This window comes from Heterocephalus glaber, unplaced genomic scaffold (assembly GCF_053883595.1).
Source record: "Heterocephalus glaber isolate CG9 unplaced genomic scaffold, H.glaber_assembly_v1.0 deba00000122, whole genome shotgun sequence".
Taxonomy (NCBI): Eukaryota; Metazoa; Chordata; class Mammalia; order Rodentia; family Bathyergidae; genus Heterocephalus; species Heterocephalus glaber.
This window is the reverse complement of record NW_028258138.1, coordinates 54782748-55071105: the sequence shown is the minus strand read 5'-3', so window position 1 is coordinate 55071105 and position 288358 is coordinate 54782748. Positions and strand designations below refer to the sequence as shown.

The following is a 288358-nucleotide window of genomic DNA, read 5'->3' as shown; positions in this document are numbered from 1 at the left end:
TTGACCCATTCTGCCAGTATATTTATTTTGATTGGTGAATTGAGACTATTAACATTGATGGTTATAATTGATACATATTGACATCATTGTCATGACTTTTTCTTTTTATTGGATTCTCCCTCTTCATGTTTAATTTCTTGTCATGCCTGATGGATTCATTCTGTTGAGCTTCCTGGGATTATGATTCTCATCTATTCCTAGGATATTGTTTAAAATTTTTTGGAGTGCCGGTTTGATATTCATGAAGTTCCTGAGGTGCTCTTTATCATGAAAGTATCTTATTTCTTCATCTATTTTGAAAGATAGTTTTGCAGAGTACATCAGTCTGGCTTGGAGGCTGTTTTCCTTTAGGGCTTGAAATACATCACTCCAATCTCTTCTTGCCTTGAGGGTTTGGATTGAGAAGTCTGCTGTGATTCTGATGGGCTTTCCTTTGTATGTGATTTGTTTCTTTTCTCTAGCTGCTTGTAAAATTGTTTTCTTCTGTTGGGTTTCTGGAATCTTAACTATTATATGCCTATGTGTACATTTTTTTAATCAAGGCTAGTTGGAGTCCTATATACCTCATTTATCTGTATGTCAAGTTGCTTGCCTCTGCTTGGGAAGTTTTTTCCCATCACTTCTGTGAACAGTTTTTTTCTGCACTCTCTCCTGTTTCTTCATTGGCTCTAATCAGTCTTATGTTATTCTTCTTTTCATCATCTAGCAGCTTCTGGATTGATTTCTCGTGATCCTTTACTATTTTAAAGAAATTTTTATTTTCCTGGTCATCAATTGCAATCTTATCTTCTTTATCTGAAATTCTGCCTTCACACTGGCTCATTATGCCATGTAAACTTTCAGTGGAATTTTTAATCTCCTGGAAATCTGTTTGCATCTGTTTTATGGATTTCTTTTGTTTCCTATGTTGGGATTCCATCATGTTCCTCAGCTCCATTTTTTTTTTATTAAATTCTTTTAGTGGTACATTGTAGGTGTACAACACAATTACATTTCTCATTGGGAATTGTACCTTTACATATTGCATCTTGGTTCTTGTCTTTTCCTCATTCCTAGCCCTCCCTTCATGCCCTCCACCCTTCCCTATTTACAAAGACTTTATTTCCATTTTTTCCATTTCTCCAACCTGCAAATATACTAAAAAGCTACTGTGATAAAAACAGCATGGTACTGGCAAAGAAACAGACCTGAGGACCAGTGGAACAGATTAGAAGATGCAGAAACAAAGCCAGACACACTCAGCCATCTCATCTTCGATAAAGGAGCCAAACACCCTCACTAGAGGAAAGATAGCCTCTTTAATAAATGGTGCTGGAAAAATTGGGCTTCAACTTGCCAAAGATTTAAACTAGACCTGTATCTCTCACCATGCACTAAACTAAAATCAAAATGGATTAAAGATCTAAATATTAAAATAGAAACTCTGAACCAGTTGGAAGAGAGGTTAGGTAGAACCCTTGAAGACATCGGTGTAGGAAAAGAATTTTATGAACAAAACCTCAGTTGCCCATGAACTAGCACAATCAACAAGTGGGATCTCTTCTTATTAAAAGGCTTCTGCACAGCAAGAGAAACCACCAGCAGTATGAAGAGACAACCCACAATGTGAGAAAAAATCTTCACCTGCTTTTCCTCAGACAAAGGTCTACTATCTCAGATCTATAAAGAACTTAAAAAGATCAGACTTCCCAAATTAGAGTCCCAATCCAAAATCGGCATCTGAAATGAACAGACATTTCTCAGACCAAAAAGTAGAAATAACAAATAAATACATGAAAAAATGTTCAACATCACTGGTCATTTGAGAGATGCAAATGAAAACAATACTGAGATTCCACCTCACTCCAGAAAGAATGGCTGCTATCATGAAATCAACCAATAACAAATGCTGGCAGGGCTGTGGGGAAAGAGGGACCCTGCTCCACTGCTGGTGGGAGTGTAGACTGGTGCAACCACTGTGGAAATAAGTATGGAGATACCTCAAAGAACTAGGTCTAGAAGTCCCATTTGACCCTGCTATTTCACTGCTGGGGATCTTCCCCAAAGAATTAAAAGAATCATACCACAGTGATATATGTGCACCCATGTTCATAACAGCACAGTTTGTAATAGCTAAAACTTAGAAACAGCCCAAATACCCATCAACTGGAGATTGGATAAAGAAAATGTGTTTTTTTATAAAATGGAGTACTACTCAGCCATAAAAATTAGAAATTAGAGACATTTATAGCTAAATGCATGCACATTGAGGCGATACTCTTAAGTGAAATAAATACCTCCTCTATTTTTTTAATGTGTCCTCTCTAGATTTATTAATCCTGTCTTGCACCATGGGCACAATCTCTGCTGTTACCTCCAAAATTATTTCTAATTTCATTTTTTTCCAAATATTCTTTTCTTGACAGTTCAGGTAGTCTGGTTTGTTGAGTATCAGATTGCTCCTTCTCGTTTCCCTTTGGGGTTGCTTTAGGTGATCTGGAAGTCTGGTTTTGAGACTTGTTTGCATGTTTTCTCATTTCAATGTTGGGGGATGGTGGAGATGTGTGCTGCTGGCCCCTCCATGGCTCACTTCCTCTGTGCTGGGGGCAGCTCTCCTCATCTGCACTGGGTGGGGGTGGTACAGTGGCCCCAAAGGTTCACCTCCTCTGTGCTGGGGGCAGCTCTCAGCTTGGGAGGCAGGAACTCCATAAAGTATGGTGGTAGCTCTGGTGAGTGGCTGTCTGGCTACCTCATGTCATGGTGATGACATCATAGAAGAAGTCTATTCAAGAGACAGGGAAATCAGAGACAACACAGGAAAAGCAGAGAAGTGCCTGCTTTTGATATATTTCAATTATAAGCTGAAAATAGCTTTGGTAGAAATATGCATATTGTTAAATTGATTTATTGCCTTTCTTACTTAAAAAAATACTCAATAAAAAATTAAAATATCAGAATATATTGGGTATATTATTAAAATGTCAATTAAAAATATAGCAATAACAAAATAAGTCATCAAATCCAATCCAAAATTGATTTCTCAAACTTTTCCGTGAGTATATAAAATTTTTTTGAATATATATAAATTTTCATCTTGAGAGTTGCTTTGGACTTTTTACATAATAAGATGATCAGGCAGATGAAGAAAATATATGGCTCATGAAAAAGCATGACAAAGCACCCTGCTTCCCATCAGGTACAGCTAATGCTTAGGACTACTTCACCAGATACATAAAACATATGGTCATATATGTGTTCCTTCTACCCACTTCAGAGTAAACAACTGCCATGTAGAGCAAGCTCTTTAGCACGTTTTTTTTCAGTTCAAATTCTTCTACCTTTTTCTCACCTGGAGAGAATGGAAAACTATCAAGGTTAGAAACTTCCTTCCCTGGTCAGCATGGCCAGCCCTGCTATGAGCCCAGATACACCTTGGAAATAGAAAAAAAAAAAAAAAGGCAGGTGATTCGGTCAAAGCAAGGGCCTCCCCTAACCTGATGCTTTAAAGTGTATTAGAACAAGCCCCTTGATCTTCTGACCTGGTAAATTTTTCACTTCACTTCTGCTGCAATGACTGTCAAATTTAGGATCTGGCTCCATGCAGAAATAGGGAGTTATTAAAGAGAAGTTTCCACACTTACTTTTAGTCTGAATAAGTTGTTTCTGCTACTTTTTGCTGACGTAGCAAGCTGGAGTGAAATTAACCTGAAACTAAATCTAAACCATCAACCTGCCATTCTCCAAGCCAATTAAGAATTCTAATAGATGGTGAGACTTCAGCATATTTTCAACCTATTCTTATGTCTATACGTAAAAGGTATAAAAGTCAATAAGTTTATTTAAATACTTTAAACCAGTTGTTAACACCATGTAAATGTGTAGGAAAGTGCTATATGTCATGAAGATGAAAAGAGGAGTATTTTTTGTTGTGGTTTAATTTTTGTTCATTTCTGTACTCCCAGAAATTAGTACAGTGTTTCTAGCACATACCATGAACTCAATAAGTATTTGTGGAGTGACTGAATGAACATATGTATAGTAAAAGCAGAGCATATATAGTAGTATATATGTTCAAATGAGAAAATACGCTAGAACATAGAGGATTCTGGTTTTAGAAGAGTGGTAGCCAGAGAATACCATTTAAAGGTTAGAAGAGTGAGAATGGCAGGGCTATACCAGAAATAGAGGAAATGACTACAAAGAGAAGTTACATCTCATAAGTGAGGGCAAAATGCAACCTTTATTTTTCCACAGTATGGAAGATTTAACCCAGGACCTTTGAATTAAATCACATCCCCAGTTCTTTTGTTAATTTTTGAAATAAAGTCTCCCTAAGTCTCCAAGTTGCCCAGGCTGGGCTTTAAGATCCTCCTGCTCCAGCCTCCTACAGTACTGGGATCACAGGCTTGCACCTCAAATCCAGGCTATGCTTTTACATTTGAATACATATAAACATAAAAGGAAGGGTCTGCTTACAGAAAACATAAGTGGAGGGGCCTAATAGAAAGGTAGAACTGAACTTTTACAAGTGTGAATATAGAAAGGAATGGGAGAACAATTTTGTTCCTTAGAGAAAAACTTCTCTTTTTTTTGTATTAAATTCTTTTATTGGTACATTGTAGGTATACAACACAATTACATTTCTCATTGGGAATTGTACCTTTACATAATGCATCTTGGTTCTTATTTTTTCCCCATTCCTAGCCCTCCCTTCACGCCCTCCACCCTTCCCTATTTACAAAGACTTCATTTCCATTTTTTCCATTTCTCATCATTTTTTCCTTTCCCTTCTTTCCTTTCCCCTGTGCCTCCCACTACCCCTACCCCTTTGGACCTTTTATTCCTATTTTACATTATCGACTATTCATTCTAATAATTGGTACATTTTAGGTATACAATATAATGACATTCATCATTGGAAATTTGCACCTTTACATAGTCTCTCTTGGTTCTTATTTTTCACCCTTGCCCAGCCCTCCCTTCAACCCCTCCAGTCCTCCCTATTTACAAAAATTTTGTTCCTATTTTTCCATTTTCTCATATTAATCCCATTCCCTTCTATCCTTTCCCCTAGCCCTCCCACTTCCTTCCCCTTTGCCCCTTTTCTTCCTATTTCACATTACCTATTATACATTTAGTCCTTATTTACACTTTCAGTTTCTCACACTAGAGAAACTATTCGGTATTTACACATGTGTGTCCTACTGATTTCACTTAAGAGTATCGTCTCAATGTGCATCCACTTAGCTATAAATGTCTCTAATTTCTCATTTTTTATGGCTGAGTAGTACTCCATTTTATTAAAAAACCACATTTTCTTTATCCAGTCTCCAGTTGATGGGCATTTGGGCTGTTTCCAAGTTTTAGCTATTACAAACTGCACTGCTATGAGCATGGGTGCACATATATCACTGTGGTATGATTCTTTTAATTCTTTGGGGAAGATCCCCAGCAGTGGAATAGTGGGGTCAAATGGGACTTCCAGTCCTAGTTCTTTGAGGTATCTCCATACTTATTTCCACAGTGGTTGCACCAGTCTACACTCCCACCAGCAGTGGAGCAGGGTTCCTCTTTCCCCACAGCCCTGCCAGCATTTGTTATTGGTTGATTTCATGATAGCAGCCATTCTTTCTGGAGTGAAGTGGAATCTCAGTGTTGTTTTCATTTGCATCTCTCAAATGACCAGTAATGTTGAACATTTTTTCATGTATTTATTTGCTATTTCTACTTCTTTGTCTCAGAAATGTCTGTTAATTTCAGATGCCCATTTTTGAGAAATACTTCTTAACAACCAAGAAAAAAGATTGGTAGTTGGAGTTTAAACTGGAGGCTTAGTGACAGGGGCAAGGGAGTGGAGGAGGGAAAAAAAGTATGAGTTTACCAGACCACAATGTTTCCAGAGCCGTTCATGTTACATGGTGTCTGGGGACTGGAAACTGAAAGGTTTACAGGGAACAGAGATTGGGTAACTGGGGCCTAGTGGTAAGATGGAAAGTATATGCCCCATGTAAAGGCAGCAGTCAGTATGGCTGTTGAGAAATTTGCCAAGCTGGAATGCAGACTCAAAAGGAAGCCAACAATCTGGACTTGTGTGTATGTATATGTAAAATCTTCTAATTTGTAAGTGTTGAAAACTGATTCAGCTTCTATTCAACTTTTTTTATGCTGCATAGCAACATGGCCTTATAAAACATAGAAGAGAAGTGGAATGAGATTTAGTATAATATTATTTATATAAATTAAAAACCATTGTATAAAAAGCAATGCAAAATATCCTATACAACATCATGTACATTGAATCAAAGTCAAACACCCTGGAGTCTCAATTTGGTCACAGAAGACAAGTTCTATATGGACACATGATAACAGCAAGATATCAACTGAGAAATATGGTTATTTAACTTTCTATATACAATATCCAAAATGTAGATATGATTAAAATAAAACACATAGTGAGAATTCAAATGTTCGAAGTTGAATTTGATCGGTATTTGAATTTGGTTTTTAAGTCCCTATTTACATCTTATCCCTCAGGAGCTGACATTGAATGTGGTCAGAAAATTGAAGAATTTTGAAGAAAATTGAGTGGTAGAAAAATTTCACAGAGAGGCTCTGAGAATTAAGTGGCCGTTGTTGCTACTGTTGTATCATCTGCTGGTGCTGCTCCTGGTGATTTTGGGCAACAGACTATCAAGAGAGTGAAGAGAAAAAAGACAAATACTTTATTTATCACAGGCTTCAAATGTGCCTGTAAGGACTCATCTGTTAATACATACTTAGCAGTCTTCTATTTTCATGCATAGTGTTTTTATAGATTCTCTTATTTATGCCTTTGAAATGTTATTCCAAACTCTTTTGGCACATACCTTCCGGTCATAAGTGATGTTGTTTGGGTCAACACTTAATTCTCAATTTCTAATATCTTCTTCCACAGGGTGGGTGGGCCACAGGGGAGGGGAGTTAGGTTAGGGTTTGTGCACTCTAAGGGGATATTGGGACCTGTCACTCTCTTTGGCTTCCTAGCTGCAATGAGGTAAGCAACTTCCTCTGCCACATACTCCCCACCACCTGCTGATTCCGCCACAGGCCTAAAAACAATGGGCCAATCAGGACTGAAACGTTTAAGTTATCTCAGACATTTTTTGTCACAGTTGCAGTAAGTTGACACAATAACTTTAAGAGTACATAAAATTCAGTAAGCTTTCAAGAATTTTTTTTTAGGAATATAATGATAAAATATGTCAAGCGTTTCGATTTATTCCTATAAGTCTTTAAATTCTTAATTGTATAAATCCTTATGATGTGCTTTCAAATTTATCATTCACAAATAACATAGGAAATTGCTTGGTCATTATTTATTTAATTAATTCCTACATGAATTTTTTGGTTCATCACCTCTAAACATCATTCAACTTTAAAGCTGTAAAGCAATTGTACCAATGCCTAAGTTATCATTCTTGTTTTATTGAGACCTTACTTTGGGTTCAAGATTTCTTGTGTGCTCCAAAGCCACAGATATTTAGTGGGACAGCCAGGACAAGAAGCTAGGATTGCTGATCCTGACCCAGTGATCTTTCTCTTTTATTACATTTCTTTCAAGAGTTACTCAAAAGTAATGTCTAGAATTCCTTAATTAGTTTTATTACCAAGGAAATATCTCTAATAATCTGCTCAACAAATATATATCATGACACTGTTTTGTCTCATATGTCAACTTGGAATTCAAAGACAAATAAAACAGTTTTGACATCCAGGAATACTTCACGATTTATTATCTAGTAGAGGATATCTAAGAGTAGCTGAGGAAAATATAATAGTGGCATAGCCTTTTTATAAAGCTGGCCCAAGATATGAAAAGACCTACTCTGCTTAAACAGCTTAAGGAATATTCTAAAAGTAGAGCTTCTTTTAGTCCTGAACCACAAATTTACCAGGGTTTGTAAAAGTTGTGTGCTTTCCATGAGTACTGTGTATACCCCAGGAACTACTTATTATAGTTTAATATTTTTGCAAGAAGGAAATGGCTGTGGATAAGACAGGTAAGGTATGTGGGCAAGACTCACAACCGAAAATTGGGCATGTTAGGAGTTTTATCTTGCAAATACTGAGAAATTATTTTCTTCACTGAAATAGCTTACCTAGAAAATTGTTTCCCTGTTTTTCCTTTTCCTATCTCTAGAATAATCTTGTGAACCAAGTAGTCTCTTTTCCATCATTTAGTAAACTCAGAGGCCTAAAAATTAATGTAAACATGCTTCAGTGTACATTCATTAAAATACTACCAAAATATATATTCACAGACCTTGCATCACATGAAAGAATCCATGTAGGTAATATCATTTTCTAAGCCTTGCTTTGTAAATTCAACACATGCTATTCATCAGAATTGTTTTATAAATTTCAACCCTCTAAAAAAACACATTTTTTCTTTTTTTATGTATCACATGAAACTAATATATTTCTATAAATGAGATTGTTCTCAAGATGAACAAAATTTCTCAAAACTGTTAATCCAATTAAAATCATAAAAACAGTCGTTTCATTTTTTCTCTTAAATTCTACATTAACTTTTTAAGAATGTACTGTAATTACTACCCAAGTGTGTATTTAGAACAGTAAATTTCTCTGAATTACATTTTACTTTTTTCAAAGTTATTTTTTAAGTGCTTCAGAAAATTAGCTCTTACTAAATGGTAAAAGCAAATGATTAAATCCTGAATCAAAAGTAGAGTTACATTAAGTACACAGAAAATACCACTATTAAATTTTTTTGATGTCTTTATTTGATTTATTTAATATTTATTGTCAGCCCTGTTCAAGATTTAAATCATGTGTTGTTGAAAAATCTAGATAACAGGTGATGTTTAGAATTTTTAAAAGGTAAAATAGAGTTGGTTGGGTTTCACTACATCACTATTTATGCGACTTTTACATAACTTTGTCCTAATTCTTTCATCTATAAAATGATGAAAAATATATGACATTCCTGTCCAGGTTGTAAAATAAACTCCAGTTTGAATATAAAATTAAGTCTATATCTAAAGATCTTAAAACATTAAATATGATCTATGATGATTAATAGTAATCTAAAAATCAAATAATTATTACAAAGGTACACTGCACTTTATACAAATATGTAAAGATTGATTTATAATTATGTTCAGCTTCTGGTACAAGTGCTAATCATTAATATCACTTAAAATTACAACTAAAAAATTTACAGTAGAAAAATATTCATGATTGGCACACTATCTGATATATTATGAATTGTATAGTCTTTAATGTCATCACATAAAATGGAAGATCTCTTTTTATGACCAATGCTTCTCCCATAGATTTCTGCATATATTTCATCTATGTTTCTGAAGGTCAACACAAAAGAAAAATATTAAGAAACATTGCCCTCTATAATGAAAGAAAATATAAAAATATTACTTTCTACATGTGTATTTTTAAAAATTAATTATTTACCATGGCCCCAATTTAAACACTAATGAAAATCACTATATCCTATCATGATATCATCATCTTCTTCTTCAAAAGAAGTATCCCCAAAATCACCCTCTGTATTATCTAATTCTAATTCCCAAAGAAGTGTGAGTTTTTTAAATCCCTAAAACAAAATGATAGCTTGAGTTTTTAGATTTTTTCCTTAATTTACTACTTTAGTTTCTTTTGCAGCAGTGCAGACTTGTTTATTTTTCTTTTCTGAAGGATAAGTGATCAAACTAGATTGCTAATTTACATGAAGATCCAGGCAGGTGTGGAATGATGAGCTATGTGACCTTTTAAGATAATTCCATCATAAAATTTCATGACTATTTTATTTCTGCAATGATGACTTAAGAGTCTTCTAGTTCAGATGTGTCAGAAAAAGCTCTCAAAATATTTAAAAACATTAATTTAAAAAGTTGGTATGATCAAAAGCCTTTTGCTTCATTAACTAATGGTTTGAAGGAAAAATCTTATTTTTTTTAAAAAAGAAAAGCATTTAGAAGACTCTATTTGCAACCTAGAATTTGAAGAGATTTTTACAATCACAAAAAAGAAACACAGATGTCATTAAAAATATTTGTTATGCAAAAATATATTAAGTTTTACTAGCAACAGCAGTTTAAAAACCAAATTACAGAGCAGATGATGTAGAATATCTGTAATGCATAATGAAAATTTGCAGGTGGATATGAAAAGCTAAACAACCTGGAAGATACAAAAGAAACCACATGAATCAAAAATTCACAGCAATACAAATCCAAGTGCCTGATAACCATCCAAAAATATGCTCACTCTTCAAGAAGCCAAAAAAATAATAACTAAGCAATAAAGATAACCCCTAATGCTGAAGGGAATCAAAATGAAGGAATAATCTCATATATTATGGCAGAAATTTTGAAGAAGAATCATAAAAGATCTACTAAAATTCAAATATACATCCCCCACACTCCAGAAATCTAATTTCTAGTTTTTGCCTAATAGAAATAAAATGACCAGTAGATAGATATACAAAAGGATTTGTTACAGTATACTACTATATGATATAAATCCAGAAGTATTACACACACACACACACACACACACACACACACACACACACACACACACAGAGTGGAATAGGCATAGTTCCCAGCATGCTAGCAAACTGAATCTCTAAAGGAAAAATAAAGGCCCTGATTATTGCACTTGCTGTTTTTCATCTCCCCATAATGACTGACTTTAAACTACCAACAGGATATCACTGTACACAGAGTAAAGAAATATACAAGATTGGTTATATGAACCAGGAAAGCTGGCTCCAACACTCCACTGGACATGGCAAAAATCTTTATCCATATTATAAAACATAATACAGCTCTTTAGCAGTTGGAATTAAAGCTATTCCAATTCTTCTGAAGAGATTGCCATGATATGGTCATGGACAACCTAAGAAGGAGGCAAAGAAGTATATTTAGTGCACAACTTTTTTAAAACAAAGAGCAAACACTGTATTTGTGTGTGTGCTTACCTGAACATTATTACATGAACCTGGAACAATGTATGGACAAGTACTTATCAGATTAAAAATGGACATATTATAGGAGAGGGGTGAAGAGAAGGGGATGTGATGCTGGTATAGGGAAAGAGACAATGAATCAGAAGAGGAAAAAATGATGCTGAACTTAATGGCAAATGTATTCATGAAAAACAAGGAATTCAGCAATAAAGTCTCTAAAGAATGTAGATGTTGTAATACAAACTGAAGAGAAGCCAGAGGAAAATCAGAGCTATATCAGCACTATTCTCTCAGCCTTAATTGTCAAGGGTTTTACCAGTTCCTTTAAAAGTAGGAAGGAACTGGAAACTCATGAGTCTCATATCTTTTATATTTAAAATGAACTTTATGAAATTTTCTTTTTGTTTGCAGACCCAAACTATTTGCAAATATTGCCAATTTAATGTGAATAATTATTATTAGACTTTTAAAATACTATAGAAAGCAATTTTTTATTTTGTCTTTAATTGTAGAAGTAGGTCATTTGTTACAGTGCTCTCTTTAGTATTTTTTTGCACATAAGTAATGGGGAAAACTAATACAGTACTCAGAAAATATTTTTGATGTTTATATTTTTTGTTCAATACATTTATTTTCTGTGACTCAACTATAGTATATTCAATGTATGTAGTTACATGTTCAACAGGAAATATAGAAATTAGAAATATTGTCCAATATTGAATCCCAACATTTAACTAGACATCTGCTAATTTGCTTTCCTCAAAAGACTTTCATTATTATAAGTATTAATAGCTGTATTTAATCTTCTTCAGTGTTGATTTCCACATTGACTTACCATGTCACTGTTTTTCTGTAGTCATTGGTAGAATCACAGAATGTAAGCACTTCATTTCCCAACAGTTAGGACATACGACACAAATATAAAGAGGAATAGTATAAGCAATAATAAATTTTAAATAAAGGAAAAGAAACAGAGAGGTTTTATTAGGCATTGTCATTCAAAATAGGTCCCTACACCAATAAACAGTACTGTACTTTCCAATTAGAAGGAAAAGGAGAGGAAGTTGAATGAGTCAGGACACATTGGGATGTGAATACTAAGAACCCAGTCCAAAGTAGGTCATGAATGAATATAGGGCTGAGGGAAACTGCCCTGGGGTAAGACTAGAACCAGCTTTTTCAACCACTAGAATTCTATTACTGCTTTTGTGTTGATGTTGATTTTGTGTACTGCTGATCATAAGAAGAGATAGACCTGCAAGTTCCAACTAGTAAAATCTTAGCAAAGAACTCATAGCAGATCAATCACTAAGGCAGAGAACTATGATAGTATGATTGGTTTCTCCAGAATCATGTTTCTACTCTGAAGGATCTGTGACAGCCTCAAGGTTGGCATAAAGAAGAAGCAAGATGGTATTGCACCAGATATTCAATATGAGTCCACTTAGAAGTAAGCAAATATTGTGTTCCTCTTCCACATGAAGTACTGTTCAGTTGCCTCAGACATTCTCAGTACCCTGTACATCTTTTACATCTTTCTTTTTTTAAAATTAATTTTATTTGTTGGTACATTTTAAGTATACCATATAGTTAAATTCATGATTGGGAACTTGTAACTTTACATGATGTATCTTGGTTCTTATTTTTTTCCCATTCCCCAGCCCTCCCTTCAACTCCTCCACCCTTCCCTATTTACAAATAATTTGTTTCCATTTTTTCCTTTTCTCATATTTTTTTATTTTTCCTTCTTTCCTTTCCCCTACCCCTCCCATTTCCCCCGTAACTTAAAGTGTAAATAAGGGTCAAAGTGTATACTTTATACTGTGAAATAGTACCCTGTACATCTGATCTCATTTAGTCTTTACACTCTCTAATGAAGTATGTAGTATTATCACTGCATTATGTTCATTGAAACTCAAGTTCAGAGAAGTTGACACTTCTCCAAATTTAGCATATGGAAAACAAGGATTGAACCAGCTTTGAATGCATACATTATTCCAAAGCCCATATTTTTTGGATCTGTTGCCAGATTACGGAATAGTGAAGGCTGCAAGTTGACACTAATGACTAAATACTGCAAATACCACTATTTCTTGTTTTTGAAGTTCCAAATATCCATGGTTTGCCAAAGGGCCATGCTGCCTGGAATACAGAACCCTTTCCTTCTGAAGTTCAAGCAGTGGAATGAGCAGGAAGTGGAGGGTTTAGTATGCTGTGATATGTTTTTCACGAAGCAAAAACTTATCTCTAGTCTCTCTGGGAATCAAAATCCACTGCAACTTCCCCTCAATGAAACAAACCAAAAACAAGAAAAAAACAAACACAAATTTACCCTTGTACAAGTTCTTGCATACCTACTTGTCTCAACTGAGAGGGGTTTAGCATCATGGTGTCTCTCTGAGATTGTCTACTCCTATTTTCTTGCATATGACAGCTTAATTGACAAGAACATTTCCTGGATGATTGAGCTACTTTCTCAATTACTGTACTATCTCAATTTACTTTCAGAGATTAAAAAGAGAGAGAGAGAGATGTTTCTGAAATGACAGAGGATATCAGAAGTGGAGGCTGAAAAAGGAAAGCCAAACTTAATTGACATCATGATTTTGCTCATGTCTACACTGTTCAAATTAGAATCTTTCAAAGATTATAATTTATCCCTAATGAATTCCTCATATGGATACTATTCTAGGCAATGGATGCTGAGCCCATGAAGATGAAGTCCCATCTCCAAAGAGTTTACAATCATATAAATAAAAGCTGTAGGTAAAGGGATTTTTTTTTTTTTTGGTACCAGGGATCGAACTTGGGACCTTGCACCTGTGAGGCAGGCTGCAGCACCACTGAGCTAAATCCCTAGCCCTAAAGGGATTTTGTTCATCTATCTGTTGTCCTTATGAATCAAATCAGCCTGACATGTAAGGTTGTATATTGGGTCGCATCTAGGAGTCAGATAATACCATCTTAAAGAAACTGATTTATCAGTTGTGGAGTCAATTCTTAAGCCAAAGAAGATCAATTAATAATATAAGGCAATATGAGGTGAGAAATAAATGGACTGTAGTATCAGTGGATTATTTCACAGTAGAGATTGCTGTTTGTTTACTTGTTATAGAGTCTTAAGAGGGATTAACTTTGTAAATAAAAGTGCTATTTCATAGCTGTAGATTACAGATTCAAATTTTGTGAACTTTATTTACTGTTTAAAAAAAAAAGAATAGCTCTACTACCAACAGTTGACAGTAGGAACACCAGTTACCTAATCTGGCTTGGAAAGCATGGGTTAGACTGGACATTCACCATGGAGACATGTATTTTCCACCAACTTTTTAAAAAATACATAAATTAAACTAAAATAATGCCACTTTATGGAATGAATTATTTTTCATAAAAAGACATAAAATGTAATGAACAATTAAGTTCCCTGTTGATATCTTTATCAATAATCTTTCTATTCTTCAGTTTCAACTCTAATTCTGATACTATACACAACTATTAAGAGTCCATTAGTTAGAAATTATCTTTCTGATCACTGCACACTGAACTCAAGCATATAATTAAATCGTACTTTGAAGGATGTCAACTTGAGAGATACAAAATCAACCAAAGCCTATTATTTAAATTTGATAGCTAAAGTGAAGCCATATAAATCTCAGTTCCCATTTCTCACATTGTAAGACTATACCAATTGATACCAGTGGAATCATAATATTTACACTTACCTAGTCTTTTGAGTAAAATATTGTGTTGTTTAAATAGAAATTATCTGCACATTAACATGGATGTCCAAAAGTGAGTTCTTAGACTCCATTACATTTATTGCTTTAAAATGGGTAAAGATCTGTAAATTCAATAATATATATAAAATACAATTGCATAACAAATATAAGTAGTCAATTAAATTTTATCAAAAGTTCAATCAAAAAACCCAAGTATAATTATTTTTTCAGGATGCAATCAATTTCTATGTATTTCATAATAATTTCTGTAAATGGCAAAGTTGAAAGGTAAGATAAGGAATATCTAATCAAATATCTTTGGAAAAGACTATGATGCCTTTAAAGTGGACAAAGGGAGAGAAAATATTTCTCTGCAAGCATCCTGACCTTACAAGCCTCAGGAAGTGTGTGGAAGTAAGCACTTTCCTGAGGTGTCATCGTCTCTGAGGACTAAAAGGGGACTTAGTTGCCAAGTGACGGTCTAATTCTAATTCTAATGGTTGGACCTCCTGTTTGGAAAAAGAGTCATGCTCCATTTAGTAATTTCAGTGTTTCTTCCTCTTCCTGTAAACGAACGGTACAAGCGTAGGGAACATTCATTCACGAAAAAGGAATAGAAATATGCATCCCATGGGAACCAGTCATTTATAGAAATTTCTAAAAATACATGTTTGGATAGGTCAGATGGTATTTTGCAATGTTACTGCAATGACCACTAAGTCTGTACACTGAATTAGAGCATGTGTTCATTTCTGAAGCAAGAGTCATTCTGAAGAACTGGGAAAATGGAGTTGCCAAAGAGATAAATTGTTATAATGGCTAATTTCTTTGTAATAAGTTCAAACTGACTCCCCCAAGCAGAACTTATGGATAGTGGTAAAATTTAAAAAGTAATAGTCTATTTAGGATTCTTTACTGACAACACTACCCTCATAATATAATATTACTAGTTATAGTCTTTTTAATTTAGTATATAATTTTATGACTTATTAAATGGGTTACAAAAGTAACTGGGCAAGGGAGAACTGAGACATGGCAGGAGAAATCCAGGTCACAGAGCTCATCAGGCACACTTCACTAGAAAACTGATGATGGTTGGACTCTGATTGCTGATTGGGGGCACAGGGAGGTTTTCACCACAATTACCAGGGACTGTCTGAGAATGAGAACAGGAAGGAGTGGAAGGGACACAAACTGTAGACACACCTGGGATTCCATATCCGGGCTCCCTGTCACACACACACACACACACACACACACACACACACACACACACACACCATGATGCAAAAGATAGAATTTTAACCTCTTTAAACCTCAGGCTCAAAACCACGAGTTAGGAATAATTTCTGAGCCTTTCCTGGCTCTAGATTCTGAGTCTATGTTTTAGTGCCTTTGGCTCTGTGTCAACTGTGAAGGAAGATTGTTTTGCTTATGTTCTAGATAAATGAAGAATTTCACATTCATTCAAGTCAATATTCCAGCTAATAAACAACCAGTTTTATTTTCTAAAAGTGATCACTAGACTTTCTGGCTTGGATATATTTATAGCCATGTGACATGCAAGATGAATCACAGCCCATCCTTCAAAGCTGGGTGACCTCCAGTTTAAGAGGTCAGACTGGAGAGGGCTGAGTTTGCGTTCTTCCTGAGATGATGGTCACTGGCTACATGGGAAGCTGCTTTCTCTCCAAGGTGGGGTCAGGTCACCCAACTTCCCTACCACTCTGTCCCAGTAGCTTCCCCAAGACCATCTTACTATATATGCACATATGAGTGCTTTTTATAGAAGTAGTGGAGAAATTTAAACTGATAACTAAACAAAAGAAGAGAAAACTAAAGCTTTTGGTAAATAGTATATTTTCAATTTCCAAATGGAAAGCACAACCAGAATTCAGTGCATTGCAAGGAAGTCCATTCATCATCACCTCCCAGACACTTCCTGAATTTATTTCACCCCCACCCCGTGACAAAATTAGTGATAATCTCTTATAGTACTTTCTTTTCCAAAATTTCTCATGGTTCATCTCCACTCTTCTTGGGTTGGGGGGACTTTAGCCCTTCCTATTCCCTGGATATATTTTTCTTCCACATTTCATTCTTCCCAAATATGAGTCGCATATTCTGGAGTCTTAAGAAGAAAGAATTTTAACTATGTAATGCAGAAATACTAACTTCTGGTATGACCCCTCCTTAGGATAGAGGGGAAAAATAAATTACCTCTTCTCCAGTGAAAGTCCCAATCTTTGTTGTAAATCAGAAAAGTGAAGTGGAGATCACGTTCGGAAGGAGAAATCTTATCCAGTCACTGTCTACTCCTCTGATCATTTGGAAGTGTCTGGCCTACAAGGAGGAAGATGGAGATGCTATATGAAAGTAGGTCAAGGGAAGTGTTCAGTAAAATTCAGCTTTAACAATAAAGAACAGAAGCCAAATAAAACATTATATGAGCAAAGCCAACTCTTGACTGCAATGTCAATCACAGAGAGCATCTTTTCTGAAATGTCTACAGGTTTCCAGCATTCTTGTGGCGAAGGGAAAGAGTTGTACTGAAATTCTGCCAGCTCTGATTTCTGAGTTTTAAAAAGATTTCTTGGATATAGAATGTAAATATCCTATTTTCATCAAATATCTTTTACAAATTGGAAAGTAACCCTTAATTGGCTGTCGACATTTCTTTACCATGGAATGACAACATTTCATACTTTCATACAAATTGGACGCTCTTCTCCTTCCAGATCATAACAAAAATAGTGCAAAATTATTCTTTAATGTTTTCCCCTACTTTCACACACACACACACACACACACACACACACACACATTGGGCAATGATTTATTTCTTGGTAGCCTTTTCCTTATAATCTATTTTTGGAGTGGAAAAGTTTTTTTAATGGTTATGCATTTACATTTTTAGTGTTTAAAAGATAAGGCCAGTTTTTCCTTACATGTATTTTAAATTAAATTATTGACTGTTGCACCTATTCCTTGGGAATTTTGTAAAAGGTCTTTCCTAGGACTCTCATTTACACAATTACACTGTAAAGTTTATTGAATCTTAAGAGAAATCATTTCATTCAAGAAAGCATATGTCCTAGTGATGAGTGCATAACCATATTTATAGCAGTGCAATTCATAATAGATAAAGCTCAGAAACAGCCTCTATATTCATCAACAGATGAATAAAAAAATGTGGTATTTAAACACAATGAAGTACTACTCTGCCATAAAGAAAGATAAAATTGGTCATTTGTAGAAAAATGGATGCATTTTGAGATGAAAATGTTAAGTGAAGTAACTCAGACACACAGGCTTAAATGTTTCATAGTTTTTCTGATATGAAAAACTTGAAATATATATAAAGTATAAAATAAAATACAGATAATAGTAAAAAGAGAGAAGCAACTATTGTAGTTCAGCATGGACAATGTATCTAAAAGTGTACCTTGACTTGGTACAATTGTCTTAAATGCTTTATATGTCTGATTTTAAATTTGTATATATGATAATTAACTTATAATGTCTTATAAATAAATGAATCTGATGCTGGGAAATGATGGGGGGTGGAGGGTAGGGGATTAAAATAAAGAATTGAAATATGTTATGTATATGTACCTATTCCCTATAGTGAATGTAATCACTCTGTACTGTAAACATGTACTAATAAAGATCAAAAAATAAAAAAGAAAGCATCCATTATATGTGTACTATACCGGAGAAATCATAAAGTATGAGAAGAAAACAAAATTTTATCAAGGAAACTTGGGCAAATGTCAGCTGATTTAGAGACTTGAACTCTTTCTAAAGACATTATGTGAAAGAAATAACATGATCATGTTTTTGTCTCAAAAAATTCGAAGACAAAAATTGGAAGAGATAGGCTTTAAGGAGAAAGACTGAAGACAGGAAGACTATTAAACCACTGCAATGTTGATGGGAATAAATAAATTACTGAACATTTAAGACAAGGTTAGTGGGAGAGAAGAAAGGGGTGAATTTAGGTGTTTAGAGATCAGCCTGACAGGATGACTATTATATAGAAATCAATGTTTAGTCAGTTAGATAGAAATCAATGTATAGTCAGAGAGAGACTGAGTCCTCAAGGAAGTCAGCAAACACACACACACACACACACACACACACACAAATAAAGACATCAAGATAGTGGCTGGAGGCTCAAGATTGAGACACAATGGCCAAGCCTGCGTGCTTTCCTAAGGGATAATTATAATGAGATTATACTGTAATTAGCACTACCTGGTCCAGTGAGTCCAAATACACATCAGACACCTGGGATGGGTGATAGGAACACCTGGGATCATCTCTTTCCCACAATGCCTTTCTTCTTGCCCTATATCCTTGCTGTTATGGCTCATATCTAGATGTCCCCACCAAACCCTCATGCAGTCATAGGTGGGGCTTTCTCAAAGGTGGCTGGATCTAGAGTGTGTGATGTTGGGATTAAGAGTGTGTGATTACTACATCATTCCACTGATTGAGATGGCACTCCTAATCCTGGTAGCCTAGATACAATATGAGCAGAAAGATGCTGATAAGATCTTTTGTTACTTTGCTAGCTTCTGCCTGCCATGAACTGTTTCTCCTCTGCGATGCCTGTCTGCCACTCCACCCTGTCTTGGAGCAAGTCAATTATGGACTGAAACCTCTGCAAACTGTGAGCTAAATAAACCTTTACTCCTTTAACTTTGGGTGTAGGGTGTTTTGTCTCAGCAACAAGAAAAGCAACTAAGACACTTGCCATGTGACTCGTTTCCATATTGGATCAATATTAGCTAAGCAGCTATACCTGTAATCCTAGAGGTTGATTGTAGTTTGACCCATCTTGTACCCTTGTGACTTTGCTGTATAAATTACCTCTGATAAAGAGCCTCAGTGGCTACCTATTCAGTTCACCTCCTGAAAATCCAGGAGCTATTCTTCTTCCTCTTATTTTCAAGAAAACTATTTTAACTTCTTCCTTAGCTCACAACTTCACTTTTCAGTGTTGTGAGACCAAAAATCCTGCACATTTGACATCTAACAGTTCAGGAATTATATTTTTCCTAAACCATGATGTTTGGGAGAGGAGTAATTGAATGTAGAGAAGAGTAGAGTCAGTTCCTGAGATTGAAGACACATTAGAGAAAATAGTTGATGCAGTCAGTAGAAGAAAACATTAAACTTAATTTTAGACATTTTTCATTAGAGGCTTCAATAGGAGAACTGATCAAAATTCCTTTAGAATATTTTCAAAGCTAATTTAAAATTTGATGAGTGGATTTGATTTCCACAAAATTACCTTGGAAGTAGAACTGCTGGGTAAAGTGTATTTGTTCAACAAATCTTTATGTTCTTGTTTTTATTTTCAAGGAGGGTTATTATAAGTCAGTTATTTATGTGGTTTTCTATATTCTTAATATAATGAGTTACTTTCAGCCCACAGTGAAGCAACTTGGCCTAGACACAGACCAATGAAAGTTGCAAAAGCTAGGCAATCAGAAATAAAATTTTAAAAGGCCAGAATCTGACAATAAAAGAAAAAAATTCTTAGGGGAAAGAGACTATTTCAGCAAGTCTCCATTTTCTTCTCATTTGCTTACTCAGTGCCAGGACATATTTTTATTCTGTCAAATCTCAGGTAATATTTCCAGTGAAACATTGTTTCTTGACACTAAAATATATATTCCACAATGAGACACAATTTCCTTGGTTAAGATCTATCTTCTGTTTTGCAGACTCCAAGGTAAGAAACCTTTAAGTAATAGAAGAAAGATATGTTCTAAAGTATATAAATCCAGGAGATGGCTAATCTTTTAAGAGTTTATGAAGTCCATTTTTTCAAGTTATCATAGGAAGTACCTGAGAATTACTCAGAATATTAAGTTGCAATTATCTTCATGACTATAAATGAGGTCTTGAAATACTCTATTTTTCTTCAGAGGATTACAAATATGCAACTGAATGTTGCTTATCCATCTCCAGGGATTCATATAGTTAACGTTATCAGTTGCTGTAGGGAAGCAATGCATACCCAATAAATATTGCATTTCCTAAAGTAGTAAAATTATATTTCGCATTTTTTTTCTTTTTTTCTTTCACATTGGGCATTGACAGTACAGGAGAGAAATAAATTAATGTATACTAAAATGCTTAATAATCTTTAAAATGGCAAGTAAATAAGGGATAAAAATATGGTATATTATAGGATTCTGGCAAAAATTTAAGTTTCTAAATATCACATCTAAGACTGGAGAAACATTTACCCTGAAGTAATATATAAAATCTTTTATATAAACCCTTAAAACAGCACTGAGTCTCTTTTAGACCCAAATTCTATAAATATATTTTGTGTTAGAAATAGGCAATTAATCTTAATATATAGATTCAATGTAAAGTAATTATTTGAATGTCTCTACTATCATTTGCTAAACAAGGAAAGTTTTTATTAAAATAGATACTATTTCATAAAGCATATGGTATGATGAGTTTATAGAACTAGGATTTAATACAGATAGTCATACACCATATACATAGTAAAAATGTCAAACTGAAGAAAAAAAAATCAGTAAGAACTTTCCACCCTGCCATGCACCACTCATCTTCTGCAGTTTGTCTCTTCTATTCTCCCAACTCATCCCCCCCAAAAAAAATTGTTAACAGTTATCAGATTTTGGATATTCAACCTTTTAAAACCCTCTATGCACATTTATATATGTCATCTACTGCAATAGTTTGGATCTCAAATGTCCCCAAAGATCTGCTGATTAAAGGCTTGCTCACCAGCCCATGGCATTATTGAGAGGTAATGAAATGTTTAAGAGGTAGGATCTAGCAGAGGAAGTTATGTCCTCAGGGACTTTCCATAGAAGGGAATGTGGCTTCCCAGCCCTCTCCTCTCTTTTCTTGCTGCCTTGAAATGATCAGATCTTCTTCTCATGCTCCTGCCATGATGTAGTGGAACAGCACAGGGCCATAGCAACAAGGTCAAGCAACCAATTAGTGAGACCTCTGCAAACATAAGCCAAAATAATCCTCTCCTCCTTATAAGTTGATTATTTCAGGTATTTGGTCATAGTGATGGAGTGCTGATGAGCACATTTATCTATCCATTTACCTTTATCTCTTTTTCAACTCAAATATGGACCAAATCTTTGGCTGCAGTTTACTTTTGTTTTCACTTAATAAATCTTGAATATTGTTTCATGTTAATGAATAAAGAACAATTTTTCTCTTCTTCATAGTACAAGTATGGCATCCCACTGTATGAGTGAGTCATAGTTTTATAAATAGCTTTTTCTCAAATATTATGTAAGTTAAGTTAGAAATTATCCTGACCTTTGAAGTCTCAAGAACTTAAAATTCCACTAGCTGTCATGTCAGTCCAGTCCCATTTCACTTCTCTGAAGAATGGCGTATGTAAAGAAAGTGTTTCCCCTCAAATGGAAGGGTCTCAGATACTCTGCTTTGGCTCCAGAAATCCTGGAAATTAACTCTGGAAAAATTTAGATTCTTGACATGTTAAATTGGAAACCTAACTATAATTACAGATAGATATTTTCTCCATTTTTTACACTTACTCTGTACTTATCAAAATGTTTTCATGAGCATATATTATTCAACAATCTGTCTTTATAAATTTAATGAGAAAATATAGAACTCTAAAAGGACTGCAACATCAGAAAAAAATTCTTGGTTAGATGAAGTTTCTGCATCTGACCACTTACACCAGTCAGAGATACCATCTGTAAACTTCTGTCTGTTGCTTCATAGTCTGTGATTCTTGAATCAGGAAGTGAATTCCTAAGATAAACAGTCTGTGGGAATTTCTTGTGTTCCTCCCAGATTCTTATTTGGAAACCATTAGCAGAAGTTACTTCTCACAGTGAAATTTAAGGATAGAATTGATTTTAAAAGTATACTCAGTTCCTAAGCTTGAATGTCATGAATCCACAAAGTCAACACCTACTGACAGCTCACAAACCAGTGTAAATAGCAAAGTGTGGAGGCTTGTCCTTCCTCAGCCACTTCTCAGGGGATCCACAAGTTGCATTGCAAAGATTCTGGTTCTTTTTCATGGAGCAAGACATGGCACACTCCTCTAATTCAGTAAACCATGGAGGAGTCTGTGGCACTTTGTATTCCTCACACAAAACTTTCTAATATTCCCCTTTTACTCAGAGTTCATCATTTCACAGCATTTAATTGACAATATTACTAAACTGCAATGTGTAGACCCTATTTTGAAGGATTAAACATGGGGAAAACAACTTACTGTATGTTCAGGCATATTTATTTGGGGAGGAAAGAATATCCCTAACCTAATTATAGATTCAATGGGGTTGGTGTCTGAAATGTGTCCTTTCCTATTAATGCAACCTTCTTTAAATTACATGTTGACCTAGACTCAGAATTCCTTCTGGATTTTCTCCAATTAGATTTTATTATATATCAATTCTTCTGAACTCTAATGGCTTTCCAACTTGTAGTGAGAGTTTCTGAATTCAAAGACAAGGACTCTGGACTCTGCCTAAGTCTGGATTCTGCCTCTTTTACACATAGGAAGTTCTGATGTCTGGCATGTCATCCATAATTCTCTGCAGCCCTGACTTGCCTGGCTAGACCTTCTCCTAATGACAAACCCATCATGTTCACAGGCACTTCCTATGCCCATTAGGTACTAGGCATTGGACTACCTGTACATGGGACAATTTTCTGAGTCAGTGTGTGCAGCTAAATGAATTTAGCTAGCTTCTTTTCCATTTAGAGATTGGACTTGGGCTAAAGCTTACTTATCTCTTTTTAAACATTCCCTGTTTCCAAAATAGCTCATTCCTAAATTTATATGAATTACCAAAATTATATTCAAGAAATGTCTTTATAACAACTAAATCTACATTTTCTGGCCATGCACACACATTCTGGCCAGCAGTATTGTATTTGGTGATGATTCTATGATTTGAGGCTGATTGAGTGTCGCCCAAGAGTCAATTGTAGTTGAAGGCAAAGTAGCAGTATTAGGCGATAGGTAAGGCTACTGGTCCTTGGGTCATTGACAGTGTGCCCTTGGAGGGAACTGTGGCTCTCCAGTCCCTGTCTGATTTCCTATTTGGTGATATACACTCCTCCATACACCTGACTCTGCTATTTCATGATTCATCTAAACAACAGAGCCTTCTCCAGCAACCTATTCAGCAGCTAAGTCTTTGGACCTCCACATCTATGACCTGTTCTCTTTGTGACTGTTAATGACACAAAACTATTACAGAAATTGTATCAACAAAAAAACTCTTCTTGGTCCCCTAAGAAGAATGATTGACTCTAGTCTTTCTGCCATAATTTTTTTGATTTATGACACTCAGCATTTATCACATCATATGATAATTGACTGTCAAAACTTGTGTCCTATTCACCAGTATAGTCTAGAGTCAGCATACTGCCTGACATGTCAAAGTGCTCCATATATTTGCCAAATGAGTAATTAAATGAAAGATGGAACTGAAGGAGAAAGAACAATCACAGAGAGGGATATGTGAATAAGCAGTCAGTAGAAGAGTTGTGGCATAGTCATCCAAAAGTATGTTTGTATTAGCAGTTAGTCTGACACATAACCATGAGTAAAACTTAAGTAAATGTGTCCATGTATGGCAATGTGATAAGTAGTAATGGAGTGAGATGAAATCTGAACCAGGGGATGGGGTATTTTTTGAGAGAAAATGTGTTATACAGAACAGTTGGAGAAAGAGTATAAATGTAGTTTATCACAGATTATTTCATAGGCATCAACATACAAATGGCAAAATGATATTTGAAGATTATATCATTCTATGCACCATGTGTTTGTTTATGGTATGCTGCTTTTTAATCAATGACTGTAATGAAAAAGTGTAATAAAATGCTAACTAGGAAATGCAATGTTAGCAATATAATAATATAAGATAATATTAATTGGGATGATGCAAGAATATATAAATGATTCAAATAACAACATGGACCAAAAAAGTGAGGTGGAAAAGAAGGAAAACCTCTCAAAACCTCAATGAGGTATTTGGTGAAAGGATTATGGGTAACATTTTTATACCTTTTTAGTATTTTCAAAGAAATTAATAATAATTCACTGCTTTAGTAATTTACAAACCTTATAACATTTTCTTATAGAGAATAATTTAATAAATGTATAGTTCCTATGGCAAATGAACAGGTTGAAATTTTTTTGAGTAAGCATAACCTGCAGTGTTGACTCTTTCAAAACAACAGAGAAGTAAAACTCATCTTGAAAGAATTATTTGTGCTCAATTAAATTATTATTTGCAGATGACATGACCATTTACATGAGCAACCCAAGATGGCCCACCAAAAGACTCTTAGAATTAATACTGAAATTCAGTTGTGTACCAGGATATAAGATCAACACTCAAAAATTAACAGCATTTCTGTACATTAATAATAAATTCACCAACAAAGAAATTAGGATAACATAAAACAATTAAATACCATAAAACAATTAAGTGCTTACAAATTAACCTAACCAGGAAAGTGAAAGCCCTCCACAATAAAAGCTCCAAGAAGAAGGTGCATCAACAAATGGAAAGATATTCCCTGTTGTGACCCAGAATAGCAAAAGCAATCCTGGGCAATCAGACCAAAGCAAGAGGCATCTCAGTTCCAAATTTAAAGTTATATTACAAAGCTGCAGTAATAAAAACAGCATAGTTCTGGCACAAAAATAGACATGTATATCAATGGAACAGAATAGAATATGCATAAATAACCCCTAGCACATTCAGCTACCTGACCTTTGACACAGAGGACAAAATACATGTTGGAGGGAATACAGGCTCTTTAACAAATGGTACTGGAAAAACTGACTATCCACATACAGAAGGTTGGGTCTAGATCCATATTTCTCACTGTGTATTAAACAAAAATCAAAATGAATCAAAGATCTAAATGTGAAAAGAGAAACAATCCTTTGGAAGATAAAATAAGTAAAATCTGGAAGACATAAGTATAGGCAAGGACTTTCTGAACAGAATCCCCAATGCACAGGAAAAAGCATTAGGAATCAACAAATGAGATCTCACCAAATTAAAAATCTTCAGCATAACAAAGAAAACAACCAAAAGAGTGAAGAGAAAATCCTCAGAATGAAGGAAAAAATGCATCCTCTTCTTCTGACAGAGGACTCATATCTGGGGTATATGAAGAACTCAAAAAAAATTAGGCATCCCAAATAAAAGGCCCATTCAAAAAACAGTCCAGTGAATGAATAAAGACTTCTCAGAAGAAGAAGTACAATTGGCCAATAAGTACATAAATGCTCAATATCACTGGCTATTAGAGAAAAGCAAATTAAAACAACACAGATTCCATCTTCCTCCAGAAATAATGGATATCTTCAAGCAATCAAATAATAACAAATTCTGGGGAGGCTAAGGGAGAAAAACAACCTTCTATATTGGTGGTCGGAATGGAAACCAGTACAACCACATGGAAATCAGTAAGGAGATTCCTCAAAAGTAGAAAGTAGAAATTCCATTGAATCCATCTATTCCCCTTCTAGGTATCTTCCCAAAAGATTTGAAGACATCATATTACAGTGACACATACATACCCATGTTTGTAGCAGCATATTTCACAACAGCTAAATCTTTTTTTATTAGTATACATGTGTGTAGTACGTAATGCTCACATTCTTTTTGTGGAGTTGGTACATGTACATAACACATTTTAATTCCTTTTTTCATCTTCTTCCCCTTACCCCCTCCATCTTTTTGATCCCTTTCCCTTTTAGAAAGATCGACCTTGGACTGGGGATTTAGCTCATTGGTTCCGGTGCCTGCCTCACAAGCGCAAGGTCCCGAGTTTGATCCCCGGTACCAAAAAAAAAAAAAAAAAGAAAGAAAGGTCGACCTCCCTACCTTTTATAATCTATTTTTGCTTTGCTCTCTAGTTATCCTTTGGATTTCTTATATAAGAAAAACCATGAAATATTTAAGTTTGTGTGTCTGATTTATTTCACTTAACGTTATGGTCTCAAGATGCATCTATTTTCCTACAAATGACTCAAGTTTATCTTTATGGCAGAATAGTACTCCACTATGCATAAAAACCATGTTTTCTTTATTCTTTCATCTGTTGATGGTTATATAGGCCACTTCCAAGATTTAGCTATTATCAATTGTGCCACTATAAACATGTGTATGAATGTTTCATTTTTAAATGTCTTTAACTCTTCCCTGATGATACCTAGAAAAGGAATAGCTGGGTCAAATAAAATTTCTAGTTTCAGTTTTTTAGGAATCTCCATTCTGATTTCCAAAGTGGTTTGACTAGTTTACATTCCCACCACCAGTGTAGAAGAGTTCCTTTTTCTTGCAGCCTTTCCAGCATTTGTTATTATTTGATTTCTTGAAAATGGCCATTTGTTCTGGAGTAAGGTGGAATCTCAGTGTTGTTTTAATTTGCATTTCTCTAATGACCAGTGACACTGTGTAATTTTTCACATACTTATTGTCCATTTGTATTTCTTTTATATCTTGGAAACAGCTTACATGTCCATCAACAGATAAATGGATAAAGAAAGTGCAGTGTTTATACACAATGCAGTACTATTCTGCAATAAAGATAAACTTGAGTCATTTGTAGGAAAATGGATGCATCTTGAGACCATAATGTTAAGTGAAATAAATCAGACACACAAACATAATTAACACAAGGTTTCTTTTATATGAGAAACCCAAAATATAAATAAAGAGCAATAAGTGATAGATAATAGGAACTAGGGAGATAGATCTTTTGCAAAAGAGAAAGGAACCAAGAGATGGAAAGAAAGGGAGGGATAGGAAGGGAAGGGGATGAAAAATAATTAAGATATGTTATGTACCAACTCCCTACCAGGAATGTTATTTTGTACTGCAAACATTTAACAATAAAAAAAGTGAAAAAAAAGAAATATTAATACCAGAACCAAACATATTATTACATCTTTGAGATGAGCTAATTATTATTGCAAGAAACATCTCAATGTATTAAAATACTCAAAGATAGAGACCTACATTTTTTCACTTCTGTATGAAGCAAGTCTCTAAGGAAGTAGAGTACAAAAGTATGTTGGGGTAATGATCCTCATTCATACTTTTCCATTTGTAAATATACATTTATATGAATACAAAGATGCATAGTAGAGACACACAAACTACTAATGTCATATGACTCCAAAGGTAGTTTTGTAAAAAGAAAACATGTATAAATGTGGATTGCTTGGGCAAATTTTTATATAAGCCCCATACCTATACTCTGAATAGAGGTCAGATGTAAGGCCAAACAATATCTATGCAGGTAATATATATGTACATATATACAGAAACATATGTACATATATAAATCAAATTCTATATATTCATATAAAGGAACAACTATTAGGTCTGGTTATTATATTATAACCCAAATCACAGATAATACAATTTCATGTAAATGTCAATTGAAAATGGCCCAACTTATATTAAGAGAATATTTTTTACTAGCTAAATTATTAGAGCATCAATTAAAAGAACATCCATTCTTTTAATTAGTTTTTAATCTTTAAATTTCCATTATGAATACTCATTTGCTAAAAAAAAATCCTTGAATTATAATAGCTTCTGTAATGTATTTTCTGGCTTCAATAGTTAACTTTCAAGCCTACAAAAATTAATTGAGTTTCATAAGAGAACATAAAAATTAGTGTTTCAAAATGTATAGAAGAAATGATGTTATTGAAATTTATTTTTGAGATTTAAATTTCATGAATATCATTGTATGTATCATTAGCTATCTTATAGAAAATTCAGAATTTTGTTTTATTTTATTTTATTTTTTTTTTTTATTTTTTTTTATTTTTTTGGTACTGGGGATCAAACTCGGGTCCTTGCGCTTGCGAGGCAGGTGGCAGAACCACTGAGCTAAATCCCCAGCCCCAGAATTTTATTTTTAAATTATGGGATAAATGTAATATGGATTTTATTGTATCACTTTTATAAAACATTTGAACAATTAACAAATTATAACTAGCAAAGTTAAGTCTCTCAACATTACAGAAGATCATTGATACCTCTTGTAGTAGTCCGATTCTGATGTTCATTGTCCCACATAGGTAGCATCCTTGCATTTGGTGCTTCAAGGACCCAACCTTCTTTCACTTTCTGTCACTTCCTCTCTTAAGGTTTTGGAATTCTTCTGCATACATCTGGAAAATAGAGAGCAAACAGCACAGGGAAGACGTAGTTTATGACTCCTATTTGTTGTACTCAGGATTTTGCAAGGGAATTGCACTTAATACAGGACACATAATTTATAAGATTATTTTATGATATTTACCCAAAAAGTCAAATACAGAGGAATGCAAGAGATTAGCCACACACTAGAGGCCCAAAGAATCCAACCAAGGGCCTGGATCCCACAGCAATGTCCCACACAAGTCCAGCTAAAGGCCTAGAGTCCAGGGCAATGTCTCATGTTTGTCTGTGTTGAGGATCTGCACTGGGAAGGTCCAAAGGGCAGTGGTGGAAGCCAGAAAACCTGCACCAGTGGGATGAAGGATTGATAACTTGAAGTGCCACTTGACTGAGGGATCTAGATTGGAGCCAAGAAGTGATGCTCACGGTGAAGATCAGAGCTCCCCTGACAAGAACAGCAGCCATTCCCAGAGATAGCAAGGCCCCGAGCTCCTGCTCCAACAAGAATAGCCAAGTTTGCATCAGGAAAACCATCCAAAGCAAGATTCTCCTAGGAAATCAACAACCCAGGATCTTCCCCTCCTGTTCTCTTTTTATGGCTATTGGCAACAGTCCTTAGGTGGATCTTCCATGTCCAGACCACACTGATTCAGTTCAGCTGTGCGTTACAAGTTGACCATTAGTAATCCACCACACTATTGTTCTATCATATGAAGAGAGTATTATCAAACTAAGAGAAAAGTCTATTTTCTTTATATGTTATATGTCTGATTTGGATCATTTTAAACTAAGAACTTTCCCAGTTTCCATTACTTTGAGCAAACCAAAAAAGAATTTTCAATCAACCTGATGGATAAATAGCCTCCTTTTGACCATTAAAAAATATTAAGAAAAAATATTATTTTGGAATGACTGAAAATTTTTAAACAGGCTGAAGGTGTCATTTATAGTAAACTAGTTAGAAGACACCTTGGGAAAACACATACATTTAAAAACACTAAATCATTTCTCCTTTCCACTTTCATACATTGTCATCTTTGATTCTATAGCTGAAGTTATCAAATACAGTAACTGAACATCACTGTTGAGATAATGTAATTTTCTAGAGCTTTAAGTCAGGTAGGTTTGCATTTGTTTGTATTCAGCAGAGTACACAAATCTAAGGTTTCACCATTGGCTTGGCCATTTTTCCCATGTACCAAGTTGTCTAAGGTTCAACCTGGTGCAGCAACTTCATGGGGTCACCAATACACCATATCAAAAATATAGTTCTTTATTGTCATTGGTGTATCTCATCCATCATAGCTGTCAGAATTGTATTCCAGGAAAAATGGAAAATCCGAACAACCGAAGTACTTTATATTGTCACTTCTACCATTCAACTTAGGAAACGTCTTCCCTGCATTTTTCTGTATGTCTCACTAATACTGGGTCACTTAGTTGGACACTTTCTTGCCTCCAACAAAAACATACTCCTATGAGGAAAAAAAGGTCAAATAGCAGTGGTGTATTTCATTTCTGAAGAACCACATCTAACATTTTGATATGTTCTTTTTAAATTTTACTTTTTTTTTTTTTTTTTTTGGTACCAGGGATTGAACTCAGGACCTTGCGCTTGCGAGGCAGGCACCAGAACCACTGAGCTAAATCCGCAGCCCTTAAATTTTACCTTTATCAAAAACCAAAAACACACATAAGCCCCCCTGAGTGAAAATAATTAACTCTTTTGATGGCTTTCAGAAAATTTCAAATAGACCACAAAGTTACCCTCTAAAATGGCATATGTTTTGCAGAAGTAATTTTATTGTCATGTTTAGAACTTCCTTGAAAAAAGTAATCTAACTTGGTACTTTGATACATTAAAGTTTTGGCCCAGTGAAATCTTAACTTTAATTTCTAAATAAGTTATTCTAACAGTCTTTAATTATACTCTGGTTTCTCTTCAGATCGTATAAACCTTTCGCCTTTTACTAACAGTCTTGAATTAAGTCTTATTGCTTCAAATACTATTTTAAATTTTTATCAAAGTGTTTTGATATTTTATATATCTTAGGCTATGTGGTTTGTACACTTGCTATGTTCTGATTGCTGACATTCACTGAATGCTCAAATTTCCACAAAATAGTAAACTAGTTTTAAAATAAAAAGGACATATTACCATTTTACAAATCCATTTTTAATTTCATATTTTTAAAAATATGCTTTCTTTATGAATCATTCCAGGAAATAATAATAAACAAGTTAATCTCATACTTCATGCATCACTACGGTATTATCAAAAGAAAAACGTGTAGGTTCTACAGTGAAAATCTGGAAAACAATACAGGGTGAAGATGTTGCTGGATTCTATGCTCAAATGTATGAAGATGATACAATTTTGAGATAATCCCTGAGTTCAGAGAATATGCCAAAGCAGCTCTTATTGTTAGGGTTAGTTAAGAATTAGCCATATACACAACAAGCTAGTCTAATAGCTCATCACATGTAATTTGGATTTTAAGAAAAATCAGAGAAATGTTCATAAAAACTGTTCTTTGGGTATGAATATGGATTAATATAGATGAATAGCTTTTCTTAATCAGTCCATTTCAACAGCACTCTGGACTTTGGAGGAAGAAGAAGAAAAAAAGGAAAAAGCATGAGAAAAATGTGACTCAGTCAAACAAGATTTTTAAAACAATGTTTCATTTACTAATTCTCAGAAGTCCAGATATTATCCTAGCAAATTCCAAGATTAGTTCTAAAATGGAAATGCAATCTCTAAGTAAACTCAGGTCCTATAATATAATGTGGTGTCTCTTATGGGGCAAGGGGTTGCTTCAGACACCTTCTTCTTAAAGATACCCTAAACTGATACCAAGGTAAATTTCAAATAACTCTTGTTTCAAACCATAGTCTGAGGAAACACTTCCTTTTTGTAAGACTTTGGATTTTCCCATGTTAATGAAACCAAAAAACTGAAGGCTTGTGCCTTGGCTTATTTGACCAGATTAGGAACTGTGAGTTCATGCTCAACCCCCTTCTGACCTAACTGCCTCATCTCTGACATTTGCTCTTTCAAATTGAGGTTTACTGATCTGTGAACATCACAACTTGGCCAGGAAAACACAAAACAAATTTAGTGTAGAAAAGTTGAAAACTGCATTCCCCTTTTCTAGACATAGAACATAAAGTGGGAGTCTGTCAAGGACATAAAATAGCTTTACAATATGATTTAAAGTGTCTGTTTTTTACTCTTTGGCAATTTAGGAAAGTGAAAGTAAATAGAAATAAAGCAATCATAGAAAAGTTCACCGTAGGGCAAAAATAGGAAATGGAAAATTTTTGTTCTACATTGGAAATAACTGGGTTTGGTTACTTGGAAATTCCAGTTCATATTAAATTAAAGGATTAACTAATTAAAAGTAAGAAAATTTATTTAATGTTGAGTTTATTTAATAAATGAATTTATTTAAATTTTTTAGTTGTGTAGGAGGTAAGGATCACTGAGTTCAATAAGAGCCACACAATCAAGTATGGCAGCCATTAGCCATATGTACCATTTAAGGTTGAATTTAATCACAATTCAGTAAAATGTAAGGCACATTCCTCCGTAACATTAGTCACCTTTCAAGGGGTGAGGAGCCACATGTGGCTAGTGGCTACCTTATTGGAGAACCAGGATGAGAGATCTTTTACATCATTGCTGAAAGCCCAGTGGAATTGGCAAAGAAAGGGAAAAGAGCTGGGGCTCTAAATGTAAACAAACTTTGATCCATCTTCAACTGTGATATTTTCTTAAGAGCTCAGGTATTTATCTGAGCCACACTTTCAATTTTTAATATGTAGATAACATTTTCTCCTGCATATTAGTGTTGTTACAATTAAATATTAGGATAATCTTAAGTCGTGAAATCCCAGCTTAGGAAGACCGTGTTGTGGGAGAGTTTGAAGAAACATAGGATCTGGAATCAGAAAGCCCTGAGTTTGAATCAAAGTTCTAAAGACTAGCTGTGTGATATGGGAAAATGGTTTAATTTTCTAAACATCAGTTCAATTAGATTAGGATAATAACACCTCATCGACATATTGTAAGAATTAAAGAATTATTTGAGACTATATGAGTTAAATACCTTTCATAATGCATGACACCCATCAAATATTCAATAAATGTAAGCTACTAAGTGTTTAAAATGTGTTACATATCATTCCTAATACGAATGTGTATGTTAAAAAATGTACACTATGAATTCCATAAATTGAAACATAGCAACTATAAAATGGTCCCAAATATAGATGTAACAGCTGTAGCAATAATTATTACTGCTGTTATTACTAAGGAATGAGATTGGACCACAATTTAATTCAACTGTAATTTTCAACATTTACAGAATGTCAGTGTTCATAAACAATATTTTTATCTGAGTACCTTTATCTTATCTTAGTGAGAAGGAATAATTAAATGTCAAACCAATGTTAATATAAACTAGTAGAGTAGAATTTCTTTATTGTAATTTCATTTTTAAGTGAATAAACTTTCCCCTTGCCACATATTAAGGTATCTTAATAGATAATGGGCTGTTTCCATACCACATCTCAAGTTTAAAAGACAATATTTATGTTACCTTTCATGACCATGAGAGTTAATTTTTTTCTTTGGAATAGCATTTGACTAGCATGGACAAGGCCCTAGGTTGGATCCCCAGCACTGCAAAAGAAAAAAGGAGAGTTAAAGAGTTAAAATTTAACTCTTTCTAAAAAATATCTTTTAAATGGAGCAAACATAGAATTATTTATATTTAAGTAGCTCCATGTGTGAACATTAAATTACTTCACAGAGAATACTTCAGTGGTTTTAAACTCTGTTTTAAAATCCTTGAAAGGTAAAGAGGAAAGATTTTCATGAATTGGTTGATTTGTGTCTTTACCACCATGATTTTCATATGGGTCGATGCTTTAGAGATGATATTTAAACTTTATACTCTATACTTTCACATTCCTATTTTAACCTATAAATATTTTATACTATGTGCACTTTACTAACCATACTGAAATGTGTGTGTATTTGTGTGTGTGTGTACAAATGGCTTGGAGCAATGAAGTGTATACAAGACTTAAATGTGAATGTCTGCTTAGTAAAAAATCTTCATAATTATATGGTTTCAGTAGAAAGTATATGTAGAGTAGAAGATAAAAGCTGTTTAAAAATATAGAAGAATTTTACCAGCAAATATTTGCAAAGTACTTGACAGAGTATGTCTATTAGTGTTAAGTGAATACAAAGTTATATTTAGATAAGAGCAAAAAGTTCTGTGTCCTTTTGCACAACAGGGTCTATGAATTTAACAACAATGTTCTGTACATTTTTAAAAGATAGAATAAAAGGATTTGCAAAGTTTCACCATAAATGACAAATATCTGAGAAGATACATTGTTCAAACATGATACACTGTACTATGTGTACATGTATCAAAACATTACATAATAACCCATTAAAATGCATATTTTTATGTTTTAATGTATACATTAAAAATAAATTTTAAAATACCATTTTAAATTTCGTGTCTATTTTTGTAGAATAGAAAAAAAAACTATGGTGTTAGAAATTCAAATTAGCATTTTCTAGGTTGACTCCCATGAAAATGAATACTATAGAAAGGTCTCCTGGCTTAAAGTGTTGAGAATACCTATGTTTAACATCCTGAAGAAACAGCTGAAATGAGCGATAACTGCTGTAATAAAACCCAACTTAAAGCTTTCCAGGGCTATTATTTTCATGCTTACAGTATGTATTATTAATTTAGATGTATTTCTTTTTTCTGCAGTCTTTGATTAGTTTATGAAGATATGTCATTTTTAAGTACAGAAAAATCACAAATTTTTCATGAATGTTTATACTTATCATTCCCAGATCATAATTTTTAAATCCTGCTCTAACCTTTCTTCAAGTTTGGAAGAAATAATGAAGTACTCTTAAAAAGCAAAGGAGGCAGATTTCTTAAAACTTTATTTTTAGCTAACTTTTTAAAAAATATATAAAAACTGAGATAAACACGTAAAATACATGAGAAGATATTTACGTCTTATAGACTGACACTACACAGGAATAACAAAGAAATGAGGCAATTAATTGAATATAGCTATCTGTTGAACATTATTTGTGTCCACAATCCAGCTGTTAAACACCATAGTTGATGCAATGATAAACAAGGAAAGGTCCCAGACTGTAAAAAGAAAGTAGTCTAAAAAGGAAAATAACACATGAACTTAGGCAATCACAAAGGGCAAAGTTTTTGTAGTTCATGTAAAGGAGATATGTCTAGCTGAAAGAATCTGAAAAGACTGTAAGCAAAGTAGAGTTTGTGCTTGAAGGACAAGGAACTGTAGAAGAAACTTACATAGAAAGTCATGGACGTGGTAAATTTAAGGCATGCATTGATTACAGGCACTATCTGAGTTTGTTAGGAACACAAGATGTGAAAAGGAGAATGTTTAGAGATAAATATGGGGGAAATGACCATTGAGTTAAGATCATAGAGAACCTGAATGCTGACCACTGTATGGAATAGACAATTGAGACTAAAATTGTTTGATAATGGGAGCAAAAGAAGCAATACTTTTAGAAGACTAAAAGATTGAAACAGTAGGAGATTAGATCTTGCAGCAGTCACTTTCCCATCACTGGAACAAAATACCTGACACAACTTGAAGAAGGAGAGATTTGTCTCACAGTTTCAGTGTATTCAGTCAGTGGTCAGCTGGCTTCAAGGTAGAAACAGCATGAGGGAAATGGCATGGCAGATGAAAGCTGTTCAGGGCATGGAAGTTGTGAAACAAAGTGAAAGAGGAAGAAGGGAGGAAATAGGATGAGAATACACCCTTCCAGATCATACCCCCAGGGACCCCTACCTCAGATCAGGAACCACCTCTGAATGTGAGACTGTGGGGGCACGTTTTAGATTTTAACTGTAACAGATATGGAAACCAGTTGGGTGATTAGGCAATAATTCAGTGGCAGGATAGAGAGCTTCTGCACCAAGAAAGAGCATCAATGGTACTGAGAAGGTTAATGTGAAATGTGCCATACAGGTAGAAACCAAGGTGCCTGGCAAAGAGTGGTAGGTTATAAAGGAGAGAGAAGCCAAGGAAATTTGAAAATTTGAACCTGGAGTTTACGAGATGAAGGAAATATTATTAGAAACAGAAAATTGAGAAATGTAAAAAATTTGGGAATGGACAGGCGACCAGACCAGCTTAGCCACGTGGGCTGAGAGGTCCCTGGCTGTCTGGAGCCCTGCTCCGACTGGCTAGCCATGACCACCTGCAACCAGCTTAGCTGCATCGCACCTGCAACCCCCGCCCTCCACCCCTCCCACTCCCACCTCTGGCCTGCTGGCTGTACCGCTACCTGGTTCCACACTACAGAGGTACAGGGGAGCATAAAGGCCATTGTCCTGAGCTGCAGAAGTGAACAACAGGTAGAGGGCCTCTCTCAGGCTACTTGATGAAAACTGAAGCCTACTGGAAAAGTAAAGAGAATCTCTACAATAAAGGCACACCAGACCAACGTACTTGATAAGTTGGCAGGATCATCACCTTCCATCAGAAATTGGAGTATCTTCAGGGGAAGGGCAGCTAGAACCTGCATTAGAGCCTTACAGAGTTCAACCCTGCAGGAGGACAGGGAGCTCAACTTGGGACTTGCAGCCAGAAATCTCCCTGAATCTCACGGGTCTGTGACTGTCTTGCTGAGACTCATTGACTTATATCTGCACACTGCTGTCCACATTGTCTATTGTGATAGCAGAGACATACCCTGAAGGAGACCATTCATTTTTATCTTTTATTTGTTATTTTGAAAATTATTATTAGTATTTTTTTGCTCTTATTTTAAATTTTAATTTTTTTTCTACTCTTCTCAAATTTTTCTTTTTCTCTTTTTTTTCTTTTCTCTTTTCTTTCTCTGTCTCTCTCACTCCCTTGCTGTCCCACATTGATCTTCATCTCCCTTTGTGCTCCTATTCTGGCCTTAATTTGCATTTCTTCTTTATTTTTCTTTTCTTCTCTTTTTCCTTCTCTAGGCTGTATGCTCTGGCCTCACTACTAACTTTCCCCTATCCTTCTACCTACCTAACTCTCCCTCCCCAACTCCTTCTAACTTCCCATCACAAAGGGTAAAGGGTCAAGTTGCTATATTAAAGAGTTTATTCACTATAAACATATTTAATTCACACAGTTTAAGGTGATAGATTAATAACGACCACAAATTTTCATTTTCTAAGATGTACTTGATGCTACAGTATTGCTGATTGTATCGCTTGGGCTAAGGTGTTGTGATTGATCTAATCAGTTGTCCTTCCTGGTATAATGAAAATGAGATACCTTCAGAGCCATTAGAGACTCAAAATTAAAAGAACAGCTATATCTGGAAGACACCTCTGAGAAGCAATCATTCCATAAGGGTTCTAACTACAAGCAACAAAGATACTAACAATAAGCATCTTCAAAATATCAAAGTGGAATTAAACCAAGGACAATACCAAAAACAAAAATGAGAAGACATTTAAGCAAGGCACAGACTCAGACTTCCACCCTACAAAAAGCAAATTCTGGGAGAAACGAGGTAGAAAAGTCTGATAATCAAACATCTGGACACCCTGAATTGATAGCACAGGAAGTACCAAAACAGATGAATGAGGCTCTAGAAAAATTCAAAGCAGAAATAATCCCCCAGATAACTACAGAGATGGTGAGCAGAATGAAAGGCATGATTAGAGGCTCTAGAACAGAAGCAGATAAAAAAATAGACGAGCTCAGAAACATACTGGAAGCCATGAATGCTCAGCAAAAGAAAGAAATGGAATCCACGAAACAGATTCAAACAGATATCCAGGAGATTAAAAGCTCCATTGAAAGTATGCATAGCACATTAAGGGAATGTGAAGATAGAATATCAGATGTAGAAGATAAGATTGCAGTTAATGACCATGAAAACAGAGATTTCTTCAAAAGAGTAAGGGACCATGAGAAATCAATCCAGCAGCTGCTAGATGATGCAAAGAAGAATAACATAAGACTGATAGTAATCCACAAAAAAACAGGAGAAAGCACAATTGACATAAAAAAACTGTTCACAGAAGTAATAGTAGACAACTTCCCAGACAGAGGTAGAGAATTGGACAGAAACATAGGTGAGTCATATAGAACTCCAACTAGCCATGATCAAAAAAACTTACACCTAGACATATAATAGGATCCCAGAAACCCAACAGAAGAACAAAATCCTACAAGCGGTTAGAGAAAAGAAACAAATCACTTACAAAGGAAAGCCCATCAGAATCACAGCAGACTTCACAACACAAACCCTCAAGTCAAGGAGAACCTGGAGTGAAGTATTTCAAGCCCTAAAAGAAAATAACTTCCAACCTAGACTGGTGTATCCTGCAAAATTATCTTTCAAAATCAATGGGGAAATTAGATAGTTCCACAACAAAGAACACCTGAGAAATTTCATAAACACCAATCCAGCACTCCAAATAATTCTAAACAATCTCCTAGAAAAAGACAATGAAGGTCACAACTCCATGAGGCCCAACAGAGGGAAACCACCAGGCAAGGGAAGAAACTAAAGAGAAAGATGGAAGAACAAGAAATGAAAGAGTCAACAACAGTAAAACATCATGACAAGGATGAGTCAATATCTGTCAATTATAACCATCAACGTTAATGGCCTCAATTCACCAATCAAAAGAAACAGTCTGGCAGAATGGATTAAGAATCAAAATCCAACAATATGCTACATACAAGAAATACCCCTAATTCAAAAAGAAAGTCAAAGGATGGAAAACAGCTCTCCATGAGACAGGAACCCAGAAAAAAGCAAGGGTACCAATCTTATTTGCAGACAAAGTAGATTTCAAACCAAAACTAATTAAGACAGACAAAGATGGTCACTATATCCTTGTGAAGGGAACAATCCAAGAGGAAGAGATGACAATCATAAATATATATGCAAGAAAAATGAATGCCCCCAACAATACAAAACAAATATTAATGGACATGAAAAACCAAATAATCACTAATACAATTGTAGTGGGGGACCACAATACCCCACTATCACAAATAGACAGATCATGTAGACAAAATATTAACAACGAAATTCTAGAATGGAACTAAGCTATTGAACAAATGGTCTTAATAGATGTTTACAGAGTGTTCCACCCCACAAAATCAGAATACATATTCTTTCAGGATGCACATGGGTCATTCTCCAAAATAGACCACATGCTAGCTCATAAGACATGTCTAAGCCAAGTAAATATGAAAGAATTGAAGTTATGCCCCATATATTATCAGACCATAGTGCAATAAAATTGGAGATCAATACCATAAGAAACCACAAAACCCCCCAAAACACATGGAAATTGAATAACACCCTCCTGAAGAACCAATGGGTGACAGAGGAAATTAAAGAAGAAATTAGACAGTATCTGCAAGTAAATGATAATGCCAGTACAACACAGGAATCTATGGGACACAATGAAAGCAGTTCTATGTGGGAAATTCATAGCAGTGATTGCCCATATTAGGAAAACAGAGAGAACTCAAATAAACAACCTAATGCAGAACCTCAAGCTCCTAGAAAAAGAAGAGCATAACAAACCCAAAGCTCATACAAGAGAGGAAATTATAAAGATCAGAGCAGAAATCAATGCAATGGAGACTAAGAATGATACAAAAAATCAATGAATGAAAGAGTTGGATTTTAGAAAGAATAAATAAAATTGATAAACCTTTAGTCAAACTTATCAAAAAAAGGAAAGAAAAGGCTCAAATCCAGGCAATTAAGAACGAAAAAGGTGAAGTCACAACAGACCCAGCAGAAATCCAGAGGATCATCAATATCTACTTCAAGAACCTGTACTCAAATGCAATGGAAAACACAGAAGAAATGAATGGATTCCTAGATACATGTGAATTGCCAAAGTTAAATGAAGAAGATATAGACATTATAAACACTCCAATTACAATGAGTGAAATTGAAAATGTAATGAAAAATTTACCAACAAAGAAAAGCCCAGGTCCTGATGGCTTCACTGCTGAATTCTACAAGACATTTAAAGAAGAACGATCACCATTACTCTTTCAACTCATTAAGGAAATTGAAAGGGAAGCAAGGTTTCCATATTCATTCCTGGAAGCAAGTGTTACTTTGATTCCAAAACCAGGAAAAGAACTAACCTAAAAAGAGAACTACAGGCCAATCTCCCTAATGAACATAGATGCAAAAATCCTCAACAAGATACTGGCAAACAGAATACACAGGGTCATCAAGAATATTATACAACCTGACCAAGTCAGATTTATCCCAGGGATGCAAGGATGGATCAACATACATAAATCAATAAATGTAATACACTATATTAACAGAGCCAAGGAAAAAAACCTATGATCATCTCAATAGATGGAGAAAAAGCATTCCACAAAATCCAACACCAATTCATGATAAAAAGCCCATAGAAAATTGCAATAGAAGGTCTTCGTCTCAACCTGATTAAGGCTATCTATGAAAAACTAACAGCCAATATCATACTAAATGGTCAAAAGCTGAAAGCTTTCACACTAAATTCAGGAACAAGACAAGGATGCCCACTATCACCACTCCTGTTCAATATATTTCTGGAAACATTAGTCACAGCAATTAGAAAAGAGAAAGAAATAAAAGGAATAAAGATAGGAAAGGAAGAAGTTAAACTGTCATTACTTGCTGATGATATGATACTTTACATAGAAGACCCAAAAAACTCCACCAAAAGACTTCTAAACTTAATTGACAGATTCAGTTGAGTAGTTGGATACGTGGTCAAACTCAAAAAACAATAGCCTTCTTATACATAAATAACAGACTCACTGGGAGAGAAATTAGGGAAACAATTCCTTTTACAATAGTATCCAAAAAAATGAAATATCTAGGAATCAATCTAACAAAGAAAGTAAAAGACCTCTACACTGACAATTATAGCACTCTGAAAAAAGAGATTGAAGAGGATCTAAGAAAATGGAAAGACATCCCTTGCTTCTGGGTAGGAAGAACCAATATAGTGAAAATGGCCATATTTCCAAAACTACTATATAGATTTAATGCAATGCTGATTGAAAGTCCAACAATATACTTCACAGAACTATAGAAAACAATCCAAAAATTCATTTGGAACCAGAAGAGATCCAGAATAGCAAAAGCAATTCTAGGCTACAGAGACATGGGGATATCACAATTGCCAACTTGAAACTATACTACAAAGCCACCATGATAAAAACAGTATGGTACTGGCAAAGAAACAGACTCGAGGATCAGTGGAATAGATTAGAAGATGAAGAAACAACTCCAGACATATTCAGCCACCTCATCTTTGACAAAGGAGCCAACCACCCTCATTGGAGGAAAGATAGCCTATTTAATAAATGGTGTTGGATAAACTGGATTTCAACTTGCCAAAGATTAAAACTAGACCCATATCTCTCATCATGCCCTAAACTAAGATCAAAGTGGATGAAAGATCTAACTATTAAAACAGAAACACTAAACTTACTGGAAGATAATTTAGGTCAAACTCTTGAAAACATTGGCATAGGAAAAGACTTTATGAACAAAACCTCAGTAGCACAGGAACTAGCACAAAGAATCAACAACTGGGGTCTCATCTTATTAAAAAGCTTCTGCACTGCCAAGGAAATCACCAAGAGAGCTAAGAGACAAACTACAATGTGGGAAAAACATTTTAGCAGCTGTACCTAAGATAAAGGACTACTATCTAGAATATATAAAGAACTGAAAAAAATCAGACCCTCCCCCAAATTTAAATACCCAATTCAAAAATGGGCATCTGAAATGAACAGACATTTCCCAGACAAAGAAGTAAAAGCAGCAAATAAACATATGAATAAATGTTCAACATCACTGGTCATTCGAGAGATGCACATGAAAACAATGCTGAGATTCCACCTCACCCCAGAAAGAATGGCTGCTATCAAGTAATCAACCAATAACAAATGCTGGTGGGGTTGTGTGGAGAAAGGAACCCTTCTCCATTGTTGGTGGGAGTGCAGACTGGTGCAACCACTGTGGAAATCAGTATGGAGATACCTCAAAGAACTAGAACTAGAGGTCCCATTTGACCCAGCTATTCCCCTGCTGGGTATCTTCTCTAAAGAATTAAAAGAATCATTCCACAGGGATATATGTGCACCTATGTTTATAGTGGCACAGTTCGTAAAAGCTAAAGCTTGGAAACAGCCCAAGTGCTTATCAGCTGGTGACTGGATAAAGAAAATGTTGTCATTTTATAAAATGGAGTACTACTCAGCCATAAAAATGGGAAATTAGAGACATTTATAGCTAAATGGATGCACATTGAGGTGATACTCTTAAGAGAAATAAATAGGACATGCATGTGTAAATACCAAATAGTTTCTCTAGTGTGAGAAACTTAAAGTGTAAATAAGGATTAAAATGGTTAAAATGAATAATTAATAATTTGAAATATGAAGAGAAGTTCCAAAGGGGTAGGGGAAGGGGAAAGGAAAGAAGGGAAAGGAAAAAATATGAGAAAAGAAAAAATGGAAACAAAGTCTATGTAAATAGGGAAGGGTGGAGGGGGTGAAGGACACACAGGTAATTGGGAAAAATTAAGAACTAAGATACATCATGTACAGGTACAAGCACCCAATGATAAATGTAAATGTATTGTATACCTAAAATGTAACAATATAAGAATTTAATCAAAAAAAATTGGGGAATGGATGAATGCATCAAAATTATAAGATGAATTTTGTTTGCACTTTTAATAAAAACTGTATCTGTTGATATTTGTTGATTGAGAAGTTAATTTATTTGTGACAAGATAAATTTATTCATTGTTAAAAAATAAACTTAAAAGTTAAATGAAAGTGACGTCATAAAGGCAATATCTACTTCAGTCTCCAATAAAATGTGTGATTCTTGTGCCATTAGTGGAGCACTTATCCACTAAAATAGCTTTTAAACTGAATTCTTGAGGGTAACAAGAGGATGTCAAACACAAGAAGTCAGCTGAAGTTCTTCAAAAACAGAGGATGTTATGTCTACTGTATGAGCAAGTACCATCACTGTGATAGCCCCTTGTGCAGAGAAGGAGGCGGGCTCTGTGAGAAATAGAAAGATAACAATGTGCCTGAGCAAGAGGGAAGAAATGTGACTCTGGAAAGAGGTGCAAGAAAGATCTAAGCCAAGAAGGTCATTATAGTTTGTCAAAACATCCTTTATCCTGAGAATAATAGGATGACATGGAAAACTTTTAAGCATGAAAGAATCCTAGAGGATAAGGTGGTCATGTTGATCAATATGTGGTGGAAGACAGGAGAAGTGCGCCTAGTTTAAGAATACTTCAGAGGTAAAAGAGTACAATGTTATGATAAATTCAACATTACGGAGAAAGAAAAACCAGGGTATCTTCTGTATTTTGTGTTACTCAATAGAATACATGAAGTGAGCATGAGTGAGAAAAATTCACCCAAGAAGAAGCTATAAACTGGGTTTGACGTATGAAAAAGATGCCGAGTAGGTGTATCTGCTGCTATTAAAAATGAAGAATAGGGCTGGAGATTTAGCTCAGTGGTTCTATTGCCTGCCTCGCAAGCACAAGGACCCAAGATCAAACTTGGTATCAAAAAAAGAAGAAGAAGAAATGTTTCTGAGATTGAAAAAGGTGGAGATAAAGACTTGAAAGCAGAGAAGGGGTCGTTGAAGCCATTAGAGCAGATAAAATCTTACAGTACAGAATGAGATGACAGAGACCAAAGACAGAACTTTGAGAAATACCCACATGAAAGACCTTCCTGGGAAGGTGGCAAGAAAAGAATAATCACAGAAGTAGGAGTAGAATCTCAATAATAAAGCATCAAGGAATTTCATGAAGATTTAATTAGCCATTTTGGTTTTCAATGATCTTTGATATTTATTTAATAATATGAGGAACATCAAGATGTGCAAACAGTCATTGGTTGTCTTCTTGACTGCCACAGCTCACACACACACACATGCACAAACACACCTGTAATCTCCACTGTATTAGGTATGAGGCAAATAGCTATGAAAGTTACTCTTTATAATCCTCCATTATATATCTATATTTAGACAAATTTTTGCTACATATTATTGAGATTTTAAAATATTAGAAGTGAGAACTACCTCTTGCATTAAGTGTCAAGAGACTATAGCTATTGCTTGTACAAACCAAATTTGTTGAGATATTGTGGCCTGGGGCCAAATGAAGGCAACAGTGACTGATATCAGCAATGTAACAACAAAGACATTGGCTTACGTGAAAGCTGTAAAAGGACATTTGCTGTATCGTTCTTGCCCTTGGAATGCCTCCTTCCTTCCTTTCCTGTTTTGTTTCTGCCATAGGGTGTCAGCTCAAATTTACTGTCATTGTTGTCATTTGGCCAATGAATATCACAAAATGTGAGTAGGCATTTAACCTTGTGTGAGTCCATGAGCAAACTGACTGAAGTTTGACTCCTGTAAGGAGGTTATCAGATTGGCTGAATGTTCTTGGAATACAAATGTGACAGTGAGGTTTGGTTTTTATCCCTCAACTGAAATAAGCCCTTCAGAATTCCTCTGAATCTCATACAAAGTTATAGACTTTAAGAAACACAATTTGCTATCTTACACATGTTCAAACCTTGTCTACTGATTTAGGTAGCACCTTGACATTCCATGAGAATTGCCCTAAAAAAGAACAACAACAAAGCACAGATCTATTTTCATGAGCAATAATCCTATGGTAGGATACCTTAACCTCAGTGCTGCTGACATTGTGAATAAGATCCTTCTTTGTTGTGGGGCTATGTCCTGTGCATTGTAAGATTCAGAGTATTCCTGGCCTCCATCCTCTACCTCTCAGCAGTACTCTCCCCACACCTCGGCAAGTAATGATAAGCAAAAAATTCTCCAGATATTTCCAGCTGTTACATGGAGGACAAAATTAACTTGACTAGAGTACCATCAACTTAAGAAAGGAGTCTTAATGTAAAGCAAAAATAAATAGAATTTATAAAATATGTACAATGTAATCACCATTTAAATTTCTCTTTGTCCTTTTTGTTATTCCGTAATATAATTATACCTAAAGAATAAATGAAAGCTTTGAAGTAGTAGGAAATCATCTGTTTATAGTAGCAATTTTCTAATCTTTGTTATCCTAATGGAAAATTAAGTAAAGTCTCTAAAGTAGTGTTTTATTTTTTCATAGTGTTTTGAATTTATACATCCGTTTTATTCCTTAATTTATTCTTTCATTAAATATGTACTTCCTTCTCTGCTCTAGGCTTTAGGTGTTGAGAATAAATAAAATCATGAGTAAGATAAGTGAGGTTACTGCTTACTTTATTTTCTAATAAAGAAAAACATAGTGCACGAATAATTCTGTAAACCAGGGGATCAGTAGAGTTTGATGCGATTGAGCAGAGATCAGCAAACTATGTTGGCTTGTTCTTTCAAATAAAGTTTTAGCAGAATAGAACCACACTCATTTATTCACGTACTGTCTGTGTTGCTTTTCTGATGAAACATCAATCAATCAGCTGTGACAGAGAACCATGGTGTAGTTGTAAGGCCTAAAACATTTGCTATTTGGTGTTGCAGAAAAAGTTTGCAGAGTAATGGAGTGAGATTGAATGGTCATTTTTGACTGAGTAATTGGAGAATATTCTACTCAGATGATATTCAAACATTGCTGTCAAAAAGGAATCAGAATGGAGAAGATGAAGGGCTAGGGAAGGTAAAAGGAGAGGCTGGCATGCAAGCCCTTAGGTAAGAATGAGCTAGTGTCAGTGAACAGGAATGGCTAGAGATGAAATAGGAAACGTAGTGGTCACCACGTCATGTAGGTCTTCTGTATGACACCAAAGATAAGGACTTTCACTCTAAGTAAAATGTGAAGCTGATTGAAATTTGACAGTTATTTGTGATCCAATCCATGTCACATTTTATCAGGAATAGTCTAGATGTTTTGCTGACAGGATGGCATAGTAAGACATGTAGTGACAAGAGATCATAGTTTCTTGGACTGGACTGTTAATAGTAGAGATCATAGAGAGTAGTAGAATTACCAGAATTTGAGAGAAGTATTGAAAGTAAAAATTGTATAACTAATCAATAAAGTCAAAATGAAGGATTAAAAAAAGAAACAGAAACAAAGAAACAATTTCTAAATTTTTGTCTTAAATATTACATATTTTCAATGCTGTTTACTGATATGAGAGTCACACAAGAGAAAGTGGGTTTAAAATACTATGATATAACAAGTTCCCTTTGGGTCTACCAGATATTCATGTGGAAATAGAAAGTATTTATTTGGACCTGTGATCTGGAATTACAGGGGGAAGTCAGAGTTGGAGATAAGTGCTTAGACTGAATCTATAGATGGTGTTTAAGGCCCTGAGAGTGGATGAATTTTCTTAAAGAAATGCCATAGATGGAGAAAAGCAGATCAGAAGACAGGTCCATTCCATGTGTAGAGATAAAGTACAAAAAAGATGCAGTGGAAAATAACAAGAAGTACCTGATAAGGGAAACTGGGAACATGTATTGTCTTGGAACTCTCATTTAGTAAATAGGCCATCATGTTTTCAGAACAACTGTTTATCCTCTCATTTTATAAGAAATTGAGAGTTAATGAGATTGGGTGATTAGTCAAAGGTGGTAATCAGTAGAGACATGACTGCTCTCAGATCCTTTCATTCATCTTACATAGGGAGGTCTTGCAAACAGCTGAGGAGGATGTTGAATTTTGTCTAATTAGTGACTCAGGAATTATTTCTTCATTTCATTTTTATTTTGTGCAGCTACAATAAAGTCAGCCCATTGACCTTCTGAGTGCAGTAACTCTTTATACATAAGCCAACTGTAGGCATTTCCTGGAACTCTTGATTTTCATAGGGGCAATAAGTTGGGAGAACGGCAAAAGCCTGAACCTACCAATGGTTACCTTGCTACCTTCTGGATGAGAGAGATTGCTTAAAAACAGAATCAATGAAGAGGCAACATGATAGATGCTTGAACTCCTGTAAACTAAACTGGGCCTCAAACAAAAGTACGACTTCCTGAAATTCCTTGCCATTAATTTACTTAAGCTAGTTTGAGCTGGGATTTAACCATTTGAACTCCAGAATTTCTAGTATCATATTCTGTCTTGCTTTTAATTGTATACCTACAAGTATACCTCCATTTGTACATAAAAGATTTTCAATTACTATTAATTAAATAAAATTGAAAAGTAAATGATTAATAATTATAAGATACCTTGATTTAAAGTTAAGGAATCAGGCAGGGGATGTAGTTCAGTGGTAGAATGCTTCACTAGCATGTGTGAGGTCCTGAATTTGATCCCCAGCAAGACAAAAAAAAAATATGTAATTAAATTAAACAATCAATTTTGCTATTCAACACGGAAAAAATAAACGATTTAAATACTTTTTCCTGTCAGTTTTATAAGAAAAAAATTCAAAAATTGTTATTCTTTTCAAAGCATAAACACTCTGAGAAGCCAATATTTCAACTATTTTTAAGATCACACTTTTTCACCTCTGTTTATTTTCATAGTTTGGTGAATGGACAAATAAATATATCAGAACAATATTTTCCTGATGGGTTCATTTGACTATCTTCCGTCCTTAAAGTACATTATTGTATTTACATTCTTTTTTTACCCTTGCTACCCCAACTTCAGTTGGTTTTCAATCTTAGTGCTTACTATTTTTCTGCATCCTTGAGTTACAAACAATATAACCAGTGTTGCTGTTATTGTTATAATTATATAATTGTTCTTTTCCCAAAATTCTGCTTTTTAAAGCCTGTATTGATATTTTTTTGTGAGTGAAGATAGTAAGTGTGAGTCCATCATTGTGTCACAGAGAAAATAGGATTTTTCAAGTTCTTCTGATTTCACTGGACTCATAATGAAAAAAATCTAACTTCTATATGCTACTATAAATAATCATGGCCATCATGTTCGTCCCATTTTTTTTCTTTCTGCAATTACTTGACATTGTTATCTTTTTAATAGCAGAGGGTAATTAATGCCCTCTTTTCTGGGACTACCTTCAGGACATTTTGGCACCTACAAAATCTTACTTTTAATCTCCACCTCTAGACCCTGTAAATATTCTCATTCTACTCAGCACAATCTCTATACCTCAAATGTAATGAATCTGACTTGTTTTATGAAACAGGGTGAGCTCCACTGAAATTCAGGACCACCAACCTTTATAGTTAATTTTGGTCACTCCACAGTTCATTTCCTTTACCACTGCCTTTTCTGCTTCATTAAAAATTATTATTTCAAGTTTTATTTGTACTTTTCTAGTGTAATCTTACCTAGCTTTCTTTTTGGAACATGTCAGGTTATTAATCAAATTTATACCAATATAAAGCAGTTTCCTTCACTCTCAGCATCCCTCCCCAAATTTTTCACTTTTCAGATCAAGTAAGCATCTATGGAATACTTATTTTCACATATTGTGCTTTAATGGGTATACTTGTCTCTTTTCTATGTTTAGTATAGATTTTATGATCCCAGTACCATTCAGAACTTTGGAATGAATACTACCCAGTTTATTCTGTTTCAGATTTCAAGTAAATATTTTTGTGTCCACAGTGATAAGCTTCCTTATTTTCTTAATAGTTACATATTAAAATCTACTGTATGTGTGCAAAACATAAACCTAAAATACCTAAATGGAAGGACAGTATTCTCAAATCCTGATTTAGGATTATGAGTTGTATATGAAATTATTGTAAAATTTCTTCTTCTCTTAAATTTCTATTAAAGCTTAACCTTTGATAACACCTCAAGGAAAATGTTGATCCATTCTTAATAGGCTTACCCATTTAAGGAATTAGCTAAATGTCATCTGATGTGAAGTTGATCTGAAGCCTTTTCCTTAATCCTAGTGAAGAGATCCTTTAAGGTAGACTTGACAAACTTTCTTAGATCTAGGTCTACCGCAATGAGAAATGGTCCTATTCATCACTAGAGTTGGGGTATATGTGTTTATTTTTGTGAAAGTTTTAATTAATGGTCATGAGAAGGTTAAAATTAATAGCTTTATTTAAGCATTTGATGAGTTTCATTAAAAAACCAGAGAAGCATTTTGGGTGAAACATACTGAAGCTTAAACAAATCAGTGAGCTGCAAGACTAGAGCAGAGGTATAGAAGGCTGGCTGCCTTAATAAACTTTCAGTGTGTAAAATGACCAAGTCCAAATATGTTCTACAGTGAGACTATATCAGAAAATATTTATATCCAAAAATCATATTTTGGATATAGAGTGAAATATGACCAGAAAAAAAAACACCAAAAGCAAATAGCTTGAAGATCAGTAAGAAACTAAGGTAATTTATCTAAGGAACAGAAAGTTCAGGGGAATATATATTGTCACAATAATGTACTGTAAAGAATTTTCTACTACTAGAAGGTTATGTTTTGCTTTATGGCTCCAAGTGAGAGAACTAAGGTCACTGAAGTATCTCCAAGTACAAAGATATCAGTTCTTCATAAGGAAGAGTTTTCTTTTACAATCACAAGTGCAAGTGGGAATGAAATACTCAATATGTTTAAGTAAAGTCTGTTATACCACAAAGTGGGTTGCGTTTGGAATTGAGATACTATGGTTTGGAATTGAGATGCTCTATGGTAGAATATTCCTCCATTTATCAAACTGATGATTATTTAGACAGATATTGTTAGATATTGTAGTATAGAAGAAACCAATGACTCTCCATGAAGAAGATTTACTTTTAATTTTTTTATTTTACTAGTACATGTTTGCAGTTCATGCAGCTTATAATCATCTTGGAGCATGGTTACATGCACATACCAGAGCTGCTTCTTTTTAATCCCCTTAGCCTCCCTCCCCACTCCCTCCTTCCTCCTCTAATTCCTCTATTGCATTTTTTATTACTGTTGATATTATTAATCTTAGCTCATATTATGGCATATAATGCTTATATTAATTGAGGTTATTATGTTCTTGTGCATGGCATATCTTTATTCTACTTATTTTCCTTTCCTCTCTGACTCATCCCTCATACTTTTTCCATTGGACCACTTCCCTATTGCATAAGATCTATCTCCTTGTTCCCTTTTATCCATTCATTATTATTCTCTTTTGTTTGTACTTTGCACCACTCATGTGAAAGATACCATATGGTATTTGAGCTTGTGTATCTTGTTTATTTCATGCAACATTATATTTTCCAGGTGCATCCATCTCGCTAAAAATGTTTCAAACCTGTCATTCTTTATAGCAGAGTACTATTCCATTATACATAGATACCACATTTTATTTATCCAATCATCTGGTGATGGGTACATAGGATCTTTTCAGGATTTAGCTATTATTAGTTGTGTGGCTACACACACTGTTATGCATGTATCGCTCTGGTATGATGTCAAACTCTTTGGGGAAGATATCTAGCAGGAGGATCAATGGCTCATATAAAATCTCTAATTTCAGTTGAGAAATCTCCATACTGATTTCCATAATGGTTGTACATTCCCACCAACAATGAAGGAAGGTTCATTCTTCATCAGTCTTGCCAGAATTTGTTATTGTTTGATTTCTTAATGATTGCCATTTTTTCTGGAGTAATATGGAATCTCAGCATTGTTTTAATTTGCATTTCTCTAATAGCCAGAGATGTTGAACATTTTTTCATATATTTGTTGACCATTTGTACTTCTTCCTCTGTGAAATATCTGTTCATTTGTTATACCCTTTACTTGACTGGGTCTTTAATTTTAGGTGGTTTAATTTTTTGAGTTATTTATATAGTCTAGGTATTATTGCTGTCTAAGGAGTAGCTGGCAAATATTTTCCCATTCTGTAGATTGTTTCTTCACTCTGCTAATTGATTCTCTTGCTATACAGAATCTTTTTAGTCTGATATAATCTAATTTGTTGATTTTTACTGTTACTTCTTGTGCAATTGAGCCTCTGTTTCAAAAATCCTTTCCTACACCTGTGTCTTCAAGTGTTTTACCTATTTCATCTTCCAGTAAGTTTAATGTTTCTGTTTGAATGTTTAGATCTTTGATCTATTTTTATTTTAATTTAGTATATACTGAGAGATAAGGGTCCAATTTAAATCTTCTGCAAACAGAAAAGTTTTCCCAGCACCACTTGTTGAATAGGCTGTCTTTCAACATATGCTTTCGGCACCTTTATGAAATATCAAATACCTGAATGCGCCTGGGGATACTTCTGTATCCTCTATTCTGTTCCATTGATCCACATGTATGTTTTTGTTCCAGTACCATGCCGTTGTTATCACTACTGCTGTGTAGTACAGCTTGAAGTCAGGTATTGTGAGGCCTCCTGGTTTGCTCTTGTTGCCCCAAATTGCTTTTGCTATTCTAGGTCTCCTTTGGTTCTACATGTATTTTAGAATTGTTTTCTCCAGTTCCAATGCTGTTGGTATTTTGATGGGGACTGCATTGAATCTATATAACAGTTTTGGGAATATGGCCATTTTGACAATATTGGTTTTGCCTATCCAGGAGCAGGAGACATCTTTCCATTTCTGAGGTCCTCTTCAATCTCTTTCTTCTGGGTACAGTAGTTTCCTTTGTAGAGGTCTTTCAGCTCCCTGGTTAGGTTAATTCCTAAGTATTTCATTTTTCTTGATGCTACTGTGAATGGTATTATTTTCATAATTTCCTTCTCATTCCATTCATTGTTGGTGTACACAAATGCTAATGATTTTTGTGTGTAATCTTGTATCCTGCTATGTTGGTGAAGTCTGTTATTAATTCTAAGAGTTTTTTTGGTGGAGTTCTTTGGGTCTTCTTCTATGTAGAGTATCATGTCATCTGCAAATAATGATAGTTTGAGTTCTTCCATTCCTGTATGTATCCCTTTTATTTCTTTCTCTTGTCTAATTGCTCTCCCTAATGTTGCAAGTGCTATAGTGAATAGAATAGGTGATAGTGGATATTCTTGTCTTGTCCCTGATTTTAGGGGGAGTGTTTTTAGTTTCCCCCATTTATTATGATGCTGGCTATTGGTTTGCAATATATAGCTTTTATCATATTGTGGTATGGTTCTTCTATACCTGTTTTCTCCAGGGTTTTATCATGAAAGGGTGTTAGATTTTGTCAAAAGCCTTTTCTGCATCTATTGATATGATCATATGGTTTTTGATCTTGCTTCTGTTTATGTGATATATTACATTTACTGACTCATGTATGTTGAACTATCCTTGCACCTGTGGGATGAAAACTACTTGATCATGATATATGATCTGATAATGTGTTGCATTCTATTTGCTAATATCTTGTTAGGATTTTTGCATCTATGTTCATTAATGAGATTGGCCTATAGTTTTCTTTTTTTTTTTTTTTTGGTACTGGGGATCAAATTCAGGTCCTTGTGCTTGCACAGCAGGCGGTGAAACCACTGAGCTAAATCCCCGGCCATAGTTTTCTTTATTAGTTTGTTCTTTGGGGATCACGGTGATACTGGCTTCCATAAATGAGTTTGGGAAACTTCATCCCTTTCATTTTCTTTGAATAGCTTGATACTATATCATTAAAGGTTTTGTAGAATTCAGCAGTGAATCCATCAGGTCCTGGGCTTTTTTAGGTTGGTCAATTATTTATTGCTGTGTCAATTTCATTGCCTGTTATTGGATTGTTAATCATATTTATGTCTTCTTGGTTTAGTTTCGGTAGTTTGTTGTTGTTGTTTGTTGTTGTTGTTATTTTTTTGTACCAGGGATTGAACTCAGGACCTTGCACCTGAGAGGCAGGTGTGCTGCCCCTGAGTTAAATCCCTAGCCACATCTTTCAGCTTTTAACTCTTGTCTTTGAATACATATTTCCTTCCCTTAATATCCCTGGAGGTATCTAACTTACTTTCTCTATGGGCATTCCCTTACCTCTCTTAACTAAATTTAGTACCCATTTCTTTCTTACTTTTATAGTGGGCAAGGAAATTTTATATTTATGATTGAATAAGCCATAGGTACTCAATTTTCAATGCGTATTAGGCAAATTCTAGATTTGCAGTGTAGTTCTGTTCATTTTTTACCAATGATATTGTTTAGTTGTACATAGTACTTACAATTCTACAATATTTATTTCTACATTTGATCTTTAAAAATATGTGGCAATTCTTTATCCAATCCATAGGGGGGTAGAAAATGCATCCATCAGGTGCTTTAAAGCTGAAGAGACAGGTGATCAGGTGTCCACAAAGGAATTTGGGGAAGAAACTTGCTTGGAAGCTGGATGAGCTATGTAGCATCTCAGACAGTTTGTTATTTTTAGCTGTGCCAAGAAATAGCTAGTTTCATGCAAGAATTACCTCACACCTGACCCACAGCAAAAATGCTCTGGCTATTCTTTACATACACTGATGCAACAGCAGAACTGTTTCATGCTTCAAAAACAAAGTAAGAAGAACATAAGAAAAAGAAAAAAAAGACTTGAAAGGTACTGAACAGTTTTGTTTCTCTCTTTCTCTTTTTAGGCATACTTATTTGTAACTGGAAAAGACTGTCAAGAGATTTAGTAACTAAGAAGAAATGAATTTTTATAAACCTTTTTTTATAAACCTTTTTAAAAATAAACCTCCAAGATTTTTTATAAACCTTTTTTCTCATAATCCTTTAGGAAACTAACTTTAGCAGGTGGGAGTTAGGTCTTTCTCCTCTCTCTCTCTCACTCCCTCTCTCTCTCCCTCTCTCTCTGTTATTGACATTGAATTCAAACAATCCCCTCATTTATCCTTTTATGTACATTAACAAAATCGATGTTCACAATTTTGATTGCCTTATCTGTAATCTTCCTGTGACCTGAGAGAAAAAAACATTAGAAAAAGGTCATTTAGAGAACAAGCATGGGGGAATGAAAAGAGTAAAACAAACAATTGATTTCATCACCTCAGTCTCTTCCCAAAGGCTACTTTCCAAAATGCTGCCTTTTATTTTCAAATTCATTTTTCTTTATATTCAGATGCAATTTAGTTGGTAAGAAACTCTTTGACCTATGTAAGTTTTATCCACGTGAATATTCCCTTTCATCTTATGGAAAATATAAGCTGTACATATCTCTTGACCACATTCTTCCTTTTGTCCTTGTCTACTGGTCATCAAATTATACTTTAAAACTATAAGTGTTTCTTCATTAACACTAAAGATTAAATAACAACATGAAGACTTCTTGATCTTCCCTTTTAATACTGAATATAGATGTTTCTTCTAACATTCCAGGCTAACAAGATAACCTTTTACACAGGTCCACCCTGACCCACCTTGAACCTTACAGTCAATCATCTGAAATACCAAAACTTTGATTTCTTTTAAACTTATATTTCCACAACATTTTCTCCATTGAAATACAAACCTGGTTTGAAGCTAGTCTTCCTTTCCCAGGCCCTGCTAAAGAAATTTACAAATCCTTTTGGGGTCAGAGGTGGCACTATTATCCAATTCAGCTGAATCTTGGAACTCCTCTGGGCCCTCAGAATATAATTTCAGTCTTTCTCTTATCTTTTACCTTTTCCTTCTCCTCAAAACGTTCATCACTCTCCTTAAGTCCCTTTTGATCTGAGAAAACAATTTTTTTTACTATTTCATCTGGCAAGGTTGTAAGCTATCAAGCATGATCACACTGGACTTCTTCCCACCCCTAGAGAAGTATTTACACGGGCACATGTACTCATGCGTGTGCGCACACTTACCCACATACACTCCTTTTCATTTCTAGAGGCCTCTTTTTGTTCCATTCTCACAGGAAGAGGTGTCTTTGCCTTTTAATCTGTTCCAAGTCATCTCTCAACTTTCAGGCTTAAATTCCTCTCCTTCCAAACTTTTGCCCTCCTCATCCCATCACCTGTTTATGTACACGTAATGTCTAAATTCTTTTCTTTATCCTTACATAGATTTCTTAAAAGACTAATCTCTACTTGTCATTTCCTCATCTCTATACTTTTTAACCACTCTTAAGTTGACATTTTCCCTCTAAAATCACAAATGATTTCCTAGTTGTTAATTCCTATGGGTTTTCTGTGATCTTTTTAAAAAATGGTCCCTGTTCCATACTTGAAAGTGGTAATACTGCTCTTCCCTTAGCTTCCATATACCACACTTAACTTGTTTCTCCTGTGATTATTCTGGCCTCTGTTGTCTTATCCCCTTTTCCTATGCTTTACTCTGAATATTGACTAAAATCTTCAGTGTTCTTATCCTGTATTATCTCTGTTTATAGTTTAATGTCTTAGTTAGTACTTGTCAATGTTGCCAAACTCAAGATCATGTATATCCAATCATCTAATAATTAACATATTAATTAACATATACATCTATTTAGTCCAAAGATGCCTTAAATTCTCCATTTTCCAGGCCAAATTCATTCTTCCTTTACTGGAGACAGATTGTCCTTTGACATTCTCTGTCAGTCTGAGGCTCTCTTTTACCCTGTCATTAGATAATTGGCAGTCATCTCTGACTTCTACACATCTCATATTCTAGTAATTATCAGTGACTACTGAACTAATCAGTGGGTCTCAGCCTTAGTTGCTAACTGGGATCACCTGGGAAGCTTTAAAAATATCCTAGATCAATTAAAACAGACTCCCTGGGAGTAGCGCCTGGGAATTTGTGGTTCTAATGTGCAGAGAGAATTAGAAATTACTTCTCTCAATATTTCTCACATATATCACTTGTGTTTTCCCTCTACTACCACTGCTCCATTCAGGTCCTCCTCATCCCATAGTGCCTATTTCTCAATTGGCTCCTTGCCTTCAGTCCTACTCAGTATCCTTCTCAGTATCCATCCAAATAAGAGTCCATTTGTCCATCCCAGTGAACATTCTTAAATGCAGATGTCACAATGTCACCTCCCTTGCCTTTTATGTTCCTATATACACTTTCCTAGCTTAAAAATCTTTCAACAGTATCCCATCCCCCCAAAAATCAAAACCAAGTTCTTTAATTGGATACATTAGGCTAAATTTTAATATACTTGTCACTTGACACTTTTTACCACTTGCTTACCATCATTCTCTACTTCCCACAAAATGAAAATTTTTATTCTCCACACAGAGATTTTTATGTACTTGCTCAAGAGCAGTCTCTTGACTAATACCATGCTCTCATGATTAACTGTTAATTTTATTAATGTTATATGTCTTGCCTTAGTAATTACTTTTTCCAAGTTGGGTCAGCTGTCTTTCCTCAGTTTCTCATAATGATCCCTGACTACAGAAATCAGGGCTTTTAACACAAGAATATGTGGTAAAAAGATCATTATCTTTTTTTTGTGCTTGATTTCTCTTTAAGAACAATTATTCATCTTTGTATTTCTTGGTATGTAGAATAATTCTTGGCATATAGTAGACCCTCTAAAAAAGGCTTAATGAATAAATGAGTGAATGAACGATTAAAAATCATAGCTGAAAAAATAAAGATTGATGCATAAGAGATTATGCTTCCTGAAATGACAAGAAAGCCTTTAAAACAGAAAAGGATAATTTTTGTACATTGAAAACAGAAACTTAGTAACTGATTGGGAAGACTTTCTTTAGATGTGGAATATACTATATCCATGTGGATTGACACTGTCAGAGTTACTCTTGGAGGGAATTTTCCTTTTCTGATTTATATGCTCATTTAGCAACTTTCTGTGCTTCATGTGACTTCTTGAGAAGAAAAGTGAATAAACAACTGGTCACTGTTAATATTAGCATGATTAGCAGATAATTTTTCACATACAGTAATTACATTGCTTTGTACTATAAGTTAATCTCTTACTAATCTGGGTTTCCTATTTATATTTTTAAGGCTGTAATTACCATGGACAAATTTGCCAGTTCCCAGTTCTGCCAAACTGAAAGATGTGATGAATACCAAGATCCCCCCACCCTTAAAAGTATGAATTTATATTTTGATGTAAAGTAAAAAAAAAAATTAATGTTGTGTTGACATAAATAAGGATGCATCGGCTGTTGATAAATTATTCTGACAAATTTTTTTCAATTTCACATTCTTTACCCAAACTCTTGAGGTTAAAAGTGTTATTCACATACTTCTAAAACATGGAAAAATGTACAGTGAAATATGAAGAATGTAATGCAGGTATGAAAAACTGAAGCCAGTATAAAATAGTAGGAAGAAACAAAAATGTGAATTTTTAGTTGGTTATATGGTTCCCCAAACACAAAGCACATTACCTTCCAGACCTTCTGGAGCTAAATTTGGCCATGATTGTAAATTCCAGCTTGAGTTGTTTAGTAGAAGTATTTGTGGTAATTTTCTAAAGATTATTTAAAGGAAACTGATTCTGCTGGAAGTACAATTTGTTCTTCTGACTCTTCTCTTAGCTTTTAGCCTGAAAATTCATGGCAATAGCTGGAGTGCCCGCAGTCATCTTGGGATATGAGGTGATTTGAAATGCAGGAGCCAGGTTCTTGGACAGTACAGAGTATGGTAATTTGATTCTTTGAGAAAATTATGGAGCCACAATATTTACCTGTAATTCTTCAGATTTTTTTCTACATGTGAGAGAAAAAAGGTTGTATTTTGTTTGTCATTGTTAGTTCTGTTGTCATTCTGCAAGCATTTCTGTTAAACCCTAACTAAAGCTTAGGGTTCAGTTATGACATCAGATGAGCCAATGGATCAGCATTTGTCACTACCAATTACTAGCAGGTGTTGACAGGATGAATGACAATGTATTACTTTTATGGAAGAATGACTTGTTAAACCCAAATATGACTAGGCCACATAGTTTTTATTTCTTTCTAACTGTGAATTTGTGTGCATGTTCTCTCTGCCAGATTAGCATTTTGCTTTGTGAGGGTTTTTTTGGGGGGGGGTTGGATAGTCTGTTATGACTTAAAGGCAGATTTGGTATAGAAAAGATAACATCTTCCTGGGATTGTTACTTAAGTGAATTCCCCATTGTGCAGAAATGGGAACAGCTTTGAATTTCCTAAATAATGTCCTTAAACAGTTCATTCATTCAACATTTCTTTTTGACCTCGTATGTGTCAAATAAGTTATGAGAGGGCTCTGTCAACTCACATCTTATAGGGGTCACTTGTGAATTTAGAGAAAATAGAAAATAAAAAGAAAACTGGACAAAAGTTTAAATATTTTACCTCAGAGAGGTGCCTCCCTCGCCTCAAAGATTTCCTATGTTTAAATGCAGGAATACACATCTCAGGTGGACTTTAGATGGCTTTGAAAAATAGCTAGTTGACAATAAAGTCCTTGATTATATGGACACACACATATGTGTGTATATATAATACACACACACATATGTATATCCCATACATATACCTGTATGTATAACAGTATAAAGTACCATAAAACTTGGCATTTGTAACCATATGATATACTTGATACCACAGACCATACCATTTTCTCATTCTCATAACTTTTCATAAGAAAACAATAGAAAGGGAATGGCACATTCATCAACATGTATAAAAAGACTATTTGGCTAGCACTGTCAGATTTATCCAGTTATGAATGACTAATACACTTAGTTACACTGTTCCCTTAAGTCACTGTTGGGCTACGTGCAGAAAACCTTCTATACATAGTTTTCATCTTTTTGGATTTATTTTAAAGGTGATCCAACATTTTTCTGTTTGTTTTTTGTAGTCTTCCCTGAATAAATATAGCTACTATTTCCATGAGTAAGGGAGACGAGGATGGGTGGAATAGGCCAGTACATAAACCGTGTAAATACTGAGAAGTATTCCTTAATTGTTGGTGAAGAAGTAACGACAGGGAAACAAAATTACTTCCCAAACCACATTTTATAACCTGACTGGTTGCAAAGAGCACATTTTGAGTTTTCTCATAAAATGAAAACCTTAACCATCCTAATTCAGGGACGTAGAATGACACATATTTATAACAACTCAGGACCCTCCAAAGTGATAATCCCGTTAATAAAATGCTTATTTACTAGAAAGTAGAACCATGGAGAAACAAACACTTTATAAGGCAACTGGTTAGAACAAGATTAGGAATATTTTTGAAGAAACGATGCAAAATATCACACCAAGAAGCACAAGGTGTAAAGTATATTCAACTGCAGCGGCAAGAAGTTCCAAACCATGGAAATCCAGGCTGATTGTTAGTAGCATATGTGGTAGCAATGAAATAAAAAGGAATGAAGGGAGTTTGTTTACTGTACGATGTTGCTGAAAGAAGGGTCCTGGCACAGTAGCTTTTCCATTTTAAAACTAGCCAGATGTGCACCTTTTTATAGACATAGAGGACGGAGCCACACAAAGAGTAAAAAGGCTGGAAGAGAATAGCAGCAAATATGAGGTAGCTTTTAAAACGGACAGAAATCTATGGATAATAAAGACGGCTTAGACAAAATAGAACAGCTGAAGTCTCATTTATGCAGAAACTTGAACTGAATAAAAAAAAAGCGTACGTAACACATATATTAGTACTTCCCATTGTCTGGTACTTTTACTGCCCTGGCATGATCAGCAGAGACTATTTGGCCAGCATTGTCAACTATTTGCCTTTTTCATTAGCCCGATGTTTGATCTGGAATCTCTCTAGAACTAATAGTAAAAGGGAAACACTAAGAAATTTAGGAAGTTTTAGTTGGCAATCAGGTTTTACCCCCAGTCTACACTATGTGAGGTTTATACTTCATTTTTGACGCTTGGTGACTGTTGCTTTTTTTTTGACAGGGAATAAGAAATACCGTTTTAGACCTGTCTGGCTGCTGTCTTGGGTTGGAGTCTGGCAGCCCTAGGGAGATGAATTTCTCAGGCCTGGGACCCGCCCAGAGTAGGGAAACAACACCCTTCTAGCCTCTACTCTGTTGCTATGAAACAAAAGACTAGGAAGGTGAGCGGAGCAGGAAGTCCCGCCCTTGAGCCCAGTTGGCTCCAGCTCCCGCTCCCTACACTCACGCCTACCTGCCCGCCCCTCATTGGTTAGCTCTCTACTGCCTTCATACTCTTCTTCCATTTCTTTTCCCTCTTCCACTTTGGTTCCCAGGCATTCCAGGTCCGTTTCTCTCCGAGTTCCTCTGCATTTGGGTCCTGAGACATGCGGGCTTTCCTTTGGGGCCATTGTGTACTGTGGAGGATGTGGACCCAGTGGTAGCGCCGGGGGGGGGGGACAGGTGCCTCTCGCCCATTGGCTGCGCTCGCTGTCGGGCAGCGCTCAGGAGCGCGGGAGTGGTCCAGTGGGTTGAGGCCCCGCCCCCGCCCCGCCCCGCGGCTGTCTGTGTATGTTACCCGGGTGGGGTGGCCAGCGAGTGGTCTCCTCCTCCAGCTCGTGCTGCTGCGGCCTCCCCGAGTCGGGCGGGAGGGGAGAGCGGGTGTGGATTTGTCTTTACGGTAATTTTTGCGTTTCCACGTCTCGGTGGCCGGAGCTCTAGGCTGCTCCTTCCCCGGGAGCTTGTTATCACAGCGATTACACATTCCCCGCCGGGCTCCCCAGCACCCCGGCTACGTGCGTGTGGAGTGGGACCCGCGCACACGCGTGGTCCCGGGAGGCGGGGCAGGAAAGGGGCACCGGGGAGGCTGACGGCCCCTTCTGACCCGGGCCCTGGGCGGCCGGCGCGAGCCTGCGGGGACAGGGCACAGCCACGCTGGCCGCTGCTGTCTACAGTTTGAAGCGAGGGATTTAAAGACCGGAACCGGGCTGGTCGGAGCCCGGGGAGGTGGAGAGGAGGAGGAGGGAGAGGAAGAGACGCGGGGCTGGGATTGTGGACGCCAGGAGGTGCGGAGCCCGGAGGCGGGCAAGGCTGGGGCGCCGGGGAAGCCCGGGATCCGCTGTTCTCTGCGTCCGTCCATCAGTCCGTCCGTCTGTCTGGCCTCCCTCCCTCAGGTCCTCCCTCTGCAGCCGAGAGCCCAGAGGGGCAGAGAGGTCCTGAAACAAAGCTTCGGGTCTCCCTGCATCCCCCTTGGTTGAAACTAGAGGCGAGGAGCACAAAAAAGTGAACTCTGCTTTCGATGCCCGCTCTTGTCAGTTTCTCAGCCTCTTAAACATGAGCTGTTTGTTCGTGGGTTTACTTAGCTCTTGGGAATAACGATTCACCGCGTTGATTTAAAGAGCCGTGTGTTTGTGTGTCCGTACGTGGTGGTTTTTGCGGGGGAAAGCCAAGACCTACGCCTTCGTCGCCAACAGACTTGTCCCTTGTGCTCGGGTAGAACACTTTACATTTATACAGTAACTTGGTGAAATCTGCCAGAGTGAAAAGACGGCTTCTGAATGAGGCTCCCAAATGTATTGTAGGGGTTACAGTTAGAGTAGGCAGAGAGAGGGAGAACATTGTGTTTTCATCTAGTGGAGGTAAACCTATTTCAGGTGTTTTTTGTTGTTATAAGTTGGCTCTTAGTTAAGCTTTTGACCGAAACGTGCTAGGGATGAATCTTTAACTCATAGGATCTACGAACGTTCCTCCTAACCTTATCTTGTGTAAGGTTGGAGAAAGTAATTTCACACAATTATTGAAAAGTTCAGTCTGGGACTCTTGGTTTTGTGGTGGGTAGGAGTCAGCTTGCTCAGTTTTCTGTTGGCTAGGTATTTTCATATCCAACTTTTCTTTTGTATTTACCTTTCAAAGCTCTGAAAATCCAGATGGCAAATTCTATGAATGGCAGAAACCCTGGTGGTCGAGGAGGAAACCCCAGGAAAGGTCGAATTTTGGGTATTATTGATGCTATTCAGGATGCAGTTGGCCCCCCCAAACAAGCTGCAGCTGATCGCAGAACTGTGGAGAAAACTTGGAAACTCATGGACAAAGTGGTGAGTTCTGTCTAACTATGCCCGTGCACAGCCCTATTCACCTGGGTATGGTTTCTCCAGATTTATTTATGCATATTCTTAATTCATAATTATTATTATGGTAACAGTCTTCTCTCATGTGTATTACCATTTTTCTTAACTTCCACACTGCTTTGAAAAGTTGACTGCAGAGCAAAGACTTGTTTTTGTTACCCTTTGTCCTGCTCTTAAGGTTCAGAGTTCCTCTATATGACTCAGATATGCAAAGTTTTTACCATTGGCTGCTTTTTGTGGGTGTATGGCCTTTGTATGGTTTAGAAGTGTTTGTTCAGTCTTACATGAGGCTGTGTTGCTTTTAGATAACAACAGAGAATAATACAAAAAATAATTTAAGAGAAGTCTCTGATGGAACAGAGACTTATAACAATCAGTTGTGTAGTGCTGTGTTTATTGAGGAAGGCACCAAATTAAGCCTTAAGTTAGGAAGCAGTATTTGAGAGTTTCCATTTTCATCTGTGAGAATTTCATGTTTATTAAGAAACTTTTTCATTGTTAATGGTATAGGTACAGTTCCTTTTATCTACTATTCCATTTTGAAACAGGAAACCTTGTCAATTGCGCATTGTTTGTTGTGAAAGGAAAATTTATGTTGGGGGGTGGCGGAGCTGAGAGTATCAGAAACTTCTGTGGTTTCTGCTTGTTGCTTTTCAGATGAACTGTAATTTCACAAGGAGAAATCAAACTGGATATTAGTTCTCAGAGAAGTCCAGTTAAAAAGGCAACCCAAATACCTGGGATCTACTGTAAAACTAGCTGTCAGTACTAAGTAGGATTATGAAATAAGATTAACATGTAGCTTACTGCTTTGCAAAAATGAGTAGTTTTTGCTTTTGAAGGAGTAGCACTGTCCTATATTTATGGGTAACCTTTATGGCTTTATTTCATATATATTTGGAGCTCATTATAAACTTAGTTGAGCTGGGACTTTTGATGACTTTATAACTGCAGAATTGGAAACCTCAAAAATACTCCATTGTAGGGATGTTCCAAGCACACGAAATCATAGGGTAGCGTTCACTTTTGCTTTGGGTTGTTACTGTGTGCAAATACAGGCTACAAAAAAGCTACTGTCCATAGTATTAGCAATACAGGAAAGTGACAAAATTTATTTTATTTTCATTTATCCTTAGGGAAAGTACAGATAAGATAGGTGAGTGATGGGCCTGTCATTCTGTAGCCACTAATGTTAAATGCAGAGCCAGAATATTTCTGCCAGATACATATCCTTACTTTGTGACCTATTTAAGCTTCTGCCAATTTATTCAAATTATTAAAGTGTTCCAGACAGAATGATGTCATAGGGTCAGAACATTGCAACTTGCTGCTTTGGGTCAGGTTTTGGTTTTAGTGTTGGCTACTTAAGAATGAGCCTGAATATGTTGTTGGAAAAAATGCATATATTTGGCAGGCACTATACAAGCTGTACTTGTTTTTCTAAGGAGTGTGTATCTAGAGGTCAGTCTCATTGCCTAAATCATTAGTTGGGAGTAAAAGAAGAAATTGAAAGTTTGCTCCGATTTATCTGTTATGTAAGTGGACAAGAACAGGTGAATTAGATTTTACAGGGGAGCTGTTAACTTTGTATGCACACCCATTCTTTGAATCGTCAAACTTTGTATATTTGTGATTGAGGGTTAGAACATCAAATAAAGATTAATATAAGGAAGTGGTGAGCTATAGTCTCTGTGAAGTCATTATTGAAACAGTAAAAATGATGTGCCTAATTTTGGTCTATAAATGGTCCTCAGTATAAGCTTTATCCTCTTAATTATTTCAGCATGAGTTATGCTAAAATGGATGGTTGTTTGATAACTACCATTATATATTTTATTAAACCTCTTGTGGGCTTAGGTTTAGCTTCTACAGTTGAGGAATCTAATTTATAAGAAAATTTATTATACAAAGTCTACTTAGTGGGATGTTGGTTTGGGTGTTGGCAAAGGTACATTACTATGGGTTTCTCTATCTTCATTATTTGGCAGAGATGAAAATGGTGAATGCATCTGTGGGCTTTGTGGAAAAAGATCACATAAATTATTATAAGAGTTCAGTATGTTTATTTTTCTCTCACATAGAAATAGGTCTTCATGAAACCAATTGATGATATACTTTATTGAAGAATGTAATTCAGAAGCATCCCCCACATTTGTTTATCCTTTCTTATTTGTCCGTGGTGAAGGAAGTGGTTCATGATATCAACATTGTTTGGATGATTACGTCAGGAACTTTATTATTAGTCCCAAAGTTAATCCCTTGACACATTACCTAACTGTATTTTTTTAAATAACTGCAATAGTCTGAGTTTAGCTTGAGAATAATGAAAAATAGCAATTTTCAGGTCTAATTGGATAGTAAGGAAAAGGCAAGGTTAAGTATGTAGCTAACATTTTTCTTTATGAAACCTCTTTATAAGAGTAGATCTCGAGATATAACTACAAAGTAAAATAATTTGTTTTATGAGGAACAATGGAATAGTTTTAGACTGCAAAAGAAATGTCTAGTGAGTGTGTAGTGTCATCATTCCTTGTCATGTAGAATTTAAAATGGTTAACTGAGAATCCTGTTTGAACTAAATGTTCTGTTTTCAGAGGGCAGACTTTCCAAGGTCATGGAGAGTAAAAGAGGGTAATTTCTCAGTTGTGTTCTTTGTAAAATGTAGACCGTTTTGTAACAATAGTTAGTACCACAGAGTTAGCATGTGCATGAGCTAAGAAAAGAACAGGAGCATAACCAGAAGCATCTCATTTAGGGAGATTTTCTGGCTTTGACTTGGTTCTTCAGTCTAAGTCAACAGCTGATCCAAAAGCCGTCCATCAGTGGATGCTTTTTTTGTAAAGTGATAGAACTACTACTCTTGAATATACATCTAGGTTCAAATACACCCAACATTAAATGTGAAGTTTGTTTCAAAGTTATTGCAGAAACAGTTTTTAAAGCAATTATTAGGCATTTATTGAAAACTGACTGTGTTCCTACTCAGTGCCAGTTTCTAGGGTACAAAGCTAGTGAGACATGGTCCTGCCCTTGACTTGTACAGGAACTCAGAGAACACTGTCAGAGGTGTGCACATAAAAGGATAATTGCCATGTGGTATGGAAAGGTCTGTAATACAGATTCAAAACAAAGCATAGTGGGAGTAGAGGAGAGAACATCCACCTTATTTTCCTGGCCATTGTTCAGTTTTCTGTCTTGATTCTGCTGGGCATTGCCTTTTAGGAACAGCATTATTATGCTCTTGTTGGAAATGCTGAGGTGAGGGTAAGGAAATGATTGCTAATCAGTATGGTTAAAATCATAATTTATTAATATGAGGTTCCTGAGTGTGGTTTTCGCAAGAGTCTTAGCCAGGTGATGGAAAATAGAAAAAAATAATTTTCCATCTATTAGATGCTAAATGTGCATTGCTCAGGAAATTATAAAATAATACTAAAGAGCAAAGCAAGTTGAGTACCTGCCTGTGTTTTTGTCTTGCTTTTCTTGTCATTTATTTGAAATTATTAAAAAATGATGAGGCCAAATAGCCTTTTCCTGCCTTTTACCATTAGTACATTTGTCAAGCTTGAAATATAATTCATTTTCTGTGATTTCACTATGATCATAATGTATTTTAGAGTGTCAATCAAAGATGCTTAGATTATATTAAAATGATAAGAATGAATTTTAAATTGAATTCTTTAGACCCCTGAAAAACAGTCCCTATGGGGTAAAACTTGGGTTTTCCAGTTTCATTGTTGTATGGTCTGATAATATGCATGGAATCATTTCAGTTCCTTTGCATGTTCTAGGAGTATATGCATGGTCTGTTTTGGAGAATGTCCCATATGCAGCCAAGAAGAGTGTGTGTTCTGATGTTGTGGGGTAGAATACTCTGTAGACATCCACTAAGTCCATTTGTTCACAGGTTTGTTTCAGTTCTGATATTTCTTTGTTGATTTTTTGTCTAGTTGATCTATTTGTGACAGTTGGATATTGAGGTCCCCCATTCCAATTGTGTTAGTGTTTATTTGATTTTTTTCATGTCCATTGATATTTGTTTTATAAAGTTGGGTGCACTGGTATTTGGTATATATATATTTATGATTGTTATCTCTTCTTGGAGTCTTCCCTTAACAAGTATGTAGTGACCTTCTTTGTCTCTTTTGATCAGTCTTGGCTTGACATTCACTTTGTCTGCCAGTAGAATAGCTACATCTGCTTTTTTCTGGGTTCCTGTCACATGAAGTATTGTTTACCATAAACCTTGGGTTTTGAACGCCAATTATTTGGGTATTTGTTTTGAGTATCTTATCTTCCTCGGGCCTTGAAACAGGGACTATCATTTATTTGAGTTATTACTCTTAATTTATCTCCTTTTCCTCATTAAAGTTGTTCTGCCTGAGCAGAATCCTGGGCCCTAGTAGGCTTGGATAGGGGATAATACAATAGCATAATTTTGCTTATTATTGAGATAGATTTTGAATTTATTCTGAGATGATGAAGTGATCCCAGTTTGCTACTTGTAATTGCCTAGAAAAGCTTTATTTAAATAAATGGCTTAAAGGAATTCTACTAAGAGTTACTTTGGTTTATCTCTGTGATAAAAATTATGTATATATGAAAGCTTCAATTAGTAATCTTTTTTAACTCTTGCATAATTTTTATCATTTATATTTTGAGTCAATTTTTTTTTAAAAAGTTGCTTTATATACTGTCTGCTGACTTCCATATTCATGTTTCAAACCCAAATATGGAAAGACAGGCAGTTTTAAATAACCATGCCACACAGTTGAATGTGATATTGTATAAATAAAGTGCTGTGCCATAGTATATGGTACAGGTAAATATTGCTTTGTGAGAATTGGTACAGAATAAATCACAAAGAGGGTCCTATTCAGATGTTCTCAAAGGATGGTTTGGATTCCAGCATTACCTTGAAGAAATGATGGACTGTTGTTGCAAGAGAGGGTAAATTAGAGGATTAGAGTTTTGAATGGTTTGTCAAAGAATCTAGATTTAACTTATTTGGTATGAGGACAACCACTGGTAGAGAAGAGAGAAGAACAATTGGGGTTATCCCTTGATATAGAACTTGTTTGACTTTGAAGATTGGATTAAGAGAAAGAAACTGAAAGCAGGAATAATGATCAAGAAGAATTAAAGCAGTCTGAGCAAAAGATAATACAGTTGCCTTAGAGAATTGACAGTACGTATAGAAAATGATGGTTCTAAAGTAGAAGGCATTTTAAAGGTAAAAATCTGCAGGTCTTTCTTGAGCCTTCAGCATTAGAGAATGAAAAAGAAGGTGAAGTGAAAGTGACTTTTGAGGTTTTCAGCCCAGTTGACTCTGAAGGCAGTGATGCCCTTACTGAGATGAGGAGCAGAGGAAGGAAAAGAGGAAGCTTAGGGGTTGGTGTAGAAGTTTCTTTTGGGCATGCTAAGTCTGATCTCCCAGGGTGAAATTCATTTTGAAATCAGAAAATTGAGAGTGCAGTTCCAGAGAGAAGTTGCCTAGAGAAGTGTGCAGTATTTGGTTGATGTGTTCAGAGGAGTAGCATCCCAGTCTGTAAAACTGCAAGACATTTCTGACACAGGACAGAAGAGAGTCAAAGTTAGAGAATCAAATTTTTTTGAAGCATGGGGGTATAATTAAATGGCAGTAGAAAAAAAGAGAATCTTAATGAAGAGTAAGAATGAAGAGGTAGAAAGAAGAATTGGAATATATTGATTTCCTAGATGTTGCTTTAAGAAGAGCAGAGATTCAAGTTCTAACAAACTAAGTACAAGTAGAGAAACCCATAAAAGGTGAACATTCAGGAACTCACTGCATTCATGATTAGAGTTCGTTGTTGACCTTTACAGAATAATTTCACAGCTATGATGAGGCTAGATTAATCGAGTATGTGGATTATTTAAGAATTGTTCTAGAATTATAACACCTGATAAAAAAAAATTCTGATAGCTTGAGAATTTGAAGGAGACTGAAAATAACTTTAAAGGGTTGTATGTGTACCTGTGAGTATGATAAGAGAGTTTCAAGATGGATGAGAAGGGCTGTAGAAAGAGAATGATTTGAGATGTAAAAGAAAAAATAGCTGAAGAATTGGCATTCAAGATTACAAAGTGGGAAGGAAAAGCTAAGAACAAGTAGGTATCTGTGACTTCCACTTAGACAAGAGGGAAGAAAGGGAATATATGAGGAAGATTTGAGGGAATTTGTAAATTTTATGTTAGATTGTCAGGAAGTAATTTAAGGTAATATTTGTAATATTTAAAGCATGTTTTAAAATTGAATTTTATAGAATAAATAATATATATTTGAACCAGTCTTCCAGGAATTAAGTAGTAAATTTGAAATGGAAATATGTTCCTATCTTTTATTTTAAGATCATCTTAAATACTTGCTTTGACTTTAATTGTGCCACCACTGCTATTTTTATCTACTGTGCTTTGGCATATTAAGATTTGGTTTTGAAACATATATTTGTAGGTTGCTGAAATTGTTCCCATTTTTTTCCGCAAGCATTTTGATAGTATCCAACTAAATTTTTTTTCCCAAGCATTTTGATAGTATCCAACTAAATTTTTTTTTTTTTTTGATACTGGGGATCAAACTCAGGACCTTGCGCTTGAGAGGCAGGCAGCAGGACCACTGAGCTAAATCCCCTGCCCCTCCAACTAAATTTTATAGCCTTTTAACATGTTAATATTTAAATATTTATTAAGCTCACTCATGCTGTCTTTAATACCAATTTAAAAAGTACAGTGGACCCTTGACTTATGAACACAGTCGGTTCCCAAGGGCTAGTTGTAACTTAAGTTGGTTGTAAGTCAATACAGCTGAGATCTGGATGTTTATCTGGATATATGCTATATAAATAACAAGAGGCAGATGAATCTTCCATTAACCTAATTAACCCAAGTTGTCTCCATGTCAGGCTGCTCATAACTTGAGGATCCACTGTAGTTCTTAAATGTTTTACCTGTTAAAGGGTTGGATATTTTATCCCTAAGTCTTTTCCTCAGAGTCCTTGCATTTGGAGGAACTGGATGATTCCATGTCAGCTGACAAGGCTGGCCTCAGGTTAGCCTTGTTTCCTGCTAAGACTTTTTAAAAGAAAGGTTTAAGGTAGCATGAAGAATTTTATCTTACAAGAACTTTAAAAGTCTTGATTCCCCTAGCAAAGTGGCCAGTACCTTTTACCACATTCTTACACCTTTACCAAACCTGCAGGGATTTTGCCTGGTTGTAATGGAATGTAAAATATGGAGGAAATGAATACCAATGACATACTGGAGAGGCTGTGGGGGAGGGGAGGTGTATTGTTGGTCAGACTGTAAACTGGTACAACCACCATGAAAATCAGTGTGGAGATTCCTCAAAAAGCTGAATATAGGGCCAGGGGTTTAGCTCAGTGGTTTCGCCACCTGCTGTGCAAGCACAAGGACCCGAGTTCGATCCCGGCTATCAAAAAAAAAAAAAAAAAAAAAAAAAGCTGAATATAGAAATTCTATTTAACCTAGCTATTCCTCTTCTAGGTGTCTTCCCCAAAGAGGTAAAGATGTCATACCACGGTGATTTATGCATATCCATGTTTTTAGCAGCATACTTCATAATAGCTAAATCTTGGAAACAGCCTGTATTTCCATCAACAAATGAATAAAGAAATGTGTTATTTATATGTAATGGAGTACTACTGTGCCATAAAGTAGGATAAATTTGAGTCATTTGTAGGCAAATGGACCCACCTAGAGATTATAATGCTGAGAGATTCAAGCTTAAATATCACATGGTTTCTCTTATGAGAAACTCAATATATAAAATCCAAAATAGAGAGAATAGGAACAAAGAGAAAAATGTATCTAAAACTGTACCTTGATTTAGTGTAATTTTGTTGTATATACTGTTAATCATATGTATGATCACATTATAAGAACCTATAAATAAATGAATCTGATGCTGGCCAAAAAGGAGAGGGGGTAGAGAGGAAGGGGGAAAAAAGAGATGTGTTATGTACCTGTACCAATTTCTCATAGTGAATGTAATGATTATATACTGCAAACGTGTACTGCTGAGTAGGTTCTGGGCATGGCACAGACTACCTTAGGATTTATCTTCTAAGAATTATAATACCTTATAAGCTTTTCAGAAGAAGAAATCTACACAAGGTTGTAAAATCTGGCAAGGGCAGATCCTGAATTTGCTTGATTCTGATGTCTGTAGAGTCAAGCACACTGCTCTATGGAATATGAATCTTTCTCTTTCCATAGGAAGTAAACTTTTAAAAAGGGTATTACCCCTTATATTTGATATTATCCAAATGTAAGGGAATTCTTCTCCAAATTCTGTTCTTACCTTAAAGGAGGTTTATTCAGTAATGACATGGGTATTCCATTTGGGTATTTCTTATGAAAAGTCCTTCCTTATTTTGTTCTTCTCCTCCTAGTCTCTTTTCCTCTATCACATGCTTTATGCAAAGTGAGAAAGAAAAGCCAAGAGGAAAACACGTTTAAGAAAGTTGCTCCACCTTTCAGAAAGTTGCATTCTCATTTAGAAGAAAGATAATGACCAGTTGAATACCTAGCTGATATTTTAATTGTAACTTCTTGGTTTGCTAGTGCTTCTTCTTATGTCAGACTTCAGTGAGAATCATAAAGGAATTGGTAGTTTTCTCCAAATCCTACCATAACTAATATTGAACTCATGTTCATTATATTACATGAGCAACTTGCACGTGCTAACTTTGTTTGGCTCAGTTCATATTCTGTAAAGAAGAGTTGTATTACTTTATACCTTTCTACATTTTTTAGACAATTCATATTTTTCTATATTTAGGGAGTTGCTGAATTAAAATGGAAAGAACCCAAAGCATGTTTAGATACTTTTTATTATAATAACATACTTTTTGTGTGTGTGGTGCTGAAGATATTAAATATTAAACCCTGGTCTTGTACATGCCAGGCAAACTTTCTGCCATTAAGTCATACCTCTGCTCTCTTATAATTAAGGCATATGTTTATGTAATTGGAGCAAGAGACCTTTGATAACATTTGTAGGAGGAGGAGAAGGCTTTTCCTATTTTGCCTATTAGTTTCTTTTAAAAAAGAATAATATGTTAGTGCCCTAAAAATTTCATCGTTGTATGACATGACTGTTGATTGATTTCTTTGTGAAAGCTCTTCTGTGTGGGGACCAGCTTTCATATTAGGGAGCAACTAGATATTTCTAGCAGCAGTCTAAGTCGTTTGAATCTGAACTTCAACCTTGTGGTTAGCTTGATTTTTTTCCCTTAATATACTGATTTTTGAAAAGCAACTAATATTTCCCTGGCTTTTGCAGTTCCTTGGACATAGCAGATGCTCAATTAATATTTATTGAATGAATTGAATTTGACCTGCTTTGAAGTCATAGTCCTATTGTAAGGTTATTCATTTTCAGCAGAAGCTGTCATAAATCATAGGGCTTAATAGTAATCCAGCTGATGAACTCGATGCAATTGTTTAGCATCCTATGTTGCACTTGGAAATGTGTAACCTAAGAAGCCTTGATGAGCTGACTTCAGCCTATTTAGATGTCTACAGCCTTGCTATGGACTTAGCTTTTAAACTAGCTGTATTTATTCTTTTTTTTTCAACATGTTTTGCCCTTGGTTACTTTGAAATCTTTGCATACTGCTTAGCTTAGTACATTTTTGTTTGTAATTTTAGGTATGCTTTTATTAATGCTCTTGTGAATATGAGTGAAATGCTTCTTTTCTCCTACAGCACTTTGTAATCTCCGTCACAGCCCTAAATTATCCTGTAATTCTTTCTTAAGCCACCAGGCTTTCCCACTAGACAGCTCCTTGAGGGCAGGTCTGTGATTTATTCCTTTCTGTATTGCCATTGCCTGAAACAATGCCTGACATACAAACTTTTGTTGAATTAACAAATGGGCCCTGAAGTTCATGTACATTTGCAAATGTAATAAAATTAAAATGGAAATGAGTTTAGAAGGCATCATTAATTATATGCCTAATTATAATTAAATTGTGATATAGTTAGACATACCATCTTGAGATTTAGAAGATGTAGGCGTTGTGTTGGATTAATGATTTTTTAATAGCCCCTTAATCTTTGTAGTTCTTAGTTTCTTTAGCTGGAAGTGAATGGATTGGGTAGTATCTTTGCTAAGATCCCTTAGAGCAAGAATTGCATCCCTCTTATGTTAATTATAGAGAACTAGGTTTCTTCTGCCAAACTCTGTGAGGCAGGAAGTACATTCTAGTTATCTATAATTTTCTGGCACTAAGCTCCGTACCTGGTATATAATAGTTACTCAAGCAGTTTTACCCAATAAAGTAATAAATTCCCACATGGAATTAAAATTTTAAATACAGCGAATGAGTAAAAGGTCAGGTAGAGAATAGTAAATTACATATGTATAAAACTTAAAAATATATCTGTCAAAGAACAGTGGTTTGGAATATCTAAAAAAAAAAACCCTGAGAGAAACTTTTTATTAATTGGTTTAAAAATTCACTAGTGAAAGAAATGCATTTGAAGCTACCTTGTCCCTTAACTACAAGTTAATAATTTATCAGCCTGTACTGTGTTGTACAAGTACATGTTGCTGAAATTAAACTGTGCTGTAGGAAGTTGGTGGCAGTGTTCTTTAAATTTCTTTGAATTCATGAGAGTATCTTAATGGTTTAAAGGATTGTAAAACCATATCCTATTTCAAGCAGGATTTGTTAAATTATTGACATTTGGAACTTCTTAAGTCAGATTAAGCTTCTCTGATTATATCCATACATCACGAAAATAAAAAAGCAATAGAAAAACTATCAGCCCTTTTAATTATTTTTCATAAATATTTAATATTATTTAATAAATGAGATGCCATCCTGTCTTTCCAAGAAGTTGCTTGCAGATCAAAATAGTCTTACATTTAAACTAAGCTTAAACCTTTTGAGTTATCAATTTGAGTACTTATAGAGTTAAATTATGATAATAGAGGAAATAATGCAGTTGAACTATTTATGCAGAATTGTGTGTGTATATATATTTCCCCCCACAATCAGTCAACCTACCTTCTTTCTACATGTTTGTTTATTAGTTATGTACCATGTGCTAAACAGTTCCAGTTTTGGCACTGAATACAGAGTAGAAGAAGATATAATACCTTTCTTAATGTGAGAATTGGTTGTCTTTAAGTCTGATGCTTGGTAATTTGGGCCAGATCCCCTCCCAACACACACACACACAGACACACACACACACACACACACACACACACACACACCCAGATACAATGATTTCTTAAAGAAAGATAGTATAAGGGTTCTTTTTTCACTTATTGTTTGTGTAATTTACTGTATATATGGTTCTTGATATTACAGTTCAACTGTCTTCTGTTTGTCCATGGGTAGATCCATGTTTTGTGAGAGTATAAAAGTACAAATACAAATATGGTATGAAAGTGAATTTTCTTAAGATTGAGAACAATTTGCTATAAATTATAAATCTTAAAAAGCTGATAAATCTACAAATTCCAGTGAAATAATCTAGACTAGTTTTGGGGTCTATACATTTTATTTTTGATTCTTTTCCATTACACACATATATTGCAAGTCCTCAGTACTATGAGATAGATTCATATTGCTAGATTTGAAATGGATTTTCTTTCTCAACACTGTGGGCTTTTGAAGTATTCCTGAAGACATTCTTTTTGAATTACAATTTTAAAAGAATTTTTATTGTATATGGTTAAGGTATATAGCGTGATATTTATGTATATATAATTATAAATAGTGCAATGATTGCCCTGAAACAAAGTAACATGTCCATTACCTTTTGTTTTGTGGAAAGAGCACCAAAAATCTATTTTCCTAGCAGCTTTTCAGTATACAGCATAATATTATTATCTGTAGTCCTCATGCTATGTATTAGATCATTAGGCTTGTTTATCCTACCTAATTATAATTTTATACTCCTAGATCTATTCTCCCTATCTCCTCCCCTTTCCTGCCCCTGGTATTTTACTCTTTGTTTCTACTTATTTGATTTTTAAAATTTTTAGATTATATATAAATGAGATCATATAGTGTTTTTTTCTGTGCCTTGCTTGTTTTAGACTGCTGACAATAATTTAAGTGTTTACAGAAATGGACTGCTTGCCTCACATATAACTTCCTCTAAAAGCAACATAAATATTTTATCTCTTGAACCACACATGGTGGTGCAGGGCTATAATCCCCGCAATCAGGCAGGAAGATCACTGAGTTTGAGGCCAGCCTGGGCTACATAGTGAGTTCAGGTCAGTCAGAACTACATAGTGAGACCCTGTCTTAAAAAACAGAAAAAAAATATCTCCAAGTCAACTTCCCATCATCCAGATGTGAGAAGTGACCTTGGCCTCTCCCATACTACCCAGCAGTTTTGAGGTTAAGTCTTATGAAGGGATGTCATACTGGAAAAGAGCAGAAATTCTAATCAGTTGATTTTAAAATATCTTGCTCTTAAAACTGATACAAAAGTATATATGGTGAGGGCTTTTGAAGAGGACAAGAGGGCTATCTATCTGAATGACCCAGAAGCTTCTGTCTTTTCAGTAAATCTACTTTTATGTGTAGATTTAGTCTGTTGTGAAATGTGCACTGTTAACACTATGTATACTCGTGCAATTCTTGAAGATTTCATGTAAAAAAATTGTTTAATTAGAGAGTTCTTGGTGCCCTTGTAGTAGAGGTAAAAGGACCTGGGCTTATTTATTTTTGGCTGATCATAGAAACGTCTATAAGTGAATACAGTGTATAGTTGAATTGCTATTTTTTTCTGCTGGCATAAGGTATTTTCAGTTCTGTATGCAGTCTTGAATGCCCCAATGGTCTGGTACCACCTGACGGACTGACTGAACAGTTATATTGTGCATATTTATAGGCCTGCTAGACATTGTGGAAAGGTGGAACAGACTCGTTCTGACCTGACACCATTTAACTACTTAATAACTCAGTTGTTAAAATTATACCTCTTGTTTTATTCTCCTAGGGGTTCAGAAACAATATGCCAAAATGTTAAAATCTGTGAGAGAGCTTTAACTGTGATTTTAATGTAGTAATGTGTGAATGTGAGACTTTGGTTGCCAACAGAAAAAGGACATTTCCTTATTTTTATTCAAAAAAAGACAATGGTGCATATATAGTGATTAGCATATACAGTGCATATATGGTGCATATACAGTGGTTAGCACTTGTAAGTTCTCTTAGACTATGCACAGTATGACACTGTAGAAGAGTTATTTAAAATTTTGGGCTTGAAGATAAGGACATGATATAGAAAAGCCTGCACAGGAAAAGAAGAAAAGAGGAATCGATTATGTTAAGACAAACATGAATGTTTGCCAGTTCTTTGTAATCTGGAGTTAGTAACATATAGTAATATGGTCATAATTTATAGTATGGAAAAATGAAGAAATAGGTACAGTTCCATTCATTTCTCATTTTTCTGTGAAAGGAAATATGGTTCATATAAAAACATTTTATTTTTGTCTTTGTTTTTAGGTAAGGCTGTGTCAGAATCCCAAACTCCAGTTGAAAAATAGTCCGCCATATATACTTGATATTTTACCTGATACTTATCAGCACCTGCGACTTATATTGAGTAAATACGATGACAACCAAAAGCTTGCCCAATTGAGCGAGAATGAGTATTTTAAAATCTACATTGATAGTCTAATGAAAAAGTCAAAACGAGCAATAAGACTTTTCAAAGAAGGAAAGGAGAGGATGTATGAAGAACAGTCACAGGACAGGTAAGAATATTTCCGAGTTTTTAAATTAATGTCATTTATGTTGCGTTTCACCTTATAGTTAACACAAATGTCACCATGAGTTTCTTTTCAAGAAAATGTCATTTGCTTTATATACTTTTCACATCAAATTTTACATAATTTATGATGATGGCTAGTTCATAAGACAGTGTTCTTATTTTTCTAATAGATTTTCATTTTAGGGCAGTTTTAAGTTTACAGAAAAATTGCTCAGAAAGTAGAGTTCTCTGTACCCAGTCCTTCTTGCAAGCAGTCTCTCCATTTCACATCTTGGATTAGTGTGGCGTACTTGTTAGAGTTGCTGAACCAAAATTGGTACCTTATTAGTAACTGAGGTCTAGAGGTTGTATTAGGGTTCACTGTTTTTATTTTATGGTTCTGTGGTTCAGAAATGTGTAATGTCACCTGTCTACCTTGGCAGTGACAGGCAGAACAGTTTATTGTCCTCAAAGTGCCCTATGCTTCTCCTCTTCATTGTTCCACACCAGTGTCCCTACTTCCTCAAGCCCAGGCAGCCATTGATCTTTGGCTTTGTCTGTAGTTTGCCTTCTCCAGATGTCATATAATGGGATTCATACAGTCTGTAACTTTTCAGACTAGCTTCTTTTACTTAATATATATTTAAGATTCCTTGCTGTCTTTTCATAGCTTGATGGCTCATTTCTTTATGTCACTGAATAATAACTCCACTGTATGGTTATAGCACAGTTTTTTTTTCCCCACTCATATTGAAGAGCATCTTAGTTATTTCTAATTCTTTTGGTAATTACATATAAAATATCTATAAATATTTGTATGCAGGTTTTTGTATCCACTGAAGCTTATAATGGAAAATTCAGTTATCTAGGTATGTAGAGTCTGAAGTTGTCTGTAAATACTGTCCAAACAAATACCCAGAAAAGATAAAACTACTAAATTCAAACATAGAAACAACCTTTGCTAAAGATAAAATGTCATAAATGTTTTACATATTTAAAATTTTCTTTTAAATTAGTGATGAACCCTAACATACTCATGAAAGTCTAATCAGTTGTATGACTCTGGGCTCATCACTGAATATTCTTAGACCACAGTTTATATACATCTTGACGGTAGTGAATCTTCCTGCTGTTTTTAAGTTTTAAAACTCTAAGATTCTCTCTTGAACTACCAACTGGAATTTGAATTGCCACAACTTTGTAAAAGTATGGTAAAGAAATATAATGGTTGTTTATTGTTACAGGCTTTTCAGGATGGCCAGAGTTATGAAAAGCTAGATGTTAATGTGAAAACTTTCTTCTCTTTGTAATCCTACCTTTAATAAAACAAAGTTGTTTTATAAGTTTCTGTGATACTTACTCAAATTTAGTATCCCTGGAGTTCTTGGTGATTTAGTCAAGCCATCCATTAAATTTTACTTTTTAGGGTATCAGGACCTTCTAGGTCTAGGAATTTGAGCGGGCACAATGTTTTAGTTTGATGTAGTAAGGACTGGTAAATTTGCATCCGACTTCTACATTTTCCATAGAAATATGAAACATTTTCTAACTCTGATGGTGTTCTGTGGCTGGCATTTTTAATTCAAAGCTTATGTTAGGTAATTGTCTAATCATAATTCATAATCATGCACCATTCTTTGTATAAGGACATAGACTTTTGATTTGTAGCAATATAGTTGTACACATTCACTTCTAAGTTCCCTTAGGATTCTAAATGCAAAGTGGCATATAATGTGCTATTACATGGAACTCACCAGCATTTTGCTCTGTAGAACATAGCAAATTTCTTAGAATATTTTCATGGTACTTAGGCAGCAGAGTATACCATTGAATAGAATGACTCTGCTGAACATGTAAGACACACTAATTATTGGTAATGGTATAAATTCTTTGAGTAATCTTCTCATTTTGCAGATAACTCAGTAGGGATATTTGTTTCAGTAAGCTAAAATTGAAGGACAGTGATAGTAGAAATAGTAATTTGGAGGTCTATGATTAAACCAGCATTGCCTCAAGTGATTTTGTGCTTTATTAGGAAAATTTTGCTGGTTGAATAGATGAATCAGGATTTTAATGTTACTGCATCTATGTTGTACCAATATTAAAATTTCTTTCTGGATTTATTTTACAATTAAATGTAAATGGAAAAACCAGTATTCTGAAACTGGCTCTGTTTTAATTGATTGCTAAAGAGTGTCACTTGAATTTTTAAAGCTATTACCCATAAAATTAATTTATATTACATATAATAATAGAAAAATGAAATACAATTTAAAAATAAATGGCACTCAATCTATTTCCTAGTTACTCAGGTCCTGTGGAAGGACAGAGACAGTAATTATACTTAGATGCTGAAATAGACATTTAAGGCACAATGGAAACCTCTTGCCTTGCGAATGGGCAGAGTAATGATTTCCTGCAAAGTAAGCCCACGCCCAAGGCTGTGCGCCACCCTTGACTGTTAACAGTAAATCTCCTTCTCTTGTATCACTTTTTCCATATGGTTCTTATCTGTTTATTTATTTATTTTTTGTGCAAACAGTTGAACCTCACATTTAGTCAGTGCTTCTTTAGCTGAATGTTTAAAGCATTCCGAGCTGGCATTTCTGAGAATAGTGATTCAGTGATTTCTGGCATACATAAAGTTTGTATGTATGGAAGAGTAAATGAGTTAGTGAACATGCAGAAAAGTCTGTCGCTTGAAGTAGAGTCAAGGAGAAACTTTATATCATTGTCTTTTGGTGGTGCAAGTCAAAGTGGACGTGAAGTTAGTTATTGCTGATATTTGTACAGTGGACGTGAGGTACCTTCTGTCATTTGACTGGCAGTTTCATCAGTTGACCATTGTAATAGTAAAATTTATTCTTTCATCACAAAATTCTGTATTGATCAGGTGCTCAGCAAGGTCTGATGGTAGACACCTGGAAATGATAGTCATAGATTATTTAGAATTTTCACAGTGGCTTCAGTGAACAGAGACTGTAACGCCCCCTTCCCTCTCCTCCTGACAACTGGCTTCACCTCTGAAACGAAACCAGAAGTCAGCATAAGTGCAAAAACATACCTCTGCAGTTGTCATAATATCTGTTAAGAAAATGAAGCCTTTTAAACATTTATGCTTGAGAGAAAAACATTAATGTTGTCTTATTACCATTTCAAAGCCCCTGTTTCTTTCTTTATACACAGTGTGGTAGAAGACAAATTAACTCCTAGACAAAATAGGTTGTATGTGTGAGTAGGCAGGAGTGTTTGGATGTTTCACACAATGGTCTTCATACTGAATAAGATTTAAGAGAAAATTATGCCAGCATAGAAAATAGTCTTTAAGAGGCCAGCCTTTATTTGAAATTCGGAACAAAACAAAACAAACCTGGCTGAACAAAGAAAAACTTACAAAGCGCTACTTAATAAGGTGCCTTTCCCCTTAAAGAACTATACATCATTGGCTTACTTCATACCTGTGTTGTAATTTATAAGCTAGTGAACCAAGAGTGTTTGGAACTGACATTAAAGATACATAGTTACTATTAGACAAGAGGAAGGGAATAAGTGAGAGAGAAAGGGGCTGTAAGGGCAGATAATTGGGAGGTGGATATGATCAAAATACATTTTGTACATTGAAACTCCCCTCAAAAATGTGAAACTAGCAGGTCGCGATGGCAAGAGCCGTGATGGGAAGGAATGATTAAAGAATGTTTTGTGCATGTATGAATCTGCCAAAATGAAACCCATTAATCTATACAACCAATATATATTAATGAAGATGTTGAGATAAATTCACAGAATCATGCAACTGTTTATGTATGAGAAGATGCTCAAATAGAGTTATATGTATATATACACACACTAATTTTTATCAAAAATCCTAAAAAAAAAGCAAAAGAAAAAAAACCCAGCAGCTATAAAAAACACAAAGCTGCAAACAAATATGCTTGCTTTCTTCATGTCACTGTGTGGACATCCTTTCTTTGTTCAGAGAATAATGTGGTATTAATTAAAATGGTTAAATCTGTATAAACACAAATACATGTCATTGTATGGTAATCAAAGTAGTTTTGAAATTCCTGAAGGGTTTTCAGCTTTTCATATGAAGAGGTTGACCTGTATGTACAATTTGAACTTTAGAAAGTAGTTTAAATAATTACTAGACCTCACAGAATAATGGCCTTGCTTTTATCATGCCACATTGAACACCACATTTCCTCATAGTCATTTCTTCATGTTGTGAGAAAAAGTGCCGCTGAACTCAGTATAAGAAATTGGATCCAGAAAACTTCACGGTCTGATGCCATTTCTTCTCCCAGTATTCTTCGTAACTTTTGTTGATGTCTTCATTCCAGTTTACATTTTGCAGTTTTGAAGTTACTGTCTGGCTATCACATTATTTTCATCTCAGACATTACAACGAGATAAAATGAAGATACCATGATTTCAGATTTAATGTTGCTATTGGTATATCAGTCTATATAATCCTTTTTCAAATCCAGTTGTTATTTCTAGTACACGTATAGTTTTTGTTATTACATTAGTTATTTGCAACTGAATTAATCATAGAGAAATTTCATCTTTTATAAATTAAGCATATTGTATTGAATGCCTTCCATTTTATGAAATACCTATTATCTAATGATGCTCAAAAGAAAATGATTTATATTCATTTAAATAATTTTGCATTCACAAAATTTAACCTGGTCTGTTTCCTTTTTTTCCTGTTTGCTAGTATTCAAAATTATAATTATTTTGTATTTCATGAGAACAAGGGACAAATTTCAGTTAGAAAATATGATTTCTCAATAGATGAAAATAGGCTATAACTTCTTTTTGAACACAAGTATGTTAATATATTTACTTGCTATTTAAATTGTTATATGTATGTTTGTATTCTAGGAATTTTTTCTTTTAAATGAAGACTAGAGGAATTAAAACAATTTTTGATATTTCAAAATAATATGTAACTTAGATTCAGAAGTCAAGTAGTAGGAGTCAGCCTTTTTAGTAGCAGTGTGTCTCCCTGGTAGGAACTAGAATTTTCTTTAGAAAACTTGGACATAGTTTTGAGATTGATTTACCATAAATGAATAAAAAGTCAATTAAATCTTGATATGAATATTTTTATGCATATTTCAAGCATCTGAGAAATCTGAATAGACTTTTCTAAAAGTGAGGGGGCTCATTTCTTTAACACACTATGAAAGCAGAGGCCACAAGAAAGTTATTTAGACAAGTATTTCCACAGTTAAACAAAGGGAGCCTGTTAGAGTGAGCAGGTGAGGGCTTGCTTTTAAGGACTTTATAGCCTTGTGTATTTGGGTAACTGCACCCCTGCTGCTTTGCTAACTAGTTCTAAAGTCATTCTCTTGTTTTTGTTTAAATGTAGAGTGAAAAGGTTTTGTTTTAGGTCAGTTTTTTCCCTTGGGGTATATACTTTTTTCAAAATTCAAAAGAAAACACAATTAGATATTATTTAAAATGAAATCCACTGGTTTAAAAAATTAATAAAATGATTAAATTACTCCGTTATTTGCTGTTTATTTGTTTACTTGTGTTACTCCCCCCCCCCCCATGACATTCAGCTCCTAACTCCTGGTTTCTTACTTATTAAAATTTTATTAGCATTTGTTTTAATTTCTTCCAAGTCATACATCATACATACATAATATTTAGATTTTGAAACAGGCCAAATTTTATACAGATTAAAGTTTATTAAATGTTTATAAATTCCCAAGATAACCATAATGTGATAACACAGTATAAACAAACTCGCAAGACTCCAGTGAATTTGGCTTTAAGGATGAATACCTTTTATGTTTTTCAGTCTTAAAGCAGCTTATTAAAATTGATGTTTTCTTTTCAGTAAATATCTGGTGACTTTCAAATTTGATAATTAAAATCCAGAGGCACTCAGGAAAGAATGCCTGTTTTTAGTTCCATAGTAACAATTCTCCCACAAAGAAGATTGATGAATGATGTCTTTCAAGTGGCAGATTTGTCATTTAGAGAAAGCTCCTTTGGCAGTTTCTTATAAAACTAAATTAAAGTCTGTTTATAAAACATACAAGCTGCAGTGATAATCCTATAGCGTGAGGAATGCTTGGATATCTAGCCTGAGAAGAATCTTATTTTTTAGTGATTTCACAAAGTGGAATTTCCAAGAATACAAACAGATTAACATTCAGCGTTAATTGGGTAGGGTGTAAAATAGTATTTCTGTTTGGCAATTTTGAAGTAGGATATTTCTGAAGTATTTACTGTTCTAATTTTTTATATTAATCTTTGTCTCCTTAAACTCAATGGGCATGACTTTTGGTTTGAGTAACATTTGTACATAACTTTTATATATGTGCTAATTATAGCACAATACACATATGAGGTCATTACAAAAAAGTACCCTTTATAGATTAAAATAATAGACATTGAAGCCTGTCATGTTTGGTAGAACCACTGAAGAACAGATTAAACTAAAAGATCATTTAGATGTATTATTCAGAAGTGTTATTTTAAATACCTGATCATATGATTATAATGCCCCACTTTCACAAGTTACCACAAATGCATGACTGTATTTGTTTCCTCAGACCCCTGTCACAAAGTATTACCAACTGGAAGGCATATTAAGCAAGAGAAGTTTATCCTCAGAGTTCTGGGGATCAGAAGTCTCAAGTCAAGGTATCATCAGGGCCATTCTCCAAACCCTCGAGGGAAGGAGATGATGCTTCCATTTTTCCCTTAGCATCTGGTAGTCCCAGGCATTCCTTGGCTGATAGCAAGAAGCCTCCAGTTTCTGCCTGTGTCATCATATGGTGTCTTTGGCTCTAGATGTGTCTGGCCAAATTTCCCTCAATAAGGACATCAGTTACAACCCCATCTTGAAATCATTACATTTCCAGAAACACTGTTTCCAAATAAGGTGACATTGGCAGGCAGGGTTGAAATTAGAACTTCAACATATCTTACAAAATTATACTATGGAGAGGAAGAAGGTTGAATCTCTTTAGAGTATATGCCATTAAATTGTGAATGTTCCTTGGTTGAGTACCATGCCAAACAAAATTACTTAAAAGTATTTTTGGAAAGATTTGTGAGCTCAACTTCTTATAGTCTTTTGTGGGGAAGGGTTCAGGTTTATACTAGAGTGAATGGTGGATTTATTATTAATTTTTATGTATATATTGAAAAATACAGTGGATTCAACATTAGTAATTTTTTATATATTCATACTTTGTTATAACATGTTAATGCATAAAATCCTATCTCTTAGAAATTTGTCATGATATACATATGCATATTTAATTAAAATTTATATATGGGTAGTCCTTATTATCCATGACTAAGAATTCCTGTCTTTTTATTTTGTGACAAGCTCTAGAGGATTAATTAAAATAGTTAATTATGAATTACATCATCATCATTAAATCTGTTTACAAAGTTTTTTCTGTGGCAAATAAAGTAAGAATTATTTTTCATGTTTATGGCTTAGAGAAAACTATACCACATTCATACTGTCTTTAATATTAAAATATAGAAATTTAATATTAATAAAATTAAAATATAAATATAATAAGTGTGACTTCAAGTCAAACTTTAGGGACTCAATTTAAGCATTTTAGTGTAAATAAGAGACGATTATTTCTAAAAGTGGCATGTCGAATGGGTTAAATGAGACAGAAGTTAACAAACTATACAGAGTCAGATAATAAATATTTTAGACTTTGCCAGATGGTCTCTGGCAGCCTGTCAGCTATGTCTTTGTTGTAGGAAGGAAACGGAGTATAAACTAATTGTCTGTGTTCTGATAAAACTTTATTTTCAAAAACATGTGCCAGACTAAATTTGGCCTGTGAAGTATAGTTTGTCAACCCTTGGCTAATGGTACTAATTTGGCCAGTAAAATATTAAAAGTTTTTTCATCAACACAGACTAAATAGGAAAGTAGCATCAAGAATGTGTTTGCTTAGTAGTAATAATACCCAACTGACAGTAGCTTGTGTAAATAGGGATACGCACCTTTCAGTACTGCTTTCAAAGAACAGAGGTTTTTCAGGCTTCATAAACCCCTCCCTTAGCATGTTGGGTCTTTCCCTTGTTTTGATTTCCTGATAGCTGTAGGATTCCCGCTGCAGTTCTATATTTTATAAAGCAGCTTGACAGAGGAAGGGGGATAGTGAGCAGCACCCCTGTCTGTCTTTATTTGCATTGCAAAGTTGTCCCAGAGCATGTCCACTCATTTGCTGGCTCTCTTAGATCTAGTAGGCCTGCACCCTTGCTTACAAAGGTGGCTGGTACCTTGCAAATTTAAAGTGTAAGCCTCCACAATAAAGGAAGGCGAGAGAGAAGGGAGTGAGAGGGGTGTTTTGTCAGTCCACACAGACAAAATTTATTTAAACATATCTTACTGGGTAACTTAGCTTTAAGCTTATTTCATTAAGAATATATTGTCAAGAATTGTGAAGTTGCTGGGGATTTAGCTCAGTGGTTTTGCCGCCTGCTGTGTAAGCGCAAGGACCTGAGTTCGATCCCCAGTTCCAAAAAAAAAAAAATTGTGAAGAATCTGAAGTTTATTTGCCATACCTTCATACATAGAGCCAGAAGATAGGAAAATCTTTGATGAGAGAAAAAAGATTTAGTCACAGAAACAACTTCAGACAGTGTGTCATCATTTTTGCTCTGACGCCAAGTTCTACAGGATGGCAGGAAGATGAGGTGAGACCTACATGTGCAGTGACTTGCCTTGTAGAAGAACCCCAAGCCTAATGAATCTCAGTCTTTATAAAGGGCAGTAAATCTGCCTGACTTTTGCCCTGCAAGAAGACATATTTATTGTACTGGACAGTAAACTTTCTTTGTGTTCCAGAGGGAGACATTATTGGAATCATCTTAGGCTGTTGCTGTATAAATGTTCCTGAAAGAATAGTGCCAAAGAAAGGCAGTTAAATATCTCTGATCACAGAATGCAAAAATGTAAAAAGACTCTTCTCTGAATATGTATATTCATTTCTTTCTTAGAAACCATAATTGTGTCTCAAGTTCTAGGTTTTGATTACTACTTAAGATATCGTGAACACTATTTTGTATTGTTAGTAAGACCTGTTAGGTCTTGTATCAAGATGTTTGTCTGAAGCCTATGAGGTCATTGGTGGAGTTTTTTAGAGGTGGCTAGATCTTGTGTGTTGCTGAGATTAAGGATGTGATCCTGAAATTGATTCTTGATGTGATGCTAGGATTAAGGGTGCCTCACCCTGGGTGTGAGTGCTACTTGCCCTACAAGCAGCTAGCCTGGATAGAACATAAGGTACAGAAAGAGCTGTTGTTGTCACTGCTTGTTGCTTGCTGCTTCTTTGTTACTTCACTGCTTTGCTGCCTTCTGGACACCATGGACTGTTTCTCCTCTGCCATGCCACCCTGCCTTGGAGCCAGCCAACTGTGAACTGAAACCTCTACAAACTGAGCTAAATAAACCTTTCCTCCTTTTACTTTGAGTGTCAGTTATTATTGTCTCAGCAATGAGAAAAAATAAGACAGACAAAATCTTGGTTTCTGCTGCTTAATGTGTAATAAATTGTCTGTGTGGCACATCTAATAATTACTAAAATCATGTGCATATGAAGTAATATGATGTTCAGATGGATAGTGGAAACTTCTGATTTTTTTTTTCTAGTGCTAGAAATTGAACCCAGTACCTCATAATAGGCAAATGCTCTCCCACTGAGCTACTTCCCCAACCAGTGGAAACTCTTTAATGTAAACTTTTTCTATTCTTGCTTATTTTCTTGGAGGAGGGGAGAAATAACTTTAATCATTTGATAAGTAAAGGTACTAAAGGTACAAAGGTTCTAAGACTGGTTCATCTCAAGCTTATTTTGCTATAAAAGAGAAGACAATACTGATCTCTTTTTAAAATATATTTCATTCTTTTTTAAATTTCAGATACCATGTACTTATGCTTAGACCCAAATATTTTGTTTTAATAGGTAAGGAAGATTGAAATTATGAGATACAAGAATTATATCTTAGTTATCAGTATCTGAATCTCAAAGATATGTGTCAAGTACTCCAGTTCCATTTTCTATCTGGAAAAGCAACATTGACTGGAAGTTTAATGCTGTGATAAGGGAGTATAAATGTGTATTCACAGAGGATGTGTGTTTAAATGATACCTAATTTGCCAGTTGGCATGTCTGAGCCTGCAGCTGTTAACATGTCAAGGCTATTTAGCATTTAATGCCTTTTTTAACTTTATTTCAGAATAACTTATTTGAACAATTAGCACATTTTATGGTTGTGAAAATAGCTATTTTCTCATCTTTCTTACAGCAGTGTTAATACTGTATGTCAACTTGTCAATGTTAAGTTTTTTTTTTTTTAAATGACAGTCTGTAATCAGTTAAATTGAGATGGAAGGACTTTAAAGCTGTATTTGTTAAGCATACCTTCTGTGAATATCTACGTGGATGTAGTTATGTGAAATGTTGCTTTTGACTTTTTCAGCTAGATAAGATTTTTTTTTTAGGGAAATACAAAAGGTTGCCCAAATATTTTTCTAAAGTATATTAATAAAAATAAAATTTTGGATCATTTTATAGATGCTGGAAAAACTACAGTTTTTATTGTAAAATTTTTCTATGGGACATTTGATTTTCTGTGATTGAAATGACACGTGGAGCTTTTAAGTTTACTTTTATTCCAAAAATATTAGAAAACCTTAATTAGACTAAAGATTTCCATATCAGTCAGCCAGGTCTCATTTATTGAATTAAAATAGATTTGCACATATTCAAGTCCTAACAGCAAATTCTTACAAAATGTGTAATTTTACCCTGTATAGTTCTATTTTCCTCACAAATATATATGTAAAATTATGCCTTTATAAAGCAGTAGAGTCTTGAAGTTGATAATTTTTCACAATGCTTTTTTCTACTCGTATTATTCCTTGGTAAGCTATGGCCTACAGGCCAGATCTATCCTGTGCTACTTTCTATAAGAACATTTTCAGTGGCACACAGCCATGCTTATTCATTAACTTAATGTCTGTGGTTACAGTGGCAGAGGTTAAGTAGTTACCACAGACATTCTATGCCTACCAACCTGAAAATATTCACTATCTGGGCCTTTATTGCAAAGTGTGCCAACCCTACACTATTGATAAGGTCTTCTGTAGCAATCTTAGAAAGCTGACATTTTGCAACTTCAGTACTTTCTTCTCTTTGCTGTTTTCTTCCTTGTATCTGCCAGTGAGGCTTTCTGAATTACTATTCACTGTGATCTTTTAAGGCCAAAAAAGTGTTAACTGTAGGTAGTCAATGACTGAAAACTAAAGGAGTGTTAAATTAATGTTCTGTTTTGTGTCAGTAAGTAGTTTTAAATTACAATTAATTTAGACTTTTTTTTTTTTCTTAAAATGTACCACCAGTGTCAGGCAGACATTTAACCTAGAGGCTTTCTTATATGTTCCATGGATGAGGTGCACTGTAGTTGTCTGGTATGATTATTAAGTACAGATATCTAAACTTTTATATGATAACTACTGAATTTATCAGTTGGGATCTGATCATTTTCATTTTGTAAAGAGTGTCCTAGCAATTTCTGATACTCTGCCTGTTCTTAGTCTCCCTTAGTCAAATTATCTTATTTTATGTATGAAGTTCCTGAAGACCATTAAGGTGGCACAGGTAGGAAGAGAGACCTGAATGTGTCCAGAATCTTTTCACTTTGCTATGCTTTCTTTATTACCACTGTAGAAATTCTTCTGGCTACAAAGTCACTTAAAGAATCTTCAGGAAAGGTAAATTTCTGTAAGGCTTTTAAAGGAATTTTGTTGGAAAGGAGAACTCTTTTAGGTTCTTTTTAGATTAGTTTACTCATTGGTTGTAGAATTTACCACTGAATGCCTCCCTTTTATTTTGCCATTTTTCTCTCCTTTTCTCATTTCCCATTTATCAGATCTTCTTTCCTATTACTGATAGAACTAAAGCTCTCACCCTACTCCTACCCACACCAGGGTTCAGCATTTTCTGACCATTATAGCACTTATCAAAGCTTTCTGTGTGGCAGTTAACTGTTTATTGTCAAATATTGCTATCTTTGTTAAGTAGTGATAAGATACGCCATTTTAACTGTCTCATACATTTATAAAAGGGGAAATCACTTCTGTATATCCCTTACAGTGTTTAAAACAGTGCTTCCGTACTTGACAAACATTTAACAATAACAATGATTATATTATATCACCAGATTACTATAGGATTATTTGAAAATCCTGATTTATTCCCAGATTAAGAACTGAGAGAGAAAGGAGAGAGAGAGAGAGAGAGAGAGAGAGAGAGAGAGAGAGAGAGAGAGAGAGAGAATTTAATATTGGAATTGTTTGGTGAACAGGCCAAAGTCTGCCTTCTAGAATTTGTAGGTAAGACTATCACCCTCTTCAGATTTTGCAACAAGTACCAGTGATTTTTTAAAGAAAAAAAATGTGCATAAGTATAGTAATGCTATTATTTATTATAAAGTAATTTTATTTTATAGCAACTTTACATCTTGTGTATATACAGATATCTTTAGTGGAGTAATATTCTTAGACAAAGTTCATGAAATTTATGATTTAGAATCAGTTCTTTAATAGTGCGTTCTTGTAGATACCTTTAATACTTGTAAGATAAGTCCCTAAAAAAAAAATCCACGGCTTTACTGTTGCGTGTGCACCTTTAAACTACACAAAGTAATGGGCCTATTTCACAGCTTTCCTATTGACCTACTAGTTTTATGTGTGAATGGCAATAAGAGTTTTCACTTCCTCTTATTCTTATTTTAACATTTCTTCAAAGACTTTTTGTTTCTGGACTGTGTTGTATTCATAACTGCAAATACATAAGACTTTTCAGCAACTGGGGAATCCTCCAAACATCTATGCTTTCAACATGAATAGTCCAGTTTCGTTCATTTGGTCTATATTATTGACAGTGGTACTTTATCCTCCTTATGCAGCATAGCAGATGGTTCTGCTGTTCACAGTTCTTGAGAGAGTGCAGAAATACACATTTACAAATAATGAAAAAATTTTTGTTCTGGGAGTTGTTTTGTGCTCTTATTGATGGAGTTCCTTGATATGTGTAAGGGTTTTCAAACTTGAAAATTGCATTTCACCTTTCAACTAAGTTTCTTTTGTACTTCTATTTCTCTTTCTTTTGGACAGTTGGATCTAGCATTTTTGCCATATATATATATATATATATATATATATATATATATATACTGCCATCCCCTCCTCCCCCTTTTGAGCTGTGTGAGTAAATCAACTCTGAGATACATGTGGGACATTTAATACGTAGACAGGGCTTCTAAAGGAAAGGATGGCTGTTTTCTTACATCAGCCATGCAGACTTAGAAACAGATTTGGAAGGAAAACAGAGGCATGTGTGTTCTCTCTATGTTATTGTTGCGCCCCCTCACATAGCTGTTAGGATTTGTCAGCAGTTTGTTTTGACTCACTGTACCAAGGAGGGGGTGGAATCGTGTGTTTTTGTAATTTTACTAGTGTAGGATGTCAGTTATCTCAACTTTACCATTTTCTTTGGCCATGATTCTTCCATGTAAAGAAATAACCACATTTCCCTATTTCTCAGGGCAGATTTTGGTATTGAAACTTTCCCTTACAGTCTTGCCAGATAGATTTTTTTCTTATAATGATGGAGGTCAAAACCCAGTCTCTTTATTGTTTCATATTGCCTCTATGATGTGTGTGGTGTGTTCATGGTATTTCCCCACAGTGATTTGAGAACCAACTCGGGTTGTCCTTTTCAATTTATTTTGGGTTTTTTTTTTTTTTTTTTTTGAGGCAACTTCTTCCTAAGTCACTGAGTTGTCCAGGCTGGGTTCCAATTTGTGACCCTCCTGCCTTAGGCACCCAGAGTGCTGGGATTACAGATGTCCACTGCCTTGCCTGGTTGATAATTCTTCTATAATAAAAATTAATTTTATTTATATAGAGATTGTGAGTACTCCTAGTCCTCATTTCATTTCATGGGAGGTAGTTTTTGAAACAGATAGCCAGGCTAAATTATTTTGACTTGGTATTGTAAGTTAGTGGTAATTTTATTGGAAAGAGAGGAAAGGGATCCTGGACTTGATTAAGAAGGTCTTTTGATTTCCAAAACTAATAGTAAAGAGAGTATCCTAGATATATCTGTCTTGACCTTTTACACTTTCCTGAGAGAAGTAGCACCCTTGGGTGCTGTGTGACATGGTGGTCTTCCCATGCATTTGTCAGGGCATTAAGCTTAGGAAGGAAACTTTATGAATGAGACTCAAACAGCAAGTAACATTTACCTCTAATAAGTCAAGGTTCCTCTTATAGTTAAAGGTCAATGTAGATGTCTGGTATCCCAGATAACTTTCTTGTATGTAACTATTCTCTCTTTACTTCTTCTGCCATATATATGGCAGCATTCTAGCAGCCAGTTGAATTCTTCTCTGTATGCTTTTATTGTAAACTGTCATTTAAATAAGTTTAAATAACTGGAGAACTTAAATCAGAATTCTTTTAATGTTTTTAGTACTTCACATTTGAAGAAGCCACAGACAGCAAGTAAACAAGGTGAGAACAGACCATTATTTGCTGTACTACAATCTTAAAACTACTGTCAATAATTTTAATTAGTTATTATTTTAGAAAGTTTCCAATTCATTGCAGGTCTTTGAAGCTTAAACAGAAGCAGAAAATGTACATCAAGTATTTTAATATATTAATAATCCACTGCACTTAGTTGATCTGGAACCAGTAGGTTATTTTTTTTTTCAGTAAGTTATAGTTTTTAAAGTATAGATATTTCAGAGTCTCAATGAGCCTTAGAGTAAAACTGTTCTGTAAGTTAAAAAATAATACTATTTTCAATTTCTAGTTGGGATATGGAATCATGTTGATTGAGTTTAAAGATTTAAAATTTTCTGATGTCTTTATATTCTCCTCAGTTTGTTTTCATTTTCCTTTATGATCATTTCTAATTTCTCACTGTTCCACTGGACGTTTTCTTTTTCACTGCATAGGGTAGTTGTTACAAATCATTGGATATTCAATTTGTAAAAGGATTTCTGTGAAATACAACTGCAAAGTTTGTTCTCATATTGAAGTTAGTTTTCAGAATTATTCATGGTACAGGAAAATAAATTCATATGTGAAAGCCTTCTCAAGTTATTCTTTGCACTATTACGTGTTTTCTTTCACTAGCAGAAATAATTAAGATTTTAGAAAAGTAGTGCTTCTGACCATTAAAAATAAACAGCCTTGAAAAATGACAGCCAGTATAGTTTATGGAGGTCAACAAATCATATGTGAAAAGGCAAATCCTGTTTTTCATGTGAAAGTGTCGCTTAGTGTATATGCTTCATCAGCTCACGGGTAGCAGATCTGCATAGTTTAGTGCACAAGAAAAGCTTCCAGTGAAAGGTCTTATCTATGATTTTTTTACCTTTTAAGATTATAGCATTTTTGAAAAATGTTGAGTATTTTGTGATATAGCAGTACTGTCATAATTGAAAATCAACTTTAATTGGTGTAAATTTAGAGAAACTAACATTAGAATTTTTTCAGAAGTTCTCTGCACATGCATGTGTTTTTAAACATGGAAGGGTTTTTTCCTATTTTCCTTTTGTAGTCATATAGTAAACTTTATGTTAAAACTTGTGTAACTACAGTATATCCTTGTTACATAGTTACTTCCATGTTGTTACAGTCATGCATCCCTTATAGTTACAGTCATTATCCCTGGGATAATTTCTTGTAACTACATCCTTAGGTGATGTTACCATTGTGCAAATGTCACAGAGTATAACTTACACAAACCTAGATAGTATAGATCAGCCACTTGGTAGGGCTACTTGCTGCAGTCCACAGACAGACAATAAATATAAGATGTATGAGGCTGCTGCTCACATAATGGGGCATGCTATTTTGCAGTAAACTTTGTATAAATTGAAAGGAGCATACTTTAACATAGTGATAAACATATAGTAGTGAATACACAAACCAGTAACACAGTTATTTATTATCAAGATCAAGTATTATGTACAATACATAATTATCTTTGCTACCTCATAAATAAGGAGGAGGGTACTGAGTGTGTTTACACCTGTATCGCCACAGCCACATGAATAATGTATTGCTGTGAAGTCAGTAGGTATTAGGAATTTTTCGGTTCCCTCCTGATCTAATGGGACCACTGTCTTTTATGAGGTTTGTGATTGACCTGAATGTCCTTATGTGATGCATGACTGTGTGTTAACCTGGATTCTTTTCAGTTTTTAGAAGTGCACGTGTGCTTCCTTCAGCTCTTTTGTTGGTATAAGTAGAGTTTGGGATTTAATTGGAACAATACCACCTATTGTGCACAACTATCTTAAGGAGTTTCTTGGGTTCTGGGTGGAAGCCCAGTGTATTAGGAATTTTTAAGAATTTCTCTAGATGAAGTCAGTAGTGTAAAAGTACAGAATTCTGATACTTCTAATTAGGCTACATCTTCCTATGTAACCTGGTATTGCATACTCAAATTCATTTTTATGTACAATGGGCAAGTTATTGTTTCAAACTTATTGCTATGTGCTTTTTAAGGTAATATGTAAAGATTGTATATGTTATGGTGTACAGCATGATGCTTTGATAAATGTGTTCCTTGTGGAATGGCTTGAAGCTAATCAACATACACATTACCTCACAACTTGATCTTTTTTTATTTTTTTGTGGTGAGAACACTTAAAATCTACACTCATCATTTATGAAGAATACAATAAATACATTATTATTAACTATAGTCAAGTTGTACTATAAATCTCTTAAACTTGTTCCTCAGGTCCGACTGAAGCATTTTATCCTTTGAATAACATCTCCCCAATCATTCACCCTGACTCCCTATCCCCTAGGGAAAATGTTTATTGGTACATTCTTTAATGATCTCTTTTGCAGTTAAATATAAAGTAAAATAGAGGAGCTATTTAGTGATTATTTTGAGAAGGCAAGTTAATTCTGGACTTGGCAGTCGTAAAGTTTAGAAAAATACTTTGTTTTTCAAAAACATTGAATACTGTACTTAATTATAAAATTCTAACGTTTGAAATACTGATCTTTAGTGATTGTTTAGTATCTCAGAAGACATTTTCTGTAAAGTCGAGAATTTTTGTTTTAAAATTTATGCTACTGAAAGATTTCAAGAAATGTCTTAACTTATTCATTATTGATGTTAAATGACTTTGAAGAGTATTAAACTTTAAGTTTTGATAAATAATAAAATCATTTGAGTTACCTAGGAATGTGAGTCTTCTTTTCAAGTCAGAATTAAACTCAACTATTACTTGTAATATCACTGAATGCTGAAAATAAGTGGTTAACAGTATTTCTTAGTTACGAAAGGAAGGATTGAAAGAAGAAAAATATCCTACTGAATTAATACTTTGGAAGCCAAATTAACTATAAAAAAGTAGAAGTTACTAATTTTTATATTAAGCCTTTAATTTTGTCTTTATATTTAACTGGTTGTAGTCATTGTTAGTTTTTTTTTTTTTTTTGGTACAGGGAATCGAACTCGTGACCTTGTGATTGCTAGGCAGGTGGCAGAACCACTGAGCTAAATTCCCAGCCCTGGTTGTAGTCATTTTTAGGGTCTCTATCAGAGAAAGAGAGTTGGTCTACTTTCATTGTCTTGCTTGAGGCAAGATTCTGGAATGTTTCCTAGAACTGACATACTCCATTGAGTTATAGTAACGTGCTACAGAGTGAGATACATTATTTGCCAGCATCTAAATCTGTTCTCCTTATTCAAGATCATGTGGCTAAAATGAATGGAAATTCTGATGTCCACAACCTGGAGAAATAATAAGACATAAAGCATTGTTTACTTGTGTGAAGAATTTTTCTTTATATTTTCTCGTAATCTGCCCAAAGATTTCTAGCCCTATCTTGAGACACTTTCCCTCAGGTCATTTGTCAGTTGTTCAGGTCTTCAGGACTTCCACATCCGCAGCTTCAACTGACTAAATTTTTTTTTTTCCAGCTATTCCATCCTTTAGATTTTAACTTAAATGTCAGTTCCTCTGCAAGATCTTCTTTGAGTTAATCATTCCAATTTTTCCATACATTGTTTTCTCTCATAGTACCTTCGTCCTTCTGGAACCCGTCACAATTTTTAGTTCTTACTTTGCTTCACTACTCTTGCCCTAGAGGTTACCTTGGTTCCTGCACCATATATATATTGAAGGAATGACAGGTGGTACCCATTCATCCATCTTGAGCAGTGTACTACTTAAGAAGCATCATAAAACTTGGCAGGCTTTGTTAAAATTTATATGGGCAGGAAATACATAATAATACAGCACTGTTAAACCTATAAACTTTTATATTAATTCATTTTCTGCTTACTATAGCAGAATACCTAAGACAAGGTAATTTATTGAAAAAAAAAAAAAAAAAGGGCAGCCCATTTTCCGGTCCCCCTTACATCTCTCTTAGAAGCTATCTGTCTCTCAATAAATTTTTCCTAATACTTTTTAAAAAAAGAGTTATAATTAGCTCACAGCCTAGATGCTGGAAGTCCAAGATTGGGCGACTGCATCTGCTTGGCTTTTGTTGGAACTTCATGACAGAACAGCAGAAAGACAATCAGGTATATGCAGAAGATAACACACAGTGAGAGAGGAAGCAGTAGAAAGGTGAGAAGCCAGTAGCTCTTGCAGTAACTGTTCCAGACCCATCAGAGTGGGAGCCTGTGGCCTTAATCTGTTTGTGAAAGCAGAGCCTCAGTGACCCAACCACCTCCCACTAGGCATTGTCTCCCTGCATTGCTGTGCTGAAGACTTAGGCTTCAGCATGAGTTTTTGGTGGGTCCAAGATGTATGCAAATCATAGCAGGAGGCATTGTTGATTTGTTTTTGTTTTGTTCAATTTTGTTTTCCTTCCTTGGGAGGAAGGAGAAATTTAATAGTGCATAAGCCAGAAAGTTAATTAAATTGGGTGTGTTAATCTTGTATGGTCCAGAGGTATTTCTTTTAATCAGTTGGGGATTATGTTTTCATGTGACATTTTAGGAAGGATAAAAAAGACCATGCAGCCACATGCATAACTCTTTTGCCTGCTGATCTATAATTAGAACCAGTGTTTGAGAAGCTGTGTTTGTGTAGAACTGAAACATTATTTGAAGTGAAACCACTTTCCACATATTTAATTATTTGTTACATATTAGCTACTCAAACCTATTATAGTTAAAAGTTTTACTGAGAACTACGAAATTGGAACCTGTTGCATCTGTGTTACATTTTTCTTGATCCAAATTAAAGTAAAATTTCAAAATACTTGTTACAAAGGTGCTATTTGGTCACAGCCCTAAATTAATGAACATATTAGGAATAGTATTTTGCACACAGGAATCTTTGTGTGGTGCACATCTCTTTTCATGCAACCAGAAAATAGTTCAAACATTATCTTATACTTTCTTGAAATAATTGTCATCATTGATTTAACAATCATAACATGCCAGCATATTATTATAAAAATTTTATAATATTATCTTATTATTTTATTATTTTCATGGTTTTTATTTCCAGCTCTATTAATTTGAGATTATTTTGACTAACTCTTTGGCCTCAACCTATTTTTTTTTACTATATCTTCTGTTTCAATGCATAGTACCTGGTACTGCAATATCCCACCTTGTAGCTTTACTTGAAGAAATGAAAAAATACCTTATTACTCCCTTGATTACTCTTCAGCTTCATCCTCACTGATTTCATTTTCTGGATTGTGCCACAATACTTTTCATTTTATAGGCTCTTAAAATTGCTTTCTCTTCCTAAAATGTTTTTCCCTTGACTTTTCCCGTTTTTGGTGGAGAGGCAAAAGCTAAACGTAAATACCCACCTCCTCAAGTGGGACTATTTGACTACTGTATCAAATAGGTTGTCACAGTGTTTTAAATGGTTTTTCCTGATGGTTTTGTCCTATTCCCACTTACTTCATCTTTCCAGGCATTACTGATAAACTTTTTCTTTCTTTTTTTTTGGTAATCCTGGGGATGGAATCCAGGTCCTCACCCCTCACCCATGCCAGCCACGAACTCTACCACTGAGCTGTACCCCCAGCCCTGATATTCTTACTCTTGAAGCATTTTTGAATAATGAAGTGCTAGAAGTTAAGCTTTTACTATTTACATTGTTGGTGATGGTACCAAAATTCAGTTCTACCTTGATCCTTTGGATGGCCTTATGGAGTTGACAGATAATTCAGTTTTGTCAGGACTCACGCAGGAGGACACATGAAAGCCAGCTGGGAGTCTGGGGAGACTTCCTGTTTGCTTATGTCCAAGTTAGTACTTGGGAAAGAGTTAGATATAGGCAGAGCAAGTTTTTCCTGAGTAAGAAGTATCCATCTAACTCAAAAGTGTGTGGAAGTATGTTTGTTGGTGTTCTGTGGTATCATCTTTGAATCGGTGTTCAGAATCTGTGTTTGTGTAGAACTGAAAACATTAGAATTTTAAGTAAACCACTTTCCACGTATTTATCTAGACAGGATGGGAACTGGGGGATTTGAGTATCTTTTTATAATTTTTTTTTTCTCTTCTGACTTTCAACCATGAGCATAGTTATATTTGTGATCTTTAAGGGTATATATCAGAAAAAATAAAACAGGAAATTACTGCGATACTGTACAATTTCATATTTAACGAAAGGTTTGCATTTTGGGTGTTTTGTAAGTTAGCTGTTTCTCATCAGTTAAATTCTAGGCATTTAAAGTTTGATACTACTCATTCGTAATTTTGTGTTTCATATGTTTTAGCTTTATACTAGACCACATGCCACATGTACAATAGGTAGTCAACACCTGACTGAACTTTTGAGGACATAGCTTGACTTTTAAATTTGGTAATTTTTTTTTATTGTGCCTTGTATTAGCTTCATATTACTACAAAATTATATATATATATATATATATATAAAACTTTACAAAGAGAAGAGGATTATTTTGCTCCCAACTTGCAGGACATTGCTTTCTCAGTTCTGGTGAGGACCTCATGGCAAATGGTGGGTGGTAATGGAGGGATCCCTTAGTAACAGTCCTTCACAAGAGATCAGAAGGTCATATACTGTCTACCTCATAACCCCCATGACAGGAATTTCCAATAGGTCCCACCTCCCAGCAGTTCTACCACATCCTAATAGCACTACCCTTGAAGGCCAAGCCTTTAATCACAATGGACTTTTGAGAAATGTTCAGTCCACACCAGAACTGTTGCATGCCTTTATCAAAGTAGTAGGAGAGATTTTGTTTCACATGAAGCTTCCCAGAAGCGAAGGAACATTCATATCATTGTCTCTGAAATTGTATAATCAGGTATTGTACTATTTTTAAAATTTAAAACAATATTTAAAACAATGAAAATAATATTTAATATTGTGACAGATATTGATTGGTAAAAGAGTTTAGAGGCACAGATGGTCTTTTACAGAAGAAATCTAGTTTTCATCTATATATCACAACTAAATCTGATTGATATTTCTTGTCATATGATGCTTCATAAAATTGATATTGTTTCAGGGTTTTCTACACTACCTGCAATATAAAAAAACATTTTTATAGTGCTGAGTCTGGGGAAGTATTGTGTACAACAGAGGAAAATCTGTAGTCAGAAATATTACTTGCTGTAGGAAATAAAGTACAAGGATATAAATGTCATATAAACAGTGAACAACCTTATTAGGCCATTTTGGACACCTGTTCAATAACTTTAATTAGAAAGCTTTTCCCATCATGATGTACGGGGATTTATAAGGTATTGATACTGTAGACAATCTTACAAGTTGTTTTGATGTTGACAGCAATGTATTACAGGGAAAGGAGACAACAATTGCAACTATCACTGTATATTATCTTTTTCTTTACTGTCTTGTCTTGTAACCTCTAAAGCATCAGAATCTCCTAGAGTAATAAGAGTTCCACTGATAGTGGAGGCAAATTAAATGTGTACATGATAATTGGGATTCTTGATTTTACTAATTACATGTAACCTGAGATATCCCTTTCAATGAAATGTCAGTATTTGAAAAGTTTTAAATGCTGTTTTGAATTAGATATTCAGCAATAATAAATGATTTTTCTCTTGTAATGTCTTTCAGTAGCAGACATTGCTCTTACAGTCAAATAATCAACAAGAAATACGAAGAAGTGTTTTGAAAAGTAATGTCATTTTATTTTTTAAAACTGTGATAGTCTAGATTAAATGATATGACATTTTCAAATTAAAGTGAATGCTAATTAACTTGAAAAGGGTTTTCTGTTTGGAAATTTGGGGCACCCTTAAAATAACTGGAGGAGGACTGGGGATTTAGCTCAGTGGCACCGCACAGGATCCTAAGTTCGATTCCCGGTACCAAAAAAACCCCCCACAAAAAAACCTGGAGGATTTGTGAAATGAATAGAATTGGGAATTATGGATAGAGTGTCTTACTCGCACCAATAAAAGAGGATGGGAAAATTGATTCTAGAAGGAAAGATAGTTGTAATTGTGTGTGTGGGAGTTGATCTTTTGCCTTTACTGTGATAAAGGTCTTTATGGAAAGACAATGATAATCATTATAATTATTTTATCTCTTTATTCAATCATAGAGCTTATTTCATCATAAACTACAAAAGTAATTAGAAAAATAACCTGTATTTCCTGAAGTAGGCATATTTTATGAGCTATATAAAATGATATTTTTAAATACTTTTTATTACATTAGAGAAATATCAGTCTTTTCTGCAGTTACTGCACAGTAAATGGAAGAGAAAAGAATTGACTGTACTAAAATTGTTTTATTTTTAGGAGGATAGTAACTTAAGAATTATGGGATTAGTATATGTTAAATTTTCTGGTCTAAAGTGCTCTAAGTTCCCTAGAAGCTTCTGTTCCATTGTGGTTGAAATGTGTTCTCACCTTTTTGAACTGCCTCATTACTGCTGATGTAGGTGATATCTCGAAATGTCCTCAGAGAAAGTTGTGTAAAATTTCCTTTGACCTTTCCAAACTTGTGACTAACCTACCTTACACCTGCTGATTCTCTTTAAAGCCAAGTAGTTTGTGTTCAGAACAGCTGCTTTCTTTTTAAAAATACTTCAGTTATATTCACTTTATATTCACTATATAATCATTTCTCAGAAATATATGTCTCAAAGGTGGAAAGGGTTTTGCATCATGGTCAAGACTAATACTACTTAAGTTTATTGGTGCATATTTTTTCTAAAATCTGTGCAACAAAGTAGACTGAATGGAGGAAATATTCATTTCTTCCAAATTTTTAGTTCTACCTTTCAGTATGTGGCATTTAAATATTTTCTACCTTAAGGAGAAAGAATTAAAATCCTTTTTTTTGCGGGGGGGAGCTTTATTCTTTCAGTGAAAAATCACTTAATATCTAATAAAACTCATTTTGTAGTTTCAATCACTATGTGTATTAAAGGTTGCTAATTGCTTCCAAAATTCATTTTACCCCTTTCCTGTGATAACATAGTTCTCTGTTTTTATGCACCCATAGTAAAGACGGTATTTCCCAAGCTTATAAGGAGTTGTTGCGGCCTTGGGAGAACATTTTGACCAATTGGCTCTGGGTACAAGTGAGCTGTGCATGCCTTCCTTTCACTGTTTTGCCTGCTCCCTGCTGGCTAGAACAATACTTAAGTGAAGATACTTAGTAGTTTTCTCTGGCCCTGTGGAGGAAGATGATACCTTAGGGATGGCAGAAGCTCCGGGGAGAAGGAACCTGGTGTTCTTGAGTACCTCGTAGACTAGAGCTGCCACGCTTTAAGCACGAAGGAAATAAACATCTGTGTCAGCTGGAACTCTGTGTGTTTGTCACACGCAGTAAAAACCATGTGCTGAAATCCATCACTGTGCTGACAGTATCCACTATTTTACTGCGTCTTCTTGAGATTTGTTTCAGATTTATTTAATAATATGAAATACAGACTGATTAACTATATCTTGTCCTACAAAAAAATTGAATTCGTGCTGATAAGGATCTTCAATATTATCTTGTTGCGGTTTATATTATATAGTTATTCTATGGTAAGCCATTTTGTTCCTCTCTGTTGGATTTCATGACTCTTGGGAGTTAAACAGGGTGTTGTCTATTGACAGTCCAGATTTCCTATGTTTTCAGTTTTTGTGTCACCTTGTAATACTTTCTTTCTCTTTCTCCTTCCCCCATGTCTTTCCCTTCACCTTGTGCATTTGGCTGGGGTCTGTTGAAGCGCTGGTGCTGCTCTGTGTGGCTACTTCACCAGAGCCCATGGACCCTAATGAAGACCAGGTGCCTGGCATTTTTCCTGAACACACACATGCTGGTGAAATGCAGTTCCTTGCTTAGGGAGTTTGTGGGTTTATATTATAATGGATGGAAAAATGCCCTGTACTGTGGAACCTTTTAAACTAGTACCACTTATAAGAAATTCTGAATGTTATGGAAACAGACTTCTGTGTGGGAGATGAGTACTAGGGGAAAAAAAAAGTTTCATAATGATGAATGAGAAACTTCAGAAAGCATTGTATCATTCATCATTTTCAGTCCAAAAGATGACTTACGTCATCACACAGTACGGATGGTGAATAGCTTCACTGAATGACACGGTTTGGTTCCAGGTTATTTAGTTACCTTCCATTATGTAGAAATACTGTGTCCTTGGCAGGGCTACTGTAAACTATACTTGGTGCTGTAGGTAGGAAAAACATTGAAAGGATGGCCATATTATGGGAGCAATACCTGTCCTACTGGAGTCTTTCCTAAGCTCTGTGTTTGTGGCTGTGCTAGATTTCATTATATTTTTTATGTCTAGCTATAAGTGCATATAAATATCTTGCACTTTAAATAAAACTGGAAGTGAATACATGTAGTCTTTCTTGCCTGTGATTCATTCATACTTTTAAAATTCATTTTATATAGAAAGGAAAAGTAAAGAGAATGGTTCCTTTTCTATCAGTGTATATATTTTAAAAAACTTGTAATGTGATAGATAGTTCCTATCACCTGGTCCTAGAAGCAAATTCGGAATTTACTTTGGTGCACTGGGGTTTCCTGCATACTGTTGCCCTTCTGATTGATTTCAGGAACATTTTTTATTAAGGCTTCTATAATCCTCTGCCTTCATTAGCAGGCATTCTTGTAAATGGAATTGTCAGTCTTCTTAACAAACTCCAGCATTTGAAGGAAATGATTCCCAGAGTCTCCCCCATCATCATCACCATGGGCAGCTCCATCACTATCAGGAACTTATACTGTGGTCCTGCATAGCCAGAAGTGTACCTGGCCACATCATTCTCAAAGGCTCTTAATGCTTTTCAGGCCTCACTTATATCCATACCTAGTTGGGATACCATTAATCAAGAGCTGAGTAGATAAGAGTTCAAACCCTGGCTCTTAATGTTACTGTGTAATTTGAGTAATCTACTTAAATTCTGTGAACCCCAGTGTCCTTTTTTTCTAAGTGAGGTACTGTGATATGCACCTAGTGGAGTAGTTGAAGAGAATTTAGAAAGATATTAGTCAACTGCCTAATACAGTTTGAGGCACCAAGTAGTTACTAAATAGGGCAGAACTACTTTTATTTTTAATAAGAAGTTCGTGTGAGAGAATGATAAAAGGTGATGGAAGCGTAGGTAAGTGGGTAATGGAAGGTTAAGAAATAATAAGCTTGATCTTATAAATGCTGTGAGGAACCATTATAGATTCTTAAGCAGTGAAGAGGCACCATGTAAAAGGCACATAAAAGGTTATTTTAATACATTATATGTTGTGGTGGTAAAGATTGGTGAACAGAATAGGAAAATTGTTAGATTTTTATATTGAAACATTCTGTTTGCAAGCTAGAGCGTCTTAATATTTTATTTCTTTTTAATGGCGAATGTGTTTTATACTGCATTGTTACATGATTTTATTACTTCTGTATGAATGATTTAATAGAGATCATTTTATGTATGTAGTAAATGTGTGTTCCTTTAAAGTGTCTATTATCTAATTGCCCTGTAGGAATAAGACAGTGAACTTGAGTCTCCATGAATAAAACTGAGAACATGGGGTACTGGAGCCATTTAGAAGCCCAATGTGTTCGACTTTAAATTTCAAGAATATTTGGATTTGTTTTTCAAGTGCTTAATGAAAACAGTCTCTTAAAATTTTAAGTCTCATTATGTTACTTCTTTTTTTAATTTCTAGGAACTTTTATGACCTAATAATCTCAAACATAATGTTCTGATTTAAAATGAAATATGAGTGGAAAGATTGGGGTCTACCTGTTTATGTGATGTATTGTTTATTATTCTGGAAGTGAGTGCTTAACCTCAGCCAGTGATAGTGACATCATCCCTTTTTATAATATGCCTTCATATCTTCTCAGGAAGAGTCAATAAAAGCAGATCAAAATATTAGCTGATAGCAAAACCTTAAAAACAATGTATTGAAAAGTTTTGTTTTTTTTTCACTCTAAAAGCTGAGACAAGAGTTAGGTAGCAGTGTAATCTGTAATTGTTAATTTACCTTATTCTCAAATTTTTATTCATTAACTTATCTGTCAATTACTTCAACATTGTCTAAAGAGGAGGAAGCAGACTGCAGTGAAGTCAGCATATACAAAAATGCAAAATTTCACTTAGGGGTAAGTGCCATAAAGAAGTGTATGCTGCTTCTTTACAAGAGGATAAAGAGAAGATAATGTTCTGGGTACTGTCTGGGGTTATACTGTAGGACTGTGTGCATCCTTCTGTCCTTCCCTAATACTTTTCTAAGTAAGGAGGACTTATTTCTTCTTATAAGTCTAAATCTAAAAGGAAGAAGTTAGAATGGTGAAACCTGCCTCTCAGTGGCTGGAGAGAAGTGGAAGGATGTGGGAAACTCCCCTGCCCCGAATACCCCTCGGCCTTGTTCAGAGTCACTGGATGGGGCTGAGCTGTCAACTTCCTCCTTTGCGTTCCACCTGAAACCCCACAGAGGGAGTAACCATCCTATTTTAAGATGTTATTACCGTAAACCAGTTAGGAGTAGCTGTATACTTGAGATGAATAGTCAGGAAGGGCACAAAAAAGGAAGGGCTTAGGGAGGGGAGATGAGAACTTGCCAAGATGGGCAGACGCAACCTCACAGTTTTCCTGAATTGGGGCTGTTTCTGATATTTACTCCTTTATGTGACAGAAATATGTGGCATTTGATTTAGGTTCCAGGTACATGTTTTAAACTTGCTTGGATGACAGAACAGCAGCTCTTAGTCCCTTTACATGGAAAAACATAGGAGGTATTTGATGTTTGAATTTGTGTCCCTGGTAACAGACTTCACACACAAGAACCCTTCGCATAAAATTTCAGTGCAGAGCAAGAAGACTGCAGCAAGTCATCCTTGCCCTTCTGGTCATTACCCCTCTGTGACCCTGGAAGAGTTAACAGGGTTACCGAGTGAACTCTGATGGATATAATAACTTGTAGATCTGGAGTTTGGAAATGCTGAGGACGTAGGAGAAGGACACAGGTAAGGGTTATGATTCTGAATTGACTGTCTCCTTCTCAGGAGGACTGATGATGAGAAGGGGTAAGAACAAGGAGGTATTTTAGAGAACTCATGGAGCACAAAAGGTAAAGTAGGGATGGTTGCATTATACTGGGAATGGAACAGAGTTTATTTGAATTTTTTTTAAAAAGAAAAGGGAATTTGGTGGAGACATCCAGAGTCAGTTCCTCAGAATTAATAATAGGGCTACATTAGGTGGAGGGGTGGCATTGAGGGAAGAACATAATGGAGAAAATACAGTAAGAGAAGCTCAAGGGAGGCCTGTAGGGTGCTGTGTACTCTGTAGAGAATTTGTGGGCACAGAGTTGAGAGGACCGTGGCAAGTTAGAGCTCAGCACAAGAAGTTAGTTGCAGCTTGAAACTATGAGGGTAGTTGTGGCCTAAACAGAAAAGCAGCTCCTTTCCAAAGGTCAGGATTGTTGAGGTGCTTGGCTCAGTCAGTAGCAGCAGGAACGCAGGAGGAAAGCGAGAGCCTGTGTAGCAAAGGGGACGGGTAACTGAGTTGGGAGGGTTTGGAACAAATTGTGTGATTTGAAGTGGATTAAGCAATGTAAAATGTCCTATATGTTCCTTAAACAGATTCCTTGAACCTCAAGTTCTCTCATAATGTTACGAAAATAGTTTGTATGTCTGAAAAATGTCTGTGCTGAACTGCTGTGGCTCACATGGAGATGGACACACTGAGAAATGCAAGTGAAGGGGTGCTCTCCTTACCCTGAGTTGTATGGATAAAAGGCCTGCAAGCCAGGCATAGATAGTATCAGGCCAGAGAGCCTTCTGTTTCAGTGCCACCCTGTTCCGTGTGATTTTGTCAGTGGCACTGATCATAGCCAGAAACAGCTGTTTCAGAGTTCAGACCTGCCATCTATTTTTGGTAGAAGCAGGAAGAATGTCATAGGCCATGTTTAAGTTTTAGGGCCTTTTGTAAGGGCCTAAGATAAAGCAATTTAGACCTTCTGCCCTCTGTCATTTCACTTATCACATTCAAGCACAGCCTTTTAATTTCAACACACTTAACTCCTGGAGATGAATAGGGCATTGAACGGATTCTATAAACAAGTACTTTTCTAAGCTACAAACAGGAACCTGAGTACTTAGAGGCAGCATGTCAACCAGGAGCTGGTGTGTGCAAAGAAGCCAAACTCAGGGAGACCATTTCTGCCTGGATTGATTTAAGAAGTGGTGAAGTTATAAAGAACAGAAAATACTGAGTACCTAAAGGCAATTATAGATAAATAATTTTATTTTAAAGAAATCAGAAGATATAAGAGCAAAGTTTGGGTACAAAGGATAGCAAAGGAAAGTGAAGACAATTTTCATGGGAAGAGGTATTTTTCCATCCTTATCTAAAGGCTCCTACTGTTTCCCTTCACTCTGTTTTAGATTTAATTTGTTTGTTTAGCTTGGATGAGTGTTCCTGAACAGATACTAACCTCTCAGCAGATGTACCTGAGTGAGAACATTATTTTAGTTCACCTTCAAATGGAGGAGATAGAGTTCACAGTACTCAAACTAGAGAGTACCACTTAGATCCAGAATTGACTAGTTGGAGAATCTCGGCCTGCTCATCCTAACAATAGCACCTGAGCTATTTGAGGTTGTAGGGAACAGGGAAAAGTGAGGTCACTAGAACCTCCTTAGTAAGCCCTAGTCTCCTGCGAGCCACAGCAGCACAAGGCGAATTAATTAGACAGAAAAGATAGAAAAATGAGACTTACAGAAGAAGCTGATCTTTGGGCCTGATGAATGCTGCTCTGGGCAGCAAAGACAAAAGACCCCAAGCTTGCCATACCTTTATTCTGCATATCAGGAGTAAGAAATGTAACAGGTGAAGATTTTGTTCCTCCCCAGGATGTCTTCTTCAGCTCGATTTTTCTGAAACAGTGTTTTGGTGCCTCTCATTTTGAGACAGACTTACACATGTTATCCCATTCAGAAGTATAATGTCCTATTAAGTAGGTTATACACTTTCCTGTTATGCATTCCTTGTACATAAGAATGCTGATGCATAAAATACAGTTTTATAAATAAAAATATACATTGTAACATAGTTATAAATGATAAATTATACCACCATACAATGAAACATTTCCCTTTATAAGTATAATGAGCTGTATCTGTGCTGGTGTGTACCTATCTTGAAGGCAGTAAGCAGAAAGAAAATAAAACAAGGTACAGGAAAGTGTGTTTAGTGGGATGACATTGAAGTGAACAAGGATATACAAAGTAATAGGCATTCATATCTCTTTTTATTTGGAACCATGAGAAAAAGTGAGGAAGAATGAAATCACGGTCTTGGAAACAAGAAACTGTTTCTTCCTCTGAGATAGGAAGAAGTTGGGTGAAGATATAGAGAAACACCAGAATTATAGACTAGTTAAGGAAGAAAGGTGGGAAGTCACTGAAACACATCTCAATACCTGGGAATCTTGAGAAAGCCGAGGTCACGGATTGGATTGGATGGTTGTAGTACTTGCTGGTATGTTCAGGGAGGTGAGTACAAAGTGCATATTTAGCATTAGCATTCCTGACTTTGCAATCAGGTTCTCTTTCTACCTATCTTCCAAAGATTTTTTTTTTTCTGGCAGTAATGTTATGTGAATCTCTACTCTCATTGTGAAGTCTTAACATCCTATCCATAGACTGGTTTTTGTGATGGGATACTATTTTATCACTAGAAACTGCTCTGGTACTTGACTTTTAAGAAGGTTAAAATATGGGCCAGGGATTTAGCTCAGTGGTGCTGCCTCCTGCCTTGCAAGCGTAAGGTCCTGAGTTCGATCCCCGGTACCAAAGCAAAAAAAAACAAAAAGAAGGTTAAAGTATAAACCCTTGAATTGTTCATTTGGCATTGAAAGAGAGTTCTTAGGCCCGTATGTCTCCATTTATTTCTATTTATTTATTTTTGGTACCAGAGATCAAACTCGGCACCTTGCGCTTTCGAGGCAGGCGCCAGAACCACTGAACTAAATCCCCGGCCCTCTCCATTTAAATAGAAGATTAGCTATATATCTGATCTTTAATGGACTAGAATTGTAGAATAATGTCAGCTGGGCATCTAAATTCTTTTATGTATGGATGTGGTGTGGTTTTGGATATAAGACACAGAACAAGTACCTGGATCAATTTTCTTCATCCTGTAAAATGAGGAAAATAGAAACTGAATCATTTCTTATTTGACATTTGCATAAAAGTGAAAGTATGGAGATTTGTATCCCAGAACCATTGAAAACAGCTGACATAGTGCAAACCTTGCAAAACCAGGTGCTTGTCTGATAAAGTCAAAGGATGAAATCAAAAACAAAAAGGAGGTAGTTGAGGAATATTTATTGGAAATATAGCAAGAAAGTAAGCTCCTGGAAGCTGGGAAGGGGCACTTCAAGTAGGAGTATGTCAGGGCTCTTTCTGCAGAGTCTTTTATGGATAAGCATAGCCTGGGACTCTGCCCAGTGCCCAGGGGTCTCACCCAACACAGGTGGCCCTTTGGGCACAAAACAGCCAATTGAGATTCAGGCTTTTCTAATGCAGGGTTCAAATGAAAAAGGTTGTTTGGCATCCCTGAATTCCTGGAAACCAGACCCAGCCCTAATGGGGGGGAGTGCTATCTTGGTGCATTCCATTCCACCTAGGAAGATTCTTGCCTGGGAGTCAGAGTCCTTAATTTCTTATTCTTCCTCTGGTTCCTGTTATTTTCCCTTTGTTTGCTTTTACATTCCTGAGCCTAGCAACCTATATAGCTTGAGTTAACCTGTTGTATATGTATATGAATATGTATGTATATGTGTGTGTATGTGTGTGTTTATATATATGTGTATATATATATTTTTTTTTTCTCTGTAAGGCTGACCACTGGATTCCAGTTTAAGCCCTGTCTTTTGCTAGCTGCCTACTTTATAAGCTAAAGAGTTAAACTGTCACCTCTTGTCCTAACTTCAAGGATATAAGTCAAATATTTTTTATCAGATCTTAAGAACTTCCATTAAAAATGTTGAAGTTTTAGTTTTTATAAAGCTAAGACTTTACTTTTCCTTTCACAACGGAGAAAGGTGTAACAAAGAAAATAAACTTCCTAGAACTTTTGAAGCAAGATGAATACTAACACTATTCTGTTCATTTCCTATACAGGTGCAGAATCTAGTTTTTCTGTATGTATTTTCTTAATTTTTAAGGTGTATGAAATTCTTAAAACATTGCTCAAAATGCCTTTCTGTACTCTTTGAGGTTTTACATTTCAATTTTGTGCATGCTTTTGAAACTCATAAAATTTAACTATGAAGAGATTTAAAATCAAATATCTGATGTGTTCTCTCTCTGAGTTGCAGAGGGCTATTTTCCATTGTAACCATAAGAACAGAGATGAGTGGGCTCAGGAGCTCCTAATTGATAGGCTTGAACTTTGACCCATCTGCCTTTCTGCTCATTTTGTATTGTAGTTTTTTTCCTAGTCACAAGTTAGATCTTGTTTTCACTACGTAAGCTCATTTGCTAACTTCTTTTTGTAACTCCAACATACTTTGGACACATGGGATTTCATTACAAAGATAATATTTTAGGAATTTTTCTCTCTCTACTAATATAAGGGTGATGTATCAAAGGGACTTTTCAATTGTTCAATACTGCTTATTTAGATAAAGTAAAACTGAAAGAAAGAGTGTAATTAAAGAATTACACCCTATGTCAGTTTGTGCAAAATTCTGGTGATACTCTGCTGCTATACATGAGAGCTGGAAGTTTCTAGGAGCATGGTAACAAACCCAAAAGGAACAAAACCCAAAAGCTGTATTATTATTTTATCAGAAATTGAATTGTTTCTATATAGCCTACTTTTATCTCATGTATTTTGATGAATCATTTAATTGGATTTTAAGAGAAAATTTTTGCTCTAACTTAAATATTTATAATGTTCTCTTCAAGTATTTTTTTAGTGGTTGACCATATTTAGTTGATATATGAAGCTACATTTAATCAAATTATATGTAATATTTTACCAAATGTAAAACATAGTGGAGTTATTGTGTAACTGTGAGTGGAAGGATTTCTGATTTGCAAATTAACAGGTGCACTTGTGAAATGAGTTAAGAGAATGTTGGATTGAAACAAAGTTTTTTTCACTCTACTTTTGCTCACTGGCATAATTATTTTCTTTTTCCCCACCCCAAACAAATTAATAGCACAGGAAGTGTCCTCACTTTTCTAAATTTAAATCTCTAGACTGTAATTTTTGTATCCTTATAAACTATAAATGACGAACAGTTTCAAAGTGAAAACTTAAAAAGCTGTATACTCTGTTTATAATTATTTAAATAAATGGAACTAATCTTCACAAGCATCCAGTTTTCTAAACCTCTATACACTGTTCATTTTTTTTTGGTACCAGGGATTGAACTCGGGACCTTGCACTTGCAAGGTAGGCAGCGGAACCACTGAGCTAAATCTCTGGCCCACACTGTTCATGTTTTAATTTATTGGTTAAATAATTCTTATAATGTCTGTTGTGCACAGAATTATTTAAAGAAAATAAATTCAGTAAACACAGTTATGGTTATGATAAATGTATCATTAAAACTGATCAAAGTTACCCATAATTTTCTTTGCTGTTAAATTTATTTTGAGGCTGTATTTGTTGCCCCATTTGAAAAATGCCAAGGTTTCAGAATTTTGATTGATGTGAGAAAGCTGTTTTCATTTTTAAAGTGCTTTAGTACTTTCAGTAGATAACACTGTTAACGTTAACTCCATTTATTACTTTTAAAATGTTTTTCCAGTCGCCCTAAGTGTCTTGTAAATACCTGGAGATTTTATGTCTCAAGATTTCTTTTGCTTTTTTTTTTCTTTTTTGGTACCGGGGATCGAACTCGGGTCCTTGCACTTGTGCAGCAGGCGGCGAAACCACTGAGCTAAAGCCCTGGCCCCGGACATTTTTTTTCTTTCTCATTTGGCCACACAGGGTCTCTCAAAGTCAAAGTAAATTGCTAAGGAAGCTGAACTTGAATTTGCAGTCCTTCTGCCTCAGTCTCCTAGAGTGCTGAGATTATAGTTGTTATGTTGTCTAAGGCCATACCACCCTGAACATGCCCGATCTCGTCAAGATTTCTTTTTATCAGTGTGGAAGTATAATCTCAATAGATGTTGCTTATAAATGATTATGACATTAAAATTAGTAGTGGATTTACTAAGTGGAATTATGAGATAGAGTTTTGTTTTTATGTCTAGAATCTGATTTTATAACATTTGACCTAAAATGAATTTTATTATTACTGATTTATTAATTTAAATTGTTGAGAATTATTCTCAGAAGTTTAAGATAACTTTTCATTAATTCTGATGAAATTTGTGATATTTTTGATAAGCCATTTTAGTATTGATTGTAACATATATAAAAGAAAGTACATTATTTTCTAGAAACCATAATATTAAACAAAAGTTAATATAATTAAACCTTTTGAAAAAATTACTGTATATATATTTTGTTCTGGGAAACAAATTTTAACATAGTAATTTAAAATGCTCAACTGATAGACATAAAACTTAAGGCAAGTTAGATTTTATTAGTTATGAGAATGTTTCTTGGTTTACATGTTGTGTATAAATACACACCTAAGATATCTAGAATGCTTATTAAATATTAGCACAGCAGTTTGAAAACTTGAAGTAGATACTCTTCTGTGTGCCTCTATTACCCAACTAGTGCAGTGCACAGCTCTTAAAAGTCTTCCCAACTAATGCCTTCTGTTTTTTCTTAGACTTTGGAATATTACAGTTTTTCAGAACTTTTCCTTTTAGGATTTCTTTTGGTGTAATTGTTCAGCTCAGTGTCTTAACCTCTGCGGTACTTTCCACTTCTTTTAAAAAATATCCTCTGGCTTTTAGTAATGTGATCCCCCCCCCCCCCGCCTTTCTTTTTTCCTTCCTAACTACTCCATCTACCTTCTTCTTGTTGGGTCCTCGTCCTCCTACATGCCATTATCACCCATGAATTCTTCTGTTAGTGTCACCAATCTGCACATCACCTGTTCCTACTCATCCTTTCCTTAATTTATTTTTACCTTTTTTTGGTTTCACCTTTTTAGTCCTGAGATATACTGACTCCTCTGTTTTAGCAGTAGTAATTTCTGCTCCTTCTTGCCCCATTTTTGCAAGTGTTATACTTCAGGCTTCTCTCTCTCCTGGCAAGGTTACTGTAAAAGTATTCTCCAGTGTCTTTTCCCTCCATTTTACTAAAGCTAGAGTAGTCTTCTTTAACACTTTAAAGATTAAATATCTTCTTTGTAGTTTGATAACTTATCTTATATATTACTTCCAACTTCATCTTTTTTCATTCCTTCGTAATCGGGAGAACATAGAAAACTTCTCTAGGCTTTAGTTATGATTTCTTTCCTTCTCATCTGGAATCTGTTCACTGTACCTACCTAGTTCCTTTCCTAGTGTTGCTAGTCAGCATAGGGTTGTTTTGCTCCATTAAGATGGAAATTGTGAATTGGTAAAGTGCAATTCTAATGTCACCAGAGGATATCAGGTAATCCTTGATAGCAACAGTTGACACAGCCAGCTGCTGGTCATTGCTGTTGTCAGCTGTCAGCTGTCACTGTCCAGTGCCAGCTTGTGCTGGGCACCTTAGCTTGACTGTACTGGGTGCTTGCTGGTCTCTGCCCCTGGTCTTCGGCTGCTACTCTCTCGACCTCTTTAGTGCTAGCAACTCTCAGCGTTTATTGCTCTTTGTTTTGAAGCAACTGCTCTATCCACATTACTCAGGATAAAAAAAAAAATCCCAGGGGCCGGGGATTTAGCTCAGTAGTTCCAGCGCCTGCTTTACAAGCGCAAGGTACCAAGTTCCATCCCCCGTACCAAAAAAAAAAAATCCCAAATATATTTACAGAACTTTTGGAGACCATACTATCTGAGAAGTAAATCATGAGCATGTGTACAGGAACACCAAAGCAAGTCTGTTTTTGCTGGGCCAGTGCTGCAGTGCAGTGTGTCAGCACTTTTTAGTCACTTAGTAGCCATCCTAGGTGTCCTGTTAACTTTTGCTGTTGCAGTGCTTGTGTTTAGGTAACCCTTATTTTAGTATCTCCCAAATTCAAGGGCATTGGTGTTGGCAATTCCTTTGTGGCATAGAGAAGCCATGAAATATTGCCTTTATTTTGAAAGTTCTTGACTTGAGGTTACTCAGATCTATGTCGGAATGAAACGTGTATGATAATGTTTGCTACTGTCTAAGATTTTAGGCATCCGCTGAGCATTAAACTTATCCCCATGGGGAAAGGGGAACTAATACACTTGGAATTTTGGTAGACTTGACACTTAATTGAAATGTAGATCCTTTAGCAGAGACCATTTTTAGGGACTGTATCCATTGCATTAGTGCTAGGCTCATCTTTGGGTGCTAAGTAAACTTGATGGTTGACTGAAATAAGGAAATGTCAGCTTTCAACCAGAAACTCTTTCTTAAAAGTATTGAGCTTTGCATTAGGCAAATAATGTACATGAACACATAAGGTACAATTCTGTTTAGGCACAATTTCCTTTGTTCCCTTGTTTTTCTTTTCTTGTGCTAGTGAGGATCAACCCCAGACCATGCACATGCTAGGAAAGAGCTTTTACCACTGAGCTGTATCCCCAGCCCTGCTTTTCATTTTTGAGGACTCCTTTCTGGAATGTTTTTGTTATTTTTTCAGTGTAGTCTTTAGCATAGGGAATAATAAAAAAAAAAAATCTGTGACAATTTTATTAAGGTATTTGTGACCTTAGGCATACCTAATTGCTTAACATTACAAAGTCAAGCTTTTGAAGATGGAAATAACTATATACTAAAATATGGAGGTTGGGCAAACCTGCTTAGAAATTATCTCAGTGACTTAGAAAATATAACTGACAGGTTAGTTTTAAGTGAGTTTGGGTCAGCCAACTTAACTTATTTTTAAAAATTAATAATGATAGCCAACTGACTAATTTCATAGTTTTGCAGAGTGGAAAAGAAGGTTAAATCAGATGACTTCGTGCAAGTTTTGTAACTTTCATAACATCTGATGAAAATTATTGATATTCCATTATAATATAAAGCCATTAATGGCTGTTTTTTTTTGTGGTTTTTGCTTATCATCCTTTGAACAGAATGGATGCTTTTATTTATCTCTACTTTCACTACTATAATCTAAGGGAATAAAGATATTATCCATGCAGTAAAGATGTAGGCTCTTAAAGGTGATGTATAAGGCACTCTGTCTATATTTAAAGCTAGATTGACCTGAAGAAACAAATTCCTGTATTAGGGAAGTGATACAAGAATACAGAAGACAGTATGATTTTGCATAATAATGTGCTAGGAAATGATTTCAGAAAAGCATACGCAAAGAACTTCTGAACAGGGAGAGATTTCTTATAATAGACAGTCCTCCTGACAGGGAATTCCGTGGACGAAATAGCATTTGAATCTATTTTCAGGAACAGATGGAGTATTAGTAGGCTGAGGTGGGAGACGGAGAGACTGTACTGTGCAGGAGAATCAAGGAGTTGCTGATAGTGGGAAGGAGAGAAAATTTGGTTCTGGATGTGGGTGATATTAGACCGTGGAGATCTCTGAATCTAAGACTAAAGAAGTTTTGCATATTCAGTGAGGCAGGATGAATAATTGCTGATCAGTGACATGATCAGAGTTTTGTTTATGAAGATTGATAGCAGTGTTCAGGATAATTGAAAATGGATGAAATTGTAATTGGGGTACCCCTTAGAAGCTGATGAGGTCCTATGAATAAGAAATAGTTGAAGCCTGAACTTAAGATAATGGGAACAAGAGAATAGGTAAAAGAGTGATTTCAGAGTAGTCAGCACAACTTCATGCTGTATTCCTTCATTCCATTAACTATTTAGTCATTCTGTCAGCTTTTATGCACTTATTCTACTCCAGTGTATGCAGTGGTGGAAGACAAAAGACTTGTAGCATCAGAGAGTGTTTACTGTTATGACAAATAAGTTAGATCAGATTACTTACAGAATTTAAATAGAGCTAAATATATCATTTGCATAAAACAAAACAAAATGAAAGCAGTAGCCTCAAGAATGTTGATTAATTCATTTAAGTACATTGACAAATCATTGTATCTGGATTCTACTTTGTATGTTTTTCATCATGGTGTATTGTCTTCATTATCTTTGATGCATTTATAAACATGAAGTACATAAAAAGCTTGTTTGGGAGAATTTAATTTTGTCCAAATTCTGTTCAGATTTTGAGTCTCCTTAATTTTGGAAATCATGGGGTATGAGTGTTTGAGCATAAAAAAACAGATGTTTCTTTTTATTTTTGTTAAAAAATAAAAAAGAACAAAGCCATAGAGTAAAAATTATTTAAACTACATTTGAATCTTAACTACAGATGTGGTTTCAATGCCAACTTTTCCCATTTTAGCAGTCTTTCTGCATGGCAGTCTACTAGGCTTTGTAGGCAGTGTATTATATAGATTTTGCCTGATACAAAGAAAGAAAAGAGTAGACTTTCCAGAAGTTGGGAAGAGTTGGAAAGTGTCATGCTTGTCTAATCTTAGTTGACACCACACTGTAGTTGGTGTCCTTGTTATTCAAGAGTTTTGGTGTAGCTTCCCCATAGTCTTACAATATTGGTTCCATGAGTGTGGCAGCTTTCTTATGCCTCATATGTGAGTCTTTCTCCACAAGATTCTATATTCTGTCATATTTCTGTGATAATTTGAAATGCAGTATTGTTTTGGCCTTTGGTAGTGTAACCATAAAAACCTGGGAAGACTTTATTCCCTTCTCCCTTATTGAGGAATCATTTGTATTTGTAATATGAATTCATTTTCATAGTAAAAATGCTAATATTTAGGAGTAGGAGAATTGATGACTGTAAAATTGCACTCAAAATGCTTCTGCATAAAAATTATGTTGTACATACAGTAAAATGATTAAGGAGCTACCCACTTATATGTAATAATACCTAGGAATAAGCAATAAATATTGTCTATAAAGTGGATTTTCTTTTATTCCCTTATCTCTCATTTCATTAGCAGACTTATTTTTTTTTTTTTTTTTTTTTTAGTACCAGGGATCGAACTCGGGTCCTTGCGCTTGTGCAGCAGGTGGCGAAACCACTGAGCTAAATCCTCGGCCCCAGACATTTTTTTTTTCTTTCTCATTTGGCCACACAGGGTCTCTCAAAGTCAAAGTAAATTGCTCAGGAAGCTGAACTTGAATTTGCAATCCTTCTGCCTCAGTCTCCTAGAGTGCTGAGATTATAGGTGTTATGTTAAGTCTTTAAAATATTTTCTTCTATGTAACATTACAATATACATAAGCCCCATGATATCCACATTGGAGGTTTTGTTTGATTCTATGTAATTTGACTCCTCTTTCCTTCCACTTGTTTGAGGAAGATTGTGTTATTATAAGGTGAATATTGTCTAGAGTATTTTTTTCTTAATCATTTTATCATACAAATAATCTGCCATTGTTTCTTTTTTATGTTGCTGAGTTAGCCAAATTTTACACATCTAAAAATATTATTTTGGCAGGTTGTCTTTAATAGTATTTAAAATACTGTTTTTGAATTAATATATACTATTTCATTCATTACTTTATCCTTTAAAATGCCCTTTGATACCTAATTCTTTTCATAGTTCTGAGACATAAATGAGATTGATGTTTTTATTTAAATTTTATAGATAAAAAAGTTGATGGACTATCAGTTTAACCTGTATAAGATGACTAAGTTGAAATAAGAAATCAAGACTCTGACATAGTGAAGGGGAAGCTCAACAAATATCCTATATAAAATTATATAGAAATAAGAACAAAGATAAGCTCTCCACATCTTTGATAGGTTCACATCTTAAACCTAACCTTTTTGCAGTGGTGGTGAACCTGTGCAGTGCATATTGTTTGTTTTTCATTAAGAAAAGTTTTTTTTTTTAAACTGAAACCTCAGTATTAAGGTTTAATTGCAATGTTGGCACTTTGTGGTAAGTGAGTGGGTTTTGGGTTGCAATTTGGGCACTCTAAGAGGTTCACCATCACTGAGCTCCTGATTCTGTTGCTTGCTGTCTCTGTGCCTGCATCTCCCATCAGGTTTTTCGTTGCATCCATGCAGACATCTTTTTAACAATCCTTTCTAACTGCTCCACTCTCTTTTGAAACAATTCTTTGCTCATTTCTGCCTGGACCTCTCACTTCTTCCTTTTAGTACCAGTAACTCCAGATTGTTCTTAGATCTTGTCTACTTCAGGAAATATCCTGGCTTTACCAGCTCACATTCATTTGCTTAGCTCTTGCCACGGTGGCAGTTATCCCTTTTGTGTGCTGGTGTCTTTGCTGCCTTCCCTCCTCTTATGTGTGAATACTGTGTTGACCACCACACACTTGCTTTATTCACCAGTCTCCATAGTGCTGAGCATAGCCATTGACGTGTCATAGTTGCTAGGAAATATTTGATGGATGAGTGGATGGATTTAAGAACCAGTCATTGATGAAATTTATCTTTTAACATTTATAACCAGCCAGTCATGTTGGTCATTTTTTGCATTTACCTGTCTGTCCTCTTGTACTCTGTGTGCCACTTGGCAGTAAGGCAGAACTGTGGGTGTTACTGGCAGGCTTATGTCATTCATCCAAGGGTAGGTTAAAAGCACAGACAAGTTTAAGACTAAAGTGGGGAGTGAAGAAAGGGAGAGCAACCAAGTATTAAAAGAATGTGATTTACACCAGGGTATAGAATTTTAAATCTGGATGAATGCTATGATTTATCTAAAGATATCTCTCTTTCACACTCTCACATTCTATCTCTCTCTCAAACTTTATTTTAAAAAATGTTAATGTGTGTAGCACAATATCAATAGTGGGATATTGTTGGTGTCATCCAAGAGCTTATTCAAATAGATTTCTCCTACTCCTGTAATCCCAGCACTTGAGAGGCTGAGGCAGGAGGATTGCCATAAGTTTGTGGCCAGCCAGGGCTGCAAGAGTTAGTTCAAGGCCTGTCTGAACTACATAGTGAGACCTTGTCTCAAGAAACAAAAAACAAAAAAATAGATTTCTCCTGTTTGCATGAATTGTTCATTAGAGACGGAGGGGAGGGAGGGACCAGTCATTTTTAAAGTGAGGATGTAGAAGTTGATGTTCAAGGTCATCAAGCCATGAGCTGAAAGAAAAAAAGATTTTTGCCATCCATATTGCTATCTGCCCACCAGCCAGCCATGAGGTCCGTCATGGAATTCTTCAAGTATCAGGGATATTCATTCTTCCTATACTGAAAGATATTAATTATGCCTCTTAGTCAACTGTGTTTATACTAACTCAGTGTAGTTTTATCATCTTGGATCTATGTTAGAAATTGGTATGAAAGCCCTACTTTTGTTTTTGCGCAGGAGTAGTTCTCTACTATTCAGGGAAAGGCCTAATTAAGGTTTCCTGAAACTGCCTTTTAATCACTTGGATCAGAAAAAAAGGAAATGTTTTTAATCACTTACATATCTGCTAATGCTTTTCTTCTGGTAGCTAATTGCTTGTATAAATACTAGTAATAAAAGTGGAGACTTAATGGACTTCGGACATGTGATTTCTGAACTGTATATGTTATATAGTGTATTAAATAGTGTTTGAAGCATATAACCATAAAGTACTCTGTGCTTAAAATTGACTAGCAGTCAACCTTACTATTTCCTGGAAGTAGCAGCCCCTCACACCTAACAAGAAGTACAAAGAAATTTATGTAGAGTTTTACTTTTAATATTGGAGTCAGATTTTTAAAGATTATCCGTTTTTCCATATTGCAAATGAAATGACTAAAAGAAAAATGACTTATAACTATTTATAATTGTAAATCATTTTTTCAGGTTGCATATTTTCTTTGATTTAGTTTAAATATTCTAGCATTTGACGTCACCATACAGTTTGTAAGTTTCCTTTGACTTGTAAGTTTGAGATCTAGAAATAATGTCTTATGAGCACTGGCTGTTTATCCTGTAAGTGGTTCAAGTATACATTTTCTAACTTTTGGTCATTTTTCTAAGATAGGTTAGTTGATGAGCTACAGAATACAGCTTGTCTTTTCAAATATGTTATTCTTAGGCATTTAGAGTAGTAAACTAAAAGAATCTGATTTACAAAAGAATAATTCTAGATATCTTAAATAAAATTTTCAACTTTTTTACAAGGAAACTTTTTTTAAAGATTTAAATCCAAGAAACTTTTGTTTCAGTAATTGTGCATATTATAGTGATTACCATTAGAAATGTAATTAATTTCATGGAATAAAATGAGGGAAAACATTTTTCAATAGAAAATCTTTGAATTGACACTATTTTCAGGCCAGCTGATTTTAAATTGACACTAATCCACAGCAGAACCAGTTAAACCTAATTTGTAGAGCTCCCTCTAAGAGCCAAAAGCATGTTTCTGTATGTATACTTTCTGCACTTTAATGGAACATTACCTTATATTTCTTTAAGTCAGTGAAGAGTTTTAAAGTTGCTATTTTTGTAGGCTAGCTATTTCTGTTATGCTAGTTGTTGGGTGGTGCTGGGTGCCTCTTTCTAAATGTCTCATCTTCATTTCTCACTGAATTTCAAAAGCAAGGTAGTGGGACATTGAAACCTCGTGTGGTTTACCATTGCCATATTACTTTGCTACATCCTATTAAACTGTGTATGTGACCTTTGCCCCATTTGAGTCTTCATTTGTTACACAAAGTAATTAGCCAACCAGGTTTCCAAAGGAAAATAAGAACAGTGTGTGGCAGTTTTCTGGTCCAGCCTGGATTGGTGCACATTCCTATCTCCCAGTCTTTGAGTTGATGTCTATCATGACTAAAAACAAGCATGAGCATAAAGCAGACTTTTTATTTGATACATTGGGATTAAAAAGAAATATCAGATGGTGTGAGCTTATTCATAACAGTCTATATATATACTTAAAAAAATAAGGGAAACTGTGTTGCTAGGCTGTGTGACAGAGGCATTGTGTTGTGTTGGTTGCTTGTGAGGTTTCCTGTTAACCCTCTGTTAGTGTTTAGTCTTTCAGAGAAGTTGGACGACTAGTGACAACATTTTCAATAGTGATAGTCCACACACACCATTCAGTTGGACTGCAGCAATTACCTCTCCAGGTTAAACTCAAGTCTAGGGGTCTATTTCACTCAGCTCCTTGTCTATGGAATTCTGTGTTCCTTCTAAATTACTTCTGATTCTATTATAACAAGATGAAGTATAATGAATCCAAAGGTATTTTGTAAAGATTTGGTTTGTGTTTATATTTTCATCTCTCCATTCACGCCTGAATGCAGGCATCTCTCTGTGTACTCACTGTTGTCTCCCTGATGGTCAGAGAAGGCTAGACAGATTGCTGAGCTTGATAAATACTCATAATTGAAAATGAATGAGTCTACCAAACTGGTGGATTATTTTGTGTTTTCATTCAGCAGCTGACAGATAGTTTGTTTTCTGACCATAAAAGCTATAATTAAAGCTAATACAATACTTAGAGTTAGAAATTTTTTATTGTACCTGAAATGTTCCTAGTTTTTGGTTATAATTTACTTTTACATTTGTAATTAATGTGTAATGCTATTCTCATTTTCAGCATACTTTAATCTGAATGTATATTACGGTTGGTGGCTGCAAGAGTGAATTTTAGGTCACAGATTTTATTATCTTTAAGTACAGTTATTAAGCCAGGCATGGTGGCACATGTCTGTTATCCCCTCTGCTGGGGCAGCTGAAGTGGAAGGATCACTTGGACTTAAGAATTAAGACTCCCTTGGGCAACACAGTGAGAATCCATTTAAAATGTACCTACTATGTATAAAGCATGTGCAACTCAGCCAAATACAAAATATGACTCCTACATTCAAGAAATTTGAGAATATAGATAAATAGTGTAATGACACCAAAGAGTCTATATTAAAGCATGAAACTGGCATATTATTTATATTCCCAAAGCACAGAATTTGCCTAATGAAATCTTAAATGAATGAGTACTGTACTTAAACAACTTATCTCTAAAAATATTATTCATGTAAGACAAGGATCAGGTATGAGATTGTGAGGAAGAGAATAAAATTAGTAATTTAGTTTTTTTTATTTATCAGTTTATTGGTACATTTTAGGTATACAATATGATGACATTCATCATTGGTAACTTGTACCTTTGCATGATATATCTTGGTTCTTATTGTTTTCCCCATTCCCTTGTCCTCCCTTCAACCCCTCCATCCCTATTTAAAAAGACTTTGTTTCTGTTTTTTTCTTTTCTCATAGTTTTTCCTTTCCCTTCTTTCCTTTCCCCTACCCCTCCCATTTTCCTGTCCCCTTCCACTTTGGACCTTTTCTTCCTATTTCACATTATCTGTTATATACACTTTGATCCTCATTTACACTGTCAGTTTCTCACACCAGAAAGACTATTCAGTATTTACACATGTGTGTATGTCCTATTTATTTTACTTAAGAGCTTGGCTTCATTGTGCATCCATTTAGCTATTAATGTCTCTAGTTTTTCATTTTTTATGCCTGAGTAGTACTCCATTATATATAAAAATACACATCTTCCTTATCCAATCACTAGTTGTTGGGAATTTGGGCTATTTCCAAGGTTTAGCTATTACAAACTGTGCCGATATAAACATGGGTGCACATATATCTCTGTGGTATGATTCTTTTAATTCTTTTGAGAAGATACCTAGCAGGGTAATAGCTGGGTCAAATGGGCCCTCTAATCCTAGTTTTTTGAGGTATCTCCATACTGATTTCCACAGTGGTTGCACCAGTCTGCACTCCGACCAACAGTGGAGAAGGGTTCCTTTTTCCCCACAACCCTGGCAGCATTTGTTAGGACTTTTAAGTTTTGATATTAAGCTAAGGATGTTTAAAAATAAATTTTCTTTTGAAGGTCCTTAGTTATTTTTTCAAAAAAACACCACTTTACATGAAAAGGTTAAATGACTTTGTATGAGGTAGGCAAATTACCTGAATATTTCTGTTTTAAAAGTATATGAAAGACCCATTCATATTGGTTTTAAAAAGCTCAGTTGAAGAAAAATGTTTGTATTGAAGCTTAAGTAAACAAGCTGCCCAAACAGCCAAAGGAGAAATTCAACAATATCTTTTAGGAAAAGTTTTGTAAATACACTTTTCTTCTTGGTGGCTTGTTTTCTAATTACATAGAGCAGTGCTAAATATTTATTGCCTACACTTTGTAAGTATAATGATTGATCACTGACTGAGGCATTTGGAGACTTAGTTTCTTACTACTTGTATGGCATTTGAGCAAGTTTCCTGGGCCATTTTACTTATCTAATAATTTGTGGAGTTGTAGCACATCATCTCTAACTTCCAGCTTTTCATGGATGTGTTGGATTCTACTTCAAAAGCAGTAATGCTGAATAATCTTTGAACTAACTAAATAATCTTGAGAAGCCTCCCAGTTTTGTTCCTGTATTTTTTTGTAGCAAATAAGGTGTTGTGTGACTGTAAGTTCTTGTTATTCTTTGTGATATATATTTATGTAATGTAACATTAAAGTCTTAATTAAATGTGTCTCTAAATGTGAACCTACAGCAAATTTTATTCACCTTGTTCTTTATTTAACAAACATTTATTCTGTTCAGTTTCTGGTATGTGCAGAACTTGAGAGTAAGTTTGGTGTGTGTGTGTGTGTGTAAAACACCTCCAATAAAATTATATTTTCATGTATTCTAAACTTATAGCTATGCGTTGAATTGTTGAAAATGATTACTGGGAGCATACCAAATTCTTAGGATTCTTTTCAAGATTATATTGCTGGGTGGGTGTGCTGGTGCATGCTTCTAATCCCAGTACTTCAGATGCTGAAGCAGGAAGATTTCAAGTTTGAGGCCAGTTATGGACTACATGACAAGACTCTGTCTGAAACAAATAAATAAATAAATTGGAAAGGAAAAAGGCTCAAACTTCAGAAAAATTATATTGCTGGTAATGTGATATTTGAATTGCTGGTAATGGAAGATAAATCTACTTATTGTGACTTTTTTGAGGAAAAGTCACATATTCAGGAAAAGAGGTTATGTATTTGCCTCCAACATTTTTGGTGATACTTACATATCTGGTTGTATCTGTAGAAATTTAAGTGAAGAGCTAGTTTTCTTTTGTATAATGGTATCCTATTGGATGTATGTAGCATTCTGAGTTCTAATATTTAATATTAAGTAGTCTAATATTTAATATTAGGTATTAATATTAAATATTTACTTTTGCATTAATCAAAACTAACTTACTGATATAATTTGTAAGTATAAAAGAATTTTGTTCCTGTCTCTGAACTGCTAAGTAACAGTAATCTAGAAAATCATATGGTTATGTTTTTAGGTTTGTAATGAAAATATAAATTGCTTTAGTTTTCTATCAGCCATAATACAGTGCTTTAATACTGGCAAATGAAAACCTAGTTTTCTAAACACTTTATATTATTGACCAGTATCTTCAATAGCTTTCCCATATTTTTTTCTGTTCACCTTTTTGTGGACATTTGTACCTATTAATTTGCAACTTAAAGCAGTACATGCTGCCTCCTTTGGCTTGTCTACTTTCTTAGAGTACCTTTTCATGCAGCTCTTTGGCAGAGCTTGGGGAGGGGTTAAGGCTTATCATATCTGTGTAACCTTTAAAAAGAGTATCACTTGTTGAAAACAGGGATCTCATGTTTATCATCTCTGTTGTTTCTTAAAAAGTCAATTCATTAAGCAGTATAAATAAAATAATAAATTCTGTTGTTGCTTTGAAGTGAAGTTTGGTAAATAGTTGAGAATAGAGGCAGCTTCCCACTGAGGACTTGTGTTCATTGCCCTGAAATTTGATTTGAGTGCTGAATATGGTTAGATTTGTTTTGTTGCATGGTTGGTTGGTTTGTGTGGGGGTTTGAATCCAGGCTTTTATGCAAGCTAGGACAGGTGTGCTGTCACTGAGCCACACCCACCCCCAAGCACTCCTTAGGTTTGTTGAGATCTTTCCAAACAAAAGTATTTACCCAAGAGAGTGTAGATGTTTACTCACTAAGTTATTACTTTAACATATGCTATACATAATGTCACACGAACTGAGAATTAAAAATTTCTCCAGATTTCCAAGTTTTTAAACTCTAGCAAATTTCATTCACTTTGTTCTTTATTTACCAAATACTGTATCCTGTCCCTGCTATGTGCAGACTTTGGGAGTAGGTGTACTATGGGAGCATAGTAGTTCATGTGATTTACCACTTATCCTAAAGAATCACTTTTCTTTTTCCATCTTTCCTTCCCTGTCTTCCATTCTTTTATTCTTTTTTCCCTTAAGTATTGTGCAGTGCAGATTTTTATGTGAATATAATTCAAAGGAAGAAAAAAAAACCAATGCTACTGATACTGGCAAAATGGTGTAGGCTTTCAAAGAATACAGAGATTAATTCCAGCTTCAGGGAGTGGAGATAAGCTTCACTAATAGATGAGTGAGACTTCCATAATCACCAAAGGAAGAGCAATAATAGTTATTGTGTGAAGCAATAACTTTGTGTTAAGATAGAGATTCTGATATATACTGACAGTCCAGGGAATATCATATTAGCCTAAATTGTTGGGCCATGTATTTTATTTAATGAGAGATGTCATGAAAAATGTGAGTAGGATTTTCAGTCCATGTTAGAATAAATGCCATGCTGAGGAATGGGGAATATATAAAAATTAGAGATCATTGACATTTATTTGAAGGTGTGAATGAAGTGATCCGACCCCTGCTTTAGAAAGGTGATCATGGGAACATATGGAAAATGTATAGAGGTGATAGACTGGAAGGAGAGAGTAATCAGTAGGTGGCCTTGGCTATTGTTTGGATGGGAGGTGGTAAGGGCCTGAGCCCAGAAACAGCAGTTACTGCAGTAGTAGCTGTGGAAGTTAGATGTGCAGTGATGATATGGAGCTGATGAATATAATGCTGCTGCTAATTGTTTTAGTTTGTGTGGGGAAGTACTAGAGATGGGGTGCTCTCTCACTCTGAAATATGGAAAAAGGGAAGACTGTTCTACCATAGGAGAAAATCTAAGTGAATTCAAGTATTTAAAGGGGAGATTAAAAAGGGAAAAAAGCACTAGATGTAACAAGGTTGGAGCTGATAAGCTCAAAGGACTAGACTGTTTAATAGAAGTACAGTGTAAGCACATGTCATTTTATTTAGTACCTATGTTAAAATATAAAGTTAATGAAATTATTTTTTAATGAAATTATTTTAAGTGCTTCATTTAACCTAAAATATTGTGTCATGTAATTGAAATAATAAATACTTATTGAAATATTTTATATTCTTTTTGCCATACTGTTTTGAAATCCAGTTTGTATTTGCATTTACTCGATTTAGGCTGACTTTATTTGCAGTGCTGAGTTCAAGGAGTGCCTAATGACCCATTGGGCAGTTTATGTTTAGGAAACTGTTTTTAAAGTTATCTACAATTTATAAATATATACTCTGTGTGTGTGTATGTGTGTGTGTATGTGTGTATGTATTGGTACACTCATAAATATATGGAGTTTGCCAAAAAATGTATATACATTTCATCAGTTAGCCATGCTAATAATTGGAAGCTAATGGCCAAAACTTGGGGACCTCTTGTCATTGTAGCGGCCAAAGGTAACTTGTATTAATCTCATGATGTCTCAATAAATTTAGCATTAAAACATTTATACAAGTTTTTTTCCCCTGAAGTATACATTTTTCTGGCAGACTCTGCATATATGGCAGTTAAGTTGCAGTTTAAGGGAAAGTATGCAGGACTTTGGGTGAATGGAAGAAACTTATGCTCAACATCATCCTAAAAGTACTCTTATATTTGAATGTTTCAGTATTTCTATTAACTGTTTTTAGGTTTAAATATATTTAAACTGGAATACATTTTTGAGAGGAAAATTAATTTCAAAAAATGATGCAGTAAAAAGGTTAAATGTTCTCTTCAAGGGGACTGACATAACACATTTACTTTCATCATTTGAAATAATACGTATCCAGCTTTTTAAAATTGTCATATTGATCAACCTCCAGGTTATTTTGACTTTTCACTAAGGATGGGGACTCCCTACCATTACTTCCAGTTGGAATAATAGAACAAATAAATACTTCAAAGAATGCTAGGATACAGAGGAGGGAACACATGAACCACAATCCCAGCACCCCACCTTGCCTTGCAGCTTGAGGAAGATGGAGGTGTGGGCACAGTGCTTCACGGTGGTACCTTCTCACTGAGCTTTAAGATCCTGAGGAGGTGATCCACTCTGTAAATAAACTGAATGTCTTCACAGTACCCTGGATATTTTGGAAAGAGCCACACTTAATAGAAAAGAGCAGTTGAGGTGGAGAATCTGAGACTTAAAAATTTTTATGCAAAGATAAATCAGAAGGGGCTTGAAAAATAAATCCCAAGCCTTCTAAGTTCATAAGCTCCTCTCTCCTCGTATACTGAGCCTAAAGAAATAAATAGAGGTTCTGTAATTATTCTACAAATTGTGTATTCTAAATCTCTTGGGTAATTATCACAACTAAAAATTACACATTACAATAATCACAACTAGCAAATTACTTGCAATTGCTTGTTCAGTGAGTATCTTTCAGCAACCAAAATTTGTACAGAAAATGACTGTGCATGAGAGCTGTTTATAATGGAGTCCTTGTTAGCATCGGCAGTGAGAAGACTTTGCTGCTTTCTCTAATTTAATTTTCATCAACACTGCAGGTTTGAATGTTACCTGGCTCAGCGTTGAAGCCAAAAAGTTCTGTTCTTAGGATAAAGCAGTTTAAATTATACTGGCGAAATAGAATACTTACATGAAAACATCTGTCTATTTTCTGAGAAAATACTGACTCCTCCATATGTTAATCTTATTGCTGACTTTGTTAATTTTTCCTACTAAGTGAATGTCAGTATCTTCTGAATGTTTTAGGAAACAACTAATTTAATAGTATAACCTGCCAATGCCATAACTGTCTGGCTTGTTTCAGTAATAGGCGCATCCTGAAGTACTGAACGTGAGTTTGTCCAGATAGGCCAGTTATATCTCTTTCTAATCCCTTCTAAGTATCTGTCACCAAGCAGAGAAGCAGGACAGTTCTAGGATTTGAATAGTTCCTTCATATTTTAGTCTCATTTGTGAATTCCTTGGCCACCCTGGATGACCTGAGTTGTGGTGAACCTTCATGTCTTAGGTTTTCATTAGCTATTTAGCACCCGTGTGACTTTCACTTTTTACATGTAGTTGGCAACTGTGGAAAAACTGGTTCCTTGCCTCTTTTGGCTCAAATATCTTAAAGAATCTAATGGAGATGTATGGATTCTCTGTGTATGGATTCTCTGTGTCAGAAAGATGCACATAAGCACATGAATGATTTTGCATAAGATTAAAGAAGAAGCAATAAACCTAATAGGCAAACAAGGACCTGTTCCCAGCTGGAGAATAGATGTGGAAAGGGACACCTGTACCTGTAAACAGCACCACCTGCTTAGATAAGTGCAGCTCCTGGGTGGCAGAGTTGCAGGAAGTAGTGAGACTGGAGTCCACCACATGACGAAGATCAGCAGGAACCTGGCATCCACTTGGGTGTGTGAATTTCTCTCTGAGGTATTTTAGATTTATATCCCATTAGTGAGAGATTTGATTTTGAGGCTTGAATCTTAAAAGTTAATGTAATTATTTTAAAAAAAAAGTTAATATAATCCATTTCTGGTTCAAATTTATATACTTTCATTTTATGTTTGACAGATGTCTGTTCCCCAAATCTCTTGGAACCAGTGCACCTTCCTTGCCTCCCTCTAATGTCCCTTGGCTCCTTCAGGGAGTTTCCTAGGTTGCAGTGCAAAGTATCAGGTTGACAGAAGTGGGGTCCTAAGCTTGGCACCATTTCTGAAGTGTGTTTTTGAGTAAATCCTACAATTAATCCTCAATTTTTACCAGAGGTTTTTTTTTTTTTTTTTTGACACTAAGCATTGAACCCAGAGCTTTCATACTTAACTATATCCTCAGATCTTTTGCCTTTTTTAAATTTTGAAACAGGGTCTCACTAAGTTGCCCACACACTGGGTCCAACTTGTGACCCTCCTGCCTCAGGCTCGCATTATGGGTGTGTGCCACCATCCTCAGCTTTGGAAGAGTTTTAAGAAACAAGAACTTTGCTGTTGTTGTGAGCATTGGGCTTAGCTTGGGCAGGACCCACCCAGCCTGTTTCAGGAGGACCCTTGGCTGTTTACTGTGCCAGAAAAACTGAGAGAAGAAGACCATTTCCTGTAAAGGGATGCAAGGGCATCAGAGTTCTTTGTAAAATGAAAATTTAAATTGTTTGGGTCTCTAATACTTAGTGCTTAGTTGAAAGGCTCAATGACTAATTTGACTAGCCATTTGTTAGAGGATTCCTCATTTTTACCTTTGAATTCATTACATTTTTAAGTAGCTAAACACATTTTAAATAATCTTTAATACATTAAAAATACTAAGAATAGGATATACTTTCTCATTAAAATTCTTTTACCACTTCTATAGCTAAGTTATTTAACAGTGATTAAGTGATCATTTTAGTCTTCTGTACCTTAATTTGCCAACTATTAAAGTTGTAGACCATGTACGTGTTAATGTCTGCTGCTGCTTTTTATTCTGTTTTCCTGAGTACTCGAAACTGTATTAATAAGTCAGTATTTAAATCCTAAAGAAAAGATAAATTCTTTCTGAGAATTTCAACCTGCTCGTGTCACAAATGATTAAAAACGTTTCTCTGTGGAGGGGTGAAGGGTGCACAGGTAATGGGGAAAAAATAAGAACCAAGATACATCATGTACACAAGCACCCAAAGGTAAATGTAAATGTATTGTATACCTAAAATGTACCAATAAAAGAATTTAAGCAAAAAAAAAAGTTTATCTGTGAAAATTTGTGTCAGATATTAATAAATGTGTTTTAAAGCTTATCCCAGGATTTTTAAAAAACCTGCAGAGGTAGAATTCTCTTTCACTTTCAGACCTTCAAATGATTCTATTAGCCAAATTGATCAAAAATTCTTTTGACAAAGTAAGCATTTAACTGTTTTTCTTTATTTTTATTCACTAAATTTGGTTTGTACAGTAGTTCTTTACACTGTGTTCCTTTTTTCCTCTAAGGCTAATATAGAGCTATTATATGTACTTGTATTTTCCAAATAAGTAAGATCACATCAGAACTTTGTTGCAGAATTATCAGTAAATATTCTGGGAGTATTGCTTGGCTAACATGTTGGTGGGACTGGTGGCATTTAAATTTGTTTTTCTGGAAAATTTTAGATAAATCTAGATTTTTGAAAGTAAACTTTTTGTAGCTAGATAATAGCTTTCCATTTAATGAATTCTACAGTTAGAATTTTTTTGTCAAGCGTGTGAATTTTCACAGTGATTCCAGTCATGGTGATGGTGAAACATGAGAATTATCTGGGGAATTTTAAAGCAACTCTCAGGGTACCCTTGATACCCTCTGAGGCTCTGACTGCCTTGGGCAGCACTGGGCCTTGGCAACAGTAGGCTCCTTTTTTTTTCTTTTCTTCCCTCTAGTACGCTGGGTTGAACTCAAAACTACATCTTAACCGTGTCTTTTTTTATTTGAGGCAGGGTCACCCAAGCTGGGCTTAAACTTGAAATCCTTTTGCTGTCAGACTACTAGAGGGCTCTGATTATAGGTGTGCACCACCATGCCTGGCTTACAGCAGCTTCTCAGATAACTATGATGTGCAGCCCACTTTGGAAACCAGCATGTGTTGGAAGGTACCTGGAGATCCACCTAAACAGTGGTTTCAGCCTTGGCTTCATATTGAAATTACCTGGGGTTTCTAATCCACTCTGGTATCTTGAGAGTCCTGTCCACAGAGGTTTTGATTTAATTGCTCTAGGATTTTACTGTGTGCGGCATTGTAACGTGAGGCAGGATTGAGGACTGGTGATCTCCCCACATCTTTTTATCAAATGAAGAATTTGATAGGCTAAACCAAAGAAATTCAGTGATTTGCCCAAGATCAGTAAAAAACAGAATTCTTATCCTAAGACTTTGTTGTCAAGTATTTCTAGCAGGACATCATACATTGTGATAAAAGTGTGAATTTTGGTATGTTGGAAGTTTACATAAAATTATGATCCTTCTCTGTTTAATTCAGAAAGTGACAAGTATTTTCTTTAATACTGGAACACTGAAAGCTCATAGCTTAAGGTAGTAGTAAGTGAAATTATTAGAACGAGTGAAATTAGAGATTAGAAATTAGAAACATTCATGTATCCTATAACTTTCCCACATTCTCTGGAAGCAAATCAGGTGAAGAAATAACCCAAAAGATATTGTGTTAGGCTGGATTAATTCCATGTTATTATTTTTATGGCAGACATTGTAAACGCTTGTATTACAACATGGGTCTTTCTCTAGGAGGAGATTTCAAGAGCCTTGGTTGGAGTCATAACTACAATCTAAATGACAAAGTACACTTTATCAGTAATATCAATAGTGCGGTGCTTTAGGAATATAATTTTTACAATATCAGAAGAGCTTGAAGTATTTGAGAAAAGATTATAGGGTAATTACACGGTCTTATATATCTGGGAAACAATGTGTATTTGGTATCCTTAGGGGAAAGGAAAAGTGAGGGGCACTTATCCTTCTGTTCACATCTAATTCCTTCCCAAACACACACAGTCTCCAGTTTCACCTGTTACCCTTACAACACCCATGCTCTGCCTTACATATTAGGTTTGTCTTTCTGTGGTCTTCAGCCTTGCGCCTTCGTGGCCATAGCATTTGTTTATGAAGTATTTGTTGAGTGAATCGAAAAAAACTAAGCTCTTAGGGCAGTGGTTTGCAGAGTGTGAAAACTAGCAGAAGCAGCATCAGCTCTGGGGGAACTTGCTGGAAAGGCTTTTTCTCAGACCCTACCCAGGGTTACTGAATCAGAAACTCTGAGAGTGAAGCCCAGTTACCAGTGTTTCAAGACATCCAGTTTTTCTGATGCTAACAATCGTAAGATGAGGATTGCCATATGCTTTTGCATTCTCTAGAAGACCCATAATGATGAGTAAGATGATAGCAGATGCAGTCTTAGATACTAGGTCAGTACTGGTATGCTGGGTGCTTTTGCAGATATATGTCAGTTTACAGTGTTTAACACTTGATGTTCATATCAGTTTGCTCTTGTTGCACAGTCAACCTACTTGCTTAAAAAGTCAATTGCTTATTATTTTTCATAACTCTTTGGATTGGCTCCATGGTTTCTGAGTTCTTGGATGCTTGTCTATGGCTGGGTGGCCTAGGATGGTCTTTGTGCCTATGGCCCTTAGATGGATGGCTGGAGCTTCACTCCACATGTCTCTCAGCCTCAGGGAAGACAGTTCTAGCATTGTCACAGGATTTCATCAGGCTTCCTGGACCAAGAGAAAGGACACACAGATGCACAGCACCTTCCTAGCCTCTGCTTCTAGGGTCTCTCTAATCAGAGGAAGAAGTTACATGACGAACCCTTGATTCAAGGGAGAAGGAGTAAAGAGTCCACTTCTTGATGGGAAAACCAAAGGTGCTTGCAGACAGGCATGGGAGAAATTTGTAGTTACTTTGCAATTTATCCCATAAATATTTGTCTATGCATTACAACTATTCTTAAAAAATGGTAATAGCCTTAAGGTACAATGCAGCTATCCTTTGAAAACGAAAAGGAAAGGCATTTTATGAGATTTACCTTTCTGATTGTTAGTACCTTGTGAATTTTATCATGAAAAACTGTTCTATTCCTGCCTGTGGTGGAAATAATGTCTTTGGAAACATGATTAAAAAAAAAAAATTGTGGATCTGTAGCACAGATGGGAACACAAGTGACATGTTCAGATTTTGAGATGTTGCTGATAGCATATTTCTTTTAAAATATGATTATATGTATATTTTGTAGTCTTGGTGTAGGTTTATCAGTTATAGCAGTGGCCTTAAGTCTATTCTAACTTGAGTGTGTGTATTCTGAGTTGAGTGTGTAGAGGGTAAAGCGTGACTGGAATAGACACCAATTGAAAATACTACATAACCGAATCTCAGTAGCCAGGAAAATATTCTTTCATCTTATCTCGACTTCAGATCTCAAAACTGAATGTTTAAAAATATATTTTCTGAAATGCCTGTTAATTTTTTCTTATGCTAGTCTTTTAATTGTGAAGACTGCTTTGTATATAAAAGACAACAAAACATCACAATCGTCTTTATTTTAATATGTCTTTTTATTTTAATTATGCCTATTTACTTTTGTTTTACTTTTGGTGCTAGATATTGAACTCCGAATCTTGTACATACTAAGCATGTATTCTACTACTGAGTTACATTCTCTGCCCACAGTTTATGGATAATAAAAATTAAAATAGCCACAAGGTAGCTTTTCCATGCTTAAATGTCCTCTTATATAACTTATGCAAAAAAGCATCTTTGTCTTTTCAAGTACATTTCCTTTGTTGATGCCCTCCCTGTGCTTTTCCTTTTTTCCATTTTCTTAATTGCAGAGGCATCTTCTGTTCTTTCTTATTATTTGTGTTCTAGTCTCGTGCTGCTATTCCTTTCCCCTCCATTTGCATCTTTCTTACTCTGGTCATTTCTATTATTTTTCCGTATAGACATGTTACATTTTAAAAGATTCATGAATGGTTATCACCTCTGCGATCTTGTTATCTTTTATCAATATTGGTATTTCCGTTAAAAGACTTTTCCTTTGGCTGTTTTAATTAACTGTTAGCTTTCTCTGATGTCTGACCATCTAAAACAACATCAGTACCTGCCTACATATCTGGCTCCCCCTCTCACAAGAATATCCCAGCAAGCAGTTAGGAGTGTTTAACATCCGGGCTACAGCTTTTCATTTGAAACGGTGTTTGCATGAACTCTTGTCACTCAAAATTAGCGGTAAAGAGGAAGAAAAGAGTAGTTCTTGGGTTTTAAAAGAGGAAGTCTCCTTCCCACCCCTAATCTCAGTCTTTAACATCTGGTCTGCATAAAGATGGGGGGGAAAAAAACAAAAAAAAAACCAAAACAAAACCAAACATTCCCCCTGCTCTTAACCCTAAATAATTTGATCTCTGATAATGTTTCTATTTTTATTGTGGTCTGGAGGGTCAGATGTTTTTGTCAATGATTTGTAAAAGGAGTTATATAATGCCATACAGTTCCTTGAGCAGTTACAGTGTAACATGCCAACATTACAGATCTCTACAAAGGGTAAATCATTTTAATGAAACTTTGAAGGAAATAAGTTATGTATTTCCATCTTATTTTAGAGGCAAAACAAAACCCAGAAACTGTTAGTTTACTTACTATATTTTTTATTTTAAAATTTTAATTTATTTTAACTTTTAAGTAAGCAATAAGTTCACATGTGCAGAAATCAAACAGCCCGATGGTGTCTGTGTGCTTTTTTAAAATTTTCTTTTCTTTCTTTTTTTTTTTTCCGTACCAGGGATCGAACTTGGGACCTTTCCCTCACGAGGCAGGCGTCGGAACCACTGAGCTAAATCCCCGGCTTTTTTTTTTTATTTAAGAAGTCCACTTTTTGAAAAAAGTTTGAAAAGTGAGGCTTTGTGTCTGTTTGTGCAATATGACAATTTTAATGTAGCATTTTAAAAATCGATGCTTTGAGATTTGCTGGAAATTAGCTTGTCTCTTTGAAGAGCAAATTAGTTCCTACTTCTGATAATGTGTGTCCACTTAAAAATGGGGATGAGCAGGTTGAGTAGGTGTGGTAACTGGGCACATCTCTAATTAGATTAGCCCTTGGTGTTCTGCCCCTGCAGCGAGTATGCCACTCACGGAATTGCCTTGCTGTTAGACTTGGATAGATTTATGGAAACGATAGAGCTTCTGCTTTATACTTTTTTTTCTGTTTAGATGTAGAGTTAGGGGATGCCTATGGTAAAGAAATGCAGATCCTCATGAAAATGAGGTCCTCCTGATATCAGAATCAAATTACAAACCTAAATCAAATCAGCTCTAATTTTACCTACTTGTTTTATGTATGTATATCATAAATTTGAAAACTTTTTTTTTACTGGAATCTAGAATATATTCTGTGAAGCTTATAGCTGAACTTTTCCATGAAAGAAGATGAATTTTGTTTTTAAAGCAACTCATAGTATCCACAACTTAAGGGGGGGGGAAAAAAGGCAGCCTTCTTTCTGATACTACCTTCAGTTCATGGACTTTGGTTAAATGTGAAACTGGCAGTTTAATACACAGCTTTAGGGGGCAAGCTTTGGTGGAATAGCAGCCAGGGGAGGACTGTCTCTTAACTCATAAACTTGTGTTTCAAGAAAATAATGTTTAAAAAGGAGACGTCTCTTCTTTCTTAACTCAGAGAAGGGGGGAAATAACTACATTTTACACATAGACATGCATATACATACAAACCCTCAACACATATCTATTCAAATGCTATGTACTTTTGTGTCTGGTTTACTTTATTCAACATTATGTACATGAGACTCATCCTAATTACTGTACATCATTACAGTTTATTCATTTTCATTACTGTTTAATGGTCTGTCTTGTGAATATCTCACAGTTTATTTCTGTTTTCTTATTTTTTAAAAATATTTATTTATTTTTATTTTATTTCAGAGACTGAAATTAAGACCTTACCATGGTAGGAAAATGTTATACCACTGATGTACATCCCACCCTTGTCTTTGCTCTATTGGTGGACATTTGTTTTCTATGAAAGTTCTTGGACATATGTGTTAATGAATATATTCATCGCATATTTGATGGAAACAAAGCTTAAGAGTAAGATTGGTGCATTTTGTAGTATGTATATATTCTCTTGTAGTAGAATATATGAAGTTTGCTCAAAAATATGGTGAATGTTTAAATTCTAAAAATTATTATGGTAAAAGGAACATTACCATTCATCCTCCTCAGAACACTTCCCCTGACTTAAAGAAAATGTATCCCGTCATTCCTGCCACTTTCTGAAGTACTTCTGGAAGTACTCTGTTGTTAGTATCTTTACAAGTTGTGATGTGCCACTGCCAAATGTCATCCAGAAGGCAGGCTTATAAAAACATTGTGCCGCGTCCTCATTCACCTCCTGAACTGGGTCAGGCACCATGTGACTTCCTTGAAGTCAAAATGACCATGAAAGGTAAACCTTTTTAATTGATTCAAGACATCACCATAGCCAAACTAAAGATGCTCATGAAAGAGCACTTCCGCAGCTGCTTCACAAAGGGGCAAGAGGATGGGATAAATGTGTTCCAAGTGACAGGGATTAATGACAATGTGTCTTTTACTGTAAATTTTTTAAAAAATTTAAACATTCACCATATATTTCACACATCTCATATGCATATGTTTTGAATTTATTTTTATATATTTATATGGAGTCTGTTAACATTTAGGTTATTTAAAAATGAGTCATGGCTTATAAATTGATTAGTCCTCAAGAAAGAATTGCTTATTCATCTTGGAAAAGGGTATATATAATTATAGGGCATATAATTTCACTATAACTAGCAGTTCAAAGACTAAATCTAGCACCTAGTTGGCCATTAATGTGGGGCCTGTTACAAGCTCTTTGAGTTTATAACTCCAGTTCTAGAAGTATAAAGATAGGAATCATATATGATTTCTTTTTGTAATTTTTTAAATTTAAATTTTATTGGTACGTGTTTGTCATACATGAAGTTTACATTCATCTTGGAGTAGGTGCATATACCTAATACAACTTGTTTCTTTGGTTAATCCCCTTCTTCCCACTCATCTCCTTCCTTCAGTCTCTAAGTCCCTTTTCCCCATTTCTGTTCCTGTTGCTATTCTTATTCTTTGTTCATGTTTATGACATACAGTGTCTACACCCATTATAAGTATTTGCTACCTGTATATTGCATATCTTAAGTCTTATTTCTCCTTCCCCTTTCCCCTCACCTTCAGTCTCCTGGACCCTTTCCCGTTTACAGGGGATCTATCTCCTTGTTTCTATTCCGTCTTTATTTTGCTCTGTGTTTGTACTTTAAATTATTCAAATGAGAGAAAACATATGATGTTTAAGCTTGTGAGTCTGATTTATTTCACTCAATATTATATTTTTCAGATGCACCCGTTTTCCTACAAATATCTTGAATTTATCCTTCTTTTTTTTTTTTTGGTATTGGGGATTGAACTCGGGTCCTTGTGCTTGTGCAACAGGCAGCAAAACCACTGAGCTAAATCCCCGGCCCCTAATTTATCCTTCTTTATAGCCAAATAGTATTCCATTATATATAAATGTATTTTCTTTATCCATCTGTTGATGGGAACACGGGGTACTTCTACGATTTACCTATTATGAATTGTACTGCTGTAAACTTTGGTATGCATGTATCACTGTAATATGATGTTTTTAGCTCTTTTGGGAAGATACTCAGTAGGGGAATAGCTGAGTCATATAAATTTAGTTCTTTAGTCATATAGTCATACAATTTTAGTTCTTCGATAAATCTCTTACACTGATTTCCATAATGGTTGTACCAGTTTACGTTCCCACTAGTAATACAGTAGGGTTCCTTTTTCACCACTGCCACATCAGCATTTGTTATTCTTTGACTTCTTGACGATTGCCATTCTTTCTGGTGTTAAAACAAATCTTACTGTTTTATTTTGGAAGAAATACATGATTTCTAAGGTGCTTCCTCCTCTACAATTCTGTTACCATTTTGAAATGTCCAGAAAGAATATTGCAGAAACACTCTTGTTAATATCTGCTCCCTCTGGCAGAACCAGACTACCCAACATGTTTAATGTCTGATTGTGCCATTTTTATAATAATTAAATAGTATTTGGATATTTCTATATGTTTGAATTTTTCAGCAATCAAGCATAACTTTTAGTCATAGGCTAATTCACATAAGACCCATGTTAAAATGATGATTTTTTTTTTTGGCATGGTAACAATTGTCAAATAGTTTAACAGAGACTAGTCAAAATTAAAGTAATAAATTTTTACTAATCAAATAATTTGTTAACTTGGAATTTTATACCCGAAAATTCATTGTATTTTGTGCTAAGCTTCCAGTAGTGGGAACCATTGTCTCTGGACTTATTTTCAGTGAAATTTGGCTATATTGTAATAGTCCATTTTCCTCATGGGCTTTTGCGATTTTTAATAGGTTGGTTTCAGAGTTGCAAAAAATGAACTAATCTTTATAAGTAAGCAAAAATAGTTGTTAAGAGGCCGTACTTAATTCAGTTTTGGAAGAAACTTCTTTGTCACTTTTGGGTTCTTTTTCAAAGCTTGTGTTGTGACCTCAACACTCCCCTGGGAATTAGAGGCCAGTGAAGTGGTACACGGTGGACCCCTCTCTCCCCTGCCTTGATCCTCGGGATTGAACCCTTCATGTTGAGCTGCATCCCAAGCTCTTTATTTTTCTATTTTTTATTTTGAGAGGAATCTCGCTAAATCCTTAAATTGCCTAATCTGGGCTCGAACTCATGATCCTCCTGCCTCAGCTTCCTGAAGTGCTGGGATAACAGGAGGTTTTACAGGTTGGAACTCTGACAGATTCTCTGTGTCAGTCTCTGGCTTGGAACTGGAAGTGATAGCAGGCTAGTTTTAGGGATTCTTCTGTGAATTTAAACTTATCCATTTAAAAAATACATTGTTTTTTCCTGAGATTTTTGCCCTTACTCTTGTATGTATTATTTAGTGACAAGTAGATTGGAGATTTTATGTTAATGCTTTTATTGGTGAAATAAATAGGAATCCTATGTCAATTTTCTCTATTTTTGTTGTTAAACATTTCAGAGTTCTTTGAAGAAAAGCCTTTGGAATCCCGTGGTTTATAGAATGCCTTCCCTATCAGTTACATGATATTGAAAGACTTTCTTCTCTGCATGGTAGATTTTCAGACCTTTAGTTAATTTTGCCCTTGATTTATTGCTCTAAGATAGCTCTGACAGGAGGGTCTTTTTCTGCCTTTCACTTTCCTTCTCCCAGGCTTCAGAATGCAGGAGCAACTCCCTTAGGGTTCTGCAGCTGCTACTTTCAAACCTGGCCACTCCCTGTCTCTTCCACCCTGTGGTGTTGTGATCCTCACCCTGCCACATTGCTGCACCAGCATCTTTCTCTCTGATTGGTGGTTCTCATGACAAAATAAGATAGTAGAGCTTGATTGACATTTTGGAAGAATATTTATGCTGGTGGGGTAAGCAGCCAGGCCCTTGATTGCTCTTTAATTATTAAGTTAGAAGGAGATACATAGCAGTGGGAAGAATCTGGTCTAGTTGAGAAAGTACTTTAGTGGTGCATTTGCATTTGCATTTTTATTTCCTTGTTAGTACATCCTTTTTTTTTTTTTTCCCTTTGCTGAACTTAAGGGTAGAACTAGACCTAGCAGATGGATGGATGGCTTGCATTTAGGACTCTCAAAGGTTAGTGGAGGTCAAGGTACTCATCTTGTATTTCCTGGAGTATGAAGAAGCAAAGAAACAGTAGTCCTGTCTGACCTCTGGCATTTTGGTAACTTATCACAAGAGTTTAATTTTTCTCAGAGGAGAGAAATATGGGGGTAAACTTGGGTGTGTTGATGAGGACATTATTTGTCTGAGGTTGATATTTACGAAAATGAAAAGTACAGACTGTCCCAAGACTTGGCCTTGAAGGACTAGGGGGAGGTCTTTAGGGTTATTGAGCAAGAGGGATGACAAGTAAAAGTCCCGTAAGTGTTGTACTTGAGGTCTGACCTGAAAGAGAAGTTAAATCATTCTAAAACAGTTACATCTCCACATGCTAGGGACTTTAGCAGGCTCCCAGCACATTGGCAGCATCATGAGAGGGACCAATAGATAGTAGGTTTGGGACAGTCTCTTTATGAAAGTGCTTAGATCTTAAGACTGTTTTCAGATGCAGTTTTACTTAGAGGAGGAACAATGAAAATCAGAGATTCCTGCTGAACATTAAACTTGCCCATGAACCACCTGGGGATCTTATTAGTATGTATTCTAATTCAGTAGTTCTGGAGTTGGGCCTGAGATTCTGCATTTTTAAGGCTTTGAGGTGAAGAGCTCTAAATGCTGCTAACCTGAGGACCAAATTTTGAATATAAGTGTTGCACATTTAAGTTAATACTATTCCTCATACTTCTGCATAGTTTCTCCTTCTGTACCCTTCACTGTGAAAATGTTTTCACACTGAAGAAAATACTCTTTATTATTCTGTTATAAATACCACTTAGCTATGTGATGAGAAGAACAGTGATAAATAATAGATATTAATGGGATCTATTTTAAATCCATCAGTGAACATACTAAAAATTCATTCTGGTCCAGAATCAAATATCAGGCTACACTTTGCTATTTGCAAACATCTCCATGTGTGTGGTACTGTGTTCACACATGAGCGACGCCAAACAGCTGTGTGCAAAAAGATTTTTGTGACAGATTTTGACATGGGAAATATATCCATGCTCCATAAAATTTAATGGAAAACTCTAATGCTGAGCTGCAGTCCATTAAAAAAACAAAAACAAAAAACAAATTGAGGTGTATTTCATGGAATCAGTCAAGGTTTATTTCTTGTTAGGAATCTCCCTGACCAGAGAATTAGTTAAGACAATGTCAGATGTCAATGTGGTATTTGATTGGCTATTAATATTGTATGTTTGGATGTGGTCAGATTCAGCTCAGTATTCTATTTTTGATCGTGAAGAAAGGATGCATTTCTTTACTACACTAAGTGTTCATTGGTGACTCATATCTGGAAGTGAGGGAATTACTGTGGTATTCTGAATGGAGACACTTCTTCACAGAAGTGCTTTAGCAGTGAGATCCCGAGCTTGTTTTCAGATGGTTATAAGCCAGGGGCTCAGAGGCTGCCAAAGCAGAACATCTACTTTGAAGACCTTGGCTTCTGGTGCATTCCTTTCTGGGTACTGTTGTTTTCTTTTGCTTTTTTTTCTCAATTTGTTAAATCTAGGTTATATTCTATCAAGGACACAGAGGCAAAATTCTCAGACTTTATTATCTAACAATAGAAAAGCTTCAACAAAGCTTTTAAATTTGATTATAGATCTAAGGATCCCAAATAATTTGATTATACTTTGTGATACATTTGATTAAAAGTGGTTTTCTTTTTCAGCTTCCTCCCCTCATCTCTTCCTGCCCCTTTCCTGCTATGCAGTCTTCCTTGATGGGGACCTGGTCGCATCCCTAGACCTCTGCATCTGTGAGCAGCATAAATGAAATAGATGTGTTCTGCGAGTATGAAATGGGAGACCCAGGAGGAGAGGCAGTAACATATCGATGATGTGATCTTGCTGCCTCATCAGTCTCTTCCTTGAATGCCCATCCCCCAGTCTGCATTTTGTCATATCATCAGAGTGGTCTACACCTGCATGCATTTATCTGCTAGGCTCACAACTTATATCTGCTATGTTGTGTCTCACTCGGCCTCTCTTAAGGGTTTCTAGAAGGCCTATAGAATTGAGAACTTTTTCCTTTTAGTTCCCATGTTCTAGATGCATCCCAAATGTACCTTAATTGTATAATAACATGGTATTTTTTTTATATTTAAATAGGACAGTGGGGAATAAACTGCTCTTTACCTTCTTTTTTCCATTGCATAGTGTAATAGCAGGGCAAGGCACATGTTAAAAAAAATGCCTTGAGTGAATAAAGTTCCTCTTAGTGGAATTTCATATGTATATAGATCATAATTTACATGTGTTTGAAACTAAGCAAAAAGGACATTCTTGTAAGCAGGCTTGGGTTTTATTTTAGATAAGCAGCAAGCTGTTCAGGAGTAAGATAAGTGGGAAAATGAAAAGATTAACAGATGCTGCTTTACATCCTGATCTTTGTGAATTTTTTAGTCTTTTTTTCTCCGTTAATCCTGTAAAAAAGAAATGATTAAGCTGGAAGTGCCTAAGCAAGAAATAAAATTTTTATAAATTGATATGCAAGCCTCCCATCATACTGTTTAACTGAAGTATTAAAATTATTCATCTCTTTTTAAATGTTCTGATATTCTTATTTCTGTTGAATTTTAAATGAATGGTACCTCCAGGGGAGAAATAATGATTGATTTTCATGGTTAGAGTATAAATTATATCTAGCAAGTCTTGAATAATCTAGCATCTATTGAATAATCATTTCACTAAAAGTTTTTACATGCTTAGACAGGAATAGTGATCTATTCAGCAATATTTTTAAGTATCTTCCCAAAATTATTGCAGAGATGGTTCAAGTACAACTGGGAACCCAAAGAAATGCATAATATCTCTATCTTTATTGTTGATAAGTTAGGGTTTATTAATAGTCCTTGACTTTCAAAGGGAGACTCCTGTGAATAGAACTAGACAAGCCAACATCCAGGATGGTATCTTATCTAGAAATCCTTCATGTCTAATTATGTTAAACTGTTGTCAGAAAGACATGATTTAAATGGTAGCTCAATTAAAAGATTGCTGTTAAGTCTATAAACATTCTATGTCTTTGCTTACATTTTACCTACATGTAATGTTGAGAGATTTTCTACCTTTGAACACTTAAGACTTGTATAACTTAGGTCTATTGTTTGTCACCATAAGTCAGTGGATTAGCTTAGTGATATTTTCATGGGTCAGTTCATTGGGTGTTTATCCAAGTAAATAAGCTTTGGAAATTAATTGCAGTGAATTTCTTCTGATTGAAATCTGGGTAGGTTGCTTTACACGTAGCATAGTCCATATTTCTTTTATAAAACTCTTTTACTTGATTGATTTTAGAAATAATAATTTTTCATGAGAATATATGTTAAAATAGGTACTTTATCCACAGGCTGTTTGCTTATTTCTATATTTGCAGGGAGGAGAGTGCACTGTCCTTTCTACTGCTCCTGTTTGGATGTTAACAATAAACACCACCCCCTCATTCACTTTCTGCAGTTTCAGTTACCTGCAGTTAACTACAGGCTGAAAACTAAAGAGGACATTCCCCAAATAATCAATTTATAACTTTTAAGTTGCTCTTCTGGGTAACATGATAACAAACTGCATCTGTTCTCTTCCATCCTGCCCAGGCTGTGAATCATCTTTTTGACCAGTGTATACATGGTGCGTGTGCTACCTGCCTATCACTCACTTAGTTGCTGTTTCAGTTGTCAGATCAACTGTTGTGGTATTATTGCAGTCCTTGGAACTTTTATTTTACTTTATAATACCCCCAAAGTGCAAGAATACTGATGCTAGCATTTTGAATATGCAAAGAGAAGCCATAAAATGCTTTCTTTAAGTGAAAAGTTGAAAGTTCTCAACTTAGGAAAAAAAATGCAGTATTTATAGCGTTCAGACTGTCTGAGGGTTCAGGCATCTACTGGAAATTTTGGAACCTATGCATTTGCTAGCACTAATAGCATATACGTTGAACATCCATAATCTGAAAATTCAAAATCTGAAGTTTTGTGAGCCCTGACATTTTGCCAAAGGTGTAAAAATAATTCCACATTTTGAAACTTTGTTTTACATCCAGAATTATTAGAAATACTATATAAAGTTACCTGTGGGCTGTCTATATAAGGCATTTATGAACTATAAATGTGAATTTCATGTTTAGACTTGGGCCCCATCCCCAAGATACTTCATTGTATATGTGCATATGTTCGGAAATCTGAAATGCTTGATTCCAAGCATTTTTCATAATAGATACTATCATAGCAATTAAAATTTAACAAATGCTTACCATGTGTCAGTTTTCTATAGGAAACCACTTCAAACTTAGTAGCATGAAATAACAAGCTACTATTTGCATGGTTTTGTGGTTGGGTAGATAGTTCACTTGCTTCCTGTGGTGCTAGTGGTAATGCTAATTGAGCGGGAAAGTCCACTATCCTCATGTGCTTACATTTGATGCTGTCCTGCAGCTGGGGTTTGCTTGTGCTTCTTCACAGCATGGTAGCCAAATCTGAGAGAGAGCATTTTCAAAGAGGCAGAGGCAGAACTGCACATGTCCTAAGATCTAGCCTCACAGTGTCATTCAACTGTTTGTACCATTACAATTATCATTATTCTGTTGAACAGAACAAGTCTTAGGTTGTTTCACATTGAAAGGGAGGGAGAATAGACATCATCCCGTGCTGAGGAGAATGACAATCGTTTTTAGCCATCTTGGTTTTTTTGTGGGGGGTTTTTTGCCAGTGTTGTAAGACATTTACTTTAGAAATTTGTTTTAATTACCTGATTACAAGCCTGGGGAAAACATCACTGATGAAAGATTCTTTATGGACTTTACAACAATTGTTACAAGCAAACACCAAAGTGGAGGAGAACTTTTTTATTTGGACAGCAGAGTGGAAGAGAACTTTTTTTATTAGTACATGTTAGCTGTACAGACTAGAGGGTGTTCTTTCTTTTAGCACACACATACATTCATCTAATGTATTTTCATCATTCATTCCTTTAATTATTCAAAGCCCTTATGTTCCCCCATTCCCTTGCTCTTTTATAATAGTGTCCAGTCTACTTTCATGTCATCTTCCCCTCTCTCTTTTTTCTCTAGATCTGTCATATTAGAGGAAACATGCCATATTTGACTTTCTGAGCATGGCTTATTTCACTTAACATGATGTCTCCGGTTCCATCCATATGACCTAATTTTATTTTATTTTATTTTATTCTGTTTATTTTTATTTTTATTTTTTTGGTACCGGGGATCAAACTCGGGTCCTTGCACTTGTGCAGCAGGTGGCGAAACCACTGAGCTAAATCCCCGGCCCCCTAATTTTATTCTTAATGGCTATCTCATAGATATAGACATAAATATAATCACATTTTCTTTATCTATTAATCTATTGATAAAAACCTAGGCTGTTTCTATAGATTATCACTTGTGAACTGTACTGTAATAGGCATGGCTATGCAGATATTTTTCTAGTATGCCAGTTTTAATTTTTTTAGGAGTATACTGGAGAGTGGTAGAGCTAAATAAAATAGTAGCACTATTTTCAGTTTTTGAGTAGCTACCATACTGTGTTCCATAATGACTGTATTAATTTGCATTCCCATCAACAGTGTGGAAGTGTTCCTCACTAGCATTCATTGTATCTTATGTAAGCTTAATGATAGCCAATTTGACTGGGGTGAGGTGGAATTTCAGTGTAATTTAATTTGTATTTCCCTGATGGCTAAACATTTTTATATAAACTTTTTTCATGTACTAAATATTGTATAATTTGTACATTAAGGGTGAGGAAATTAAGGCTTAGAGAGGTTAAATCAGTGCCCAAGGTCATCTACTTACTAAGTTTTTCAGCTTGAAGTTAGGTACAGTTTTGATTTTTGAACTGGTGCTTTATAACTATTGTAACATTCAATTCTCAGTGGTGTCAGCAGATGAGCTCTATCTGTTTTTCCATTCCAAAGCCAATATCTGAAGATGGTTTGTTTTATTGATGTGGGGAGTTTTTCCTTTTGCAATCAGACTGAGATCATAAAAGTATTTGGGTCATATTATTGAGCAGCCATCATGTAGTAAAAATAACAGATTCTCCAAATTTGAGTCTTTCTGAATCATTGAGTGAGATGAAAGGTAATATTCTAAGAGCTGATAGCATCCTGTGTTAACTACATATATTAGTACATTTTCTCACCAAGAAGAAATAAATAAAATCAACTGTTTGAACCAAAATGTTACCAGTGGGCATATTTTGTTCTACTGTAGTCTACATTTTTCATATGATTTCAGTATTCTCCTGTTTACTATTCATTAACATGAAATACAAAGATTTTAAATTGCCTCTTTTGTTTTTGTTATTTTTGCTGCTTCATGGTTTTCTTTGAGAGGCAGTGTTTTCCATGGACTTTTCTTTGTTGAAAAAAGAAAACAGAAAAGAAATGTGATGCCAATGATGGTAAAGAACAAAATAAAATCGCCGCTTTCTAATTTCAATTTTCTATGTTAGATTCTTGGTATCCTGATATCCAGGATTTTTGCAGTATTAAGACATTATTGAGGAAAGTTTGTAAGTTGAAAACATGATATAGCACGTTGTACTTTGATATTAGCTACAAATTATGAAATAGATTCACAAGTTTTGTCAATACATATGGATTTTATGGTGCCAGAGCTATTTAGTCACATCATGCTGACCGGAATATAAGAGCTGATGGCCCTGTAGAATGTTATGGGGCCTTAAAATTTATGTCCCACAACCCCCTCAATTTATACAGGAAGATGTTTTGGATAAATGAAGTTTCATAGTAGACTCATATCTGGAAGCCAGGGATACCAGTGCCATGTTTTCCTCCGCTATATCCTAGTATTTCTGTAATGAGCTCTGTTATTCAAATTAGATAATACACTTATCTAGGTCCTACCACTACCATTCAGCTACATAACAAATTACATCCACTGTAGCTTTTGCCAGTTTAAGAAAGTGATATCTTTTTTTAAAGAAAAAAAATGCATCTTCTATTTATTTAAGAAAGTCTAAGACTTTTAGAGTGGTCTATAGAAATTGTACTGCTAATATTGTTACAGCCATGTTTTACTGTGTTTGCTTTACCTTTTTATTTTTTTCACTTTGAAAAAAACAAAAGGAAAATAAAACAGTCCAGCATATTCTTGTTACTTTAAAAACACAACACGTGTCTGTGAGGCCATCACATCTAAATTAGTTGCCTTCTCTTGAACTGTTACCATATATACATATCAAGCATCTGATAAACACAAGAGAAATGGGGCAAGTGAAAACATCTGGTCATGTGTAGCTGTATTTTATGATATTGTATGACAAAAGGCATATAATATACTAATATATCGAAGTTTCAGGGGCTTTTTCTTCCTAAGAATAATTTGAGTTGCATTTTTAGGAGACATTTATAATGGTGGGAGAACAAGTCATCACTTGGACTTAAGGATCCATACTCTTCATCCCGTTTGAACAATTCTTAGACTATCAGATTAAATATTTGTCTTTTATATTCTTTGCTTTTTATTTTAAAAATATAAAATTAAGTGACCTCCTTTGGGGAATGGATTTAGAACTGTACCTGTGTGCCTTTTGTGTAAGTTCTATGAGGTAAGAATCAGTATAGAGCCGGGGATTTAGCTCAGTGGTTCCACTGCCTGCCTTACAAGCAGAAGGACCTGAGTTCGATCCCCGGTACCAAAAAAAAGAAAAAGAAGAATCAATACAGAACTCTTTAGAAAATTCGGATTAGTGGTCATGTGGATGGTTTGGTGTCTGCATCAGAGACGACTTCGTGATTTGCAAGATGAAACAGCCTGGCTGCCAGTGGGGCCCTTCAAAGGATGGAGGATATTGCCCTGGGTCTCCAAATCTATTCACTCTTTTGTAGGCATATTCAGATTTCCCTGAGAATCAATTAAAGGACTTTTCAGTGATATTTTTGTTTTATATTGAAGTAGAACAATTTAAAGAATAAAAGAGAAAAAAACATTTAAAATAAGTCTGCTAGTCAGAGATTACTATTCATGTTTTCTGTGTATATTCAATATTTTTTCTATTCATAAATTACCTATGACATGATATTTAGCCTTTCATTAAAACCAAGAATCTTACCAAGTTGGCTTCACTGGGGATACTGTTTATTATCCTGCATTTTTTTTACTTCTCATTTTCATGCTATTTGTTATCCTGCTTTTTATACTTCATACTTTTATTTCACCCCTCCCCCAGTATTATGATATTAGTGATATTCATGTCATATTATGACTAAAATGAAGAGAATTGCCTGGCAATATTGTTCTTCTTTGTTGGTATTGTTATATTAGGGCACCCATTTGAATAAAGGTAATTTTAGCCCTAAGGAAATAACACAGAATACATTTGATGATTTTAGTCTTCTATCAGGATTCCTCTAAATGGCATCGGAGAGATAAGCCATCTCTCTCCTCATTGTGTTGTTCAATTTTCTTCCCACTCATTTCATTCTAAGACAGCAAAACTAAGTGAGTGAAGTGTCTCCAGAACCCAAAGTGGAAAGGAACTTGTAGGCAACAGTTAGTGTGATGAGAAACTGTGTTATGCTTCCTCAGAAACTATGGAAAATATGTTCCATTTACTTGAGTTTCTGCAAACTACGCATGAAGGATAGAGTATTTGTTTCCTTTGTCTTAGTGATATTCTGATTTTCCATGCATGAAGAAAGAAAAAAAAGATAGGCAAAGATCTCAGAGCCCACAAAGTGAATGTTTTCTCTGAGTTAGAGTCAAACCCCTAGACTTTTAACTTTTTCTGAGCAACTTTTGGTAAAAAAAAAAATTCATTTCTCCAAGATTTAGAAACTTGAAGCCTTAATATAAAGTTTCTGCAAACTCTTTGTTTATACTGCTATTACCTGTATTTTATTAGTACTATTTTGGGGTCAGGAAATTGTTTCTTATTTAGTATTAAAAATATTTTAATGGCCTCAAATTATCAAACATTTTTTGGATAGCTACTATGTGTAGGAAGTGGTTACCAGTTTAGGCCTTGTGAAATGATAGAAGTGAAATGCAGTATGTATGTAAATAAACCACATATCCCTTCAGGGAAAACTGTTTTGTGGCATAGCATTTAATAGCCTGATAGATCACATATGGGAAGGGGTGAGGAAAATATAAAGTAATATTTTGACATAAAGCTGGTGCAAATGAGAGTTCTAACAGGCTGAGGCACAGGGACATTGGATCTGAGGAGGAGGAGAGGATGGCTTAAAATCCAAATAGTGGGTCATGGAATGCAGAAGAATATTCCAGTAGCTGGGGTTAACTCAGAAGTGGTGTGAGAAATAGAAGATAGCTTGTTCCTGTGAACAGTAGACATTCTTGATGAAAATATTATTTCAGTAAAATTTTTATGTATGTCCTACTGAATAAATATGAGACAAAAGCTATCTGTATTAGCTTTCCATTGCTTAGGATGCAATACCCAAAACCCACAAATCAAAGGAGGAGAAATTTAATTAGGCTCACAGTTTCTGAGGTTTCAGTCCATGGTCAACTGCCTCCAAGGCAAGATCGTGGTGGAAGGGCATTGTGGATCAAAGATGCTTAGTGTATGGTGTCAGGAAATAGAGTGGGGAATAGTGCCAGAGATGAGGGGGCCAGGGTACAGATAGAGACCCCAAAGTCACCCTTCTATGACCCATCTAGACACAACAGATCTGTGCTTTACTAATCCCCTGAGCAGCTCCCAGTCCAACCATCACACTGTCCTTGATTGTGTCCAAAATGATTTAAAAATAAAAATGCAGAAGTAAGGAATGATACAGTTAAAAAAGAAAAGTAAGAATTTTCCTGGTGAATTTGAGGTAAGAACTAGGGGGAAAACTGGCTGTATCTTTTTATCTATATATCTAAACTTCTATAAATAATATAAAATTTTGTAAAATAGTGGAAGATCAGAAGCAGTAAATACAGACTAATTGACATTCAGATTATTAATTCAGGTAGCTTTTTTGTTGCGGGGGGGATATAAGAGACAATTGGGAATCACAAATAGCAAAAACTTGAATCTAGATTTCTTTTTTATGCCCAAACTCTTGCTACTATTCTTCTAAGGTCAAGTTTATTTTGTTTGTTGATGAGACAAATTTGTTTTATCACACAGCCCAGGTCATAAAAGTATAATCTGATTTCTAATATCTCTTTATTTTTTGTAAAAAAGGATCAAATGAAATAACATGCTCTCCTTTTTATATGAATCTCATTGTAATAATGAATTTCTAGTTAATTTTCAGAACTTTCATTGTATTTTATCTTAAAGGATTAGAAGAGTAATTTTTTTCTCTTTTCTGTCTCAAATGATAGGCTGGTCTACACTTTCAATATTTGTTTTATAAAAGGATGCTCATTACAGATTACAAAAAAGAAAAAAGTTTTCTTTATTGAAGTAGACACTTATTAAACTTTAAAATACAACAAAATTATGAATGATTATGTCACACACTAGTAGATTTTTCATAATTAATTTTCCAGATAAAACCATTTGTAGAAATTATCTGTGAGATGTTGTCAATCCTACTTCGGCATTCCTGCAAAGTTAAAATAACTGACATTTTAAAAAATGTTTGAGAAGCTTTCTGGAATACATCAAGATAAGATATCTTATAGTCTTGCTCCTAGAATATTTCAAAATATACACAAATGACATCATTCACCCATGGAACTATCTTAATTCCTCGCATCATTCACCTGCTGTCCACTGTAGCTATCCAAGTGGGGGCTAATCCTCATCAGAACTTGTTGCCCCAGGATTCAAAAATGCTTCTCACTTGCAGTATCACCAGTATCACCTTGTTCTAGTTCTATCTCAGTTTTGTTTCTTTATCTTTGAAGATCTTTGAGCCCTTTAAATAGAGTAGATTCTGTTATCTTTATCTTTGTATCAGTGCCTAGATCAAGTCTGGCATGAAAAGGTACTCAGTAAAGATTTATAGAGTAAATGACTGATTGGATGTTTTGAGTTCTGCCCTTTCTTTGCTGTTTATGCAGTTATGAAAGACCACCATGATTGCTGATGACCTCAAGGTGAGAATGATTCTTAAGGTGGTCATCAGTGTGATGTATGATAATGCTATAAGGAAAAAAGAATAAAGATTACTGTAGTAACTATGTATAATTTCAAACAAATGGGGTATGTAGGATTAATAATAAATTTACTCAGGATATCTTTTTTCTTACATGTGTTAGGATCTTACCTACATTCCTTCTTTTTTTCTTACAACAACCAGTGAGGAGCTGGACTTGGTGGCGCACACCTTTAATTCCAGCACTTGGAAGGCTGAGGTAGGAGGATCACTGCAAGTTTGAGGCCAACCTGGGCGGCATAGTAAGTTGGAGGCCAGCCTGTACTACAGAGCCAGACCCTGTCTCACACACACACACACACACACACACACACACACACACTGTCTCACACACACAAACACACACACAAAACCCAAAGAAACCCACCTCAGGGTCATTGTTACTTAAAATTTTTGGAGGTGGAGAAACTTAATTCAGAGAGGTTAAGTAACTCATTCAAGATTTATAGACAGAGGAAGGACATAAACCCAGTCAAACTTCAGAGCCAAACTCTTTAATGCAGGATACTTGAAAAATTAAGTAGAATGTATTTTGAATATCTTTTGGAAGATTCACTAAGGATATTACATTTGACCATAACATTTCATATTTGCATTATTTTAATAGGACATTTGTAAATGTCCACTTATAGCTATTTATTTTAGAAAGCAGATATCTATTACAAGCAAGCCATATAAGCAGATTTCTTATTCTGAGGGGTAGCCCCTTGCTTGTAATAGATAGGTAAGATGTTCAAGGGTTATGGTTTGTGTTTAGATGTCCCCCTAAAGCCTCATGTGGTCATAAGTGGGGCATTTTGGAAGTGGCTTGATCAAGGCTGTGTACTGCTGGGATGGATTCGGTGTGAGATGCTAGGATTTAGTGTGTGAGTGGACAAAATATAAAGGACAGAAAGAGAGCTACCATTATCGCCTCTGGTCACTTGTTGCTTAGTGCTGCTGCAGCATGTCTTCTGCTACCTCCTTCCTATTCTGCGATGCCCCTCTGCCAAGCCATTCTGCCTTGGAGCCAGCCAATTATGGACTGCAACCTCTACAGACTAAACCAAACAAACCTTTCCTCCTTTAAACTTGGGTGTTGAATATTTTGTCTCAGCAATGGGAAAAGTAACTAAGACATCAAGATAACATATTCCCATGACACATAGAAGTCAGGAATTCCCACCATTCATTGTTTGCCACCAAAATTTTGGTCATGGCTTCCTTGCCATGTTAATGGTAGATCATATGTACAAGGGAAATATAAGAACTCCCATTGCTTATGTAGTATTAGACTGTCTTAGTGTACTAAATTCCTTTTTAAGTTTGTAGTTCAATTTTCCAGAAGTAGAATGGAATAGATTGAAGATTTTCCTATGGCTTATGTTTCAGTCATGACTGACTGAGCGCACTCCTGGCCTCTTTTGTGGCTTGGGATTAACACTTGAGTCTTTGTGTATTTGGTCTGCCTCTGTTCTCTCTCTCTCTCTCTCTCTCTACCTCCCTCCCTCAACCCTCCAACCCCTCCCCCTCCCCTCCTCCCCCTCCCCCTCCCTCCCTCTCTCCCCTCTCCCCTCTCTCTCCTCTCCCCTCTCTCTCCTCTCCCCTCTCTCCTCTCTCCTCTCTCTCTCTCTTCTCTCCTCTCCTCCCCTCCCCTCCCCTCCCCTTATCTCATCTCTCTCTCTCTTCTTCTTCCTTTTCTTCTTTTTCTTTCTTTTCTTTCTTTCTTCAGTGCTGGGGATTGAGCCCCGCCAGGTAAGCACTCTACTCCTGAGATATACCCATAGCCCAGTAGGTGACTTTTCAGTGCTCTTAAAGGTATTGAAAAGTTTAAAACATTTGAGCAGGGGGGATGAGCAACAGTCTAGTTTTATTTAAAACTGTCTGGATCCGTCTTAAAAATAGACCATCCTCATGAGGGAGAACTGAAAAGCAAGCTTTACATCAGCTTAATCTCCTCACCTGGGATTCAAAATGTTTTCAAGGTTAAAAACTGTGTGATATAACTCTCCAAACCCATCTTGGCAGGCGCTACATCACAGGTACAGTGGAAATTGCTCTTCTGCTAGATGTGAGTCTCATTGTAAGTGCCAGTGTTTATATTTTATGTCCTGCCTTTTGTCTTATGTTGAATTTGTTTCATCTTGTAAAGATTAAGAAGAGCATGTTCTGGCTTTTAAATATGAGTTGAATTATTAATGATTTCTGAATAAAAAGTGAACCCACATTTCTTCTTCCAAAAGGAAAACAGTATATTCTCACAAACTTTAGAGCTCATTAAAATCAAGTGTCATTTAAAGTTTTCCCCTAATTCATCATGAGCATTTTAGTTCCTTTGTGATTTGTGACATAGCTATTTCTCAAATGGAGAAAATGCAGGGGCCACATGTAATCTACGGTAAGTCGATTACATTCTTTATGTATGTTTTAAATATAGTGGTGGCTTCCAAGCAAATCTTGCTTTTTTTAAAATTAAATTTTCAAATTTAACGTATAAAATTGTGATGTCTATAATTAGGTACACTTCCCCCTCCACATTGTAGTATAATAACCTCATCATGTCATTTTGTACCATAATATGTGATAATTTCATTAATTAAGATGAAATAATTAAGATTATTGAATCTTTGTGGACAGATTTTAATTTTTTTCATTTATTTTAAGTAGGGAAGTTTTAGTGACCAACATATTCTTAATTAGTAAGCACTGAATCCTTTTTTAAATAGTCATCATTTCTCATATGATGGGAAATCAGGTGGCTTAGGAAAAATTGGCTAACTATGGAAGAATTGCACAATAGGTAAAGGCATTTCATCTATAAAGAACATGTGTAATTGTTCCCTTTCCCCCTGTGTCTATATAGTTAGATATAATTGTATCCTTGGATTTTATTTCAAATTGGAGGTCATTTTTTAAAAAAAATTGGTCTCTAAGGGACAGAGGGGTGGGCAGTTAAAGAAAGTACATACATTCTATCAAAATGCAGAAAAGAAAAATATCAAAAGATCATAGAAAAAAGAAAGCTTATTGGCTAATAATAAATTTAAGTGGCATCAATTAGGAGATTTACCTGTCCTTTTAATATATTAATGTGAATTGCAACCTCCATTAATCAGTGTCTTCCTAGAATAATTTACATAAATTTATACAAAGTGTGTGTATTTGTGAGTGTAAATATAAAATAAATATATCACAAATAATATATCCTGGTATACTTTGAAAAAGTATTATGAAATTTGATACATTCAAATATTTTTCATGACATGAATGGGGTTTCTTTTATACTAAAGGCAAAATATATATTTTCATTGTCTTATGCAAAAAGTTAAATAAAAGTATGGTGATATACTTGCAGGAACAAGAAAATGTAACTATATGCACATTTTGTAATTAACCGGTGTTTAGCTATGATCATGAGAGCTTTTAGGCTGTAAATTATAAAATGTTACTATTTCCATTTTAAAATTAAGTGTCTGTATAGCCACTAAATCAAATATCCAAGATGGGTATCATTGGCTTTGTGCTTTAGACCTTAGATCTAACAAGTATAAATGAAAAATATTTGGATATGATTAAAGAACAAAGAATCAAGGGGATGGAGAGTAACCAATTCAGAAAATAAGAAACAGTTGGTTTACTCTAATTAGAAACATCTTGATGTTTCTCTTTTCCTTTGTATGTACCAATTCAAAGTTTGATGGAAAATTAACTGTTTATCCTCATTATAGGAATAAATTCTTTGCAGATCTTCTAAGGTGACTTTATGTTTTCCTTAAACTCTAATCTTAAAAGTTAGTTGCAGTTTATATTGGCCACAGGTCTTTCCTTTGGTGTAGTGAACTAGTTCACTTTTTATTTCTTAGAACTGAATATCTTATTTCTATTTCACCTAAATGAGAAAATCAAGCCACTATCAGATGTTCACCTGATCAACAGAAGACTAACTCTTGGATTAGGTTGAGTTGGGTTTACATGTGGCTGGAGCTAAAGAAAATGAAGGAGCATTTGTGTATAACTGATGAATTTGCTGTGTTTTCATCAGACAAACATTCAAGTAAAGTTTAAATTCTGACCCCCTTTAAAAAAATATCATCTCATAGACAATACAGATTACAGAATTAGCTTATATTTTCATTTTTACAATGATGTATTTATTAAAATTATAGAATTTGCCAGGGATTTAGCTTAGTGGTTCCGGCACCTGCCTCACAAGCTCAAGGTCCCGAGTTTGATCGCCGGTACCAAAAAAAAAAAAAAAAAATTATAGAATTTGTACTTTATTGCTTTCTCTCCATATTTACTTTCCCTACTTTTTAATAATGAATATCCTTATTCTGTATTCATCTTATACAGGAAGTTATATGTTTCTTTTGTAAAAAGAACCTCCTTACAAAGAGTGACACTCATTGACTATATGGACAGGTGCCTATTACCTAACTAGTACCAAACCTATGTTTTTATTTGTTGAGTCATTAAACAGAGACACATTAGTAAAAATGCGGCACAGAAACACAGTTTTCAGTGACAGTGACATGGTGAAACATTATGTGGTTTTATATGTTAATTTTATGTGTTAATTTTCTTTGAGTCCTAAAACATTTGCCTCTGCCCCAAGCTGCAAAACACACACATGCATGCATGCCTGTTGACTTCTGGTGACTCTGAGTAAATGCAAATATTAAAAAAGCAAGGCAAATTTAAACCTGAAAAATTCCTTAGTATTTTGTGTTGTACTTGCTTCTTTATTATATAGAATGAACAGTTTATGGCGGATCAACATAATATCATAAAATTAAGAAATGGTAGAATGATTGCAGGTGATAGTATTGTTTTGGAAGATGAAACATTTTAAATTATGTCAGAATCCCAAGAAACATGGAACTTAAAATGAAGATGATAGCTGCATTTTCCTCTTTTCTAACCCACTTTCACATAATATTAGAACTTTTCTTCTAAAATAGAAATATCATTGTACCTTTAGTCTTTATTAATCCACTTCAGCTCACATTTCTTATACTTAACAAGGGGAACATATTAGAATTGCCCTGAAAGCTTTAAAAATAAGCACATATCTGGACTACATCATCAGAAAATCTGATTTTTAAGCAGGAATAGTAAGTATATATGACAAAATGTTTGCTTTTTAGTTCATATGCCTTTTTTATGACATATCCAAACCAAGATTCTGTCTCATGTCATTTTTTCATCTTATATTTGTTCCATTGTAGTCATGCCAAACACAGGTATTACACAAACCTGTAGTTCTATTTCCTACCTATATACTTTTTATATATAGTTCCTAATGCCTTAGATATATTTTCTTGCCTTTAACTTCCATACCCTCCTCTCAGTTCCAGGTCTTTCATCTGTCAAACAAATACTCATCTTTCTACATTGTTCTTTAATGACAGAATTCCTTACTTTCCCAGACAGAAAGTCCTGTTACCTTTTTGTTTTGCATTTATGTTTATGTTTTTTCTCTAAGTAGTCATCTCTCCCATTAAACTGAGCTCAGTGAAATTATGTAATTTATGTTGTTCATGCTCATGGAAATTAATGTATGGATAAATAATAAAGTAAAAGCTCATTAGGAATTTAAATGCATAGTGGCTTCTCTGAACATTGTTTTCATGAGTATGATTAAAAAGATTCATGATCAGTCACCAAGATCTAGTTTGCTATGTACATAATTCTGTGTTTCTTAATGTAGCTTCCCATTAAACTAATGTGCATACATATTTATTTTTTCCTCTGTGTTTATAGGCGGAAGCTTACAAAACTATCCCTTATCTTCAGTCACATGCTGGCAGAAATCAAAGCAATCTTTCCCTCTGGTCAGTTCCAAGGAGATAACTTCCGTATTACGAAAGCAGATGCTGCTGAATTCTGGAGAAAGTTTTTTGGTGACAAGTAAGTAAAACTCCTTTTTTTCCCCAATATGGATCCATCTTTCAAAGGTGATACAGCCTTGTCTGCTGTAACAACTGCTATAGCAACTGCCTCCAGTTGCTACCGGTATATGCTTTGAGTATATTGAGAATGTATTTGAGTATTTTTGGTGAGTGATATAATCAATTGGTAATTTTTCTGGTGCACCTGTCAAAATTATGCCTCAGTAATAGAATGGTTTTGTTACTATAAAGTAAATGTCAAGGTACACAATATTACATATTTTAAGAGAATTCACTGAGTCAGTTTGCTTGGAGAAGCAGTTATATAAGAGAAGCAGATATAAGATACAGTATCAGAAGCATTCTGTACTACATACAAAAGCTAAGGTCTATACAATACACATGAAAAGCTTGTAACTTCTTATAATTTATTATACACCTAAGACCATATACACAACATTAAAGCTAGAAGAGAATATAAACTATAAAAATAGCATAAATAAATTGCTCTGATGATCCAGAGAGGGAATTAGTAGCTTTGATATTGCAGAAATTAGGGACTGCTTCCCCAAGGAGTTAGTATGTGAAGCTTGTTTAAGATCTGAAGTAGGGGTATGAGAAGGTCCTAGCACCTTGGTCAACCCCTGTGTTAATTACTTTTCTCTCATTGCTGAGGCAAACTACCTGGCATCCAAAGTGAAAGGGGAAAACGTTTATTTAGCGCAGTTTGTAGAGGTTTCAGTACTTTAATGGGCTGGCTCCAAGGCAGGGATGGCAAACAGGCATCGCAGAGGTGCACACAAGGTAGCAAAGGTAACAAGGGATCTTAATGGTGTCTTTCTGCCCCTTTTATCTTATCCAGACTACCAGGATTAGAGTGGTGCCAAACCAGTCACTCATGTAGTGGTTTAGTAATCACATGCCCTTCATCCTAGCATTAACATTCCAGATTTAACTACCTTCAAAAAAGACTGGATGAAGCTTTGGGGCGACATCTAGACACAAGCCACAGCAACTCCCTCTCCCTTTTCTTTTGTATTATTGCACAAAAAGTATTATGAGTGAACAAGATAATTTTCATAATGATATCATAAAATAATTATATTGTAAGGTCTCTAGGTAAAGTTGTTTTTTAATAGATCCCATCCAGACACAGATTCTGGTGAGCTTGGAAAATAATTGGAATTTTATGTTTAAAGTCAGAATAATTTATAAAAGATGTATAAAACTTTTATGAGAAATCTCTCAGGTGATCGAGTGGGCATCAGGAGGCAGATGATTTTCTCCATAACCTTTTAAGGGTACCATTAATGAGAAAGCACCCTTAGGATGTTCCTGAATATTGGCAACACTTTGGATGAACAGTAAGGAGAAAAGCTGATCTCCTACATAGATTACTACTGTAATTCTCAGCTTAAAAGTCTATATTTCATAACTGATAAAATTAGGGATACAGAATGTTGCCATGCACTTTAGATAATTTTGGTGCTTTGACACTGCTGAACTGCACGAAACACTGATTTTCTTTTGTTTTTTTGTTATAAAACGCCATATTTATATACATATATATATATATATATACACCAACATGACTACATTATACTTACATAGAATAATGCATATTTTAATATACATAATTTTTTGGCTTCAAAAATATGAAAGTGTTTTTCACTTCTGAATGATTTTTAAAAACTAAAGGAGAAAATGCCATTATTGCCATTAACATGCATTCTGTGTTCTAGAAATCTCCTAGCTGTTTATAATGTTCCTATATCCATTCATAAATAAATTTAAAAAATAAGATTCAGCCTCATGTCTTCATCTGAATTAGAATAGACAAAAACTAATTAAATATTTATGCAAGGTGGAAAACAGGAAGGGCTTGACAAGTTTGAGAGGAAGAGTGGGTGGGTTTGCATTTGTATTACCACCATAAGCCTAGAGCAAATGGTTGGTAACCTTCAAAATAAACATTCTCATAAAATTTAAGAAATATGTAGAATAAACTGCTCATAGTATTTGTTTTTTGGGACCTGAAATTTCTGATGAGGTCTAAAATTGTTTACTTGTAAGGTTAATGAAAAAGAGAAATTGTTCATATGTTCTTCAAGAGAGGAGTTTACTTTGCTGGCCTCTTAAACCACAAAGAACTATGCACTTGAAACATCTTTATTTCCTCTGATTTATAACCACAGACATCAAGGGGCTGAAACTTCTGTTTAGCTGCTACATGAGTGAAATCACTGGTACAACAAATAGGAGGTTCTTAAATACTGGTTAAGAAGTCTCCCTACCTTCCAAACCCTTTTACCTTTGTCTTCTGTTTTCACTGATTCCAGAAAGCTGCATAATTTGCCTTGAACATTTTTATTTCAGGATGAGAGCCAAATTTCAAGCTGTTTGTGGTACTTAACACATATGTCCGTAGCCATCCAAATTAATGATACTTTGATGAGATTATTGGAGAAACTTTTTATATTCTCCCTGGGTTTTCACCTTGTAGTTCCACAATGTTTTATTGAAATAATGAACAAATAAATGAGTGATATAACCTTTCAGTGGATTGAATTCTTTGTTATTCATTATGCTGTGATACAAGTTTGTAGTTTCCTTTAACTTGGTTCTTGCATTGAGTCATTCCTATTATTTATCTCAACACACATTTGTGTCATGTGTAAACACTTTCATTTAACCTAACCAGTGCTTTAAAACTTGAAAACAGCTTTATTTTCTGAAACAGAACCATTGTGAAGTTGGTTCTAAAAACAGCCAAACAGGTTCTAACTTAGGGATTATTGTTGTGATTTGCTTTCCATAAAGAACAGAATCAATAATATTAAAACATTAAGATTAATTAAAAATTTGGAACAAACTGTTGTTCATAAGACTTTATAATAAATTCATAAAGACAGTCTCAGGATTTGGACCTTATAAAAAATAGGGAGTAGAGAAATAAGTGCTATATGCCTAATGCTTTATATCTGTACTTCCTAACTTTTTTGAAGTCCAGCAGGGTTACCTCTTTGCCGAGGGCCTACACCTGCCAGCCAGCAGTCTCTGTCTGCCTAGAGGCCCAAAGGGATTAATAACACAAAATTTGTCACAGCAACCTAATTGGGAAAAACCTGTATTTGATACATTTCATGCAAATTTACTTAATATTATAATATTGTAAACTGTTCAATTCTACTTTTTCTTTCCTGGTTTATTGACCAGGAGATAATAGAAGTATATAAGAAAATAAAAGTGACATTATTGAATATACATTTCTAACTAAGGTATGTAAAACGAGACAATACTAAACTGATTTTCATAATCTAGAATATTTTTATAGTCCAGAAAATTTAAGTATTAAATTTAAGGGAAAAGTCTTATAAAATGCACAAGTAGCTTTTAGATAAGAAAGAAGGAAGGGAAAAAAGGAAGGAACAAAGGGAAAGTAGAAAGAGATAAGGAAAGAAGAAATGAAAAGAATACTAATGTGTTTGGACTTTGGATGGGATTTATTTTGTAAGCAAATCAGGTAGCAGTTGGAAATTAATCATGAATTGCTAAACAAATGATAATTCAACAAACATCAATTGATTATATTTCTTGAATCTTCTTAGTTATCTCATTCTTTTTATACTGACTTTATTTCAGATTCTCTTCTTCAAGTTCAAAGTCAGACTCTTCCATGGATTAATCCTATCCCTAACTTCAGTAGCACTTTTTCTTTTGAAATCAGTGAAATTTCTGGAAAACAGCTAATCATTTCAACCTTTTACCGGAATTGCTCATATGAATACTGGTTCTAGGTTAAAATCTAAATTCCTGTTAACCTAGGTTTTAAGAACTGTTTTTATTTCTGTTTCCTGGCTTCATCTCTTTGTTCCTAGCTCATCTGCAAAGAAACAGAGTATTCCGTTCTCTACTCATGTTTCCTCCTGCAAAGTTCGCTCTCTCTTTCTCTTTTCTTTTTTAAAATTTTTGTACCTCATTATGTTTGTTTCCCTACCACTGCTTAAGTAGCCAGTAACCCATGCCCCACTCGTTATTGCCACTTTGGAAGCTTCCTGTGGATCCCTACTCTAAACATGAATGTACATACTCTTTATGGCCAGGTACTTGGGCTCACATCTGTCTGACTGGATTACAATGCATTGCTAACATACTTACATTTCCCAGTTGAGAAGATTCCAATAGATTAGAAAGTTTCTTTCAAAGCACTGACTTTATTTATCTCTGTTGTTCAGAGCCTGATACATTTCCTGGAATGTGTGGGTACTAATACTTGTTAATGGAGTATATGAATAATTGGATGGATGGATGATGATGTCTCATTTGTGCTGTCAGTTTGCAGTGACTTTACTACAAACTGACCTATTTATCATCAATTCCTGTAGTTCTACTCCTTGGATGTCTGTCTACCCTCTTCTTCCTTTTCTTCCATCCCAGAATTTTGAAATGTTTCTTAAAATCCAGGTTAGAAGTTCCATTTTCTGTTCTATTTTTAATCACATATGGCTTCTCACACAGTTAACTTTACCCATTCTTTGTATTCTTGTTGCATTTTAGACATCCTTATATTACTGAGCTGTGTTATGGCTTATATCTAGATGTCCTGCCAAAGCCTTAGGTGGTCACGGGTGTGATTTATTACAGCTGGCTGGGCTTAGGGCAGTGGTGGCAAACCTATGGCACACATGCTGCAGTGGGCTGTTTGTACCATTGAAAGGTCTAAAAGGTTCACCATGACTTATCTAAGCCTTGTGATAGTGGGATTAAGGGTATATGGTATTAAATTAGTTCCTTGATAGGAATTAACATAATTCTGGATGGATAATGAAGCCCTGTCCTCTGTGTGAGTAGCACCAATCAGTAGGCTTATAGCTTGGACAGAATATAAAGGGAGGGAGAGAAGGTAGGCTTGCTGCTTTCTGCTGCCTTCTGCCTGCCATGCCATGAATTGTTTCTCTGCTGCAATGCCCTTCTGTCATAAAACTGCTTTGGAGCCACCTGACTATGGACTGAAACCTCTACAAACTGTGAGCTGAAACATGTGAGTGTCAAGTATTTTGTCTCAGTGAGAAGAATAACTGAGGCAGTGTGTATTTGTTGTATGGATTTTTCCTGTTTGATTTGAGGCTCTTTGGTGAATTTTTACCCAAATTTATTAAAAACAAACATATTTGTTGCGGTTGTCAACAGGGTTTATTGTCAGTGAATTTACAGGTGCTAGCTCCAGTATATAATCTTTATTCTTCAAATGATTCTTGAAGGAGTCGTTTGTATACAACATTCAATAGTTGTTGGTCAAACATACTGAGTATGTAATGTGATATTTCTACTACTTGTTCTCTCTTCCTTATGTTCTATTATTCATTCTCATTGGCTTATTTCATTCTCTTCTGATTCATCAATTACAGGTTTCTATGTCTTGGCTTATGTTGTTTCTTCCATTTAGTGATTTTTTTAATCTGGAAAAAGTTTCTTACTAATTCCTCAAACATCCCTCAACATCACTCATGATGTTTCCTTTTCATTGTTATTATTAGATATCTTAATATTTAAATCCTAGAAGCTATTGCTTATCTTCTACATTTATGAGTTTTATTGTTTTATTATAATTATTTGTCTGTTGTATTTTTCCATTAGACTATAATCTTCATGAAATTAGGTATATTTATCTTGTGTTTCTAAAGTAAGTTAGCATAGTATGTCATAGATTTTTCAGGAACTATTGTGCGTTTGATTTAAATGAGTTGAGAAGAAGAGGAATATACATAAGTCTGTGTATGTGTAAGACAGAAAGATGTGTGAAAGAGCTTGCTTGCTCTACTGAGAGCACAAGGTCAGCCATGCCACCTCTGGAGCCAGACTGTCTGTGCACAGGTTCTGACTATAACGTCCCTGTTTTGTCACTCTGGGGAAGCTATGTAGTTTGCTCATGCATCTGTTTCCTCTTTTATTAAGCTTGTATGATACTTTTACCACCTATTACCCAGGGTTATTGTGAGACATAAAAAGGCTAAAACTTTTCTAGAAAGTTCCTAAAACCTGTATAGCACAGGTTTAATAAACAATCTGTATTATGATTAATCAATTTAACTCTTTGTTATTAAACCAAATATATTTTATTAGTTCTATAATTAGTATAATTAACATTTGGTGGAAGTTCTATCCTCCTTAGCATTCTATAAGCAAAAGCCAAAAAGGAATAAAAAGAAAGTGTTTTTATATTATATTTAGCCTTGCATGAAAGTAGATTGAAGGTAAACAATTTTGCTTTCCATAGGGGGATGACCTATTTGTAGTTCAGTGTATTGCTTCTACCTTTGTTTTCCTGGGGAAGTGGTATGGACTGTCTTTGGTTTCCTGTATTTCCCTTCACTTTTAATATGAAATAAGGGAAAATGTTTTTTTATCCTCTATTGAGTAAGATACCTGCTTGTCTACCCCACTAACTAGATCAGTTTTGCCTCAAATAAAGAAAAGACAGTCTATTTTTAGTGAAGAAAGGAGATACACATTAGAAATTAAGGACTTATTTCTGCAGTAAAACTCCGAGCAGGTTTTCTATAAAGAAAAAGCAAAACTCCAATGAAAGTCACATTATTTCTAGGTAATATTTCTGCTGTATAGACAATCCCATTATTATCCATTAAAGAAAATCAACTTATCTTTGTCAATAGGAAGATAAAATTTACATGCTTTTTGCAGTCTTATTTTGTTCAACTCGTTATAGAAATAACCTAAATACAAAAAGAAGGAAGATGACAAATGTAATTTTCCAGTTATGAACAGTCTGTTTTCCACTTGGCTAGGACAGTACACAGAGATGATAATATTTAAACCAAGTTTTTACCATTTATAAGTGTCTAAGGAACATCACACCTGGTAGGATAATTTCCCAGTAGTTATTTCCTGCACTGGTCAGTGAAGCCCTCAGTGTTGATAAGTTATACACACAAGACACTATCAGTCTGTTCAGTGAAGTGGGAGTAGGATGGAGTTGTTATAGTGTCTTATCATTCCAAAGAAAGGTGCACAGTAACAGTGAAGCTACATATGTACATGCTTTTTTTCTTCTTCATCTTTTTCCCCCTTTGTTTTTTTTTCCCTATTTACTCTGAACCCTCTCCGTGAAATTACCATTATTTAGGTTCTGTTTTTCATGCAAAAATATATTCTATATTGTATGCATAAGACAAATAAAGGACATACTATAAAATGATTTTTAAAAATTATATAAAATGCACATATAATTTTGAAATTTTTTTCCTCATCCTGAAGGTGTCATCTGTGTTCTCCCTTGAGTTCATGGCTGTAATCTCCATATACACTTTAGGAACTGATAAATAAGGTGAAAAATAGGGTAAATGAGGAGGCTACCACAGATGATAATGGGTAAATTAAAATGTTCATGAATTTGAGATTTTTTTATGGTTTAGATCTAAAATGTCCCTCAAAGGTTTCCTCTTTGGAGGTAGGACCTGTTTGGAAGGGGCAGGTCACTGAGGGGTGACATGAAAGGGTGTATTCTTGTCACAGGCTCCTCCTTTCTCTCTCTGCTTCCTGCTCTCCATGAAGTAAGCAGCTGTTCTCCCTTAGGCCCTTCTGGTAACACAGTTTCAGTGATGGAGCTGGAACCCACTGAAACTCAGAGCCAAAATAAACCCCTCCTCTTTTAAGTTGCAGATGTCCAATTTTTTGTTTCTGAGATGGGAAAGCTGATTAATATAAAAATGATATCAAGATAAAATTGGTTTGACTTGACTATTAATAAGATATTTGAGGTGAAAGAAAAGAGTCAAATATGAAGCCTCAATCTGCTTTGATCAACTGGATACCATTCATTAAAACAGGAAAAGTAGGAAGAGATTTGGAGATAGCTTCAGTTTGGCAAATGTTCAGTTGTATGTCTGAATGAGTCCACATGTAGGTATCTATTAGTAGTTTCAATGTAGTGGCTTGAGGTTGTAGAAAAAATAGAGTAGAGATAGGTTGAGACTTTAGAACAACTAGTACACTTATGAGTGTACAGAAATAACAACCTATGTAATGTTTTCTTTGGCCTTATATATATAATTTTTAAAAATTAGTTGCTAACTTTTAAAAATTATTGATTTTATATGAAACATATTGTGTTGAATTTCATTGAAAAGGGAGAAGAAGTGATGACAAAAGTAGGTTAGCATTGTAGTAAGGCAAGTGCCTACATCTGGTGCCAACTGTGTTCTTCAGATGTTCTTTCTTCCGTTGGTATGGTCCTTACTTGGACCCTGCACATTTCCATTGTGTCTCTGCTCTGAGATACTTTACATTGTAGTCTCCAGAAGATCTATGAAACATAGGATTAATTGATATGGACCATGAAGAAGGTGCAGAAAGAATGAAAACGTCCATACAGAATTCTGATGAATGAAATATGCACAGGGGAAATTTAAGGAATTTTGAGTCACTGAAAAGTAGAGGAAAAACTAATATGAGAATGTAGTGTTATAGGAGCCAGAAAAAGGTGAGCTCTAATGAAAGATGGAGATGAACTAGATGATAGTAGTGAAGACTCAAACTAGATTAAAAGTTAAAAGTTTTCATGCATATAGTAATAAAACGGCATTAATAATCTAATTTATTTATACTTTAAAAATTTTGCAAGTCTCCTTTATGATCAAAATGTTAAAGGCTTCTAAGTGTTGCCTGAGCCAGGTATTTGAGTTTTTGGTGTCTATAAAGGTATGTTGGCTATGTCGAATTTGTAGTGATCTCTAAGTTTATTAGGGTGTGTATGTATGTGTGTGTTTGTGTGCATGCACAGTGGGAATTTGGAGTACACTGAGTGCCCTGGATTTTGCTGTGCAGTGCATAGGTAGATTCTTTTGTCTGGCTCTCTGTCAAGATTGTCGCCATCCAAGGTGTGTGGTAGAGTGTGAGAGTTATCTTTTATTTTGAGGTTTCTAAGATTTCTCATGATAAAGTTGTGACCTTGTCTTCTTACATCTATTTTTATCTAGATTTTTACTACTTATTTTACCTCCCCATGTTGAGAAGTAGCTGTCTCCTTTTTGCCGTTTTTTCTTTTTTCTTTTCTACCAAATGAGAAAAATACATTAATACTATTTGCTGAAGATACTAATGTTTTCTGAATCAATTCTCAGTATTAAGCTAAAATAGTTTCTAAACTATGTTTCTGGAATGTAATTTAAAAACTTTTTTTGCATGGCCCTAAAAAAAGACCAAACTTCATGTTTCCCATGGATCCGCTCTTTCCCAGTGAATCAGTTTTGAGTTAATTTGTTACATTACAACAATTCTTGAGCTATTTAAATTCTCGTTTTCAGTAATTATTGTAGATTTTTATTTTCTAAACAGTTAATTTTAGTGCAACTTAAAATGTAATACTTCAAAAATGTTTTAATATGTTTATGGCTTTATTATAATTTCAGATTACAGTAAAGTACAATTACATTATATTTTTATTGTTTATTGCCCATTATAAAATATCTGGGCTCCTTCAGTTCTAGGTTCTATTCTATCTATATGCAGATATCTCCCTCCTCTCTTTTCACTGTCTGAGGGGGACTGAAAGGTCAGGGAACAAGCGAAAGAAACAGCTTATGCTCTGACCACTGCTCTTTCTGTGAGTTGTAAAGTCCTTTGAATCTGCCCTAATAACTGGTGTCTTTTTCCAGTATCCAGGAACATGGGAGGCTAACTTGTTGACTTGCTTGCAAGCAGGGTAGAATTCCAGGCTCTGCTATTCTTTAGCATCATTTTCTGCTGGTAGAGAAGATGTTTGTGACTTAATAGCAAGGCAATTAAAACATTTTACAATCACTGTGTATTTCATATTTTTCATCAGTGCTAATGATGTATTCCTCTTCCTTATTTTGAATGTTATTCTATGAAACTTAATAATTGCTTTTCCTACATAGTTTTTTGTTAGACTTTAATAACAAAATAATTATTCAGAATGTCATCAGTAGTTTGTCTTATTAAAATGACATTTTGGTTGATCTCATTATTCACAGTATGTACCATTTCTCCTGAAAAGGTTTCAGAAGTATTGCTAGAAATTACATATTTCTTTTGCCTCAATTTACTTTATACTTCTAGCAGACTTCACTCATTGCATGTTGACTTGATTTATCTATGTTGAAAGTATTATGAAGGATTTTCTTTTGTTATCAATTGTATCTTGTTTGTAAGGCTAAGTTCCTACTGGTAAATGGAAGATAATTTTAAAAACCTTACTTAAACCTTTCTGTGGGAAGACTTTATAATTTTAATGTATGTAATTTCCTAATTTCATTTAATCTGACCACAGCAAATCAAAGGCATCTTTCTGTAACCAGTGAGCTATTATATCTCATGAACTTACCAAGTATTATTGAACTTTCAGAGAAAATATAATAAAAAACAGTTGTTCTTTAGAAAGAAATGAACAAATATCCACTAAGACCAGAATTTTTCTGTTGCCCTATGATTGATGCCTACTAAGTAGGAAAATTACAGCCGGAATTTTTACATATTTTTATGGATTATATTTTTACATAATCCTATCCTATCCCACCTATAAATAATGCCTTCAAAGTCAGAAAATTAAAAAATTATGTATTCATAGCTACAATAGTTTTTTATTTCCAAAAGTTAGAACACAAGATGAAAAGTTACAAAGCACCAAATCTATCACATGACTGAAGTTATTGAAAAAATCAGGAATAAAGCTGAAGAAGCTATTTTCTTGTTTATGAAATTTTACAAGAACCATTTCTAGATTTAGGTTTTAGGCTGTGGAAGTGAGAATAATTTTCTACTATATAGAGGTATAATAATTAACTGCACTCTATAGACATAGAGCTGTGAGCTTTTGGATGAGGAAAAGATAAGTATTCCAAATGGTGTCCGTAGCTTTGTTAAAGTCAGCAATTTTCTTTATTGGAGAAGAATGATTAGATCTAATTATGACTGTTCTTGGTATCCATGGTTACCATCCTGCCAGAGATAAATTGTTGTAAGACAGTTTTTCGGCCAGAGTGGTTTTGATGTGCTCTAGCTATAGGTTGCTTGAAAATAGCTGTTCCCTGTTATTGATTAAACAGCAAAAGCAGTATAGCCTGATAAAATCTATTTTCATATCCTTCAAGAAATAGGGTCACTACCAAAAACGATTGGATTTAAGTAATAACTATATACAAAGTGTAAGTAGATTTAGGAATCACAATTCTAATGTTTTATATCCATAATAAAAAAATCAGAACACATCAAATGTCTTATGCATATTCTATTATTTTCTGAACAAAACTGGCCCTCAGTTCATAAGTACTGACACTAAATATATCTTTGTTGATCTTGGTGAATTTTCTAGAAAAATCAGCATAAGATTAAACATAGGCCATGGGTTAATAGAGATAGAATAGGGTGTTTTTTGTCTGTGTTTGTTTCAAGTTCAAGTAAGGCTATCCTTAAACTAGATTGGATTTGAAACAACCATCACTACAGCAACAAAACTGACAATGAAGCATGTTGATTCCCTTGATTGCATTGTGGATTTTATTGTCCATTCCCATACTTCTTTCTCTCTTTTCAAACTGGGATTTTAATGTAATATTTTTTAAAAGTTGAATATGTAAAGCTTAATGTACATGGAGAAAAGTGCACAAATCATAAATATAAATTGAGAAGTGTCACAAAGTGAAAACTACCAGTGTAAATGCCCCTAATATAGGGTAGTGGTATATAAGCTGCAGCATAAACCCTCCTGCCGCCCCACCAAGTCCCATATTGTCACTGCCTGCCCACAGTATCTCTGGTTGCACCATAATGGAATCATATAAAGTTGAAATCATACAAACCATACTGCCTCAAACTAAACTGGCTTGACCCTGTATTATGTTTATGGAATTTCACTCTGTTCCTGTACATAGTACTACTTTATTCATTCTCCCTTCTCCATTACCTGGCAGTTCTGCTATTAACACACATTGGGTTCTTTCTCTATGGGATTGTTATTAATAGTGACATTCTTTTGTACCCATTTAAGGATATCTATGCATTTCTGATAGATATATACAAGTACAATTGCGAACTTCTAGTCTATGCAGAGTATTGGCTTGTGTAGACCTCCCAACAAATTTCCAAAGTGTTTGTACCAATTTAGTCATCTCTAATAAGTGTGTAACAGTTTCTGTTGCTCCATATCCTCCTCAGTGTTTTATAATATCATTCATTGCTTTTTACTAAGTCATTCCTTTGGGGTAGAGTGAAATTTCATTGTGTTTTTAGTTTACAATTTCTTGATGACCAGTAAAGTTGAGTACATCTTTGTATGTTTATTGAACATTTTAATTTCTTTGAACTGCACTTGTATAAAAATTGCTCAATTTTTATTATTTGTACTTACTTATTGAAGTTTTTATATGTTATGAATATAAAATTTTTGTTATGTCTGTAAATACTTTCTTTTTGTAGGTGACTTTCTTTTTCAGTTTGTTAATGATATTTACTCTTCCTTTTAAATCATTTTCCTTTTTGCTTTGGGCAATATGGGTTGTGTTTAAATTTTTTGCCTGCTCCAGTGTAATGCTGATAGTTTCTCATATATCTCCTTAAAAACTTTGTTTTCCTTTTCAATTTTAGTTCTAAGATGTGTCTAAAATTGAATTTGCTTAATGTGTTGGAAGGTAATGGCCAAGATTCAGTTTCTTTCATGTGTGTATTCATTTGACCCAGCAACATTTATCGAAAATCATCATTTACCACTACTGTTTATACAGAACTGCTGTTGTGTACCAAATTCCGTTGTATTTCATTATGAAATTTCTGTTCTGCCTCACTAGTGTATGTCTCTATCCATGCGGCGACACGTGGTCTTAATGTAAGAATTACAAGCTTGTCAGTGTTGTTATTATCGAAGATTATCTTGTTTAATCTTGGCTCTTGGCATTTCCTATAAAGTTTAGAGTCTGTTTATTCTTATTATCATAATGCCTTCTGGGAGTTTTAATTGAGGTTGTATTAAATCTGTAGGTCAGTTTGAGGGAATTCACATCTTTATAATACTGAGCCTGCTGATCTGTTAAAGTGTTAGATATAATATCTAACTGTGCATGTGAGTGTGTTTCTGTTGTGGCCTTACTCATGTTTTGTTACTTTTATTTCTATTGATTTAATATTTATAGATGGCACTGCAAAAGTCAAGTTTTTAAATTTTTCATTCCTAGTTATGTATACTGCTGATATGTAGAAATAGGATTTTCTTATATTGCTCTTCAGCAACCATGTTCGGCTCCCTCATGATTTCTCATTTAACCTGTAAATTTTGTGTATGTATTTTTCTAGATATAAAATCATAAGTAAATACTGGTTCAGTTGATTCTATGATGAAATAATTGTTTAATATTTGAGTATATGTTTTATTACTTTAATCCATTAGGATACATTAGAAAGATAGAAGCATTATAAATGTAAGCACATCCAGAAAATGAAATTTTAAAAATCGCTTATAGTTCATCATCACTTCAGATTTGTAATGGCTTTTTGGACATCACAACTAGTTTTGAATGTAGGGTCTTAAAGTATGCAATAATGTTAAAAATACTGTTTCCATTTAATAATATGCCATGGATATTTTCACATGATATGTATTTTCTGTGCAATTTTAAGTGATGTAACATTCTTTTCAATGTTCTATTGTTATTCAGAGATTACTTGTTTTTAATGTTTTGCTATTATAAACAAAACTGCTTGAAGAGATTTGTAGGAGACTTTTTGCACTGCTCTACACTTTTTGAACTTAATTATCTTTAGACAAAATTCCTTATAAGTAGACTTTCTGGGTCAAAATTTATAGATTCGCTTCCAGAAATGCTAAATTCTCATTCATTCCAGAATTATACTTAAGTTTTTGTTTTCAGATGCCATAGTTTTTGTTGATAATTACTTTTTGCTTGGTTATTTGTTTGGTTATTTGTTTTGTAGTACTGGGGATTGGACCCAGGGTCTTTGCAGGGAGCTGTTTCCTCAGCGTATTTTTTACTTTTTATTTTGAGATGGGGTTTCACTGTTGCCTAGGCCAAGCTCGAACGTGGAATGGAATCCGAGAGCGCTGGAATTATAGGCACGTTCCACCACATTGGGCAAATTCACACCTTTGTTAGATGAAATAACATCTGTAGCCTTTGAGGAAGTAGAGGTTTCAGGTAAATTTTTAAAATCAACTTCCTAGCACTTTGTATGTTTTTATTCCTTTTACTTTTCTCTTAAAAGTACAGGATTTTCAAATTGGGCTGTTGAATACTTGCTTCCATTTCTACCCTGGAGGAGCTGATCCCAGAAGATTGTGTTATCTGTGAACTGCTGACCCACAGATACCTTTTCAGTTTTGTTTTTCTATATCTGGCTGGTCTTAGGCTCTGATTTTCTTTGAAAGGATGTTGTATTTTTCAAGATGCCCTTCTTGATTGTTGGTGGGAGAGTAAACTGGTACAACCACTATGGAAATCAGTACAGTGACTCCTCAAAAAACTAAAACTAGAAATTCTATTGGACAAAGCTATTCCCTTTCTAGGTATCTTCACCAAAAGAATTAAAGATATCATACCACAGTTATGTACATATTTATAGCAGCATAATTCATAATAGTTAAACCTTGGAAACAGGCCATATGTCCGTATTCAACAGGTGAATGGATGCAGAAAGTATGGTATTTATATACAGTGGAGTACTACTCTGCAAGAAAGAAGAATAAACATGTCATTTATAGGAAAATGGATGCACTTTCAGACTAAAATTTTAAGTGAAGTAAATCACACACAAGCTTAAATATCACATGGTATCTCTTATATGAGAAACTCAATATATAAAGTACAAAATAAAAGAAAATTGGAAAGAAGAGAGAAAAGTAATCATAATCCAAACATGAACAATATATCTAAAAGTATACCTTGATTTATTAGAATCATCTTCTGTATTTTATGTGTTTTTTGCCCGTTAGTTTGGCTGTTAATCTGATAATTAACTTTATAAGGACTTATAAGATAAATAAATGAATCCTATGCTGGCAAAAAATGGGGGCAGATGGAGGGGAAAGGGGAAAAATGAATTGAGATGTGTTAGGAACATATACTAATTTACCACAATAAATATATTCATTATGTACTGCAAACATATACTAATAAAAATAAAACATTTTCAAAAAAGAAGTTCTAGAAACAGAGACTTCTAAAGACAATAACTTGCTGTTTAGTCGAGAGATTAGAGTCCATTATCTAATAGTAAAACTATAATAAAGCCTTATGTATTAAATTCTTATGGCATATGAACAAAACTATCCCTTTTTTTTTCAAGTCATCAAAAGATTTCTGTGTAGCCATGGCTGATAGTAACCAGTGCATGGCAGCCATCCTCTTATTGGAAGTCTAGAGATCTTGAAATTTTATTATCCTAATAAGTGCCTACCTTCCTGTTGGTCTTGTGATCTGTTAGTTGTAGATTGATAGTGAGTTGTGCTTTTCTGTATATTTTAAAGGTGGTTCAATTTGCAATTAAATGTGTTTTATAATTATATGGTAAATAGAACACTTTAAAGATTTTGTGATTTGTGAGAGCTTTAAGCTTGAGTTGGCTCATTTAGTGTTTTTTTCCTCTTCTCATCCCCCTTTCTTTTACTAGGTTTCCTCCACACTCAAGTTTCTACATGTTTTAAAACAATTTTCCATAAATATTTTCTCTCCCAGGCTTTATGTCTAAGGGAAGAAGAGGTAGTGAGAAATGCTACTCTCTCGCTACAATTTCATTAAAAGCATGAAAATGTATTCTGTTCCTATCTCCACCCACCACCTCAATTCAGGAAAAGAAAATGGTAACCACTTCCAATTCTCTGTGGGAAGTTTAGGTTCTGTGTGCAACAGCTTTAGTACAATATGTTGTTTTGTTTGTTTGTTTTTAAAGACATCTATCTGTTCTTCATTTGGGAAATACTTCCCTCGCTAATTTCCTCTCCTACACAAGGGTGTTTTGCTGAGGTGATCAAAGAAGGAAAGTCTGTTCTGATAACCAAATAATGCCCTAGCTTCTTATTCCTTGTTGCCACACTTAATTGAGGTTTTAGTGAACGAATGCCTCTGTGGGCTTTAGGTTTATCATCAGTGAACTGTGACAAAGTTTCATTAACACAAGTACTACAGAAATGGAGGTTTTCCATTTGTCAGATAGAAGTTGTACATTTTGTATAATGTACTCTGGGAAGTCACTGGATACTCAAATAGTTATCTCTATCCACCTTAAATATTGAATAATGAATGATATTTTCATGGTAACACATTAAGATGTATATTTAACCAATGTTTGTTCTTAAATTCTATACAAAATAAGGTTTTTATTTGCTCAGCATATTTACTTTTTATACATTTTACACAAAACAGAACTGTATGCTTTTCCATACAAAAAATATCTGCACCATTCTTAAATCAACAGCTCTTTGATCAGCTCTTTTCCCTCTATTGTTTATGTCCTTTGTGTGTGTTGATTATTGGAAACTTTAGTTTGGAAAAGAAAAATGTGCCTCTTAGGCACTACTTTCATGGTCGCTGTAATGAAACTGGACATAATTACATATTTATGCTTCATGTTAAATCAATAGTTTTCTAATATTATTAAGCATTTCCCTTGTTCTTTTATGCCAGCAGCATTTTGTTAACCTTAATCAGTCTGACGTGTGTTTCTTCTAAATGGCATCTCATGTGGTGTCTTTCTTCAGTTCTCTGTGGTTTCCTGTTTTTTTGGTACATAGAGAAAAGTCTTTTGAGGTATTAAACCTCATATTTTTCTTCATGTAATAGTACATCAGACCTTAACTTTCTTATAAATGTAGTATAGTTTTGTGAGCCTGTCTTATCATTCATTTATGCCACTTATCATAGACTCCTTCTTTCGGGTTCTTCAGTCTTCACTGCACATCCATCAAGGAGTACTTCCTTTTACATTTCCTCTCTGTATGCTTTTTTTTTTTTTGCTTAAATTCTTTTATTTTAGGTATACAATACGTTTACATTTATCATTAGGTACTCATACCTGTACCTGATGTATCATAGTGTTTATTTTTTACCCATGCCCTGTGCTCCCTTCACCCTATCCACCCTTCCCTATTTACAAAGACTTTGTTTCCATTTTTAGCTTTGCTCGTAATTTTTCCTTTCCCGTCTTTCCATTCCCCTTCCGCTCCCACTTCCCCTACCCCATTGGACCTTTACCTCCTATTTAAAATTATCAATTATACATTTTAATCATTTTAATCCTTATTTACACTTTCAGTTTCTCACACTAGAGAAACTATTTAGTATTCACACATGTGTGTCCTATTTATTTCACCTAAGAGTATTGCCTCAATATCCATCCATTTCGCTATAAATGTCTCCAGTTTCTCATTCTTTATGGCTGAGTAGTATTCCATTTTATTTAAAAAATCCACATCTTCTTTATCCAGTTTCCAGTTGATGGGCACTTGGGCTGTTTTCACTATTAGAAACTGTGTCGCTATAAATATGGGTGCACATATAGCACTGTGGGATGATTCATTTAATTCTTTGGGGAAGATATCCAGCAGGGAAATAGCTGGCTCAAATGAAACCTCTAGTCCTAGTTCTTTGAGTATTGCCATACTGATTCCCACAGTGGTTGCACCAGTCTGCACTCCCACCAACAATGGAGGATTCCTTTCTGTCCACACCCGGGCCAGCACTTGTTATTGGTTAATTTCATGATAGCAGCCATTCTTTCTGGGGTGAGGTGGAATCTGAGCATTGTTTTCATGTGCATCTCTCCAATGACCAGTGATCCTGAACATTTTTTCATATGTTTATTTGCTGCTTTTACTTCTTTGTCTGAGAAAAGTCTGTTCATTTCAGATGCCCAGTTTTGAATTGGGTCTCTAAATTTGGGGGGGGGTCTCATTTTTTTCATTTCTTTATATATTCCACATCATAGTCCTTTGTCTGACGTACAGATGCTAAAATTTTTTTCCCTCATTATAGGTTGTTTCCTGGCTCTGTTGGTGGCTTCTCTTGCTGTGTCAAAGCTTTTAAATAAGATGAGATCCCAGGTGTTGATTCTTGTGCTCATTCCCTTGCTACTGAGGTTTTGTTCATAAAGTTTTTTCCTATGCCAATGTCTTCAAGAGTTCTACCTAACCTCTGTTCCAGCCAGTTCAGCGTTTCTGTTTTAATATTTAGATCTTTAATCCACTTCAATCTTAGTTTAGTGCATGGTGATAGATATGGGTCTAGTTTTAATCTGTGGTAGGCTGAGATCCAGTTTTTCCAAAACCATTTATTAAATAGGCTAGCTTTCCTCCAATGAGGGTGGTTGACTCTGTTGTCAAAGATGAGGTGGCTGAGTATGTCTGGAGTTGTTTCTTCATCTTCTAATCTATTCCACTGATCCTTGGGTCTGTTTCTTTGCCAGTACCATACTGTTTTTATCATGGTGGCTTTGTAGTAGAGTTGCAGGTTGTGGATTGTGATACCCCCTGCCATGTCTCTGTTGCCTAGAATTGCTTTTGCTATTCTAGGTCTGTTCTGGTTCTAAATGAATTTTTGGATTGTTTTCTATAGTTCTGTGAAGTATATGGTTGGAATTTCAATTAGGATTGTATTAAAATCTATATAGTAGTTTTGAAAGTATGGCCATTTTCGCTGTATTGGTTCTTCCTACCCAGGAGCAAGGGATATCTTTCCATTTTCTTAAATCCTCTTCGATCTCTTTTTTCAGAGTGCTGTAGAGGTCTTTTGCTTCCTTTGTTATATTGGCTTCCTAGATATTTCATTTTTGGGGGGATGCTATTGTAAAAGGAATTGTTTCCCTAATTTCTCTCTCAGGTTGTCTTGTTATTTACGTATAAGAAGGCTATTGTTTTTTCAGCGTTGATCTGATATCCAGCTACTCTACTGAATCTGTCAATTAAGTCTAGAAGTCTTTTGGTGGAGTGTTTTGGGTCTTCTGTGTAAAGTATCCTATTGTCAGCAAATAAAGACAGTTTAACTTCTTCCTTTCCTATCTTTATTCGTTTTATTTCTTTCTCTTTCCTAATTGCGGTGGCTGTTTCCAGAAATATATTGAACAGCAGTGGTATTAATGGGTATCCTTCTCTTTTTCCTGATCTTAGCGTGAAAGTTTTCAGTTTTTGACCATTTAGTATGATATTGGCTGTTGGTTTTTCATAGATAGCCTTAATCAGGTTGAGATGAAGACGTTCTATTGCAATTTTCTGTGGGCTTTTTATCATGAATGGGCGTTGGTTTTGTCAAATGCTTTTCTGCATCTATTGAGATGATCATATGGCTTTTGTCCTTGCCTCTGTTAATATGGTGTTATTACATTTATTGATTTACGAATGTTGAACCATCCTTGCATCCCTGGGATAAATCCGACTTGGTGAGGATGTATTATCTTCTTGATGACCCTCTGTATTCTGTTTGCCAGTATCTTGTTGAGGATATTTGCATCTATATTCATTAGGGAGATTGGCCTGTAGTTCTCTTTCTGGGTTGGGTCTTTCCCTGGTTTTGGAATCAAAGTAACAATGGCTTCCTATCTTCTTCATATAACTTTGGCAATTGATATGTATCTGGGCATCTGTCCATTTCTCTACATTTTCCATTTTTTTAGAGTACAGGTTCTGGAAGTAGATATTGATGATCCTCTGGATTTCTACTGGATCTGTTGTGACTTCACCTTTTTCACTCTTAATTGGATAGATTTGAGCCTTTTCTTTCCTTTTTTTGATAAGGTTGGCTAAAGGTTTATCAATTTTATTTATTTCGAAAAACCAACTCTTTGATTCATTTTTTTTTTATTGTTCTCAATCTCCATTCCATTGATTTCTGCTCTGATCTTTATAATTTCCTCTCTCCTAAGAGCTTTAGGTTTGTTATGCTTTTCTTTTTCTAGGAGCTTGAGGTTCTGAATTAGGTTGTTTATTTGAGTTCTCTTTGTTTTCCTAATATGGGCATTCACTGTTATGAATTTCCCTCTTAGAACTGCTTTCATTGTGTCCCATAGATTCCTGTATGTTGTACTTGCATTATCATTTACTTGTAGAAACTGTCTAGTTTCTTCTTTAGTTTCCTCTGTGACCCATTGGTTGTATAGGAGGGTGTTACTCAATTTCCATGTGTTTGTGGGGGTTTTGCAGTTTCTTATGCTATTGATTCCCAATTTTATTGCACTATGGTCTGATAATATAAAGGGGGTAACTTCAGTTCTTTTACATTTAGACAGACGTGTTCTATGAGCTAGCATGTGGTCTATTTTGGAGAATGACCAATGTGCAACTGAAAAGAATGTGTATCCTGATTTTGTGGAGTGGAGCACTCTGTAAACATCTATTAAATCCATTTGTTCAATAGCTTGGTTCAGTTCTAGAATTTTGTTGTTAATGTTTTGTCTAGATGATCCGTCCATTTGTGATAGTGGAGTATTGTGGTCCCCCACTACAATTGTATTAGTGCTTATTTGGTTTTTCATGTCCATTAATATTTGTTTTGTATTGTTGGGGACATTCATTTTTGATGCATAGATATTTATGATTGTCATTGCTTCCTCTTGGATTATTCCCTTCACAAGGATGTAGTGACCATCTTTGTCTGTCTTAATTAATTTTGGTTTGAAATCTACTTTGTCTGCAAAGAAGATTGGCACCCTTGCTCTTTTTCAGGTTCCTGTTGCATGGAGAGCTGTTTTCCATCCTTTTACTTTCAGTTTTTGAATTCCTTTTTGAGTTAGGTGTGTTTCTTGTATACAGCATATTGTAGGATTTTGCTTCTTAATCCATTCTGCCAGACTGTTTCTTTTGTTTGGTGAATTGAGGCCATTAACGTTGATGGTTATAATTGATAGATAGTGACTCATCCTTGTCATGATGTTTTACTATTGTTGACTCTTTTCTTATTGTACCCCCTTTCTCTTTAGTTTCTTCCTTTGCCTGGTGGTTTCCCTCTGTTGGGCCTCATGGAGTTGTAACCTTCATCGTCTTTTTCTAGGATATTGTTTAGAATTATTTGGAGTGCTGGTTTAATGTTCATGAAATTTCTCAGGTGTTCTTTGTCATGTAAGTATCTAATTTCCCCATTGATTTTGAAAGATAATTTTGCAGGATACACCAGTCTAGGTTGGAAGTTATTTTCTTTTAGGGCTTGAAATACTTCACTCCAGGTTCTCCTTGACTTGAGGGTTTGTGTTGAGAAGTCTGCTGTGATTCTGATGGGCTTTCCTTTGTGGGTGATTTGTTTCTTTTCTGTAACTGCTTGTCGGATTTTGTTCTTCTGTTGGGTTTCTGGGATCCTATTATATGTCTAGGTGTAGGTTTTTTTTGATCATGGCTAGTTGGAGTTCTATATGCCTCACTTATCTTTCTGTCCAGTTCACTACCTCTGTCTGGGAAGTTGTCTACTATTACTTCTGTGAACAGTTTTTTTTTATGTCTTTTGTAGTTTCTCCTGCTTTTTCGTGGACTCCTATCAGTCTTATGTTATTCTTCTTTGCATTGTCTAGCAGCTGTTGGATTGATTTCTTGTGCTTCCTTACTATTTTGAAGAAATCTCTGTTTTCATGGTCTTTAACCTCAATCCTGTCTTCTATATCTGATATTCTCTCTTCACCTACCTTTAATCTGCTGTGAATACTTTCAATGGTGTTTTTAATCTCCTGGATATCTGTTTGAATCTATTTCATGGATTTCATTTCTTTCTTATGTTGTTTGATCATGGTTTCCATTTATTATGCTGGGCATTCATGACTCCCAGCATAGTTCTAAGCCCACTTATTTTTTATCTGTTTCTTTTCTAGAGCCTCTAATCGTGTCTTTCGCTCTTCTCACCATTGCTAGTTATCTGGATTATTATTTCTGCTTTGATTTTTTCTAAAGCTTCATTCATCTGTTTTGTTACTTCCTGTGCTATCAGTTCAGGGTGTCCAGGTGGTTGATTATCAGACTTTTCCACCTCATTTCCCCCAGAATTTGCCTTTTGCTGAGTAGAAGTCTGAGTTTGTGCCTTGCTTAAATGTCTTCTCGTTTTTGTGTTTGGTACTGTCCTTGGTTTAATTCCTGGTTTGATACTTGGAAATTGCTTATTGTTAGTATCTTTGTTGCTTGTATTTAGAACCCTTATGGAATCATTGCTTCTCAGAGGTGTCTTCCAGATATTGCTGGTCTTTAGGTTTTGAGTTGCTAATGGCTCTGAGGCTATCTCATTTTCATTATACCAGGAAGGACAACTGATTAGATCAATCACAACACCTTAGCCCAAGTGTACAGTCAGCAACACCACTGCATCAAGCACAGCTTATAAAATAACAATTTTTGGTAGTTATGAATCTATGACCTTTAACTGTGTGAATTAAATGAAAATTGAGGACCAACCGAACATATTTTTATAGTGAATAAACTCTTCAATATAGCAACTTTACCCTTCGGGATGGGGAGTTAGAAGGAGTTGGGGAGGGAGGGATAGCTAGGTAGAAGGATAGGGAAAGGTTACCAGTGAGGAGGACACAGGAAGATCATGCAAACTGTAAGAAACTGTTGAAGACAAGAGGAAAAGACAGAATGAAAGAACAAAGAGGAGAACCAAACAATCTAACAGCAATAGTGAGGCTATAGAAACTTTCTTTACTTTCCTTTAAAACTAATGAGAATCTAGAGAAGAAAATAGAGAAGAAAAGAAAAATAAAGAAGAAACACAAATTAGGGCCAGAACAGGAACAAAAAGGGAGATGAAGAAGAATGTGGGACAGTGAGAGAGTGAGTGAAAGAAAAAAGTTAGAAAAAAGCAGAAGAGAAAAATAAAAATTTGAAGAGTAGAAAAAGAAAAAAATTAAAAATAAGAGCAAAAAAATAAAATAATATTTTGTAAAAAATAAAAATGAAAGGCCTCCTTCAGGGCATGTCTCTGTTGTCACAATAGACAACATGGGCAGTAGTGTGCAGATATAAGTCAGTGAGTCTCAGCAAGGCAGCAGCAGACCTGTGAGACTCAGGCAGATTTCTGGCTCCAAGTAGTCCCAAGTTGAGCTCCCTGTTCTCCTGCAGAGTTGAACTCTGCAATATTCTACTACAGGTTCCAGCTGCCCTTCCCCTGAAGATAGTCCAAGTTGGGATGGGAGGTGATGATCCCTCCAACTTACCAAGTAAGGTGGTCTCGTGTGCCTTTATTGCAGAGATTCTCTTCACTTTTCCAGTGGGCTTCAGTTTTCATAAAGGAGCCTGAGAGAGGCCCTCTTTCAGTTGTTCACTTCTGCTCTATCTTCTGGAGCTCAGGACAATAGCTTTTATGACCCCCTGTGCCTCTGTATAGGTCCTCATGGTCTGAAGACTGGTCGGTGGTGGGCAGGGCGCAGGTTGGACAGTTCAGGGCTCAAAGAGGCCAAGGTCCTCTCCCCTCTCTGTATTTTTTTAGCACTACAAATCTTACATTCTTCAAGAACCAAGATGGTATCTGTGAGTGTGTTTCCATAGTTCTGTGTCCCTGAAAGTGCTTGACTTAGCCATTAATAGCTAGTAGGTCGATTTGCAGACTCAGGGTGTGGGTTGCAGCACATTGGAGTCAGTGGGAAATGAATTAGAACTCACTTCTCAGACTCCACCCAGGGCTACAGGATATCTTGGGTTGGCATTGAGCAGTCTCTGTGTTAACAAGCCCTTTGTATGGTTCAGATGGATGCTAAGGCTGACAGCCACTACGCTAGATACTCAGTCATGAATAAGAAATGTGAAACTTAGTGATAATTCTCCATTGGGAGGATTCATATACAATGGGGCCAGGCAAAATTTTGTCCTTTCTGCTTGAGTCTTTTATTTCTTAAAAGACAGTGGTAAAAAAACTCAAAATTTAAATATTTGCTATCTTTTAAAAGGGTGCATATTAACTCTTTTGAAAATTACCATTTACATTTTTAAAAATAGGAATGAAGGGCCAGGGATTTAGCTCAGTGGTTCCACCGCCTGCCATGCAAGCGCAAGGTCCCAAGTTTGATCCCCAGTACCAAAAAAAAATGATTTCTTCCATTCCTATTGATTCAGCAATAAGCACTTGACCTAAGAGGAAGAATGTCACTGAGCAGTATATAAAGGGTGTTAATTAATTTCCATGCGGGAGGGAAAGATGAGTGAAAGTTGGAAAGTAGTCACTTAGGGATTTGGTTGGGAGATAGAACTTCCTGGCTAATGTTCTGTGTGCTTCTAAATTTTTTGAACATGTAACATGTAGATGTATTACTTATTAAAATTTCTGATATGTGATGTGAATGATAAAGAATGAAGAGATGGTGGATAAATTAATTCCTCTGAGATAGCAATTATAGTTACTTTTTTAAAAGTAAGATTTCTCATTGCATGAGAATGAAGAGTTACATGCGTTTTTCATCTCCGCAGAAAACATCAGTAAGGGGACACAAGTCTTTATGACTTTCTACCCTACGCTTATTGAAATGGTGTATACACATGACTCTTGTACAGTGAATAAAGATTCCTGCTATTCTATGGATCCATCCTCTTGTAACTACCTTAAGAAAACAGAAAAGGAGAATTTACTATTAAGCCATAGCTAAACAACCTGATACTTCCTTTGAATGTGTTTATAGAGATATCTTGATAGCTGAGGTGTTTAAGAAAGAAATTGTTTCTTTTAACTTTCTTAGTAAATGCAATATGACAAAGTTAATATTACTGTGATCTGAATTTTGAACAGTATTCTCAACTATTTCTTTCACTGCAAATGTTACTATTTTATGATTTAAAAATTGTGGTGTTTCAGTGGAAGATATATGTTCATTGCCACTTAATTCAATAATTAATTTTGTTTTTCCCTTGCACAGAACTATTGTACCATGGAAAGTATTCAGACAGTGCCTTCATGAGGTCCATCAAATTAGCTCTGGCCTAGAAGCAATGGCTCTGAAATCAACAATTGATTTAACTTTCAATGATTACATTTCAGTATTTGAATTTGATATTTTTACCAGGCTATTTCAGGTAAGCTTTGTATTTGCCTAATGTATCAATCCTTTCCTTTCTACCCTCTTGCCCTTCTCTCCTCCCTCCTTTACTCCTCCCTCCCTGTGTGTTTGTGTGTATGTCTCTCTCTCTCTCTCTCTCTCTCTCTCTCTCTCACACACACACACACACACACACACACACACATACATAAATGCACAAAAAAAAAAAGGAAAAGAGTTTCATTCTTGGTAGTTCATAAATTTATTCCTGTAAATGTTTGGTCATTCTTCTAAGTTTCAAGTGAGTCATTTGGTATTGGAGTATCAGGTCCTGTGAGCCTGGTGATTGGTTGTTAATTTTGGGAAGACTCACGCAAAAGAGTTCTGTTGTAAACGCTCTACTTAGATTCTCACTTTGTTCTGGCAACCCCAACCCCATAGAACACAACATTTACAGGTGGGGATTTGCCAGAGCTGTATCCCAACTCCTCTTTAACTGTAGCATTCATTAGGTCAGAAGGGAAGTAGCAAAGTTAGAAATAGCAGACTTCTACACAGAAGTATCTTGTGGTTTTATACTGTTTTACACGTTGCTTTGTTCATTCAGCTATATGTAATGAACATTTTTTCCATGTAAACAGATATTCTTCCTCAAAATGATTTTTCAGTAATCACATCCTATCTAATATTCCATGAATATTTAAAATTTGTGTTTTGAGTTTGGTTTTGCCATTAAAATGCATATTATCTATTGGATTCAATTGAAATAGTCACAAAATAATACCACTTAAAAGTTTTATAATTATTAGCATAAATTACACAGTGACATAAGTTGATCAGATACCAGGCTTATTTGTATTCTGACACAATTTTTATTATTTTAATCTGCAGTATTATTCTGATTGAAACTTTCAACAAATTTTACGGTATAACTTTGGTTTTATATTTTCCATGTTATATGAATTTTACTTCTCTGATGTATGATTCTGCTTGTGACACTAGCCAGCTGAGATAGGATGACTGATATATGTTTAAGAAAAAAAAAAGAAAACAAATTTCCCCACATTGGATTAGTTTCTAATTTACAAAAGAACTTTTTAATAGAAGACAAAAGGACTTCTATCAACAATATGTATGGGGTACATTTTACTTTATTGCAATTTTAAATCATAATTATACAATATCTAGAGTATGACTGGCTGGATAAATTACAGCAGAAAGTGTGCTTTTGCTTATTTTACATTTATAGTAGTTTCATGTTTATAACATTGATCCATATAAATTGCCAGTTTATATTTAAAAATTTTTTTTTCTAGTACTGGGGATTGACCCCAGGGCCTTTGCACTAAGCTAAATCCCTAGCTAGCTAGCTAACTTTCTTTTCTTTGTGTCTTTCTTGTCCTCCCCTCCCTTTCCCTCCCTTCCCCTTCCTTCCCCTCCCCTTCTCTCCCTTCCATTCTTTCTTCCTAGTTTCCTTGTTTCTTTTCTTCCTTTCTTATTTTGAGACAGGATCTCACTAAGTTGCTCAGGCCGAGCTTGAATTTATTATCCTCCTTCCTCAGCCTGAGTGTTGGGATTACAGTGTGTGCCACCATGTCTGGCTTGTTTTTTTTTAAGGATTCTAAAATGCGTTTTTGTTTGTTTGTTGGTATTCTTTGCTTATTTTTTGAAACAGGGTCTTACTATGTAGCCCAGGCTGGCCTCACGTTTGTGATCCTTGTGGCTCAGCCTCCCAGTTGCACGGATGATGGGTGTAGGGTGTACACCATGACACCTGCCTTCAGACACACTTTAAAAACAGTGGTGTTACCCAATACTGATTGTGTTATAGTGGCAACTCTCCTTTCTTTTAAGATTTTCCGTAACTTTTCAGAATAAACACATCCTTTGTTTAACATGATACAAGAAATAAAAAGAACTTTGCTTCTATACCTTTAGAAGTAAAAAAGCTGGAGCAACTTTCACACATTAAACTTAATGGCTCATTTTAGTAAGTGAGTATTTTGTCTGTGCGTGGAACTTGGATGACTTTTTAGTGTGGGTATTAAATGCTAGAATGCTCTAGAGTTATGTCTTAAAAGTATGGGGGCAACTTAATTTTTAAAATTCCTACCCAAACAGCAGCTTAATATGTGTACATATTTTCTTATAAACAATTTCACTTTAAAACAGCACAAGTAACTTTAATATTCTGAGGTTTATGTCTTATTTATATTTGCTGGAATGGAAAAGGAAAGGGATATTTTAAACAGAGCTACTGTAAAAAGTTTTAGACAATAAAACCAAAATATTAACTAGGCCAAATGCCTAATCTCTTTTAAAAAACACTTGTAAGAAGGAGCTGAAAAATTCTTGGAGAGTTTTTTTATTGTCTTGGGTTTCTGTAATTATTCAGTGCTTTGACAGTAATCATCTGTGTCCCTTAAAACATGATCTTCTGCTTTTATATGACTTTAAAAATCCAGTGTTTTCTTAATTTATTATATTTGTGGCATCCTTAAGTTTGCACAGTCTGTGAAGAATGTGTTAATACTGTAACCGCACAGGCATATTTTACTGTACATGGTACTAATATTAGTAGCTCTGAATTATGGGGGTAGGGGAATGGGCAGAGTGGGATCTGAAAGTGGGTAAAGTACAATCAGGATTTGGGGTCTAAGGTAGATAAAGTAGCATAAGAGTTTGAAGAAGAGATCAGTGGAGACTAGGATAAAGTTGAGAATTGAATAGGAAAGGAAAGAAGACAGCCTCTTCCTCTGGCTCCTCACCTTTATACCCAGGTAGAAATTGAACAAACACTAGAGAGTATTCAGAAGGATCTTCCTGTGGTTATATTTTACCTTTGCCATATCGTCTTCTTTCTTCTCCCTTTAATCCTGGTCTTTCTTCTCCAGGTGGCTGAGAGATTTTGTGATAGGCAGGTACTAAAGTCCTGAAATGACATATATGGATTTTGTTTCTCCCTTTCCTTTCCTTGGAGCTGCTATTTCCCTTTTCCTTCTATTTTCCCCGCTATTAGGGAAGACTGGGTCATCAGAGATGGGGCACTACATTTGAGGGTGCCAGGGTAAGGAAGGAGTGTTTGCGGGACTATCCTGGTTATTATGAAATACAGGTCATTAGTGGAAAAAAAAAGAAGGCAGAGGAAGAGGAAGAAAGTCATCAGTTACAGCAAAAAATTTATGAAGAGTATCTGGGCAAGCTACTTAAAGCCTCTCTGCTAACATAAGTTTTAAGTCAGTAACTGGCTCTTGAAAATAGTGGCATTTGGCATGATGGAAGGACTAATTAATTCATTTCTTTAACTTTTGTAGTAGTTTAAAAATTTCCAAGCAATTTTGGATTTGTGTATATGAAAAAAATTTCCTTTGATCAGTGAATTATTCTCCAAAACACTTTGTTTTGCCTTCTTTAAGCCATTAGTTTGCGAGATACTTTGAAAAGGAAAAAAAAGCATGCTTAAGTAACATGTGTTTTTGACTGTTTGAGTGGGCTGCGTTTAATGAGTACACAGCACACAGACCCATCCTATTACATAAATATTTTTGCGATTAACAGCTGGCCCTCTGGATCATGTACTAAGAAATGGCTGCTAAATACTGCAGCAGTTGGCTCTCAACTCCTATTTCATTTTTTTCCACTTATATTTTAACCTATCCATTGACAGTCCATGAAATTTAGCATTTTAAAAAGTGGTTCTTTCCATTAACGTTTGTGGACTTTAATGCAAGTGTCCCCAATATTTGTTTTATATTGGATCTATCTTTGGCCTTTGTAGTTGAGAAAGCAAAACAATAAACAAATATGCTAATATTTCCCCAACTATGTTTTATGTAATTTTTAGTCATACCTTAAGACAAAATTAAAAACATGCTTTTATTCAAGTGCAGATAGAACTCTCATGTTAGTATTCTCCAGAGCGCCTTTTAAGCCCAATTAGATATTTTAGTGTGATGAGGAAATAGCCTAAAGATTTTTCTTGTTATGTCAAAAAAGGCTAAATGACTCTTTATTACTAAGTCATTCTTTCCCTTGTTGTTCTCATCTCAAGGGAAATAATCCTTGAACAATTCTGACTTGGAAATTTGAAACTTGATTTACAATAATGAAGAACAAGTCTCAAAACAAACAAAAGCAGGAACTCTCATCAGTAATCAAGCCCAGGATATCTTTTTCAATAGTTTTTACTTGGCCACATAAATTACCTGTTTTTTTTCTTTCATGGAGAAGATTGGAGTTAAGAATCTGGCACATTAGATGTACTATGCTGCCAATTCCTAGGAATAAATGTAGCCTCAGCCTGAAAAATAATTGCAAATGATTCATCCACACCCTCAAGCAAAGTTGTCTATCACTAACTGCCTTTTTCTCTTGCTGTGGTAGCTGGAGGGACAACTAATCAGATCAAAGAGAGATTGATATATTGATACCAGGTATTTTGTGAATTTTTTTTATATAACTCATTTTTAAACCCTAAATGTTTCCTATTTTATAATTGTTTAAGCCTAAACCAAGAGAAAGTACAGTAGCATGCTACCTTGGAGGAAACATGAAAGTTACTATTCAACAACAGTGTATCTGACACTGTGTATGTCTGTCAGTATCCGTGGATGAGCAAGACAGACATGTTCCTTGCCCTTAGGTAGCTTATGTTAATGTGCAACTTTTGCCAAAACACTTTCTGTGGTATGCTTTGTCATTGTACAAAATGAGGCACCTGTGGGCACATTAGTGGACAGAACAGACATATAGCAGATGAGGAATGTGACAGGCGGTACCTGTTTTAAATATGCTGGTCATTTTCATTGAGGAAGGGACATTGGAGAAAGGAATCACATGACATTTGGAAGGGGAGAATTTAGGTAGAAGAATCAAAGACTGGTGACAGATGGGCTGGTGTTCAGGCCAGTGACAAAGAGGCCAGTGTGACCAGAGAAGAGGCAGGAAGTGGAAGTGTGATAAGAGACTGGGACAGAAAGTCACCTGAGATCAAACGGTGTTAGGCCCATTGGAGTCATTGGAGGCTCTTTACGAGTACTTTGGTTCTTATTTAAAATTAGAAAGTTTTGAAGAAAAAGATTATGTGGTTTATGTTTTAAAATGATCACAAATGCTGTATTAAAAGTAGACTATGTAGAGGTTATAAGGTTTTCCTTTTTGTTCTTTATATTCGGTTCCTAAGAGATCTTTTTTCTGTCTGATTACATTTCTCAACCAAAAAAGAACAAACTATTGCATATTTGCTGTTAACAAAGGTTAACTCAAGACAAATAAGTACAAAAATATCCAGTAGAATTTCATTAAGGGTATGAAATAATGAGTTGGTGTGTAATCATTGGTTGATATTATCTAGATATTCTCTCAATTTATGTATTTTTTTCAGCCGTGGGGCTCTATTCTCCGGAATTGGAATTTCTTAGCTGTGACACATCCCGGGTACATGGCATTTCTCACTTATGATGAGGTTAAGGCACGCCTGCAGAAGTACAGCACCAAACCTGGAAGGTAAGGCTTTGCAACGGTAACCTTCTACAGCAAATTTAAAGAAAAGAAATCTTCCATGGTTATTATCTGAATAAATCAGTAACTCTTACCAGGGATGAGGAAGTTACTAGAACAAAATGGTGCTTCTCAGTTGTGACCTTTAAATTGATGGATTGTGCTTGTTGTACAACTTAGTGTTCATGAATTCAAAGGGGATGTGCTACTGTGCAATGTGATAAACTTAAAGATTCATTTATCCTTAGATTTCTGCTTTTCACATTGGAGGATATTAACATATATTGATTATTTTTAATTCCTGTGTTTTATACAGCATTGTATGTGTATATTTGAATACTTGAATATCTTAAGTATTGAATACTGAAGACAAATAGATCATTTTACTTACATGGTAATACAAATAAATATGTGTAAATGCATTTACATGCATACTTGTACATGATAAATACATAAAACACATAAATATTAGCCCAGTGTTACCACAAATCAACTTCATGTCCCTGAGAACAGCTTCTGTAACACCTCAAACCTCTTTACAGCTTCAAAAATTGTTTCATTTTACAAATGATGTAATAGACTGAGACTTACAGAGGTTGAGTGTTTAGTTAGCGAAGCCTTTGGATTTGGCCGAGAAATCACACCTAATGAATGACAAATGCAAGACCAGAAAATCTGTCCCTTCCCTGGATACATGCATTTTCTACTATTTTCCACCTAGCCATTTGAGCGATGACATCTGTTATGGTACAGTGTTCTGAGTACAGCAGTAGAGACACTAGAGATCTGTGCTCAGAGTTGTCACTTTTTGGCAGGAGAATATCATTTTGCTGCCCATTAGTGCACTGATTTTCATATAGAGATGGTTTCCTTCAAGAATGAATTTGTTAAAAAAAGAAAAGAATGAATTTGTTTTTCAAGCCCACCTTTTGCTTCTAGGATCATTTTCATTTGATTTGTAATAACTTTGGTGTTTATCCTTTCTTAGTCTTCTAAGATTTAAGCCAACAGTTTTGATTCTTTCTTCTCTATCACAGTAAAAATTTAATTTGTTTAAGGAATTAATATGTTACGAAGAGAAGTTGATGGTACAGGAGATAACTAGGCTGCTGTTGAAGGTTCTGTTTAAGAGTTTTATATGTTCATGGGGACTTAGGTTCTGTTTAGATTAAGGAGAGTTTTGTATGTTCATGGGATTGTTTTGTATCATTGAAGGATTTCTTATGATTAGGTTTTTGAATAGCTAAAGAAGAAATAGGTAGTTGTAGTAATGTGTAATGTGCAAAGTGTGATGTGAGAACTTAAAATATGTTTAGGAAAACTTTTTGTGAACAAAATCAAATAATTTTAAATATTTGCTTTGCAGAATAACTGTGATTCACTGGTCTTTTTCCTAGAACATTTTGATCTTTTTAAATTCAAAGTAAGGAAAATACTTGGTTCTGTTCCAAGGACACTTCTGTTCTAACTAATGTGCTGAAATTATATTTGAGGGTTGAGGTATAGGATGTGATCCTTAATACCACATATGCACAAATTGAATGACTTAGTGTTAAAGAGTGCTTGAATCAAAAATGACCTTGTCAACATGAAACATATTCTTTTGATTATGTTAATTATGCCATTTTTGCAAAGCGAGGTACTAAAAATAAGGCAAAAATTGATTTCACGAAGCTCAGAAGTAGCTACCAACAAAAGGGTCAGCAGCAAATGATAGAAAATGTTACACAAATGAAAGTGAATAACAAAAATGTGCATAAGAGGAAAAAGTTGTTCTAAAAGGCCATTTTGTCAACTATCATCAAATTACTAGTAATGATACTGCTATTGTACATGAATTGTTTGAACCGCCTATGTGATGATCAGTTTTAGAAACATCATCTTGAAAGAATATTTAAGAAAACAAAACGGGATGTTAAAAACTGAGCAATTTCATAAGAATGCTTTTTGGTATTAGGCTCTTTATATGAAAAAATATGGAACTAGTTTAAAAATATTAACCATGTAGATTTATAATTTTATATTTTCATATATTTCTACAGATTTTTAAGGTTCTTATATTTTACTCTTTTATTGTTATATTTTTCCATTTAGTTTATTGGTACATTTTAGGTATACAATACAGTTGCATTCATCATTGGGATCTTGTACCTTTACATGAGTATCTTGGTTCTTATTTTTTCCCCATTCCCCTGCCCTTCACCCGCTTCACCCTTCCCTATTTACAAAGACTTTGTTTCCATGTTTTTCCTTTTCTCATATTTTTTCTTTTCCCTTCTTTCCTTTCCCCTTCTCCTCCCACGTCCCCTATTCCTTTAAACATTTTCTTCCTATTTCACAATATCAATTACACATTTTGATTCTTATTTACGCTTTCAGTTATTCACACCAAAGAAACTATTTGGTATTTACACATTTACACATGTGTGTCCTATTTATTTCACTTAAAGAGTATGGCCTCAATGTGCATCCACTTATATAAATGTCTCTAGTTTCTCATTCTTTATGGCTGAGTATTTTACTTTTTTATTTGAAAGAATTGTATCATATACATTTCTTAATGTAACTAGTTACGATCTTCTAAAGTAAGTTATAACTTACATTGACTTTCTATTTTTATAGCACTTTTCATAACGTCACAGTCTTTAGTCTATGTAGAATTGTTTTATCTGATTCTGATTAAAGATGCCAATAATTGACAGGTTGATATCCCTATTTTCAGGCTTTCTAGCGCAATATCTTTTTAGATTTCTTTGAAAGGTCCTCTACAGTGGTTCTATCACGAGTATGAAGATCTTAACATTAAAATATCACATTTTCTGTTGTTATAAAAACTTGTTTCCTGGTAGATGAAATCACATTGCATTACTAAATATTCAGGTTAATTAACTGTGGTGACTGTATAGCCATTATGTGTGCTAAATTATATTTTGCGAAGTTTTTATATAGTGCTTGGTTTGTCAATAACTGACATAAATTAAGAGATATTCATTTCCCTTATTTCTCTCTTATTTTTTACATTCATATAGCAGCTCTCTTGTAGCCAGCAGACTTAAGTTAACTTACTTTTGATCTACTTAATGAGCTATAAAATCCAGATATGGATATTGATGATGGCAGGATTGAGTGTAATACACTGAAATAAAGAGAAATGATCTAAACTGACATAGACAACTAAATGAATAAGTAAATGATGATGCATTTAAAGCCAAGTCAATGTCTCCTTTCATTGGAGATTCATTTTAAAGGATTTGTCTTTCATTTCATTTATGTTTGGAACAATTTTGGCTTCATAGTGAAAGATACAGTCCTTAGTTTGGCAGGTTTGAGTGGCAAATATGAATTTACCTAGTTTGCATTCTCATTATTATAGTTCAGCTCTTTTGAGATTTATTTAAAGATAGATCACTGAAATACTTGAAAGAAAAAGTATTATTTTAAAATAAGTTAACAGTTAAAATGCATAATTTTAATATTTAAAAATAAGCCATTGAATTCCACTATAGAAACTGGCTCAGTTTCTGAGATGGAAAATTAAATTCTTATGCATGTATCTTATTTTTACTTCTCAAAAATGACCTATGTCATAGCCGTTTCATATCTGCAGCATTTTCATACACAGCATCCCTGATAATGATGACAATAAATCATTTGATACTTTACAACTTATGTGTTTTCTCATATAACTCTTGAGATAAATAAGTGAAAAGAATTTGTTACCAATATTTGTTTTACAGGTCAAAAAACACAGAAGTATGATGATGTTAAAAACATGATAAAACTTTCTATCAGGAATTTTAAATGATTCTGCGTCTTATTTTGCTTTTTAAAAAGCCTAACAAATTATTTAATGTTTAGCATACCTTTTGAATGTGATTGAACAATGTTTGCTTGTGTTTTCCAGCTATATTTTCCGGTTAAGCTGCACTCGACTGGGACAGTGGGCCATTGGCTACGTGACCGGGGATGGAAATATCTTGCAGACCATACCTCACAACAAGCCCTTGTTTCAAGCCCTGATTGATGGGAGCAGGGAAGGATTGTAAGTATGAGAAATGGGATTGAGCTAGTTTATGACTCACAAAGTTGAAAAATAGAGTCTGCCCAGAGATGGAGAAAGTAGATAGTGAGGCTGACAATCACCTCAAGACTCGGAAATGTATATTGTTTATTGTTCATCTCTTTAGTCATTTTAAGGCAACCTAATTATTTGAAACTAAGTATATGATGTAAAATACAATGACAAATTACGTTATCAGTTTGCACCTCTCATAGGAAAATTTGAGACCTAAATACTTTTAAAATAATACAGTTGCCACTTTTTATTTTGACTGTTAGTACTATATTTTTTTTCTTTTTATCTTTTTGTTTCTCTACCTTTTTTTTCTTTTTCTCTGTATTCTTTTCTTTGCTCATTATAGTAATCTATCCAAAATCCTCTCCATGTGCCACTTCTTTACTTTTACAAATTTTTCTTTTTCTTGGCAGTAGTAGGGATTGAATCCAGCATCTTCCTCTCAGCTACATCCCCAGCCCTCTTTTATTCTTTGAGACAGGATCTAGCTAAGTTGCTCAGGGTGTGCTCCAACTTGTAATCCCTCCTGCCTGAGCCTGTGAGTACCTGGGATTATAGGCATGTGCCAAGATCCTGGCCAACAGGGGCTTTTTAAAATTTCTTGAGTAACTTAGAGATATATGTAATCCAATTTGCAAGAATGGATTATGATAGGAGCCTATCAGGAGATAGATAGTCCACCAGAGTTAGTGAAGAGCAAATAATCTGAGTACTGCTGTTCCATAGAAAGGACATTTTGAAAACAGTAAGTGAAATAAATCAGACACACAAGCTTACATATCAAAGTTTCTGTCATTTGAGTTATTCATAGTACAAATAAGCAAAATAAAAGATTGATTAAAAGAAAAATAAGGATAAAAGATTGATAAAAGGGAGATAGATCTTTTTTAAATAGAAAGGGGATGCAAAGATGAGGGAAGCTGGACATGGTGGCACACACCTGGACACTGAGCCAAGAGGATGGCCGTGAGTTCCAGGCCAGCCTGGGATACATAGTGAGTTCAAGGCCAGCCTCAGCTATATATCTAGTGATACCCTATCTCAAAAAAAAAAGTAAGGGACAAGAGTGGGAGGGAAAGGAAAAGGGACATTAAAAAAAAAAGATTTAAGATGCTCATGTGCCAATAACCCACCATGAATGTAAACATTATATGTGGCAAATATGGTCTAAATAATAATAATAATAATGAAAATGAAGAAAGGGAGTCTAGAGATGGAGGAGGGAGGTGGGTGGGGAGGGGAATGTGAATAAAATAAAAAGAATCAAGATATGTTAAGTACATGTATCTACTCCCTGGGGTGAATGTAAACATCATGCACTGCAAATATGTACTAATAAAAACAGGAAACAGTTGTGTCATTTGTAGGAAAATAGGTGCACCTAGAAAACATAATGTTAGGGAAATAAATCAGACACAAGCTTACATATTGCATGGTTTTTCTGATATGAGGAACCCAAATTAAAGAGAAAATAAGATAGAAAATAGGAAACAAGGAGATAGATCTTTTGCAATATGAAGAGTCACCAAAAGAATAATGGAGGGAAGAGAGAGGGAAGGAGAATGGTATAAGAAAGAATTAAGATGTGTTATGTATTTGTTCCAACTTCAGCTCCCCACCATGAATGTAATCATTACATACTGCAAACATATACTGATAAAAATATTTAAAAGAAAGTAAGACAGATAAAAAGGGAAAAAGAAATATGTGTGAAATATGTGAAGAAACAGTATATGTTTTTAAAGCTACAAGTTTTCAGGAAATTACATAGAAAGTAAATCACAAATTTTGGAACCAAATATGAATTTCTTTTTGAATTTTCATAAATTTGCTATAATTATTTGTTTTACCTTAATTTGGATGTATTAAATATTCATATGTGCAGCTTTTGACTCATTATAATTGTAGGATTTTTAGTTTTCTTGTTTTTATTTTTTTCACTAAGTTTATTGGTACATTTTAGGTATACAATACAGTTACATTCATCATTGGGATCTTGTACCTTTACATGAGTATCTTGGTTCTTATTTTTTCCCCATTCCCCTGCCCTCCCTTCACCCCCCTCCACCTTTCCCTATTTACAAAGACTTTGTTTCCATTTTTTTCCTTTTCTCATTTTTTTCTTTTCCTTTCTTTCCTTTCCCCTAGCCCTCCCACTTCCCCTACTCCTTTATACCTTTTCTTCTTATTTCACAATATCAATTATACATTTTGATCCTTATTTACACTTTTAGTTTTTCACACCAGAAAAACTATTTGGTACTTGCTCATGTGTGTCCTGTTTATTTCACTTAAGAGTATGGCCTCAGTGTGCATCCACTTAGCTATAAATATCTCTAGTTCCTTATTCGTTAGTTTTAAAGAAAAGTTACTTGAAAGTTTTACTTTACAAAGGTGTGAGCAGAGAAACCTGTAAATGGAATATTTTGATATTCTTACTTGTATTGTTACTATACTTTCCATCTAGTTTTAAAAGCCAATCAAAAACACTAAATTACAGTATTATAGTCAATGCAACAAAGCCTCTGAACTCTTACGCAGAATAACTGTTAATCTTTACACCAGGACACACACACACACAGACTGTGGCATCTTCAGAGGGAATGGCTAGTTTAAATTTCCATAGCAGATAAAGATAAAATAGATTACATTATGTTTGTTAAGTTTAGTGATTTCTTCAGATCAGTGAAACCGCAGGGTCATCTGGTCCAACTATTATCAATTTCAGCCATATTTCCTTATAGTTAATCCAATATTGCATGATATAGATGATAACTTGGTTTATTTTGGTAAACATCAAAAATTGCTTACTCCTTCCCTGCCATGAAAGGTGGCTTATTAGCTGTATACAGAATAACAATCATCAAAGGGCCCCTGATAAGTTAAATAGAAAATTTTAACCTGTCCTTAACATCTTTCTTTTCTTTTCTCTTTTTAAAATGTTTCTTCTCTATAATTTTTGTAATTATTTCTGAATTTGTCCTAGAATTTCTACATATTTTTGATGTATGATAAAATACTGTACGATAATTCTTTTAATGGTTATTTTAGGATATAAAAAGAAATTACCACGTTTTGCTTATTATTTCCGTATTTTAATATCTGTAGAATTTGGAATGTGTCCCCATAGATTATACTGTATTTATATGTCAACAAAGAAATCATTTTACTGATCTTTCTCATACTGTATAAGAATCATCTACCTTTTAAGTTCATTTTTCTGAGTTTCTTGCATAAATTCTGGTAGTTACTAACATCGTTATAGACTCTTCATTTAAACATAAGTATTTTTATATAAAGTTCTCCACTATAGAAAGAAATTAAACAAAACTAACCATAATTTACTCAATTGATATCTAGCAGTAATATTACCATTTCTTAATTAAAAGTGGGTATTAACTGAAAAAAATCTTCATTTTCATTGACTTTCTGAACAATGAGTAAAAATTGTGATTTAACAGCAAAATAGCATCAGTGTTATTATAAGCTTTAGTTCAGATTTCTGTTCTAATACAACATTGCTTTGATATGACCATTCTGTGTTTTATTAAAGTCAATGAAACATGGAATTTTAACATTTTCTCATTTTTAAAAATGTGTGTGTGTGTGTGTGTGTGTGTGTGTATGTATGTGCTGGTGTGTGGCTGCCTATGCAGATATTAGATGAGTAGAAAGAAGTAAGATTGGAAAACTGTAGAAAAGGAAACAACAGAGAAAAGTGTCTGAATAAGTTGAGAAAGCTGTTTTCTACTTTACCTGTGATAATAAACATGGTAAAATAAAATTGAAAAAAGTAATAATTGGAAGTAGAAGTATATTCAAACTGTTTTGGAATACAACATAATTACTGTAATCAGAAAAATACATTTTAAATTTTTATGAGGATCATATATTAAAGAGATTTAATTAAAAATAGTTGACTAGTGGCTGAATCCACTGAGTTGTATGGAAATGATTTCTACATTTTACATAACCTAAAAATATCACATTCTGAAAACCGAAAAAATGTGATTTGTTATAAAAACAAGCAACATAAAAATGTCTTAAATAACCTTAAACGCAATTAAAACTTGTATGTTGAAGGTAATAAAGTTTCTTTTTAAATTCAGTTATCTTTATCCAGATGGGAGGAGTTATAATCCCGATTTAACTGGCTTATGTGAACCTACACCCCATGATCACATAAAAGTCACACAGGTAAGGACAGTTTCTCAAAATAATTACTTACGTATAAAACCTTAGAAATCAGAATATCTTAACTATTGATAAATCAGGTGCAAGTATTTTATACAAAGGGTAACTTCAGGAATTCTAAAATGAAAAGAAATTATATATTTTGGATAGAAAATTCTGGTCTTAATGTTCTTGCTTGCAATATAGTATTAGCATTTATATAGAAATTGATGAATCTGTAGGTAGATATATAGATGTGAGGAGCAAACCTTAGGTTAGAAAACCAGAAAAATGATTGAAAGAATTTTTGCTATAGCTGCCAGAGTTAAGTGAGTAATTAAAGATGATTGAAGATAGTATGTATGTTTTTCTCAATCTGATTTGGCACCCTCAAAATTATGAGTGAGAATATAATTTGTTGGCAAGGCCTTCTATAGGTTAATATTCAGTAACTATAGAAGTCTAACTGAAAACATCTTTTGACTCCAAATTCTATATTTGTATCACGTACACAAGCACACAAAGGTCTGTCCAATAGGGTGTTCACTGTATTATTTCTGATAGAAGTACAAAGTTACAAAACAACAACGTGTTCTCTAAGATTAAATAACCATAGTATACTCACCACAGTAGTTATATGAAATCATCAACCAGAGGAAGGCAGCTCTATATAGTCCCATGGGAACTCTTGCGTCTTGTTTTGTGAAGAAAAAAAACCCCATTTAGGTAAAGCTTGATTATGTAGCATTTTATTTTGAAAATGAGTCCAGTATTTATAAATAAACATATAAGAAACCATATTTGAACATATATATGCACATTTCAAAAATAATGAAACTGGTGACAGTATTTAAGAAAGTTAAAAAGATTGGGAAATCAGAGAGGATGAAAGGAAATTGAATATTTTATTTTACAGACGTATACTTTTAAAATACCTTTTATTTTAGATATGTGTATGTTTTCCATAATAAGTAATAAAAATTGCAAGGTAAACAACCAAACGTGAGAGTTTTTTGGTTTTTTTTTTTCCAGAAGATAATTTACTTTGTAATTATCCTAGCTTCCATCCCTGACTTGATAGTGTTGAGTAAAACCTATTTGTTAAAATTTATATTTACAATTTGTGGATAACTATTTAAATGTCATACATGATTATCATGTTTAAAATTTGTATAGTGATTTTATGATATGTGTGAAAGGTCACTGACAAGAGATAGTTCCTCTTTACGGAGCTATTTAAAAATAAATCTTCAAGAGTAACATCATTGGGCCGGGGATTTAGCTCAGTGGTTCTAGCGCCTGCCTTGCAAGCACAAGGTCCCAAGTTCGATCCCCGGTACCAAAAAAAAAAAAAGTAACATCATTATCTTAAAATACTAATATTCTTACCCCTTAGGTTACATTAAGATCTGCATCTATGATTTTACTATATTAGAATTTTCTTATAATTGTAAACGTATTTGGATAGTCCTAACCAGTATAAATAATTATTTCAACAAATTCAATATTTCATTACTTACTTTAAATTACTTTAGATTTTAGTTCTTTCTTATCTTAATGAATTTACTTATCTCTATTTGCCTAAAAATTATGAATATAGTCATACATATACCACGTATATAAAATTCATATGTATGTGTGTATTATTTCTATGTGGGTGTATGTGTGAGTATATTTGTTTTGTTCCAGGATTGTAATATTGTAGTATCTTCTGGTAGATTGTTGAATAAATTGTCACTTATTTTTTTTACTCAAGGTCAAGTACTTGTAGGCCTAAAACATGGCTTTATATATAAATTTTGATTTCATGATTCCTTCACTTTTTATTCCTTGTAAGCAGCACTTTATAAAATATTTTCTTTACATTTAACAATCTGTATTTTTTTTGTGACATAGACATTTCTAATTTTGCACATTTACTATGCCAGACATTCTTAGCTTGAAATATTAGTAAATCAAAGGAACAGAAACTTTTAATAAATCACTTTTTGGTTACTGAAATGATTAGTTTTCTTGACAATGTCAGATAGGAACAGTGCATGAACTTTAGACTCAAAGACTTAGAATTTGAATAAAATAATGAAAACTTAGTGAGATTCATGTAATTTTTTAAAAATCCAATATATCTTATGCTTTAGAGCATATAAATAATAAATGTGGCTACAGTGTGTGGCACACAGGAAAGACAAATGTTGCTAGTCTTCCATTGTGGGATTTCTAAAGATATCTAATAAATAAAATTTAATGTTCACCTAGAGTATTTTTACTTTATTTCACAGTGGAATTAGGTGAGCATATCACATTACAAAGAATATAATTCACTTATTTTACCATTTTAAAATCAAAGGTTTTGTCTTCTGAATCCCTGTGATTGTTGAAGCAAGTCCCTTCTCTAGGGAACAGTATAAAATATTAAATAATCCAGTGTTAAAAAGCTTATAAATTGGCTACTAAAAAGCTCAAGCATGTCAAAAATTGATTTAACAGACCAAACTATGGTTATCAATTTAAAACATGTCTAAAATAGTAACATAATTCTGACTGGTTCAAGTGTAAAATACTTACTATAAGTCATTGTGATTGAGAAAATTAAATGTTAACAGTTTATGCTAGAAATACATTAACATTGCCTTTTTTTCTCCCCATATTCCAGGAACAATATGAATTATACTGTGAAATGGGCTCCACTTTTCAGCTCTGTAAAATTTGTGCAGAAAATGACAAAGATGTCAAGATTGAGCCCTGTGGGCATTTGATGTGCACCTCTTGCCTTACTGCATGGCAGGTATAACCAAGACTTAATTAGCAACATATTTGTCTTGTTTATTTTCCCTAATATTTTTAATATTATTTATTTTAATATATTTATTATTATATTTTAAAAATATTTTTAAATTTTTTTTTCAATTTTCTTCATCTTAATGTTTTAGGAAGTAATACTGAAAAGTGCTTTACTTGAAATGGCTGTTTAAAAAGGTCTCATGTTTGAGTTTATAATAGAAGCTGGTTTTGCTCTTTTATATTTTATTTCTTTGGCATGTATAACTTAATTTTAGTTAGTCCAACTTCCATAATGCCATTAATTTCAGTATGACACAGCTATTACAAACTAACCATATTTACACAGGTTATTGTAGGTCAGGTTCCTGTAATCAGACTGTAAACCCTAAGCAAATTATATTGGATAACTCTTTATTGATGATTTCAACTGAATCTCTTTTCTTCTGAGATGTGGCTTCTTTTTCACCTATGTCTGTGGTTGTTTTAGGGGTAAAATAGAATCAGAGAAAAATATCTCCCTGATACAGTTCCTACCGAAAGAGGCGTTAAAATTCCCAATTTACAGAAGTTAAATCTAACACAAACTTCCTTCCTGGATGTAGGTGGGCTTTCAATAAACATAAATTGATTTGATGTTTCCTAATAAGGCTGGAAAAGTAGCCAATATGCCCAAAGACTTTCTTGTATTTTTTTTCTGAAATACAAGTTGGAGAATTTAAAATGGATCTTTGGACAGAATTCTAGTTTGGATTATTTGGAGGATTCATATTATATAACTACTGTTTATTAACATACTCATGCTGAAATGAACAATGTATTTGTGGAGTTTACAAAGCAAGCCTTTGCAAAAATTCCCATCTGAGAATGTAATCAACTTTTTTACCCTGCTTCTGAGCCCCCGAGACCCTAATCATTCCTCTGTATTATGTGAGGAAAGATGGGCTTAGATTCATGCCAAGAGGCAGACAGGTGCAGATAGACAGATTGTTGAGCTGGTTACTTATAATAAAATACAATGATTTTCACATTTTCATAGTTTTTAAAAAGGATGTCATTTTAATAAAAGGATGTCTTAAAAATGAGTAAAGAGAAAAGAGGAAGATCAGTAGATGAGCTGTAATTGGTTTGCTGTTTCAGAAGCCTGTCTGAACTCACATATCCTGCTCTTCTCTCTTCCAGTACACTTCTGCTTTATATTTTACCTTAGGTTTTTCTTGATGTCCTTGCCCTTGTTTTCTGTTCTTCCTTCATTTTGTTGATAGATTTTGTACAATGCATGGAAATACTTCAGGAAGAAGGAGGCTCAATATGGCATCAACAAAAATAGTTCACGGCACATAGACACTTAATTCCTATTTATGTTAAGAGTGATAGTTTTCCAGACTTAGCAACGCCTTTTTAAAAATGACTTTCAATAAATTTAGATGTGCTGGCGGAAGACAAAATTTTCTATTTCCAAGCGTGTTTTGAATGTCTGGGTAGAAGGTATTCCAGAGATGTTGAGTCAGTGACTTTCTGAATGTTAAGGACTGCTTGCTTAGGTTGACTTGACACCTGCTCAGTATTTCAGGATAAATCTTAAATCAACAAAGACGAATCTTATTTGTCATTCCCTTTGAATTGACTCAGGCATTTAGTGTAGTAGTATGATTCTCATATGTACCCTGAAACTAAAAATTTGCATGTCCTTCTAATGAAGAGCAGAATTACAGGGTGGTACAAACTGCTCTCTGCCTCCACGCAGGGCCTTTTATGTTTCCGTGGTTTTCTTGAGGCTCCAGTCCCGGAGCGTACACACATGTACATGTTGCAGGAATTCACATATAACTTAATGCTGTGCTTAGTATTTAAGGGTTGAGTGGTTTTAAAAATCTGAAGCTTTTACTACTTTGGGAGAAACCTTGGATTAGTAAAATTTATTATTTAAACCATTATATAAAATGTCTATTTACTTTGTACTCCAGATTTCACATAGTGATGTTTCCTTCAAAAGTATGGCTAGGGCTAGGGATTTAGCTCAGTGGTTCTTCTGCCTGCCTTGCACGCACAAGGTCCTGAGTTCAATCCCCGGTACCAAAAAATAAATAAATAAATGAATAAAAAGTATGGCTAGATATGAAACAAGAAATTTTATGTTTTTAATTGTATATTTTTTTGAAAGAAAGTTGCTTTTTTATATATATAACTTTAGGGCTAGTACTATGTATTTTATTTTGCAAAAGATCTGTTATGTACTAAAGGCATTGAATTATTTGAATTATTGAATATAGGAGATATATTATTAGTATTTTGCCCTTTGCTCTTCAGATCACCATAACTTTTCTGCCTATTACTCTGTATTCTCCAAATAGTATAATTGATCTTGCTTGTTGGTAATAAGTTTTTTGATTCATTTTGTGATTTTACATGTTGATCTAGTGACCTTATATGAGGTCATGTCCAATAATACTTAAAAATTGTTAACATTTGGTATTTCTCTTTTTTATGTTGAAGTACTCAGTTATGCTTTTAGAAATGAGGAAGTGCATGAATTGTTAAACACTAAAAACTTTAGTTAAAATATTAGCACAAGCTTTATGAGCAATAAAAGTAATTGTTTACTAAACAACCTTATAGAAATGACAAATTCAGAAATATTCAGAAGGTTGAAATAATAGTATAAAATCACCATTTATGTTAATAATTAATAATGTTATATTACTAATGTGATCATTGGATTTTGCATATAGCTTAATGAAACATATGCAACACCTTTATTTTAATATTAATCTTGTATTCTTCCTACACAAAAGTGTTCTACTAATAGTGTCCTTATGCATTTCATATTTGTATCTGTAAGCTCTTACCTTGCTTTCTTGTAAATATTTATATACATACTTATTTCTCTTCTGGAAGGTGGATTACTTTACTTATTTTTGAACTCTTTCCCTTAGTATTGTATCTACACATTGGTAGTTCCTTGATAATTAAGTACAGACTGTGTGCTGGTAATGTAAAAGAAAAAAAAGCGGTATTAAGCAGAAAGACAGTGTGGTAGATCAGTTGTGAAAAGCCTCACCATGCCTGTGTTCTGCCCTGTTCTTTTCTGAGAAGTGTCTATGGTCTTTCAGAGACCTTTTTATCATGCCCCAGATCTGAGAATGAGTCTTACAATTTCTCTAAGCCTTGGATCCATTTTGTTCCATGTAGTATAGTAGCTATTGTGTGATTTATTTCAACTTTTAACATTTTTATTTTTCTCTGCTTGTATTTGAACCCTCTTATTTTTATTTCTTACAGTACTATCACCACTCACCCAAAGGCAGTAAGACTGAGTTTCTATTTATTGTATTTTTTTTTTTAAACACCAAGAAACATTCACAGTGATCCCTGATTGAAGTTTGCCTCTGCCTAAATAAACTTGTTCTTAGGGTACTGTTTGAGAATTCTAAAGTAATATTCAGGAGACCCTGTATCACAGTGGGGTCCTACTGGTTAAGGAAGCTTTAGCTTCTGAACATTTCTACAGTACTTTTGGACAACTCTGTATTTATACATTTATATACACGTTTTATATAGTGTTATTTCCTGCCAACCAGTGGATCTGTTTTGGCAACTTTAATGTCATTTCATGTACAGCAGTATTTTATGATTATTTAAACATGTTATTGTAAAATTCCCATGCTTTATAATAAAAATAAAAGTCTATAAAGCTAATCCACTTAAAACACAGTTGAAAAACATTGAATTTTTTAAAAACCTCATACCTGTAGCCCCAAATTGGGGCACACTGGATTTAATCTAATTGATGGTGAATTTATGAATGAAAAGAACAAAATTATGGTACATTTCCTTAGTTCCAAATTTTCTATCTGAACTTCTAAATGTAATAATATGTTTTGTCTTTTTCAAATTTTCTCTTACCACCAAATGGTATGTTGGTAAAGACCATGTTTTCTGTCTTTAAAGCCAGTGTCTTTGAAATAGGTGATTGTTGTTACCAGAGAAAAAGTTAAGGTTTCAAGCTAAATTGGACACAAGGATAATTTGTTGTTTTGTTTACCTTAACTGATTTGATAGATGAAAACCTGAGCTATTTTGATCATTATTCCTCACGACCTCATATCCATTAATGTATTCAGTTATTTAGGAAACATCATTTGAGTGACTGCTGTGTCCAGGTTCTGTAGTAATCTTTCAGCTGAGAATACTTAGATTCAGTCCCTACCCTCAAGAAGTGAAAATTAAATCTGGAAGTTGGATAAAGGGAGATGGTATAATTACTTAAAATTAGTATCCTCTTACCCTTCAAATTTAATTATGAGTTCTAGACAGGTTTTGTTACTTTCCAATTTAATTATGGGTGCCAGACATTTTTTGTTACTTTCCACTACTTTGGATGGACATGCTGATATGAAAATGATTTTAAAGGCTGCTTCGCTGCCAAGAAGCTATGATAAATCAATCAGAATCCAATAGGAAATATTAAATCTTGACCGTAAAACATAATGTGTTCGGCCAATATGCATTTTTATATCAAGTCCTTCTTCACCAATATTTCTTTCCATTTGATGCCTTACTTTGGTTTAATTGAAATTCATTAGAGACTTAAATTTTATGTAATTAACAGAAAACCTAAGAAATGCAGGGTAGCAGTATCAGTTGTTACAGGCTGCCAATGGTTACTCCTTAATTGCTGTCATAATGGCCCATTAGTCATGCCCCTGAAGAAGTGTCAGCTGCTTATTTCTCCTTCTGAAACATCTGTGTTATTTCATAAATTGAATAAGCCTGCCAGAGTTTGCACAGAATACTGAATAAATCGACTAATCACCTTTCCAAAGGCCTTCTTTGAAGCAGAATTACTCTGGGTATGGCATTTCTGTTCTACCCTTGGTTAACAAAGCTTGGAGAGTTTTCTTTCACTTCCTCATATTACTAGGATATTAACAAAATGTTTATGCTCATGGCCCTGAACTGCTTCACATCTTCCCTTGTGCAGTACAGTGTTATGCAGCAGAGACACTACAGGGTCACCGCTTGAGGTATAAAGGAAAGAATTATTTCCTTATATATTTTTCCAAGGAATCTATAAAATGATTTTTTGAGCTTTTGAATGGCATCAAAATAAAAATGAATAATTTGTTAGTTGAATATCAGAACATATTTTTAATTACTGCCAAAAACTTTAATCCATTAAATGGTAAAATTAATATTTTTGTATGATTATTTTTCCTGCATGTTTCTTCCAAATATTTTAAAGGAAGTATATTGGAGTGTTCAAAATAGTAATTTACAAGAAGTCACTCGATGAAAATCAGTGAGCTCTGGTGTTAATATTATATAATTAAAGAGATTTGGGGATGTTCCATTTAAGAGAACATAGTTGAAGAAATGTATAGTTGTCTCAGAGAGCTGAGAAGCAAGCTCAAATAATCAAATCTTAGTAAAAAAATTTTTTACTTTGTCATCCTTCAAAAACAACCAAGTCTCCAATATCTAGCCTCACTGAAAGTCTGTTACTTTAGTACTACGAATAAGAAAATATCTGCCTTTAAACATGTTTTAAGATAATACTTCTGTCATTGATTACATGGTGTATCTTTGTGCATAAATCTGTTAAAATGAAATATTAGAGCTTAGTTTTCATTTTGGGAGTAATGAAGGGACTGCAGAAGTTGGTTTAAAAAGTTACCAAAGATGTCTTGAACTAGAGGACTGCAGTAAGAATGTAAAGGAGGAGAAAGATCTGAGAAAAATGATTTTATTTACAGAGAAAATGCTTGACTGAGTTTAGTAACTAATTAGATGTAGTCTCACATATTGGGATGTGCCTGGACCATAAGATGCTGACACTCTGGAAAACTCATTCTTAGTTGAGTCTAACATGGACATTTTATGTGTTTCAAAGTTGATTGCATGAAGCAAAATCTCTTTGTAGTGTGAACTGACTAATTTAATGCATTAATATTTTGCATCGGATTTGAGCAGCAAATATTTTTACAAAAACTTATACTATGTAAAAATATATCCCAAGGAGTGCTGTTCATACTCAGACAAGTTTTGCATCCTTCTCTTAAAAAGCTGAAACTTTTAAAGAGAGTTTTCATTGATTGTTGTATTATCTTTCATTTTAAAATTTGCCATTGAACAAAATAGTTCCAAAACTTTTTCAGTTAGTGAATGATCAGTTGCAAAGAGCTATTTTTGAATTTTATTTTAACCTACTCTGTAAATCTGAGATTGACAAACTACAACATCTAATATAGATATAATATAGAGATGACATAATTAGGCTCCTGAAACATACCCCCTTATGGTTTCCCACTCAGCACTGCTAGGCTGTGTAACTTTTGTAAATTGTGTAGTGTCAATGTTCTTACTGGTAAAATGGGAACAATAATTGTATCTGTGTCATAGAATTAAATGAAGTTACACTTTCAGCAGTGCCTGGAAGTTTAGTCATTACTGTTCCAAATGTAGCAACTAATGTGGTCTCTTAGGGGAGATATCTTAAATTTTCAATTATATTTAAGTAATGTACATGAATAATTCCAAAGTTTTTAAATCATATTCATTGCATTACAAAATGGAATTGCTATGGAAATAGGAGTTTTGTTTCAAAGAGTAAGGGATGTTTTCTTCGTTTTCTTACTGTATTTCTTTGTGTTTTGAGACTATTTTTAGTTACTATGCCAACTGAAATGTGGATAGCACTTTTTAGCACTTTGAGCTAACTTGTATCTTAGCCTTTAACTTGTGCATTGTCTTATTATTCTTTGCTAATAAGAAAGAATGAATTGTCTAGCATCACATGGAGTAATTGGTAGAGATAGAAGTCTAATCCCATGTCCTAATGCACAGTATCTTCGAGCTTTTTCTGATTCACTGTACATGTTTTTTATGGGCCTCCCAAATCAAAACTAAAAGAGCGTAGATTCATTAATGTGTTTTTCTGTTTTCCATCATAAAAGAGGGCCAAAACTAAAGACCATCCATTCTGAGGCATTTAGTCTAATATTACTGTTAACTATCTTCATTCTTTCAAGAAAAAGTTATTTAGTATATGTGGGAAATACTATGCTCTGAAAACTACCTCATATAGACCTGGCCTCTGCTCTTAGTGCATTTATTTATATGTAATTGTTTCAAATATAATTGCCATATTTAAAAAGATTTTATGATAATCTCAAAGCTACGTGAAAGGGAAGGAGGGAGGGAGGGAGAGAGAGAGAGAGAGAATAAAATGCACTCCAAAATGAGACTGTCTGTATGTATTGCATTTGTAAGAAGGCTTAGAATGGTTAAGAAGTCAGTGTGTTCCTCTAATAATCAGTCGACCTGAAAACAAATAAATTGTGCTTCATGTAAGGTTTATCCTAACAATATTTAAGAGAAAACATATATGAAGGCATTTGTGAGGACAGGAGAATTTGTTATTTGAAATTTACATTTTTTTTCTACTTTTCTGTCATTGTTAATTTATTCCGAGGTTACCTAAAGTATATCATTAAATTTTAGTATTAGTGTTTGCAATGTGAGTCTAAATTACTCTGTCATGGGTATATTACATAGGTGAGTTCAGATCTGTAGAGTATTCACTGATAACTTCTATATCCTTTGATTTTGGAAGTGTTTCCTATTTGAGGAAGTGAAATCTACTGAGTCAATTAGAATAAAAGAATTTCTAAGTACTTCCTTTTAACATGCGTATAACATGACTATGTTGAAGACTAGAAAAGGAGTTATTTATTGGTCTTCATTAAACATTCTTTTATCTTCTATTAAGTATATATTGACAGAAACATTATTTTAATCACTGAGGGACAATCTTGATGAGTTATATGTCTATTACAGACATTTTTCATGTGTATTCCATCAACCGTATGACAGAAACTAGGCAGAGTAACCAAAGTAGCACTTGAGAATTTATGGTGAGACTTAATTTGCATATGACAGTAGTCAGTTTATAAAGGAAGAGTGATGGGTGAATTCATATTAGAGTAAGCACCAGTGAGGAGATACAGTCTGTGTGATCTGTTTGCAAATCAGAATGGTCATTGCATCTATTTTGTTGATCTGTAATAAGAATTTTTGACAAATAAAGCTGAACAGAAAATACCTTCTGTGATATCTTTGTTATAACAGCTACTCTGACACCCATTAGGCATTTGTGTTACGTTAAACTTTTGGGTGGGAAGATTAGAGAAAAACCTAAGTTCCTTTTAAGGTGAACTTGTGCAAAGTCTTTTTCTTGTATTGTCAAGAAATTATCCTTACCTTTCATCTACTCCACCTTCAAAACAGATCTTTTCGGTTATCCTTATGAGGAAAAAGATCACATAAACTATAAGCCACCCTTCACCAAAACAACATGTATGTTGACCTTGGGAATCTAAGAGAATCCTTTGTAGCCTGGCAGGGCAGGTTGCATATTCTAGGCACAGCAGTCAAAAGTGATATGACTTTAATGATTTAGCTTGCTTTGTAAATTATGATAATTATGCTGCATTTACTTCTTTGAAAGATTTGCTCTTTCGATTTATATATATTAAAATATTTATTGATGACTTTATGTAATGTGTAGGATGGCCTTCACAATAATCCAGAAGTACAAGGGAGAGGGGGAGGTTGATGGGCGTGGGTACACAGAGATTCATTATACTTTTCTCTTTACTTTTGTATGTGTCTGAAAATTTCTGTAATAATTTTCAATATATTTATGAAGGAAATGTCCTCTTAGGGCGCAGAGTACTGCTTTACCTTCTTTTTCCTTAAGGACACAGAGCAGCAGTTCTTTTCAGCTCCCTCCTGTATAATCAAACCAGCTTTTTACAAGGGTCTTACATAGATCTGTAAGATAAGTCCACCGCAGTCATGCAGAATGGGTCCCTTTTGACTTTTTAATAAGGGGAATTTGCCTAGATAATAACATTTATTGAATATGCTGCACATTCAGTGTTATTGAAAGATGGGAGGAAGGTTTAGACTTCCTTCAGTATTTACTCCTGTGTTAAAAAATGTCAATGTGAAGAGGTTATCCAAAGTGGAAGAATGAAATCTTAGTTTAATCATTTGTGAAATAGTGACTCAAAAGCCTTTACAGTTCTTTGAAGCTGCCAGACCTGGACGTATGTGATGGGAGACATCAAAGGATTCTATGTATAGATGTCTGTATTTCTTTGTACCACCTTAGTTCAAAAATTTTACCATCTAAGTGTTTTTCAAATTACATAAAAGCAGATAAGTAGGAGTGTGTTGTAGTTTATTTTCTTTAAGCAAACCCAAGAATGTATTTCTTTTTTTGACAATTTACATGGCAAAGCACATATTTAATTTGTTAATCCAAGAGAAGTTTAAAGAAACTACCTACCATAGGCTTTGCCCCAATATTTGGTAATTTTCTACTTGGACTAAAGCTAGAGAATTACTCCACCACTGATCTGAGCATTGCTTTGTACAGATAGGTCATCAGTCTCCCATTAAACTAAGCAGGTGGGACATTCTAATAGTTGAGTATTAGGCAATTTCTTCAAGGATATTGGTTCTTTCTGCTTCCTTGTCTAATCTCCAAAGTAAAAAGGGAAAGATTTATACAATCTGAAGAGAAACCAGAGTGATGCTGATATGCATATCTTATTTTTCCCTTACAATGACTTTAGTAATTTTTTAAATAATCAGAATTTTAAAATCAGGGTATAATACAAAAACAAAAATAGGATGGTAAATTTTGTGTACTGTGTATCTGTGGATGGCAGGGTGAGAAAAGTCTTCTGTGATAATTGTGATTTGTTAATATAGTTAATTTAGAGAAATTAATAGGAAACTTTTAGAAAATCCTGTTATAATTAACAATATCTCCATCTCCAGCCCTAGAATATTTGAACAAATCTTTTAAAATGTATCTTAATTGGGCTAGGGATTTAGCTCAGTGGTTCACCCGCCTGCCTCCTAAGCACAAGGACCCAAGTTCGATCCCTGGTACCAAAAAAAAAAAAAAGTATCTTACTTAATACATGAAAATGACATGCATATAACATATTTTGATCATGACCATCCCCCATTATCTTCCTACACCCTACACCTTTATTTCCCTCCTCTTATCTAACAGTAGTATCCAGTTTACTTCCATACTCTTAATTTGTTTGCTTAGTTTCCATATATTACAGGAAACATGTGATACTAGTCTTTTTGAGTCTGACCTGTTTCACTTAACATGATCTCCAGTCCCATTTATTTTCCTGCAAATGACATAATTTTGTTCTTTGTTATGGCTGAATAATACTCCATTGTGTACATATACCACATTTTCTTTACTCATTCATCTAAGTGCCCGGGATGGTTCTGTATCTTAATTATTGCCAGATGTGCCACAATAAACATGGGTGTGCATGTATCCCTATAGTATGATCATTTTAATTCCTTCATGTATATATATCAAGGGTTGATATGGTTGGATGATTTAATAGTTCCATTTTTACATTTTTGAGGAGCCTACTAATTTTAACTGTGGCTATACTAGTTTGCATCTCCACAAATAGTATAGAAAGTTTCCTTTTCCCCTACATCCTTAAGAACATTTATCACTTTTTGGTATTCTTGATAATAACCATTCTGATCAGGGCAAGTGGCATTCTCAGCGTAGTTTTAACTTACATTTCCCTGATTAGAACTTTGTTGTAAATTTTTAATTTTTTTGTACATGTTTCCAGTACATAATGATTACATTCATCATGGAGAATTGCTACATGTTCATAACACATCTTAATTTTACTTCTCCCTTTCATCCTCTTCCTCCCCTCTCATATACACTTATAGACCATTTGTACTTCTTGAAGAAGTGTCTGTTCCACTTTGGGGGATGACGCACTCCTGTAATCCCAGCACTTGGGAAGCTGAGGCAGGAGAATTGCTTCAAGTTTGAGGCCAGCTTGGGCTCATAGTGCATTCAAGGCCAACCTGAACAACATAGCGAGACCCTGTCTCAAGAACAGTGTCTGTTCAACTCATTTGCACATTTATTGATTGGGTTGTTTGTTTGTTTGACATTTGGTATTTAACATGAAGGTTTTTTTGAGTCTTCATATATTTTAGATAATAATTCTTTGTCTGAAGAAGTGCTGACAGAGTTTCGCCCAATCTGTAAGCTGTCTCTTTATTGTTGATTGTTTCCATTGTGGTACAGAAGCTTTAAATTTGATTTATCCCACTTTTTGATCTGTGCTATTATTTTCTGTGCTGTTGGAATTCTAATCAAAAAATCTTTGCTGTGCCTATACCTTCAAGTGATTTCCCTGTGTTTCCTTTTAGCAATTTCAAAGTTGAAGATCTTCTATCTAGGTCTCTGATCCATTTTGAATTCACTTGTTGTACAGGGCAAGTGTTAGGGTCTACTTTGAATCATCTCCATATAGAAAATTGTCTTTCCTCCAAAGTATGCTTTTAGCCCTTTTCTGAAGAATCTGACAGATGTAGTTGTGTGAGTTTGTTTCTATGTCCTCTATTCTCTTTCACTGGTTTACATGTCTATTTTTATGCCTATACCGTGCTGTTTTTGTTACTGTGACTTTGCCATATATTTTGAAATCACAACACATTCTGTGATGCGTTCAGCCTTGCTCTTTTTCCAATAATTAGTTTGAAAGCCAGATTGGAGAGAAAAATTAATATTTCAAGAAGTGTTATATTTCAGATATGCCTCATCAAATTGATAGGCTTTCAGGATAGAAGACAGTTTCTGAATGTAAGTTTACTTTTTTTCCCCCTTATTATAAGTCAAGATTTTAAAAGACTTAGAAAATGAAAGCAAATATTTATCATAGGTATATCCACAGGAACTTCTCCAAAATGAACTTTGAACTGGAGTATTCTTATTGGTATTATTGTTTTATCCATTTTGACTTTTTTTATCATAATGTCCTCCTTACAGAATAGTGGTGGTGAACCTAAGGCACGCATGCTGCTTGCCTTCATTGTTATAGAATGTTTAGTTAGCTTGGTTTCCTTTTCATAAAGAAAGGTGTGATACAATTTTTAGTATTCTGTAGGACTCCAAAGCCTTGGTACATTAGAATTATAAATGAACAGTCAAATAGCTGAAGGGTAAACTCCTTTTTTCTCCCCCTACTTCCTACCCACAAACCTGTTTTCTTTTTCTTTTTTTACAACTTTTTGTACAGGTACCATATTGATATGGCTTTGGATCATTTCACTTCTTTTTTTTTTTTTTTCTGTTTTTGGTACTGGGGATCGACCTTGGGCTTGGGAGGCAGGCACCAGAACCACTGAGCTAAATCCCAGCCTGGATTGTTTCTTATTTACAAAGACTGATCAGTGCATTTTCTGTGTTTGTTTAGGAGTCAGATGGCCAGGGTTGCCCCTTCTGTCGTTGCGAGATCAAAGGAACAGAGCCCATAATTGTGGACCCCTTTGATCCCCGAGATGAAGGCTCCAGGTGCTGCAGCATCATTGACCCCTTTGGCATGCCCATGCTGGACCTGGATGATGATGACGACCGGGAGGAGTCTTTGATGATGAATCGCTTGGCAAATGTTCGAAAGGTAAAGCTAGAAAACATAGGTTAGAATAGTGAGAGACCATGAGAAGATGTTGTCATAAATGGAATACGACTGAGCATATCTGGGCTTGGGAAAGAGATTCACAAGTAAGGTGAAAAATGTAATCAGCACTGACAAACTTACAAAACCATTGACTGAAAGAGAACTGAGCTACTCTGTTTACAGTATTCACACTTAAACCTTATAATGACAGGTGGTAAGAGTGTTTGTAAAGAATTAAACATATAAGACTGGAATAACACTTCTCTGAAGAAAAAAATTGAGAAAGGAAATTACTGCATTTGGAAATGGTAAAACTAAACTTGATTGATATTGTTATGTGTAAAAGTATCTGATGGCATGATTTTCATAAGAGAAGGCCATCCTGCTATTTTGTTTCTAAAAAAGAGATCACATAAAATTTATCATTATGAATTTGCCGTAGTCTGGGTTTGCTCATCAACATTGTCAGTTCAGAAAATTGACTTCAAGGGTTCACTGCAAGAAGGTGCTACTGCCCATTGGAATTTTTACACCCAAATTCATAAAAGACAATTCAGAAAACTAGAATGCTAATTTACAAATCAGAATTATAATGGTTAAGAGAACTGGGTTCCTCAATATCAGGCTACTCTGTGTACAGAAATATACATAAATTCCAGAGTACATTAAAAATCAGAGATGGGAAAGCAAGTGTTACACAACTAGGGTGTCCCTTGTTCTCCAGATTCAAGCAGGCAGGGCCCATCAGTCGTGACACTCACTCCTGCAGAGTTCATCCAGGCTTGGCCTACAAAGCCATTCAACACAGTCCTACAGAACTTCCACTGTATTTCATCAGACTTTGGCAGGTAACACGAAAACTATTTGTCATCCAGGTGGAGTGATGATATTTAATCGCATGAGATTTTGTTCACTGTGTGCATCTGTCTTTGTAGTAGGAAAATATTTGGTGTAGAGAAGGAACAAGGCATTTCTTAGGGTTACTTCCAGGCTGTGTCCAGCATTTTCTCTGTTCCACTGTTCCATGCTGACCAAAGACATTCTCTTTTGCATGAATATTTCTGCATAGGAAAATATGTTGACATTACAAGAAGGCTACTCTGGAATTTTGCTTTGAGCTAGGGTGATTTTTGTTCTTCACATCATTAGTGTTTCATAAATTTCATAAGTTTACTGAAAGAGAAACTGTATTTTACTCTTTAATGCCAACAATTATATTTAGTTTTTAGTTTCAAATTATGCCATCTCTTTGACTCAAGAGATGGAAGACAGGGAGTCATTACTTCTTAGCTACCCTAAAGGAAAAACAAGGAAATAAACTAAAACAGAGAATTGAAACTTGAATCTCAAAACAACTAGAGTTTTACTTTTAGGAAGACCTGGAATAAAGTTCCATTTCTATTAAAGATCACTACAGAGGTCTGAGGGAGTTACTTAACCTCATCCTTCCTCAGGTTCCTCACAGTGACAGTGACTTCTCCAACGAGTGCTATGATGATCAGCTGACACCAAGGATTTAAGAACCCAAGGCAGAACGGGTCACTGAAATCACAAACATTTATTGTTTTATCACACATATCAACTAAAATTAATACCATAGTGTTATATGGTATGTATTCTAGGATGTGTCTCATAATCTATGTTAGTAGAAATCATTTCGTCCTCTGCATATGAGTGAGCTACATGTGGAGTACTGGAGATTTGTTTACTGTTATGGAGAAGTCATGACTTTGAATACTGGCTCTGTGATTGTCAATACAACTACATCACATATCTAATCTGAGCCTCATTTCCATATCTGAAAAGTATAATACCCACCTCCCCAAGTTATTGAGAGGAGAAAGTAGTATATGCTATCAATATTAGTTTCACTGATTTATTGCTTTGTTTTTTCAATTAACTGAAGACACTTTTACATGTGGCATGATACATATTTAAGTGATTAAATACAGGTAAGCTCCTTGGTTTTATATCTTGGTCTGCAAAGTCTAAAACATCTGCTACCTGTCTCTTTAAGTAAACATTTGCAATCCTAGGTCTAGGACACAGTATGCATTTAAAGGATGTTTATTGAATCCAAGGATAATAGAAAATGACAGAAAAATAGTTGAGAATCATGCAGCAGCTCAAGTGACCTAGATTCTAGTATTTCCTAGCTAGGAAAAAGTTAGCATTTCAGTTTTCTTTACTAAATGGTTTTCTCCTTTCAGTGTTCATATACAGGCAGGGGCTGAGGCTTTAAGAATAATTCTCTTAACTCAACTCCTAATAGCACTTCAACAGTGAGCTCATCAATGGATTAACCTGTTGGTGAGGTTAGCGCTGTCATGGTCCGGTCACCTCCCTAACCCCCATCACTGAACATTGCTGTACTGGGAGATCTAGCCCTCAATATAAGATTGAGGGGGGAAGTTATTTAAACCTAGCATTTGGTCATTTTGACACAATAGATCTTCCATCTGAATTTTCTTCCTCTGTGTTTTATAATCATTCTATTATTACCTCATTCATTTCTCTTTAAAACATTACATTTTCTCATCTCTAAGAGTGACTGTTAGTCATTATACATCAGAATGTTTCTATTTTTTAATCTCAGATACTCATCTTTATATTATTTTCTAGTTGATAACTATATTGTGAATTTTTTTTCTGCCTGTCTTAAGCTTATTACATTCTTTGAATTAGTAATGCTTCCATCATAGCACAGAGGACCAAGTCGATTGTATATTTCTCTTACCATGGTGATATCCCATGGCTCAAGTTTATAAATAGTGGCAAACTGATCATACAGGATGTATTTTTAATATTTTTTTATAAATTAAGTGTACTGAATGCTTATTTTTATAGAAGCAAATAGAACCTATAAGTATAAAACACTGAGCTGGTTGCCTTCCTCGGTAGAATTTGTATTTTTTGCTTTAATTAGAAGATGTTTTAGATTTTTCCTGAGTCTGTCTCATGGACTGAATTCTTGAGCTGTCCTATTTCCAAGATAATTGTATCTAATGTGAGACCTCAGAGGAAATTCAGGTGTCGATTGGTAAAAATATCATGATCTCTCTAACTTCAGTTAGATTAGAGCTAAGAAAAGGAATCTTTTGCTACACAGAGATTTGCTTCCATTTGCTAAGGATGGGAGGGAAATTTTAATAGTTTACTAGCATATGTTGATGGAACATATTAGTCATCAAATATATAAAGGCACATATTGATGGACTGAGTGAATAAATCTAGATTTATTCCTGTTGTCTTAAACAGTATAGCCTCTTAAAACAGTATTTAAGAATCCTAATAAATGAGTGTCTGTAGTACTGTAGAACAAAAACAGATGTGATCAGAGGTCAAGGAAGTTCTTTTTATCTTAGTTTTAGATTCTTGTAGTGTTGGCTTTTGTTAATTAAAATATATGTGACTAAAAACATTAATGTCATCATTGCTTTTCCTAATAATAATATTTTGTCAGTGAAATATTCTGCCCATCAACTGGTGACTGGATAAAGAAGATGTGGGGTTTTTTTATAAAAATAAAATGGAGTACTACTCAGCCATAAAAAACGAGAAACTAGAGACATTTATAGCTAAGTGCATATACATTGACACCATACTATAAGTGAAATAAATAGGACATGCATATGTAAATACCGAATAATTTCTCTAGTGTGAGAAATTGAAAGTGTAAATGAGGATCAAAGTGTATAACAGATAATGTGAAATAAGAAGAAAAGGTCCAAAGGAGAAGGGCAAGGGAAAGTGAGAGGGTAGGAGAAAGGAAAGAAGGAAAAGGAATAAATATGAGAAAAGGAAAAAATGGAAAAAAAGTCTTTGTAAATAGGGAGGGGAGGAGGATTGAAGGGAGGGCAGGGGAATGGGGAAAAAACAACAAGATATATCATGTAAAGATACAAATTCCCAAAGATAAATGTCATATTATCATATTATGAATTAAAATTCTGATCCTAAGGAAAAAATTCATATATACAGATTATAGAGTTGTTGTAGTATTTTTAGGAAGATGTTACCTTCTTTATATTTTTGATTTACATCCTACCCACCAGACTAGAGTCCATATTGGAATAGTAAGAACAAGACTTGCAAAAATGAATGCAAAATTTAAAATAGATGATCAGAATGTGTAACATGGCTTTCAGCTGGGGCCAATTCCGCCTCTTCAAACTTATTGAGACTTTTTTGGGTTTAAATAATGACAGAAGGATGGAGAGTAATGCTGGCACTGAGAGAGAAGGGACAAGAGATGCTCACCATAGGATGAGTCCTACCCAAAAAGAATTATTCTGCCACATGCCAGTAGTCCTGGCCTCTCCCTTTATGCTGTCCTCATGTGAAGTTGTGGATGACAAGAGGCCATCTTAAGGTGCAGGTTCATTGTTGACATTTACTTGCATTCTCTTTACTGACTTTCCTTAAAGTTCATCATGAAAAATAGTGGCATTTTCCATATTTATGAAGGAGGAAGGCATGCCTCATCCAAGTGCTATATGGTGTTATAGGTGATGGTGAAGACATTGTTTCATAGCCCTCAAAAATTGAGCATGAAGCATATTAGGAAACTCAGGTCTTGCATTCAGCTTTGAGTCCAGATGCTATTGCAAAGTGTCAGGTTTCAGAAGGCTGGGGCTTCGCCTTATTCTTCCCTTCATTATTGGAGCCTCACATAACGCCTGACATGCAGTAAGCCCTTGAAAAAGACATTTGCTGAATGATTAATGGTGACACTGTTTCCCATTCTTAGTGAGAGATATCTTTCCTGGAGCTGTATTGTCTCAGTTAAGGGTGTAGTTTTGCAATTAGTATCTATGTGCTTTACATTATATTTAGGAAGAATAAATATCAAAATTGTATTGATTTAGCAAGAAGCTGGTTGTTTTCCTTAAATGTATTTTCTGCCTAGTTATAATTTCATTGCATGGCTACATAAAATAATTTACTATAAAACCATGTTTCATGTTTGAGAATGCAAAGTTGCCAACATGTCAGCTAAAATACTATATTAAGCATTAAATAATTTTAGATAAGCTGACAATGTCCTTACTTTCTGTACTATGGGTAAATTAAAGTGATTATTCTCTAAAATAAGGAGAAGAGCTCCAGAACCAAACAATAATTGTCTTTTGCGCAAACCAACTTTACCTGGTGTTCTGGGAGCAGTAAGAGTCTCACATGAAAGTATTATTTCAATGACTGAAATTTACTCCTTTAATTCCTAGAATGCTGTTGTTTCTCAGCCATCTTTATGGAAATGTTTCTGAATTATGTGTCACTGTTCCCTGCCTTCTCAAAATTGCTTATGCAGCTGAGTGAAGCAAAGGACATAAAAAGCCACTAGTCAACCTGACATATTTCTGGAAGCTTACATTTTGCTATAAGATTGAAGGACGAATTTTGTGAAGAAAATGGAACTACGCATTTAATTTAGAATCACACATATATTTGGATCAGAATGCAAAATTCATATAAATGCTTAAAGTAAGTTGTGGAACTTCAAAGAAATTTGAGGAGTATGGTGGCTGGTCACAGACCAGAAGATCATGTCTCTTCCCTTAGAGGAACTTTAAGGAAAAGCAGTATCGCAGTATCACTCTGTGTAGTTAGCAGTGTTTATTATTTTAATAGAGCAGTGCCCTCGAGGTTGTTACCATGTGTGAGACTCTTCACACTACTTTAAGATAGACCTTCTTTCCTTGATCCCTTCTCTGTCAAACCTTAAAGAGAAGTCACTTCCCCCAGTTGGTTCCCCCTCTTCTTTATTGCTTTGAATTTGTAGTGTCTGCAAATTTCTAGAACTTAGTTATTAATCCAGCTTCACATTACACACAGATCAAATACTCATATTCTTAGGTAGCAAGATGCCCCTATTCTAGCCGGAGATTGAGCTCAGTGGTTCCTCCGCCTGCCTCACAAGCTTAAGGCCCCGAGTTTGATCCCCAGTACAAACAAAGAAAGAAAAAACCTTCCAAAAGATGCCTATTCTCTTCCTATAGAAAAACATGCAACAGAGTCTTGTATATTGGGGCTGGCCGACCACCTGACTGAGGGTTCAATGGAGGATAAAAGAATAATAGAGAAAGAACAAAGTATTCCTTAAGTGGGGGACCAGGATGGTCACAGCTCTTCTTAGTTAAGACCACAAGGTCAGACTTGTCAGTATTTATTGTTTAGAAAACATAGCAGGGGGCATAAAGGCAGATGTAGGGAACACCGGAGTAAGGCACTAATGAGGGCCAGGCTTGTAAAAGGGAGGAAGGATGCATTCTTTCCAAGGACAGGTCTTAGTTGAGCCACCTGTATTATCTTTAACTAACTTTTGATCTGGAAGAGCAGCTGCATAACAGTCACAAATCCTCAGCTGCATTGTCATCTTGCTATCAGAGAAGTCACAGTGTCATTGATCGTTGAGATCTCAAGTGTGACCATTGGCATAGGGAGTTCTATTTCCATATGCCCGCTGAAGGTTTATCTGGGAAGTCACATAGGCCTAGGATTGACTCACAGTTTTAATCAATAGCCAATTTATAAGCCAATTCAATAATATTTTATAGCCTGCCCAGCACGGTTTCATGCTGGTCGTTTGCACTCCTATTTAGAGAACTTTCCTATTTCGTGTTGTTTCTCCCAAAATTCCTGTTAAGACTTCTGGAAGCATGACCATGGAAAAGCAGGAAATGATCATATTGCTTTTACACCACATATGTCATACAACCTTTTTTTTAATATCTAAAAGGGACCAAATGGTAGAGGTACTTCAAAAAGGAAAACAAAACATTTTTCCTTATGCCATAAACTACATTATATGATATGTTTGTAGATGGTGCTTTCAAATACTCTTTGGTAAATTCACAAATTAATATGAAAAAAAGTAAGAACCAAGACAATAGTTAACAGCAAGGAAAGTATACTTAGAACGTGATAAAATTTTATTAATGCCCTTCATTAATTGTCACCCATTTAGGGAAAAACATTGATTCTGAGTCCTTCTCATTATGCTTATTATAATACGTGTATCTTACCTTGTTTAGATATGTCATTAAAAATCTTGGTAGAAGTATAAAATTGACTTTGATTATCTCTGGGATTATCAGAACTTTCATCTTACTAGTGATAGGAAAGGTTTTCTCCTATCCTGTTTTTATAATAGCCTGAATAGGCTTGAAGTTCCTTAGCAAATGTTTTGTCATTTCCATAATAATGGATCTTATTAAAGCTTTAAAAAATCCTTCTTTAAGTTGTGGATAAAATGAAGAGTGAGTGAAATACATTGAGTCCCCATTATCATTAGTAATTGCTGAGTGTGCTATGATGGGCTTTTGCCTGCTTTACTTTGTAGGCTTTTCTGTCAGGATTTTATGTTAAAATTGCACATGTGAACCCCTCTATTCCTTATGGTAATTATTCAGATTTCATTTTAAGTGCCAAGAGATTTTATGAATTTTGTCAGAGAAATAGCATTTATTTATTTCCTGAAGCAAAGAGCTAAAAAAAAATGCTGAGTATATACCCATAAAACAATTCAATGTGGTCTTTACATTTCTGGAGAGCCCCAAGTTTGAAAAAGATGTATTCATCAGGGGCTGGGGTTTAGCTTAGTGACACTGTGCCCGCCTTGCAAGGGCAAGGTCCTGAGTTTGATCCCTGTTACAGGAAAAAAAAAAAAAAAGATGTGCTCATCAGCTACCAGTACTAAAGAATTGAAGAGAAATTGCTTGACATGTACTGGTGTGATGAGTCTGTTATTCTACAAATAGACATATGATTCTACAGACAGAAACCAAAGCAGGCCCAACTTTTGGATTTTGAAAGGAGTTAAGACAAAAGATAATCTATTCCAAAGTTCTTAAAGCAACTGTGCAATACTAGGATTTTAAAAAGTAAAGATTTCTTCAAATCAAAACGAGGACAGAATTATTTATGCTAATCAGTATCCTGTAGTTTGAAAGGATAGTTTCATCTTTCCCAACTTAAATGATTTTTGAGTATTGTGTAATAAATTCTATATAATTAATTTTAATTCTGTTTACATGCTTTAATGTATTTCTTGTCTTGTGTTCAAAACATCTATGATTACTTGCTTAAAATTAAAATATATGTGCTTAAAGTCTTTGTGAAATTGCTGTATGATAGTGAAAAATTGAGAACGGATGCTAAGAGAATGATTGTGTAAGTGATGGTCCATTAAAATTATGTTCATAAAAAAGGCTTAATGACATTCTTTTCATATAATGCTAACCAATACAGAATAGGTTTCAAATTTGTATTTGGGATTAGTAACAATCATCAAATGCTATATGTAGTTTTTTTATAAACATCATTATATTTTTTATAACTTCAAAATTTAGTGAAAGTGACATTTCTTATAATAGAGAAAAGTGAAATGAACAGAAAATCAAAAAGACACAAAGAGATGGGTATCAAAAGCAGTAAAACTCATTTATTATGGTGCTTTGACAACATGCATCCCCTTAAACTTATGAGCCCAGATAGTTCTTAAACTACTTTTCCCATTATAACTTAATATATCCGTATCTAACACAACATCTACATTAAGCAATTTGAGGTAAAGTCAATTCTACATTTATTTTTTTCTGATGGTCAGTATTAGCAACTTCAAGTAATCGGAGATATTTTTTTTTCTTTCTTCCAGGGTAATTGCAGTGACATTTCTATTTGGCTTTAAATGCATTGTAAGACTTTAAATTAATTTATTTGATTGTGTTATTGCTGCTTTGTTAAGTATGAGAGTGAAAGGAACTTTTGGGGACAAAATAAAATAATAAGTTTGGGACATTATTAGGTAGGGCTTTTGGGAGTGACTGGATCATGGATGTGCGCCACTGGACCGTCCAGGTTTGTTTAACATAGTTCTGAGTGTGGGTGATGGATTTACTGAAGAGAGAAGACCCACCATGGGTATAGGTGGCACCAACTGATAGGTTTATAGCCTGCATGGGAAAAAAAGGGACAAAGGATTGGAATCTTACTGCTTCCTGTTGCCCTGTCATGAACTGTTTATCCTCTGCCAAGACGCCCTGCCTTTGAGCCAGGCGACTATGGACCGAATGAAACCTCCACAAACTGTAGGCTAAAACAAACCTTTTCTCCTTTAACTTGTGGATGTCTGATATTTTGTCTCAACAATGAGAAAGTAACTAAGACACACTTTTTGTTTAAAGGTATCTCTGCTGGAATTACTCTTTTGTAGTGAAGAAACAAGCTGTGTGACTGGAACTTTGGAGTTGTATTATTTTTGTCCTTTCCTCATCAAAATAATATTTCTAACTACTTCATCCATAAAATTAAATATCTCATCTCTTTTATAATGCATCATTCAATTTTATTTACTAGCTCCATGAAATACATTATCCTTATTCTGTAATCTGCCAGTAACAGTGCCAGTAGGTGGTGATTTTAACAAGACTACATAGTATTTTAAGGCTTTAGCAAATATATGTAGAAAAACTGTATGTAGACTATGTATGTATATTCATTTTTGTTTTCTTAAAAAACTGTTCTTTATAATCAGTTGAGATTGGAAGTTAGTTTGCTAGTTAGCACCACATAAAATTAACATTCCAATCATGAGTGTTTGATGCATATCAGAAAATTCTACCCATGAGTTGTTAAAATTGAAACAAATGCTTTTCTACTCTTCTGCTCTATCTGTTACATACTCATGCATTAAGTCTGCATTTTTATACAGAATGGAGATGATAGTGCTTGAAAGGAATACTGAACAAATCAGTAATGGCCAAATTAGCCTATTTCAGTCTTAGAATTTAAAATTGAGCCAAAGATTATTTCCATATTCATTGGTGGTGCTTATTTTTCTCCAACAAATACCATTATCATGTTGGCCTGAATGACTTCAGGGTGGCGCTAAGAACTGTGAAAGGAGGAGGCTGAGAGGATTGAGGAAGTAGCTGATTGTGGAGCCACTTTAGGGCCGATATCAAGGTAAGTTTTGTTAGCATCCCTCTTACCTGAAGACAGCCTGCATCAGAAAAATTCTGTTACTCTAGAATCAAATTCCCTTAAAATGCTAATAAAGATCCGAGTAAAGAAGAAATAGTTGCTATCTTTGTTCCTTTTTTAGGAATAAAAAAGGTCAAACTTATTCTTTTCTTTAAAGAGACCTGGTAAATCTTGATGTGATGAATTTTTAATATTCTAGTATTGTAGACAGCTAAGTTAGTTATAAATATTCCAGGCAGTTAGACAGGGCTGGGCCCTCAGCACAGAAGACAGTTGTGGCCAGAGGCTCATTCACTGAAGGCCAGGCTTCAAGAAAAAGAGGACCAACTATACTCACACACTTCCCCAGGGATGAACAGCAGTGGTTGATATTCTCAATAGGCATCAATCACCTCATATGGAGCCCAAAACCTCCCTAGCCCTTTCCTTCCTGGAGAATCCTTGTTCCTTCCATGTATGCTTGCTGTATGATTTGCTTCCCCATTTGATCCCCATTTAATCAATATTACCTAAGTGACTATACTTGTTATAATCTTATTGGTTGACCATAGTTTTATCCTGCCTCATACCTACTTGTGATTTCCCATTGGCTCAATACTACTCAAGTGATTTGTAATCTTACTAGTTGACTATGGTTTTATCCCGCCTTGAACCCACCTGACCTGGCTTTGCTCAATAAAATACCCTTGAGAAGCAGGATGGGCAGGCATCCCCCTTTCTGGACCCCCTCTGTCTCTTAGAAGGTGTCTTTCTCTCAATAAATTCTTCCTATTCTTAACCTCTGTTGTTCCTAGAATTCCTTCTTTGACTTTCAAGAACATGAACTCAGTGTTTTGGACGTCTGGCAGGTTGGGAGCTATGATATTTCCCTTATATTATTTGGAGATCTATATATCGTATGCCCTGTATCATAAGAACTTAATTATATGGGCTGGCTTGACATTGTACTAGGTTTCTTTTCTCTTTAAAATTTTCAAATAAGAAGGACAGAAAGATGTAATTTGTGGTTATTCAAGTCTATTAAAAATAACCCTATATGTGTAAATTGTCTGCTAATGTTTATAAATTTTCTTGGTGTTTGAATTTTGTCAGTAATAAAAGTTATTGCACAGGTTTTATACTCTTAACTATAGAGTTGCTTTTAAGAATAGCAAAAGGCTCAGCAAATAATGCTTTTCCATCAGGACAGTGGTAAATATACACTCTTGAATGAGAATTTTATTATAACTTAGAACTCAGGAAAATTAATGTTATGCTGAATTTATTCCATTTATCAATAAAGATAATTTTTGTCCGTTGTGTAAGTATTCCTTTCATAAAATTCTAACTAAGCCAACTTAGAGATACTGTAATTGTTGAAAATGACTTTTTCAGGAGGTACAATCATTTAAGACAATATGAATTGTGCTAAGGAATTTCCAGTTACGTTCACAAAATTTCAGAGCATCTTCTGGTCTTGAGTGTCTAAAAGTTCAAGGTTGTTACATTACCACACTCATTCATTATCATATCTGTTCTAGCATTTTTATTATACTCTTTCAGTATAATATTAAATATGGTAACTGCTTAAATATGAGTAATTGACCCAATGTGGGGCAAATGTCAAGCTTTAATGGCAGTGCCAGCTGTTGGCTCTGTCAGAATTCAGTGTCCTGTTTCAGATAATGAGGAAAGTGGAAAAATACTTGCAGAGGAAAACTTCTTGGAAGAGTTTAGGTCCTGTTAAGCATTCTTTGCAGTTTGAGAGTATCTCTACAAGTAACAAAAAAGTCCTGTGCATTCTTTGTTAACATAAAAATAGTTTTGGGGCTTTTTACTCAAGAAGAGTTTTTGATTTTCTTTATAAAGGAGAGTACCCAGATCAACAGAACATTTTTAATAAGTAACTGTTCTGCTAGTTCTCAGGGTACATAGTGTATTTTATTGGGAATGGTGGAGGGTCAGATAACCTGTGACACTCCCTAGTCTGTAGTGCTGCACTCTGTGACTTCACATCACAAAGCCTTTCTCTTCTGTCTCTGACAATTTGAGGACTGATGTAGCTCCAGAAGGTTCAAATTTATGACTGTATGAAGCCCTGCAACATTTTGGATAAAATTCTAATTTGTTAATGATTGGCTTGCATTAAAACAGTTTAGGATTTGAGATTCAACTTTTTCAGTTTGGTAATAATAGAAAAAGTATTTTAAACTTATCATAGCAAGCTAAGAGCTAGATGAAGGAGAATCATGAAATTACTAAGAGATGATTCTTAAAAATGTAGTGTAAAATTTTGTCTGATTTTATTTAACTACTTCAAGTAATTTGGCACCAATTGTGAGAAAGACAGTTTTTTAGTAATGACATGCCATTGAGGCATTTGTCAGGCATGTTTGAGGTAGAAGCTTCTATTTGGCCACTGAAATCTGTTCATTTCTCTTTTGCTTTTAAAATTAATTGGTAATATTTGTATATACTTGTGGAGTATAGGATGATAATTCAGTACATTTATTTAATATGCAATTATCAAATCAAGGTAATTAGCATTTCCATATCCTCAGACATTTGTAATTTATATTTGTTGGCAAACCTGGAATTAGTCTCTTCTAGTTATTCTGGAATATATAATTATTGTAGACTTTGTACCCTACTGTGCTTCAGAACCCTAGAACTAATTCCTTTTATTAACTGTATCTTGGTACCTATTACCCAACTCTTTCTGTCCCGTACCCTTCCTAGCCTCTAAAGACCACTATTCTATGTCATACTTTATGTGAGATCAACTTCTTTAAACTTCTTAATGGGATTAGGAATATACAGGATATTTCTCTTTTGTGTCCATTATTTTGTTTAAATAATGTCCTATCCATGTTCATACAAATGAAAGGATTGCCTTATATATTATGGCTGAATAATATGCCATTTTGTATTATACTATTTTCTTTACCATTCATTTGTTGATAGACACTTTGTTTCATGTCCTAGCTATTGTGAATAGTGCTGCAAGAAATATGGCAGTACAGGTACCCCTTTGACTATAATGCTTTTTAAAAATATATATACCTCGTAGTACGAACATTCTTAAAAGCCTTTACAAGGGGGAGTGTAACTCCTTGCTTCTTAAATATGGGTTGTACAGTGATTTCTTTACAAAGATTATACCATGCAAAGGAAGAGAAAAAGAAACTTGACAGTAAAGAAACCTAATAAACAATAACACCCCAGGCAGATGGATCAGTGTAAACATCAGCAGTGATAAATCATGTTCATAAAGTGGACGCTTGATATAATGTGGTATAAAGAGCAGTTCACTCTTGTGTTCCTCTTCCAAAAAATTTACTGTCCCAGCCTAAACATAGAGAAATATCACACAAATGCCCATAAGGAGACATTTTATAGAATATGTCCCCCATACTCCAAAAGCTGACAAGGTTATAAGAAATAACGAGTGTATAAGAAATTGTGAGAGCTAAGAGGAAACTAAGGGGAAATGATGACTAAAACGAATTTATTACCATAGATGCAGTCCTGGAGCACAAAATAAACATTAGGTTAAAAAAAGGAAGAAAATCTTTATAAATTACAGATTTTAGTTAATTAAGAAAAAGTATTAACATAATATAGATGTGAACAGAAGTTACTACTGCATCTCAGATAAAGACAGAATGGCTGAATATTTGACAATATTGCTGGAATTCAAATTCAATTGTCATGTTATAATGTAATTGTCATGTTAAAATGTCAACTACTTTTTATAAAGATGAGTAATGTTAGGAGGCAATGACTTGAGCGCAAGCAATCAAAGTCTGATAGATTAATGTAGTAAGTTATAAAAACCAAGCCTAGTCTTCAAAGAGCTAATAACTTACCCTTGAAATGGAAACTGGCTGGTATTTCGGAACAATGTCATTTGTCCTAGTAAGGCTTTTATACCAAATAGCAATCAGGTTATGTATGTTATAACACATACACAAACCAAAACTTCCAAATTGAGAGGTGTTGCATATACGTAAATCCAAGTTCTTTTTACTAGCTTTTTGATGCTATTTTATCTACCAGTCAAGGTGGAAAACTTACAGTAGCATAGGAACATGTCAGTTTTTAGCAGAATTACATCCTTTCTTAGACTTGTTTTCAAGGAAAAAGATTGAACTTGAAGATTTATTTTCCATATGAAGATTTAAGAAAAATCTTAAACTTATTTATTTTAAATATAGTTATTTTTAAAATGCTGATTTAATTGGTTTATAAGAAAACAGTATGCACTAGATACATATTTCATACAGATCAAAGCAATTTCTAAATCTTAGAATGCTCAGTGTGATCTAGATAAGAGCAAAAGCATTGAATATTCCTAGTCTCCTCATAAAATATAGACCAACTTCTTGCAAAATGTCTGCATTTGACTGTGTGCATTACACTTTGCTATTTTTCTTCCCTAGTCCCTTTCAGCAATGTGTAGTAGAAACCTCTCGATCTTTTCATAATCCCATCCTTGAAGGATAACGTGAGCTCCCTGCATATATTACAATTTATTTTCATAAATGTACAATAGCAGACCCTTACCCATACTGGGCACCTTCTTAAGAACTGAAAGACATACACTGTACACATTAAATGACAGCAACATCTTTCTTATTTTTTATTCTAGTGCGCTGACCGGCAGAACTCACCAGTCACATCACCAGGATCCTCTCCCCTTGCCCAGAGAAGAAAGCCCCAGCAAGACCCGCTCCAGATCCCACACCTCAGCCTGCCACCCGTGCCTCCTCGCCTGGATCTGATTCAGAAAGGCATAGTTCGCTCTCCCTGTGGCAGCCCAACCAGTTCACCAAAGGTAAATTAATTTTATTAGAAACACCATATGTGACAGTTATTAGTTGCCCAGGTTCTTTTAAGTTACATTACTCAATTCCTTGTGTATTTTAGTTGTTTATGATCAACTTTGATGGGTTTATCATTTTTTATAGTGATCCAGCTATCATGTTCTTCATTTTTATAAAAGTTGCATAATTCTTCAGAAAGAGCACATCTGTAGTTTCCTGATTTGTTAAAATAAATAGCAGTATACATGTAGTCATTGTGTAAAATGTATTTAAAAGGTCATTATATGCATTAAAATAATTTGCATGCTGTTATCAAATGATATTTTACACTCATTTTCATAATGTCACGACAAGAAAAATGTAATGGGAGTATATTTGCATAAGGGCTTAAGGTATGATAAATTATCACCCATGTTTCAAGGTGACTCACAAGGGAGAATTATATGCACTTTTTATACCTAGAGGAATTAATTACAAGGAATTACAATATTTGCAAAGTAATTATATTCCTGTTTAATATTAAAGACGTAAAAAAAATTAAAGACATAATTCTAACTCTAAATTTAAGCCCACAGTCTATTTTAGTTTTATGTGTATCCCTTTTTCTAAATTTGATAATAAGGGCATATTTAATATTTTGCTTTATTAAATATTAAGAGCAAATTCCATTTGGTAATATGCTTTATAGTCTAAAATTAGTAGGAAGTACAATATTTTTAGTAGTATTTGGTATTCCTACCTTACAGTTAAATTGATTTTAAGCCCATATGAGTACTTACTAGGATGGGACTTAGAATTATATAAACGTACAATAGATTCCTTTTTCTCTGATTTTTCCTAGTACTAAAAGCACAAATCATTCATCAGCTGAACCATATAAATAAAAATAAAGCTAGCTCAGCAGCATGGTGGTGTATGCTTGTAATCTAGGAGGCTAAGCAGTAGGATTGTAAATTTGGGCCTAGCTTGCGCCACTTAGTGACTTAGGAAGACTGTCTTAAAACAGTAAAAAGGGCTGGGGATGTAACTTAGTATGAAGGCCCCGGTTCACTCCCCAGTGCCACACACATACACATGAGCTATGAAAGGTACACAGATTCACTTTAGAAATCCATATTTTCATATTTCCATGTAAAAAGTAAATTGACTTTTTAAAGAATTCATAAAATTCATGTAGTTCTGTAAATAATGCTGCTGTATTGTTATTTTTCTCTATTCTTGTAATGACTAATAAAGAATCAGAATAAAATTTCTCCTTCGCTGCCTGCTGCGCAAGCGCAAGGACCCAAGTTCAATCCCCGGTACCAAAAAAAAAAAAAAAAAAAATTTCTCCTTACCTGTCTACTGTACTGTAATAAAGAATATGAAAATTTTAAAAATCTTCCAGAATTATTACAAATCTAGTTTCTATTTTAAAAAGTAAAGCAGTGGCAACAACTTTCATGTATTTCTTCAGTCTCTACTAAATCAAGGAAATGTGCAAAAAATTAATTATTGGTATATTTTAAAGTCAGTTATTTAATTTTGGTTTTCTGTTTTTTTCTGTATAATTTATATAACGGCATTTGCATTTACACGTTCACTCCTACAAAAATACTAATGAAATATATTTATGTAAATTTTTCATTAATGTCTTAAACTTTTCATTAGTTATAAAAAGAAGCTTATTCAAAGATGACATAGAAATCTAATAATGCTCCATTATGGCTTAGAAAGTACATTAATATATTGGTGTGGAATCCTCAGTGCACAGTGCAACTTTTAGTTGGTTTTGTTTTGTATTTTCTCTTCTTCAGTCTTCTCCTTGCATGGTGAGAAAACAAGATAAGCCACTCCCAGCACCACCACCTCCCTTAAGAGAGCCACCCCCACCTCCTGAGCGACCTCCCCCAATCCCGCCTGAAAACAGACTGAGCCGACACTTGCAGCACATGGAGAGTGTGCCTTCCAGGGACCAGCCTATGCCTCTTGAAGCTTGGTGCCCCAGGGATATGTTTGGGACCAATCCGTCTATTGGATGTCGCATCCTAGGGGATGGCTCCCCGAAGCCCGGAATCACAGCCAGCTCAAATGTAAATGGGAGGCACGGTAGAATGGGCTCTGACCCAGTGTTTCTGAGGAAACACAGACGCCATGATTTGCCTTCAGAAGGAGCCAAGGTAAGAAATTCACGGAGCAGCTGGAGCCTGCTTATCAACTCTTCTGATAGGAGGTAGCTTAAAAGGCTGGGCAGTGCCCCCCCCCTACAGTCCAGTATGGCACTTCCTCTGGTCTTTAATTATCTCTTAAGTTATAAATAATTAGAAGCTCATTAAAACTTGAACTTAAAAGAAGTTAGTAAGAAGCTTCTAAGTAATGATTTAATTTTAATATGTAGATGCTAGACAGTTTGCCAGAGATTTATCTCACTTTCTTTATTTCATCTGCCAAAGAGTTGTTCCATTAATAACTGAATAATTTGATGGTAGAATCAGCATGCTATTTTTTAAATTCTCCCTGTTCTATCAAAATTGGAAAAAGTTGTATTTATCTGTGTTTGTGTGTGTGTGTGTGTGTGTGTGTGTAATCAGTTTTGTAATTAGTTGCCTAAGACAGTTATACTTTAGGCAGGGATCTTAAATGAACTCACATACTTAAAAATTACAAAACTTGGCCAGGCATGGTGTCACACACCTGTGATCTTGACACTCAGGAGGCTGAGGGAGGAGGATCACCCCAGTTTGAGGTCAACCTGGGTTACATAGTGAGTTCAAGGCCAGTCTGAACAACCTAGCCAGACCCTATCTCAAAAAATCAAAAACAGCAACAACAAAAAAGTTACAAAACTTGTCTTCACTCTTACTAAGTTTCCTCTTGAAACTGAGATTCTCAAGCTTAAGTTCAGACTTGAAGCTTCACTATTATTTATGTGTAAAAGTTGGAATTTAAAGGTCCTTATAGGCCCCTAGGCAAATATGTGTTGTACTGTAATAATTTCCGATGTTTGCTTTCATGTTTTTGTCTGTGCAGTCAGACCATTAGCTTCCCGCGCTACTTCAGGAGGTTTTTCCTGTTTTGAAAATTGTAATATTAAAGTGATCCCATCTATATTGCTCTTAAATGGTTATTTTAGGAGGTATTATCTGGAGTTGGTCAGTTACTCTCATAACATGCAGGGATCAAAGTACTCTGTGTGTGTGTGTGTGTGTGTGTGTTTGTGCGCGCGCGCCCAGTTGTGATAATGAAAATATCAATATAACAATATATCAGTGATATTCGAGGGCAGCCAGATAGGACGAGTGGAACCCTCCAATGCAGCATTCCAAACAAGGAAAGAAGGGTAGGTTTGCTCTGACTGCCAGTGATCCACCTTGGTACCATCATTCTCATCTACTACAAATATGAGAATCTCTAAAAGTTTCCTGATGGTCACCCAAATATGATTGTAAATGTAAGAGAAGAAAGTAAAAAAGCAATTTGATAATGTTCTCTAAAAATGGAGAGCCTGTCCGCAAAAGAATTTTTCCAGAACCTAGACTCCTGACTGGAAGGATTTGCTTTTTTAAAAGCCTTTTCTCCTTCAGCCTCTGTTCATTGCTACATGATCACACTGGAATAGAGCTTAGAAACAAGCTCTAACATGAACAGACTGATTACACTTTAGCAGCATGTACAGGATATGGGATGTGATCAAAACACAGTGTTTACATTTAAAACATATTATTACAATAAAAGACACATTGCCATTAATTCCCCTCAAAATACTCCCCCTTGCTTTGAACAGACACCCCTTCATGTTGCCACTTTATGAAGTCCTTTTTCGTGTCTTTAGTTGAACCGTCTTGGTTGCCTTGATGTCCTGAATCTATTCAAAACATTTACTGGGGGAAGGGCCAGAAGTCACAGTGCCAGATCTAGTGAATAAGGTGGATGAGGATACACCATAAAGTTTTTATTTGCTAGAAATTGCCCTGCCAGAAGTGATGTGTGACACAGCATTTTTATAATGGAAGATGAAACTGCCCATTTCTCAGGAAGTTTTCTACACATGTCTCTTTGAGATAATAGGCCCTTATAATATTCAGAGTTCACCATAGTGTTACTGGGTACAGACTCAACTCTCACAGTTCCATTGAGGTAAAAAAACACAGTTATCATGTTGATGTTGGATCTTGATTTATGCATTTTATTTGCACAAGGAGAACTGGGTGATTTCCATAGAGAATTCTGAACTCTCAGGATCATACCATAGACCCAAGTTTCATCTCCCATGATGATATTTCTTAAAAAGCTAGAATCTGATCAGGCAGAAATCTAGATCTAGAATCTAGATCTGGCAGGATCACACAACTCCAAAGAAATGGATTTGTGATCCATGATTTACTGGGTTTGTGATCCATGATTTACTGCACGTTTTAAAGCACACAGACGATTTGCTGTACCGAACAAGTTGAAACCTGTCTCACCCTGTTAGAAGTGCTGCTTCTCATATCAAAGATCACTGCCTTTCCATTGGATGGCACTCAGCAGAATTCACCCAATTCTTTTTCAAATCACACCTTGCATTTTCTGAGTGAACTTCAGAAATACTTAAAATATTATGATTGGAGCAGGGGATTTAGCTCAGTGTTTCTGCCACCTGCCTTGTAAGCGCTAGGACCCAAGTTCGATCCCCAGTACCAAAAAAAATAAAATAAAATATAAAAATAAAATATTATGACTATCATAGGGCATTAAAGGCCTCTGATTCAGGGTTCTGTTAGCAAATATGTAATAATAAATTATTGTTAATATATAGCTGCCCTTGTAAGCTCTAGAATACTGGCTGATAATTTTTTACAGGAATATTATCGTTTCAAAAATTGGGATGACAATTTCTTATATGTATGGATTTTATTTTATTAACTAAAGTCATATTCTATATTATCCCCATTAAGACTTCTTAATGTCTAATCTGATGTATAGTATGTATTAATATTGTAATGCTTCTATCCTGAAAGTTAATTTGGTATTACAACTAGAATTGGCTTTTCAACTAAATTAGACTTCTTCTAAGATACCTATTTTAACTTAGTTGCTTCATTTCTCAATTAAGTTATAAAGAAGGATTTATATACAGTTAATGCATTTAATGCTGTAAAATAGACTATGTGTCTGCCTTTACTAACTTTATGGGGGAAAAGCAGTTCTACTTTAATAGACCATGGAGAATATCACAATTTACATAAAGTAGAAAAAGCCACATTCCCCTTCTCATTTTGTTGTCAGGAAACATGAGATGGCTTTAGGTGACAGCTGACACAACACTGAGCCCACTTGGGATTGATCCTATAGCTCTGGTTCTTGTGTTTCTGGGCTGGGGTTTGTTACCAGCCTCCGGGATTAGACCCGGGCTTCATTTCTCACTCTGAAATTTACTGGTTTTGTGAATGTGAGCAACTTACTTCATCTTCACCTACCAGTAACCCCATTTATTTTCCTTACTTTATATAACGGAGGACTGTTGATATCTGGTATCCACAAGAATGATGAGCCTCTACTCGCTTAACTTACCATATCTCTTTATTGTGAATAAGACCAAAATAACTGTCAGACATGGGATATCGGAATAAGTTGTAACAGCTGATGTTTTCATTCAAAATTGTCTTTACAAATCACTTCTCTTTTCCTCTCTCCTCTTAGCATAGTTTCTCGTGCATCCTTGGTAAGCACGCAGTAACTTGGTTGCTAGTGTTATACTGCTGAAACCGATGATAGAGTTAAAAGGATGGATATCTGCTGGAGTTGGGGTTGGTAGTGGCTTGGTCAAAAGGGGTTAAGAGGTGCCCATGATGGTGCAAACACCCACGTTTTCGATGTTATCTTGGCAACACTGTCTTTAGCTGATGAAAAAATACGATTTTCCTGTTTAAAATATGTATTGTTTCTCTTTTGAAGAGTATTAGTTTTAGACAGTGGGTCACGTATAATAAGTAAAGAAGAAAAGATGAAGAGGAATGGGAGATGATTTTGGTTTTTTAAAAACTGATATTTTTAGTGAAAATTGTAAATGCTAACAATCTTTTCAACCTTCATTCATAATGTGTACTTTGTTGCTTTGTTTTAATTATAGAAGCAGAGGATGTGGAGATTTAGCTGTGTAGAGGCTGATTTATTATCTTTATATAGACCATCTTAAATATAAGCAAATGTCCTTTTTGGGCAAATAGTAAAAGTGCTGTTGTTACTATCCTAGGTTTAGTTGTTGCATTAGAAGTAACACTTTATGTTAAATATCATGTTTTGACTTTAAAGAACACTTAGATAAGTTCTAAAAGATTAAATAAAAATGAAATGAGCATGGGATAATGTAACAGGAATTTATGAAACTACACATCCAATAAATGGGGTGAAGCCTTGCCCCCTCCATTGTCTGCCTTTTGAATGCCAGCTCCCATCATCCTCTAGGACACTGGCCTTTTTCATTTACATCTTCACTAAGACGGGAGAAACAAGAACAAATTAAATTCTAATTACTCCATTTGCTAATTGTAGAGAGCTTTCACGGGCAGACCCCTAATTCATAGTTAAAATGAAGTTGTATATTTTCCATGATGCTCATTTACTCCCTTTTCCCTTTCCTCTCCCACCTAGCATAATCAAAAGCTAGCTAAAGTGATACCTTAATTTCAGTATGAAGCTATTAGCTAAGAATCACCAGGTTTATCTTCTTATACTGCTAAGAACTTTCTTTCTTATAACAGTGTTTCCATTCTCTGAAATTCTCAGATTGTAGCCACATTTCAAATCTGTAACTTAGTAAATGCCTAGTTGGGTAGATATTACTGTTGTTTGTTTGAGGTGAAAATATTTACACGAAAATGTTTTAAAATATAAGTAAAAACTTGAAAATTATTTACTTCTAGATATAAACATTGCACTCATCTATCATTAATTGGTCTGTTTGAGAGATTAAAGATATTGCTGCTGTTCCTTATGTGATAAAAAATTATCTTTAACTTGTCATGTTACTTACAGTGACATTGTTTTCAACATGACCTTATGTATAATAATCTTTTGAAGATGCTGCTAGATAAGTAGGTCACATGATCTCCCTTTCTGAAATTGTGGCTTTTGCACTTGTGGTGAAGAGGCACGTGTTTACATGAATGACCTTAAACTTATCTATGAATCTCAAGCACTGTCTTTCAAAAAATAAGTCTTGTGATCCCCAGTACCAAAAAAAAAAGTTCTGTTTACACTGGTTTTACCTCCAGTCTGCTGGTGAAGGACAAACTACAAGGATACTTTTTGGATAGTGTATTGTTGGGGAGGGTTACATACATAGGTAGGGAAGGATTTTTATTTGGAGTTTTATAAAATCAAAAATCTTAATAGTGATAAAGTTTTCACAGATTTGTTTTCTCTATATTTCAGATATTCCAGATGTTCTAACCTTCAGTTTTTTAAGATAATATCTGACTCATAGGAGTGTATTTCAAACACCAAAATTAAGATCTAGAATAACCAGCCAGGGATTTAGCTTAGTGGTTCCGCCGCCTGCCTCACAAGCGGAAGGACCCGAGTTCGATTGCTGGTTCAAAAAAAAAAAAAAAAAGATCTAGAATAACCTAGATGTACAATAAATCTAGAATAACCCAGATGGCACTTCTTCCACTAACCTCAACTTCTAATAAATGTATTCTTATTCCCTCAACCTAATTCAGGTATGTCAGTCCTGAGAATGCTCGGGACACTATAGGGAAGACAAGTATGAATAAAGCAGAGTTTAGTGAGGATGAGACAGGCATGTGATTAATTTAAGAGGCAAGTGTATGAGAATTATCCAGAGAATATGTATAATCCCCAGAAAGAAAAATTCTGAAAGCCAGGATGGAAAAAGGAATAAAGAAAGCTTTATGCAAGAGGGTAAGTGGTAATAGATATTTAAAGATCAATAGCTGTTGTTTTTGTAGGCATGGCAGGAAGGAAGAGTCTGGAGGTATAAAAATATGTATAGTGATCGGAAGTCAATTTTGGGTAAAATATAGGTCATTAGGGACAGGCAGAGAGAAGAGGCCAGTGAGGCAAAGTGTGACAATAGGTTGAAACCAATTAGGGAGTGCCCTGAATTTTAGAAGAAGTTATCTTAATTTCCTAGGAAAGAGCTTTTAAGGTCTTTTTTTTTTTTTCCTTCTTCAGAGGAATGATAGGATCATTGCCAGAATTTTAAAAGGTTAAGGCATTGGCATTTTCAGAGGAATCCTGGTAATTTAGAGACAGGAAGCTAGGAAGGCAGAGGGCAAGACGATGTTTCCTAGTTGCATCCGTGAAGTTGTAGTGTGAACTGTTTCAGTTGTTACTGTCAGTCCACACGTTTGAGAAACTATTGTTTTCTACCATTTGCAAACAAGTTTTTCAAATTCATAAAGAAAATATATATTTTTAGTTCATAAAGTTGTGATGTATTTCATCCCTTCAGGAAGTGGTAGCTAAAATGATGTGTGGTCTAATGAAATGAGTGAAATAGGAACATGGAATTCAGAATGACATAATGTCCAGCCACTATCAGGAAATGTAAATGATTGCTTTGGGTGAACAGAAGTACGATCATCACTTTAGTCCCTGCACATTGAGATCTTTTGCTATTTGAACACTCACATAGTCTCAGTCTATTAATTAGGAAAGAACTATGAATGAATTTCATGTATGGTATTAGACATATTTTTAATCCTCAGTACATATTTGAGAATAGTTAAAGCCATGTCCAACCTGTGGCTTACCCTCCCACCCCACCACCTTTAATGTTAAAAAATGGAAAGATAAAGGAAGTGTTGTTACTTATGTACATTAACTATATTATGTATTTTATATGATGCCCAAGAAATTTCCTCTTCACTAAAAAAAGGAAGAGGGCCAGGATGCATGTTGGACACTGCTAGTAGAAAAATCAGCCATTAAATTACAAACAATTGCTGAGAGTATTGGAGTAAGCTAATGAGTTTATTCCAGTTGTACCAAAGGAAAGACATTTCATTGGTTACTGCCTCCTGTAGTAAGAAATCTAACCCAAGCAGCAGTCAGTATTCATGTGAGCCTTAACATGTATAAAGCACCTGAAGGAATGTGCTATAAAGTAAATTTAAAAGCATCCTTGTTCTGAAAGATATTCAATGTGGCACGAATTCTCCATGATGGATCATAATTACAAGGATGGAAAATAAAGGAATTAGCTGTAGATGGCAGTCACCAAATGAGTGGCTCAGAAGAGACACTGACATTTCAGTCAGAAGAAATCTTTTAAGTACTATATATCAATAACAGTATTAAGGAAGCAATTAGAGAATGTGTTGTTTGTACTTTGAAGCATATTGTTTCATAAAATTAGGAACAAGTCCTTAATTTCTTTAGTTTATTGCCCTTCCAGAGAATGAATTACCTCATTAACTGTGCTTTGTGGTTTTATCAATGATACATTCCATTGCCTGTGTGACTTCTCCTTATGTAGTTTAGTGGTAATACATAAAAAGGTTGTGCTGAGTATATTATTACTATGTTTATTCACCAGTTACCTAATGTGTGAGTTGAAATCATTTTCAATATCAATAGATGTTTGTTTGTTTTGGTATTCCTTTTCAGATATGTTCTTAATCTCAATTATAAAATTTTGATTGGCTTGTTGTTATCTTCGAACCACTGCAATATTATTTCCATATCTTCCTTCTATTTGATTGTTACTGAAATTTTTAAATATCTGCCTATGTTAGGTACTTTTTCCCAAAACAAATCACTGCATATAAAATCCACATTTCATTTTTAAGAATGAATTTTAAATGCATTTGCGATTAGAAACATTAAGGAGATTTGATTGCAGATCTGTTAACATTGTATATACTGCAGTTGCATGCAAAGATCTCCAATTAGGAATGACTTCAAGTGCTCATTATTATAATGAACATTTGTGGTTTGATACAGTGTTTGTCAGTTAAAAGGCATTTTTTAAGTTGAAAGATTTCATTGAACTTTGCAATGATTCATATCTGTTAGGAAATTTCTCATCTCTGGCAAAGTTCAAAAAACTTTGCTACATTCTGTTACTTAGCCCATAGTCAAAAAACCATCATAAAAATCATTTTATTTAAAGATAATATTTTGTCCTGGTACTGAATTTAATGAGAGGAGACTTGAAAAAGAGAAATTGAATGGAAGCCTAGGACCTAGTGTTTAGAGTGAAATTTTAATATTATAAAATGCAATTTTACAACTTTGAAACACAAACATTGGTAATTTTCAGATGTGTTCTTTAAACTTGTTGCCATTTTTATCCATTTGATAGGTGAGGGTGTGACCTTTTCACTTTTGTATGTTAAAGCTTCGATACCATTTTGGGAATGTAAAGGAGGAAAAGTAACTGGTTGGTCCTTGATTGAATTATCTAGGACTGTTAGCTACATTTCATCAGTGCTGCCCCACTAGCAGTCTGCCTTTTAAATATGAATTAATAAGAGGGTACAAAAGAGGGCTGCGATGAAAATCTAGTGGTCATTTAGGGATCTTAGTATGTATTCACTCTGTCCTTGTGACGATGCCCTTGCAAAGAGATTCTCTCATTTCCTCCCTTTTAATTTGTGCTCATTTCAGATGGTTGGAAAAGCAAAGAACAGTTGTTCAGACAGTTCCTGTAGTGTGACTGAGAAACCTAGAAGTCAGAATTTCCTAATTCTTAGTGATTAAATACTGGCTTTCTTTGATATCTATGTGAGCAAGTTAAGAGTTGTGGTTTGTGGTACTCAAGAACCAAAATTTAATTTTATCTACTTTGAGAGCCAGACAAATATCTGGTTATCAATAGCCCTGAAGCTTCAAACTCGAAGCAAAAAAACATTTCTCGTAATACTCCTAGATTTTTATAGCAGAAAGCCAGAGATTGTTCTCTTGACCCTAAAGAGATACGATTCAGAACACTTTTATTTAGAAAGAAATGAAATAAGAATCATACCAGTGCTGCTTTTTCCTTTACCCAGTCCCTATCTTTTCCATAAAAACTGATCACATTTGAGAAGTTTTACTAATTTGATTTTCTATACTTACTTTATACAAATCATAGTATTACCTCTCAATTATGTTTAAGAATTATGGTATCTTTTATTGTATGTGACCTGCTGCTGTTTTAGGTAACGTTAAATCATCACTGTGGTGTTTCTGACTCCTGAATAAATCATATTGTAATGTCTTTGATAGTAACCATTTGATTTACTTGCAGGTCTTCTCCAATGGTTACCTGGGAAATGAAGAGTATGATGTTCCTCCTCGACTGTCTCCTCCTCCTCCCATCACTGCCCTGCTCCCTAGCATAAAGTGAGTTTTACTAAATTTGGAGATCATTTGTCAATTCATAGAAATATGGTGAAGAATGCTTTTGAGGTTATCAGTACAGAAACTTCAGGGCACATAGAGAGGAATCAATGAAAAACCAAACACTTCAGTCAAATTAATACCAGAAGTCAAGGTCCTTCTCAATTTTTTGCTGGTAATCACAGCTTCTATGAGGTCTATCACAACTCTCTGAAATTACACATGGAGCAGTGGGGCAAAAAAGCTAAGCCTTCCCTATATGCAGAGAGGGGTGGAGCAGCTCTTCTCCCGACCGGCCTCTCCTCTGTTCCAGTGTCACATTTTACCCCCATTGCTGTTTGACATCACAAAGTGATCCTTGCTTCCTCTGAGTTCCCTGTGTCTCAAATCCATGCTCTGTTAGAGTTGCTCTTTTAGAGTTTTTTGTATTTAGCTAATCTTCCCATCGCCTAGCTTTGCCTCATAGCTGCAGTCCTGAAGGAGCCATCTATCCGACCAGCTTCTAAGATCCCAGAATTACTGTCAGTGGGTTTAAAGCTAGAAAATGAGCTAACCTGAGTGTCATTTGAAAAATGGAGGCATAATGGCACAGACAAGTGCTATCTACCCAAGTTAAGCTAGGTTAAATAAAGCCAAATTTCCCAGTTCTCATCTTCCTGCTCATTAAGTGAATCAGGCTGCCTGCTTTACTACCATTTTGTTTACTGCAACTGATTTAATTTACATCCTGCTTTGCATAGGTCTCTTCCCCACTCTAAAACGTGCATTGCTTTCTCTTTTCTACCTAATTCATTCTGTATTTATCTGCTAGCAAAAAGAACCTCTAGGATTTTATCCACATAAAATATTTTTCAGTGATTCCTAATACTTGCTCTGCAGTCTTGTCTGTATATACTTTCTGGCTTTGCAAGTTGTCTGTGTTGTTCGCTCCCTTGCTCTGCTTTCTCAGAAATTTCATACTAAATGTCTGTGTCTCAGGCTTTACTTTTAAGGAAAACATCTATGATTTCTTCTGTTTAATAATCAAAATTGATGTGTATTACTTTTCGTATAGTTTTCTGCTATATGCTGTTTTCTGATTTTAAAACAACTATAAGGTTTTAAGGATGTAACTCAGAAGTAGAGTACTTGAGTAGACTGTGTAGGACCTTGGGTTCAATCCCCAACTCTGAAAAAAAGAAGATTACAAAATCAGGGGGTCTACCACCTTATTAGTGTTCCAATTCTTTTCTTCAGAGTTCTTGACTGATTGATTTTTTATATGCTAATCTTACAGCTTTTGTATCCTCTGTAGGTGGCTGAACTCCCACTGTACATATCAAAAGAGGGATAAACTAAATCTAAGTCCCTAAGAAATTTTCAGTTTAGGGAATAAAGTTAACATACATGAAATCCCTAGAGAATATTCTGCATGAAATTGTGCAGTACTAACCTGTTTCATGAGTTGGGAGTAGAGGCTGTTAGAGACTTGCTAAGTTGAGCATATTTCAGAGGGAGTGGAAATCGCCTGAGTCACAGAGGATGGACACATTGGCTAAGGAAGTACATGAGGAAAAGCCAGAGTATGAAACCTAACATCATTCAGAGACAATGGACAACTCAGCTAATTGGACCATTTTTTAGAGAGAATTTGTCATGAAACTGCCAGAAATGAGAGTTGGAAACAATTATACTTATTCTGTATAGTAGACTCTACACAAGTGAAAACATATTCATACTCTATATGTAATAAAACATCTGAGCCCACTTACCTCTATTAATTCAAAGAACTTTAGAAACTGAGGTAAATTTTGCTAATTAGAGCGTAAAGTTTCAAATTCTGTTGATTAAATCTATATTGGCAAGTGTGATAAGAGGTAGAGGTTGCACTTTGCTTCATTAGTACTTACTGTTAAGAACCTGTTTCTCCTATAAAAGCAAAAATTGGAAGATCAGGGGGTAGTGTATTTTATTGATGTCTTTCTGATTTTTCAGTTTAAGAGCATATAAGATGAGCCATATGATTATACTTTCTTCCCATTTACCCCTGATTTTTTTCCTCAAGTATAGTGCAGTTGTTTTACTTAAGTAATGAAATATTTTAACAATGCCTGCTTAACAGCAAATTAATTTTCTAGCTCTCATGCTGCAGATTAGCTATAAAGGAATGCAAGTGTTAGATTTTAATGGCACATTTATGTTTCCATTTTTTTTTCAATTTCTGACTTTGTAGGTGGCAGTTCTTCACTGTAGAAAATATGTACATAAGAAAAAAATAACATAACCTGTACCCTAACAACACATATGTATATCTTAATATCAATTGCAGAGTTAACAGTTAAGTATTTTTCATTTAAATTTTTTAAGCAACATTTATATTGTAGACATGTCATGTCCTTTTTCATATTATGGTAAACATTTTTGTTAATTGTTTATACATTGTATTTATTACAAAAACAGCATGTAATTCTGAAGTGAACAGTAGTATAAAATCAGATTGGATTCTAGACTTTATTCTAGTATTAAGTATATGTCTTATTTTGAAGAAGGTAACTTTTCTAGGCTAGTCACATCCCATTGCTGAAACCAGTATAAATTGGATTAATGTCCTACAATACTATATACATACTGGATATTATAGTAGTCATAATATGTTGGGTATTATTATTACTGGTACTTTGGCATCTTTAAGAGTGTATAGTCAGAGTACAGTGGGTGCAGAACCTCAGCTTTGTAGGGTCATAGACGGGGCAAAGTTCTTAGACATCAATCATTGACATAAAGACAATGACACTCAAATAGCCATTGTCATATTAGACTGTGCATATTTCAAAATCGAAATAATGCAGAATTATAAATTTCCACCTAACTTTTGCAGTTTTCAAAAATGTTGAAAATCTCAGTATCAAATTCAAGATTGTCAAAGCTAAAGTTTAGCTTTTTATCTATACTTTCTTAAAGATATGTAATTGGTAAATATTTGATACTAGTATTCTTAATCCCCAAGCTTTTATGATAGAGATTACTCTGATAAAGTTTCATTTTTCCCTAAACTGTATCTTTGTAATTATGTAACTTTTATAGTACAATTTTTAGTTTTATCTATCTGTCGTATCTATTTATTTGTAGTGCTGGGGATTGAACCCAGGGCCTTGTGCATGCTAAGCAGCACGGCCTTCCTCTGAGCTACATTCCCAGTCCTTATTGTGTAATTTATGTTGCAACTTCAAACTATATGAAATTTCTAAAAAATATATTGTAAATATGAACACAAACTATAATTGTTTGTGTAGATACTATATTCTTAATTGTTCCAAAGTAATTTTTTTAAATGGTTTCTATTTAATAGACATCATTGACATTACACTATGTAGTATTATAAGTAAAAGCTTGAAGTAAATTATTTTTTGAGAGAATATTTAAAAATCCTTTGTGGATTATTTTTATGGGTATTTGAAATTATGCATTTACTAAATTATATTGAAATAATGAACTCTTTTAAGTTGAAATATTTATTTTACATCACATAATACATTGGCAAATAAACAGAGACATCATTTTAAGTAATAATGGAGTAATTTCCTCCAGGTAAGATAATGTTCTTGAATTATGAGAAATCTCATTTCATTAGAATATTTTTATTGTTCCTCATCATGTAGAATTGGACCTTTTATACATTTGGCATATTAGTCATTGGCTTTCAAATATCTATGAGTTAACACTACTTTATATATATATATATATATATATATATATATATTTTTTTTTTTTTTTTTTTTTTTTTTTTTTGGTACTGGGGATTGAACTCTGGTCCTTGTGCTTGCGAGGCAGGCAGTGGGACCACTGAGCTAAATCCCCGGCCACTACTTTATATTTTTGTAAAAAGTTTTTTGGAATCATTGGAGGTAATGTTAATTATTGTTATAAATTTTTCGCAAAAGGTTATACTGATGCTTTAGGTTCAAACAATAGAGCATTCACATTTTGTTCACGTATCCTGTTTTCATTCGTTTTCTCTCGTGTATAGAGAATCATGGGCAACAAGATAAAGTCCTGTTTCCTTTGGAATTTGTGCTCTAATGAAGGAAAACAGAATGAATAACCATATAGCATGTTGTCAGGTAGTGGTAAGTGGTAGGATGAAAACTAAGCAGGGAAGGGTGTAGATGGCAGAGAGGTTTTGAATTTAGATGAGATACTTAGAAAAGACCTGTCTGAAAGGATAATATTTAAGCAGAAACATGAAAGAAGTAAGGGAGCAAGCTGTGAGGTTATCTGTGTCAGGACAGAACACAAATACAAAGCAGTTTCACATCTGTGTTTGCAGTCAAAACAAATCAGTAAAGTTGCTTACAATTAAATATTTTCTTAAAGCTTAAGGGCATACCACCATGATTGTTCTTGGTATCACAAGAGAACCTTGAAAAATAGCCTGTAAATGATAAAACTCACTCTGATACTTGGAGGGAACGACTATATGTGGCACACTGCAATGATCATTTCTAAAATTTTGTTTTGCCTCTTCTCTGAGTTAAGCATGTTCCTTGTTAGGATTAGAATAGTCCAGCATAGAAATACAGAATATGGCAAGCTGTGATGACTCTTTTTTAATACAAAAATTTATATAAACTTATCTTTAAATTTTACAAAGTAATGAGAGAGCCTTAGAATATATGTAAAAAATAAAGTGACGTATCATATTTAAAATGCTTTTGTGGCATACAAATAATTGATCTCTTACCAGCTTGATCATTTATTTTGCTAATAAACACTTTTTCTCTAAAACCTTGTACATATTCAAATTACATACAAGCATTTGTGTGTACCCTCCTAAGCCTGGTTGAGTCAGTATCTACCCTTCAACATTTTGCAATTCAAAACAAATAGTAGTTGAATTTATAGAAAATACATCAGTAAATGGACATTTACTATACACATAATTCAGGTTCAAAGAAAATTATTTGAAATTAAGGGGCTGTATCATAGGAGCTTTCATATGTATACAAGGTGAATGTTTCTGTCCCCTCCCCCTGGGAAAGTTGATGGAGTAATTAAGGTGTCAGATATTGCTCAAAATTGGAAAGAAAAGAACTTGGTAAGGATTGTGTTTGAGATACAAGGGTTAATGTTAATATAATATGCAGAAGGTCCCCCCTTTTATGTGCCTAACACCAAGAATGTAGAATGCTCTGGAGGAATGCATTTGTTGAGCTTTCAGTTTTGAATTGTGAAAGTTACTAATTAAATGTGTAGTATTAGAAAAAATCACCCCTGTGCCAGCATAAAAATTTACCTAGTTGCCCGGGGATTTAGCTCCGTGGTTCCAGCGCCTGCCTCACAAGCGCAAGCATCCGAGTTCGATCCCCGGTACCAAAAAAAAAAAAAAATTTACCTAGTTTTTGTTTTTCTTTTTTGTTTTGAGGTTTTGAGGGTTTTTTTGGTCTACTTCTAGTGTGTATATGTAGAAAATGCATACATCTCATAGAAGGCTCAAAATAGCTAATGCAAAGTGAATTTAACAAGATGAGCAGGACAGGGGCAGGATGCTTCTGCATCTTTGGGAGCATGTGTCCCAGTTCATCACCAATGTATTAACTCTGGAATGATAGCCACAGTGCCACACACAATGGGACCATATGATGACAATATAAAATTGATGAAGTAACAGGCATAAATGGGGGGGGGGGTTACTTGACACTTTAATTTGGAACTGGACAAATAGGATTTGTCCTCCTTTATCTCACCAGTATCCTAAAACTTTTCCACAGATTAAATCAGTGCCTGAAGTTGTTCCATGTCTGCTAAATTAGAATTCTTCAGTACTGCCAAGAATAACATATATGAATAGAAACTAATTCTAAATCTAATTATTTTACCATTTATTTAGTTGCAAGTAAAATTAAGCCTATTTTTTGAATGATTTTTGTGGAGGGAAAAAAAATCCCACATATAATTACAAATAACTATTTACATGAGTTTAGATTTATCTTTGGTATTTACATAAGTTTAGATTTATCTTTGGTATTTTATATACAAATTTACATGAGTTTAGATTTATCTTTGGTATTTTATATACAAATTCTTCGTCTTGTACCTTTGTTATTTTTCTTTTCATGATATAAACTACTTCTCTGTCTGTTCAGAACTGGATAAGATCATTTCTTCATAAAAGTATATCTAATATTGAATAAAATGTGCTGAAATAACATTTTCATAAAGTGGCTCTTTTTAGTCAATACTGTATCATAATTGAACATTTTAAAATAGGAGATAAACTAGAACTTTATAATGGTGATAAGTGGGATATAAAAGCATATTTTTCATATTTGGATGCAAAAACTATTTGACTTTTATTCCACTTCTAAATATAATTCACCAAGATCCATTTACACAGTCTGTAACTGGTAAGTTTTAGCAGTAATCCCTTATTCCATAAAATATGAGATGAGCTTTGCTCTTCATTTTATTCAGAAATAATCTCTTGATTAGCAGCAGAATAAAAGAATGAGTAAAATCCGCCCTGTCAGAATTCTTTATGAATGAAGATGAAATATAGAATTAGGCACAAGTGTGATTTTAAATCTTGCTCATTTGCAACTCATAATGAAGTGTTTCCTTGGAAGCTGTTAAAATCTTTGGAGGTAACCTATAATATGCAGTTATTAGAACATCCCTGACATTGATGTGGTTTTTCAGTATTCAGTCAAAAGTGTTTTTTTTCCTTTGTGCAGTATATTCTTCTTTTTTCTTTTTTTTTAATTTAATTTTATTTATCTCACTTAGTATCACCTCGATGTGCATCCATTTAGCTATAAATGTCTCTAATTTCTCATTTTATGGCTGAGTAGTACTCCATTTTATAAAAAAACTCCACATTTTTCTTGATCCAGTCTCCAGTTGATGGGCATTTGGGCTCTTTCCAAGTTTTAGCTATTACAAACTGTGCTGCTATGAACATGGGTGCATATATATCACCGTGGTGTGATTCTTTTAATTCTTTGGGGAAGATAACCAGCAGGGGAATAGCTGGGTCAAATGGGACTTCCAGTCCTAGTTCTTTGAGGTAGCTCCATACTGATTTCCATAGTGGTTGCACCAGTTGACACTCCCACCAGCAATGGAGCAGTGTTCCTCTTTCCCCACAGCCCCACCAGCATTTGTTTCTTTTGATGCTGATTTCATGATAGCAGCCATTCTTTCTGGAGTGAAGTGGAATCTCAGTGTTGTTTTCATTTGCATCTCTTGAATGACCAGTGATGTTGAACATTTTTTCATGTTTATTTGCTATTTCTACTTCTTTGTCTGAGAAATGTCTATTCATTTCAGATGCCCATTTTTGGATTGGATCTTTAAATTTGGGAGGTCTGATTTTTTTTAAGTTCTTTATAGATTCTAGATAGTAGACATCCCCTGCTCCTGGATAGGAAGGATCAACATAGTGAAAATTGCCATATTTCCAAAACTGCTATATAGATTCAATACAATCCCAATTGAATTCCCATCATATACTTCAGGGACCTCGAGAAAACAATCCAAAAATTCATTTGGAACAAGAAGAGACCCCGAATAGCAAAAGCAATTCTAGGCAACAGAGACATGGCAGGAAGTATCACAACCCCCAACTTGAAACTATACTACAAAGCTACTGCGATAGAAACAGCATGGTTCTGGAAAAGAAACTGACCTGAGGACCAGTGGGACAGATCAGAAGATGCAGAAACAACTCCAGACACACTCAACCACCCACCTCATCTTCGACAAATGAGCCAAACATCCTCACTGGAGGAAAGATAGCCTCTTTAATAAATGGTGCTGAAGAAATTGGGTTTCAACTTGCCACAAATTAAAACTAGACCTATATCTCTCACCATGCACTAAACTAAAATTGAAATGGATTAAAGATCTAAATATTAAAACAAACGCTGAACCGGCTGGAACAGAGGTTAGGTAGAACTCTTGAAGACATTGGTGTAGGAAAAGATTTCATGAACAAAACCTCAGTTGCCTGTGAACTAGCACAAACAATAAACAAGTGGGATCTCTTCTTACTAAAAAGCTTCTGCACAGCAAGAGAAACCACCAACAGAGTGAAGAGTCAACCCACAATGTGGGAAGAAATTTTCACCTGTGTAGTATATTCTTGAGCTGTATTTTTTTTTAAAGAATACATTCTAAGTAAAAGTGTGTTAGGGCATAGAAAGGATGTATATAGTTCTCATTTGGCCTGGTAATAGAACCAATTCTGATCCTTGAGTTTGCTAAATTGCGCTTGTATTTATAAGAATTTATGTAAAATGTTTTAAATCCCTGCTATAATGTCAATACATTACCATTTTGCAGTTTCTGCACTTACTGGCCTCCAGTTGGAAAGTAAATCTCCAAAGTTTAAACCATAGTAGGTATAAATCTTAAGTCAGTTTGTGCTGTGGACTGTAACATCAGACCTTCTACCACTACAACACTGTTGATTGGATTTTGCCATTAATGGCCATTGGAATTCTGTGGTAGCTCTAACAAGAATTCAGAGATCAATATTGAAAAATTCTTCAGAGGGAAAAAACCTGTGAAAAATCATGAGAGGTTTCTCTTTAACCTCTAAACTTGCTAGAAACTTAGATATATAGTTGAAGCTCGAAAACCTTCAGGTTTTTCAAAATATTTCCTTGTAATTAGCATAAAGAAAAGCTCACAAAATTGTTTCCATTTTAACTACAGATTGGACATTATTATTCTGAAAATCCTAAATCCAGAATCCTCTAAAATCAAGAAGTTTTTGAGCATCATGTTAGGGATGCTCAAATGGTAAAGTTTATACAGATATTCCAAAATTTGAAAAAAAAAATCCAAAATCTGAAGCACCACTAATTCAAGGCATTTTAACTGTGGAATACTCAATCTGTGGTAAGAAATCAAAATGAAAAAGTGAATTTTAGGCTTGATGACTATATACCAAAGGCCTCTTGCTCCCTCTACAGAAGGTGCTGCAAAATTGCAGTTAGATTTTTTTTTTTTTTTTTTAATGCAAGCAGACCTCTCAGAATTTGCATGATTAACAAAAACGTATGTATTCCCAATGTCTTGCAAACTAATTAGTTGTCTTGTAGTCAGTCGGGTTGGGTTTGTGCATTTCAGGATTAACATTTTTCATTGTCATCAGCAAGAGTCAAGTTCCAGTAGCAATAGCTGTGAAAAACAGGTTTTTTGTTTGCTTCTTTAGGTTTTTTAAATTTTGTTTATTTACTCAAATAAGTATGTAAAATACTTGAAAATTTCTTTTGATGTTAGATAATTGTTTTACTCTTTTTAGTTCTCTTACTAGCCTGGGAATTTAAACTGTAAAAATAATGTATGTCAAAGACTTACTTGGCAAGTTCTTTTATTATCTGCTTCTAATTATTCCATTTTTAGTTCTTAGTTTGTGTTGGGAGGGAGAATGTAACAAATTGAATTACCGTTTCATGGGAGACTTAAATTTCAGTGGAATAAATGAATTTTTTTCAACTATAGGTGATATTCAGAAGAAACAATATTTGACCATTCTGTAAAACTTTTTATTAACATAAAACTACTGTCATACATTTTTATAATCCTGCTTTGCCCCATTTAAGTTAAATTGGAACAAAATGTTAATTTGTTTTGTTTTTGTTTTTCTTGAATTGTTTTGAAATGCTAATATTTTAATAGCTTCTTTTTGAATACTTTTATACATTTTCTATTACAACTCGAAGACCCTTTCATTTTGTTTGACAAGCTACTGATTTTTTTTCTCATCATATCATTTTAAATTATGAGAATTCTATTGCTTCTCAGCCTTTTGGCTAAAGTCAAGTGTAAATTGTGAGAATTCTTTTATCCCATCAAGAAATTATTAACAAGAGACTGCAAAGCCTTTCCATTTGTATTTACTAGAACAGTCCCTCGTGTTGCTCTGTAATTGAAAAATGAAGACAAGTGAAAAGTAGTCTTTCGATTTAAATGTGTCACATCAGACTTTCCTGTTCCAAATATGTGTGATGCTTAAACTAGATTGGATTTTCTTTTTCCCTTGGTAGGTGTACTGGCCCATTAGCAAATTCTCTTTCAGAGAAAACAAGAGACCCAGTAGCAGAGGATGTCGATGAATACAAGATTCCTTCATCCCATCCAGTGTCTCTGAATTCGCAACCATCCCATTGTCATAATGTAAAACCTTCTGTTAGGTAAGAATCTGGACAGCTCTGTACCATTTACATCTGCGTAAGCATTATCACCTGTGGGATTTGTTTTTATGTAGTTGAATCACATATATTTGGCTAAACATCTTTGATTTTTCTATTCAAAGCCACCTCTTTTATGCTCTTTTCTGAATTTCTTTCACAGGGAACTAAATGTAATGGGATATATATTACATATAATGTTCATTAACTATATATTTTAATAAGCTATTTTAATGTATTTTATCACTTCCAAACACATATCATGAAGAAAAGTAGTGTAGAGAAACTAAAGTGTTAAACTTCCTTAGAATTTTTTTTATGATGTAAAGACTAGTGCAGTTATTTTCCCTTCTTGATATGCCACCTGCTTCTATCCAGTACTTAAAGAAAACAAAAATAAAACAAAGTTTTTCTCTGAACTGATTTTTTGATCAAGTTCTATTTCACCTTCTCTTGGATCAGATCAAAATGTAAGATACAGTGGTTTTTCTTTTTTCCTGTTGTTAACCCTCACTGTAATTCGGATATCCCTGCTCTGAGAAGTGGCAGCCACATTGAGATAAATAAGTGTTACCAATAATGGCTGGGTATGTACTGAAATATTAGTTTGTCTTTAAGTAAAAGCATGATTCTGCTTTTAATTAGTAAACTATAATATTTCTATATTTATTTTAATCTTACTAACATATTTGAGTCAGTTCATGGTCAAATCTCAGCTTCATAATTGTCCTTCAGAGCTCTTGTTTCTGAAGTGTAACATCCCTCTAGGTGGCGACGCCCAGCATCTCCTGGCTGACTAAGGGCTATTTTGACTTCCTTTCCAGGTCAGATCAGTCAACTAAAAATATTTTATGAGTGGAGACCTTCCTTCTTTTCAGACAAAAAGACTGAAATGTGGGGTTTTGTTTGTTTTTGATACTAGGGATTAAACCTAAGATTGTGCACATTCTAGGCAAGTAGTCTGTCACTGATCCAAGTTCACAACCCTTTTTAAAATTTGTATTTTGAGACAAGGTCTCACTTAAATTGCCCACCCAGGCTTCAACTTGTGATCTTCTTGGCTCAGCCTCCTAAGTAGCTAGGATTATAGGTGTGTACCACCATGCCTAGCTGAAAAGTATTTCAGTCCCTTTCTTCAAGTATCTCACTGAGGCAGAAAATGAAATACAGTACTTGGAAAAGAAAAATCTTTGTCTTAACCACAGGTCTGACAATAACTGATGCTGCTTAGAATTATCAACACTCTGCAGAATTATTAACTAGGATCAGTAACTCGGCAATCCAGGGCTTCATTTTTCAAAGCAAGAATCAACAAACTGCTAGCTAATTGCTGGTGTTGAAGGTATTTGTTAATAAAATAGTATCATTGAGAAGACACCTCTGAGGCACTTTGTTACATCAAAAGAACCAAGTGTCTACTGATCTATTAGAGAAAAATCATTCCTTCTCATCAAATAGAAATTGTTAAAATTGTTCGTCCCTTTGGCTCTTACAAATGTAAAGTAATTTTTAAAATCTGAAATAGGATAAGCCTTTTTGGTCTCCTTGGGAATCTTATGTTTTTATTGCTGAGTGAGTAAGGGGTCTAATTTTAATGTTAAATTTTAATTATCACATCATAGTAAATGAGATTTTGGCGGCAGGCCTCCTGAATCCTGAAAATAAATTTGAATTATAACCATAATTACCATCTTTAGACTGTTATAGAGAAGTAATAAATGTTGATCATCCCTAAACTTAATTGGAGTGAATTCTTTATCTGATTCTTTCTCAAAAGCTGATGGATATAGTACCATCTTATGTCCTCTCTAAAGCACCCTTTAGCCTGAACAATTCCTTTCCCTGGGTGCTCCCCCTTTGGAACATCAGGAGAATGTGGACATCAGGTCAATATGTGGAAAAAGCAAAATGGTAAATGAATAATTCAATTCAGTTGCAGTAAAAATATCCATCATTATTATGAATTTTCAATACTTGATAACTATTTTTAAATGAAACTATCTGGCCCCTTAAAGAGAAGTGGCCACCAGAGAGTAAATGAATTTCAGATGAAGCAAACTTGCAATATCTATTCAAATATCCATGGTCTCCTCCATTATGAATGTACTTTAACTTTGCTCTAAGAATTCAGAATAATTCAGAGGAGTATAAAATGTAAGCTTCATTCTCCATAGCTCTTTGCTAGGTGATTGTTACACAGCTAGATGCTGAAGGCAAAGTATACTCTGCACCTCTATTCCTGTCTTCTCATGCCTTGATTTTATCCGTTGTGTTCATAGTATGGTTCCAGAGTATCAGTGCCGAAAACAACATATGTACCTTTTTATTGAATATCATTGCTTTTTACAGACACTAAGATTTAAACACTTGTGTACCTAAGGCCTTCGTATCTCTACAATGTTAGAGAGCCAGAGTTTATTCAGGGCCATACTGAATATAAGCAATAGTGTTGCAGCCTCTGGGTCTTCAAATATTCTTGTCAGAATTTTAATGGAATTACTGAAAGCTTAATAATTTTTTTCTTTTATGGGCTGTGGTTTATTTTTTATTAAAAATCTTAAGTTGCATAAATAAAAATATAATATTAATGCCATCAACAAATAGTGAAGTCACTGCAAGTGTTGTATATTCTTTGCCTTGACACATACTTCTTTTTGACTTGAAAAATTTGACTAGGTATTAGTTTCAAAAAAGCATTTAAGGTATCAGCAATTTTTGTGGCCCTTGTAATTTTTGGTTTCAATTTTAAAAATGAAAATGAGAAAAATAATTCGTCTTTTACAAGTTATTTAGTTCTGATTTTTAAAATAAAGGGAAGAATATCTAGATACTGTTAGTGGTACTATTTCCAGAAAAGACACTCTATTTTCAAACTTTACTATATGTACAGGGATGCTAGGTCCCTCTACCCACCCTGCACGATTTTTAAATGGACTCTTAAATGTTGATATGATTTTGCCTCTGATTTCTGTTTTAGATCGTGTGATAATGGCCATTGTATATTGAATGGAACACATGGTACATCTTCAGAGATGAAGAAATCAAACATCCCTGAATTAGGCATATATTTAAAGGGTAGGTATAAAATATATTCTCCTTTGTGATCTATGTCATAATGGTCAGAATTTAAAGGCAAAATTCTGTGCCATTATTGTACCAAAAATACAATAAGGTTTTGTGTTATCCTCTAGGAGATGTTTTTGATTCAGCCTCTGAACCAGTGCCATTGCCACCTGCCAGGCCTCCAACTCAGGACAGTCCAAAGCATGATTCTTCACTCAACAGGACGCCCTCTGATTATGATCTTCTCATCCCTCCATTAGGTTGAAATCTTTAAAAAAAATTAAACTCCTCCTTCCCCTGCCTCTTTTCTCCATATCTGCATTATCAGAACACAGAGTTAAGTTCACAGGGCTCTGAATTTACCTGACCTTAGAATGGGTTCTCCAGGTGATGGTGACTCCCAAGTTCATATGACCATTACTCTACTTAGATGATTAAAATAATGACATATGAATTGGTTTTCAGTAAGTCATAAAATTATAGGTGATTTTTATGATTTTTTTACACTTTTGTATATAACTGATATTTCTATAACACAAAATTATTTTATAATCAGAACAAAACAATAAGTTGAGATAGATTGTGATTAATTTGTCACTATATAATTCGTTTAAAACTACAAAGTGATAGCATAAAAGCTGGCTGTTAATCAGGGTTTTATAAAGCTATCTCTTATATAGGTAGATGAATCCTATAAACAGGAGTGTGGTTCCTTCACTTGTCCTTGTGTTCTAGTAGTTTTGAAATGATGATTTGACACATTAAGATTTAAATGTAATAATTCTTATTAAATATGAAGTTGCCTTTATTTCAGCAGGAAATAGATATATATAGAAAATGATATATGTATTTATAGAAAAATAAATTGATTTATTCTAATTATTAAAAGTATAATACCTCTAAGGAAACTCACTTTCTCTGTTTCATATTATAAAGAAACCATGTGTACTTGTGAGTGTATTCATGTGAAGGTACAGTTTGGTGTGTATCTATGTGGTATTATCAAAAAGACGAATTTAGGGCCGGGGATTTAGCTCAGTGATGCTGCCTGCCTCACAAGCTCAAGGTTCTTAGTTTGATCCCCGGTACCAAAAAAAAATATATATATATATATGTGAATTTAAATTTATTACAGTAAACACACATTGCCATTAAGTCCCCTCAAAGTACTCCCCTTCATATCTAACACCGTCATCCCATCATTCTTGCCACTTTCTGAAGCAGTTCTGAAAGTCTTCTTTTGTGAGGGTCATTAGTTGCGCTGTCATGGCTGCCTTGGTGTCCCACACTGATTCATACATTTACCTCTCGTGGTCATTTTGACTTAGAGAAAGAACCAGAAGTTACATAGTGCTAAATCCTGTGAATAAGGTGGATGAAGACACACTGTAATGTTTTCATAAGCTTGCCTTTCCAGTAGACGGCGTATGGCAGCAGGATTCACCAGTTTTAGTCACACCCAAAAATACTCATGAAAACTGCCAAAACTGTTTCAGAAAATGGCAAGAACCAGGAAATAAGTGTGTTTCAAGTGAAAGGCGGTATCTTCAGGGAGACTAATGGCAATGTAATGTGTCTTTTACCATAATATTTTTATTTAAACACACACCATATTTTTTGATCAGCCTTTATATCTTGAAGTAGGCTGATGCCTGTGTCACTGTTAATCACAGTAATCTTAAGTAGAAACTTCTCACCCTAATGTCGTAAGGCACTCCTATGACTTCACCATAACATAGTATGATGATGATAAAGGTCCATTTATAAACTCTGCTGAATTATCTGTTAGGTCACTAGAAATATGAATGAACTTTTATTTGCCTCGCAAACAATATTTTGAATTGCGTGGTCTTTCGCTTCTATTATTTCTGTACTTTAGGGCTTTATTCTCACCTATATTAATTACAACTGGCTCTTAACTTACATTCTCTTCTTTCACTTCTTTCTACACCTTTTCTTTCTTTCTTGACCTATTACCCAGTCTTCATGACTTAGATCAGCAACATTGCCCAGGATACCTTTCTGTGGGGATGTAAAGGATATGTGTATTTCTGTATGGTTAAGTGACACCTGGAACTGAATTTTTGTTTATTTAAATTTAAATAGCTGTATGTGGTGACTACCTTATTGGATAATTCAGATACATGTTGCAACCTATCTCTGCTCCATCCTTCCTGTAGCTTTTCCTGTCCATCTAATTTTTTTGTTCATTCTGTTCATTCAGCTTAGAAGATCACTCCATCCTTACATTTCATGAATACATTTTGAGCCCTCTGATAGTCCAGGTTTTCCACTTCTTCAGCAATTCATGGAATGCTGCTTGTCCCCATTTCTCTTTCTTCCCATGTTTCTGTCTCTTTTATGGGACCAAATACTTTCACCTGTGAATCATACCTATGTGCGAATATTTTCTTTAGCTTCTTTAATGGAATCTAAGCTTCTTAAGTCAGAGCCTTATGATTTTGATCTCTGTGTCACTCAGTTGCCCAGTGTAATGTCTGGTATTTAGATTCTGAAAATGAATTTGAACATGGTAATATGACAGCTCAAGATTGGAATGGTAACAAAACTCCTCTATATCTTCAAATATTTTAAACTATAAAAGTATTTGTGGGGATTAAAGGGAAATATTCTGCATGCTTTTTGCAAGGCAAGCTCAATGAATAGTAAAACAAGTTTTTAATTTGTCTTTATGCTTGTCATTCAACTTAAATACATATAAATTTTCATTACTAGAAGCAGCTAATTTATATCTTGTCTTATTCACTGAGTATTTAAGGTAGTTTTGAGAAACTATATTCAGTGTACTTTATTTTTTTAAAGAATCAAAATAGTAAGGTGTAACAAGGGGAAAATAAGTAGACTTAAAACCACATTAAAACAGATAATCAAATATAAGCAACTAGCTTTTTGGAACACAAAAGGGAGATCTGTATTTTAACTGTTATTCTTTAGAGATCAGTTATATATGTGTGTGTGTGTGTATATATATATGTATATATGTGTGTATATGTGTATATACATGTATATAAACATATATATATACATGTATATACATACTCATATTCCTGTGCTCTAAGGGCATTTCTGTATATTTTGACAATAAATGTAATATTTAAAACATTATTTTAAATGAATTAAAATTTAGTGCAAAAACTTTTATGTGCTAATCTAAGCCATTCTTTGACATTAAATTACACGTGCATGGTGCGATTTTCTAATTAGAGGCTGTGAATTCTGTTACACAGAGAACTCTGTTTTGATGGTGGGACTGATGATAATGTTTAGTTCAGTGATCCAGGGCCCTCATAATATAAGGTTACAAATGAACTACAATATAAACTCTTTCATAACTTCAGTGCTGCCTGTTATAGAAAGACAAGGGAGACAGTAAAAGTTTGAAAGGGTGTGTTTGAATGTGTTTCTCTCCAAACACTTCCACAAAATAATTAGATCTCATTGTCATAGTCAGTGAACTTCTGGAAAACCCTGGGAGTGAAGTTCTTTATAAGCAGCAAGACAAAGTCAGTTATTGCCTTTGCCTGACACCAAGTATTTCCATTCATGAAGCTCTGCTGTTGATGTGGATCTTTCTTTAAATGCAGGTGAAGATGCTTTTGATGCCCTCCCCCCAGCCCTCCCACCTCCCCCACCCCCAGCAAGGCACAGTCTCATAGAACATTCGAAACCTCCTGGCTCCAACAGCCGCCCATCCTCAGGACAAGACCTTTTCCTTCTTCCTTCAGGTACGGGGAAAAAGGCCAAAGAAAACTTACAGCAAACATATTTCTAAATTCATACTCTCAAATGCCTGTTAGTGATTCTGAGCCTCTACCACTCTAGGAGAAAAACTCCTGGGTAGTTAGAGTTGCATTTGGGTGGGTTTGTTTGTCGATTGATTTAGTGCCCAAAAATACTAGGAAGGTGGCAAAAGCAATAGGGAATCCCAGGATTTAGGAACAGTGTATAGAGATCATGCAGTGCAAACAATACCTTAGTTTACAAAGGGATCCCAAAAAACTAGAATGTCTAAGTGATTGAGCTAATAGTAAAAGGGATAGAATTTAGGCTTTCTGTCCCCTTACCTACTAAAATTCTTTTTCTAATAGTTTTAAAATTTTATAGGATACATCTTAGTGTCATAATTTTATTTAAAATAAAGATACTGGTAAATTATTATAACACGAATGGAAAGCTTCTCTGAAATATCTCCATTGTTGCTGTTTTTTAATGATTCAGTGTATCTACTCAAATTATTGGTCTTCATGGGAAAAAGTAATACATTTTTATATTAATACACTTTTACATGGACTTTTACAAATAAAATTGAGGACACTTAGTAAACAGTTTGCATTAGTCACAATAACCAGGAAATAGTTAATACATGTATACATTCAGTTATGCTGGACCTGCTGGTATTAAATTTCCTACCTGTCCTGTTAGTGACACTATGATCTGTGCTCTAATGTGTTTTGCCTCTGGCATGTTGTTTGGCAAAATGTAGTGTAAAGTTAAAAAAAAATGCTTTTTATTTCTATATGAGATCAATCCTGAAAAGCCTTTAAAAATGCTTTTTCTTTTGGCTACCTCTGTGCCGCAATAAAAATTTGAGAGTATTAACCATTATTATTTCCCTTAAGTAACTGTTAGTCTCTTTTTGTATTCATTTTTCACAGTCCTTTTTTTTCTTCCATTTGGTGTGATAATTTAGTGTTTGAAGATATTTAATGAAATGCAAGTCATGGTTGTATAACCATATATATCACTTCAGTTTCTAAAAGTGATTTATTGTTTGAGAATACTCTCCAGTTTAGTTGTTCATCAGTAAATATTGAGGCTGCCACTGCCTCCCTCACTCTGTTAGATGCCTCCTGACCTCACAGAGCTTAATCATTCAGAGGAAGGGCAGTATTTAACCTTGCTTCTCCTCTTTGTTGGATGTCTCTGTGAGGTGCACAGAGGCTCCACCAAAGAGCGAGCTTCCTTACTCCATCCTCTCCAACCAGATAGCGTGGATAACTTATCAGCTAGGCTTTTACCATGTGGCTACATATAAGCTGATATATCTTGCTGTTTTTTTCACTTACACTTACTGAAACCTTTGCTTTACATGTGGACTTTTAATTAACATGACTTTTCTAAATGAATGAAATAATTCTGAGTTACTTAAGCTTTGTGATGCTAAGTTCTCAATGGTTTCTGGCTGGATTCCTACAAAGTACTTAGCACCATTTATAGATGTGACTTTAGTCCTAGTAGATGAAACCTCAGTGTTGTTTCTTTTAAAATAAAGTCAGTCTTTCAGTGAGCTAGCAGAGAACATTTTATGCAGATACTCACTTTTGCCTGTTTTTTTCAAAAGAAATATAAAATGTTTTAAATCTTTAACATAATTTTATTGCTCGTTGGCTTATATAAAATCTTCATAAATCACCTCAGGATTAATTGGTAAAAAAAATTTAGTACTTCAAAATCAACATCGCCCCCCACCCCAGGGTGTTGTTTTAGATAAGTGAGAGTTATGGAAATCACTTTCTTTCATTTGTATATTTGCTTGTTTCACTTTTGGTTGGTTGCCAAGGAACTCAGCAAGCCAGACTTAGCCTAGACTGTGAGGCTGATGCAGTGAACCCCTCACTCGCTCATGTCCCCACTTTCTATATGGAAGTATTCTCATTCTATTCCCAAGAACATCCATATTCCTTCATATTCACACTTCTCCGAAAAATGGGGAAACCTTTTTCCTTTCCAATCCTGCATGCCATTAACAGACAAATTTCTAGCCTAGTGCCAGATCCTTTATGACCTTCATTGTAGCAATTATTTTTTATTCAATATAAAGTTATACATATTAGCTCTCTTGCTTTTCGAAATAAATATTTTAGTTATTTTACACAATAATATTATAGATTATAAAAATTTCCTGTGGCTCATAAATAAGCATTTGAGTATAACTTTGCCTAAAGTATAGTATGACTACGTAGAGGAATATAGATTTCTGATAACAATTCTTTTACTTAAAAATTAAACTTCATTAAAGAATATCCCATCACTGCCAGAGTTCAGTTGATTTAGAGTCCTAAAAAGTAAATAATGTGACGTCAAACTAAAACTCTGTGAGCATTTGACTCTTAGTTTTCACTGTTGATTAGGCTGTAAAATCTTACTATAGTATAATGATAAATGTTTCTTAAGCATTATTGAGATTTGGCTTCCTTGAGGAAATAGTTATTCTTAAAAACATAGGATAGTTGTGTTAGAAAAAGGAGATGGATTTTCTCATGATAATATATTAAATATCTAATCAGGTCTACCCATTTACTTCTTTGTTGTTGCAATATTCCAATGGCAGGGCTATGTTTCTACAAAGCAACCTCATGACTTCCATAGGATCAAGGAGGGGAACCCAAGCAGGGCCATGGATCTGGTTCTTCTTTTATCTGTTTCCTATTTTAGGCTTTCATACAAGATTTCTGCTGGCAAAGCAACAATGCCCATTTCTGTACATGTATCAGTTCTTCTGGACAGAACAATCATATCTTAACAAAACCTGGATTTCTCAACAATAGCCTCATGCTTTTCGACCTGTAAACCCAACTCGCCTACTAACATTTATATGTTTTGTCCTATAATACAAAAAAGTGTTCCTTTGTGCTAGTGGCACCCTTCCTGCTATTTCGGGCCAGGTCTTGGCTGGAGGAACAGAGCAAGGGCAGTATTTAAGCTTGCTTCTCCTCTTTATTGGATGTCTCTGTGAGGTGCACAGAAATTGGACAGCACATTTGGCAGCCCTTAGGCTACCGTTTTTTCAGTACTCCTCTAAACCGAGAATCTCTTTTGAAGTCTTTATCCAATCTTAAAGTCACAATTCAATTCTTACAGCTGGCAAAATTGGCTTCATTAAAGATAAATGAAAGCTTTTCTAGATGAACACAGAAATCCAATTGTGTAAGTAGAACAGAGAGATAAGCCGGGTCATTAGCAACAGTTATTGGAAAGGATTTGGGAGGGTATTGTTGACTACAACCTTTCTGAAGCACTGTTGGGTGTAGCCACTTGGGGAACTCCTGCCATTTGGGGATTGCACCCACAGAATTGAAATCAGGGGAGTAAGACTGCTCAGCCTGAGTGTAGACTGTTGTATGCACATGTCGAAGGAGTAAAGGGCTGGTACATTGAGTCTCAAACTAGTCTCCGGATCAGCAGCATCAGCTTCTCTGAGGGATCTTATTTAATATGAAAATTCAGGACCTTAAATCAAAAACTCTGTAACACCCAGCAGTATGTGTTTTCACAAGCCTGCTGCCCTGTTCTGATGGTGCTTATATTTTATATATGCTGGGCTAAGAAGTTGCCAAAGATGCACAACTAGGATGGCAAAGGAAATTCATTCCATCCTTAGAAAACTGCAGTTGGTTAAAATAACTCTGGGCTAAACATCCTAACGTACATATTGGAATTTTCTGCAATTATACTATCTATGAAAGACAGATTGTATTTCTTCATGTCATTTCAGAAGGTAGAAATAACTAGGGAGGCTGAGGCAGGAGGATTGCCACAAGTCCAAGGCCAACCTGGGCTATCTGAACTGCATAGCAAGATGCTATCTTAAAAAAAAAAAAAATTATACCTTGGGTAGTGAGTTCTGAGGCACTAAAGGGTTTCAGTCCCTGACCACTTCTTTGCATATTGGTGATTATATGAAGGTGAGTTAGTGTGTGAGGACAGCAAAAACAAAACTATTTGTCATGTAAATAGCTTTTCAAACCCTTTCCAGCAATTATTACATTCTACATTGGTGTACTTTTAAAATCTTCCAAATTTTAAATAGCCACAAAAGAATGTGCCATTGTTTTAACTGTTCAATTTTGTCTCTTCTTTTATACTTGAGTAAAAATTTAGAAATGTTTCAGGCCACAGCATTTTTAATTTGTATATTTTAATCCTAAATTCAGATGTTAAACTTTAATTCTTTATTGCTTTCCAAATTTTCCTTATTGGAGGACAATTAGTAATAATATTCTGTGTAGCAATTGTGTTGTATATGTTTTTTCTCTTCAGAACACAAATTCTTCCAACTATAAAACTGCAGACAGGGAGCCCAGCTTACCCATCCCTAACCAACAGCAAGCCAGAACCTGCTAGTGACTCAGAAGAGAGTCTTGAGTATTGTTGCCACTTGTAGTAATATTTTTAGTGTACCTAAATAGCTTAAGTAAAATATTTTAAGTAAAATAGCTTAATGCAGCAGCATAGTACAATATGTAGTTTATAGACTACAAACTACACTGAAGTGTATCCAGATTTTACCTTTTAGCCTTAATGGGTTATTGGAAATAACATAAGTATATCTGATATGCCTAAAAATTATCCCTAAGGAAATGAACAATTTTATGCATTGTAAAAAGACAATTTTCTCTGACTTAATGTTATGTCATGGTGTTCAGGATACACAAGGATGTAAAGTACATTTTATTGACTACTTAAAGCTTTGGAATATTTCAAAATTTATGCAGTAACTACATATTTGGGTGTTCTGACAAATCAAAGATCAATAATTGTTGCATAGAATTTTACTTATCTCATTCCTTCCTAAAATATTTCAACAAAATTGATGTGGCTGGACCATCCAGTCTTCAAATATTGAAAGCTCAGGCCACAATACAGTGCCACATGCCTGTAATCTCAGCACTCTGGGAGACTGAGGCAGGACAAGTTAGAGTTCAGCCTGGGCAGCTTAGTGACTTAGCACGACCCTAACCCTAGCTCAAACTTTGAGTTATTTTAATGCTGAAATTAATGAAGCAAGTTATAGTCCTAATGATTTAATGCAATAACACTGAAAACATCTTTTTTCCCCTTAGTGCCAGTTAGTAAACATCATTAATAGTAAAATAATTTTAACTTATCTACAATTTATATTTTTCACAATTTTCGATGTCCTATTCCTGATTCCAAAGGTGATAAAAAATTACATTTTCCTGTTAATCAAATCTTAATATTAGGGCACAGTTTTTAACAAATGACTTTATTCTTTATTGAACCAGCAAACAATTCTGATTCTTAACATAGGTTATCTGATATATTACCATTAAACAAGCACTTTATATGTACAGAAAATTTTTAGATACATGAATTCACTTAATCCCCACAAATCCCAAACTTCAGGTCAGTCTTACAGATTTTTGTCTGCCTAATGCTTAGAGAGATTAAGTGATTAGATAATAGTCTAAAAGGAAAAATTCAAATGCACTGTTTTCCTCTGTTCCTTTCGGACACCTTCCATTCATTGCAAAGGATAGACTGGGACAGAAAGTAAAATTTAGAAGCTATTTTTTATCACCAGCAATTTTATTATTAAATAAGAAATCTAATGAGTATGAATTTTAAAATGTCATAAATAAAACTTACCCAGTAATAAATGGGAAAGGCACATTAGAGCAAGTGAATTAGTTTAAAAATATGTATGCTGAGTAGCAGGTTGTTCCTATTAGTCATAAGATTAGTTTCTAATTTATTTTTGTAAACTATAATCCTTGTATAAAATTTTCTAAGATTTTTTTTTCTTCAGCCAATCAACAGATAGTCTTTTTAACTTCAGAATTATCTTTCATTTTAAGATCCCTTTTTTGACCCAGCAAGTGGCCAAGTTCCTTTGCCTCCTGCTAGGAGATTACCAGGAGAAAATGTCAAATCCAACAGAACATCACAGGATTATGACCACCTTCCTTCATCTTCAGGTGAGTGGTCTAATGACAGTACTAATAACAAGTAATATCTGAAGAGTGCTCTTTGCTGTTCAGACCACCTGTTCTTTCCTTTTGTATATTTAATGAGTGCTACCTGCCTAAGAAAATATTTTTATCACCTTTCCATTTTGCTTGTGAAGCTTTTATGAAAGGAATGCCCACAAAAGTACTTCAGGGAAAAGAGAAAAGGAGGCTTAATATTGTCTTTGATCAGTCAGTACAGCCCCATTCATTCATTCAGGATTTATGTGTTCTCCTTATTTTGCCTTAACATATTTGGGAAATGGGGAGAATCTCTTTGTACACTGAAGTGTTGTGTCCCCTTATTTTTCCATTAAGACATAAATCTGACTAGAATAATACTAGCACAAAACTGCATTAAGCAACCTATTTATTCACATGGCTTATTTGGGGCCACTGTGCCATGCTCCAGTGTCGGCCGTCAAGTAGAATATTCCATAAAGTAAATATAAGTCAGATTCATACCATTCGTAATGAAATGCTACTGTTTTTCTTCCATGAAGTTTATTAATAGTAATATATTCTGTAACTTGTGATCAAAATAAGTAATGAGCTTTTTTGAGAGTTACCAACACAGGCATTCTTACTTGATGCTATGCATGGAAAATGCAGAATTCCCTCTATAATTTTATAAATGTTCACAGTTTGTAGAGGTTTCAGTCCACAGACAACTAGCTCAAAGTCAGGGCAGCATTGCAAAGGAGAAAAACAGTCCATAGCATGAGAGCAGGAAGCAACAAGGCTACCGTCTTCTTTTCCTTTTTATTCCATCCAGACTGGTAGCCTATTGGTTGGTCCCACCCATACCCGGGGTGGGACTTCCCTCTTCAGTAAGTCCATCACCCACACCTAGAACTATGCTAAACTCATCAGTAGGCTAATCCAGTATCATACACGCATATCTAGTCGCTCCTCAAAGCCCCATCTCTGACCCATGAGGCTTTGAGGGGACAGTGAAACCACACAAAATAGGATATTGTATCTCCAACTTATGTTTGTTCATGTGTTGTTCTTGACAGCTACCTGCCTGTCCACTACTTTATTTCACACTAGCAGAGTCTGATACTACCTTCTGGGTTACGTCTTTCCCCTGAAAATTTGGTGCCTTCAGGATTCTCATAGCCCTTATTTTGCAGTAATTAATCTGTTTTTTATTAAAGCCTTTAAAAAATTACCTAATAAGGTTTCTGATAAAATTGCTGCTATACCTTGTAAATTCAGTTTTTTTTCATCTTTCATAGCTAACTGAATGATCATAAATTATTTATAGACAAGCTTTCTGAGGAAAGAGTATTTTAAAGAATTCAAAAATATAGTTTCATTGATTTAAAGAAATCTTCCTCATTATCCTACCCATGAAGAACATGTGTACAGACATGCATGTCAACATACACAATAAGCCTTCCAAATATTTTGTTTCTCTCAAAGAAAATATTTCATAATCTACTTGTTTCTTACATGAGTGTATTATTCACATTTCATGTCTGTAATAACTGTGTTTACAAATTTTTCATTTGTTTTTCTCTTACTATATATTATGCTGCAGATTAAATTCTTTTTAAAAATGTAATGCATGTGGCAAAGTGAAGCATTAACTTTGGGAAAGGTTTTATAGTATTTAGATGGCAATTCAAGTTTACTCTTGAAAACAGTGCTCAAATTTTCCATAATTTCTTTTAAATGGATTTGTAATCAGGCAAAGATCTTATCTTATTAGAAAAAGAATTCTAATGCTAGTTTTTCTCTATTAGCTTAAAGGAGAATTGATAGAATGTTGAATTAATTTTATATTAGGACCAATTTCTATAGTTATATTTGTGAAGATCTCTATTAGAAACCATGGCTTCAGTTCATACAAAGGTTAGAATTATATAGTGTAGTCATGAGTGCTAAGATGTTTTAAGTAAATTATTTATTTTTAAGATTTTTCTTTTATTTTTTTCAAGAAAGGAAATTGTACCACAGCTCAACTACACATAATACATCTTATGTGCACTTGAGATTTAAAACCGTACACCTTGGAGTCTTTTTCCTTCCAAATGTAATACTAATGTAGCTCTTTTATAACCATTTTCTATAAGTATCCAAAATGCAATGTATGTAAAATCTCTCATTAATTTGTAATTTAATGAAAATTGTATTAAATCATGCCATTATAGACAGACTTTGTATCCAGGGTAGCAGAAACTTGGCCTTATGGCATAAGTGAGTTTCAGAATTAATTGACCCAATTTATAGTAGAATAACAATGTTGTAATGTATCTGAGATTTCACTGTCTCGATCAGTTAAATTCACATTATTTTTTTCTTCTAATCATTAGCTGTTGTTAAATATGAGGAAATCAGTAGTCTAGGAGTTTTGAAGTCTGTCTCAAAAATGATCACTAATTTACTAAATAACTTTAGAGATTATGTCTCAATAATGTATATTTAGTACTTTTGTGGTTGTTTTGTTGTATTTTGGTTGTTTGTCTCAATCCTGGGAATTGAAGTTAGGGCCTCATACACACTAGACAAGCACTATACCATTGAACTATACCCTCAGCCCTGTACAATATTATTTTATATAATAAAATATTTAATATTTTTTCACATTTACTGTGGCCAAATGATCTGCTAAATATTTGATATATGTAGATATATGAGATATTTAAACTGTTTAATATCTATTATATATCTATTGTTATATACAAACAGATGTATTTGTTATATTGTAAAAATGTATATTTTGTTATTTATGATTACACATTTATATAGTGAATATTTTATAAGTATATATGGTTAAAACATATAAAATATAAATATATTTTTCTAGACATTTTAATACAGACAAAATTTTATTTCTCACATTCTAAAATAGTTATTAATCTTAATTCATAGAAAAGTATAAGAGAGTGAAGTTTAGTAATTTCTCCAACATGTCACATCTAGTATTAGTCTAATAAGATTTAAATCAGTTTTGTCTTTTTCAATAAGCTTTGCACCCATTTGTTCTTTATTAATAAAGCTTTTGTTGTTTTCCCATCAGCCAAACTAAAATCAGAAAATATCACACTTGTGTATAATAATATTGTTAAACTAAGTTTGGAGATGTTTAATGATGAAGTCAAAGGTAATAGTGAAGGAGTAGTAATGACAACAAAGGAATTGGAGGTTATTAGGAGTAGTGAAGGCAGACGTGGAATCTTAAAACCCGGCTTCTCATTATTCCTGTAGCCTTAGGAAAGCCCCTCACTTTGTGCTTTCCTATATTTTTTACATTAGCAAACTCTACCTCTGTCTGATTCTCCATCGTGTATCTTTGAGTAACTCAAATTTATGAAACTACCAGAGGGGATCTATGGAGACTATTGTTGTGGTTTCTTTTTGTGGTACAGGCGATTGATTGAAATTGGGGGCCTTTGCACCAAGCCTACATCCCAGCCCCTTTTTATTTTTGTTATTTTGAGAAAGAGACTCACTAAGTTTCCCTGGCAGGACTTGAACTTGTGATCCTTCTGTCCCAAGTTCTGGGATTACAGGGGCATGCCATTGTGTCCAAATGTTCTTGTTGTTTTAGGAATTACAAATAAATGCATGTACATTACAAAGCAAAATGGAATTATAGAAAAAATAATAAAATGAACTCACTTATACTCTTTCCTCAGAAACATTATTTCCATTTTGGAATGCTTTCTTCTAATGTTTTGTCTATGCACATTTTTATATAGTTAAGATCACAGTCAATGTGTCAGTTCTATCTCAGTTACATTTAATATAGTATCACAAATATCAGATCATTAATATTGAATAAATATCACTTTATATTATTGTATGATAGTTCATCATTTTTATGTGCTATCAAATACTATTTAAGTATGTTTAAAATCTAATGGAATCCCTGCCTTTATGAGGAAGAATGATAATCCATTAAATGTCTTTGCTTTTGTTTAGAAATATAGAAACTGGGTCACTACTTACTTGAGCAAACCAATAAAGCAATAAAAACTGGGAAATGTTTTCATCATTAAAATAGTATTTCTTACTAGACATAGCCTTCAAAATTTAAGAGGAAAAGCCCAAAGTTCAGATGATGAAGGAAGAAATAAGATCTTTTTGTGGTAAAGTAATTAAATGCCACTGAGGTGGAAGTGTTTGTGTTAGCCCGCTTGCTGTCACTGACCAAACACCTGGCAGAAACAACTGAATGGAGGAAAGATGTATTTGGCTCATGGTTTCAGAGGGTCCAGTCCATGGTTAGGTGGCTCCATTGCTTTTAGACCTGAGGCGAGTCTGAAATAACATGCAAAATGGTGTGGTAAAGGAAAGCTTCTCTCCTTATGGGGACAGGAAGCAGAGAGAGAGGGTGGAGCATCCAAGAGGAAGGGCTCAGGGACCACATAATTGTCCCCAAGTTTATGACCTCGTGGGCCACTCCTTTTAGCTAGTCCCTATCCCTGGTTCCATCACTTCCCAGTAATGCCAGCAAATAATGATCTCATCAGTGGGTTACTACACTCACAAAGTTAGAGCCCTCATAAGCCAGTCACTTCTCCAAAAGCACATCAGCTGGCCCAAGCCTTTACCATGTAAGTTTTTGCTGACATTTCAAATCCAAGCCTTAATAACCATCAGCTACTATCAATGTAGATTATGTAGATACACAGTGATGTGTCTGACTTTCATTTTTACTTCATCATCTGCCTTTGGGGATCTTTTAGATACTTGTTTTTCCCTGATTGCTCATTACTCCATGTAACAATGAAAGTTGAATATCAGATATTCTTTATATCTCCATGTACTGTGGCTCTGTTAGAGCTATAGAAACCATTTTAACATCCAAGGTCATTTTTTTTTTTTTTTTTTTTTTTTTTTTGAGACAGGGTTTTGCTATGTAATGCAGGCTGGCCTCAAACTCTTGGCAATCCTCCTGCCTTGGCCTCCTGAGTGCTGGGATTACAGGCCTGGGCCACCACACCCAGCCTGATCATTTTTGTTTATCTGAAAAAAAAATTCTTTTTGCACTTGTGAGGGCAATACTGCTGCTGTCAAGAATGCAGGATTTAAGCGCAAGGACCCAAGTTTGATCCCTGGTACCAAAAAAAAACAAAAAAAAATAATGTGGGACTTGTCTGGAATCACACTAGGTATTATTTTTGCCATGCTTTCATTGGGCTAATTTCACTGCCATTCAGGGCTTTTCTTTTGTCTCCTTGCTCTTCTGTATGTGAATCAAGACATTTAAAATGACTTTTCACTTCTTCTTCCAAAAAAATACTTAACTCTGAACAGCACAACTCTGAAAAACACAAGCACTAGCTAAAAGTAGACAACCACATCCAGGAAGTTGCTTTAAAGTCTGTTTTATCTGAAACCTTTATGCAAACCTTGCATTTTACACCTTGTGATGTCTGTATTTTAATAATTAGAAATATTCATGTACCCACATCTTTGAGTAAAATTGGTACTCCAGGAAGATGTACCAGTGTATATCCTGGGTCAATTGTGTATGCCTTTTAATATTCTTGCACTTATTTTGCTATTACTACTGTTCATAGGTGTGTAACAATACCACAAACAAGGACAGCAGCCTTATAGAGTTGGAAGGATCTTGCTTTTTTAAAAAAAATACTTACTAATGGAGTTTTGTATGTTTTCATACATGTATACAGTATGCACTTATTAAATCCAGCCTTCTTTTACTGACTCCCATTGCTCCAAATCTCTAGTAAATACTATTCTACTTACCTTTAGCTTCCACATATGAGAGAAAACATGTGGTACTTGTCTGCCTGTGCCTGGCATATTTCATTGAATATAATGTCCTCCAGTTCCTTCCCTTTTGTTGCAAATGACAGAATCCTTTTCTTCATTGTGGCTGAATAATACTCTATGTATACGGTACATACCACAGTGTCTTTATCCATTCTTCTTTTCATGGATACCTAGGCTGATTCTGTATTTTAGCTATCATAAGTAGGCTGCAGTAAACATGGGCGTGTCGGTGTCTCTTTGGCGTACTGATTTCATTCCATTTGATTATAAACCCAGGAGAATGATAGCTGATGGTGGTATTTTTAGTTTTAGTTTTTATTGAGGAATGTCCATACTGTGTTGTATAATAACTATACTAATTTACATTCTCACCAACAATGTGGAAGTGTTCCTTTTTCTACATCCTCCCCAGCAGTTATTTTTTGTTTTCTTGATAGTATCCCTTCTAACAGGAATGAAATGATATCACTGTGGTTTCGATTTGCATTTCTCTGATGGCTAATGATACTGTTTTGCATATATTTATTCTTTCATCATCCCTATTTTTTTAAATATCTATTCAATAATTTGCCGATTTTTTAATTGGATTAATTTTTTTTCAAGTTCTTTCTATATTCTGTATAGTTGGCAGCTATTTCCTCCCAATCTGGAAGTTGTCTCTTCATTTTTTGTTTCCTGTGATTTTCAAGTCCTATCCAGCAAACTGTTTCATTACCCGTAACAATGTCTTAAAATGTTTCACCTGTTTTTTTTTTTTTTAGGAGTTTTTGAGATCATGTACTTATGTCTGATTTAGTTTGAGTTGATTTTTGTATAAGTGAAAAAATAGGGCATCTAGTTTCTTCCATATTTGGATACTAGTTGAAGAATTTATTGTTATCCATTACCATTTGTTGAAGAATCTTTCCTTTCCCCAAGGTATGGTTTTGACACCATTGTCAACATTCATGTCTTTAGAGATGGGTAGGTTTATTTCTGAGATCTCCATTCTATGGTATTGGTCTGTGTGCCTGTTTTTATGCCCATATCATGTTATTTTGGTTATTATGTGTCTATAGTATGCCTTGAAGTCAGGTATAGTAATGCCTCCAGCTCTGTCTTGCTCAAGAATGCTAGCTCTACAAGATCTTTTCATAGTTCCATATGAATTTTGTGACTTTTTTCAAGATCTGTGAAAAATAAAGACTATCTTTGGTATTTTGATAGTAATTCCATTGAATCTATAGATTACTTGGGGCATTGTGGCTGTTTGACCAATATTAATTCTTGTGATCCATTTACATGGATCTATTTCTGTTTTGGGGTTCTCAGTTTCTTTAATATTTTGTGATTTTCATTTTAGGGGTCTTTCACATCCTTGGTCAGTTTATTCCTAAAGATACCATTTTTTATAGCTTCTGTGAATAGGATTGCTTTCATGGTTTCTTTCTCATCAGATTCATTATTGGTGTATAGGAAAGCTGCTGAATTTTGTACATTGATTTTGTATACTTCTACTTTACTGAATTAAATTATAAATTCTAATATTCATTCATTCATTTATTGGTACTGGGGATTGAGTCCAGGGCCTTCGCACTGAGTTACATTCCTGACCCTTTTTTTTATTTTGAGACAGAGTCTCATTAATAATTGCCCAAACTGGGCTCAAACATTTGATCCTTCTGCCTCATCCTCCAAGGATGCTGGGATTACAGGAATGCACCACTGTTACCAGGTTTTGAATAGTCTCTTGGCAGAGTCTTTAGGTTTTTCTATGTACAGAATCATGTCATCTGCAGATACTGAGGTTCTCTTGAGTACAGTTCTCTGTATCTGCTTTTTATTTTTATTTTTAAGTGCTATTGAATTATGTAAAACTTTTTCTGTCTATATTGAGATACAATTTTCTTTTTTTCTGATGTATTTATTGACTTGTATATGTTGTACCATCCTTGCACCCTTGTGATATAACCATCTTGATCATGGTGAACAATGTTTTTGATGTGCTGTTCAATTCCATTTGATGGTACACCATTGAAAATGTTTGCCTTATAGTTGTCTTTTGTTTTGTCTTTCTCTGATTTTAGCAACAGGGTAATGCTGGCTTCATAGAATGAGTTTAGAAGGGTTTCTGCCTTTTTACTGCTTTGCAGTACTATGAGAAGATTTAGTTTTAGTTCTTCTTTAAAAGTTTTGCAGATTTTAATGGTGAAGGAGTCTCGCTGCCACCTTGGAGGGGGGAGTCATTTTATTAAATTTTATTTATTTGGATTTTCTCTCATTTCTCATTAGTATAGCTAGTAGTTGCTCAACCAACTCTGTTTCATTGGTCTTTTAGGTGCTTGTTTGGTCTCTGTATTATTTATTCTGCTCTGATCTTTGTACTTTCCTTCTGCTAAACTTGAGTTTGGTTTAGCCTAAGTACTTCAGATACATCTTTAGTTTGTTTATTCAAAATCTTTCTTTTTTGATGTAGACACCTATTGTACACTTCACTCTCAGTGCTCCTTTTGCTACTCCCACGAGTTTTCATATATTGTGTTTCCATTTTCATTTGAGAAATTTTTAAATTTCCCTTCTGACTTTCTTGATGACCCACTATTCATTCAAAATTGTTCAAGCTGCATGCATTTGTACACTTTCTAAATTTTATTTTGTTATTGACTTCTGGTTTTGTTCAAGGATGTATATTGTGCAGCTGTTGGACAGAGTGTTCTCTAAATGTCTGTTAAATCCATTTGATCTATAGCAGTGGTGGCAAACCTATGGCACTCATGCCATAGTGGCTATCACTGAAAGCTCTAAAAGGTTCGCCATCACTGATCTGTGGTATAATCTAATTTAGATGTTGGTATGTTGATTTTTTTTTTTTGTTGGCGTCTAAGATGATCTACCCATTGTTGAAAGCGGAATGTTGGAATTCCCTACCATTATTGTAATGGAGCTTATGTCTCCCTTTACTTTTAATAATGCTTATTTTATACAGATGGGTGCCCTGACATTAGGTTCATACAATATTATGATTGTTACATCTTCTTGTTGAATTGCTTCTTGATCATTGTATAGTGACCTTCTCTGTCTCTTTTTACAGTGTTTTTCTGAAAGTCTGTTTTATCAGATCTAAGTATCGCTACTCCATTTTAGTTTTTCACTTATTTGGCATATCATTGTCCATCTCTTGCTTTTTCAGTCTGTGTATGTCTTTACTATTAAAGTGTCTTTTAGGCAACGCATGCTTGGGTTTCTGTCTTTTATTTTCATAATCCATTCAGCCAGTCTGTATCTTTCAACTGGAAAATTTAGTTTGTTCTACTCAAGATTCCTAATGGGTAAGAACTCATTACTGTCATTTGGCTGATTTTCTTCTAGTTGATTTGAATACTCCTTGTTCTTTTCCTCTTCTCTCTTTATTCTGTGGTTTGATGACTTGCTGTGTGTAAAGTGTTTGATTATATTCTATGTCTTTACTATAGGGATTTATACTTTCACATGCCTTTGTGATCTTATCCTTTTATTTTTAGATTAGACCTCCCTTAGGCTGGTCTGGTGGTCATTCATTCATTCACTTGCTTATCAACAATGTCTTTATTTCTCATTCACTCCAGAAGAACAGCCTTCCTGAGTACAGTAATCTTTGTTAGCAGTTATTTTCTTTCAGGATTTAGAATACATCCTCTATTCCCTCCTGGCCTGTGAAGTTTTTATTGAGAAATATGCTGTTAATCTAGAGATATATCCTTAACTGTGTCTCAATGCTTTTTCTCTTGTATATTCTAAAATTCTTTGTCTTGTCTTTTTTAAGTTTGAAGATAATATTCTGTGAAGATCTTTTCTGGTTGTGTCCATTTGGGGTTCTGTCAGCCTCTTATATGTAAATGTCAATATTTTTTACAAAATTTGGGCATTTTCTGCTATTATTTTATTCAATGGGTTTTCTATGTCCTTAACCTTTATCTCCTTATCTTTGGGTATTCCAAAAATTTGGATACTAGTTTAGTGGTGTCACAAAGATCTTAAATCCTGTCATTTTTTTTTTGTAAGTCTGAATTGGATATTTTAAAAGATCTTTCAAATTCAGTATTACTGCTGCCACTTGATCTAGTCACTTATTGAGGCTTTCCATTGTATTTTTTATTTGATCTGTTCATTTCTAAGATGTGTTTGCTCTTTCAAAATTACTTTCTTTTTCAGTTTCTCATTCATATTTCTGGGGTGTCTTTCTAATTTCACTTAACTGTTTATCTGTAATTTCTTGCATTTTATTGAACTTTTTATAATCATTCTTTTCTTTATCAAGCATTTTGTCCAGTTCATTTCTTTGGAATCTGTTGTTAGAGGGTTATTATATTCTTTGGAAGCGGCATATTACCTTGTTTTTTCAAATTTTTTGTGTTTCTACATTGAGATTTATGCACCTGGTGGATCAAATACCTCTACTTTTACAGGGTAGCCTTCTTAGCAAGTAGCTTCTCCTGAAGGTGGGTCTTGGGAATCTGCCTGTTGCTGTGCAGTTTTACCATCATGACTGGGCACTGTACTGTAGTCCCCATAGCTTCTTCCATTCTGATAGTGAGTGTTGGTGTCAGAAAGACCCACTTTCTCTGTGTACTCTGCCAGAGTGCAGACACTAGCTGTTCAGGAAACCATCATGTCCACAGCAGTGGATGTAAGTAGTCACTGTGTGGGTCCTACAGTGGGAGTGGTGGTCCCTATAAGAGGGTGGGATTTCCTCAGGTACTTCTGATGCTCCCTGTGTCACTAGGAAGTAGCAGTGACAGCACCAGCAGTAGTGAGGATTTTGAAGCATTTGTCTTCTGACGAGGTGGTGGTGAGGGTCCAGATGCTGAACAAGGAGAGGTGGTGATGGGACCTGCAACACCCCCTCTGTGGTACTCACACCCAGTCCTGACAACAATATCCAGTGAGGATGGTGTGCAAGCAGACACTGGCAGATGCCTCAGTGGGGTGGCAGCAAGAACTGTGGCATTCTTCTCTGCTCTTCCTATGGTGGTGCCTCCTGCAGGAGTGAAACAAAGAGTTGCACAGAGCTGTGCTTGGCACCCATGTGCACACCTCGGGGCCAGACAACAGCTGAAACCATGGAGATTCACATTGCCCTTAGTGCACTCCTGTGGGGGAAGAGCAGCAGGAACCATGATATTCCCTCCCTGCTCTGTCAGAAAATGGCACATGAGTAATACATTCAGGGTACTAGGCACCCCACTGGCTCTTGACTTCAGTCCTGGCACAGGCAGGAGTCTCCTTGTAGCTAGCTAGTTCCATGGTTTCAGAGGGCAAGCACACTGACCTTTGTTTCTTGAGGATGGTGCTGTCTCTTTCCTCCATGTCACAGTGTCTGTCTCCTACAGTGAACGGCGCCCAGTGACAGTCACTCTGCTATACCAAGTTGGATTGCCGGGCTGCTATCCCCAGAACCAGTGCAGTGGCATGTCTGTGGAGTCCCAGGTGTAGGAATATGCAGGGCCTTCTGAACCCTAGATCAGTCCAAACTCAATAGCCTTTTCGTAGGATGGTTCCTAGCCACAGCACCTTGATAGTTCACTGGGAAATGATATGTGAAGATCCTTTTCTGAAGCAAGACAACCATTGTTATTTTTATTGTTGCTGACACAAAATACCCAACAACCAAAATTAAAGGAGGAAAAGTTTACTTCAGCTCACAATTTGTAGAGGTTTCAGTCCATAATTGGCGGGCTCCAAGGCAGAGGGGCATCACAGAGTAAAAAGTCCATGGCATGGCAGGACAGGCAGAAAGCAGCAAACAGCAGCAGCAGCCTGCCTTCTTTCTTTCCCTTTATATTCCATCCAGGCTACAAAAAAGCCTATTGATTGGTGCCACTCATACCCAAGGTAGGGCTTCCATTATGTACATCCTTAATCTACATTCACACACTAATGCAGCCACCTCCGAAACTCCCCACCAGTGACCACATGAGGCTTCGGGGGGAGGCATTTAGATACAAGCCATAACAACCATGCAGATTTTAGGTCACTTATCTAAGTGGGCTCCAAGCCAGCGAGGATTGTGGAACTTCCCAGTAGCTAGGATGCCAGCTAGGTGGGTACTTCTCTTCAACTGTCTTGTCCTCTTAGGTCCTTGCCCTTTTTTTGTGTGTGTGAGCTGGTGATAGTTTCCATGTTTTTCAGTATTATCTACCAAGATCAAAGATATGTTTATTAAAACTAAAAGTTCTAATTCTTCAGAACTAATTACGAGTTGTGGCAGGTAGTGAAGAGTTTCAGCTTGACTGGCTTTGGGATCTACCCCAGGGATTGGTGGCACACACTTCTGGGGGTACTAGGTGGTTCAAGGGGGCATAACCTGGGGTACTGTTTCTGGTCCCAACCCCTTCCTCTCTGGCACTGTTCCCCTGCTCTGCTTCGTGGCCACCATGAACTAAGCAGCTTTGCCTCACCACACTCCTCCATGGTGATGTCTTTGCCTTGGAGCCACTACCCAATCATGGACTGAAACCCCTAGCAAATCAAACCTTTCTTCCTCTAAGTTATGAATCCTGGATATTGGGTCTCAGTAACAAGGAAGCTAGTACACCAGTTGTACTACTAGATAGGTCTTTGGAGGTCGTAGTAACCTTCTCACTTTATTTAAACACATAGCTATTATTTTCCAACATGTGTAACATTCATGTGCCTTTCTCAGTATTTTGATGAAAACAAAATGACATTAGAAATCTTAGAAAATTACTAGTAGAAGGTGTTTAGACTTGCATTTATTGTCTCTATACTTTTAATTAAAAATAAAAATATAAAAAAGTACCTCAGAACAGATGATTTAAATGTATGCATTACATAGTAATTGAGTAAAGAAAAACGTGGTGGTATTGCTAATAGTTTTTTAAAATTATGTGAAGCAAAGTATAATTTATTTTCCACCTCTGCATGATAATGAAGATACTTAACAAGAAAATAGAATTTCAAAAGATACTAAAAATGCAATTTTGTAGATAATAATTTCAAATATTTAATTACAGGTACAAAAATAGTATGAATCGGGGCTGGGGACTTAGCTCAGTGGTTCCGCCGCCTGCTGCGCAAGCACAAGGACCCAAGTTCGATCCCCAGTACCAAAAAAAAAAAAAAAAAATAGTTTGAATAGCAAGACTTAGAAATTGTATGTCCTTATATATGCACATAGTTCAGTATACATTATCTACAGGTATAATGTTTTCTAAAAAAACTGGACATTATCTTATAAAAAAAAAGTTTTGAAATGCAACTATCATGAATTTGATGTGGAAAGAAACATTTTCATTCTGGTTGCTTTTATATGTGTGATCATTTCTATTGCCAAAATTGTGAATGGGATATTTTTCACAAGCTACCTTCTCATGGAAAAATATTTTACTCCTCTTGGTTTAAAAAGAAAATATGAAATAAAATTTTGGAGATTTAAATTTTATTGTTATTAAAAATATAAGCTTACAGTAGCTTCTGACAGCATTGAAGAAGTCAGCAAGGAAGCAGGGACCAGAATGGGCACTTTATGTGGGAGACATTGTCTATGGCTTCACTTTACTTTTCACTTAAACATGACTTTGGGTTTATCATTTGACATTTGGCAATAGTTATGAAGAAGCTGTTGAATACTGTTGTCTAGGTAGCCTGAAATCTATAAATGTGCTTTCCTGGCATGAATTTGACCTTCTTTTTGTTTTGTTTTTTTTGGTACCGGGGATCGAACTCAGGTCCTTGCGCTTGCGCAGCAGGCAGGGAAACCACTGAGCTAAATCCCCGGCCCGAATTTGACCTTCTTTAAAGTTTTTTTTTTTAATCTAGGCTTTCAAAATACAGTGTACATGTGTGGATATATGGGCAAAAGTACCCTGTCAGTCACTGCTCTCTATGGATGGTTAATTTTCTTAAGAGCCCTGTCTACTCCTGGGTGCAGAGGCATTGGTTTTGCTTTAAGAAACTATTAATCATCAAGAGACTGATTTAAAACCCTGTTCTCCCCTCCTGATGTTTCTCCTGGGTTTGCTTTATGTCAGGCAACACTTGTACATTGAAATCTGTAAAAAGTGAGCAGAGGACTACATGTAATTCTGCTTATCCTCTTGATAATAGTCAAATCATGTTTTGTTTTTAATTTCTTATTACATAACATCAGTAAGATGTAGCATTATTAACTTCAAAAATAGGAAGAGACCCTATGAAGCATATTTCTCAGAGTAGTTGTGCTGTTTCATAAGTACAACGTAGGACATTTTGAGGTTGTTCTGCTGTGAATATCTATGAGTTTATGGAATTTCTTCTAATAAAGATCTCCCAAAACTATAGTCTGTGCCATAGGATACAAGATACAAGGATACAAGATGATAACATCTACAAAAATGAAAGCCTTCCTCATTCAGACAACGGTTTTGATTATTTTTCTGTATCTCCTTTATGTCATATTTCTTAAAGAATTAAATGTGGGACCAGTAATTAAATCTGTTAATTTCTCATTTGACCTACTAAAACATTCTACCACAACTTTAATTTTCAAAATGTAAATAATATTGTGTTCTGTGATAGAATGGAAAAGTGGAAGAGATTATATTTAAAGGCAATGAAAAATAGTATTTTAACATAAGATAAAACTATTTTGTTTTAATGTCTTCATTTTTATTTGTCTCAATGGTATCTCTCTGTGAAATCTACACAGATGGTTCACAAGCACCAGCCAGACCCCCCAAACCAAGACCCCGCAGGACTGCACCAGAAATTCACCACAGAAAACCCCATGGGCCCGAGGCAACATTGGAAAATGTCGATGCAAAGATCGCAAAACTCATGGGAGAGGGGTATGCCTTTGAAGAGGTGAAGAGAGCCTTAGAGATAGCCCAGAATAATGTCGAAGTGGCCCGTAGCATCCTTCGAGAATTTGCCTTCCCTCCTCCAGTCTCCCCACGTCTGAATCTATAGCAGCCAGAGCTGTAAACGCCAAAATGTAGAGCAGTTGACAGATGTTCCAGGAGCATGGAAAGAGAAGATTGAGATGGAATTCAAGAGAGACGCCTCCTCCTCTTGAGAAGGAAGGCCCAGGAGCTCTCCTCCGAAGATTTTTGCCTGCTCAGGATGTCGACGCTGTGGCCCCGTTGTGTTGCTAGCCATACTTTTAAATCAGGGTTGAACTGACAAAAATAATTTAAAGACGTTTACTTCCCTTGAACATTGAATCTGTGAAATGCTCTTCCTTGTTTACAAGTTGGCAAAGTTGCAGTTTTTGTTTTTGATACTTGTGCTGTGTTCTTGACAGACCCTTTGCAGAGTGGTCCGGTCTGCTGTAACATTTCTAATAACCATCACCTCTTTTGCTGTCCACATCAACAGCAAAATCACGTCTTCGTGTTGATCTCCACCATCTACGTCCTTCCCCACCCCCCAGGTCCAATTCCATTTCTGCCATTTACAAGATGCTTTAAAGGTTCTGATTTTCAACATATCAAACTAATGCAAAAAATTATTGTATGGTCTTCACTACTGAGTCTTTTCTTTGGAAACCATCACTTTTGAGAGATGGGAAAAAACCTGAATGTATAAAGCATTTATTTGTTAATAAACTGCCTTTTATAAGGAGTTTTTACCTAATATAGAGGAGCTTGCCTTGTTTAAGTTTTATAACCTTTCATTTTTCCATATTCTTCATCTGTGTCATCCCAGGGGCGCCATGGCACTATAAAAATCTAAAATATTAGAAAGCAACAACTTCAGAGAAAGTGCACAAGAGATAAAATTGCACAAGACGGTGCCATACTGAAATAATCTAATGAGGTCCTCAGGTATTTATATCTGCATTACTTTGGGGCATGCTGAATAAGAGGGCCACCTCCCTGAAATATATTAATAAACTTCAGCTAAATCACAGACATCCTGTACCTCTTCCAAAGTGGAATAGATGTCTTTCCCTGTTTGAGTGATTATACTGTGGGTCATAACCGCTGTGGGACCACTTCCTTTTGCGATGGAAACATTAAGTCTTTAATGCACTGTTAAGTGCCGATGCTACTGTGGCAGTATTTTTGCAAAGTTCCTAGTAATTTCCTCCAGTCAAATGAGGGTTCATATTTAATTTGTAGATTCTCAGTCCACATTGCTCCATCCAGTCAGGTGAAAGTAATGTATAGTTTTGCCTTTTTTGTAAAATTGCAGTTGGTTGTTCAGAAACTGTGTTATTACTTTGAATAAATTTACAAATATTTATTGAGCATCTACAGTGTACTTGGCACTGTTAGGCACTCTGTTTTTTAAGCACAGACTCTTCATGAACTGATTCTAGCATAATGTTTTATTTTTTACGATAGCAAAAGTCTCTGGTGGACAAACTCTGGGAGGTTGGCACTGGAGCTTCAGAATTTTCTAACAGTTTATCTTTTTTTTCCATTCCTAATGAGAAAGTAGAGGAGAAATGAGACAAAACGCTGTAAAATGCTTGAACCCACTGGCAGTTTTCTAAATATGGATTATTTGTGGGTTGTGCATGTTCTAACCACTCCTTTCTTCACACCCAGTGTGATGTTTAAAAAAAAAAAAACACATTAGTTTCAGGTCAGGACTCAAGGGGACAGGACATAACATCTGATAGGTCTGGTGAACTAATATGCAAGGCTTGCGTTGATGCAGGGAGGGGAACGAAAGCATTTCTTTGCAAAGTAACGTGTGCCCGTTCTTACAGTCTTGCTCTCATGGGGTGAGAGGATCCTTGAGGATGTGTGCAAGCCTTGGATAGTTTTTGTGCTTAAATGAATTTCTTGTGATTCTGAGCTGGTTATGTCCCTAGAGGGGAATTTTTAATTTTCCTTATACTTCCTGTGAGTAGGTATGAGTATAGTTTTTTATACTTTGAAAATTGCATTGGCTAATTTTATATTGCTTTCTGAACTCTTAAGTTATGTCATCATGATTTTTCATGTGTTGTATTAGTTTTTGATGTCACATTGGCTTTATTATGACTGGATGATGATAGGAACAGTCTAAAAGCCAAAAGTTGCCACTTTGTTGTGATAACATTGCCATAACATTCTTGATAGATTAGGGGATGATATAAAATAAGAATGTTCGGAAACACAGTACATTCTCATTCAGTTTTCAAATAACAAGTTAAAATTTTCAGTGAGAATTAAAAAAGAAAAGACTTGACAATGTTGTAAATTTGTACCGGAAGTTCAGGGTAGGAGGAATTTTGCAAATAGTTTTCTAGCCCCTACCATAAACTCTCTATATCTTGTACTCAATAGCACTCATTACTTTTGTCCTCAACAATAGCGAATCACAAAATCATGCAGCATAGAATGGAAAGAGGGAAATTTTCTCTCAAACATTGCCATGAAAACTCATAGCTATTGCCTATGACATAACTCAAAGAATATTTTTAAACAGATATTTAAACAAAAATATTTTTTCATTATAAAAGTAACTACCTATTAGTGCTTAGAGATGATCCAGATTTGGTTTCACTCTGATTCAGAAAGTTAGACATTCCTCCCATTTCTCAAAATTTGCTAATTTAACACATTTTTAAGCCAGTATTTAATAACTATAAGATTAAAAACAAATTGTGGCCAATATTAACTCTCATCCCCAAATATAGGGGTAAAAAGGATTTATATTCATCATTATTTCAGTAAATTTATCTCCAGTCTCTTTTCTTTTTCCTTTGATACCTGACATACCACAGCCAAATTTTCTAGAATAGAATCAAAGCATTTTATGCTGGACTTGAAGTTTCACAAATCTGACCGTTAGCTCTTACCTAGGCATTTCCCCTTGCCCTCACCGCAAACAAACTCGGTAACAGAACCCTAATTGCAACCTTAAAGGGCTCACGGCTAACTCAGTATTTCACACACCAAGAACACTTCCCAAAAGTTTCTTTATAATGTGAATTTTCTTAATTTTTCAGTTCCAGAAGCATTTCTTCTACATTACTTTTTTTCTCAGATTTTCAGCTTGAAGCTTTAATTTGCACTGAATTATCTAACCTGGTTTACAAATGCCTCTCTTAAAATGATGGATTTGGAAGCAAATTAACAGTATATTTTAAATAATACAGGTACTGCCTGTTAACCTGGAATTTTAGTGCTTCTAGGAAGAGTTTCCAGAAAAAGACAGCAAAAGAGTGAAAGGTTTCCTTTCTAGTTACTATTATATTGTTTTTAATGCCTTTAAAAAATGTCTGAGGTAGAGCCAGGGATTTAGCTCAGTGGTTCTGGTGCCTGCCTCCCAAGCGCAAGATCCTGAGTTTGATGCCCAATACAAAAAAAAAAAAGTGTCTAAGGTGGCAAAATAGTTATGTGTTCAATTAATTTATATTTTATTCATTCTGTTTCATTTCTGGTTATTATGTAACCTCAAGTATCTTTCTGTTCTTTTAAGGTATTTTATAAAATGAATGTTAACAAAATGCAGAGTTGGTACTTTATTTTTCAAATGAACAAAAATATCAGAGCACTTCTATGTTGTAATTTTTCTTGATCTTCAGAACTGATTTGACAAATGGTAAAAACGTACCCATCATACATAATTTATTAAAACCAAAACCATGTACCTAGGATAGTCTCACATTCTACTCTGATGTCAGAACTGAAAGTCAAAGTCATATTAAAGGTGAGAGAAATACTACCATTCCCAGAAAAGGCTAAAGATCATCCAATGATATACTAGATAACTGAGAATTCTCAATCAACTGTAATATCTGTTCTTAAAACTCTTGGTTTTTCTAATCATTGGTTACTAGCCAGTTTTTCTAGAGACAAAACAGATTTCTGAAATATTAATCTTTTATATCAGAAACAAAGTGGAATTAATTGGGACATGCAAAGACCTATGCCTAGTAATAGTAATTATTACCTTGAAGCACACACAATGAAAAGGGAAAGATTCATAAGCAAGTAACTCCAATACAGTAAATGTTGTAGGTAGGTCCCCATATTATATTACTATTCCATGTTATGGTAAATGCTTAAGAACTCATTGACCCCTTACTATGTGTAAGAAACTTAGTATTGAAGCATTTAATCTTTTTAACAATCCTGTCTCCTAGAACTGTGGTGGAAAAGGTAGGAGTGACAAATTCCTTGTAGAAAGCTTTAAGAAGTCAGGCTGAATAGGATTTGTCAGCCTTAAAAGAGGAACAAGTTTTATTGTTAAGAAATTCAGAGATTAAGCTTTCCACCTAGGAACCACACACATGATCAAATATTGCTATTTAGGCAGAGGCAAGTGGTAGTGGGGCCTAAAGGAGCCCAAGTGGACCAGGCCAGCCACTCTGGTCCTGGGAGCTGTGGGAGGAGGAGTTCCTTTCTGGAGGTCAGAGGTGACAGTAACCATGAAAATGAGATCTTTGGACACAGAGGAATTAGGGTGTTCCTAACAGGTCATATCAAATGATAATCAGGCAGCAGGCTGAAAGGAAATTTAACTGTCATGCTTTTTCTTTATGTCCCTTTGAATTTTAAAGAGAAACTGAGAAATTACTCATAATTAGCTATTTTTGCTGAGTTTTCATCCCTACCACCATACCTTTTTGGGCTCAGAATTATGGGTCCCCTGAAATTTTAAATTGCCTGTAATTGGCCTCCAGAGCAGTAGAGGAAAGGGGAATGGAGTTTCTGAAATTTAAGTGTAACATTACTCCTTTCTGTATGCCTCCTTATGGCTCTGAACCATAGGGCCTCCATGTCTGCAGACTTTATTACACTTCTCCCCTGCTCCAGCCCCTTTGTTTCTGCTCACCTTTCAGTTATCCAGATTTCCCTGTCTCTGTTCGTGCCAGCCCTGCTACATACGTCTCCCCTTGTCCTTTTCCAGCCTAACAAATCTTTTTTTCTTCAAAATTAGTCTGCAGTACCACCTCTGTTAAACATTTCCTGTCTTATCCTACATGCAGAGTGGAGGATGGCATCTTTAAGTCTCACCTGGCACCAGTATAACACTTGCCTCCTGTATTTGCAGAGGAGGCCTATCTACTTTGGTTTGTTTGCATTTATTATCAGTACATGTTTGCAGTACATACTCTTTATATTCCTTCTGTGGAGTTAGTACATGTACAAAACATCTTAATTACTTTTTTAAAAATACCGTTTTCCTCCTATATCTTAACTTCCTCTACTGTAGATCCCAGAACTGGTACACAATAAAAAGTTTCCAATAAGTGAACTGAAGCTTTGAGCAGCCAGTGGTAGAAGCGGCCCTGAGTTCTGGTCCCTGCTCAGCCACAGGCTACCCAAATGGAAAGAGCACTCTTTGGTTTGATTTTGCTTCCTTCATTCCTGGACTGGAAGATGTGTAAAATTATCTATTCATCTGATTACACTAAAACAGTGATGGAAAACCTTTTAGAGCTTTTAATGATAACAGCCTGCTGTGGCATACGTGCCATAGGTTTGCCATCACTGCATATACCCTACCCAGAAAACTTAAGACACTCTTTCATCTCCCAGAATTGACATTAAGGAGAAACATGTCTGATTTGTACTATTCACACAGCAAGGAGTTGTCCCAGTAGTCTTAAGATAACAGTGAACAAAAATATTCTGGTTGAACTGAGGACAATAGAAACCTCCAAAGGCAAAAAGCTACACATCCTCCCAGCCAAGTCCAGAGTCTTCTTGACCTGGTGCCCCATATGCCCTCTGCACCCTCATTCGTGCTGTGTTTGCTATTCAGAGCCCAGTACAGTAAGTGCAGATTAGAAAGAAGTGAACCTGAGCCGGTGGAACTGCCAAGGGGAGTCTGGGTTCTTTAAGAGCTGCTCTCAAGTTTAGAAGCTAGTTCAGGTACAAACAATAACTTGTCCTTCAGTTATAGAAAAGAATGGCATAACTAGTGGCTCCCTTTAGGTCTCTCATACAAAATGTGGCAAGATATTGAAGAGCACTTTTCCTTTATAAGGCTAAAATCCCAATGCTGAAAAGAACAGTTGATAAGTAAGTGCTTCTACATTCTGAAAAGGCCCTCTAGTAAATGTCTGTAGGGCTCACACAAGGCTAAGGGCAGAACCCATTAAACAGAAATGATGGCTCAAAGGTGGACCTGGGAGGCATGAATGAGAAATTTATGGATTGAGTCCATCTCCTCAAACCAAGTAATGATAACTCCAAAAGAAAGCTAACTATAGCACCAGGGAACTGGCGTCTTGCTCCATTATATATACACACAGTGGACTTCCTCATCTTTTATCTGTATTTGAGCAGAATAAAAAACTGTAGAGCAAGAGGCAGCAGTGATTCATCTGACAGATTGCCATCACTGGGAAGACAAATACATCATATTCCCCAGAACAAAAAGACCCTGTCAGTGCAGCTGAGTCTTAAACCATCTTGACAAGACCCAAGGGGGCTACTTTCCAGGCACAGTAACTCAAGCAGCTCTGAGGTTTATGTATCTGAACCATTCACAAGGGAGTCGAGGTAGAGAAGGACATGCATTTGACATCAGTGACAAAGTCTCCATTTGGAAACTCACATCACAAATGAAAGAGAAAATTGAGGACACACTGCAGTAGCACCTACAAAGTTAAGCTATTCCTAAACTCTTTTTGCCTTGTCCCAAACCGGAGGATGCAGAAGCCTAAGAATAAAGAGGAGTGGTAGAAAAGAGCAGATATTTCACATTCTTTCCTCTTAATTCCTGAGATGAAGGCTTGTCAAGCCCATGAGACAGTGTACAGGATAGAAGGAATTAAAATGCGAATGACAAATAAGGAATAAGAGAAAAAGCAATAATTCAAGAACATCAGTTTACCATGTTAGCAGCTATCAAGTCCAAAGTGTTTGGTAAATTGGCTATTAAAACAACATTCCATTTCAATGGATTTTTCTGGTTTTCTTAGCTTATGAAAAATTATTTAGTCAGAGAACCATGAGGAGAAGTTCTCTGGGAAGATGCTTTGGATTGCCCAGATCCATCGTACTTCTCCAAAAATACTTCTTTCCTGAAAAACTCAGTTCTGTCCAAGCCTCAAGCTACAAATACATGTCCTTTGTAGCAGAGACCCTCTCCTCTGGGGTCCAACATCACTAAAACTCTCTTTTCCCTATGGGGAATTCTGTCTTGGTAAACCATTCATACCTTGTTAATTGGTTTGTTTTATGAAGAAAATATGACAGGCATAAAATAAAACAGCTGGCAGCAACTTACCTAAAACATCAATGACTGTCCTGAAATTACTCTGAAAAGGAACCAGTGTCCCTAAAGAACCACTCTAATGTAAAATGAAAAGTATTTTGCAGAGAATTAAACTTAACCACAAGTGCCTAGGCCCTAGGCTATTCATACATGAATCAAAAATTGCAGTGCCAAGGCATTTATTTATATAATATTTAATCAAGAGCAATGTGCAATGTCTGTTTATCTGGAATTTCTTGCAAAATAAGGGAGAATAAAATGTCTAGAGCAAGACTAATGTATCTCTACTAAACTATCTCTACTTAATCAGCACTAACATAATTAAACATTTATACAGCACATTGAGATTGGGAAAGTATATTTTGTTTTAAATCTTGTATATCTCAAAACTCAAGTAAATTTGTTACACTTGATATCTTCTCTTTACACACAGAAAATTTAGATGCCAGAGAGCATAAATAAGTTTCCCTGGATTGCTCAATAATTGACAAGAGCTAGATTTGTAGTTTATCAATTAGTCCCATCTTACACATTAGATATGAAAATTAGTCCTAACAACAAGCGAGACTTAAGCAATTCTTTCATTGGCAAGAAAAATTAATATAAGTGACTTTCACCTTAGTACAATTGCAATATAGCAATATATTATCAGTGTTTTTTTCAAGAATGCTTTGGTAATTGGTCAGCACCATTGTGTAAAGAAAACAGAATCACATAATTGAAGCTGAATGCCACACTACAAATTCTGATCAGCAACTTGAAAAATATAGATGAGTTAAGCAGTCTGCATTCCAAAGTGGCTTATTATTATGGGTCTTTTAGCCAGACATTTCCAATGTGTATGAATATCTATTTTTTAATTAATTTACTCTTTATTAGAAAGGAGAAAAGAAAAAAGTTACATTACAGCCTACCCTTTCACAGCAAGGTGATTTAATTGCTTGATTCTGTGAAAAGCTAATAAATAGAGATAGGGAAAAATACAGCTTAAATTTAAAAAAAAAAATCTGTTTCACTCATGAGGCATCACAGTGTGGGCATGGAGGCCCTTTTGGCAGCTGTGCTATTAATCTTTAAGAGGCTATAAACTTGTCATGGTAAGGACCCTGCAAATTCAGCTTGAATACACTTTGCTTTTCACATTAGTGACATGTGAGGACACTTACTCCTCTCCTCATCACTTCAGCACTGTGAGAAGGCCAGGGTTCTTGTTCTCATCTGAAAGGACCACCACCACTTCAGCTCATGACTTGTCAATCCTTTGTAATATTAACCCCTTCAATTAAATTCATTTGAAGTTGAAGATGACAACAAGAGCATTTACTCTCTTGAAAGATCGCACACTTCCATTCCACCTGGAAAAGTCTGAAGCAATCAAGCCCTCCACAGTTGATTAAAATCATTCAGATGACAATAAAGAGATTCAAATTCATTTTCCTTAAGAATGGTCAGTATGTTTGAGAAAACACACTGCAGAAAAAGAGTGACAAATTAGAATAGATTTAACAGTTTAATGTTCAGGTTAATTTTGTGTTCTTTAGCCAAGTTAAAGCCTGGATTCTTCAGATTTGACTTGATGGGTGCAGAAATTGCTTCACCTAAAAATAAAATGAGCCTTAAGATCTTCGAAAAGCTAATTGGCTTCCCCAGTGTTCTCTAAATTTTTAAAGAATGTATTCTTAAGGTGAGGAGCACAAATAGAAAAGTAACATTAAAAAAAGAACAAAATAATTAGCAACTTCAACCAGTCTTCCTGAGTGAGGAAAGGGAACAACACTGCCCAGCAAAACATAAGCAGGAAAAGACCAGCAACCCCAATCAGAGCAGCAGTCCTAAATTTAGAATTCCTTGATACTTAGGAGCTTCAAATCCCATTTGGAGAGTTAGCTACACTAAGAGTGACTGCCTTGCTTCAAAGAAGGCAGCACTTTAGAGCCCCCTGAAGCCCTAGAATTAAAAGTGCCACAACAGCCACTATTACTATCTAGGCTTAGAAGTGGGCAGCTGAACTCACAGGAGCTGGAAGATGGCTCCTTAGAGTCCTGCAGCTTCAGGACCAGCAGCTGTCATAGTCACAAGCAGGAGATCTGCCTGTGCTTGCCTGGCAGAAGATAGGGAAGCTCTCCTCCCTGGCTCACAACCTTGGGACTGTAACTATTATTGCAAAGTCCAAGCTTCAGCTGTGTGTGTCCATCAAAAGCTCTGAAAGATCCCAGCTATTTCTTGCAGCTCCAGAAACACAGCTACCCGTGGTGCCAACCTCCATTGACACCCACAGTAACTTGGAAGGAACTAGGAAAGAGCTCCTTCCAAGTCCACAGTCTTGGGATTTCAGCTTTGTCAAAATACCCTGGCTCCACTCAAGCCTGTACCTGGTGAGCAGGGGAAAGGCCTATCCATATTCTTCACCTCTGAGACTGTAACTACCGTATCTGAGACTTACCCCCATGTTAGTTTCCCCCCATGACCATGAGATGTTTCCAATTCCCTGTAGCTGCAGAACCACAAATAGAAAGCCGCAAGCCCCAGCATCACCTATTTTCCACCCTCAGGAAAAAGAGAAAGTTTCATGAACATCCTGCACCACCATGAGCATGGACACTGCCTACAGCTCAAACGTTGCCTGCACATTTTCTGGAGGATGAGGGAACATCTCTTTCACAGATCACAGACTTTGGACCAGGGCTTCAAGTGCAAAAGGGCCTGGTGCCATGTCTTCTTGTTCCCTGGGAAATGGAGGAGGCATCACCTGGGGCTCAAATCTCTATAAAAAGAGTTAACAGTGCTACACGCTCCATCATCAACTGCAGTTGCCCCACTGGAACTAAGGAAGTTCCCCTTGTGTTCCAAAATCTCAACACCATAATTATCTGTGCCACAGACCACCGCATACTTGTGCTTATCTGATGAGACCTAGGAAACATCTCATCCCGTGGCCCCCAAAATCACAGGTCCCATCTCTCAACATTCAGCCTGAGAGCCCAGCCCTGGGGAAGGTTTCCTCACAATCTGTCACTCAGGGGCAGTGACCCAGGATCTAAGCACAGGGCATTGCCTTTTCTCCCAGACAGACCTGGAGACAGACTGCTCTATATCCTATACCTCTGAGGCTGTGGCAGCTGCCGCCACAAACCCATGCCACTGCTGTGGAATGTGAGGACACATAACTTTGTGATCCTGTGTCCACCCCAAAGTTGTACAATTACCTTCATGAAACCTCCAGTCTAGGCAATTGGGGTACCCAAGATGCTGCTGATATCAAAGGTGAAAAATCACAGACCACATTTCTGAGCTTCCTATAATAAAGCACCTATCCATTGACATCTACATCACTTCTAAATTAAAAGCTCATTTCCTAAAAGAGCTACTGCATACTGGCACACATAGACCAATGGAACAAACCAGAGAACCCATTTAATCCACCTCCATATGGTCACCTGATTTCTGACAAAGGTGCTGAGAGTATATATAATAAAAAAGACAATCTTTTCAATTAATGATGCTAGGAAAATTGGATATGCATAGGCAGAAGAATTAACCTAAATCTCTCACTCTACTTAAATTCAGAATGGATCAAAGACATAAATTTTAAACTTAACATAGGGAAAACACTTTAAAACATTGGTGTGGGCCATGATTTTTTTATACAGGACTTCAAAATCACAGAAAAAAAAAGCTAAATGAGACAAATGCAAATATAGCAAACTAAGAAGATTCTCCATAGTGAAGGAAATAAAGGAATTAAGAGAATCTACAGAATGGGAGAAAATACTTGCAAACTACTCATCCAACCAAAGGATGGATATTTAGAATATGTAAGAATTAAAAAACATGAACACACACACACAATCCAATTAAAAAATTGGGTAAAGAACTAAACAGATGCTTCTCAAGGAAGACACAAAAATAACCAATGAGTATATGAAAAAATAATCAAACTAATCATCAGGGAAGTGTATATAAAAACCATAATGAGATATATTTATTCTCACCACAGCCAGAATGGCTATCATCAAAATGATAAAAAGTAACAAATGTTAATGAGGATGTGGAGAAAAGAGAACTCATACACTGTTGGTGGGAATATAAGTTAGTGTGGTTATTATGGAAAACGGTATAGAAATTCCTCACAAAAACAAAAAGTAGGACTACCATATGATCCAGCAATTCTATTGTTGGATATATATATCCAAAGGAGGTGAGATCATTATACCAAAAAGATACTTGCAACTCCCACGTTTATTGAAACATTATGTGCAATAATTAAAATACAGAATCAATTGATAAAGAAAATGTATATATACCAGTGGAACATTATTCAGTCATAAGGAAGAAATTATGTAATGTGCAGCAGCATGTATAGACCTGGAGGTCATTATGTTAAGTGAAATAAGTCAGACACAGAAAGACAAATACCGCATGTTCTTATTCATTTGTAGACAACTAAGTCAATCTAGAAGAATGGAATGGAATTGTGGTCACTAGAGACTAAGAATTACAAGGAGGAAGGTGAATAAAAAGAAGTTGGGTAAGGGATATCAAGACACAGACTGGAGGAACTACTTCTGGCTGTTCTTTAGCACAGTAAAGTAATTATAGGCTAAAATAATCTGTGATATATTTGAGAGTGACTAAAAGAGTACCAAATTCCTAACACATAAAAATTGCAATCAATGTTTGGAGAGATATAAGTGCTTATTATCCTGACTTGTATTATACCTAGTATACAAGTATTGAAATATGACAATGTATTCCACAAAGAAAAATACTAGGTCTCAATAAAATAAAGGATGTATTCCTAGACTCATTATATTTTATGATGGTCAGGAACCAGATCTCCTGTCAATTATTTCTTGAGTCATTTTGCCTTATTACACTGCTTCCATGTATAATGATATCTCAGGCAAATTCTTAGAGGAAAGTCGGAAGAACTTCCTTGCCACACTGGGAAAAGCCACCAGAAAACTTTTGGCCTCTAACTTGTTTACCTATAACTTTGGAAGTGATAGATTATAATATCACTCTACTATTAACTTCACTGTCACACAAGTTACAATACGAATTTTAGTGAGATCAGTGACTCATTTTTTTATCTTTTTAAGTTTAATATTTTAGTACATTTTAGGTGTACAATATAATGACATTCATCATTGGAAATTTGCACCTTTACATAATCACTCTTGGTTCTTATTTTTTCCCCATTCCCCTGACCTCCCTTCAACCCCTCCATCCCTCCCTATTTACAAAGACTTTGTTTCCATTTTTTCATTTTCTCATATTAATTCCATTCCTTTCTTTCAGTTCCCCTACCTCTCCCATTTCCCCTTCCCCTTTGCCCCTTTTCTTCCTATTTCACATTATCTATTATACCTTTTAGTCCTTATTTACACTTTCAGTTTCTCACACTAGAGAAACTATTCTGTATCGTCATTTTTATTTTTGAAACAAATAGGTAATGTCATCTCTCCAAGAACCAGTTCTACATCTACAACATATCAAGTTTTGATTAAGGATTTTCTATAGGTCTTTTTGAAAAAGAAAGATTACTGAACTATTTATGACCTAATTTTCCTTATCTCTAAGGAAAAAACACTTTCTGTTCCTTTATTGAAAAGAACTTGGGAAAAATTATGTAAACTTTCTGTTGAAAAGTTCTGAAAAAATTATTCAAAACCAACTAACAACATATGAAAGAGTCACTGCTTTGACCACTGAATGAGGGTTCTAGTATTTGGTTGCTGATTCTCTTGTAGTGAGGAAAGGAAGCATTTTTGGAGAGACAGTCACTTCCTTGTTGGAGGCACACTCCCAGTTAATCAGCACAGTCAGGGTTAAAGTTGTGGCATCCTGGCCTGGGGATTTAGCTCAGTGGTGCAGCTGCCTGCCTTGAAAGCTTAGGGTCCCGAGTTTGATCCCTGGTACCAAAAAAAAAAAAGTTGTGGCATCCTGCTGTGCCTGCTATCTTGACACAGCAGTTATAGTGCAAGAATAAGACATTATTATCAGTCACTAGATGCTAAACCAGTGACAAGCACCACCAAAGTGAGTAAATCACAGGAAATGAAACAAAAAGACAGGGAACAACTGCACAGAGAGGAAGGTAGCAAGGGAATGCAAGAAACAGAGAGAAATAAAAGCTCTGGAGTAAAATAAAGGCCAGAAATGAAATGGCACCAAAATCTAACTGCTGAATCACATTTTATTTTCAATAGGCACATTTGGCAGATTTAGCATATTTAATTAGCACTGATAAAACTAGTAGAACTTGGAAAGCAAAATGTGAGCCTATAATTTATTTTCTACCATTAGAGGTATGAGATGGCAACAGGACTCATTTCAAGGAAAAACATGGAAAATGGGACAAGGTCATTTTTAAAGACCTATCAGTTCTTTCCATTTACTTCAACACATTCTTTGAGTATCTTTTCAGTGTCCCATATTATCTTAGTCCATTTTCTGTTACTAAGTCACAATACCACAGACTGAGAAAGCTTTAACTAAAGGAGGTTTATTTGAGGTCTGGATTCTGAAGGCACTAGTTCAGGGGCCTACATTTAGTGGCAGCATTCTTTCTGGCAGAGTCCCAAGCCACCACAGGTCAAGGTATGGCAGAAGACAGGGAGTGCATATGTATGTGTCCTCTGGTCCCTCTCTTATTATCTGATGGCCTTATCTATTCCTAATCTCCTCACAAAGGCCCACCTCTGAATCCCATAGTTGAATAAGTTCTAACATATTAATGCCTTACAATGGGTATTCAGTGACAACAGGAGTGTTGAGGGAATAAATCATGTTCTAAAATACAACACATATAATAAAGGATAATGAAAATGGAATAATTCTTGTCTCAAGGGTTCAGAGTCTAGAAGTATGTTGTGGTTTGTATCTACATGTCCTCCCAAAGCCTCAAGTGCTCATAGGTCGGGCTTTTCAGGGGTGGCTAGATCTAGAGTGAGTGAATATGGATTAAAAGTGTGTGATAACTGAATTAGCCCTCTGGTTGGTTTAGCATAGGTCTAGGTATGGATAATAGGAAGACCTACCCTGGGTTTGGGTGGTACCACCCAATATCCTTATAGCCTAGATAGGATAAAAGAGAAAGGAAGGCTCACTGTGGCTGTTGCTTCCTGCCTACCATGCCATGGACAGCTTCTCCTCTCCTCTGCCTCTCAGCCATGCTGCACTACCTTGGAGACAGTCGACTATGGACTGAAACGTCTACAACCTGTAGGCTAAAATCTTTCCTCTAACTTGTGGGTTTTGAATATTTTGTCCCAGAAATGAAAAAGTAACTAAGGCAAAGTGGCGCAGGCCATGGTCACAATCTCGCTGCTTGACACAGCTCCAGTGAAACCGAGACTATGGCTGAAACGACGACTCTGTCTTTTGCTTTCACTTTCCTTGGTAGTTGATTACCTCGGTGCTGTACTCCCCGGGAAATCACTGAAAGGATAAAAGTCAGTACTTCTGAAATGGTTACTAGGCCGGGATTACAGGAAGAAATTGTAAATCCATTTACAGAAAAGCCCCTCACTCATACCTCCATGAGTAGTGGGGACGTGACATCCATATGCCCTGACTGTACAAAGGGAAATTGGGACATCAACAAATTCATGATGCAGTTATGGCTCTTGGAAATGCTGGGTACTTCCAAGACTCGGACAAATGGTGAGGCCCTGACTACTTTAAGCCCATAAATATTTGCAGCAAAACAGGGATCTCAGTCCATAGAAAATAAAGGAAAGTATGGGCCTGTTCAACGGCTGAGCCCCCTCCCAATGTAGCTTATAGGTGGAACAATTTGATACCCACCAAAAGGAACAAATTCCATACAACATTTACGCAGATTAGATTTACCCCTGCCATATGACAAATATTGCTTATGAGAGGAGTTAAAGAAAGATGAACAAAAGAAAGGAAAAAGTAAGGCACCCCACTGTCTGGCACCTGGTCACCCTTGGCCAACACCTGCAGGGCACACAACAATGAGCTCTGATGAAACTTGGCCTAATAAGGTAGCCTGACCTTTCTAAAATGCTTCTTGTTCCTCAAATGTAAATCTGATAAGTTAGCAAGAGTTCACGTAGCACCCGGAGGAGTATTTAGAACTGGGTGGTGTAAAATAGATTTTTAGATGATATCAGCTTTTCTTTAACTCTGTATGAAAACACACTGTGTATGGACCCATGTGCTTACCAAAGCCTTGTGTAATCAAAACATATATAAGTAAAGTGATTTCGGTATAACTCAGACAGGCAAGCTGAGCTGCTGACCCTCCACTCAGTGTCTGTTTCATTCTCTCGTTGCCGACTCCACACCTCCTCTCAGGACCTGAACCCGCTGGAGCTGGACTCCGGCAGCAAAGTATGAAGGCAAACATTTATAATTACTTAGAATGAAAGAGTCAAGTGTCTACTTAAAAGTGTGAACAGCCTCTTCTTTACTACTGATACATCATCCAGAGAATTGGTGCCTTCCAGATACCCAAACTCACCCATACTCTTTAACAGAGGTTCTCTCAAATCCTGTTCTTTTTGACAACACCCAACATGTATACAAGAACTTCCCTGGCAATATCTGCAGAACATTGGTCTTTGTTAGCTAACTGCTCACTAAAAGAAACTGAATAATGATTATGAACTAAGAATTAAACATATGAACTTTGGATCCAGACAATATATAAATTATTATACTGAATCTTAACACCTTTCACAGACTTTGAGAAGTTACTCTTCCTCTCTAAGTATTATCTATAAAATAAGGATAATAATTATATTTAATTCATAATATTATTGAATGGGTTAAATGAATACAGCTGACCTTTCATATATTTGGGTCTCATATTGTAGTTTCAAACAACAGTGGGTAGAAAATTATTTTTTAAAGTTGTATCTGTACTGAACATGTGCAAAATTTTCCTTATTGTTTCTTAAACAATAAAGGTATTTATATTGCACAGAGATGGTAAACTGTAGAGGAGGACTGATTAGTTTAAATGAAATACTATGCCTTTTGTACAAGGGAATAGAGTATCTATGGATTTTGGTATCCACTGGGGGTCCTGGAATTAATCTCTTTGGGGAACAACTACATATACTAAGCACTTAAAATATTGGTATTTTCTATTTGGAGTGTTCTGTGAGATTTCCAACGATACTATAACAAAATACCACAGACTGGATGCTTAAAGAACAGAACTTACTTTCTCAGTTCTGGAAGTTGGAAGTCCAAGATCTTTTTTTGTAAGGTGTGGCTTTTATTCTTAATCTCTATGTTTATACAGTTTAGGAGTCAATAACTTCAGAGAAAACTATACATAGATTTTCATCCTCTCTTCTTTATGACTTCTTTCTCTTCAGAATTTTACCTTACTGAAAATCCTTGTATGCTTGCTATGTAACTTGCTCTCCCATTTGACCCCCATTTAATCCATATTACCTGGGTGACTGTACTTGTAATCTTATTGGTTGGTTATGGTTTTGCCCCACTTTAAACCTGCCTCACCTCGTGGCTTTGCTCCATAAATATCCCTTGGGAAACAGGATCCCTGGCAACCCACTTTCTGGTCCCCCTTCTTTCTCTCTTAGGCAGAAGCTTTCTTTCTCCCAATAAATTCTTAATCTCTGTTGTTCTTAAAATTCATTCTTCGATTTTAGAGAACACGAACTCGCATTTTACATATCTAGTGGGTTTGGGAGTTACATCTTTTCCCCCTATATCACTGATATCAATCCTCAGCCCAGTTAAATGGATGCTTGTAATTTGAGATTTATCACCCTCTGTTATGGTTTGTATCTACATGTCCTCGCAAAGCCTCATGCG

General features: G+C 35.0%; 1 protein-coding gene across 10 annotated transcripts; it reads left to right on the top strand.

The window, feature by feature from the left end:
• The first annotated feature begins 60170 nt into the window (after nucleotides 1-60170).
• On the top strand, nucleotides 60171-272611 carry Cblb (Cbl proto-oncogene B). Of its 10 annotated transcripts, none has more exons than XM_004835779.3 (19): nucleotides 60171-60315; nucleotides 61548-61729; nucleotides 75286-75536; nucleotides 153378-153524; nucleotides 178358-178514; nucleotides 183861-183982; nucleotides 187881-188018; nucleotides 192161-192248; nucleotides 194878-195009; nucleotides 207341-207544; nucleotides 222159-222344; nucleotides 224130-224492; nucleotides 233555-233649; nucleotides 243678-243824; nucleotides 246799-246896; nucleotides 247013-247144; nucleotides 250490-250630; nucleotides 256505-256624; nucleotides 271074-272611. In XM_004835779.3, exons 1-19 carry the CDS (start codon nucleotides 60207-60209, stop codon nucleotides 271331-271333), a joined length of 3072 nt encoding a protein of 1023 aa, XP_004835836.2. In that variant the 5' UTR covers nucleotides 60171-60206; the 3' UTR covers nucleotides 271334-272611. The 10 variants fall into 10 exon arrangements, with proteins under 10 accessions (XP_004835836.2, XP_004835840.2, XP_004835838.2 ...); XM_004835780.4 differs by lacking the exon at nucleotides 60171-60315 and adding an exon at nucleotides 60339-60700; XM_021264233.2 differs by lacking the exon at nucleotides 60171-60315 and adding an exon at nucleotides 60714-61127.
• The last annotated feature ends 15747 nt before the right edge of the window (nucleotides 272612-288358 follow it).

Coding starts and splice junctions, on each gene's coding strand:
- Cblb (XM_004835779.3), top strand. CDS start 60,207: ATGTTACCCGGGTGGGGTGGCCAGCGAGTGGTCTCCTCCTCCAGCTCG. Junction 243,825..246,798: donor AATGTAAAACCTTCTGTTAG/GTAAGAATCTGG, acceptor TTTCTGTTTTAG/ATCGTGTGATAATGGCCATT. Junction 256,625..271,073: donor CCACCTTCCTTCATCTTCAG/GTGAGTGGTCTA, acceptor AAATCTACACAG/ATGGTTCACAAGCACCAGCC.